Here is a 288,358-nt window from a genome sequence, read left to right on the forward strand (position 1 = left end):
GGTCAAACGTGTCGTTGATGCGGGAAAGCGGGTAGACATCCTCCTTCGGTATGCTGTTCAAGCGGAGTTAATCAACGGAGAAATGAAGTGTTCCTTCTTACTGCTTCACCAGGACGACGGGAACTGCCAAGGGGCTCTGAGATGGCTGGATGACGTCGTCACAAAGCATGTCCTCGACTTGCACGCGGATGGCTTGACGTTCTCGCAGTGATACTTCATAGGGGCTTTGAAGAAGAGGTCGGGCGTCTTCGTCAGTAAAAATGCGGTGTTTTGCGAGTAGAATTGGACCTGCTACGCTATCTAAATATACTTGCTGTATCTTTTAAGAATGCGAATCTGATGTATATACCGGGGTAATGATGGGTTGACGTCGAACGTCGGCAGATTTCCTCGGAGGGTGCGTTATCTTCGGACTGGTCGGGTAGGACTGCTAGTGGATCGAGGAAAGCGATCGTCTTGCCGTTAAGGTGCCGGTATTCTTCAGTGAAGTTCGTCACCAGCACATGAGCTTCTCCTCCCCAGAAATTGGCGATGCCTCTTGAAATGCTTAAAGCTCGTTCGAAGAGCAACAGGGTGTTTTCTTCCACGACGGCGTCGGAAGTTTCGATGTCTGCGCTACCCACGCAGATTACGGCGCTTGATCAGGGCGGGATGATCCATTCTTCGTCCAATACGCTCAAAGCGGCAGACTGCGTCGAAGTCTTCGTAGTAGGCATTGCGTTTTCCGTCGAAAGCTTGATGAGCTTTGATGACAGCTTGATGATCGCCCAATCTTCGTTCAGAAAAGCCATGCCCGAAACCACGTCGCGGGAGCACTGCTGAAAGACCACAAATACGATGGGATAAGTGCGTCCATTCACCATTACTCTTGCGGTGCAATGTTGTGACGCCGTAATAAAGTTGCCGTCGCGGATCATCGGGCCATCCCAAGTGGTCGTTCCTTTATTGAGCTAGGCGGTGAAAGCTCCGCTGATGACAGAATAATCATCTCCGGTGTCTACGAAGGCGGTAACTTGGCTACCGTCGACAGGAACTACGAGGTCATTTGCTCGCGTCCTCGTAGGGCATGTTGGTTTGATATTCGATCTCTACTTCGTCTTGTGCTGTGGTCGCAGCAGGGGCACATCTTCGTTACTTCGCTGGGCGGCGGTGTCAACGTGTCGCATCGCCGGAGGTGATGTCATCGTGCGAAACGGTGGTGTAAACGTTTAAGCGTCATCACTCTTCGTCGGCGGCGGTGGAGGACCTTTGTTAGTTCGCCGTGTAGCATCCCCACGTCTATGGGCTGCTGTCTTTATTTTCTCTTTTTGGGGCCATGGGACCCTCGTAGCTCGTAGTTGCGGCCCGGCGGAGCAAATTGCGAGCATTTCGGTGATCGAGAGCGGGACAGGCGGCTTGACAACCTGTGCTCTGCCCTTCGCAGGTAATCGTCGATTTCCTGTGGTCGTTCGGCAGGGCGGGGTCGTGGGACGGCGATGGCGATACCGCGCCCTCCGATGCTTCTGTATGGGCAATGGCGTAGCATGTGGCCTGCCTCATCGCAGTGGCAGCGCAGTGGGCAGTTGTTTGAAGTCCTCCAGGTGTCGTTCTTCTTAGGACTTGAATCTTGTTCGTAGCCTTGACGGGCGGAAGCCAAGTGACGGCGTTCAGGTGCAGCTTGTTGGCGTCGAGGAGTGCTTGGAGGGTCGCGTCTGGGTGCAGGACATCGCAATACATCCCTATAGCTCATTACTGTTGCTTTTTGCTTAAGATCTGTCGGAGAAGTGGCTTTAGGAACACCCAATGCTTGCTGTACTTTCTCACGGATAGCGTCCGTGAGCTACGTAACCTGCGTCTGCGTTGGCGATGGAAGGAGTCGGCGCAGCTCTTTTCGAACGACCTCATGGATAATCTCACTGAGGTTATCCTCACTTGTAGCGGCGTCACAGTTGTTTGCAGAGTACATTTGAAAAGGCTGGTTGTACTGTTGATTCTGGGCCGTCTAGCGCCCGTTATATTAAGGATGCTTCTCGTTCGAATTCAGCCACTGTTTGGGCTGGATATGACTCGAGGTACGAGAAAAATAATTCTTTATTAAACATTCACTTTCTTTTCCTCAATAATTTCAGGGTCTGTGTAGCGAAATAGCAGCTTGATTTCTTCTGCGTAATTGAGCAATGACTGATTAGGGAGCTCGATTCTTGACTAAAGAAGCGATTGGGCTCTTTTCGGATGCTGCTAGTAGAATAATTCAATAGCTCTGCCTTTAAAGAGTCCCAAACCTTCAAAGCAGGCTCGTGGCTCTCAAATCACATTCGTGCGAATGCCTGAAGAGCACGTTACACTTGCCAGAGCGTCGTTTTCTCATTCCACGGCCGGTCTCGAGGGAGAGTGTGCGCTCTTTCTTAAGGCCTTCGCAATCGCGGCGGGAGACATGGGAACTTTTCTCCTTGAGTTACGCTCTCCGCCGCAACAAGGGGCGCGACCTGCTCACTGTTCGCTCCCCATCAGCTTCAGCGGCGGCGGGTGGCTTTTACCTGGTTTCGCGCTGTCGCTCGCTTGTTTCGTGGTGAATGCAGCCCCGAAATGAAAGAACATGGAAGGTACATTCTGCAGCAGCATATCGTGAGCGTACAACACACGTGAACCGAGTCTTTATATAAAACACTGTCGCTCAGCAAACATTTGACAAGCATATGACATGCATTGCGGCGTGATAGCTTTCTTTTGTTCATTTTAATCCGACTTTTTCCCAAGCCTGCACAAGAATAGCAAAAAACAAATGAATCAGTTCTGTATTCTCTGTTAATGTTTGATGTCGCGAGATGCCACTTTATTAGTTTCGTTGTCGCTAAGATGCGTCGAGATCTGTCTCAAAGGTTCCGATCACTCGCGTATGTTTCTATAATGTTCCAGGTTGTGCTACTTTCCAGGGTGTGCAACGTTGTCTAGAATGTTCCAGGGTGTGCGACGTTGTCTAGATTGTTCAGAGCAGCCTGTAAATTGAGCATTGACAAGTACAACGGGCATTCTTTGTTTGACGATCGAAGAGCGCTTTTGTCGCTATCGCCGCCGCCGAGTTGCTTAGTTTTTTTGCGGGCGCAAGTCAGCCCAATAAAGAAATAATTTCAGTACTATCACGCCTGTGTCTTCTTTTCATGTGTACGGTCTTGTCACCACTACGTGACATCTGGTGGAGGTGCTGCTCTTCGAGCCCCGGTTCACTCCTTTAAGCCAAGACACCAGTCCTGTTCCTGTCATCCGGAGAGATCTGCCAACAGGCCAGCGAGCCGGCCACCGACTTCAAGGGCTCCAACCCGAACACGGTCTGCTGCCGGACCCCGTTAGATCTAGGAAGGCATCAACACTGATAATGACCCAGCCTACAGCACCGGTTATTTTCGTGCAACCCTATTAGCCGCCCTGCTTCCATGGACGACCGAACGAGGATGCGGAAGACTGGCTTGACCTGTTCGAAAGCGTGGCAACTTTCAACGCCTGGAACGACAAACCAAAGCTCAGGCAAGCCTACTTTTCTCTTGATGGATCTGCCCGAATATGGTTCGAAAATCATGAGGCAGCTTTAAAGGATTAGAAGATTTTGAAGAAAGTTTTTCACTGCCTTTTCAAACGTCGTCCTAAAGAAAAGAGCCCAGGCCCTCATACAATCAATACTTCAACTTCTAACGAGCCAGTCCTGGCGTACGTTGAGGAGATGAAGCGCCTCTTTCGCCGTGCTGACCCTAACATGACCGAAGGTGAGAGAGTCAAGTTTTTAATGCGACGCGTTAAAGAGTCGCTTTTTGTAGTTCTTGTCCTACATCCGCCAAAAACAGTGGCGGAATTCGAAACCGAAGCATAAACCATTGCGAAGATTTTGGGCATCCGGATGCGCTACTACAATCGACCAATTCAAACGGACTACTCAAGCCACTACAGCGCATCTGCAAGCGGAGAGAACCTTCAGGCCCTCATCCGGGAGATCGTGCGAGAGGAGCCACCGATTCCTGCCATCATCCCAACAAGCCCAGGTGGCGACCCTCGCGGACGTCGTCCGTGAAGAAGTCCAGCAGGAGCTGGGCGTTCCTCAAGCGACAGCTGCGACGGTTCCAGCGCAAGACGCAACAGTGTTTGAACTACGCTGCTGCATTGCGTCGCCCTGCGCCCCGACGTGATGACTTTCCAAGCCTTCGCCTCTACCGTCCTGTTCCTAAAAGCCGCCCCTTGGTTCCCGCCTGCCAAGCCGACCAACGACCTCCAAGCACCAGGAAGTGTGACGTCTGGAGGACATCGACAACCGGCCATTGTGCTTCCACTGCGGCGAGGCCGGCCACATTCTGCGCCGCTTCCCGGACAGACGAATCGGCCTCCACGAATCTGCAGTCGACGCTCCACGACCACGGCCAGGTGAACGACCGCAAGAGATCGACAACTATCTGCGTAGCGGTGACATTGCGCAGCCAAGCCGTCGGTTCAGGTCCCCATCGCCGTACAGGGCCCGCTTTCCGTCGCTAGGCCTTAAATACAATGACAGTGTGCGCGGAAGGTCGCCAAGCTCACGCAGGAGAAACTAAATAGAACAACCTTTGGAGATCAGGTTGTTTCACGGCGAAAACACGAAGATCCTCTATCGCCGACGACGAGTGACGACGACGCAGTCACAATATCGCCGGTCCACAAGACGACAACCTCGACGAGACCGTGACCAGACTTCAAGTTGACATCACCGCCCAGCGACTGGGACGCACTGGGGCAAAACAGCGTTTCAAGAATAACAAGCTTTCCTAAACGGACAGTGTGAATAGCAAAGCGGCACGTTAAAACAAAGAAACGAGTTGTATTATGTAACATGAAGTATACGTTGGGACAATTTACCACCGAAATGCCCACATATATTATGCTACCCCAATGTTTGCAAGACATGCCCCAAAATGAGCCTACAGGTCTACTGAAGCAAATACAGTCCTACAGATGATCACAACAAAGCCTAATAGAAATACCAAGTAACAACACTCGAGGCGCGAACAAACAATTGACAACTCAAGAACGGGGTGAATGGCACATAACACAGTTCTGTGAACGGAGCACAGGAAATATGATAGAAGCATGGGAAGGGAAGAGAGGGAGGAACCCTTTGGAACGAGGACGCCTGTAGGTCACCTGTAGAAAGTGCACTTTTTCTTGGGGTTCATGTTGGAGCCTTCTGGGCACTTGAAGGCTTTGGCGAATGGCGCGAAGTTCGCCATCGCCTTCTTGCAGTCCCCGCCGTAAAGGTTATCAGCCTCCGTCTTTGCACAGCTGAAGAGGCAGGCGGTGATGAAGAATGTCTTCTCCTCAGTCAGTTCCTGCGAAAGATGGAGTAGCAACGATTGGGAAATGCATTGAGCTTTAACTTTGCTATTCCGAAAAATTGAGATGGTACATTTATTTCAGAGGCTCAATTTTTAACACATTATTTTGTCTCCTTGTGTTCGAATCAGCTCGAGCTTACTATGAAAAATTTTAATCCTTTATCAGCATCAGTTATGGCAAGGTTTGACACAGAAATAAATATATATATCAGTAGACTTAAACAGGTGACCTCTGTAATAGCAAACCTCGCAAACAGGCAACCTTCCGCAGCAGTTAACATGTCATTTAAAGAACAATGGGCGAGTAATACGGCAATCGGCATGCGAAATTTGAGGGCAGCTCTTTGGGTATTTTCGTCCTGCAATAGTCTCAGATAAAGAATTCAACAGAGGTAATAACACAAATTTACAATTAGGGCTTATCTCTATATAAACGCATAAGTCTCAACGGGACGAATCGTTTGGAACACTATGTAAACAAGCATTGGACCGTAATGGCCACCCAAAGGTCCGCCTTATTCACTGCTTCTAGGTAGAAAGGTCGCCGCTGCGACTCTAACCCAAGCAAGGCGCCCATGTGCTGTGCGATGTCAGTGCACGTTAAAGAACCCCATGTGGTCGATATTTCCGGCGTCCTCCACTACGGCGTCTCTCATAGCCCGAGTTGCTTTGAAACGATAAACCCCACAAACCAAAGCAAACCTAAATTAACAAACGAAGATGTTTCACCGCAGCATATTACTCAACAGGCGACACCTGCCTAGTGCCACCCCTCCAGCGTTTCCTCACTGCGCAATCCTCTACTTTCTCATCTTCTCGTTTCGCGTGTCTTTCATTTGCTGCGTTCCTTCTCTCTCTCCACCAGTAAGTATCGTCCATTTTTCATTCATGCCCTCCTCTAGCGCTCACTCCTCTTCCACTCTCACCGTAGGCTTTTTCCTCACAGTAACTACCCGCGGATTCTCTTAGCAACACTACCCTACGAGATGTAAATTCTTTAGCCCATCATACCCTTCTTCTTCCATAGTAGCCAGTGGACATCTGGCTTCCTTTCGTAGCAGCAACATCCTGAATGCGCATTCCTTTATTCTGGCAATAACCAAAATCAACGGTTGCCTTTCATGCCCTCCTCTTCCCTCTTCACTCAATATGGGAGGAATTTCAATGTTTCTGCTTTGCCACCTACTAGATATCACGAATACAATGTGATGCTTCACTGTTTTTCTGCCACAGCAATGTCAGGAACAAGTACTGTAACGCGCAATAATTAGAGAGAAGGTCGCGAGGAAAGCTCAGTCTAAGAGACGTCTCCGCAACGCTACCCTAGGCCACTCCAGCAGAAAATGACGCTGGAGTACATGTGTACACAATAACCGATATATATCTGGCAGGAGGTAGTTGGTAGGCGACAATGACGGTCACTGACAGGTCAACGGATTGCATGACGTCACAAGATGACATCACGTACCAGGGGCTGTAAACTGGGCATATACAGTGAAATGGGAGGATCAGATGACAATCGAGTTGACCGGGAGAATTGCTTCCTGAGTCACATTCCACGCCAATACTGCCCAGGCTCGTTCACACGGCTTGGTTAAAGGCCATTGTGTCTATATGGGCCGGCCTTTTCGCATAATGTGCGAATGGGATCCAGCGTGCAATACCACGCCTAGTCTACAAGGGGATGGATTCCTATGTAGAAAAGCCGTAGAGAAGGAACTATGGTTTTTTTCGGATCACAACATCTCAGTTCTTACTGTGCATCACAAATGGAAGCAAATTTTTCTTCAGATTTACAACATTTACTGACGTCTGAGTTGGCTACCACAGGAACTGTGCTAACCACCTGCAGATGTCAAGTAAAACTGGCTAAATCTTTTGCAATATGGTAATGTAAAGAATTTTTCAGGCATGTCTGTACTGGGGGTTATTTGAATTGTTTACAGGTTGTTATTTTAAACCCAGTGTGTGTTGCGCAACAGCGTCTGCACAGGTCAATTTGGGAGCAAGGCGGAAGTTTCCTACATGAAAAAGCTCCTTAAATAAGCAACTAAGCAACTAAGCAACTAAAATTCACAAATTAACTTATTTGTTTTCCTTAAGGGACTAAATTATATTAAGACTACTAACGCCGTCAACAGAAAAGCCGCGTCCAGTCATTAAATTGCATTTGTCGGCAATATCAAAAGCACTGAACAAGGTTTGAAGGTTAGGCTAAGTTCACAAGTCGAGCCAACGTTTCGATAAGTCCGCTTGTCGACAACGTTGCCTCGGCTCGCAAACTGAATCACAATTTGTTCACTGTTGTTTCATACTATGTAGTCATCACCTTTGTCTCGTTTTACTGTCTATCGCAGTTACAGATCGAACATGTAACGCCAGAAATGCGCAATTTTTTTTAGGTTAGACACCTGGAATTATGCGACGCGCAATTTAAAATGCCTTAGAAGCGGAGCCTATGGTTTAGGCAACAATATAACGCCTTATGACGCTATTTTTAAAATATGCATTGCCAGAAGCAAGCTTCCCGAGCTAAAAAGACCTATTTTTAATGTTAAATGTCTAGTACATTGGAGACCAAGAAAGAGAATTTAAAAACGTAACTCAGCATTTATGGTAACGACGAATGGGGCATTTCAGGAGCGGAGGATTTGGGATTCGGGCTTCCCGCCGTTGCCATTTTCTCGGCCACCTCTGATTCCCGTGGTAGTCACCTATATCCTCTTCTGCTGCCTGACGATGCGTAGAGGTGTGCTGAAGACTTGACTGTCCTTCGGCCACAGCTCCGTCCCGGTGTCCCACTAGCCTCTTTCTTTAGCGCCTTTGGTCGAGAGAGGACTCTCCGATATATCTCAAGGTGCATACGCTATGTTCTTATCCGGCGGCTTTTGTTCGTGTAGATCTTTCTACACTCGGGCTAGTCCGCTAGGGGCCATACCTTAAAACTCAGCTCGAGCCTGTTAATCGCATCTCAGCGATTCCTCACAGGCACACCTTGGTTTGGTCACCTACCCTCTCCAAAGAGGCTGCCCTACGGTTCCGGTGAGAGAGATCGCAGCATGACACTGGGTGCCTGCGGCGCGCAATCTTGGTAACTTTGTGCATGCATCAGAACCTTGCTCCTCGCAACCTCAAGGGACCCGGTGACTGTGTGTATCGTTGGAGGATTACGTTCAATAAACGTCACTTTGTGAGCTTGAAGGTCTATTTCACTGCAGCGGATTCCTCTACTCCCTATAAAATGTTGAGAGCACTGCCGTCTTTAAGCGTGCTCGTGGTGACAGCTGATCGGGACTAGGCATGCGCGACGCTCCAAACGCGGTGGTTGATGACCTCTGCCCTCGTAGAACCAATGCTTTCAACATACGCCGACGCCCTTACTCTAAACAAGCAGATTTTTTGACTCGTTATCAGGACGTTTACTTGCTAGCGCCCTCGGTTAGAGCATAGAAGGTTGGGGGATTGATTCCTGGTGTGAACACCATTTACTTGTTTTTCATTGTTTCTCGAAATATCATTTTGACCTTGGTCAGACCCTCAAAGTCATGCTGCCACGACGAGATTCAATGTAAGAATAATTTTAAAAGGCAGCAAGAAAAGATTACAATAAAACAACACCGGCAACGCGATGCTGCTTGTCAACTTCCTTATTTGATGACAGAGTATTGCCACATCACTCATCAGAAACCCTCACGATCGACGTTTTGCTTCTAGCATTTTCACCGTCTTTCCAGTACACTCTGAGGCTTGTGGTAGATTTCCCCAACAAAGCCAGCGGAAGATCTTTGTTGTGCTATTTGGCATGTTTAATTGTTACCAAGGCCACTCGCCTGCGTACAGATGTTTGTTTCCTTGTTTAGTGCCGTTCGAATGATCAGCATTCGGTATTTTTTTCACCTTGATAACCGCGGAAACATTACCCCGTGATGCTTTGAAAAGAAGTCTCCTGCGGTGCGCTATTTCAATGGCGTGAACCAAAATATTAAAATATGGAAAAATAAAATATATTATGACGATTCTAGTGGCTCCAAACAGGGCATGTGTGAGCGTGGGAATGGTCAGGAAGGCTAGTAGAGTCTACAAATCGTGCACCAAAGATATTGCTCGAAGTGCATTCAGGACATTGCTTATCAGAATTCCATGTTGCAAGGGAATCGTATAAGCACGAACAGGATGATGTTTCAACAATTGAACAAGAGAGCACTGATCAGCAATAATTCGGAACACCGTAACGAACCTCTCGAATACCGCTAAATTAGCGCGAACCGGAAGAGATGCTGCTGCGTTTTCAATTTCGCGTCTAAGATGAAAATGTTGCTTTGTATACGAGTCCTCGCAATAATATTTTCGTAGCCGTAAAAACATATACGGCGACAGAGAATTACTGTGGCAGGACGAGCATGGTAGATCCATGTCAGCTGCCCACCACAATTTGCCGATATTGTAGGACACCAAACACAGGTTGACTTCAAGATTTTTTTATGCTAGGCCTACCAGGGCTTCTTGTGGCTAATGTGCCAGCACACCAGCTTTGTAGCTGCCGTATAAAGGACTCTAACCTGCATATCAGCAGGCTTATGGCATGAACAAGAATGTGCTAGAATTTAGAGCGATAACCAATTGTCTCTTTCACATCACCCTTTCCACGTCTATCTGCGGTGTCGTTGTGTTCTGTGATGTCGTTTAAAATGATGCTTGAAAAATGAACACCGTAATCAGGGCACGCTTAAGTAGAGCTCAACAGAGTAATCTTCGAAAGCAACTTTTCTTTTAGTACCAAAGCAAGTAACATGCATTCGCACAATATATGCACTCAACCCTGGGTAATCTCGCGAGTTCTTGCAGATTAGTATCTTATTGAAACATGATGTGTTATTCGAATTAACAAGCTGTATATCCCTTTGAGTGACGCTTCGGTGAATCATCCCTTGCATACCTCCGATATCTGAGTGTCGTTCTCGTCAGTGTGCCATTTGAAGGCGGCGTATGCCACCTCCAAGGCAGGCACTTCAGGAAAGATGCTGGGATCGGCGCTGGTCAGACAGCCAAGAACGCGTGCCGCGTAGCGTTGCTTCACCGTCTCGCTGAGCCAAGGTGACACTATCTTTCCTTTAGGGTCAACCTGTCCGAGAAAAAGCAATAGTTAATAGGACGTCAGTGCTATATGGCTGCAGACAGGAAACCGACATGCTCTCATTCTAACCTCAAGTGTACTGATCTCAAGTAAAAACAAGAAATTTATCAGTTAGATACAGCGCAAACACGCAGCGCCCATATCTCACTCTCATGAAAGGGCTTGAGTAACACGCAGTGTCCAGTAAGTGCTAAATAGAGGTGAAATAGAGAGAGGTTACCTTAGGATCTTATATCGGTTTTAGAGGCCATGATGCTAACTTGGCCCTTCAAACCATCACTTTACATCTTTTTCATGATCATCGCCAGAGTCGCAGTTAACAGCAGCGAAGTGTAAATGTCTGCTCCATCATTGCTTTCAAATGCTGATCTAAGATGCGCATATTTCTCGGAACAGCTCTACCGTGGCGGTGTTGTGGTTAATGGATTCAACTGCTGCGGCCAAAGATGCGGGTTCTAATCCCGGCTGCGGCGGCACTTTTCGATGGAGGCGAAAAGCATGGTGCCCGTTTGCGGTGCTTGGCGAGTCCACGTTGAAGAAGCCCAGGTGGTCGACATTTTCGGAGCCTTTAACTGCTGCATTTCATAGCTTCAGTCGCTTTTAGGCGTTAAACCCCAGAAAGAAAAACAAACCGATTTCTCGTACATATATCAACATCATCAAGAGCAGCAACCCGACAGTGTCCACTGCAAATCAATATTGTCTCCTATAGGCAACCTGCGCTCCAGTTTTCTCCGTACTTCTAGAACCCCTTAGTGGCCTCCGCGCCACTAGATTATTGGGATGTTTACGGCTACCGCCACAACAGGTGCGGAAGGGCAGCTAAATTGCCTGCAAACCGTAACGATCCTGGTTCTTTTACGACATCTCGACTACGATTCCCTCGACTGAGACTACTCTTTATTCGGTTCCGCTAAAAACTAATTTTGTCCCAGTACCAAAATGAGCCAGAAGAGCAGGATTCATGCAGATGGGCAAATACGGCAGATCGTTCTGCTTCTCGTTTTTGCTCATCACGTTTCTCACTGTGGTTGTGCTTTTCTTATCTTGTGTGTAAATAACTTTGTTTTGTTGCTTGTCTGATTTTCTGAATGGGAGGGATTCAAATGAAGTCACGGGCGCTATTATGCTTTGCACAGCACAGCTTCAGCAGTGCAAGCCAGAACCGATAACCACAATCCGATTAGATATACCTGCAGCGTTTCGCCGCTTTCCTGCACCGCAAAATGACCGTGTCTGTGACGCAGGGTAATATCTCCATTCTGAACTAAGAATGCGGTCTGAAGTTGGCGAATGTCATATTCGCATGATATTCTGCTCCGCGTTCGAGCATCACACTTCTGAGCGTGGCTGGCGCTCTGCATAGGCCATTGAGTTATGAGTAGTCAAAGTGAACAACAGAGCGTAAAGGCTGACATGACATGCGTGTCTATATATAGCTGGACTGTTGCTACTACCTGGATGGTAAACCGACAACCAATTCGTAAGCGGCGCGCACTATTTTGTACTTTGTGGGAAGTTCTAGGAGGGACGTAATAAAATGGACATACGTTTCCAATGCTTCCTCCAGTCATCTGTCACAACTCCCCTAATGATGCCCCAAGAATTTTCAGAACCAAAGTATGTGTGCCCCGCTTGAAAAGAACGCCTTGCATACTTTTCGCTTCCTGCTTGCCTTGAATTATATATATATATATATATATATATATATATATATATATATATATATATATATATATATATATATATATATATATATATATATATATATATATATATATGAAGGGGGTTGAAGCTCGAATGGGTCCGGTAGGGCATAGACTTAAGGTAGGTGACACACGGTAGAAAAAACAACACTTTATTCCGACGTTTCGGCCGGGGTCCGGCCTTTGTCAAGGAATGTAGCTACATTCCTTGACAAAGGCCGGACCCCGGCCGAAACGTCGGAATAAAGTGTTGTTTTTTCTACCGTGTGTCACCTACCTTAAGTCTATATATATATATATATATATATATATATATATATATATATATATATATATATATATATATATATATATATATATATATATATATATATACTCGAGGTTTCTGTCCTTACTGAGCTCGCCTTAGGACACCTGCGTTACCGTTTGACAGATGTACCGCCCAGTCAAACTCCCCGCCTGACACTGTCCTCGGAACAGATCGTGCAGCACTTCCGCAACGCCCCGAAGGGATCACGGGAACCCGCACTTGGCGCTAGAAGCGTGGACAACACATTTGTCCGCTTTCCGCTCCACTGAGTAAGTAAAGAACGATGAGAGTAGTGGTATTTCACTGACGGCTACGAGGACCCCGCCGAAACGAGGCCGTATCCCGCGACCTCCCACTTATGCTACACCTCTCATGTCTCTTCACAGAATCAGATTAGAGTCAAGCTCAACAGGGTCTTCTTTCCCCGCTGATTTTGCCAAGCCCGTTCTCTTGGCTGTGGTTTCGCTAGGTAGTAGATAGGGACAGTGGGAATCTCGTTAATCCATTCATTCGCGTCACTAATTAGATGAGGCATTTGGCTTTTTTTTTTTTTTGCGGTCCTCCCCACCTCCCGCCTTGACCCCCCGCGAAGGACGAGACTGCCCTCGGGGAGCCAATGCGCCGCGCACAACCAATGGAGTTGGAAGGCGAGACTAGCGCGAGAATAAGAGGAACGTATGCACATTGTTCCAGGGCAGTAGTACCCTCGATGTTAGAATGTGTGTGGGATTGGTGAAGTGGAGGTCCCCACACTCAGCACCTTTTGAAGGCCGTCATACATTGGTGCACGCGGAAACCGCGAACCCCCCCCCCCCCCCCCCCCCCCTCTGCAGGCAGCGAAGTGTTAGAATCTTAAAATCATTCTGGGAAAAGCCGAGGTCACGCAGAATCGACACTGTCGCAGGTGCCCAGACCCCACGATACGATATTGTCACCGCCGAGAGTATCGGCTTGGAATTTCCAGGCTGTTGCGCAATTAAATTTGGAATTGCGTATTTGAGGGATTTGATGTCGTGAGCAAGGGCTATGGACACTCCTCGCCCACCTACCACTTGGGCATCGAGAACGACAGTTTGGCCATCTCTTGTGAGGACAAAGTCCGGTATCTTTCTTCCCTGAGTGGTACGGTAGTGAGGGCCAACGGCGACCCTAAATCCCAACTCCTTAGCCCTTCCGGCAATGTAGTGGACAATGCTGTCATGGCGAGTGGTGCGGGTATGACAGTCCTGTGGCAAATCTGGATTAACATGCCACAGGGTCTCCGGGGCCGAGCACCCTGCTCGGCACTGAATATACTCATTTCCACCCCCCCCCCTCTTCGTCCGGGCAAGGACTGGCATGCAGTTAAAGCGGAACTTAATGATGTCGATGAAGTCCCTGCCACATAACAACGATGTTCCTTCCCTGATCCAAGTGCATACTCCAGGGGCATTACCTGCGCCCCGCAACGCTGCGCCATGCACTCAAGTATAGCTGTTGCCGCCAATAGTCCTTATCTTCTTTGCAGTGTCCAGCTGCACCTTGTTATAAAACGACATGCGCACCTTCTCCAACTCATCTGTCATGAAAGTCCTGGAGAAGTTCTCCCTACAGGATTCATTTTCAGAGCTTTCCATTGTGGCCATCCGTCGTAATCGCAGGCATGGCACCGTGGTACGCATGGACATAATTCCAAGACCTCCATCAGCTACTGGTGCATGAAAGATGGGATGTGCAATATCATGTGGAAGGCGTAACCACCGCCGCACAGCCGCCCGGCCAGCCTTGTCCGGTTCAGTTAGCATTTTGATTAAGGCCGGGCCAAGCACGAGCCTATGAAGAAACCGAGGTAGTAGATAGGTGCGGAGCACCACCATGCGTTGCAGCGGCTTCAGAGGCGCGGCACGTACGCGCTGCAGACGTTGTTTCAACTCAGTCTCTATCCTTGTTGGCTTCATTCCCATCGGAGTATAAAGGAGACCGAGATACCTCCATGATGTCTCGGTCGTCGCCGCCGGAATGATATTGGTGCCGATATGGAACCGATAGTCTGGTTCAATTTTTGTTATTTTTCTTTTCGCATCCGGTGGGATAGAAACTGTGAGGCTTTTCAGAGCATTTATCTCCAGGCCTCTCGGACCGAGATATGCAAACAGATTATCAGGGAGGTCCTGGAGACCTTCAGGTGTCGATGCAAGCAAAACCAAATCGTCGGCGAATGCTATAGCATTGACCGCCAGCGAGTCACTTCTGAAGGAAATACCTGCCGGGCACGACGCCTGCCAGCCATCAATGACTAAGTTAAAGAGCATAGGAGACAGGGGGTCTCCCTGTCTCACTCCGCGAGTAGGCTTGGCGTATAATGATGCCCCCTGAAAAGTCAAGTCTGTGTCGGCCGTCTGGTAGAAATTAGAGATGTACTTAAGAAATTGTGCGTCCACACCCTTCCTGGAAAGTCCTTCAAGTATAGCTTCTTTCGTCACCCGATCGAATGCCTTGGCGATGTCAAGCAAGGCCATGTACAATGGTCGGTATCGGTGCCGAGCCTCGTGAAGCCCCCCCGCCAACAGGTACACATTCTCAGCACACCCGTCGACGGGGATGAATGCCCTTTGCCTAAAGTCGAGGGGGACTTCCCTCTGTAACCGAGCGGCAAGCACTTTATGAAATAGCCGGACCAAGACCGGGGCGACCGTAATGGGCCGAAAATCCCCGGGCTCCCTCGCATCGTCTTTCTTCGGGCTGAAAATGGTACGGGCATCCCTGAGGCAAACAGGGAGACGCCCGACAAACATAATAAGGGTCAGGACGACCTTAAGGACAGGCACCGGCACTGCCCTAACATCTCTCTCTGTGAAAGCATCTGGTGCAGGCGCCGAATTTAGTTTCGGCATTGCGTCATTTATTTCTTTGGTCGTGATTGGCTTGAAGAGAGAGACCTCACGGGCTTCTATCTGCTCCAGTCTTAGCTCCACTGAAGGGTGTGGCGCCTCCATAACACGCTTCCAGGTCTCTAAAAAACGTGAGGGGTCTTTCACTGTGGCCACTTTAGAGCCATCGAGAATGTCCCTTGCACAGGTACTTTGGTTCTTCTTGAAGGCCGTCTGGGTTCGAGCGTACTCAATCCTTCGCCTCTTCCTTCTACTGTTAACATGTGTGCTTCCCTGGCCACGTGCTGAAGGGGAAGCGCACTGCGGCCGCTCATCGTGAAAGAAGTTGTCTCGTAGGTAATTATTTAGTGGTAGCATTATGTTCTCACCGTCACGGTATAGCTTTCCCAATGTCCACAAGGAATCGGCTGCAAAGGACCTGGGACAGGGCTTGTTGAGCAGAGCTACGAGCTCCTCCCTCAGTACATCATGGGGAGTAGTCACCTCCCGAACAGCAGACGGACCAGTTGTTGCACCTTCTTCTCCCCAAGCTTCCTGCTCCTCTGGAAGGGGTTCTAAGTCCGTAGCCATGAGGGACTGGACTAGCCTCTTATATTAAGGCTGCCGTCTGTGCGATTTAATGCTGTCCAGTGTCCGTTGCTTAAATAATTTGAGCAGGCGTTCATTCATATTGTATACATGTTTATGTTGCTGCTTAGCCTCCTTGACGATCTGAACCCCCCGTACTGCCATTCGATGATTTTCCTCAGGTGTCCATCGAGGTTTCGTCTTGGAGATGTTTATATCGGCATTGTTGGAAGCTAGATGGGCATGCTTTCTGTGGAGGCTCAGCCCAACCTTTGTTTTAAATGCCCTGCCACATTCACGGCAAATGTCATGCGTCGGTAAGGGCTGTGAATCGTCTGAGTCCGAACTACATACCTCTCGCCGCAAGGCATCCAAACGGCGAGCCCTTGCAGTTGACACTGATGAGCTCGTGCCCTGTCTCGTTGTCAAAATAGGTATCTCGTCATCGCTACTGCTGCTGCTGAAAACACGTGCGCGTCGGGAACCCGGGCGTCCAGTGACTGCTTCGTCCCCAGAATCAATGGGGGAAGAAGAATCATTCTCAATTGCATCAGGTGGGGAGGACCTCGCGAAGGCGGATTGATCAGCGCGGTGTGGAGAAACCAACCCTGCTTTATCCACTTCCTGAGTGGACCCTACTCCACTACGTCTGGGATACGCACCAATCAGTCTCCACTCCTCCAGAGACAACCCCACCTCCTGGTCACGGCACTGGCCGAAAATCGCGTCTGCCTGGGCGAGGGCTCACACAACCCCGTCTGCCGGGGCGGGAGAAAGAAAAATTGCGCCTGCAGGGGCAGAGCCCCTAACAGACACAGAAAGACTTCTCTCAACAATCACTTCATGGAGAGATTTTCGTGGGAGAGCCCGCATTGGCACCCGCTCTGCTGAACTCGACACATCACCCAAGGCAGGTATGGAAGCACTCCGATTCACCGCAGTCTCAGGATTATTAATTGCGCCATCCCGAACTGCGGGATGTGCCGCCACACCCAACCAGAGTGTGCTGGTGTACTCAGGGGGTCTCCCTCGCTGGCTACTTGCACGCCGACTATCTGTGGGTTCCGGGCTATTAATTGTGGCGCGGTCCACAATCACAGTTCGCGCTTTCGCCAGGAGTTCAGCCCCCTTTTCCACCAATGGTACTAACACCTCTGCATCTGTTCCGCGGAGCACAATAGAATCACCACTTCCACTCACTAGATCCATTTGACGCGGATCGTGCTTTTCATGGGCATGAATCATGGTATGCCATTCACCGCTCACTTCATTGTCAGCAATATATTCGGAGGCCTTTGGGCCTTCCTCTTGGGATCCCAGGCCTCCTCCTCCCTCCGACTGATGCGTGTTCCAGTCCCCAGTGTCTTGTCATAGTCTATGTCTCTGGGTTGACCTCTATGATCCTCAGTTTCTCTCATTGCCCGTGCCCGGGCCCTAGGGAGAACACATAGAACTTCATCACTCCGACCACCAAGGGCGGCCGGAGCAACCTCAGGTCTGGCGACATGCGCACCACAATCCCTTCGGGGAGCCAGGACCTTACTACCTGAAGGGGCCAATGCCCTTACTTTCTGGTGCCCCACTACACCATCATCCAACCTAGCCAACACACCCTTATGCATTTTGCCTTTGTGAATTGTCAGACCATTCCGCGTGGCAAAGGTTTTGCCACAGAACACGCATTCTGCAGGGGAAGCCCCAGAGCTCCCGCCTGCACCAGAAGGCCCCACTTCCACGTCACCACATACTGCTCTTGGAGCAGCCGCCGCTTGACGGCTGCTTTGATTTTTCTTATTTTTACTCGTAGCGCCAAGATGAGAATTAGACTTGCTAGGCCCCTGCAACCTACCTCCTAAGATAGGAGAGCCCTTGGCCAGAGGGGGTCTTCCACCCAAGTACCCCGTTACTTCCCTTTAGCCTCAGTGGCCATTAGGTCACTGCCCAAGCAGCACGCCGTCAATGGACCTCCAATGGTCCAATATTGGGATATATTGGTCGCAATATTGGTCAATATTGGCGTCTGATTCTGGCGCACAAAGAGCCAAGATATATGCCAACCAATTTGAATGGCTCTCCTATCAAAACCAGTATTGGCATACTACCTTGTTTACTGGCATTCAACGGCACTCAATGGCTACTCAATATCTTCCACCCAAGCTCACTCACTGGTTGTTATATCACGGCCATCCCGCCAAGCTCGCTGGCCATCCAATGTCTTGTATCCATGCTTATTCACTGGATATTCACAACTTGCATCCAGCCAGATTTATCGGCTACCCAATATTCCCAATCCAATCTTGCCCAGTGGTTTTGCATTATTGGCATCCAGCAAGAGCAATTGGCAATCCGGCTAGTTGCTTTTTCGTGCTATGACTAATAGGCACCTGCAAAGCCATCCCCTTCTTATGCAGTGCAGATATTTTTTATGCAGCTTTTTATTTAAATAAAGCATGCTGAGGATATCCATGCACAGAAATTAATACAGCTGAAAGGTTCACTGCATGGTGATTTATTAGGTGTGCACGTGTTACAGGGCATGGAAACATTTAGGCAGAACTCTTAGACTTCAGTGCTCCTCCTGTCTTTGCGTCCCTTGGCAAGGTGTTCTCAGGTCCCAGGTTGGAGGAAGGCGCTGCGTTCATCGCAGCTTCTTTTGTGGTCGGTTGTAGGGGCAGCAGCTCCATGCAGCCTTTAAAGATATGGACTTGAGCAGCGTGCATAACAATGTATTTCCTTTCGCAGATGGCACCTGGAAATAAAAGCAACATTCATAAATCCCATTAAGACAGAAAACTTTTGGAAAGTGGAAGTGCAGCTAGACCGTGGAGTAAAAATGCAAAATAAAGCACTATCTGTTGGCCCTCAGGCAACTTTCTTGTCTGATTTACTCAGCTTGAAATAAGCTGCATGCTCAGTGAGGCCGGCCATATTAACTTGGTTACATTGGTTGCGACATCTGGCAGTGCACGGCTTCCCATGTGGATGTGTTGTTGACGCTGGAAACATAAAACAAAATGATATTTGCCGTTATCTATTCGTTAAACGGTAGTCAGTGCTTGCCCCCTTATACTTGTAGTGCCTTTGTGATCGAACACCTGTAGAAGAAAGACGTCGTCATAACTGGAAGCTTCAAATCAATAGCTTTCCTTTGAATAGATTGCCGCAAGAACTAAAAAGAAACTACAAAGGAAAAAAACAGATTCAAAAAATGGTAGTCGCACTCCGACCGCGGCTGCTAAATTTAGTGTGCAGCGCATCATTGCTGCAAACAGAACGTTTTAAAAGTTGTCAAAGCTGCAGCCAAAACAACGTACGACACAGATGCTTTGGGGTTTGTATGATACACTCGAACTGAAAAAATAAAGAAATCCGTAACTTAGCATCACGTTTGTTGTGGGAACAAGTTTGTACGTGTGATAAAGTATACGAACTATGGTAGCAACTGTAAATAACCTATTTTAAGCGGCTATTTTCTGACACTTCTACTACTCGGAATTAGCGCAAGAGAAAGATCAAACACGTGAAAAGCTACGCGTCGTTTAGACCATTCCAATAGCGCATTCATAACGGCAAATTACAATAATAAATATTCGCTCGCAACTAAAAATCATGTCCCAGAAAGCTAGACTTAACTCTGAGTTTTGAATATAGTTTGTAAAAGAAACTGACCACTTCAGACACACAACACACGCGCGATGAAGTTGTAACCTGAAAATCACACAAAACACGCGTCATGTTTTACAGGACCACGTTTTCTTTTGCAATACAAATTGGCCACATCTGCGCCGTAAATTTTGTCATTATGACCAGAGTTTATGCATACAAAATAGTGCGCTGAAAATACAGTTCAGAACTGACGGCGTGGTGCGGTCGAAATAAATGACTTTCCGTTCTCGCAAGCATATCGGTTATTGACATGATGATCAAGGCTGACAACATAGTGCACCAAATAATGCAAAAAAAAAGTATCTTACCATACGGCTAGCGCAGATTTGCAGACCTCAGTTGCAACAATCCAAAATGAATGCTGCCACTCAAAGTACATCCCAGGGATCTGATGCTTTATACACCTGGTAAGAAAAAGTAGCGATCTTTCAAGGAGACAAAGCAAGAAATAATCTCAGAGAGCTCAGTTATGAACAAACAACTTAAAATGCTGGTGGTACTCACAAATATCCTCTTTCAGGCATGGCCATTAAAACGAATCGGAAGTTTCAGAAGGATTGGTTTTTCGGTTCTGCTGTCCAAAGCTGCGGGAGCTCGAGCAGCTCGAGCCGGTGGGGATTGTGTGGCCGACCAGACGCCTCTGAATCAGCGGCTTGTGTCGAGTTGTGAGGCACGGTTGGAAGGGGGCAGAAGGATGGTTGTGTTTTCTCTCCCTCTTTTTTTTTTTTGCTTGAGATCTGTCGAAAGAGTAGGCATAAAGCTCGAAAGGGGGTGAGAGAAATGAAAGAGGTCCCGCAGGACCACGTGAGCCCAGAAGGCTGCCGGCCAGGAAAGTTGGCGGGAAGGAAGGGAAGAGTGAGGGGGAGTAGAGTGGGGGGCATTGTGAGCAAAGCCTGCCTAGCCAGGAGGAAAGAGAGGGCAGTGAAGGTCGCTGCCCTTCCGCGATGACTGCTTTACGGGGAGAAAAGGCTACAAGACGGGAAGTTGAAAGCGGTTTGGAGAATAGCTTTAGTCAAGGCCCTCGGGCGGAGAGGCGACAAAAGGACGCGAGAATGGAAACCACATGTTCTTTGCGCCAAGCGTGTGAGGAGGAATGCGCAGAGTTTTGCCCTTGGCTTCGCTAAAACAACGAGGAGTGCGTTCGGAGCACTTTGGCAACTTTGGTCGCCTCGACTGTTGGCTCGGTAACATTTTCAGTGGAATGATAATTTCGCTACATTTTTTTTTGTTAATGCAAAATACTTTTCACCTCATAGTTTCAAATAATAATCATATACGTAAAACAATCTTCAGTTCTCACGGAATCATCCTCGGTTCGAACAAATGTACATATTTTTTTTTTTTAATAAAGATGGCACACAGGTCGCTGTTCATGACGGAGTGCTCTTGAAACGTTATCACGCGCAACTGAGCGATGCAACAGCCCGTATACTTGCTGTATTCCTATTAAGGAAAAGAAAAGCGAGAACGACCATAACTACGACTACTTCAAGGTTAAAAATTCCCATCTTATTCTTTTTATTTTTTTTCAAATCAGGTGGACATTTAGAGCAAGAAAAAATCCGCGTAGAACTAAACGTGGGCATATCAAGAAATACAAAATACTCGACGAGCTAAGATCTGAAGAACTAAATTTGCAGTAAAGAAAAAATAGAAAGAAAGCAAGGGTCAACATTGACACTATATTTACGAACTTGGGACAAGGTTGTCCTCAGAAAGAAGCGCGGTAGAATCATCTTTCAGCCCGCGGAAGCAGCGCTTGTGAAAGTGGCAGAATATTTCACAAAGAAACCCTAATTCTCAATCATGTGTTAAATTCTTCTAGAGTGGTGTTCTCTAAAAATGCCTCAAACTGCTGATGTAACGCACTCGCATTACTTTTAATATATATGAATTGCAATTAGCTGCCTGGTTGACATGATGGGATAGAATTATTTAGTTCTCTGAAGGGAAACGCCTTCGGTGCGGTGATTATATGGTTGGATAATAAGGCAATGAATGTTTGAAGAATAGTTTCTGAACAATGTTTAGGAGAGCGCTGTCAAACGCTGTGATCAAATGCATCATTATGAGCCATATATTACAGCTTTCGAACAAAAATAACTTCCGTAAAGAACATCGTTATTATGCAATTTCAATTTTGTTACCATATATGCTGGCGACACATGTGCGCGCATTCATTACACTGTAGGTAATTGTTTTAAATTTTTATTTTTTTTTCGTTTGCCTTGCCCCATGCAGTGCTGTTGATTTTTTTAATTATCTTTTACATGTACACTACTTTTTGGCATTGTGCGATTTACGTCGCATTAGAATACGAACCATTCCAGGACAGTTCAGATTTGTTTTCCTGTCAAGTGAATTAGCTAGACATAGCGTAGAATATATGTTGCTTGTATTTTTTCTTTGAGCTGAAATATTTTATGCGCTGCTGCACCGATGGCCAAAGTCGTTCAGTCTTTGTCCGTTGCTGAAGCCCACAGCAGAGCGCAAAAGAGTACAGTACAAATTTGTGTTTAGTAGATATTAGAACTCGAAGGCCCTGAAAGCAGCCCAACATATCTGTCTATAAGAACAGCTAGTACTGAGGCGTGGTATAGTCGGTGCTGATGCTGAATGCCGGAAACAGCTAGGGTAATGGCGAGTCATGCAGTGCGTGTTTGATTGGCTAGCGCGATCGATCTCTCCCACCTCGGCTTAGCTTGAACATGTTGGGTTTCTTTTCATCACGTAAAAAAAAGGCGGAAGTAGTGATGCTACGCGTGCGTGTTTCCAATCATGGACAAACGTTTACAGGATGTGGATTCACCGGATATATTCGATCGTTTCTGCGTTTACAATCCAAACGTGTTTGTTCAAGCGACTCACACGTTCTGTTGCGTTCTTTGCATTTGAGTACCTTGCGTTTCTTGACTGCGCAAGATTTTTTTCGCGGACACGCATCTATTAAACGTTTGCTTGTCAGATCAGATGTGTGCTCGAGCGTGCGCGTATGCTTGTACTCGTATGCGTATAAATAGGCCCATGGAACGAAATCCCGTGCGCGAGAGTTGTGCGCGAGATGTGTTCGAGATCTGTGCATGGATTTATCTGTGCATCGGATCTGTGCATTGATGTGTCAATCACTTTCAATCATCCTGATTTGACGAGATCATAAAAACAAATCGTCTCCACCGGGAATCGAATTCCTAGCCTAGTTAACGCTTTAACCAACTGCGCTAAACCCAGGATCGCGAAACTAGCACCGTACGTAATTCTCATTGTCTACCGTGAGGATAGCGGCGAGAATGACGCTGCAATTAGTGATAATGACAATGATGACAGAATCAATAGGAATGACGCTGCGTTTAGTTGATAACGGTAATGATACGTAATGCACCGTATGCAGTAGCATTAATCTCGCCTTCGCTAATTTCTGCAGTGTAGATTACACGTGCTGTCAGAATTTTTTCAACACTTGGCTAAAGTTTGGAACACTATCTGTGTTAGCTACGTCCACGCGTGATCGACATCCGGGCCTCTAGTCTGCAGGAATTGTCTCGAAAATATTATATGCAGAATTTTACATAACAATTAATTGTGCCTAAAGTCGTAAATAAAAGAGTTCTCTACCAAAATTGTCAAGTATAATCGCAGGTCATCCACAACAATTAGCGAATCACAAAAATGTATTCCGAAAAATATATTCTACATTTTCCGTGATGGGCACTTCTGTTCATTTTGTCTGGTCAGCTCAGTCAAACAATTTTAGGACAATCTATACATTAATCCCAATAAACATTATATATATGGTGGCCCAAATTACGTATGGCATATGAATATCTTCTACAGCTGAACGTAAACTGACGTCCGGGCCAGCGAAAAATTTAGTTGCGACGAAATTAGCCCAACACACTGTCATATTGAGATGCAAGCATTAGAAATGTCTCTGTCGGTCAGAGCTGCTTCTACTGTTTTTTTAGCGCCGCCGCAGCCTGAAATGTACAAAGGTGGCCAGCCATCAAAGCTCGTTAGACAATATCGACCACTAGAAACCATGATATATACAATGTTGGGATGCCATCAAAGCTGATGGGACAATATTGACCAATCTATGTCAAGATATATGCAATGTTGACAAGCCAATCATATTGGCAGAACATTATTGCCCAACCTATGCCATTAGGGTGCAATGCTGGCTAGCAATCACAGTCCATCGAACAATATTGAACAATATAATGCATATGTATATATTGTTGGCAGGCCGCCAAGACAGGCGGGTCAATATTGACCAATATATGCCATGATTTATTTATTGCTGACAAGACAACCATAAAGGCCGGACAATATTAACCTATTTATGCCATTATATGTGCAATGCTGGCCAGCCATCAGACCTCATTAGGCAATATTGACCGCTGTAATCCAAGATATATACAATGTTAGGATGCCACCAAAGCTGGTGGGGCAATATTGACCAATGCATGCCAAGATATATTCAATGTTGACGAGGCAACCATAATGGCCGGACAATATTAGCCAAGCTATGCCATGATATGTGCAATGCTGGTCAGCCATCGAGGCTCATTAGACAATATCGACCACTAGAAACCAAGATATTACAATGTTAGGAAGCCGCCAAAGTTGGTTGGAGAATATTGACCACTGTATGCCTAGATATATTCAATATTGAGGAGCCGTTGTTATTGACCGGACAATATTTACCAGGTCATACCATGGTGTGGAAGATATTGGCAAACAATTGCAGCTGGTTGGCCAATAATGACCAGGCTCCCTCATTGTGTATACAATAATGGCAAGCTGTTCAATATGAATGGGCATTATTCACCGCTCTTAGCCGGTTGAATGCCAATAACGGATATGGGTGAAGTTCACTGGGCCAATAATGATTATGGTATAGCGTGGCTGCACATTATTGGTAGCTCAATTTCACCATTGGGCCACTTGTGGGCCAGTAATCCCCAATCAATCCCCATTATTGGGCCGATGAAATGTGCTGCCTGGGTGAGTTACCGGGGCCGACGTGAGCCGAAGCTCGGACGCGGGAAGGCCAACCGGACTTGGAAAAATGCACCCGGGAGCGGAGTTGTGATCCGCGTGATCCGCCACTAGCGCACCGGACAGCGCAAGAGCCACACTGCTCTACGCCCCGCAGCAACCGAAAGGGAATCGTGTTAACAGTCCCGAACCCGGCTACGGAGATTGGTCCTTCGGGGCCCAGTGCGCAACGCAAACCAGCTCGGAGACGCCAATGGGAGCCCCGGGAAGAGTTTTCTTTTCTCTGTAATGAGATCGAGTCCCTGGAATGGGTTGCTTTGTATACGAGTCCTCGCAATAATAATTTCGTAGCCGTAAAAACATATACCGCGACAGAGAATTACTGTGGCAGGACAAGCATGGTAGATCCTTCTCAGCTGCCCACCACAATGTGCCGATATTGTAGGACACCAAACACAGGCTGACTTCAAGATTTTTTATGCTTGGCCTACCAGGGCTTCTTGTGGCTAATGTGCCAGCACACCAGCTTTGTAGCTGCCGTATAAAGGACTCCCCCTGCATATCAGCAGGCTTATGGCATGAACAAGAATGTGCTAGAATTTAGAGCGATAACTAATTGTCTCTTTCACATCATCCTTTTCTACGTCTACCTGCGGTGTCGTTGTGTTCTGTGATGTCGTTTAAAATGATGCTTGAAAAATGAACACCGTAATCAGGGCATGTTTAAGTATAGCTCAATAGAGTAATATTCGAAAGCAACTTTTCCTTTAGTACCAAAGCAAGTAACATTCATTCGCACAATATATGCACTCAACCCTGGGTAATCTCGCGCGTTCTTGCAGATTAGTATCTTATTGAAACATGATGTGTTATTCGAATTAACAAGCTGTATATCACTTTGAGTGACGCTTCGGTGAATCATCCCTTGCATACCTCCGATATCCGAGTGTCATTCTCGTCAGTGTGTCGTTTGAAAGCGGCGTATGCCACCTCCAAGGCAGGCACTTCAGGAAAGATGCTGGAATCGGCGCTGGTCAGACAGCCAAGAACGCGTGCCGCGTAGCGATGCTACACCGTCTCGCTGAGCCTAGGTGACACTATCTTTCCTTTAGGGTCAACCTGTCCGAGAAAAAGCGATAGTTAATAGGACGTCAGTGCTATATGGCTGCAGACAGGAAACCGACATGCTCTCATTCTAACCTCAAGTGTACTGATCTCAAGTAAAAACAAGAAATATATCAGTTAGATACAGCACAAACACGCAGCGCCCATATCTCACTCTCATGAAAGGGCTTGCGTAACACGCAGTGTCCAGTAAGTGCTAAATAGAGGTGAAATAGAGAGAGGTTACCTTAGGATCTTATACCGGTTTTAGAGGCCATGATGCTAAATTGGCCCTTCAAACCATCACTTTACATCTTTTTCATGATCATCGCCAGAGTCGCAGTTAACAGCAGCAAAGTCTAAATGTCTGCTCCATCATTGCTTTCAAATGCTGATCTAAGATGCGCATATTTCTCGGAACAGCTCTACCGTGGCGGTGTTGTGGTTAGTGGATTCAACTGCTGCGGCCAAAGATGCGGGTTCTAATCCCGGCTGCGGCGGCACTTTTCGATGGAGGCGAAAAGCATGGTGCCCGTGTGCGGTGCTAGGCCAGTCCACTTTGAAGAAGCCCAGGTGGTCGACATTTTCGGAGCCTTTAACTGCCGCATTTCATAGCTTCAGTCGCTTTTAGGCGTTAAACCCCAGAAATAAAAACAAACCGATTTCTCGTACATATATCAACATCATCAAGAGCAGCAACCCGACAGTGTCCACTGCAAATCAATATTGTCTCCTATAGGCAACCTGCGCTCTAGTTTTCTCCATACTTCTAGAACCCCTTAGTGGCCTCCGCGCCACTCGATTATTGGGATGATTACGGCTACCGCCACAGCAGGTGCGGAAGGGCAGCTAAATTGCCTGCTAACCGTAAGGATCCTGGTTCTTTTACGAAATCTCGACTACGATTCCCTCGACTGAGACTACTCTTTATTCGGTTCCGCTAAAAAATAATTTTGTCCCAGTACCAAAATGAGCCAGAAGAGCAGGATTCATGCAGATGGGCAAATACGGCAGATCGTTCTGCTTCTCGTTTTTGCTCATCACGTTTCTCAGTGTGGTTGTGCTTTTCTTATCTTGTGTGTAAATAACTTTGTTTTGTTGCTTGTCTAATTTGCTGAATGGGAGGGATTCAAATGAAGTCACGGGCGCTATTATGCTTTGTACAGCACAGCTTCAGCAGTGCAAGCCAGAACCGATAACCACAATCCGATTAGATATACCTGCAGCGTTTCGCCGGTTTCCTGCACCGCAAAATGTCCGTGTCTGTGACGTAGGGTAATATCTCCATTCTGAACTAAGAGTGCGGTCTGAAGTTGGCGAATGTCATATTCGCATGATATTCTGCTCCGCGTTCGAGCATCACACTTCTGAGCGTGGCTGGCGCTCTGCATAGGCCATTGAGTTATGAGTAGTCAAAGTGAACAAACAGAGCGTGAAGGCTGACATAACATGCGTGTCTATATATAGCTGGACTGTTGCTACTACCTGGATGGTAAACCGACAACCAATTCGTAAGCGGCGCGCACTATTTTGTACTTTGTGGAAAGTTCTAGGAGGGACGTAATAAAATGGACATACGCTGCCAATGCTTCCTCCAGTCATCTGTCGCAACTCCTCTAATGATGCCCCAAGAAGTTTCAGAACGAAAGTATGTGTGCCCCGCTTGAAAAGAACGCCTTGGATAGTTTTCGCTTCCTGCTTGCCTTGAATTATATATACGCGAGGTTTCTGTCCTCACTGAGCTCGCCTTAGGACACCTGCGTTACTGTTAGACAGATGTATCGCCCAGTCAAACTCCCCGCCTGACACTGTCCTCGGAACAGATCGTGCAGGACTTCCGCAACGCCCCGAAGGGATCACGGGAACCCGCACTTGGCGCTAGAAGCGTGGACAACACATTTGTCCGCTTTCCGCTCCACCGAGTAAGTAAAGAACGATGAGAGTAGTGGTATTTCACTGACGGCTACGAGGACCCCGCCGAAACGAGGCCGTATCCCGCGACCTCCCACTTATGCTACACCTCTCATGTCTCTTCACAGAATCAGATTAGAGTCAAGCTCAACAGGGTCTTCTTTCCCAGCTGATTTTGCCAAGCCCGTTAGCTTGGCTGTGGTTTCGCTAGGTAGTAGATAAGGACAGTGGGAATCTCGTTAATCCATTCATTCGCGTCACTAATTAGATGACGAGGCATTTGGCTATTTTTTTTTTGCGGTTCTCCCCACCTCCCGCCTTGACCCCCCGCGAAGGACGAGACTGCCCTCGGGAAGCCAATGCGCCGCGCACAACCAATGGAGTTGGAAGACGAGACTAGCGCGAGAATAAGAGGAACGTATGCACATTGTTCCAGGGCAGTAGTACCCTCGATGTTAGAATGTGTGTGGGATTGGTGAAGTGGAGGTCCCCACACTCAGGACCTTTTGAAGGCCGTCATACATTGGTGCACGAGGAAACCGCGAACCCCCCCCCCCCCCCTTCTGCAGGCAGCGAAGTGTTAGAATCTTAAAATCATTCTGGGCAAAGCCGAGGTCACGCAGAATCGACACTGTCGCAGGTGCCCAGACCCCACGATACGATATTGTCACCGCCGAGAGTATCGGCTTGGAATTTCCAGGCAGTTGCGCAATTAAATCTGGAATTGCGTATTTGAGGGATTTGATGTCGTGAGCTTGGGCTATGGACACTCCTCGCCCACCTACCACTTGGGCATCGAGAACGACAGTTTGGCCATCTATTGTGAGGACAAAGTCCGGTATCTTTCTTCCCTCTGTGGTACGGTAGTGAGGGCCAACGACCCTAAATCCCAACTCCTTAGCCCTTCCGGCAATGTAGTCATGGCCAGTGGTGCGGGTATGATCAGTCCTGTGGCAAATCTGGATTAACATGCCACAGGGTCTCCGGAGCCGAGCACCCTGCTCGGCACTGAATATACTCATTTACACCCCCCCCCCCCCTTTTCGTCAGGGCAAGGACTGGCATGCAGTTAAAGCGGAACTTAATGATGTCGATGAAGTCCCTGCCACATAACAACGATGTTCCCTCCCTGATCCAAGTGCATACTCCAGGGGCATTACCTGCGCCCCGCAACGCTGCGCCATGCACTCAAGTATAGGTGTTGCCGCCAATAGTCCTTATCTTCTTTGCAGTGTCCAGCTGCACCTTGTTATAAAACGACATGCGCGCCTTCTCCAACTCATCTGTCATGAAAGTCCTGGAGAAGATCTCCCTACAGGAGTCATTTTCAGAGCTTTCCATTGTGGCCATCCGTCGTAATCGCAGGCATGGCACCGTGGTACGCATGGACATAATTCCAAGACCTCCATCAGCTACTTGTGCATGAAAAATGGGATGTGCAACATCATGTGGAAGGCGTAACCACCGCCGCACAGCCGCCCGGCCAGCCTTGTCCAGTTTAGTTAGCATTTTGATTGAGGCCGGGCCAAGCACGAGCCTATGAAGAAACCGAGGTAGTAGATAGGTGCGGAGCACCACCATGCGTTGCAGCGGCTTCAGAGGCGCGGCACGTACTCGCTGCAGAAGTTGTTTCAACTCAGTCTCTATCCTTGTTGGCTTCATTCCCATCGGAGTATAAAGGAGACCGAGATACCTCCATGATGTCTCGGTCGTCGCCACCGGAATGATATTGGTGCCGATATGGGACCGATAGTCTGGTTCGATATTTGTTATTTTTCTTTTCGCATCCGGTGGGATAGAAACTGTGAGGTTTTTCAGAGCATTTATCTCCAGGCCTCCCGGACCAAGATACGCAAACAGATTATCAGGGAGGTCCTGGAGACCTTCAGGTGTCGATGCAAGCAAAACCAAATCGTCGGCGAATGCTGTAGCATTGACCGCCAGCGAGTCACTTCTGAAGGAAATACCTTCCGGGCACGACGCCAGCCAGCCATCAATGACCAAGTTAAAGAGCATAGGAGACAGGGGGTCTCCCTGTCTCACTCCGCGAGTAGGCTTGGCGTATAATGATGCGCCCTGAAAAGTCAAGTCTGTGTCGGCCGTCTGGTAGAAATCAGAGATGTACTTAAGAAATTGTGCGTCCACACCCTTCCTGGAAAGTCCTTCAAGGATAGCTTCTTTCGTCACCCGATCGAATGCCTTGGCGATGTCAAGCAAGGCCATGTACAATGGTCGGTATCGGTGCCGAGTCTCGTGAAGCACCCCCGCCAACAGGTACCCATTCTCAGCACTCCCGTCGACGGGGATGAATGCCATTTGCCTAAAGTCGAGGGGGACTTCCCTCTGTAACCGAGCGGCAAGCACTTTATGAAATAGCCGGACCAAGACCGGGGCGACCGTAATGGGCCGAAAATCCCCGGGCTCCCTCGCATCGTCTTTCTTCGAACTGAAAATGGTACGGGCATGCCTGAGGCAAACAGGGAGACGCCCGATAAACATAATAAGGGTCAGGACGACCTTAAGGACAGGCACCGGCACTGCCCTAAAATCTCTCGCTGTGAAAGCATCTGGTGCAGGCGCCGAATTTAGTTTTGGCATTGCGTCATTTATTTCTTTGGTCGTGATTGGCTTGAAGAGAGAGACCTCACGGGCTTCTATCTGCTCCAGTCTTAGCTCCACTGAAGGGTGTGGCGCCTCCATAACACGCTTCCAGGTCTCTAAAAAACGAGAGGGGTCTTTCACTGTGGCCACTTTAGAGCCATCGAGAATGTCCCTTGCACAGGTACTTTGGTTCTTCTTGAAGGCCGTCTGGGTTCGAGCGTACTCAATCCTTCGCCTCTTCCTTCTACTGTTAACATGTGTGCTTCCCGGACCACGTGCTGAAGGGGAAGCGCACTGTGGCCGCTCATCGTGAAAGAAGTTGTCTCGTAGGTAATTATTTAGTGGTAGCATTATGTTCTCACCGTCACGGTAGAGCTTTCCCAATGTCCACAAGGAATCGGCTGCAAAGGACCTGGGACAGGGCTTGTTGAGTAGAGCTACGAGCTCCTCCCTCAGTACATCATGGGGAGTAGTCACCTCCCGAACAGCAGACGGACCAGTTGTTGCACCTTCTTCTCCCCAAGCTTCCTGCTCCTCTGGAAGGGGTTCTAAGTCCGTAGACATGAGGGACTGGACTAGCCTCTTATATTGAGGCTGCCGTCTGTGCGATTTAATGCTGTCCGGTGTCCGTTGCTTAAATAATTCGAGCAGGCGTTCATTCATATTGTATACATGTTTATGTTGCTGCTTAGCCTCCTTGAGGATCTGAGCCCCTCGTACTGCCATTCGATGATTTTCCTCAGGTGTCCATCGAGGTTTCGTCTTGGTGATGTTTATATCGGCATTGTTGGAAGCTAGATGGGCATGTTTCTGTGGAGGCTCAGCCCAACCTTTGTTTTAAATGCCCTGCCACACTCACGGCAAGTGTCATGCGTCGGTAAGGGCTGTGAATCGTCTGAGTCCGAACTACATACCTCTCGCCGCAAGGCATCCAAACGGCGAGCCCTTGCAGTTGACACTGATGAGCTCGTGCCCTGTCTCGTTGTCAAAATAGGTATCTCGTCATCGCCACTGCTGCTGCTGAAAACACGTGCGCGTCGTGAACCCGGGCGTCCAGTGACTGCTTCGTCCCCAGAATCAATGGAGGAAGAAGAATCATTCTCAATTGCATCAGGTGGGGAGGACCTCGCGAAGGCGGATTGATCAGCGCGGTGTGGAGAAACCAACCCTGCTTTATCCACTTAACGAGTGGACCCTACTCCACTACGTCTGGGATACGCACCAATCAATCTCCACTCCTCCAGAGACAACCCCACCTCCTGGTCACGGCACTGGCCGAAAATCGCGTCTGGCTGGGCAAGGGCTCGCACAACCCCGTCTGCCGGGGCGGGAGAAAGAAAAGTTGCGCCTGCAGGGGCAGAGCCCCTAACAGACGCAGAAAGACTTCTCTCAACAATCACTTCATGGAGAGATTTTCGTGGGAGAGCCCGCATTGGCACCCGCTCTGCTGAACTCGACACGTCACCCAAGGCAGGTATGGAAGCACTCCGATTCACCGCAGTCTCAGGATTATTAATTGCGCCATCCCGAACTGCGGCATGTGCCGCCACACCCAACCAGAGTGTGCTGGTGTACTCAGGGGGTCTCCCTCGCTGGCTACTTGCACGCCGACTCTCTGTGGGTTCCGGGCTATTAAGAGTGGCGCGGTCCAGAATCACAGTTCGTGCTTTCGCCAGGAGTTCAGCCCCCTTTTCCACCAATGGTACTAACACCTCTGCATCTGTTCCGCGGAGCACAATAGAATCACCACTTCCACTCACTAGATCCATTTGACGCGGATCGTGCTTTTCATGGGCATGAATCATGGTATGCCATTCACCGCTCACTTCATTGTCAGCAATATCATCGGAGGCCTTTGGGCCTTCCTCTTGGGATCCCAGGCCTCCTCCTCCCTCCGACTGATGCGTAACCGTTCCAGTCCCCAGTGTCTTGTCATAGTCTATGTCTCTGGGTTGACCTCTATGATCCTCAGTTTCTCTCATTGCCCGTGCCCGGGCCCTAGGGAGAACACATAGAACTTCATCACTCCGACCACCAAGGGCGGCCGGAGCAACCTCAGGTCTGGCGACATGCGCACCACAATCCCTTCGGGGAGCCAAGACCTTACTACCTGAAGGGGCCAATGCCCTTACTTTCTGGTGCCCCACTACACCATCATCCAACCTAGCCAACACACCCTTATGCATTCTGCCTTTGTGAATTGTCAGACCATTCCGCGTGGCAAAGGTTTTGCCACAGAACACGCATTCTGCAGGGGAAGCCCCACAGCTCCCCCCTGCACCAGAAGGCCCCACTTCCACGTCACCACATACTGCTCTTGGAGCAGCCGCCGCTCGACGGCTGCTTTGATTTTTCTTATTTTTACTCGTAGCGCCAAGATGAGAATCGCAGAGGCTTGCTAGGCCCCTGCAACCTACCTCCTAAGATAGGAGAGCCCTCGGCCAGAGGGGGTCTTCCACCCAAGTACCCCGTTACTTCCCTTTAGCCTCAGTGGCCATTAGGTCACTGAGTTACGGTGGCCGACGTGAGCCGAAGCTCGGACGCGGGAAGGCCAACCGGACTTGGAAAAATGCACCCGGGAGCAGAGTTGTGATCCGCGTGATCCGCCACTAGCGCACCGGACAGCGCAAGAGCCGCACTGCTCTACGCCCCGCTGCAACCGAAAGGGAATCGTGTTAACAGTCCCGAACCCGGCTACGGAGATTGGTCCTTCGGGGCCCAGTGCGGCAACGCAAACCAGCTCGGAGACGCCGATGGGAGCCCCGGGAAGAGTTTTCTTTTCTCTGTAATGAGATCGAGTCCCTGGAATGGGTTGCTTTGTATACGAGTCCTCGCAATAATAATTTTGTAGCCGTAAAAACATATACCGCGACAGAGAATTACTGTGGCAGGACAAGCATGGTAGATCCTTCTCAGCTGCCCACCACAATGTGCCGATATTGTAGGACACCAAACACAGGCTGACTTCAAGATTTTTTATGCTTGGCCTACCAGGGCTTCTTGTGGCTAATGTGCCAGCACACCAGCTTTGTAGCTGCCGTATAAAGGACTCCCCCTGCATATCAGCAGGCTTATGGCATGAACAAGAATGTGCTAGAATTTAGAGCGATAACCAATTGTCTCTTTCACATCATCCTTTTCTACGTCTACCTGCGGTGTCGTTGTGTTCTGTGATGTCGTTTAAAATGATGCTTGAAAAATGAACACCGTAATCAGGGCACGTTTAAGTATAGCTCAATAGAGTAATATTCGAAAGCAACTTTTCCTTTTGTACCAAAGCAAGTAACATTCATTCGCACAATATATGCACTCAACCCTGGGTAATCTCGCGAGTTCTTACAGATTAGTATCTTATTGAAACATGATGTGTTATTCGAATTAACAAGCTGTATATCACTTTGAGTGACACTTCGGTGAATCATCCCTTGCATACCTCCGATATCTGAGTGTCGTTCTCGTCAGTGTGTCGTTTGAAAGCGGCGTATGCCACCTCCAAGGCAGGCACTTCAGGAAAGATGCTGGAATCGGCGCTGGTCAGACAGCCAAGAACGCGTGCCGCGTAGCGATGCTTCACCGTCTCGCTGAGCCTAGGTGACACTATCTTTCCTTTAGGGTCAACCTGTCCGAGAAAAAGCGATAGTTAATAGGACGTCAGCGCTATATGGCGGCAGACAGGAAACCGACATGCTCTCATTCTAACCTCAAGTGTACTGATCTCAAGTAAAAACAAGAGATATATCAGTTAGATACAGCACAAACACGCAGCGCCCATATCTCACTCTCATGAAAGGGCTTGAGTAACACGCAGTGTCCAGTAAGTGCTAAATAGAGGTGAAATAGAGAGAGGTTACCTTAGGATCTTATATCGGTTTTAGAGGCCATGATGCTAACTTGGCCCTTCAAACCATCACTTTACATCTTTTTCATGATCATCGCCAGAGTCGCAGTTAACAGCAGCAAAGTCTAAATGTGTGCTACATCATTGCTTTCAAATGCTGATCTAAGATGCGCATATTTCTCGGAACAGCTCTACCGTGGCGGTGTTGTGGTTAGTGGATTCAACTGCTGCGGCCAAAGATGCGGGTTCTAATCCCGGCTGCGGCGGCACTTTTCGATGGAGGCGAAAAGCATGGTGCCCGTGTGCGGTGCTAGGCCAGCCCACTTTGAAGAAGCCCAGGTGGTCGACATTTTCGGAGACTTTAACTGCCGCATTTCATAGCTTCAGTCGCTTTTAGACGTTAAACCCCAGAAAGAAAAACAAACCGATTTCTCGTACATATATCAACATCATCAAGAGGAGCAACCCGACAGTGTCCACTGCAAATCAATATTGTCTCCTATAGGCAACCTGCGCTCTAGTTTTCTCCGTACTTCTAGAACCCCTTAGTGGCCTCCGCGCCACTCGATTATTGGGATGATTACGGCTACCGCCACAGCAGGTGCAGAAGGGCAGCTAAATTGCCTGCAAACCGTAAGGATCCTGGTTCTTTTACGAAATCTCGACTACGATTCTCTCGACTGAGACTACTCTTTATTCGGTTCCGCTAAAAACTAATTTTGTCCCAGTACCAAAATGAGCCAGAAGAGCAGGATTCATGCAGATGGGCAAATACGGCAGATCGTTCTGGTTCTCGTTTTTCTCATCACGTTTCTCACTGTGGTTGTGCTTTTCTTATCTTGTGTGTAAATAACTTTGTTTTGTTGCTTGTCTGATTTGCTGAATGGGAGGGATTCAATTGAAGTCACGGGCGCTATTATGCTTTGCACAGCACAGCTTCAGCAGTGCAAGCCAGAACCGATAACCACAATCCGATTAGATATACCTGCAGCGTTTCGCAGGTTTCCTGCACCGCAAAATGACCGTGTCTGTGACGTAGGGTAATATCTCCATTCTGAACTGAGAATGCGGTCTGAAGTTGGCGAATGTCATATTCGCATGATATTGTGCTCCGCGTTCGAGCATCACACTTCTGAGCGTGGCTGGCGCTCTGCATAGGCCATTGAGTTATGAGTAGTCAAAGTGAACAACAGAGCGTAAAGGCTGACATGACATGCGTGTCTATATATAGCTGGACTGTTGCTACTACCTGGATGGTAAACCGACAACCAATTCGTAAGCGGCGCGCACTATTTTGTACTTTGTGGGAAGTTCTAGGAGGGACGTAATAAAATGGACATACGTTGCCAATGCTTCCTCCAGTCATCTGTCGCAACTCCCCTAATGATGCCCCAAGAAGTTTCAGAACGAAAGTATGTGTGCCCCGCTTGAAAAGAACGCCTTGGATAGTTTTCGCTTCCTGCTTGCCTTGAATTATATATACGCGAGGTTTCTGTCCTCACTGAGCTCGCCTTAGGACACCTGCGTTACCGTTTGACAGATGTACCGCCCAGTCAAACTCCCCGCCTGACACTGTCCTCGGAACAGATCGTGCAGGACTTCCGCAACGCCCCGAAGGGATCACGGGAACCCGCACTTGGCGCTAGAAGCGTGGACAACACATTTGTCCGCTTTCCGCTCCACCGAGTAAGTAAAGAACGATGAGAGTAGTGGTATTTCACTGACGGCTACGAGGACCCCGCCGAAACGAGGCCGTATCCCGCGACCTCCCACTTATGCTACACCTCTCATGTCTCTTCACAGAATCAGATTAGAGTCAAGCTCAACAGGGCCTTCTTTCCCCGCTGATTTTGCCAAGCCCGTTCTCTTGGCTGTGGTTTCGCTAGGTAGTAGATGGGGACAGTGGGAATCTCGTTAATCCATTCATTCGCGTCACTAATTAGATGACGAGGCATTTGGCTATTTTTTTTTTTGCGGTCCTCCCCACCTCCCGCCTTGACCCCCCCGCGAAGGACGAGACTGCCCTCGGGGAGCCAATGCGCCGCGCACAAAGAATGGAGTTGGAAGACGAGACTAGCGCGAGAATAAGAGGAACGTATGCACATTGTTCCAGGGCAGTAGTACCCTCGATGTTAGAATGTGTGTGGGATTGGTGAAGTGGAGGTCCCCACACTCAGGACCTTTTGAAGGCCGTCATACATTGGTGCACGCGGAAACCGCGAACCCCCCCCCCCCCCCCCCTCTGCAGGCAGCGAAGTGTTAGAATCTTAAAATCATTCTGGGCAAAGCCGAGGTCACGCAGAATCGACACTGTCGCAGGTGCCCAGACCCCACGATACGATATTGTCACCGCCGAGAGTATCGGCTTGGAATTTCCAGGCAGTTGCGCAATTAAATCTGGAATTGCGTATTTGAGGGATTTGATGTCGTGAGCTTGGGCTAGGACACTCCTCGCCCACCTACCACTTGGGCATCGAGAGCGACAGTTTGGCCATCTCTTGTGAGGACAAAGTCCGGTATCTTTCTTCCCTGTGTGGTACGGTAGTGAGGGCCAACGACCCTAAATCCCAACTCCTTAGCCCTTCCGGCAATGTAGTGGACCATGCTGTCATGGCCAGTTGTGCGGGTATGATCAGTCCTGTGGCAAATCTGTATTAACATGCCACAGGGTCTCCGGGGCCGAGCACCCTGCTCGGCACTGAATATACTCATTTCCACCACCCCCTCTTCGTCAGGGCAAGGACTGGCATGCAGTTAAAGCGGAACTTAATGATGTCGATGAAGTCCCTGCCACATAACAATGATGTTCCCTCCCTGATCCAAGTGCATACTCCAGGGGCATTACCTGCGCCCCGCAACGCTGCGCCATGCACTCAAGTATAGCTGTTGCCGCCAATAGTCCTTATCTTCTTTGCAGTGTCCAGCTGCACCTTGTTATAAAACGACATGGGCGCCTTCTCCAACTCATCTGTCATGAAAGTCCTGGAGAAGATCTCCCTACAGGATTCATTTTCAGAGCGTTCCATTGTGGCCATCCGTCGTAGTCGCAGGCATGGCACCGTGGTACGCATGGACATAATTCCAAGACCTCCATCAGCTACTGGTGCATGAAAGATGGGATGTGCAACATCATGTGGAAGGCGTAACCACCGCCGCACAGCCGCCCGGCCAGCCTTGTCCAGTCAGTTAGCATTTTGATTGAGGCCGGGCGAAGCACGAGCCTATGAAGAAACCGAGGTAGTAGATAGGTGCGGAGCACCACCATGCGTTGCAGCGGCTTCAGAGGCGCGGCACTTACTCGCTGCAGAAGTTGTTTCAACTCAGTCTCTATCCTTGTTGGCTTCATTCCCATCGGAGTATAAAGGAGACCGAGATACCTCCATGATGTCTCGGTCGTCGCCACCGGAATGATATTGGTGCCGATATGGAACCGATAGTCTGGTTCGATTTTTGTTATTTTTCTTTTCGCATCCGGTGGGATAGAAACTGTGAGGTTTTTCAGAGCATTTATCTCCAGGCCTCTCGGACCAAGATACGCAAACAGATTATCAGGGAGGTCCTGGAGACCTTCAGGTGTCGATGCAAGCAAAACCAAATCGTCGGCGAATGCTATAGCATTGACCGCCAGCGAGTCACTTCTGAAGGAAATACCTTCCGGGCACGACGCCAGCCAGCCATTAATGACCAAGTTAAAGAGCATAGGAGACAGGGGGTCTCCCTGTCTCACTCCGCGAGTAGGCTTGGCGTATAATGATGCGCCCTGAAAAGTCAAGTCTGTGTCGGCCGTCTGGTAGAAATCAGAGATTTACTTAAGAAATTGTGCGTCCACACCCTGCCTGGAAAGTCCTTCAAGGATAGCTTCTTTCGTCACCCGATCGAATGCCTTGGCGATGTCAAGCAAGGCCATGTACAATGGTCGGTATCGGTGCCGAGCCTCGTGAAGCACCCCCGCCAACAGGTACCCATTCTCAGCACTCCCGTCGACGGGGATGAATGCCATTTGCCTAAAGTCGAGGAGGACTTCCCTCTGTAACCGAGCGGCAAGCACTTTATGAAATAGCCGGACCAAGACCGGGGCGACCGTAATGGGCCGAAAATCCCCGGGCTCCCTCGCATCGTCTTTCTTCGGGCTGAAAATGGTACGGGCATGCCTGAGGCAAACAGGGAGACGCCCGATAAACATAATAAGGGTCAGGACGACCTTAAGGACAGGCACCGGCACTGACCTAAAATCTCTCGCTGTGAAAGCATCTGGTGCAGGCGCCGAATTTAGTTTTGGCATTGCGTCATTTATTTCTTTGGTCGTGATTGGCTTGAAGGGAGAGACCTCACGGGCTCCTATCTGCTCCAGTCTTAGCTCCACTGAAGGGTGTGGCGCCTCCATAACACGCTTCCAGGTCTCTAAAAAACGAGAGGGGTCTTTCACTGTGGCCACTTTAGAGCCATCGAGAATGTCCCTTGCACAGGTACTTTGGTTCTTCTTGAAGGCCGTCTGGGTTCGAGCGTACTCAATCCTTCGCCTCTTCCTTCTACTGTTAACATGTGTGCTTCCCGGACCACGTGCTGAAGGGGAAGCGCACTGTGGCCGCTCATCGTGAAAGAAGTTGTCTCGTAGGTAATTATTTAGTGGTAGCATTATGTTCTCACCGTCACGGTACAGCTTTCCCAATGTCCACAAGGAATCGGCTGCAAAGGACCTGGGACAGGGCTTGTTGAGCAGAGCTACGAGCTCCTCCCTCAGTACATCATGGGGAGTAGTCACCTCCCGAACAGCAGACGGACCAGTTGTTGCACCTTCTTCTCCCCAAGCTTCCTGCTCCTCTGGAAGGGGTTCTAAGTCCGTAGACATGAGGGACTGGACTAGCCTCTTATATTGAGGCTGCCGTCTGTTAATGCTGTCCGGTGTCCGTTGCTTAAATAATTCGAGCAGGCGTTCATTCATATTGTATACATGTTTATGTTGCTGCTTAGCCTCCTTGAGGATCTGAGCCCCTCGTACTGCCATTCGATGATTTTCCTCAGGTGTCCATCGAGGTTTCGTCTTGGTGATGTTTATATCGGCATTGTTGGAAGCTAGATGGGCATGTTTCTGTGTAGGCTCAGCCCAACCTTTGTTTTAAATGCCCTGCCACACTCACGGCAAGTGTCATGCGTCGGTAAGGGCTGTGAATCGTCTGAGTCCGAACTACATACCTCTCGCCGCAAGGCATCCAAACGGCGAGCCCTTGCAGTTGACACTGATGAGCTCGTGCCCTGTCTCGTTGTCAAAATAGGTATCTCGTCATCGCCACTGCTGCTGCTGAAAACACGTGCGCGTCGTGAACCCGGGCGTCCAGTGACTGCTTCGTCCCCAGAATCAATGGGGGAAGAAGAATCATTCTCAATTGCATCAGGTGGGGAGGACCTCGCGAAGGCGGATTGATCAGCGCGGTGTGGAGAAACCAACCCTGCTTTATCCACTTCCTGAGTGGACCCTACTCCACTACGTCTGGGATACGCACCAATCAGTCTCCACTCCTCCAGAGACAACCCCACCTCCTGGTCACGGCACTGGCCGAAAATCGCGTCTGGCTGGGCGAGGGCTCGCACAACCCCGTCTGCCGGGGCGGGAGAAAGAAAAGTTGCGCCTGCAGGGGCAGAGCCCCTAACAGACGCAGAAAGACTTCTCTCAACAATCACTTCATGGAGAGATTTTCGTGGGAGAGCCCGCATTGGCACCCGCTCTGCTGAACTCGACACATCACCCAAGGCAGGTATGGAAGCACTCCGACTCACCGCAGTCTCAGGATTATTAATTGCGCCATCCCGAACTGCGGCATGTGCCGCCACACCCAACCAGAGTGTGCTGGTGTACTCAGGGGGTCTCCCTCGCTGGCTACTTGCACGCCGACTCTCTGTGGGTTCCGGGCTATTAAGAGTGGCGCGGTCCAGAATCACAGTTCGTGCTTTCGCCAGGAGTTCAGCCCCCTTTTCCACCAATGGTACTAACACCTCTGCATCTGTTCCGCGGAGCACAATAGAATCACCACTTCCACTCACTAGATCCATTTGACGCGGATCGTGCTTTTCATGGGCATGAATCATGGTATGCCATTCACCGCTCACTTCATTGTCAGCAATATCATCGGAGGCCTTTGGGCCTTCCTCTTGGGATCCCAGGCCTCCTCCTCCCTCCGACTGATGCGTAACCGTTCCAGTCCCCAGTGTCTTGTCATAGTCTATGTCTCTGGGTTGACCTCTATGATCCTCAGTTTCTCTCATTGCCCGTGCCCGGGCCCTAGGGAGAACACATAGAACTTCATCACTCCGACCACCAAGGGGGGCCGGAGCAACCTCAGGTCTGGCGACATGCGCACCACAATCCCTTCGGGGAGCCAAGACCTTACTACCTCAAGGGGCTAATGCCCTTACTTTCTGGTGCCCCACTACACCATCATCCAACCTAGCCAACACACCCTTATGCATTTTGCCTTTGTGAATTGTCAGACCATTCCGCGTGGCAAATGTTTTGTCACAGAACACGCATTCTGCAGGGGAAGCCCCAGAGCTCCCCCCTGCACCAGAAGGCCCCACTTCCACGTCACCACATACTGCTCTTGGAGCAGCCGCCGCTCGACGGCTGCTTTGATTTTTCTTATTTTTACTCGTAGCGCCAAGATGAGAATCGCAGAGGCTTGCTAGGCCCCTGCAACCTACCTCCTAAGATAGGAGAGCCCTCGGCCAGAGGGGGTCTTCCACCCAAGTACCCCGTTACTTCCCTTTAGCCTCAGTGGCCATTAGGTCACTGAGTTACCGTGGCCGACGTGAGCCGAAGCTCGGACGCGGGAAGGCCAACCGGACTTGGAAAAATGCACCCGGGAGCGGAGTTGTGATCCGCGTGATCCGCCACTAGCGCACCGGACAGCGCAAGAGCCGCACTGCTCTACGCCCCGCTGCAACCGAAAGGGAATCGTGTTAACAGTCCCGAACCCGGCTACGGAGATTGGTCCTTCGGGGCCCAGTGCGGCAACGCAAACCAGCTCGGAGACGCCGATGGGAGCCCCGGGAAGAGTTTTCTTTTCTCTGTAATGAGATCGAGTCCCTGGAATGGGTTGCTTTGTATACGAGTCCTCGCAATAATAATTTCGTAGCCGTAAAAACATATACCGCGACAGAGAATTACTGTAGCAGGACAAGCATGGTATATCCTTCTCAGCTGCCCACCACAATATGCCGATATTGTAGGACACCAAACACAGGCTGACTTCAAGATTTTTTATGCTTGGCCTACCAGGGCTTCTTGTGGCTAATGTGCCAGCACACCAGCTTTGTAGCTGCCGTATAAAGGACTCCCCCTGCATATCAGCAGGCTTATGGCATGAACAAGAATGTGCTAGAATTTAGAGCGATAACCAATTGTCTCTTTCACATCATCCTTTTCTACGTCTACCTGCGGTGTCGTTGTGTTCTGTGATGTCGTTTAAAATGATGCTTGAAAAATGAACACCGTAATCAGGGCACGTTTAAGTATAGCTCAATAGAGTAATATTCGAAAGCAACTTTTCTTTTAGTAGCAAAGCAAGTAACATTCATTCGCACAATATATGCACTCAACCCTGGGTAATCTCGCGCGTTCTTGCAGATTAGTATATTATTGAAACATGATGTGTTATTCGAGTTAACAAGCTGTATATCACTTTGAGTGACGCTTCGGTGAATCATCCTTTGCATACCTCCGATATCTGAGTGTCGTTCTCGTCAGTGTGTCGTTTGAAAGCGGCGTATGCCACCTCCAAGGCAGGCACTTCAGGAAAGATGCTGGAATCGGCGCTGGTCAGACAGCCAAGAACGCGTGCCGCGTAGCGATGCTTCACCGTCTCGCTGAGCCTAGGTGACACTATCTTTCCTTTAGGGTCAACCTGTCCGAGAAAAAGCGATAGTTAATAGGACGTCAGCGCTATATGGCTGCAGACAGGAAACCGACATGCTCTCATTCTAACCTCAAGTGTACTGATCTCAAGTAAAAACAAGAAATATATCAGTTAGATACAGCACAAACACGCAGCGCCCATATCTCACTCTCATGAAAGGGCTTGAGTAACACGCAGTGTCCAGTAAGTGCTAAATAGAGGTGAAATAGAGAGAGGTTACCTTAGGATCTTATATCGGTTTTAGAGGCCATGATGCTAACTTGGCCCTTCAAACAATCACTTTACATCTTTTTCATGATCATCGCCAGAGTCGCAGTTAACAGCAGCAAAGTCTAAATGTCTGCTCCATCATTGCTTTCAAATGCTGATCTAAGATGCGCATATTTCTCGGAACAGCTCTACCGTGGCGGTGTTGTGGTTAGTGGATTCTACTGCTGCGGCCAAAGATGCGGGTTCTAATCCCGGCTGCGGCGGCACTTTTCGATGGAGGCGAAAAGCATGGTGCCCGTGTGCGGTGCTAGGCCAGTCCACTTTGAAGAAGCCCAGGTGGTCGACATTTTCGGAGCCTTTAACTGCCGCATTTCATAGCTTCAGTCGCTTTTAGGCGCTAAACCCCAGAAAGAAAAACAAACCGAATTCTCGTACATATATCAACATCATCAAAAACAGCAACCCGACAGTGCCCACTGCAAATCAATATTGTCTCCTATAGGCAACCTGCGCTCTAGTTTTCTCCGTACTTCTAGAACCCCTTAGTGGCCTCCGCGCCACTCGATTATTGGGATGATTACGGCTACCGCCACAGCAGGTGCGGAAGGGCAGCTAAATTGCCTGCAAACCGTAAGGATCCTGGTTCTTTTACGAAATCTCGACTACGATTCCCTCGACTGAGACTACTCTTTATTCGGTTCCGCTAAAAAATAATTTTGTCCCAGTACCAAAATGAGCCAGAAGAGCAGGATTCATGCAGATGGGCAAATACGGCAGATCGTTCTGCTTCTCGTTTTTGCTCATCACGTTTCTCACTGTGGTTGTGCTTTTCTGATCTTGTGTGTAAATAACTTTGTTTTGTTGCTTGTCTGATTTGCTGAATGGGAGGCATTCAAATGAAGTCACGGGCGCTATTATGCCTTGCACAGCACAGCTTCAGCAGTGCAAGCCAGAACCGATAACCACAATCCGATTAGATATACCTGCAGCGTTTCGCCGGTTTCCTGCACCGCAAGATGACCGTGTCTGTGACGTAGGGTAATATCTCCATTCTGAACTGAGAATGCGGTCTGAAGTTGGCGAATGCCATATTCGCATGATATTCTGCTCCGCGTTCGAGCATCACACTTTTGAGCGTTGCTGGCGCTCTGGATAGGCCATTGAGTTATGAGTAGTCAAAGTGAACAACAGAGCGTGAAGGCTGACATGACATGCGTGTCTATATATAGCTGGACTGTTGCTACTACCTGGATGGTAAACCGACAACCAATTCGTAAGCGGCGCGCACTATTTTGTACTTTGTGGAAAGTTCTAGGAGGGACGTAATAAAATGGACATACGTTGCCAATGCTTCCTCCAGTCATCTGTCGCAACTCCCCTAATTATACCCCAAGAAGTTTCAGAACGAAAGTATGTGTGCCCCGCTTGAAAAGAACGCCTTGGATAGTTTTCGCTTCCTGCTTGCCTTGAAATATATATATATATATATACGCGAGGTTTCTGTCCTCACTGAGCTCGCCTTAGGACACCTGCGTTACCGTTTGACAGATGTACCGCTCAGTCAAACTCCCCGCCTGACACTGTCCTCGGAACAGATCGTGCAGGACTTCCGCAACTCCCCGAAGGGATCACGGGAACCCGCACTTGGCGCTAGAAGCGTGGACAACACATTTGTCCGCTTTCCGCTCCACCGAGTAAGTAAAGAACGATGAGAGTAGTGGTATTTCACTGACGGCTACGAGGACCCCGCCGAAACAAGGCCGTATCCCGCGACCTCCCACTTATGCTACACCTCTCATGTCTCTTCACCGAATCAGATTGGAGTCAAGCTCAACAGGGTCATCTTTCCCAGCTGATTTTGCCAAGCCCGTTCTCTTGGCTGTGGTTTCGCTAGGTAGTAGATAGGGACAGTGGGAATCTCGTTAATCCATTCATTCGCGTCACTAATTAGATGACGAGGCATTTGGCTATTTTTTTTTGCGGTCCTCCCCACATCCCGCCTTGACCCCCCGCGAAGGACGAGACTGCCCTCGGGGAGCCAATGCGCCGCGCACAACCAATGGAGTTGGAAGACGAGACTAGCGCGAGAATAAGAGGAACGTATGCACATTGTTCCAGGGCAGTAGTACCCTCGATGTTAAAATGTGTGTGGGATTGATGAAGTGGAGGTCCCCACACTCAGGACCTTTTGAAGGCCGTCATACATTGGTGCACGCGGAAACCGCGAACCCCCCCCCCCCCCCCCCTCTGCAGGCAGCGAAGTGTTAGAATCTTAAAATCATTCTGGGCAAAGCCGAGGTCACGCAGAATCGACACTGTCGCAGGTGCCCAGACCCCACGATACGATATTGTCACCGCCGAGAGTATCGGCTTGGAATTTCCAGGCAGTTGCGCAATTAAATCTGGAATTGCGTATTTGAGGGATTTGATGTCGCGAGCTTGGGCTAGGACACTCCTCGCCCACCTACCACTTGGACATCGAGAACGACAGTTTGGCCATCTCTTGTGAGGACAAAGTCCGGTATCTTTCTTCCCTGTGTGGTACGGTAGTGAGGGCCAACGACCCTAAATCCCAACTCCTTAGCCCTTCCGGCAATGTAGTGGACTATGCTGTCATGGCCAGTGGTGCGGGTATGATCAGTCCTGTGGCAAATCTGGATTAACATGCCACAGGGTCTCCGGGGCCGAGCACCCTGCTCGGCACTGAATATACTCATTTCCACCCCCCCCCCTCTTCTTCAGGGCAAGGACTGGCATGCAGTTAAAGCGGAACTTAATGATGTCGATGAAGTCCCTGCCACATAACAACGATGTTCCCTCCCTGATCCAAGTGCATACTCCAGGGGCATTACCTGCGCCACGCAACGCTGCGCCATGCACTCAAGTATAGCTGTTGCCGCCAATAGTCCTTATCTTCTTTGCAGTGTCCAGCTGCACCTTGTTATAGATAGATAGATAGATAATGTTTATTTGAGTGTTTATTCATTATTATTAATATAACCAGCGCGAACACGAAAACAAGGGACAAGAAACACGAAAGCCACAGTACATGCGCTGAGTACTGTGTTTCGTGTTTCTTGTCCCTTGTTTTCGTGTTCGCGCTGGTTATATTAATAATAATGAATAAGTACCAACTCGCCCAACAAAGTATCTTGGTAAGCCATATTATTTGAGTGTGCCTCAACAGCCAAGTGGCCTAAAGGAGCGCACACTAGGTCAGATACATCAGAACACTTAATAACATTTAAAACCAGGCATGAAAACAACAATTAGGCAAATATGTCCGTGTCAATAAACGTTTTGTTATACAAGCTTTGTATACGAGTCATTGGACAGTTGGCGTGCAAATCTGGATAAAATGTGTCAGAACATTTTGCAGCCTTTGCATGCGGCACACGAAAATTCAGTGACATCAGTAAGGTCTCACAGTTAATAAAACCACGCACAATTTTTTGCAAAAACTGCATGTCACGTATGAGTCGCCTGTCGCCAAGAGTACACATTTTGAGGTCTGCCAAGAGAGAATCGTAGTCGTAGAAACGGCGGCGTCCAATATATCTGTCATAAAAGATGCGTATGAACTTACGCTGGACATTTTCAATTTTTGCGCAATAGGTGGCAGATAAGTTATTCCAGGCCACTGACGCGAACTCAAGACGCGGTCTCACAAGGGCACAGTATAGAGTGCGTAGACATTCGTGCCGTTGAAATTTTTTTGTTAGTCTAGAGATAAGACCGATATGTCGCAATGCGCTTAACACAATTGAATTTACATGCAATCTAAAATCAAGCCTTGAATCAACAACAACACCAAGGTCTCGTACATGGGCCACACGAGAAATCTGACCCGCCAAAAGTGTATAATCAAACACAACTGCATCGCGTTTCCTAGTTAAAGACAAGACGGAAGTCTTCTTAATATTCAACTTTAAGCGATTCAACAAGCACCATTTCTCGATGTTGTTAATGTCAGCTTGTAATTGGCGGCAGTCCTCAATATCTCCAATATTACGGAATAATTTGAAATCATCTGCGAAGAGCAAAATTTTCGAGTCCTTGACATGTAACGGCAAATCATTAACAAACACTAAAAACAACAACGGTCCTAAGTTGGAGCCTTGAGGCACCCCCGAAGATGATAGAAATTCGTTGGACACACAGCCGGAAAATCGGACCATGTTACGGCGGCTGCCAAGGTAGCTTTTGAGCCACCTACAGTACATGGGGCAAAGTCCGTATCTTTCCATCTTCATCAGAAGTACCTCATGGGAAACCGTATCGAAAGCTTTAGTCATGTCAAAGTAGACTGCGTCTACCTGACCGCTATTAAATACATGTGGGCCAGTATAATCAAGAAAGCTGCATAAATTCGTTTCCACAGATCGACCTTTTAAAAACCCGTGCTGCAGAATTGAGATCTTCTGCTTGAAGTATGAGCTCATGCGTTCGTACATAACCATTTCAAAAACTTTCGCAAAAGAACAAATCAGTGACACAGGTCGAAAGTTGTTCACATCACAAGCATCGCCAGACTTGAATACAGGAACAACTACTGACATTTTCCAATGACAAGAAAAAACACCAGTTCGCAATGATAAGTTGAACAAATGTGCTAAAACAGGGGCAAAAATGTCAGCGCATCCTTTGATTATGAAGCTGGGAATTTCATCAACTGCTGTTGAAAGTTTTGGTTTAAGTTTCTGAATCGCCAAAAGAACCTCATGCTCGGTAACATTATCATAAGCCAAACAGTCAGCGCTGTCCTCAGAAGTGATACGAGCTGGTGCGTTATCATGGCGCACAAAACAAGAGCTGAAGTGATCAGCAAAAGCTTGGCACACATCTTGAGGTTTAAAACAGATACCATCGCGCGTCTTTATCACAGCAGCACTAACCTTATCATTTCGTTGCTTGCGCACAAAATCCCAAAAACTGTTTGGTTCCTTTTTGAAGTTCTGTTCAAGAAGTTTGTGGTACTCGGCTTCATCACGTGCAATCAGTTTTTTCACAATTTTTCTGCACAATGAATATCTTTGGTACCAATACTCACTTTCTGATTTCACGTAGATTTTATGATACTTCTGTTTTTTCTTCAAGTAATGTCTCAAATCGAGCGATAACCAGCAAGGAAATCTACACTTCTTCGATTTACGGCGTGGTATACACGTTCTCATTATACCCTGTACAACTGATGTAAGTAGCTCGACGCCTGTGTTTACATCATCAATCTCAAGCAATTCAGACCAGTCGTAGGCCTGAAGATCGTTGTACAGCTTCAGGTAATTGCCATACGCGTATCTAAATTTTTCTGGCACCATCTCACGCACTGGACGAAAAGACAAAAAGAACGACAAGGTAAACGGGTAATGATATTTGTCCATCAGAACAAGAGGATCGCGCACCGCTTGCACGCCGAAAAGAGGCACATTAGATAAAATTAGGTCTAAAATGTTTCCAGCACAGTTCTTCATTGCATTGCATTGATGTAAACCATGGAAATTACTAAAATCAATTAAACATTCGGCTTTTTCTCGAGTTGCTGTGCAGTCACTAGTGACCAAACCAGTGGACCAATCGACCTTAGGAAGATTAAAGTCTCCGTAAATGTGAACCTTGTATTTCGAAAAATCGATTTTTTCCCCAATATCTAAGAAATGATCGGTAAAAACGTTAGGAGCAGAATTTGGTGGAAAGTAGTAACAGCCAACTAGATAGTGCGATTTGTCACACGTTGGAATTTCCAACCACACACATTCTTCGTATGTCTCCAGGTCTGGTCTCCTAAATGCATTTAGCAAAGAACGGCAGGCTATCAGAACTCCGCCCCCGTAGTTAATCTTGTCAGAATAGACCCTGTCGGCCCTGAAGACAGCATACTCATCTGTGAAATAAGACGCACTTGAACATGATGAGTTTAGCCACGTTTCTGTCAGGCATATGATGTCATACTCACATTCGTATGCATTCGCGAAGAGAGCTTCCGTTTTAGTTCGCAGCCCTCTCGTGTTTTGGTAATACAGCTTAATTTCCTGTGCCATTTTCGGATGTAGCTAGAGCTCCGTTAGGGTCATCGAAGCGCCGTGAGGACCACAGCTTTCCATAGAAAGGGCGAAATACACAACCATCAGGCCACACTTCCGGATTGTTCACAAGCTCAAATAAATGCTCATCCAGAGAAACGTGAAATGAGCAATATGTATCGTACTTCGTTTTGAGTTTCGTGCAAGTAACAACTTTGTCACCTATTGTATTCGCCAAAAGTTCCTGTATGTCCGACGCCGTTGTTGTCGGGTCCAGGCGAGAAACAAATAAGCTTTTCTTCGCCGGTAGTTTGGGCGCTACTTTAAGCATGGATTGCTTAGATGTGCCAAACGTTGCTCGAGGCCGAGAGGGTTGGCTCACCGCTTTCAACGGGCGTGGCAGATGAGTACTCCGGTCCTGAGCAGGAGGCTTCGAAGGAGGGGCCGACATTCCAGCGGGAAGATTTGCCGCCACAGCTGAAGCGTAGTTGCCAGATTCCGAGCAGTAAGAATTCGAACACTCACACTGGCTGGCGGTACGAACAGATGCACTCAGGCCACTCAAAGATTCACGCAGGAGCGCGTTTTCCGCACGAAGCAGTCGCACCTCATCCGTCAACGCATCCATTCGACTAGCCATTTCCCGTAGCATTAAAATAACACTCGAGGAAGCACTGACGGAATCCGAGTCTTGAAAATCCAGGGAAGAGCGTTGCGCTTCGGGGGGCGTTTCCGTGTTGCTAGTTCCGCAGATAAGCCCCTCTGCCGAAGGATCACGCCGCTTCACGCAATGAACACATTTGTACTTGCTGGCTCCGGATTCCATTAGGATGTTGTATTCCTCGGCCTGTATGTTAATGCATTTGCAGTGAAAACGCTGCTTGCAAGACGCGCACGGCAAAAATTGCTGCCTACCACGAATGGGCTGGGAGCAGCGCGCACATGCGTCCGCATCGGGCGCCATCGATGATGGTCTGTAACGACATGCGCGCCTTCTCCAACTCATCTGTCATGAAAGTCCTGGAGAAGTTCTCCCTACAGGAGTCATTTTCAGAGCTTTCCATTGTGGCCATCCGTCGTAATCGCAGGCATGGCACCGTGGTACGCATGGACATAATTCCAAGACCTCCATCAGCTACTGGTGCATGAAAGATGGGATGTGCAACATCATGTGGAAGGCGTAACCACCGCCGCACAGCCGCCCGGCCAGCCTTGTCCAGTTTAGTTAGCATTTTGATTGAGGCCGGGCCAAGCACGAGCCTATGAAGAAACCGAGGTAGTAGATAGGTGCGGAGCACCACCATGCGTTGCAGCGGCTTCAGAGGCGCGGCACGTATTCGCTGCAGAAGTTGTTTCAAAACTCAGTCTCTATCCTTGTTGGCTTCATTCCCATCGGAGTATAAAGGAGACCGAGATACCTCCATGATGTCTCGGTCGTCGCCACCGGAATGATATTGGTGCCGATATAGAACCGATAGTCTGGTTCAATTTTTGTTATTTTTCTTTTCGCATCCGGTGGGATAGAAACTGTGAGGTTTTTCAGAGCATTTATCTCCAGGCCTCTCGGACCAAGATACGCAAACAGATTATCAGGGAGGTCCTGGAGACCTTCAGGTGTCGATGCAAGCAAAACTAAATCGTCGGCGAATGCTATAGCATTGACCGCCAGCGAGTCACTTCTGAAGGAAATACCTTCCGGGCACGACGCCACCCAGCCATCAATGACCAAGTTAAAGAGCATAGGAGACAGGGGGTCTCCCTGTCTCACTCCGCGAGTAGGATTTTCGTATAATGATGCCCCCTGAAAAGTCAAGTCTGTGTCGGCCGTCTGGTAGAAATCAGAGATTTACTTAAGAAATTGTGCGTTCACACTCTTCCTGGAAAGTCCTTCAAGGATAGCTTCTTTCGTCACCCGATCGAATGCCTTGGCGATGTCAAGCAAGGCCATGTACAATGGTCGGTATCGGTGCCGAGCCTCGTGAAGTACCTCCGCCAACAGGTACCCATTCTCAGCACACCCGTCGACGGGGATGAATGCCATTTGCCTAAAGTCGAGGGGGACTTCCCTCTGTAACCGAGCGGCAAGCCCTTTATGAAATAGCCGGACCAAGACCGGGGCGACCGTAACGGGCCGAAAATCCCCGGGCTCCCTCGCATCGTCTTTCTTCGGGCTGAAAATGGTACGGGCATCCCTGAGGCAAACAAGGAGACGCCCGATAAACATAATAAGGGTCAGGACGACCTTAAGGACAGGCACCGGCACTGCCCTAAAATCTCTCGCTGTGAAAGCATCTGGTGCAGGCGCCGAATTTAGTTTTGGCATTGCGTCATTTATTTCTTTGGTCGTGATTGGCTTGAAGAGAGAGACCTCACGGGCTTCTATCTGCTCCAGTCTTAGCTCCACTGAAGGGTGTGGCGCCTCCATAACACGCTTCCAGGTCTCTAAAAAACGAGAGGGGTCTTTCACTGTGGCCACTTTAGAGCCATCGAGAATGTCCCTTGCACAGGTACTTTGGTTCTTCTTGAAGGCCGTCTGGGTTCGAGCGTACTCAATCCTTCGCCTCTTCCTTCTACTGTTAACATGTGTGCTTCCCGGACCACGTGCTGAAGGGGAAGCGCACTGTGGCCGCTCATCGTGAAAGAAGTTGTCTCGTATGTAATTATTTAGTGGTAGCATTATGTTCTCACCGTCACGGTACAGCTTTCCCAATGTCCACAAGGAATCGGCTGCAAAGGACCTGGGACAGGGCTTGTTGAGCAGAGCTACGAGCTCGTCCCTCAGTACATCATGGGGAGTAGTCACCTCCCGAACAGCAGACGGACACGTTGTTGCACCTTCTTCTCCCCAAGCTTCCTGCTCCTCTGGAAGGGGTTCTAAGTCCGTAGCCATGAGGGACTGGACTAGCCTCTTATATTGAGGCTGCCGTCTGTGCGATTTAATGCTGTCCAGTGTCCGTTGCTTAAATAATTCGAGCAGGCGTTCATTCATATTGTATACATGTTTATGTTTCTGCTTAGCCTCCTTGAGGATCTCAGCCCCTCGTACTGCCATTCGATGATTTTCCTCAGGTGTCCATCGAGGTTTCGTCTTGGTGATGTTTATATCGGCATTGTTGGAAGCTAGATGGGCATGCTTTGTGTGGAGGCTCAGCCCAACCTTTCTTTTAAATGCCCTGCCACACTCACGGCAAGTGTCATGCGTCGGTAAGGGCTGTGAATCGTCTGAGTCCGAACTACATACCTCTCGCCGCAAGGCATCCAAACGGCGAGCCCTTGCAGTTGACACTGATGAGCTCGTGCCCTGTCTCGTTGTCAAAATAGGTATCTCGTCATCGCCACTGCTGCTGCTGAAAACACGTGCGCGTCGGGAACCCGGGCGTCCAGTGACTGCTTCGTCCCCAGAATCAATGGGGGAAGAAGAATCATTCTCAATTGCATCAGGTGGGGAGGACCTCGCGAAGGCGGATTGATCAGCGCGGTGTGGAGAAACCAACTCTGCTTTATCCACTTCCTGAGTGGACCCTACTCCGCTACGTCTGGGATACGCACCAATCAGTCTCCACTCCTGCAGAGACAACCCCACCTCCTGGTCACGGCACTGGCCGAAAATCGCGTCTGCCTGGGCGAGGGCTCGCACAACCCCGTCTGCCGGGGCGGGAGAAAGAAAAGTTGCGCCTGCAGGGGCAGAGCCCCTAACAGACGCAGAAAGACTTCTCTCAACAATCACCTCATGGAGAGATTTTCGTGGGAGAGCCCGCATTGGCACCCGCTCTGCTGAACTCGACACATCACCCAAGGCAGGTATGGAAGCACTCCGATTCACCGCAGTCTCAGGATTATTAATTGCGCCATCCCGAACTGGGGCATGTGCCGCCACACCCAACCAGAGTGTGCTGGTGTACTCAAGGGGTCTCCTTCGCTGGCTACTTGCACGCCGACTCTCTGTGGGTTCCGGGCTATTAAGAGTGGCGCGGTCCAGAATCACAGTTCGTGCTTTCGCCAGGAGTTCAGCCCCCTTTTCCACCAATGGTACTAACACCTCTGCATCTGTTCCGCGGAGCACAATAGAATCACCACTTCCACTCACTAGATCCATTTGACGCGGATCGTGCTTTTCATGGACATGAATCATGGTATGCCATTCACCGCTCACTTCATTGTCAGCAATATCTTCGGAGGCCTTTGGGCCTTCCTCTTGGGATCCCAGGCCTCCTCCTCCCTCCGACTGATGCGTAACCGTTCCAGTCCCCAGTGTCTTGTCATAGTCTGTCTCTGGGTTGACCTCTATGATCCTCAGTTTCTCTCATTGCCTGTGCCCGGGCCCTAGGGAGAACACATAGAACTTCATCACTCCGACCACCAAGGGCGGCCGGAGCAACCTCAGGTCTGGCGACATGCGCACCACAATCCCTTCGGGGAGCCAAGACCTTACTACCTGAAGGGGCCAATGCCCTTACTTTCTGGTGCCCCACTACACCATCATCCAACATAGCCAACACACCCTTATGCATTTTGCCTTTGTGAATTGTCAGACCATTCCGCGTGGCAAAGGTTTTGCCAAAGAACACGCATTCTGCAGGGGAAGCCCCAGAGCTCCCCCCTGCACCAGACGGCCCCACTTCTACGTCACCACATACTGCTCTTGGAGCAGCCGCCGCTGGACGGCTGCTTTGATTTTTCTTACTTTTACTCGTAGTGCCAAGATGAGAATCGCAGAGGCTTGCTAGGCCCCTGCAACCTACCTCCTAAGATAGGAGAGCCCTCGGACAGAGGGGGTCTTCCACCCAAGTACCCCGTTACTTCCCTTTAGCCTCAGTGGCCATTAGGTCGCTGAGTTACCGTGGCTGACGTGAGCCGAAGCTCGGACGCGGGAAGGCCAACCGGACTTGGAAAAATGCACCCGGGAGGGGAGTTGTGATCCGCGTGATCCGCCACTAGCGCACCGGACAGCGCAAGAGCCGCACTGCTCTACGCCCCGCTGCAACCGAAAGGGAATCGTGTTAACAGTCCCGAACCCGGCTACGGAGATTGGTTCTTCGGGGCCCAGTGTGGCAACGCAAACCAGCGCGGAGACGCCGATGGGAGCCCCGGGAAGAGTTTTCTTTTCTCTGTAATGAGATCGAGTCCCTGGAATGGGTTGCTTTGTATACGAGTCCTCGCAATAATAATTTCGTAGCCGTAAAAACATATACCGCGACAAAGAATTACTGTGGCAGGACAAGCGTGGTAGATACTTCTCAGCTGCCCACCACAATGTGCCGATATCGTAGGACACCAAACACAGGCTAACTTCAAGATTTTTTATGCTTGGCCTACCAGGGCTTCTTGTGGCTAATGTGCCAGCACACCAGCTTTGTAGCTGCCGTATAAAGTACTCCCCCTGCATATCAGCAGGCTTATGGCATGAACAAGAATGTGCTAGAATTTAGAGCGATAACCAATTGTCTCTTTCACATCATCCTTTTCTACGTCTACCTGCGGTGTCGTTGTGTTCTGTGATGTCGTTTAAAACGATGCTTGAAAAATGAACACCGTAATCAGGGCACGTTTAAGTATAGCTCAATAGAGTAATATTCGAAAGCAACTTTTCTTTTAGTACCAAAGCAAGTAATATTCATTCGCACAATATATGCACTCAACCCTGGGTAATCTCGCGCGTTCTTGCAGATTAGTATCTTATTGAAACATGATGTGTTATTCGAATTAACAAGCTGTATATCACTTTGAGTGACGCTTCGGTGAATCATCCCTTGCATACCTCCGATATCTGAGTGTCGTTCTCGTCAGTGTGTCGTTTGAAAGCGGCGTATGCCACCTCGAAGGCAGGCACTTCAGGAAAGATGATGGAATCGGCGCTGGTCAGACAGCCAAGAACGCGTGCCGCGTAGCGATGCTTCACCGTCTCGCTGAGCCTAGGTGAAACCATCTTTCCTTCTGGGTCAACCTGTCCGAGAAAAAGCGATAGTTAATAGGACGTCAGCGCTATATGGCTGCAGACAGGAAACCGACATGCTCTCATTCTAACCTCAAGTGTACTGATCTCAAGTAAAAACAAGAAATATATCAGTTAGATACAGCACAAACACGCAGCGCCCATATCTCACTCTCATGAAAGGGCTTGAGTAACACGCAGTGTCCAGTAAGTGCTAAATAGAGGTGAAATAGAGAGAGGTTACCTTAGGATCTTATATCGGTTTTAGAGGCCATGATGCTAACTTGGCCCTTCAAACCATCACTTTACATCTTTTTCATGATCATCGCCAGAGTCGCAGTTAACAGCAGCAAAGTCTAAATGTCTGCTCCATCATTGCTTTCAAATGCTGATCTAAGATGCGCATATTTCTCGGAACAGCTCTACCGTGGCGGTGTTGTGGTTAGTGGATTCAACTGCTGCGGCCAAAGATGCGGGTTCTAATCCCGGCTGCGGCGGCACTTTTCGATGGAGGCGAAAAGCATGGTGCCCGTGTGCGGTGCTAGGCCAGTCCACTTTGAAGAAGCCCAGGTGGTCGACATTTTCGGAGCCTTTAACTGCCGCATTTCATAGCTTCAGTCGCTTTTAGGCGTTAAACCCCAGAAAGAAAAAAAAACCGAATTCTCGTACATATATCAACATCATCAAAAGCAGCAACCCGACAGTGTCCACTGCAAATCAATATTGTCTCCTATAGGCAACCTGCGCTCTAGTTTTCTCCGTACTTCTAGAACCCCTTAGTGGCCTCCGCGCCACTCGATTATTGGGATGATTACGGCTACCGCCACAGCAGGTGCGGAAGGGCAGCTAAATTGCCTGCAAACCGTAAGGATCCTGGTTCTTTTACGAAATCTCGACTACGATTCCCTCGACTGAGACTACTCTTTATTCGGTTCCGCTAAAAAATAATTTTGTCCCAGTACCAAAATGAGCCAGAAGAGCAGGATTCATGCAGATGGGCAAATACGGCAGATCGTTCTGCTTCTCGTTTTTGCTCATCACATTTCTCACCGTGGTTGTGCTTTTCTTATCTTGGGTGTAAATAACTTTGTTTTGTTGCTTGTCTGATTTGCTGAATGGGAGGAATTCAAATGAAGTCACGGGCGCTATTATGCTTTGCACAGCACAGCTTCAGCAGTGCAAGCCAGAACCGATAACCACAATCCGATTAGATACACCTGCAGCGTTTCGCCGGTTTCCTGCACCGCAAAGTGACCGTGTCTGTGACGTAGGGTAATATCTCCATTCTGAACTGAGAATGCGGTCTGAAGTTGGCGAATGTCATATTCGCATGATATTCTGCTCCGCGTTCGAGCATCACACTTTTGAGCGTTGCTGGCGCTCTGGATAGGCCATTGAGTTATGAGTAGTCAAAGTGAACAACAGAGCGTGAAGGCTGACATAACATGCGTGTCTATATATAGCTGGACTGTTGCTACTACCTGGATGGTAAACCGACAACCAATTCGTAAGCGGCGCGCACTATTTTGTACTTTGTGGGAAGTTCTAGGAGGGACGTAATAAAATGGACATACGTTGCCAATGCTTCCTCCAGTCATCTGTCACAACTCCTCTAATGATGCCCCAAGAAGTTTCAGAACGAAAGTATGTGTGCCCCGCTTGAAAAGAACGTCTTGGATAGTTTTCGCTTCCTGCTTGCCTTGAATTATATATATATATATATATATATATATATATATATATATATATATATATATATATATATATATATATATATATATATATATATATATACGCGAGGTTTCTGTCCTCACTGAGCTCGCCTTAGGACACCTGCGTTACCGTTTGGCAGATGTACCGCCCAGTCAAACTCCCCGCCTGACACTGTCCTCGGAACAGATCGTGCAGGACTTCCGCAACGCCCCGAAGGGATCACGGGAACCCGCACTTGGCGCTAGAAGCGTGGACAACACATTTGTCCGCTTTCCGCTCCACCGAGTAAGTAAAGAACGATGAGAGTAGTGGTATTTCACTGACGGCTACGAGGACCCCGCCGAAACGAGGCCGTATCCCGCGACCTCCCACTTATGCTACACCTCTCATGTCTCTTCACAGAATCAGATTAGAGTCAAGCTCAACAGGGCCTTCTTTCCCCGCCGATTTTGCCAAGCCCGTTCTCTTGGCTGTGGTTTCGCTAGGTAGTAGATAGGGACAGTGGGAATCTCGTTAATCCATTCATTCGCGTCACTAATTCGATGACGAGGCATTTGGCTATTGTTTTTTGCGGTCCTCCCCACCTCCCGCCTTGACCCCCCGCGAAGGACGAGACTGCCCTCGGGGAGCGAATGCGCCGCGCACAACCAATGGAGTTGGAAGACGAGACTAGCGCGAGAATAAGAGGAACGTATGCACATTGTTCCAGGGCAGTAGTACCCTCGATGTTAGAATGTGTGTGGGATTGGTGAAGTGGAGGTCCCCACACTCAGGACCTTTTGAAGGCCGTCATACATTGGTGCACGCGGAAACCGCGAACCCCCCCCCCCCCCTCTGCAGGCAGCGAAGTGTTAGAATCTTAAAATCATTCTGGGCAAAGCCGAGGTCACGCAGAATCGACACTGTCGCAGGTGCCCAGACCCCACGATACGATATTGTCACCGCCGAGAGTATCGGCTTGGAATTTCCAGGCAGTTGCGCAATTAAATCTGGAATTGCGTATTTGAGGGATTTGATGTCGTGAGCTTGGGCTAGGACACTCCTCGCCCACCTACCACTTGGGCATCGAGAACGACAGTTTGGCCATCTCTTGTGAGGACAAAGTCCGGTATCTTTCTTCCCTGTGTGGTACGGTAGTGAGGGCCAACGACGCTAAATCCCAACTCCTTAGCCCTTCCGGCAATGTAGTGGACCATGCTGTCATGGCCAGTTGTGCGGGTATGATCAGTCCTGTGGCAAATCTCTATTAACATGCCGCAGGTTCTCCGGGGCCGAGCACCCTGCTCGGCACTGAATATACTCATTTCTCCCCCCCCCCTCTTCGTCAGGGCAAGGACTGGCATGCAGTTAAAGCGGAACTTAATGATGTCGATGAAGTCCCTGCCACATAACAACGATGTTCCCTCCCTGATCCAAGTGCATACTCCAGGGGCATTACCTGCGCCCCGCAACGCTGCGCCATGCACTCAAGTATAGCTGTTGCCGCCAATAGTCCTTATCTTCTTTGCAGTGTCGAGCTGCACCTTGTTATAAAACGACATGCGCGCCTTCTCCAACTCATCTGTCATGAAAGTCCTGGAGAAGATCTCCCTACAGGATTCATTTTCAGAGCGTTCCATTGTGGCCATCCGTCGTAGTCGCAGGCATGGCACCGTGGTACGCATGGACATAATTCCAAGACCTCCATCAGCTACTGGTGCATGAAAGATGGGATGTGCAACATCATGTGGAAGGCGTAACCACCGCCGCACAGCCGCCCGGCCAGCCTTGTCCAGTCAGTTAGCATTTTGATTGAGGCCGGGCGAAGCACGAGCCTATGAAGAAACCGAGGTAGTAGATAGGTGCGGAGCACCACCATGCGTTGCAGCGGCTTCAGAGGCGCGGCACGTACACGCTGCAGAAGTTGTTTCAACTCAGTCTCTATCCTTGTTGGCTTCATTCCCATCGGAGTATAAAGGAGACCGAGATACCTCCATGATGTCTCGGTCGTCGCCACCGGAATGATATTGGTGCCGATATGGAACCGATAGTCTGGTTCGATTTTTGTTATTTTTCTTTTCGCATCCGGTGGGATAGAAACTCTGAGGTTTTTCAGAGCATTTATCTCCAGGCCTCTCGGACCAAGATACGCAAACAGATTATCAGGGAGGTCCTGGAGACCTTCAGGTGTCGATGCAAGCAAAACCAAATCGTCGGCGAATGCTATAGCATTGACCGCCAGCGAGTCACTTCTGAAGGAAATACCTTCCGGGCACGACGCCAGCCAGCCATTAATGACTAGTTAAAGAGCATAGGAGACAGGGGGTCTCCCTGTCTCACTCCGCGAGTAGGCTTGGCGTATAATGATGCGCCCTGAAAAGTCAAGTCTGTGTCGGCCGTCTGGTAGAAATCAGAGATGTACTTAAGAAATTGTGCGTCCACACCCTTCCTGGAAAGTCCTTCAAGGATAGCTTCTTTCGTCACCCGATCGAATGCCTTGGCGATGTCAAGCAAGGCCATGTACAATGGTCGGTATCGGTGCCGAGCCTCGTGAAGCACCCCCGCCAACAGGTACCCATTCTCAGCACTCCCGTCGACGGGGATGAATGCCATTTGCCTAAAGTCGAGGGGGAATTCCCTCTGTAACCGAGCGACAAGCACTTTGTGAAATAGCCGGACCAAGACCGGGGCGACCGTAATGGGCCGAAAATCCCCGGGCTCCCTCGCATCGTCTTTCTTCGGGCTGAAAATGGTACGGGCATGCCTGAGGCAAACAGGGAGACGCCCGATAAACATAATAAGGGTCAGGACGACCTTAAGGACAGGCACCGGCACTGCCCTAAAATCTCTCGCTGTGAAAGCATCTGGTGCAGGCGCCGAATTTAGTTTTGGCATTGCGTCATTTATTTCTTTGGTTGTGATTGGCTTGAAGAGAGAGACCTCACGGGCTTCTATCTGCTCCAGTCTTAGCTCCACTGAAGGGTGTGGCGCCTCCATAACACGCTTCCAGGTCTCTAAAAAACGAGAGGGGTCTTTCACTGTGGCCACTTTAGAGCCATCGAGAATGTCCCTTGCACAGGTACTTTGGTTCTTCTTGAAGGCCGTCTGGGTTCGAGCGTACTCAATCCTTCGCCTCTTCCTTCTACTGTTAACATGTGTGCTTCCCGGACCACGTGCTGAAGGGGAAGCGCACTGTGGCCGCTCATCGTGAAAGAAGTTGTCTCGTAGGTAATTATTTAGTGGTAGCATTATGTTCTCACCGTCACGGTACAGCTTTCCCAATGTCCACAAGGAATCGGCTGCAAAGGACTTGGGACAGGGCTTGTTGAGCAGAGCTACGAGCTCCTCCCTCAGTACATCATGGGGAGTAGTCACCTCCCGAACAGCAGACGGACCAGTTGTTGCACCTTCTTCTCCCCAAGCTTCCTGCTCCTCTGGAAGGGGTTCTAAGTCCGTAGACATGAGGGACTGGACTAGCCTCTTATATTGAGGCTGCCGTCTGTTAATGCTGTCCGGTGTCCGTTGCTTAAATAATTCGAGCAGGCGTTCATTCATATTGTATACATGTTTATGTTGCTGCTTAGCCTCCTTGAGGATCTGAGCCCCTCGTACTGCCATTCGATGATTTTCCTCAGGTGTCCATCGAGGTTTCGTCTTGGTGATGTTTATATCGGCATTGTTGGAAGCTAGATGGGCATGCTTTCTGTGGAGGCTCAGCCCAACCTTTGTTTTAAATGCCCTGCCACACTCACGGCAAGTGTCATGCGTCGGTAAGGGCTGTGAATCGTCTGAGTCCGAACTACATACCTCTCGCCGCAAGGCATCCAAACGGCGAGCCCTTGCAGTTGACACTGATGAGCTCGTGCCCTGTCTCGTTGTCAAAATAGGTATCTCGTCATCGCCACTGCTGCTGCTGAAAACACGTGCGCGTCGTGAACCCGGGCGTCCAGTGACTGCTTCGTCCCCAGAATCAATGGGGGAAGAAGAATCATTCTCAATTGCATCAGGTGGGGAGGACCTCGCGAAGGCGGATTGATCAGCGCGGTGTCGAGAAACCAACCCTGCTTTATCCACTTCCTGAGTGGACCCTACTCCACTACGTCTGGGATACGCACCAATCAGTCTCCACTCCTCCAGAGACAACCCCACCTCCTGGTCACGGCACTGGCCGAAAATCGCGTCTGCCTGGGCGAGGGCTCGCACAACCCCGTCTGCCGGGGCGGGAGAAAGAAAAGTTGCGCCTGCAGGGGCACAGCCCCTAACAGACGCAGAAAGACTTCTCTCAACAATCACTTCATGGAGAGATTTTCGTGGGAGAGCCCGCATTGGCACCCGCTCTGGTGAACTCGACACATCACCCAAGGCAGGTATGGAAGCACTCCGACTCACCGCAGTCTCAGGATTATTAATTGCGCCATCCCGAACTGCGGCATGTGCCGCCACACCCAACCAGAGCGTGCTGGTGTACTCAGGGGGTCTCCCTCGCTGGCTACTTGCACGCCGACTCTCTGTGGGTTCCGGGCTATTAAGAGTGGCGCGGTCCAGAATCACAGTTCGTGCTTTCGCCAGGAGTTCAGCCCCCTTTTCCACCAATGGTACTAACACCTCTGCATCTGTTCCGCGGAGCACAATAGAATCACCACTTCCACTCACTAGATCCATTTGACGCGGATCGTGCTTTTCATGGGCATGAATCATGGTATGCCATTCACCGCTCACTTCATTGTCAGCAATATCATCGGAGGCCTTTGGGCCTTCCTCTTGGGATCCCAGGCCTCCTCCTCCCTCCGACTGATGCGTAACCGTTCCAGTCCCCAGTGTCTTGTCATAGTCTATGTCTCTGGGTTGACCTCTATGATCCTCAGTTTCTCTCATTGCCCGTGCCCGGGCCCTAGGGAGAACACATAGAACTTCATCACTCCGACCACCAAGGGGGGCCGGAGCAACCTCAGGTCTGGCGACATGCGCACCACAATCCCTTCGGGGAGCCAAGACCTTACTACCTCAAGGGGCTAATGCCCTTACTTTCTGGTGCCCCACTACACCATCATCCAACCTAGCCAACACACCCTTATGCATTTTGCCTTTGTGAATTGTCAGACCATTCCGCGTGGCAAATGTTTTGCCACAGAACACGCATTCTGCAGGGGAAGCCCCAGAGCTCCCCCCTGCACCAGAAGGCCCCACTTCCACGTCACCACATACTGCTCTTAGAGCTGCCGCCGCTCGACGGCTGCTTTGATTTTTCTTATTTTTACTCGTAGCGCCAAGATGAGAATCGCAGAGGCTTGCTAGGCCCCTGCAACCTACCTCCTAAGATAGGAGAGCCCTCGGCCAGAGGGGGTCTTCCACCCAAGTACCCCGTTACTTCCCTTTAGCCTCAGTGGCCATTAGGTCACTGAGTTACCGTGGCCGACGTGAGCCGAAGCTCGGACGCGGGAAGGCCAACCGGACTTGGAAAAATGCACCCGGGAGCGGAGTTGTGATCCGCGTGATCCGCCACTAGCGCACCGGACAGCGCAAGAGCCGCACTGCTCTACGCCCCGCTGCAACCGAAAGGGAATCGTGTTAACAGTCCCGAACCCGGCTACGGAGATTGGTCCTTCGGGGCCCAGTGCGGCAACGCAAACCAGCTCGGAGACGCCGATGGGAGCCCCGGGAAGAGTTTTCTTTTCTCTGTAATGAGATCGAGTCCCTGGAATGGGTTGCTTTGTATACGAGTCCTCGCAATAATAATTTCGTAGCCGTAAAAACATATAACGCGACAGAGAAAAACTGTGGCAGGACAAGCATGGTATATCCTTCTCAGCTGCCCACCACAATATGCCGATATTGTAGGACACCAAACACAGGCTGACTTCAAGATTTTTTATGCTTGGCCTACCAGGGCTTCTTGTGGCTAATGTGCCAGCACACCAGCTTTGTAGCTGCCGTATAAAGGACTCCCCCTGCATATCAGCAGGCTTATGGCATGAACAAGAATGTGCTAGAATTTAGAGCGATAACCAATTGTCTCTTTCACATCATCCTTTTCTACGTCTACCTGCGGTGTCGTTGTGTTCTGTGATGTCGTTTAAAATGATGCTTGAAAAATGAACACCGTAATCAGGGCACGTTTAAGTATAGCTCAATAGAGTAATATTCGAAAGCAACTTTTCTTTTAGTAGCAAAGCAAGTAACATTCATTCGCACAATATATGCACTCAACCCTGGGTAATCTCGCGCGTTCTTGCAGATTAGTATCTTATTGAAACATGATGTGTTATTCGAGTTAACAAGCTGTATATCACTTTGAGTGACGCTTCGGTGAATCATCCCTTGCATACCTCCGATACCTGAGTGTCGTTCTCGTCAGTGTGTCGTTTGAAAGCGGCGTATGCCACCTCCAAGGCAGGCACTTCAGGAAAGATGCTGGAATCGGCGCTGGTCAGACAGCCAAGAACGCGTGCCGCGTAGCGATGCTTCACCGTCTCGCTGAGCCTAGGTGACACTATCTTTCCTTTAGGGTCAACCTGTCCGAGAAAAAGCGATAGTTAATAGGACGTCAGCGCTATATGGCTGCAGACAGGAAACCGACATGCTCTCATTCTAACCTCAAGTGTACTGATCTCAAGTAAAAACAAGAAATATATCAGTTAGATACAGCACAAACACGCAGCGCCCATATCTCACTCTCATGAAAGGGCTTGAGTAACACGCAGTGTCCAGTAAGTGCTAAATAGAGGTGAAATAGAGAGAGGTTACCTTAGGATCTTATATCGGTTTTAGAGCCCATGATGCTAACTTGGCCCTTCAAACCATCACTTTACATCTTTTTCATGATCATCGCCAGAGTCGCAGTTAACAGCAGCAAAGTCTAAATGTCTGCTCCATCATTGCTTTCAAATGCTGATCTAAGATGCGCATATTTCTCGGAACAGCTCTACCGTGGCGGTGTTGTGGTTAGTGGATTCAACTGCTGCGGCCAAAGATGCGGGTTCTAATCCCGGCTGCGGCGGCACTTTTCGATGGAGGCGAAAAGCATGGTGCCCGTGTGCGGTGCTAGGCCAGTCCACTTTGAAGAAGCCCAGGTGGTCGACATTTTCGGAGCCTTTAACTGCCGCATTTCATAGCTTCAGTCGCTTTTAGGCGCTAAACCCCAGAAAGAAAAACAAACCGAATTCTCGTACATATATCAACATCATCAAAAGCAGCAACCCGACAGTGCCCACTGCAAATCAATATTGTCTCCTATAGGCAACCTGCGCTCTAGTTTTCTCAGTACTTCTAGAACCCCTTAGTGGCCTCCGCGCCACTCGATTATTGGGATGATTACGGCTACCGCCACAGCAGGTGCGGAAGGGCAGCTAAATTGCCTGCAAACCGTAAGGATCCTGGTTCTTTTACGAAATCTCGACTACGATTCCCTCGACTGAGACTACTCTTTATTCGGTTCCGCTAAAAAATAATTTTGTCCCAGTACCAAAATGAGCCAGAAGAGCAGGATTCATGCAGATGGGCAAATACGGCAGATCGTTCTGCTTCTCGTTTTTGCTCATCACGTTTCTCACTGTGGTTGTGCTTTTCTGATCTTGTGTGTAAATAACTTTGTTTTGTTGCTTGTCTGATTTGCTGAATGGGAGGCATTCAAATGAAGTCACGGGCGCTATTATGCCTTGCACAGCACAGCTTCAGCAGTGCAAGCCAGAACCGATAACCACAATCCGATTAGATATACCTGCAGCGTTTCGCCGGTTTCCTGCACCGCAAAATGACCGTGTCTGTGACGTAGGGTAATATCTCCATTCTGAACTGAGAATGCGGTCTGAAGTTGGCGAATGTCATATTCGCATGATATTCTGCTCCGCGTTCGAGCATCACACTTTTGAGCGTTGCTGGCGCTCTGGATAGGCCATTGAGTTATGAGTAGTCAAAGTGAACAACAGAGCGTGAAGGCTGACATAACATGCGTGTCTATATATAGCTGGACTGTTGCTACTACCTGGATGGTAAACCGACAACCAATTCGTAAGCGGCACGCACTATTTTGTACTTTGTGGAAAGTTCTAGGAGGGACGTAATAAAATGGACATACGTTGCCAATGCTTCCTCCAGTCATCTGTCGCAACTCCCCTAATTATACCCCAAGAAGTTTCAGAACGAAAGTATGTGTGCCCCGCTTGAAAAGAACGCCTTGGATAGTTTTCGCTTCCTGCTTGCCTTGAAATATATATATATATATATATATATATATATATATATATATATATATATATACGCGAGGTTTCTGTCCTCACTGAGCTCGCCTTAGGACACCTGCGTTACCGTTTGACAGATGTACCGCCCAGTCAAACACCCCGCCTGACACTGTCCTCGTAACAGATCGTGCAGGACTTCCGCAACGCCCCGAAGGGATCACGGGAACCCGCACTTGGCGCTAGAAGCGTGGACAACACATTTGTCCGCTTTCCGCTCCACCGAGTAAGTAAAGAACGATGAGAGTAGTGGTATTTCACTGACGGCTACGAGGACCCCGCCGAAACGAGGCCGTATCCCGCGACCTCCCACTTATGCTACACCTCTCATGTCTCTTCACAGAATCAGATTAGAGTCAAGCTCAACAGGGCCTTCTTTCCCCGCTGATTTTGCCAAGCCCGTTCTCTTGGCTGTGGTTTCGCTAGGTAGTAGATAGGGACAGTGGGAATCTCGTTAATCCATTCATTCGCGTCACTAATTCGATGACGAGGCATTTGGCTATTTTTTTTTGCGGTCCTCCCCACCTCCCGCCTTGACCCCCCGCGAAGGACGAGACTGCCCTCGGGGAGCCAATGCGCCGCGCACAACCAATGGAGTTGGAAGACGAGACTAGCGCGAGAATAAGAGGAACGTATGCACATTGTTCCAGGGCAGTAGTACCCTCGATGTTAGAATGTGTGTGGGATTGGTGAAGTGGAGGTCCCCACACTCAGGACCTTTTGAAGGCCGTCATACATTGGTGCACGCGGAAACCGCGAACCCCCCCCCCCCTCTGCAGGCAGCGAATTGTTAGAATCTTAAAATCATTCTGGGCAAAGCCGAGGTCACGCAGAATCGACACTGTCGCAGGTGCCCAGACCCCACGATACGATATTGTCACCGCCGAGAGTATCGGCTTGGAATTTCCAGGCAGTTGCGCAATTAAATCTGGAATTGCGTATTTGAGGGATTTGATGTCGTGAGCTTGGGCTAGGACACTCCTCGCCCACCTACCACTTGGGCATCGAGAACGACAGTTTGGCCATCTCTTGTGAGGACAAAGTCCGGTATCTTTCTTCCCTGTGTGGTACGGTAGTGAGGGCCAACGACGCTAAATCCCAACTCCTTAGCCCTTCCGGCAATGTAGTGGACCATGCTGTCATGGCCAGTTGTGCGGGTATGATCAGTCCTGTGGCAAATCTCTATTAACATGCCGCAGGTTCTCCGGGGCCGAGCACCCTGCTCGGCACTGAATATACTCATTTCTCCCCCCCCCCCTCTTCGTCAGGGCAAGGACTGGCATGCAGTTAAAGCGGAACTTAATGATGTCGATGAAGTCCCTGCCACATAACAACGATGTTCCCTCCCTGATCCAAGTGCATACTCCAGGGGCATTACCTGCGCCCCGCAACGCTGCGCCATGCACTCAAGTATAGCTGTTGCCGCCAATAGTCCTTATCTTCTTTGCAGTGTCCACCTGCACCTTGTTATAAAACGACATGCGCGCCTTCTCCAACTCATCTGTCATGAAAGTCCTGGAGAAGATCTCTCTACAGGATTCATTTTCAGAGCGTTCCATTGTGGCCATCCGTCGTAGTCGCAGGCATGGCACCGTGGTACGCATGGACATAATTCCAAGACCTCCATCAGCTACTGGTGCATGAAAGATGGGATGTGCAACATCATGTGGAAGGCGTAACCACCGCCGCACAGCCGCCCGGCCAGCCTTGTCCAGTCAGTTAGCATTTTGATTGAGGCCGGGCGAAGCACGAGCCTATGAAGAAACTGAGGTAGTAGATAGGTGCGGAGCACCACCATGCGTTGCAGCGGCTTCAGAGGCGCGGCACGTACACGCTGCAGAAGTTGTTTCAACTCAGTCTCTATCCTTGTTGGCTTCATTCCCATCGGAGTATAAAGGAGACCGAGATACCTCCATGATGTCTCGGTCGTCGCCACCGGAATGATATTGGTGCCGATATGGAACCGATAGTCTGGTTCGATTTTTGTTATTTTTCTTTTCGCATCCGGTGGGATAGAAACTCTGAGGTTTTTCAGAGCATTTATCTCCAGGCCTCTCGGACCAAGATACGCAAACAGATTATCAGGGAGGTCCTGGAGACCTTCAGGTGTCGATGCAAGCAAAACCAAATCGTCGGCGAATGCTATAGCATTGACCGCCAGCGAGTCACTTCTGAAGGAAATACCTTCCGGGCACGACGCCAGCCAGCCATTAATGACTAGTTAAAGAGCATAGGAGACAGGGGGTCTCCCTGTCTCACTCCGCGAGTAGGCTTGGCGTATAATGATGCGCCCTGAAAAGTCAAGTCTGTGTCGGCCGTCTGGTAGAAATCAGAGATGTACTTAAGAAATTGTGCGTCCACACCCTTCCTGGAAAGTCCTTCAAGGATAGCTTCTTTCGTCACCCGATCGAATGCCTTGGCGATGTCAAGCAAGGCCATGTACAATGGTCGGTATCGGTGCCGAGCCTCGTGAAGCACCCCCGCCAACAGGTACCCATTCTCAGCACTCCCGTCGACGGGGATGAATGCCATTTGCCTAAAGTCGAGGGGGAATTCCCTCTGTAACCGAGCGACAAGCACTTTGTGAAATAGCCGGACCAAGACCGGGGCGACCGTAATGGGCCGAAAATCCCCGGGCTCCCTCGCATCGTCTTTCTTCGGGCTGAAAATGGTACGGGCATGCCTGAGGCAAACAGGGAGACGCCCGATAAACATAATAAGGGTCAGGACGACCTTAAGGACAGGCACCGGCACTGCCCTAAAATCTCTCGCTGTGAAAGCATCTGGTGCAGGCGCCGAATTTAGTTTTGGCATTGCGTCATTTATTTCTTTGGTTGTGATTGGCTTGAAGAGAGAGACCTCACGGGCTTCTATCTGCTCCAGTCTTAGCTCCACTGAAGGGTGTGGCGCCTCCATAACACGCTTCCAGGTCTCTAAAAAACGAGAGGGGTCTTTCACTGTGGCCACTTTAGAGCCATCGAGAATGTCCCTTGCACAGGTACTTTGGTTCTTCTTGAAGGCCGTCTGGGTTCGAGCGTACTCAATCCTTCGCCTCTTCCTTCTACTGTTAACATGTGTGCTTCCCGGACCACGTGCTGAAGGGGAAGCGCACTGTGGCCGCTCATCGTGAAAGAAGTTGTCTCGTAGGTAATTATTTAGTGGTAGCATTATGTTCTCACCGTCACGGTACAGCTTTCCCAATGTCCACAAGGAATCGGCTGCAAAGGACTTGGGACAGGGCTTGTTGAGCAGAGCTACGAGCTCCTCCCTCAGTACATCATGGGGAGTAGTCACCTCCCGAACAGCAGACGGACCAGTTGTTGCACCTTCTTCTCCCCAAGCTTCCTGCTCCTCTGGAAGGGGTTCTAAGTCCGTAGACATGAGGGACTGGACTAGCCTCTTATATTGAGGCTGCCGTCTGTTAATGCTGTCCGGTGTCCGTTGCTTAAATAATTCGAGCAGGCGTTCATTCATATTGTATACATGTTTATGTTGCTGCTTAGCCTCCTTGAGGATCTGAGCCCCTCGTACTGCCATTCGATGATTTTCCTCAGGTGTCCATCGAGGTTTCGTCTTGGTGATGTTTATATCGGCATTGTTGGAAGCTAGATGGGCATGCTTTCTGTGGAGGCTCAGCCCAACCTTTGTTTTAAATGCCCTGCCACACTCACGGCAAGTGTCATGCGTCGGTAAGGGCTGTGAATCGTCTGAGTCCGAACTACATACCTCTCGCCGCAAGGCATCCAAACGGCGAGCCCTTGCAGTTGACACTGATGAGCTCGTGCCCTGTCTCGTTGTCAAAATAGGTATCTCGTCATCGCCACTGCTGCTGCTGAAAACACGTGCGCGTCGTGAACCCGGGCGTCCAGTCACTGCTTCGTCCCCAGAATCAATGGGGGAAGAAGAATCATTCTCAATTGCATCAGGTGGGGAGGACCTCGCGAAGGCGGATTGATCAGCGCGGTGTGGAGAAACCAACCCTGCTTTATCCACTTCCTGAGTGGACCCTACTCCACTACGTCTGGGATACGCACCATTCAGTCTCCACTCCTCCAGAGACAACCCCACCTCCTGGTCACGGCACTGGCCGAAAATCGCGTCTGCCTGGGCGAGGGCTCGCACAACCCCGTCTGCCGGGGCGGGAGAAAGAAAAGTTGCGCCTGCAGGGGCACAGCCCCTAACAGACGCAGAAAGACTTCTCTCAACAATCACTTCATGGAGAGATTTTCGTGGGAGAGCCCGCATTGGCACCCGCTCTGCTGAACTCGACACATCACCCAAGGCAGGTATGGAAGCACTCCGACTCACCGCAGTCTCAGGATTATTAATTGCGCCATCCCGAACTGCGGCATGTGCCGCCACACCCAACCAGAGTGTGCTGGTGTACTCAGGGGGTCTTCTCGCTGGCTACTTGCACGCCGACTCTCTGTGGGTTCCGGGCTATTAAGAGTGGCGCGGTCCAGAATCACAGTTCGTGCTTTCGCCAGGAGTTCAGCCCCCTTTTCCACCAATGGTACTAACACCTCTGCATCTGTTCCGCGGAGCACAATAGAATCACCACTTCCACTCACTAGATCCATTTGACGCGGATCGTGCTTTTCATGGGCATGAATCATGGTATGCCATTCACCGCTCACTTCATTGTCAGCAATATCATCGGAGGCCTTTGGGCCTTCCTCTTGGGATCCCAGGCCTCCTCCTCCCTCCGACTGATGCGTAACCGTTCTAGTCCCCAGTGTCTTGTCATAGTCTATGTCTCTGGGTTGACCTCTATGATCCTCAGTTTCTCTCATTGCCCGTGCCCGGGCCCTAGGGAGAACACATAGAACTTCATCACTCCGACCACCAAGGGGGGCCGGAGCAACCTCAGGTCTGGCGACATGCGCACCACAATCCCTTCGGGGAGCCAAGACCTTACTACCTCAAGGGGCTAATGCCCTTACTTTCTGGTGCCCCACTACACCATCATCCAACCTAGCCAACACACCCTTATGCATTTTGCCTTTGTGAATTGTCAGACCATTCCGCGTGGCAAATGTTTTGCCACAGAACACGCATTCTGCAGGGGAAGCCCCAGAGCTCCCCCCTGCACCAGAAGGCCCCACTTCCACGTCACCACATACTGCTCTTAGAGCAGCCGCCGCTCGACGGCTGCTTTGATTTTTCTTATTTTTACTCGTAGCGCCAAGATGAGAATCGCAGAGGCTTGCTAGGCCCCTGCAACCTACCTCCTAAGATAGGAGAGCCCTCGGCCAGTGGGGGTCTTCCACCCAAGTACCCCGTTACTTCCCTTTAGCCTCAGTGGCCATTAGGTCACTGAGTTACCGTGGCCGACGTGAGCCGAAGCTCGGACGCGGGAAGGCCAACCGGACTTGGAAAAATGCACCCGGGAGCGGAGTTGTGATCCGCGTGATCCGCCACTAGCGCACCGGACAGCGCAAGAGCCGCACTGCTCTACGCCCCGCTGCAACCGAAAGGGAATCGTGTTAACAGTCCCGAACCCGGCTACGGAGATTGGTCCTTCGGGGCCCAGTGCGGCAACGCAAACCAGCTCGGAGACGCCGATGGGAGCCCCGGGAAGAGTTTTCTTTTCTCTGTAATGAGATCGAGTCCCTGGAATGGGTTGCTTTGTATACGAGTCCTCGCAATAATAATTTCGTAGCCGTAAAAACATATAACGCGACAGAGAAAAACTGTGGCAGGACAAGCATGGTATATCCTTCTCAGCTGCCCACCACAATATGCTGATATTGTAGGACACCAAACACAGGCTGACTTCAAGATTTTTTATGCTTGGCCTACCAGGGCTTCTTGTGGCTAATGTGCCAGCACACCAGCTTTGTAGCTGCCGTATAAAGGACTCCCCCTGCATATCAGCAGGCTTATGGCATGAACAAGAATGTGCTAGAATTTAGAGCGATAACCAATTGTCTCTTTCACATCATCCTTTTCTACGTCTACCTGCGGTGTCGTTGTGTTCTGTGATGTCGTTTAAAATAATGCTTGAAAAATGAACACCGTAATCAGGGCACGTTTAAGTATAGCTCAATAGAGTAATATTCGAAAGCAACTTTTCTTTTAGTAGCAAAGCAAGTAACATTCATTCGCACAATATATGCACTCAACCCTGGGTAATCTCGCGCGTTCTTGCAGATTAGTATCTTATTGAAACATGATGTGTTATTCGAGTTAACAAGCTGTATATCACTTTGAGTGACGCTTCGGTGAATCATCCCTTGCATACCTCCGATATCTGAGTGTCGTTCTCGTCAGTGTGTCGTTTGAAAGCGGCGTATGCCACCTCCAAGGCAGGCACTTCAGGAAAGATGCTGGAATCGGCGCTGGTCAGACAGCCAAGAACGCGTGCCGCGTAGCGATGCTTCACCGTCTCGCTGAGCCTAGGTGACACTATCTTTCCTTTAGGGTCAACCTGTCCGAGAAAAAGCGATAGTTAATAGGACGTCAGCGCTATATGGCTGCAGACAGGAAACCGACATGCTCTCATTCTAACCTCAAGTGTACTGATCTCAAGTAAAAACAAGAAATATATCAGTTAGATACAGCACAAACACGCAGCGCCCATATCTCACTCTCATGAAAGGGCTTGAGTAACACGCAGTGTCCAGTAAGTGCTAAATAGAGGTGAAATAGAGAGAGGTTACCTTAGGATCTTATATCGGTTTTAGAGGCCATGATGCTAACTTGGCCCTTCAAACCATCACTTTACATCTTTTTCATGATCATCGCCAGAGTCGCAGTTAACAGCAGCAAAGTCTAAATGTCTGCTCCATCATTGCTTTCAAATGCTGATCTAAGATGCGCATATTTCTCGGAACAGCTCTACCGTGGCGGTGTTGTGGTTAGTGGATTCAACTGCTGCGGCCAAAGATGCGGGTTCTAATCCCGGCTGCGGCGGCACTTTTCGATGGAGGCGAAAAGCATGGTGCCCGTGTGCGGTGCTAGGCCAGTCCACTTTGAAGAAGCCCAGGTGGTCGACATTTTCGGAGCCTTTAACTGCCGCATTTCATAGCTTCAGTCGCTTTTAGGCGCTAAATCCCAGAAAGAAAAACAAACCGAATTCTCGTACATATATCAACATCATCAAAAGCAGCAACCCGACAGTGCCCACTGCAAATCAATATTGTCTCCTATAGGCAACCTGCGCTCTAGTTTTCTCCGTACTTCTAGAACCCCTTAGTGGCCTCCGCGCCACTCGATTATTGGGATGATTACGGCTACCGCCACAGCAGGTGCGGAAGGGCAGCTAAATTGCCTGCAAACCGTAAGGATCCTGGTTCTTTTACGAAATCTCGACTACGATTCCCTCGACTGAGACTACTCTTTATTCGGTTCCGCTAAAAAATAATTTTGTCCCAGTACCAAAATGAGCCAGAAGAGCAGGATTCATGCAGATGGGCAAATACGGCAGATCGTTCTGCTTCTCGTTTTTGCTCATCACGTTTCTCACTGTGGTTGTGCTTTTCTGATCTTGTGTGTAAATAACTTTGTTTTGTTGCTTGTCTGATTTGCTGAATGGGAGGCATTCAAATGAAGTCACGGGCGCTATTATGCCTTGCACAGCACAGCTTCAGCAGTGCAAGCCAGAACCGATAACCACAATCCGATTAGATATACCTGCAGCGTTTCGCCGGTTTCCTGCACCGCAAAATGACCGTGTCTGTGACGTAGGGTAATATCTCCATTCTGAACTGAGAATGCGGTCTGAAGTTGGCGAATGTCATATTCGCATGATATTCTGCTCCGCGTTCGAGCATCACACTTTTGAGCGTTGCTGGCGCTCTGGATAGGCCATTGAGTTATGAGTAGTCAAAGTGAACAACAGAGCGTGAAGGCTGACGTAACATGCGTGTCTATATATAGCTGGACTGTTGCTACTACCTGGATGGTAAACCGACAACCAATTCGTAAGCGGCGCGCACTATTTTGTACTTTGTGGGAAGTTCTAGGAGGGACGTAATAAAATGGACATACGTTGCCAATGCTTCCTCCAGTCATCTGTCACAACTCCTCTAATGATGCCCCAAGAAGTTTCAGAACGAAAGTATGTGTGCCCCGCTTGAAAAGAACGTCTTGGATAGTTTTCGCTTCCTGCTTGCCTTGAATTATATATATATATATATATATATATATATATATATATATATATATATATATATATATATACGCGAGGTTTCTGTCCTCACTGAGCTCGCCTTAGGACACCTGCGTTACCGTTTGGCAGATGTACCGCCCAGTCAAACTCCCCGCCTGACACTGTCCTCGGAACAGATCGTGCAGGACTTCCGCAACGCCCCGAAGGGATCACGGGAACCCGCACTTGGCGCTAAAAGCGTGGACAACACATTTGTCCGCTTTCCGCTCCACCGAGTAAGTAAAGAACGATGAGAGTAGTGGTATTTCACTGACGGCTACGAGGACCCCGCCGAAACGAGGCCGTATCCCGCGACCTCCCACTTATGCTACACCTCTCATGTCTCTTCACAGAATCAGATTAGAGTCAAGCTCAACAGGGCCTTCTTTCCCCGCTGATTTTGCCAAGCCCGTTCTCTTGGCTGTGGTTTCGCTAGGTAGTAGATAGGGACAGTGGGAATCTCGTTAATCCATTCATTCGCGTCACTAATTCGATGACGAGGCATTTGGCTATTTTTTTTTGCGGTCCTCCCCACCTCCCGCCTTGACCCCCGCGAAGGACGAGACTGCCCTCGGGGAGCCAATGCGCCGCGCACAACCAATGGAGTTGGAAGACGAGACTAGCGCGAGAATAAGAGGAACGTATGCACATTGTTCCAGGGCAGTAGTACCCTCGATGTTAGAATGTGTGTGGGATTGGTGAAGTGGAGGTCCCCACACTCAGGACCTTTTGAAGGCCGTCATACATTGGTGCACGCGGAAACCGCGAACCCCCCCGGCCCCCCCCCCCCTCTGCAGGCAGCGAAGTGTTAGAATCCTAAAATCATTCTGGGCAAAGCCGAGGTCACGCAGAATCGACACTGTCGCAGGTGCCCAGACCCCACGATACGATATTGTCACCGCCGAGAGTATCGGCTTGGAAAGTCCAGGCAGTTGCGCAATTAAATCTGGAATTGCGTATTTGAGGGATTTGATGTCGTGAGCTTGGGCTAGGACACTCCTCGCCCACCTACCACTTGGGCATCGAGAACGACAGTTTGGCCATCTCTTGTGAGGACAAAGTCCGGTATCTTTCTTCCCTGTGTGGTACGGTAGTGAGGGCCAACGACGCTAAATCCCAACTCCTTAGCCCTTCCGGCAATGTAGGGGACCATGCTGTCATGGCCAGTTGTGCGGGTATGATCAGTCCTGTGGCAAATCTCTATTAACATGCCGCAGGTTCTCCGGGGCCGAGCACCCTGCTCGGCACTGAATATACTCATTTCCCCCCCCCCCCTCTTCGTCAGGGCAAGGACTGGCATGCAGTTAAAGCGGAACTTAATGATGTCGATGAAGTCCCTGCCACATAACAACGATGTTCCCTCCCTGATCCAAGTGCATACTCCAGGGGCATTACCTGCGCCCCGCAACGCTGCGCCATGCACTCAAGTATAGCTGTTGCCGCCAATAGTCCTTATCTTCTTTGCAGTGTCGAGCTGCACCTTGTTATAAAACGACATGCGCGCCTTCTCCAACTCATCTGTCATGAAAGTCCTGGAGAAGATCTCCCTACAGGATTCATTTTCAGAGCGTTCCATTGTGGCCATCCGTCGTAGTCGCAGGCATGGCACCGTGGTACGCATGGACATAATTCCAAGACCTCCATCAGCTACTGGTGCATGAAAGATGGGATGTGCAACATCATGTGGAAGGCGTAACCACCGCCGCACAGCCGCCCGGCCAGCCTTGTCCAGTCAGTTAGAACTTTGATTGAGGCCGGGCGAAGCACGAGCCTATGAAGAAACCGAGGTAGTAGATAGGTGCGGAGCACCACCATGCGTTGCAGCGGCTTCAGAGGCGCGGCACGTACACGCTGCAGAAGTTGTTTCAACTCAGTCTCTATCCTTGTTGGCTTCATTCCCATCGGAGTATAAAGGAGACCGAGATACCTCCATGATGTCTCGGTCGTCGCCACCGGAATGATATTGGTGCCGATATGGAACCGATAGTCTGGTTCGATTTTTGTTATTTTTCTTTTCGCATCCGGTGGGATAGAAACTGTGAGGTTTTTCAGAGCATTTATCTCCAGGCCTCTCGGACCAAGATACGCAAACAGATTATCAGGGAGGTCCTGGAGACCTTCAGGTGTCGATGCAAGCAAAACCAAATCGTCGGCGAATGCTATAGCATTGACCGCCAGCGAGTCACTTCTGAAGGAAATACCTTCCGGGCACGACGCCAGCCAGCCATTAATGACCAAGTTAAAGAGCATAGGAGACAGGGGGTCTCCCTGTCTCACTCCGCGAGTAGGCTTGGCGTATAATGATGCGCCCTGAAAAGTCAAGTCTGTGTCGGCCGTCTGGTAGAAATCAGAGATGTACTTAAGAAATTGTGCGTCCACACCCTTCCTGGAAAGTCCTTCAAGGATAGCTTCTTTCGTCACCCGATCGAATGCCTTGGCGATGTCAAGCAAGGCCATGTACAATGGTCTGTATCGGTGCCGAGCCTCGTGAAGCACCCCCGCCAACAGGTACCCATTCTCAGCACTCCCGTCGACGGGGATGAATGCCATTTGCCTAAAGTCGAGGGGGAATTCCCTCTGTAACCGAGCGGCAAGCACTTTGTGAAATAGCCGGACCAAGACCGGGGCGACCGTAATGGGCCGAAAATCCCCGGGCTCCCTCGCATCGTCTTTCTTCGGGCTGAAAATGGTACGGGCATGCCTGAGGCAAACAGGGAGACGCCCGATAAACATAATAAGGGTCAGGACGACCTTAAGGACAGGCACCGGCACTGCCCTAAAATCTCTCGCTGTGAAAGCATCTGGTGCAGGCGCCGAATTTAGTTTTGGCATTGCGTCATTTATTTCTTTGGTCGTGATTGGCTTGAAGAGAGAGACCTCACGGGCTTCTATCTGCTCCAGTCTTAGCTCCACTGAAGGGTGTGGCGCCTCCATAACACGCTTCCAGGTCTCTAAAAAACGAGAGGGGTCTTTCACTGTGGCCACTTTAGAGCCATCGAGAATGTCCCTTGCACAGGTACTTTGGTTCTTCTTGAAGGCCGTCTGGGTTCGAGCGTACTCAATCCTTCGCCTCTTCCTTCTACTGTTAACATGTGTGCTTCCCGGACCACGTGCTGAAGGGGAAGCGCACTGTGGCCGCTCATCGTGAAAGAAGTTGTCTCGTAGGTAATTATTTAGTGGTAGCATTATGTTCTCACCGTCACGGTACAGCTTTCCCAATGTCCACAAGGAATCGGCTGCAAAGGACCTGGGACAGGGCTTGTTGAGCAGAGCTACGAGCTCGTCCCTCAGTACATCATGGGGAGTAGTCACCTCCCGAACAGCAGACGGACACGTTGTTGCACCTTCTTCTCCCCAAGCTTCCTGCTCCTCTGGAAGGGGTTCTAAGTCCGTAGCCATGAGGGACTGGACTAGCCTCTTATATTGAGGCTGCCGTCTGTGCGATTTAATGCTGTCCAGTGTCCGTTGCTTAAATAATTCGAGCAGGCGTTCATTCATATTGTATACATGTTTATGTTGCTGCTTAGCCTCCTTGAGGATCTGAGCCCCTCGTACTGCCATTCGATGATTTTCCTCAGGTGTCCATCGAGGTTTCGTCTTGGTGATGTTTATATCGGCATTGTTGGAAGCTAGATGGGCATGCTTTCTGTGGAGGCTCAGCCCAACCTTTGTTTTAAATGCCCTGCCACACTCACGGCAAGTGTCATGCGTCGGTAAGGGCTGTGAATCGTCTGAGTCCGAACTACATACCTCTCGCCGCAAGGCATCTTAACGGCGAGCCCTTGCAGTTGACACTGATGAGCTCGTGCCCTGTCTCGTTGTCAGAATAGGTATCTCGTCATCGCCACTGCTGCTGCTGAAAACACGTGCGCGTCGTGAACCCGGGCGTCCAGTGACTGCTTCGTCCCCAGAATCAATGGGGGAAGAAGAATCATTCTCAATTGCATCAGGTGGGGAGGACCTCGCGAAGGCGGATTGATCAGCGCGGTGTGGAGAAACCAACCCTGCTTTATCCACTTCCTGAGTGGACCCTACTCCACTACGTCTGGGATACGCACCAATCAGTCTCCACTCCTCCAGAGACAACCCCACCTCCTGGTCACGGCACTGGCCGAAAATCGCGTCTGCCTGGGCGAGGGCTCGCACAACCCCGTCTGCCGGGGCGGGAGAAAGAAAAGTTGCGCCTGCAGGGGCACAGCCCCTAACAGACGCAGAAAGACTTCTCTCAACAATCACTTCATGGAGAGATTTTCGTGGGAGAGCCCGCATTGGCACCCGCTCTGCTGAACTCGACACATCACCCAAGGCAGGTATGGAAGCACTCCGACTCACCGCAGTCTCAGGATTATTAATTGCGCCATCCCGAACTGCGGCATGTGCCGCCACACCCAACCAGAGTGTGCTGGTGTACTCAGGGGGTCTCCCTCGCTGGCTACTTGCACGCCGACTCTCTGTGGGTTCCGGGCTATTAAGAGTGGCGCGGTCCAGAATCACAGTTCGTGCTTTCGCCAGGAGTTCAGCCCCCTTTTCCACCAATGGTACTAACACCTCTGCATCTGTTCCGCGGAGCACAATAGAATCACCACTTCCACTCACTAGATCCATTTGACGCGGATCGTGCTTTTCATGGGCATGAATCATGGTATGCCATTCACCGCTCACTTCATTGTCAGCAATATCATTGGAGGCCTTTGGGCCTTCCTCTTGGGATCCCAGGCCTCCTCCTCCCTCCGACTGATGCGTAACCGTTCCAGTCCCCAGTGTCTTGTCATAGTCTATGTCTCTGGGTTGACCTCTATGATCCTCAGTTTCTCTCATTGCCCGTGCCCGGGCCCTAGGGAGAACACATAGATCTTCATCACTCCGACCACCAAGGGGGGCCGGAGCAACCTCAGGTCTGGCGACATGCGCACCACAATCCCTTCGGGGAGCCAAGACCTTACTACCTCAAGGGGCTAATGCCCTTACTTTCTGGTGCCCCACTACACCATCATCCAACCTAGCCAACACACCCTTATGCATTTTGCCTTTGTGAATTGTCAGACCATTCCGCGTGGCAAATGTTTTGCCACAGAACACGCATTCTGCAGGGGAAGCCCCAGAGCTCCCCCCTGCACCAGAAGGCCCCACTTCCACGTCACCACATACTGCTCTTAGAGCAGCCGCCGCTCGACGGCTGCTTTGATTTTTCTTATTTTTACTCGTAGCGCCAAGATGAGAATCGCAGAGGCTTGCTAGGCCCCTGCAACCTACCTCCTAAGATAGGAGAGCCCTCGGCCAGAGGGGGTCTTCCACCCAAGTACCCCGTTACTTCCCTTTAGCCTCAGTGGCCATTAGGTCAATGAGTTACCGTGGCCGACGTGAGCCGAAGCTCGGACGCGGGAAGGCCAACCGGACTTGGAAAAATGCACCCGGGAGCGGAGTTGTGATCCGCGTGATCCGCCACTAGCGCACCGGACAGCGCAAGAGCCGCACTGCTCTACGCCCCGCTGCAACCGAAAGGGAATCGTGTTAACAGTCCCGAACCCGGCTACGGAGATTGGTCCTTCGGGGCCCAGTGCGGCAACGCAAACCAGCTCGGAGACGCCGATGGGAGCCCCGGGAAGAGTTTTCTTTTCTCTGTAATGAGATCGAGTCCCTGGAATGGGTTGCTTTGTATACGAGTCCTCGCAATGATAATTTCGTAGCCGTAAAAACATATAACGCGACAGAGAAAAACTGTGGCAGGACAAGCATGGTATATCCTTCTCAGCTGCCCACCACAATATGCCGATATTGTAGGACACCAAACACAGGCTGACTTCAAGATTTTTTATGCTTGGCCTACCAGGGCTTCTTGTGGCTAATGTGCCAGCACACCAGCTTTGTAGCTGCCGTATAAAGGACTCCCCCTGCATATCAGCAGGCTTATGGCATGAACAAGAATGTGCTAGAATTTAGAGCGATAACCAATTGTCTCTTTCACATCATCCTTTTCTACGTCTACCTGCGGTGTCGTTGTGTTCTGTGATGTCGTTTAAAATGATGCTTGAAAAATGAACACCGTAATCAGGGCACGTTTAAGTATAGCTCAATAGAGTAATATTCGAAAGCAACTTTTCTTTTAGTAGCAAAGCAAGTAACATTCATTCGCACAATATATGCACTCAACCCTGGGTAATCTCGCGCGTTCTTGCAGATTAGTATCTTATTGAAACATGATGTGTTATTCGAGTTAACAAGCTGTATATCACTTTGAGTGACGCTTCGGTGAATCATCCCTTGCATACCTCCGATATCTGAGTGTCGTTCTCGTCAGTGTGTCGTTTGAAAGCGGCGTATGCCACCTCCAAGGCAGGCACTTCAGGAAAGATGCTGGAATCGGCGCTGGTCAGACAGCCAAGAACGCGTGCCGCGTAGCGATGCTTCACCGTCTCGCTGAGCCTAGGTGACACTATCTTTCCTTTAGGGTCAACCTGTCCGAGAAAAAGCGATAGTTAATAGGACGTCAGCGCTATATGGCTGCAGACAGGAAACCGACATGCTCTCATTCTAACCTCAAGTGTACTGATCTCAAGTAAAAACAAGAAATATATCAGTTAGATACAGCACAAACACGCAGCGCCCATATCTCACTCTCATGAAAGGGCTTGAGTAACACGCAGTGTCCAGTAAGTGCTAAATAGAGGTGAAATAGAGAGAGGTTACCTTAGGATCTTATATCGGTTTTAGAGGCCATGATGCTAACTTGGCCCTTCAAACCATCACTTTACATCTTTTTCATGATCATCGCCAGAGTCGCAGTTAACAGCAGCAAAGTCTAAATGTCTGCTCCATCATTGCTTTCAAATGCTGATCTAAGATGCGCATATTTCTCGGAACAGCTCTACCGTGGCGGTGTTGTGGTTAGTGGATTCAACTGCTGCGGCCAAAGATGCGGGTTCTAATCCCGGCTGCGGCGGCACTTTTCGATGGAGGCGAAAAGCATGGTGCCCGTGTGCGGTGCTAGGCCAGTCCACTTTGAAGAAGCCCAGGTGGTCGACATTTTCGGAGCCTTTAACTGCCGCATTTCATAGCTTCAGTCGCTTTTAGGCGCTAAACCCCAGAAAGAAAAACAAACCGAATTCTCGTACATATATCAACATCATCAAAAGCAGCAACCCGACAGTGCCCACTGCAAATCAATATTGTCTTCTATAGGCAACCTGCGCTCTAGTTTTCTCCGTACTTCTAGAACCCCTTAGTGGCCTCCGCGCCACTCGATTATTGGGATGATTACGGCTACCGCCACAGCAGGTGCGGAAGGGCAGCTAAATTGCCTGCAAACCGTAAGGATCCTGGTTCTTTTACGAAATCTCGACTACGATTCCCTCGACTGAGACTACTCTTTATTCGGTTCCGCTAAAAAATAATTTTGTCCCAGTACCAAAATGAGCCAGAAGAGCAGGATTCATGCAGATGGGCAAATACGGCAGATCGTTCTGCTTCTCGTTTTTGCTCATCACGTTTCTCACTGTGGTTGTGCTTTTCTGATCTTGTGTGTAAATAACTTTGTTTTGTTGCTTGTCTGATTTGCTGAATGGGAGGCATTCAAATGAAGTCACGGGCGCTATTATGCCTTGCACAGCACAGCTTCAGCAGTGCAAGCCAGAACCGATAACCACAATCCGATTAGATATACCTGCAGCGTTTCGCCGGTTTCCTGCACCGCAAAATGACCGTGTCTGTGACGTAGGGTAATATCTCCATTCTGAACTGAGAATGCGGTCTGAAGTTGGCGAATGTCATATTCGCATGATATTCTGCTCCGCGTTCGAGCATCACACTTTTGAGCGTTGCTGGCGCTCTGGATAGGCCATTGAGTTATGAGTAGTCAAAGTGAACAACAGAGCGTGAAGGCTGACGTAACATGCGTGTCTATATATAGCTGGACTGTTGCTACTACCTGGATGGTAAACCGACAACCAATTCGTAAGCGGCGCGCACTATTTTGTACTTTGTGGAAAGTTCTAGGAGGGACGTAATAAAATGGACATACGTTGCCAATGCTTCCTCCAGTCATCTGTCGCAACTCCCCTAATTATACCCCAAGAAGTTTCAGAACGAAAGTATGTGTGCCCCGCTTGAAAAGAACGCCTTGGATAGTTTTCGCTTCCTGCTTGCCTTGAAATATATATATATATATATATATATATATATATATATATATATACACGCGAGGTTTCTGTCCTCACTGAGCTCGCCTTAGGACACCTGCGTTACCGTTTGACAGATGTACCGCTCAGTCAAACTCCCCGCCTGACACTGTCCTCGGAACAGATCGTGCAGGACTTCCGCAACGCCCCGAAGGGATCACGGGAACTCGCACTTGGCGCTAGAAGCGTGGACAACACATTTGTCCGCTTTCCGCTCCACCGAGTAAGTAAAGAACGATGAGAGTAGTGGTATTTCACTGACGGCTACGAGGACCCCGCCGAAACAAGGCCGTATCCCGCGACCTCCCACTTATGCTACACCTCTCATGTCTCTTCACAGAATCAGATTGGAGTCAAGCTCAACAGGGTCATCTTTCCCTGCTGATTTTGCCAAGCCCGTTCTCTTGGCTGTGGTTTCGCTAGGTAGTAGATAGGGACAGTGGGAATCTCGTTAATCCATTCATTCGCGTCACTAATTAGATGACGAGGCATTTGGCTATTTTTTTTTGCGGTCCTCCCCACCTCCCGCCTTGACCCCCCGCGAAGGACGAGACTGCCCTCGGGGAGCCAATGCGCCGCGCACAACCAATGGAGTTGGAAGACGAGACTAGCGCGAGAATAAGAGGAACGTATGCACATTGTTCCAGGGCAGTAGTACCCTCGATGTTAAAATGTGTGTGGGATTGATGAAGTGGAGGTCCCCACACTCAGGACCTTTTGAAGGCCGTCATACATTGGTGCACGCGGAAACCGCGAACCCCCCCCCCCCCCCCCCCCCTCTGCAGGCAGCGAAGTGTTAGAATCTTAAAATCATTCTGGGAAAGCCGAGGTCACGCAGAATCGACACTGTCGCAGGTGCCCAGACCCCACGATACGATATTGTCACCGCCGAGAGTATCGGCTTGGAATTTCCAGGCAGTTGCGCAATTAAATCTGGAATTGCGTATTTGAGGGATTTGATGTCGCGAGCTTGGGCTAGGACACTCCTCGCCCACCTACCACTTGGACATCGAGAACGACAGTTTGGCCATCTCTTGTGAGGACAAAGTCCGGTATCTTTCTTCCCTGTGTGGTACGGTAGTGAGGGCCAACGACCCTAAATCCCAACTCCTTAGCCCTTCCGGCAATGTAGTGGACTATGCTGTCATGGCCAGTGGTGCGGGTATGATCAGTCCTGTGGCAAATCTGGATTAACATGCCACAGGGTCTCCGGGGCCGAGCACCCTGCTCGGCACTGAATATACTCATTTCCACCCCCCCACCTCTTCTTCAGGGCAAGGACTGGCATGCAGTTAAAGCGGAACTTAATGATGTCGATGAAGTCCCTGCCACATAACAACGATGTTCCCTCCCTGATCCAAGTGCATACTCCAGGGGCATTACCTGCGCCACGCAACGCTGCGCCATGCACTCAAGTATAGCTGTTGCCGCCAATAGTCCTTATCTTCTTTGCAGTGTCCAGCTGCACCTTGTTATAGATAGATAGATAGATAATGTTTATTTGAGTGTGCCTCAACAGCCAAGTGGCCTAAAGGAGCGCACACTAGGTCAGATACATCAGAACACTTAATAACATTTAAAACCAGGCATGAAAACAACAATTAGGCAAATATGTCCGTGTCAATAAACGTTTTGTTATACAAGCTTTGTATACGAGTCATTGGACAGTTGGCGTGCAAATCTGGATAAAATGTGTCAGAACATTTTGCAGCCTTTGCATGCGGCACACGAAAATTCAGTGACATCAGTAAGGTCTCACAGTTAATAAAACCACGCACAATTTTTTGCAAAAACTGCATGTCACGTATGAGTCGCCTGTCGCCAAGAGTACACATTCTGAGGCCTGCCAAGAGAGAATCGTAGTCGTAGAAACGGCGGCGTCCAATATATCTGTCATAAAAGATGCGTATGAACTTACGCTGGACATTTTCAATTTTTGCGCAATAGGTGGCAGATAAGTTATTCCAGGCCACTGACGCGAACTCAAGACGCGGTCTCACAAGGGCACAGTATAGAGTGCGTAGACATTCGTGCCGTTGAAATTTTTTTGTTAGTCTAGAGATAAGACCGATATGTCGCAATGCGCTTAACACAATTGAATTTACATGCAATCTAAAATCAAGCCTTGAATCAACAACAACACCAAGGTCTCGTACATGGGCCACACGAGAAATCTGACCCGCCAAAAGTGTATAATCAAACACAACTGCATCGCGTTTCCTAGTTAAAGACAAGACGGAAGTCTTCTTAATATTCAACTTTAAGCGATTCAACAAGCACCATTTCTCGATGTTGTTAATGTCAGCTTGTAATTGGCGGCAGTCCTCAATATCTCCAATATTACGGAATAATTTGAAATCATCTGCGAAGAGCAAAATTTTCGAGTCCTTGACATGTAACGGCAAATCATTAACAAACACTAAAAACAACAACGGTCCTAAGTTGGAGCCTTGAGGCACCCCCGAAGATGATAGAAATTCGTTGGACACACAGCCGGAAAATCGGACCATGTTACGGCGGCTGCCAAGGTAGCTTTTGAGCCACCTACAGTACATGGGGCAAAGTCCGTATCTTTCCATCTTCATCAGAAGTACCTCATGGGAAACCGTATCGAAAGCTTTAGTCATGTCAAAGTAGACTGCGTCTACCTGACCGCTATTAAATACATGTGGGCCAGTATAATCAAGAAAGCTGCATAAATTCGTTTCCACAGATCGACCTTTTAAAAACCCGTGCTGCAGAATTGAGATCTTCTGCTTGAAGTATGAGCTCATGCGTTCGTACATAACCATTTCAAAAACTTTCGCAAAAGAACAAATCAGTGACACAGGTCGAAAGTTGTTCACATCACAAGCATCGCCAGACTTGAATACAGGAACAACTACTGACATTTTCCAATGACAAGAAAAAACACCAGTTCGCAATGATAAGTTGAACAAATGTGCTAAAACAGGGGCAAAAATGTCAGCGCATCCTTTGATTATGAAGCTGGGAATTTCATCAACTGCTGTTGAAAGTTTTGGTTTAAGTTTCTGAATCGCCAAAAGAACCTCATGCTCGGTAACATTATCATAAGCCAAACAGTCAGCGCTGTCCTCAGAAGTGATACGAGCTGGTGCGTTATCATGGCGCACAAAACAAGAGCTGAAGTGATCAGCAAAAGCTTGGCACACATCTTGAGGTTTAAAACAGATACCATCGCGCGTCTTTATCACAGCAGCACTAACCTTATCATTTCGTTGCTTGCGCACAAAATCCCAAAAACTGTTTGGTTCCTTTTTGAAGTTCTGTTCAAGAAGTTTGTGGTACTCGGCTTCATCACGTGCAATCAGTTTTTTCACAATTTTTCTGCACAATGAATATCTTTGGTACCAATACTCACTTTCTGATTTCACGTAGATTTTATGATACTTCTGTTTTTTCTTCAAGTAATGTCTCAAATCGAGCGAGAACCAGCAAGGAAATCTACACTTCTTCGATTTACGGCGTGGTATACACGTTCTCATTATACCCTGTACAACTGATGTAAGTAGCTCGACGCCTGTGTTTACATCATCAATCTCAAGCAATTCAGACCAGTCGTAGGCCTGAAGATCGTTGTACAGCTTCAGGTAATTGCCATACGCGTATCTAAATTTTTCTGGCACCATCTCACGCACTGGACGAAAAGACAAAAAGAACGACAAGGTAAACGGGTAATGATATTTGTCCATCAGAACAAGAGGATCGCGCACCGCTTGCACGCCGAAAAGAGGCACATTAGATAAAATTAGGTCTAAAATGTTTCCAGCACAGTTCTTCATTGCATTGCATTGATGTAAACCATGGAAATTACTAAAATCAATTAAACATTCGGCTTTTTCTCGAGTTGCTGTGCAGTCACTAGTGACCAAACCAGTGGACCAATCGACCTTAGGAAGATTAAAGTCTCCGTAAATGTGAACCTTGTATTTCGAAAAATCGATTTTTTCCCCAATATCTAAGAAATGATCGGTAAAAACGTTAGGAGCAGAATTTGGTGGAAAGTAGTAACAGCCAACTAGATAGTGCGATTTGTCACACGTTGGAATTTCCAACCACACACATTCTTCGTATGTCTCCAGGTCTGGTCTCCTAAATGCATTTAGCAAAGAACGGCAGGCTATCAGAACTCCGCCCCCGTAGTTAATCTTGTCAGAATAGACCCTGTCGGCCCTGAAGACAGCATACTCATCTGTGAAATAAGACGCACTTGAACATGATGAGTTTAGCCACGTTTCTGTCAGGCATATGATGTCATACTCACATTCGTATGCATTCGCGAAGAGAGCTTCCGTTTTAGTTCGCAGCCCTCTCGTGTTTTGGTAATACAGCTTAATTTCCTGTGCCATTTTCGGATGTAGCTAGAGCTCCGTTAGGGTCATCGAAGCGCCGTGAGGACCACAGCTTTCCATAGAAAGGGCGAAATACACAACCATCAGGCCACACTTCCGGATTGTTCACAAGCTCAAATAAATGCTCATCCAGAGAAACGTGAAATGAGCAATATGTATCGTACTTCGTTTTGAGTTTCGTGCAAGTAACAACTTTGTCACCTATTGTATTCGCCAAAAGTTCCTGTATGTCCGACGCCGTTGTTGTCGGGTCCAGGCGAGAAACAAATAAGCTTTTCTTCGCCGGTAGTTTGGGCGCTACTTTAAGCATGGATTGCTTAGATGTGCCAAACGTTGCTCGAGGCCGAGAGGGTTGGCTCACCGCTTTCAACGGGCGTGGCAGATGAGTACTCCGGTCCTGAGCAGGAGGCTTCGAAGGAGGGGCCGACATTCCAGCGGGAAGATTTGCCGCCACAGCTGAAGCGTAGTTGCCAGATTCCGAGCAGTAAGAATTCGAACACTCACACTGGCTGGCGGTACGAACAGATGCACTCAGGCCACTCAAAGATTCACGCAGGAGCGCGTTTTCCGCACGAAGCAGTCGCACCTCATCCGTCAACGCATCCATTCGACTAGCCATTTCCCGTAGCATTAAAATAACACTCGAGGAAGCACTGACGGAATCCGAGTCTTGAAAATCCAGGGAAGAGCGTTGCGCTTCGGGGGGCGTTTCCGTGTTGCTAGTTCCGCAGATAAGCCCCTCTGCCGAAGGATCACGCCGCTTCACGCAATGAACACATTTGTACTTGCTGGCTCCGGATTCCATTAGGATGTTGTATTCCTCGGCCTGTATGTTAATGCATTTGCAGTGAAAACGCTGCTTGCAAGACGCGCACGGCAAAAATTGCTGCCTACCACGAATGGGCTGGGAGCAGCGCGCACATGCGTCCGCATCGGGCGCCATCGATGATGGTCTGTAACGACATGCGCGCCTTCTCCAACTCATCTGTCATGAAAGTCCTGGAGAAGTTCTCCCTACAGGAGTCATTTTCAGAGCTTTCCATTGTGGCCATCCGTCGTAATCGCAGGCATGGCACCGTGGTACGCATGGACATAATTCCAAGACCTCCATCAGCTACTGGTGCATGAAAGATGGGATGTGCAACATCATGTGGAAGGCGTAACCACCGCCGCACAGCCGCCCGGCCAGCCTTGTCCAGTTTAGTTAGCATTTTGATTGAGGCCGGGCCAAGCACGAGCCTATGAAGAAACCGAGGTAGTAGATAGGTGCGGAGCACCACCATGCGTTGCAGCGGCTTCAGAGGCGCGGCACGTATTCGCTGCAGAAGTTGTTTCAAAACTCAGTCTCTATCCTTGTTGGCTTCATTCCCATCGGAGTATAAAGGAGACCGAGATACCTCCATGATGTCTCGGTCGTCGCCACCGGAATGATATTGGTGCCGATATAGAACCGATAGTCTGGTTCAATTTTTGTTATTTTTCTTTTCGCATCCGGTGGGATAGAAACTGTGAGGTTTTTCAGAGCATTTATCTCCACGCCTCTCGGACCAAGATACGCAAACAGATTATCAGGGAGGTCCTGGAGACCTTCAGGTGTCGATGCAAGCAAAACCAAATCGTCGGCGAATGCTATAGCATTGACCGCCAGCGAGTCACTTCTGAAGGAAATACCTTCCGGGCACGACGCCAGCCAGCCATCAATGACCAAGTTAAAGAGCATAGGAGACAGGGGGTCTCCCTGTCTCACTCCGCGAGTAGGCTTTTCGTATAATGATGCCCCCTGAAAAGTCAAGTCTGTGTCGGCCGTCTGGTAGAAATCAGAGATGTACTTAAGAAATTGTGCGTCCACACCCTTCCTGGAAAGTCCTTCAAGGATAGCTTCTTTCGTCACCCGATCGAATGCCTTGGCGATGTCAAGCAAGGCCATGTACAATGGTCGGTATCGGTGCCGAGCCTCGTGAAGTACCTCCGCCAACAGGTACCCATTCTCAGCACACCCGTCGACGGGGATGAATGCCATTTGCCTAAAGTCGAGGGGGACTTCCCTCTGTAACCGAGCGGCAACCCCTTTATGAAATAGCCGGACCAAGACCGGGGCGACCGTAACGGGCCGAAAATCCCCGGGCTCCCTCGCATCGTCTTTCTTCGGGCTGAAAATGGTACGGGCATCCCTGAGGCAAACAAGGAGACGCCCGATAAACATAATAAGGGTCAGGACGACCTTAAGGACAGGCACCGGCACTGCCCTAAAATCTCTCGCTGTGAAAGCATCTGGTGCATGCGCCGAATTTAGTTTTGGCATTGCGTCATTTATTTCTTTGGTCGTGATTGGCTTGAAGAGAGAGACCTCACGGGCTTCTATCTGCTCCAGTCTTAGCTCCACTGAAGGGTGTGGCGCCTCCATAACACGCTTCCAGGTCTCTAAAAAAACGAGAGGGGTCTTTCACTGTGGCCACTTTAGAGCCATCGAGAATGTCCCTTGCACAGGTACTTTGGTTCTTCTTGAAGGCCGTCTGGGTTCGAGCGTACTCAATCCTTCGCCTCTTCCTTCTACTGTTAACATGTGTGCTTCCCGGACCACGTGCTGAAGGGGAAGCGCACTGTGGCCGCTCATCGTGAAAGAAGTTGTCTCGTAGGTAATTATTTAGTGGTAGCATTATGTTCTCACCGTCACGGTACAGCTTTCCCAATGTCCACAAGGAATCGGCTGCAAAGGACCTGGGACAGGGCTTGTTGAGCAGAGCTACGAGCTCGTCCCTCAGTACATCATGGGGAGTAGTCACCTCCCGAACAGCAGACGGACACGTTGTTGCACCTTCTTCTCCCCAAGCTTCCTGCTCCTCTGGAAGGGGTTCTAAGTCCGTAGCCATGAGGGACTGGACTAGCCTCTTATATTGAGGCTGCCGTCTGTGCGATTTAATGCTGTCCAGTGTCCGTTGCTTAAATAATTCGAGCAGGCGTTCATTCATATTGTATACATGTTTATGTTTCTGCTTAGCCTCCTTGAGGATCTCAGCCCCTCGTACTGCCATTCGATGATTTTCCTCAGGTGTCCATCGAGGTTTCGTCTTGGTGATGTTTATATCGGCATTGTTGGAAGCTAGATGGGCATGCTTTGTGTGGAGGCTCAGCCCAACCTTTGTTTTAAATGCCCTGCCACACTCACGGCAAGTGTCATGCGTCGGTAAGGGCTGTGAATCGTCTGAGTCCGAACTACATACCTCTCGCCGCAAGGCATCCAAACGGCGAGCCCTTGCAGTTGACACTGATGAGCTCGTGCCCTGTCTCGTTGTCAAAATAGGTATCTCGTCATCGCCACTGCTGCTGCTGAAAACACGTGCGCGTCGGGAACCCGGGCGTCCAGTGACTGCTTCGTCCCCAGAATCAATGGGGGAAGAAGAATCATTCTCAATTGCATCAGGTGGGGAGGACCTCGCGAAGGCGGATTGATCAGCGCGGTGTGGAGAAACCAACTCTGCTTTATCCACTTCCTGAGTGGACCCTACTCCGCTACGTCTGGGATACGCACCAATCAGTCTCCACTCCTCCAGAGACAACCCCACCTCCTGGTCACGGCACTGGCCGAAAATCGCGTCTGCCTGGGCGAGGGCTCGCACAACCCCGTCTGCCGGGGCGGGAGAAAGAAAAGTTGCGCCTGCAGGGGCAGAGCCCCTAACAGACGCAGAAAGACTTCTCTCAACAATCAGTTCATGGAGAGATTTTCGTGGGAGAGCCCGCATTGGCACCCGCTCTGCTGAACTCGACACATCACCCAAGGCAGGTTTGGAAGCACTCCGATTCACCGCAGTCTCAGGATTATTAATTGCGCCATCCCGAACTGCAGCATGTGCCGCCACACCCAACCAGAGTGTGCTGGTGTACTCAAGGGGTCTCCCTCGCTGGCTACTTGCACGCCGACTCTCTGTGGGTTCCGGGCTATTAAGAGTGGCGCGGTCCAGAATCACAGTTCGTGCTTTCGCCAGGAGTTCAGCCCCCTTTTCCACCAATGGTACTAACACCTCTGCATCTGTTCCGCGGAGCACAATAGAATCACCACTTCCACTCACTAGATCCATTTGACGCGGATCGTGCTTTTCATGGACATGAATCATGGTATGCCATTCACCGCTCACTTCATTGTCAGCAATATCTTCGGAGGCCTTTGGGCCTTCCTCTTGGGATCCCAGGCCTCCTCCTCCCTCCGACTGATGCGTAACCGTTCCAGTCCCCAGTGTCTTGTCATAGTCTGTCTCTGGGTTGACCTCTATGATCCTCAGTTTCTCTCATTGCCCGTGCCCGGGCCCTAGGGAGAACACATAGAACTTCATCACTCCGACCACCAAGGGCGGCCGGAGCAACCTCAGGTCTGGCGACATGCGCACCACAATCCCTTCGGGGAGCCAAGACCTTACTACCTGAAGGGGCCAATGCCCTTACTTTCTGGTGCCCCACTACACCATCATCCAACCTAGCCAACACACCCTTATGCATTTTGCCTTTGTGAATTGTCAGACCATTCCGCGTGGCAAAGGTTTTGCCACAGAACACGCATTCTGCAGGGGAAGCCCCAGAGCTCCCCCCTGCACCAGAAGGCCCACTTCTACGTCACCACATACTGCTCTTGGAGCAGCCGCCGCTCGACGGCTGCTTTGATTTTTCTTATTTTTACTCGTAGTGCCAAGATGAGTATCGCAGAGGCTTGCTAGGCCCCTGCAACCTACCTCCTAAGATAGGAGAGCCCTCGGCCAGAGGGGGTCTTCCACCCAAGTACCCCATTACTTCCCTTTAGCCTCAGTGGCCATTAGGTCACTGAGTTACCGTGGCTGACGTGAGCCGAAGCTCGGACGCGGGAAGGCCAACCGGACTTGGAAAAATGCACCCGGGAGGGGAGTTGTGATCCGCGTGATCCGCCACTAGCGCACCGGACAGCGCAAGAGCCGCACTGCTCTACGCCCCGCTGCAACCGAAAGGGAATCGTGTTAACAGTCCCGAACCCGGCTACGGAAATTGGTTCTTCGGGGCCCAGTGCGGCGACGCAAACCAGCGCGGAGACGCCGATGGGAGCCCCGGGAAGAGTTTTCTTTTCTCTGTAATGAGATCGAGTCCCTGGAATGGGTTGCTTTGTATACGAGTCCTCGCAATAATAATTTCGTAGCCGTAAAAACATATACCGCGACAAAGAATTACTGTGGCAGGACAAGCATGGTAGATCCTTCTCAGCTGCCCACCACAATGTGCCGATATCGTAGGACACCAAACACAGGCTAACTTCAAGATTTTTTATGCTTGGCCTACCAGGGCTTCTTGTGGCTAATGTGCCAGCACACCAGCTTTGTAGCTGCCGTATAAAGGACTCCCCCTGCATATCAGCAGGCTTATGGCATGAACAAGAATGTGCTAGAATTTAGAGCGATAACCAATTGTCTCTTTCACATCATCCTTTTCTACGTCTACCTGCGGTGTCGTTGTGTTCTGTGATGTCGTTTAAAACGATGCTTGAAAAATGAACACCGTAATCAGGGCACGTTTAAGTATAGCTCAATAGAGTAATATTCGAAAGCAACTTTTCTTTTAGTACCAAAGCAAGTAACATTCATTCGCACAATATATGCACTCAACCCTGGGTAATTTCGCGCGTTATTGCAGATTAGTATCTTATTGAAACATGATGTGTTATTCGAATTAACAAGCTGTATATCACTTTGAGTGACGCTTCGGTGAATCATCCCTTGCATACCTCCGATATCTGAGTGTCGTTCTCGTCAGTGTGTCGTTTGAAAGCGGCGTATGCCACCTCGAAGGCAGGCACTTCAGGAAAGATGATGGAATCGGCGCTGGTCAGACAGCCAAGAACGCGTGCCGCGTAGCGATGCTTCACCGTCTCGCTGAGCCTAGGTGACACCATCTTTCCTTTAGGGTCAACCTGTCCGAGAAAAAGCGATAGTTAATAGGACGTCAGCGCTATATGGCTGCAGACAGGAAACCGACATGCTCTCATTCTAACCTCAAGTGTACTGATCTCAAGTAAAAACAAGAAATATATCAGTTAGATACAGCACAAACACGCAGCGCCCATATCTCACTCTCATGAAAGGGCTTGAGTAACACGCAGTGTCCAGTAAGTGCTAAATAGAGGTGAAATAGAGAGAGGTTACCTTAGGATCTTATATCGGTTTTAGAGGCCATGATGCTAACTTGGCCCTTCAAACCATCACTTTACATCTTTTTCATGATCATCGCCAGAGTCGCAGTTAACAGCAGCAAAGTCTAAATGTCTGCTCCATCATTGCTTTCAAATGCTGATCTAAGATGCGCATATTTCTCGGAACAGCTCTACCGTGGCGGTGTTGTGGTTAGTGGATTCAACTGCTGCGGCCAAAGATGCGGGTTCTAATCCCGGCTGCGGCGGCACTTTTCGATGGAGGCGAAAAGCATGGTGCCCGTGTGCGGTGCTAGGCCAGTCCACTTTGAAGAAGCCCAGGTGGTCGACATTTTCGGAGCCTTTAACTGCCGCATTTCATAGCTTCAGTCGCTTTTAGGCGTTAAACCCCAGAAAGAAAAACAAACCGAATTCTCGTACATATATCAACATCATCAAAAGCAGCAACCCGACAGTGTCCACTGCAAATCAATATTGTCTCCTATAGGCAACCTGCGCTCTAGTTTTCTCCGTACTTCTAGAACCCCTTAGTGGCTTCCGCGCCACTCGATTATTGGGATGATTACGGCTACCGCCACAGCAGGTGCGGAAGGGCAGCTAAATTGCCTGCAAACCGTAAGGATCCTGGTTCTTTTACGAAATCTCGACTACGATTCCCTCGACTGAGACTACTCTTTATTCGGTTCCGCTAAAAAATAATTTTGTCCCAGTACCAAAATGAGCCAGAAGAGCAGGATTCATGCAGATGGGCAAATACGGCAGATCGTTCTGCTTCTCGTTTTTGCTCATCACATTTCTCACCGTGGTTGTGCTTTTCTTATCTTGGGTGTAAATAACTTTGTTTTGTTGCTTGTCTGATTTGCTGAATGGGAGGAATTCAAATGAAGTCACGGGCGCTATTATGCTTTGCACAGCACAGCTTCAGCAGTGCAAGCCAGAACCGATAACCACAATCCGATTAGATACACCTGTAGCGTTTCGCCGGTTTCCTGCACCGCAAAATGACCGTGTCTGTGACGTAGGGTAATATCTCCATTCTGAACTGAGAATGCGGTCTAAAGTTGGCGAATGTCATATTCGCATGATATTCTGCTCCGCGTTCGAGCATCACACTTCTGAGCGTGGCTGGCGCTCTGCATAGGCCATTGAGTTATGAGTAGTCAAAGTGAACAACAGAGCGTGAAGGCTGACATAACATGCGTGTCTATATATAGCTGGACTGTTGCTACTACCTGGATGGTAAACCGACAACCAATTCGTAAGCGGCGCGCACTATTTTGTACTTTGTGGGAAGTTCTAGGAGGGACGTAATAAAATGGACATACGTTGCCAATGCTTCCTCCAGTCATCTGTCACAACTCCTCTAATGATGCCCCAAGAAGTTTCAGAACGAAAGTATGTGTGCCCCGCTTGAAAAGGACGTCTTGGATAGTTTTCGCTTCCTGCTTGCCTTGAAATATATATATAATGTATATATATATACGCGAGGTTTCTGTCCTCACTGAGCTCGCCTTAGGACACCTGCGTTACCGTTTGGCAGATGTACCGCCCAGTCAAACTCCCCGCCTGACACTGTCCTCGGAACAGATCGTGCAGGACTTCCGCAACGCCCCGAAGGGATCACGGGAACCCGCACTTGGCGCTAGAAGCGTGGACAACACATTTGTCCGCTTTCCGCTCCACCGAATAAGTAAAGAACGATGAGAGTAGTGGTATTTCACTGACGGCTACGAGGACCCCGCCGAAACGAGGCCGTATCCCGCGACCTCCCACTAATGCTACACCTCTCATGTCTCTTCACAGAATCAGATTAGAGTCAAGCTCAACAGGGCCTTCTTTCCCCGCTGATTTTGCCAAGCCCGTTCTCTTGGCTGTGGTTTCGCTAGGTAGTAGATAGGGACAGTGGGAATCTCGTTAATCCATTCATTCGCGTCACTAATTCGATGACGAGGCATTTGGCTATTTTTTTTTGCGGTCCTCCCCACCTCCCGCCTTGACCCCCCGCGAAGAACGAGACTGCCCTCGGGGAGCCAATGCGCCGCGCACAACCAATGGAGTTGGAAGACGAGACTAGCGCGAGAATAAGAGGAACGTATGCACATTGTTCCAGGGCAGTAGTACCCTCGATGTTAGAATGTGTGTGGGATTGGTGAAGTGGAGGTCCCCACACTCAGGACCTTTTGAAGGCCGTCATACATTGGTGCACGCGGAAACCGCGAACCCCCCCCCCCCCCCCCCTCTGCAGGCAGCGAAGTGTTAGAATCTTAAAATCATTCTGGGCAAAGCCGAGGTCACGCAGAATCGACACTGTCGCAGGTGCCCAGACCCCACGATACGATATTGTCACCGCCGAGAGTATCGGCTTGGAATTTCCAGGCAGTTGCGCAATTAAATCTGGAATTGCGTATTTGAGGGATTTGATGTCGTGAGCTTGGGCTAGGACACTCCTCGCCCACCTACCACTTGGGCATCGAGAACGACAGTTTGGCCATCTCTTGTGAGGACAAAGTCCGGTATCTTTCTTCCCTGTGTGGTACGGTAGTGAGGGCCAACGACGCTAAATCCCAACTCCTTAGCCCTTCCGGCAATGTAGTGGACCATGCTGTCATGGCCAGTTGTGCGGGTATGATCAGTCCTGTGGCAAATCTGTATTAACATGCCGCAGGTTCTCCGGGGCCGAGCACCCTGCTCGGCACTGAATATACTCATTTCTCCCCCCCCCCCCCCTCTTCGTCAGGGCAAGGACTGGCATGCAGTTAAAGCGGAACTTAATGATGTCGATGAAGTCCCTGCCACATAACAACGATGTTCCCTCCCTGATCCAAGTGCATACTCCAGGGGCATTACCTGCGCCCCGCAACGCTGCGCCATGCACTCAAGTATAGCTGTTGCCGCCAATAGTCCTTATCTTCTTTGCAGTGTCCAGCTGCACCTTGTTATAAAACGACATTCTGCGCGCCTTCTCCAACTCATCTGTCATGAAAGTCCTGGAGAAGATCTCCCTACAGGATTCATTTTCAGAGCGTTCCATTGTGGCCATCCGTCGTAGTCGCAGGCATGGCACCGTGGTACGCATGGACATAATTCCAAGACCTCCATCAGCTACTGGTGCATGAAAGATGGGATGTGCAACATCATGTGGAAGGCGTAACCACCGCCGCACAGCCGCCCGGCCAGCCTTGTCCAGTCAGTTAGCATTTTGATTGAGGCCGGGCGAAGCACGAGCCTATGAAGAAACCGAGGTAGTAGATAGGTGCGGAGCACCACCATGCGTTGCAGCGGCTTCAGAGGCGCGGCACGTACACGCTGCAGAAGTTGTTTCAACTCAGTCTCTATCCTTGTTGGCTTCATTCCCATCGGAGTATAAAGGAGACCGAGATACCTCCATGATGTCTCGGTCGTCGCCACCGGAATGATATTGGTGCCGATATGGAACCGATAGTCTGGTTCGATTTTTGTTATTTTTCTTTTCGCATCCGGTGGGATAGAAACTGTGAGGTTTTTCAGAGCATTTATCTCCAGGCCTCTCGGACCAAGATACGCAAACAGATTATCAGGGAGGTCCTGGAGACCTTCAGGTGTCGATGCAAGCAAAACCAAATCGTCGGCGAATGCTATAGCATTGACCGCCAGCGAGTCACTTCTGAAGGAAATACCTTCCGGGCACGACGCCAGCCAGCCATTAATGACCAAGTTAAAGAGCATAGGAGACAGGGGGTCTCCCTGTCTCACTCCGCGAGTAGGCTTGGCGTATAATGATGCGCCCTGAAAAGTCAAGTCTGTGTCGGCCGTCTGGTAGAAATCAGAGATGTACTTAAGAAATTGTGCGTCCACACCCTTCCTGGAAAGTCCTTCAAGGATAGCTTCTTTCGTCACCCGATCGAATGCCTTGGCGATGTCAAGCAAGGCCATGTACAATGGTCGGTATCGGTGCCGAGCCTCGTGAAGCACCCCCGCCAACAGGTACCCATTCTCAGCACTCCCGTCGACGGGGATGAATGCCATTTGCCTAAAGTCGAGGGGGACTTCCCTCTGTAACCGAGCGGCAAGCACTTTATGAAATAGCCGGACCAAGACCGGGGCGACCGTAATGGGCCGAAAATCCCCGGGCTCCCTCGCATCGTCTTTCTTCGGGCTGAAAATGGTACGGGCATGCCTGAGGCAAACAGGGAGACGCCCGATAAACATAATAAGGGTCAGGACGACCTTAAGGACAGGCACCGGCACTGCCCTAAAATCTCTCGCTGTGAAAGCATCTGGTGCAGGCGCCGAATTTAGTTTTGGCATTGCGTCATTTATTTCTTTGGTCGTGATTGGCTTGAAGAGAGAGACCTCACGGGCTTCTATCTGCTCCAGTCTTAGCTCCACTGAAGGGTGTGGCGCCTCCATAACACGCTTCCAGGTCTCTAAAAAACGAGAGGGGTCTTTCACTGCGGCCACTTTAGAGCCATCGAGAATGTCCCTTGCACAGGTACTTTGGTTCTTCTTGAAGGCCGTCTGGGTTCGAGCGTACTCAATCCTTCGCCTCTTCCTTCTACTGTTAACATGTGTGCTTCCCGGACCACGTGCTGAAGGGGAAGCGCACTGTGGCCGCTCATCGTGAAAGAAGTTGTCTCGTAGGTAATTATTTAGTGGTAGCATTATGTTCTCACCGTCACGGTACAGCTTTCCCAATGTCCACAAGGAATCGGCTGCAAAGGACTTGGGACAGGGCTTGTTGAGCAGAGCTACGAGCTCCTCCCTCAGTACATCATGGGGAGTAGTTACCTCCCGAACAGCAGACGGACCAGTTGTTGCACCTTCTTCTCCCCAAGTTTCCTGCTCCTCTGGAAGGGGTTCTAAGTCCGTAGACATGAGGGACTGGACTAGCCTCTTATATTGAGGCTGCCGTCTGTTAATGCTGTCCGGTGTCCGTTGCTTAAATAATTCGAGCAGGCGTTCATTCATATTGTATACATGTTTATGTTGCTGCTTAGCCTCCTTGAGGATCTGAGCCCCTCGTACTGCCATTCGATGATTTTCCTCAGGTGTCCATCGAGGTTTCGTCTTGGTGATGTTTATATCGGCATTGTTGGAAGCTAGATGGGCATGCTTTCTGTGGTGGCTCAGCCCAACCTTTGTTTTAAATGCCCTGCCACACTCACGGCAAGTGTCATGCGTCGGTAAGGGCTGTGAATCGTCTGAGTCCGAACTACATACCTCTCGCCGCAAGGCATCCAAACGGCGAGCCCTTGCAGTTGACACTGATGAGCTCGTGCCCTGTCTCGTTGTCAAAATAGGTATCTCGTCATCGCCACTGCTGCTGCTGAAAACACGTGCGCGTCGTGAACCCGGGCGTCCAGTGACTGCTTCGTCCCCAGAATCAATGGGGGAAGAAGAATAATTCTCAATTGCATCAGGTGGGGAGGACCTCGCGAAGGCGGATTGATCAGCGCGGTGTGGAGAAACCAACCCTGCTTTATCCACTTCCTGAGTGGACCCTACTCCACTACGTCTGGGATACGCACCAATCAGTCTCCACTCCTCCAGAGACAACCCCACCTCCTGGTCACGGCACTGGCCGAAAATCGCGTCTGCCTGGGCGAGGGCTCGCACAACCCCGTCTGCCGGGGCGGGAGAAAGAAAAGTTGCGCCTGCAGGGGCACAGCCCCTAACAGACGCAGAAAGACTTCTCTCAACAATCACTTCATGGAGAGATTTTCGTGGGAGAGCCCGCATTGGCACCCGCTCTGCTGAACTCGACACATCACCCAAGGCAGGTATGGAAGCACTCCGACTCACCGCAGTCTCAGGATTATTAATTGCGCCATCCCGAACTGCGGCATGTGCCCCCACACCCAACCAGAGTGTGCTGGTGTACTCAGGGGGTCTCCCTCGCTGGCTACTTGCACGCCGACTCTCTGTGGGTTCCGGGCTATTAAGAGTGGCGCGGTCCAGAATCACAGTTCGTGCTTTCGCCAGGAGTTCAGCCCCCTTTTCCACCAATGGTACTAACACCTCTGCATCTGTTCCGCGGAGCACAATAGAATCACCACTTCCACTCACTAGATCCATTTGACGCGGATCGTGCTTTTCATGGGCATGAATCATGGTATGCCATTCACCGCTCACTTCATTGTCAGCAATATCATCGGAGGCCTTTGGGCCTTCCTCTTGGGATCCCAGGCCTCCTCCTCCCTCCGACTGATGCGTAACCGTTCCAGTCCCCAGTGTCTTGTCATAGTCTATGTCTCTGGGTTGACCTCTATGATCCTCAGTTTCTCTCATTGCCCGTGCCCGGGCCCTAGGGAGAACACATAGAACTTCATCACTCCGACCACCAAGGGGGGCCGGAGCAACCTCAGGTCTGGCGACATGCGCACCACAATCCCTTCGGGGAGCCAAGACCTTACTACCTCAAGGGGCTAATGCCCTTACTTTCTGGTGCCCCACTACACCATCATCCAACCTAGCCAACACACCCTTATGCATTTTGCCTTTGTGAATTGTCAGACCATTCCGCGTGGCAAATGTTTTGCCACAGAACACGCATTCTGCAGGGGAAGCCCCAGAGCTCCCCCCTGCACCAGAAGGCCCCACTTCCACGTCACCACATACTGCTCTTAGAGCAGCCGCCGCTCGACGGCTGCTTTGATTTTTCTTATTTTTACTCGTAGCGCCAAGATGAGAATCGCAGAGGCTTGCTAGGCCCCTGCAACCTACCTCCTAAGATAGGAGAGCCCTCGGCCAGAGGGGGTCTTCCACCCAAGTACCCCGTTACTTCCCTTTAGCCTCAGTGGCCATTAGGTCACTGAGTTACCGTGGCCGACGTGAGCCGAAGCTCGGACGCGGGAAGGCCAACCGGACTTGGAAAAATGCACCCGGGAGCGGAGTTGTGATCCGCGTGATCCGCCACTAGCGCACCGGACAGCGCAAGAGCCGCACTGCTCTACGCCCCGCTGCAACCGAAAGGGAATCGTGTTAACAGTCCCGAACCCGGCTACGGAGATTGGTCCTTCGGGGCCCAGTGCGGCAACGCAAACCAGCTCGGAGACGCCGATGGGAGCCCCGGGAAGAGTTTTCTTTTCTCTGTAATGAGATCGAGTCCCTGGAATGGGTTGCTTTGTATACGAGTCCTCGCAATAATAATTTCGTAGCCGTAAAAACATATACCGCGACAGAGAATTACTGTGGCAGGACAAGCATGGTATATCCTTCTCAGCTGCCCACCACAATATGCCGATATTGTAGGACACCAAACACAGGCTGACTTCAAGATTTTTTATGCTTGGCCTACCAGGGCTTCTTGTGGCTAATGTGCCAGCACACCAGCTTTGTAGCTGCCGTATAAAGGACTCCCCCTGCATATCAGCAGGCTTATGGCATGAACAAGAATGTGCTAGAATTTAGAGCGATAACCAATTGTCTCTTTCACATCATCCTTTTCTACGTCTACCTGCGGTGTCGTTGTGTTCTGTGATGTCGTTTAAAATGATGCTTGAAAAATGAACACCGTAATCAGGGCACGTTTAAGTATAGCTCAATAGAGTAATATTCGAAAGCAACTTTTCTTTTAGTAGCAAAGCAAGTAACATTCATTCGCACAATATATGCACTCAACCCTGGGTAATCTCGCGCGTTCTTGCAGATTAGTATCTTATTGAAACATGATGTGTTATTCGAGTTAACAAGCTGTATATCACTTTGAGTGACGCTTCGGTGAATCATCCCTTGCATACCTCCGATATCTGAGTGTCGTTCTCGTCAGTGTGTCGTTTGAAAGCGGCGTATGCCACCTCCAAGGCAGGCACTTCAGGAAAGATGCTGGAATCGGCGCTGGTCAGACAGCCAAGAACGCGTGCCGCGTAGCGATGCTTCACCGTCTCGCTGAGCCTAGGTGACAATATCTTTCCTTTAGGGTCAACCTGTCCGAGAAAAAGCGATAGTTAATAGGACGTCAGCGCTATATGGCTGCAGACAGGAAACCGACATGCTCTCATTCTAACCTCAAGTGTACTGATCTCAAGTAAAAACATGAAATATATCAGTTAGATACAGCACAAACACGCAGCGCCCATATCTCACTCTCATGAAAGGGCTTGAGTAACACGCAGTGTCCAGTAAGTGCTAAATAGAGGTGAAATAGAGAGAGGTTACCTTAGGATCTTATATCGGTTTTAGAGGCCATGATGCTAACTTGGCCCTTCAAACCATCACTTTACATCTTTTTCATGATCATCGCCAGAGTCGCAGTTAACAGCAGCAAAGTCTAAATGTCTGCTCCATCATTGCTTTCAAATGCTGACCTAAGATGCGCATATTTCTCGGAAAAGCTCTACCGTGGCGGTGTTGTGGTTAGTGGATTCAACTGCTGCGGCCAAAGATGCGGGTTCTAATCCCGGCTGCGGCGGCACTTTTCGATGGAGGCGAAAAGCATGGTGCCCGTGTGCGGTGCTAGGCCAGTCCACTTTGAAGAAGCCCAGGTGGTCGACATTTTCGGAGCCTTTAACTGCCGCATTTCATAGCTTCAGTCGCTTTTAGGCGTTAAACCCCAGAAAGAAAAACAAACTGATTTCTCGTACATATATCAACATCATCAAGAGCAGCAACCCGACAGTGCCCACTGCAAATCAATATTGTCTCCTATAGGCAACCTGCGCTCTAGTTTTCTCCGTACTTCTAGAACCCCTTAGTGGCCTCCGCGCCACTCGATTATTGGGATGATTACGGCTACCGCCACAGCAGGTGCGGAAGGGCAGCTAAATTGCCTGCAAACCGTAAGGATCCTGGTTCTTTTACGAAATCTCGACTACGATTCCCTCGACTGAGACTACTCTTTATTCGGTTCCGCTAAAAAATAATTTTGTCCCAGTACCAAAATGAGCCAGAAGAGCAGGATTCATGCAGATGGGCAAATACGGCAGATCGTTCTGCTTCTCGTTTTTGCTCATCACATTTCTCACCGTGGTTGTGCTTTTCTTATCTTGGGTGTAAATAACTTTGTTTTGTTGCTTGTCTGATTTGCTGAATGGGAGGAATTCAAATGAAGTCACGGGTGCTATTATGCTTTGCACAGCACAGCTTCAGCAGTGCAAGCCAGAACCGATAACCACAATCCGATTAGATACACCTGCAGCGTTTCGCCGGTTTCCTGCACCGCAAAATGACCGTGTCTGTGACGTAGGGTAATATCTCCATTCTGAACTGAGAATGCGGTCTAAAGTTGGCGAATGTCATATTCGCATGATATTCTGCTCCGCGTTCGAGCATCACACTTCTGAGCGTGGCTGGCGCTCTGCATAGGCCATTGAGTTATGAGTAGTCAAAGTGAACAACAGAGCGTGAAGGCTGACATAACATGCGTGTCTATATATAGCTGGACTGTTGCTACTACCTGGATGGTAAACCGACAACCAATTCGTAAGCGGCGCGCACTATTTTGTACTTTGTGGGAAGTTCTAGGAGGGACGTAATAAAATGGACATACGTTGCCAATGCTTCCTCCAGTCATCTGTCACAACTCCTCTAATGATGCCCCAAGAAGTTTCAGAACGAAAGTATGTGTGCCCCGCTTGAAAAGAACGTCTTGGATAGTTTTCGCTTCCTGCTTGCCTTGAATTATATATATATATATATATATATATATATATATATATATATATATATATATATATATATATATATATATACGCTAGGTTTCTGTCCTCACTGAGCTCGCCTTAGGACACCTGCGTTGCCGTTTGACAGATGTACCGCCCAGTCAAACTCCCCGCCTGACACTGTCCTCGGAACAGATCGTGCAGGACTTCCGCAACGCCCCGAAGGGATAACGGGAACCCGCACTTGGCGCTAGAAGCGTGGACAACACATTTGTCTGCATTCCGCTCCACCGAGTAAGTAAAGAACGATGAGAGTAGTGGTATTTCACTGACGGCTACGAGTTCCCCGCAGAAATGAGGCCGTATCCCGCGACCTCCCACTTATGCTACACCTCTCATGTCTCTTCACAGAATCAGATTAGAGTCAAGCTCAACAGGGTCTTCTTTCCCCGCTGATTTTGCCAAGCCCGTTCTCTTGGCTGTGGTTTCGCTAGATAGTAGATAGGGACAGTGGGAATCTCGTTAATCCATTCATTCGCGTCACTAATTAGATGACGAGGCATTTGGCTATTTTTTTTTTTTTGCGGTCCTCCCCACCTCCCGCCTTGAACCCCCGCGAAGGACGAGACTGCCCTCGGGGAGCCAATGCGCCGCGCACAACCAATGGAGTTGGAAGACGAGACTAGCGCGAGAATAAGAGGAACGTATGCACATTGTTCCAGGGCAGTAGTACCCTCGATGTTAGAATGTGTGTAAGATTGGTGAAGTGGAGGTCCCCACACTCAGGACCTTTTGAAGGCCGTCATACATTGGTGCACGCGGAAACCTCGAACCCCCCCCCCCCCCCCCCCCCCCCCCCCGCTGCAGGCAGCGAAGTGATAGAATCTTAAAATCATTCTGGGCAAAGCCGAGGTCACGCAGAATCGACACTGTCGCAGGTGCCCAGACCCCACGATACGATATTGTCACCGCCGAGAGTATCGGCTTGGAATTTCCAGGCAGTTGCGCAATTAAATTTGGAATTGCGTATTTGAGGGATTTGATGTCGTGAGCTTGGGCTATGGACACTCCTCGCCCACCTACCACTTGGGTATCGAGAATGACAGTTTGGCCATCTCTTGTGAGGACAAAGTCCGGTATCTTTCTTCCCTGTGTGGTATGGTAGTGAGGGCCAACGGCGCCCCTAAATCCCAACTCCTTAGCCCTTCCGGCAATGTAGTGGACTATGCTGTCATGGCGAGTGGTGCGGGAATGATCAGTCCTGTGACAAATCTGGGTTAACATGCCAAAGGGTCTCCGGGGCCGAGCACCCTGCTCGGCACTGAATATACTCATTTCCACCCCCCCCCCCCTCTTCGTCCGGGCAAGAACTGGCATGCAGTTAAAGCGGAACTTAATGATGTCGATGAAGTCCCTGCCACATAACAACGATGTTCCCTCCCTGATCCAAGTGCATACTCCAGGGGCATTACCCGCGCCCCGCAACGCTGCGCCATGCACTCAAGTATAGCTGTTGCCGCCAATAGTCCTTATCTTCTTTGCAGTGTCCAGCTGCACCTTGTTATAAAACGACATTCTGCGCGCCTTCTCCAACTCATCTGTCATGAAAGTCCTGGAGAAGATCTCCCTACAGGATTCATTTTCAGAGCTTTCCATTGTGGCCATGCGTCGTAATCGCAGGCATGGCACCGTGGCACGCATGGACATAATTCCAAGACCTCCATCAGCTACTGGTGCATGAAAGATGGGATGTGCAACATCATGTGGAAGGCGTAACCACCGCCACACAGCCGCCCGGCCAGCCTTGCCCAGTTTAGTTACCACTTTGATTGAGGCCGGGCCAAGCACGAGCCTATGAAGAAACCGCGGTAGTAGATAGGTGCGGAGCCCCACCATGCGTTGCTGCGGCTTCAGAGGCGCGGCACTTACGCGCTTTAGAAGTTGTTTCAACTCAGTCTCTATCCTTGTTGGCTTAATTCCCATCGGAGTAAAAAGGAGACCGAGATACCTCCGTGATGTCTGGGTCATCGCCGCCGGAATGATATTGGTGCCGATATGGAACCGATAGTCTGGTTCAATTTTTGTTATTTTTCTTTTCGCATCCGGTGGGATAGAAACTGTGAGGCTTTTCAGAGCATTTATCTCCAGGCCTCTCGGACCAAGATACGCAAACAGATTATCAGGGAGGTCCTGGAGACCTTCAGGTGTCGATGCAAGCAAAACCAAATCGTCGGCGATTGCTATAGTATTGACCACCAGCGAGTCACTTCTGAAGGAAATACCTTCCGGGCACGACGCCAGCCAGCCATCAATGACCAAGTTAAAGAGCATAGGAGACAGGGGGTCTCCCTGTCTCACTCCGCGAGTAGGCTTGGCGTATAATGATGCCCCCTGAAAAGTCAAGTCTTTGTCGGCCGTCTGGTAGAAATCAGAGATGTACTTAAGAAATTGTGCGTCCACACCCTTCCTGCAAAGTACTTCAAGGATAGCTTCTTTCGTCACCCGATCGAATGCCTTGGCGATGTCAAGGAAGGCCATGTACAATGGTCGGTATCGGTGCCGAGCCTCGTGAAGCACCCCCGCCAACAGGTACCCATTCTCAGCACACCCTTCGACGGGGATGAATGCCATTCGCCTAAAGTCGAGGAGGACTTCCCTCTGTAACCGAGCGGCAAGCACTTTATGAAATAGCCGGACCAAGACCGGGGCGACCGTAATGGGCCGAAAATCCCCGGGCTCCCTCGCATCGTCTTTCTTCGGGCTGAAAATGGTACGGGCATTCCTGAGGCAAACAGGGAGACGCCCGACAAACATAATAAGGGTCAGGACGACCTTAAGGACAGGCACCGGCACTGCCCTAACATCTCTCGCTGTGAAAGCATCTGGTCCAGGCGCCGAATTTAGTTTCGGCATTGCGTCATTTATTTCTTTGGTCGTGATTGGCTTGAAGAGAGAGACCTCACGGGCTTCTATCTGCTCCAGTCTTAGCTCCACTGAAGGGTGTGGCGCCTCCATAACACGCCTCCAGGTCTCTAAAAAACGAGAGGGGTCTTTCACTGTGGCTACTTTAGAGCCATCGAGAATGTCCCTTGCACAGGTACTTTGGTTCTTCTTGAAGGCCGTCTGGGTTCGAGCGTACTCAATCCTTCGCCTCTTCCTTCTACTGTTAACATGTGTGCTTCCCGGACTACGTGCTGAAGGGGAAGCGCACTGTGGCCGCTCATCGTGAAAGAAGTTGTCTCATAGGTAATTATTTAGTGGTAGCATTATGTTCTCACCGTCACGGTACAGCTTTCCCAGTGTCCACAAGGAATCGGCTGCAAATGACCTGGGACAGGGCTTGTTGAGCAGGGCTACGAGCTCCTCCCTCAGTACATCATGGGGAGTAGTCACCTCCCGAACAGCAGACGGACCAGTTGTTGCACCTTCTTCTCCCCAAGCTTCCTGCTCCTCTGGAAGGGGTTTTAAGTCCGTAGTCACGAGGGACTGGACTAGCCTCTTATATTGAGGCTGCCGTCTGTGCGATGTAATGCTGTCCAGTGTCCGTTGCTTAAATAATTCGAGCAGGCGTTCATTCATATTGTATACATGTTTATGTTGCTGCTTAGCCTCCTTGAGGATCTGAGCCCCTCGTACTGCCATTCGATGATTTTCCTCAGGTGTCCATCGAGGTTTCGTCTTGGTGATGTTTATATCGGCACTGTTGGAAGCTAGATGGGCATGCTTTCTGTGGAGGCTCAGCCCAACCTTTGTTTTAAATGCCCTGCCACACTCACGGCAAGTGTCATGCGTCGGTAAGGGCTGTGAATCGTCTGAGTCCGAACTACATACCTCTCGCCGCAAGGCATCCAAACGGCGAGCCCTTGCAGTTGACACTGATGAGCTCGTGCCCTGTCTCGTTGTCAAAATAGGTATCTCGTCATCGCCACTGCTGCTGCTGAAAACACGTGCGCGTCGGGAACCCGGGCGTCCAGTGACTGCTTCGTCCCCAGAATCAATGGGGGAAGAAGAATCATTCTCAATTGCATCAGGTGGGGAGGACCTCGCGAAGGCGGATTGATCAGCGCGGTGTGGAGAAACCAACCCTGCTTTATCCACTTCATAAGTGGACCCTACTCCACTACGTCTGGGATACGCACCAATCAGTCTCCACTCCTCCAGAGACAACCCCACCTCCTGGTCACGGCACTGGCCGAAAATCGCGTCTGCCTGGGCGAGGGCTCGCACAACCCCGTCTGCCTGGGCGGGAGAAAGAAAAGTTGCGCCTGCAGGGGCAGAGCCCCTAACAGACGCAGAAAGACTTCTCTCAACAATCACTTCATGGAGAGATTTTCGTGGGAGAGCCCGCATTGGCACCCGCTCTGCGGAACTCGACACATCACCCAAGGCAGGTATGGAAGCACTCCGATTCACCGCAGTATCAGGATTATTAATTGCGCCATCCCGAACTGCGGCATGTGCCGCCACACCCAACCAGAGTGTGCTGGTGTACTCAGGGGGTCTCCCTCGCTGGCTACTTGCTCGCCGACTCTCTGTGGGTTCCGGGCTATTAAGAGTGGCGCGGTCCAGAATCACAGTTCGTGCTTTCGCCAGGAGTTCAGCCCCCTTTTCCACCAATGGTACTAACACCTCTGCATCTGTTCCGCGGAGCACAATAGAATCACCACTTCCACTCACTAGATCCATTTGACGCGGATCGTGCTTTTCATGGGCATGAATCATGGTATGCCATTCACCGCTCACTTCATTGTCAGCAATATCTTCAGAGGCCTTTGGGCCTTCCTCTTGGGATCCCAGGCCTCCACCTCCCTTCGACTGATGCGTAACCGTTCCAGTCCCCAGTGTCTTGTCATAGTCTATGTCTCTGGGTTGACCTCTATGATCCTCAGTTTCTCTCATTGCCCGTGCCCGGGCCCTAGGGAGAACACATAGAACTTCATCACTCCGACCACCAAGCGCGGCCGGAGCAACCTCAGGTCTGGCGACATGCGCACCAAAATCCCTTCGGGGAGCCAAGACCTTACTACCTGAAGGGGCCAATGCCCTTACTTTCTGGTGCCCCACTACACCATCATCCAACCTAGCCAACACACCCTTATGCATTTTGCCTTTGTGAATTGTCAGACCATTCCGCGTGGCAAAGGTTTTGCCACAGAACACGCATTCTGCAGGGGAAGCCCCAGAGCTCCCCCCTGCACCAGAAGGCCCCACTTCCACGTCACCACATACTGCTCTTGGAGCAGCCGCCGCTCGACGGCTGCTTTGATTTTTCTTATTTTTACTCGTAGCGCCAAGATGAGAATCGCAGAGGCTTGCTAGGCCCCTGCAACCTACCTCCTAAGATAGGAGAGCCCTCGGCCAGAGGGGTCTTCCACCCAAGTACCCCGTTACTTCCCTTTAGCCTCAGTGGCCATTAGGTCACTGAGTTACCGTGGCCGACGTGAGCCGAAGCTCGGACGCGGGAAGGCCAACCGGACTTGGAAAAATGCACCCGGGAGCGGAGTTGTGATCCTCGTGATCCGCCACTAGCGCACCGGACAGCGCAAGAGCCGCACTGCTCTACGCCCCGCTGCAACCGAAAGGGAATCGTGTTAACAGTCCCGAACCCGGCTACGGAGATTGGTTCTTCGGGGCCCAGTGCGGCAACGCAAACCAGCGCGGAGACGCCGATGGGAGCCCCGGGAAGAGTTTTCTTTTCTCTGTAATGAGATCGAGTCCCTGGAATGGGTTGCTTTGTATACGAGTCCTCGCAATAATAATTTCGTAGCCGTAAAAACATATACCGCGACAGAGAATTACTGTGGCAGGACAAGCATGGTAGATCCTTCTCAGCTGCCCACCACAATGTGCCGATATTGTAGGACACCAAACACAGGCTGACTTCAAGATTTTTTATGCTTGGCCTACCAGGGCTTCTTGTGGCTAATGTGCCAGCACACCAGCTTTGTAGCTGCCGTATAAAGGACTCCCCCTGCATATCAGCACGCTTATGGCATGAACAAGAATGTGCTAGAATTTAGAGCGATAACCAATTGTCTCTTTCACATCATCCTTTTCTACGTCTACCTGCGGTGTCGTTGTGTTCTGTGATGTCGTTTAAAATGATGCTTGAAAAATGAACACCGTAATCAGGGCACGTTTAAGTATAGCTCAATAGAGTAATATTCGAAAGCAACTTTTCCTTTAGTACCAAAGCAAGTAACATTCATTCGCACAATATATGCACTCAACCCTGGGTAATCTCGCGCGTTCTTGCAGATTAGTATCTTATTGAAACATGATGTGTTATTCGAATTAACAAGCTGTATATCACTTTGAGTGACGCTTCGGTGAATCATCCCTTGCATACCTCCGATATCTGAGTGTCGTTCTCGTCAGTGTGTCGTTTGAAAGCGGCGTATGCCACCTCCAAGGCAGGCACTTCAGGAAAGATGCTGGAATCGGCGCTGGTCAGACAGCCAAGAACGCGTGCCGCGTAGCGATGCTTCACCGTCTCGCTGAGCCTAGGTGACACTATCTTTCCTTTAGGGTCAACCTGTCCGAGAAAAAGCGATAGTTAATAGGACGTCAGCGCTATATGGCTGCAGACAGGAAACCGACATGCTCTCATTCTAACCTCAAGTGTACTGATCTCAAGTAAAAACAAGAAATATATCAGTTAGATACAGCACAAACACGCAGCGCCCATATCTCACTCTCATGAAAGGGCTTGAGTAACACGCAGTGTCCAGTAAGTGCTAAATAGAGGTGAAATAGAGAGAGGTTACCTTAGGATCTTATATCGGTTTTAGAGGCCATGATGCTAATTTGGCCCTTCAAACCATCACTTTACATCTTTTTCATGATCATCGCCAGAGTCGCAGTTAACAGCAGCAAAGTCTAAATGTCTGCTCCATCATTGCTTTCAAATGCTGATCTAAGATGCGCATATTTCTCGCAACAGCTCTACCGTGGCGGTGTTGTGGTTAGTGGATTCAACTGCTGCGGCCAAAGATGCGGGTTCTAATCCCGGCTGCGGCGGCACTTTTCGATGGAGGCGAAAAGCATGGTGCCCGTGTGCGGTGCTAGGCCAGTCCACTTTGAAGAAGCCCAGGTGGACGACATTTTCGGAGCCTTTAACTGCCGCATTTCATAGCTTCAGTCGCTTTTAGGCGTTAAACCCCAGAAAGAAAAACAAACCGATTTCTCGTACATATATCAACATCATCAAGAGCAGCAACCCGACAGTGTCCACTGCAAATCAATATTGTCTCCTATAGGCAACCTGCGCTCTAGTTTTCTCCGTACTTCCAGAACCCCTTAGTGGCCTCCGCGCCACTCGATTATTGGGATGATTACGGCTACCGCCACAGCAGGTGCGGAAGGGCAGCTAAATTGCCTGCAAACCGTAAGGATCCTGGTTCTTTTACGAAATCTCGACTACGATTCCCTCGACTGAGACTACTCTTTATTCGGTTCCGCTAAAAAATAATTTTGTCCCAGTACCAAAATGAGCCAGAAGAGCAGGATTCATGCAGATGGGCAAATACGGCAGATCGTTCTGCTTCTTGTTTTTGCTCATCACGTTTCTCACTGCGGTTGTGCTTTTCTTATCTTGTGTGTAAATAACTTTGTTTTGTTGCTTGTCTGATTTGCTGAATGGGAGGGATTCAATTGAAGTCACGGGCGCTATTATGCTTTGCACAGCACAGCTTCAGCAGTGCAAGCCAGAACCGGTAACCACAATCCGATTAGATATACCTGCAGCGTTTCGCCGGTTTCCTGCACCGCAAAATGACCGTGTCTGTGACGTAGGGTAATATCTCCATTCTGAACTGAGAATGCGGTCTGAAGTTGGCGAATGTCATATTCGCATGATATTCTGCTCCGCGTTCGAGCATCACACTTCTGAGCGTGGCTGGCGCTCTGCATAGGCCATTGAGTTATGAGTAGTCAAAGTGAACAACAGAGCGTGAAGGCTGACATAACATGCGTGTCTATATACAGCTGGACTGTTGCTACTACCTGGATGGTAAACCGACAACCAATTCGTAAGCGGCGCGCACTATTTTGTACTTTGTGGGAAGTTCTAGGAGGGACGTAATAAAATGGACATACGTTGCCAATGCTTCCTCCAGTCATCTGTCACAACTCCCCTAATGATGCCCCAAGAAGTTTCAGAACGAAAGTATGTGTGCCCCGCTTGAAAAGAACGCCTTGGATAGTTTTCGCTTCCTGCTTGCCTTGAATTATATATATATATATATATATATATATATACGCGAGGTTTCTGTCCTCACTGAGCTCGCCTTAGGACACCTGCGTTACCGTTTGACAGATGTACAGCCCCAATCCAAAGTCTCATTCCTGACAATGTTGGAAAATAAATTTAAAAATAAAGCGGAATGAGAAAAAGCCTGCACCAGCTAAGCTATATCAGGCTTAAACCAATCAAAAATAAATGAATAGGGCCCAATCGGCCAAAGGGTTAATTTGGTGGAAAAAGCCAATTGTAAAAATAAAAGTGGGCACGGTAACGCGTCTGTGTCCGAAGGGTTCAACGAGCAGAGAGGGTGGGCTATCCTCGCAGAGCTATTTTATTTTTCTGGGGGATAATAATCATTGAAGGTGCCAAATTTGAATCTTAGTTACATATACTAGAAACATGGGTGATAAAAGTATACAAACACAACCCCGTCCCCCTACCCCAAGAAAGAACAGCTGATTTTATTTCCAAGTAAATTTTGCGTTGTTGGAAGGATGATTTTCTGCAACTTTTCGAAACAGGAGGTCCGGAGCGATCTGTAAATAGATATTGAAGAGAGAATACAACAGAAGAGGAACACAGAAGGAAGAGAAAAGAAGGGTAACATAAAATAGTAGTTGTATAAATGTACAGAGAGGTGTTATAGTATGTACATTAATATAAATTGTACATTCAGTATGTACAGGTCTATATACAAAATATATTTAAAGAATGGGTGTATGTACATTATATACATATATATACACTATATACAGTATTTACAAATGTACATTTTATACAGATATATACACTATATACAATATTTACAAAATTTAAATCGCAAGTTCACTGATTCTTGTCAGGGCGAGCAGTAAACTGCTCACCTCATTTGGCCTGATTGGCCCTGAAAGAAAGACTGAATTTTGCGATGTAACAAGAAACGAGATAAAAGAAATGGAGGAATAAAATAAAATTAAGAAATACGAATCTAATAATTGACTGAATTTTGGCGTTTCAAATCTGGTAAGATGGAACTAATAAATTTAAGAAGCCGAATCAACCACGCACAGTTTCTTTTAGAATCTAGCCAATTACGCCAAACTCTTGCGTCATGGTAAGGAGGAGCCGGCGGGTTTAGGTTTTGACGATGTGTTGATGTTAGTGAACATGACGTGAGATAATTAATGACGTCGCCCTCTGGGGCACCGCAAGGGCACCGCAACGATGGTGAAAGGCCGAACCGATGAAGGTAATGAGGGAATCGGCCATGACCAGTAGTGAGATGAATATTTGGCTTCACAGGAGGAAACGAGGTGGGCAAATTATACGTGTCCGGAATGAAATTAAATATTCCGGTTCCCTCGTTATTTTCCTTCCACCATGTTGCCCATCTCGTTGCAATGACCCGGCGGAATTCGGCACGGACCACAGTTTTCGAAGCTAATGCCAATCTGGTCCGGCTCGACCTGTGAGCTCGCGATGCAACAATGTCCGCGAGCTCGTTGCCTAGCACGCCGGAATGTGCAGGAACGTGATATAGTCTGATCGGCCTCCGTGTGATAATAGATTTAAGCAATCGTTTGATTTCGTAAATTTTGGTATTTAATGTTTTTGGTGCGGCTAGAGCTGCAAGAATCGACAAAGAATCTGTGTAAATATACACAGGTGTCGATCCCTGCAGACCCTGTATATAGCGGAGGCATTCCTCAAACGCTATTTGTTCCACGCCGTATGCACCAGTTGCTCCTTCCACCCTGAAGCGGCCTACAGATGTTATTAGGCCTGCTGGTGACATAACGACGTACGCCGCTCCGGCCGAGACAGAGGTAAATGCGCCATCCGTATAGACATGATAAACGGGCGACGACGCCGACGGCCGCGCAGCCTCCACGTCTAAACGGACGTACGCAAACGAAACTCTCTGCCGGGTGTTCGAGAGAGTCGTCGAAAGGTCTCGCCACTTCCGATGCGCGGTATGTATTTAGTCCAAATGTGACGTCAGATCGCTGCGTAAATAGCGCGAACTCCGCGTTGAATCTGTCTAGATCCAAAGCGAGTGGCGGCGCGTGCAGCAGAATTTGAAGCGCCCTGGTGCTCGTTGTAGAATAAGCTCCCGTGAGTGCCAATAAAGGAGCACGCTGCACTGAGAGCAGCCGAGCACGCAGTCCCGAATGGGGCGATTCCGTCCACCAAACGGGTGACACATATGCGAGTGAAGGAAGAACGACCTGTCGGTAAAGCGCTCTTCGTTGATCCGGTGCCGGTGTACCGCTGAGCCACATGAAAGTGTTGAGGCGCGCGGCAAGCATCTCGGCCTTCTCCTTGAGCATGTCGCCATGAGGTATGAAGGAGAGAGTTCGATCCAAGACCACACCGAGGATTCTTACGGACGGCTTGAATTGTAATCTTATGCCGTCCAGCCTTACGGTGGGAAGTGTGCGCCCCATTCCACCCCTGGGGGGAGCAATAAGGACGCACACTGTCTTCTCTCGTGAGATGGTGACTCTCACCTCCTCCGCCCCTGTCGCAACTCTGGCGAGAGCATTCTCCGCCAATTGCGTCAACAGCTTTCTTTCGGATGCAGGCACAAGGATGACGACGTCATCCGCATACGCCTGCACCGATACACCCTCTGGCATGGGCAACTCGAGCAAACCGCGCACGATTATATTCCACAGAAGTGGCGACAGTGGGGAACCCTGTGGGCTGCCCAAGGTGGGACGCGCGACCGCGTCTCCCGCCTTTGAGCGGAATACCACCTCTCGGTCCGACAAACAGGACCGAAGCAGTGCACAGAGGTTCCTCGGACATCCCCAGTCACCGAGCGAAGCCAGGACCAAAGGGTGCCACACACTGTCAAATGCGCCACGGAAATCTATGGATATAAGAAGTGCGTATTGGCCGCTATTCCTTATATCTCGTATTTTGGAGACGAGCGCGTGTAGAGCCTGTACGGCTCCGCGCTGTCTGGTAAATCCGAATTGGTTAGAATGTAGTAATTTGCATCGCGATAGAAAGTGGTACAAGCGCCCGTACAACAGACGCTCTAACACCTTGCCGAAAGTTGAATTCATTACTATTGGCCGATAAGAAGTGGTCATCTCCGGAGGGCGACCTGGCTTAGGCAAGAAAATTATGCGTCCCTTTCGCCAAGCCACTGGGAAATGGCCAAGCTTGAGGGACGCGTTAAATATAAATAGATAGAAATTCGGGTGACGCTCCCAAAGTTCGCGTACCACACGCGGCGTTATCCCGTCCAGACCCGACGCCGTTCCCGGTACGACGCGGGACACCGCCATGCCCACTTCGTCGTGCGTGAATGGGGCGTCGTCCGGTCCTCCGAGGGACGGGGATGCCGCAGCGATACGTATCCGTCTGTGAGCGTCGTTATCGTTTTCTCTTGAATCCGATGCGACCTGACCGTCCAGCAACGTCTGTGCTGTTTCCAGCACAGACGATGTCATGGTGCCGTCAGGCCGCTCCACCGAAGGAAGAATAATGGGTGCTGTATATTTTTTGAAAGCTAATTTATACGGGCGCCCGATTATGCCCGATTGTAAGGATTGTCTGGCCAATTCGCGGAGGAACGAATTTCGGGCGTCCGATACTTTTGAACGAAAGTTTGCCAATGCGGTGTAATAAATGTCACCGTAAAATTTTCGCATTTCCAGATCTCGTGTTCTTTGGTAGCGCCTTCTCATGGCGCGCACCCTGGAGCGCTCGACGGTCAGATCGCGGGTCCACCAGTGTTTCGAACTGTCCATTGAATGTCGAGAATCCTGACGGGTGGTCGATAAATTTCGTTTTCTAAAGTGATCGAATAAAGATTGAAATTTTTGAAGAATTAAATCTAATGCTGCCGATGAAGCCAAATTTGCCCCTACAACGGCATCCATGAATCATGTGGCAGAGAGTGAATGTATTAATCTTGTTGTGTCTCTGTATGTTAAGCGGCGCTCTTTTACGTGCGGTGAATGGCCGAATCGGATTTCAATGTGTTTATGTTCCGAAAATGTTCTGGTATCTGTTACTGTCCATGTGTAACCTGCCCTAACCAATGTGGGTGTAGCTAGTGAAATATCTATCCAGCTGTCTGTGTATGGTGTTGTATAAGTTGGAGGGGAAGACGGATTGTTTAGTACTATTAGTCCGGAACTCATTGCGAAGCTTAGGAATTCTCCGCCCCTCGCATCGCAGAGTTCCGGACCCCATGCGGTGTGCTTAGCGTTGAAGTCGCCAGCGACCACCGCAGGTGTCCCCTCCGTTGTGATGAGTGATTGGCGTATGCCGTTCAGGGTTGGTGTCATTGGAATGTGTGGTGGAGCGTATGCTGATATGAGTGTAAATGATGCCGTTGTTGACGAGCAAGTGATCGATGTTACGCGAGAAGAGATGAACGATGGAAAGATGTCGAAACGATTTGTGGCAACGACGATGGCTGTTCTGGGAGCAGACGGTGCCCTGAAGACTAAGTAATTTTCCGGAATGCCCGGAATGTCGTTTCCCCTCGTGTAGGGATCCGAGAGAAGTGCGAAATCGAAATTAGCCTCTCGGATTCTGTCTAATAAGACTGGAATTGAGTTTTTGCAGTGATCTAAATTTGCTTGGATAATAGAGAAAGAAATTTGGGAAGTCATGTTAAACGTTTGAGGCCGAATAGGAATTTGGGAAACATGTTACAAATTTGCAATTTGAAAATAATCCGATCAATTGTTAAAAGGTAGGGACACGAGGGGAAACGACATTTTCCGATACCTAAATCGTGTATCTGTGTTGTGATGAATAAAAAATAGAGGTAAGAAATAAAAATAACGGGGAGAAAAAGGTAACGAATGAAAGATGAATGATATGAGATGTAGAACACAGATACTCGTTTAGGGGCTAATACCTGGCCACTCATACTGTGATATTTGTTTGCGGTTATTGTATATCCGATTGAAAAATTTAGTGAAAAATAAAGGATTTTAAGATAGGCATGGAAAGGAAAAATAATTAATCGAATATAGAATGTGGTCAGGAATGTGCTTTTGAAAGAGTGAAAAATCTTCTGATTACTCCAACAAGGCACCGTCTGTGTGCGTGATTAAGGAGTCTAACATTGAGTTATGAGTAGTCAAAGTGAACAACAGAGCGTGAAGGCTGACATAACATGCGTGTCTATATATAGCTGGACAGTTGCTACTACCTGGATGGTAAACCGACAACCAATCCGTAAGCGGCGCGCACTATTGTGTACTTTGTGGGAAGTTCTAGGAGGGACGTAATAAAATGGACATACGTTGCCAATGCTTCCTCCAGTCATCTGTCGCAACTCCCCTAATGATGCCCCAAGAAGTTTCAGAACGAAAGTATGTGTGCCCCGCTTGAAAAGAACGCCTTGGATAGCTTTCGCTTCCTGCTTGCCTTGAATTATATATATATATATATATATATATATATATATATATATATATATATATATATATATATATATATATATATATACGCGAGGTTTCTGTCCTCACTGAGCTCGCCTTAGGACACCTGCGTTACCGTTTGACAGATGTACCGCCCAAATCCAAAGTCTCATTCCTGACAATGTTGGAAAATAAATTTAAAAATAAAGCGGAATGAGAAAAAGCCTGCACCAGCTAAGCTATATCAGGCTTAAACCAATCAAAAATAAATGAATAGGGCCCAATCGGCCAAAGGGTTAATTTGGTGGAAAAAGCCAATTGTAAAAATAAAAGTGGGCACGGTAACGCGTCTGTGTCCGAAGGGTTCAACGAGCAGAAAGGGTGGGCTAGCCTCGCAGAGCTATTTTATTTTTCTGGGGGATAATAATCATTGAAGGTGCCAAATTTGAATCTTAGTTACATATACTAGAAACATGGGTGATAAAAGTATACAAACACAACCCCGTCCCCCTACCCCAAGAAAGAACAGCTGATTTTATTTCCAAGTAAATTTTGCGTTGTTGGAAGGATGATTTTCTGCAACTTTTCGAAACAGGAGGTCCGGAGCGATCTGTAAATAGATATTGAAGAGAGAATACAACAGAAGAGGAACACAGAAGGAAGAGAAAAGAAGGGTAACATAAAATAGTAGTTGTATAAATGTACAGAGAGGTGTTATAGTATGTACATTAATATAAATTGTACATTCAGTATGTACAGGTCTATATACAAAATATATTTAAAGAATGGGTGTATGTACATTATATACATATATATACACTATATACAGTATTTACAAATGTACATTTTATACAGATATATACACTATATACAATATTTACAAAATTTAAATCGCAAGTTCACTGATTCTTGTCAGGGCGAGCAGTAAACTGCTCACCTCATTTGGCCTGATTGGCCCTGAAAGAAAGACTGAATTTTGCGATGTAACAAGAAACGAGATAAAAGAAATGGAGGAATAAAATAAAATTAAGAAATACGAATCTAATAATTGACTGAATTTTGGCGTTTCAAATCTGGTAAGATGGAACTAATAAATTTAAGAAGCCGAATCAACCACGCACAGTTTCTTTTAGAATCTAGCCAATTACGCCAAACTCTTGCGTCATGGTAAGGAGGAGCCGGCGGGTTTAGGTTTTGACGATGTGTTGATGTTAGTGAACATGACGTGAGATAATTAATGACGTCGCCCTCTCGGGCACCGCAAGGGCACCGCGACGATGGTGAAAGGCCGAACCGATGAAGGTAATGAGGGAATCGGCCATGACCAGTAGTGAGATGAATATTTGGCTTCACAGGAGGAAACGAGGTGGGCAAATTATACGTGTCCGGAATGAAATTAAATATTCCGGTTCCCTCGTTATTTTCCTTCCACCATGTTGCCCATCTCGTTGCAATGACCCGGCGGAATTCGGCACGGACCACAGTTTTCGAAGCTAATGCCAATCTGGTCCGGCTCGACCTGTGAGCTCGTGATGCAACAATGTCCGCGAGCTCGTTGCCTAGCACGCCTGAATGTGCAGGAACGTGATATAGTCTGATCGGCCTCCGTGTGATAATAGATTTAAGCAATCGTTTGATTTCGTAAATTTTGGTATTTAATGTTTTTGGTGCTGCTAGAGCTGCAAGAATCGACAAAGAATCTGTGTAAATATACACAGGTGTCGATCCCTGCAGACCCTGTATATAGCGGAGGCATTCCTCAAACGCTATTTGTTCCACGCCGTATGCACCAGTTGCTCCTTCCACCCTGAAGCGGCCTACAGATGTTATTAGGCCTGCTGGTGACATAACGACGTACGCCGCTCCGGCCGAGACAGAGGTAAATGCGCCATCCGTATAGACATGATAAACGGGCGACGACGCCGACGCCCGCGCAGCCTCCACGTCCAAACGGACGTACGCAAACGAAACTCTCTGCCGGGTGTTCGAGAGAGTCGTCGAAAGGTCTCGCCACTTCCGATGCGCGGTATGTATTTAGTCCAAATGTGACGTCAGATCGCTGCGTAAATAGCGCGAACTCCGCGTTGAATCTGTCTAGATCCAAAGCGAGTGGCGGCGCGTGCAGCAGAATTTGAAGCGCCCTGGTGCTCGTTGTAGAATAAGCTCCCGTGAGTGCCAATAAAGGAGCACGCTGCACTGAGAGCAGCCGAGCACGCAGTCCCGAATGGGGCGATTCCGTCCACCAAACGGGTGACACATATGCGAGTGAAGGAAGAACGACCTGTCGGTAAAGCGCTCTTCGTTGATCCGGTGCCGGTGTACCGCTGAGCCACATGAAAGTGTTGAGGCGCGCGGCAAGCATCTCGGCCTTCTCCTTGAGCATGTCGCCATGAGGTATGAAGGAGAGAGTTCGATCCAAGACCACACCGAGGATTCTTACGGACGGCTTGAATTGTAATCTTACGCCGTCCAGCCTTACGGTGGGAAGTGTGCGCCCCATTCCACCCCTGGGGGGAGCAATAAGGACGCACACTGTCTTCTCTCGTGAGATGGTGACTCTCGCCTCCTCCGCCCATGTCGCAACTCTGGCGAGAGCATTCTCCGCCAATTGCGTCAACAGCTTTCTTTCGGATGCAGGCACAAGGATGACGACGTCATCCGCATACGCCTGCACCGATACACCCTCTGGCATGGGCAACTCGAGCAAACCGCGCACGACTATATTCCACAGAAGTGGCGACAGTGGGGAACCCTGTGGGCTGCCCAAGGTGGGACGCGCGACCGCGTCTCCCGCCTTTGAGCGGAATACCACCTCTCGGTCCGACAAACAGGACCGAAGCAGTGCACAGAGGTTCCTCGGACATCCCCAGTCACCGAGCGAAGCCAGGACCAAAGGGTGCCACACACTGTCAAATGCGCCACGGAAATCTATGGATATAAGAAGTGCGTATTGGCCGCTATTCCTTATATCTCGTATTTTGGAGACGAGCGCGTGTAGAGCCTGTACGGCTCCGCGCTGTCTGGTAAATCCGAATTGGTTAGAATGTAGTAATTTGCATCGCGATAGAAAGTGGTACAAGCGCCCGTACAACAGACGCTCTAACACCTTGCCGAAAGTTGAATTCATTACTATTGGCCGATAAGAAGTGGTCATCTCCGGAGGGCGACCTGGCTTAGGCAAGAAAATTATGCGTCCCTTTCGCCAAGCCACTGGGAAATGGCCAAGCTTGAGGGACGCGTTAAATATAAATAGATAGAAATTCGGGTGACGCTCCCAAAGTTCGCGTACCACACGCGGCGTTATCCCGTCCAGACCCGACGCCGTTCCCGGTACGACGCGGGACACCGCCATGCCCACTTCGTCGTGCGTGAATGGGGCGTCGTCCGGTCCTCCCAGGGACGGGGATGCCGCAGCGATACGTATCCGTCTGTGAGCGTCGTTATCGTTTTCTCTTGAATCCGATGCGACCTGACCGTCCAGCAACGTCTGTGCTGTTTCCAGCACAGACGATGTCATGGTGCCGTCAGGCCGCTCCACCGAAGGAAGAATAATGGGTGCTGTATATTTTTTGAAAGCTAATTTATACGGGCGCCCGAATATGCCCGATTGTAAGGATTGTCTGGCCAATTCGCGGAGGAACGAATTTCGGGCGTCCGATACTTTTGAACGAAAGTTTGCCAATGCGGTGTAATAAATGTCACCGTAAAATTTTCGCATTTCCAGATCTCGTGTTCTTTGGTAGCGCCTTCTCATGGCGCGCACCCTGGAGCGCTCGACGGTCAGATCGCTGGTCCACCAGTGTTTCGAATTGTCCATTGAATGTCGAGAATCCTGACGGGTGGTCGATAAATTTCGTTTTCTAAAGTGATCGAATAAAGATTGAAATTTTTGAAGAATTAAGTCTAATGCTGCCGATGAAGCCAAATTTGCCCCTACAACGGCATCCATGAATCATGTGGCAGAGAGTGAATGTATTAATCTTGTTGTGTCTCTGTATGTTAAGCGGCGCTCTTTTACGTGCGGTGAATGGCCGAATCGGATTTCAATGTGTTTATGTTCCGAAAATGTTCTGGTATCTGTTACTGTCCATGTGTAACCTGCCCTAACCAATGTGGGTGTAGCTAGTGAAATATCTATCCAGCTGTCTGTGTATGGTGTTGTATAAGTTGGAGGGGAAGACGGATTGTTTAGTACTATTAGTCCGGAACTCATTGCGAAGCTTAGGAATTCTCCGCCCCTCGCATCGCAGAGTTCCGGACCCCATGCGGTGTGCTTAGCGTTGAAGTCGCCAGCGACCACCGCAGGTGTCCCCTCCGTTGTGATGAGTGATTGGCGTATGCCGTTCAGGGTTGGTGTCATTGGAATGTGTGGTGGAGCGTATGCTGATATGAGTGTAAATGATGCCGTTGTTGACGAGCAAGTGATCGATGTTACGCGAGAAGAGATGAACGATGGAAAGATGTCGAAACGATTTGTGGCAACGACGATGGCTGTTCTGGGAGCAGACGGTGCCCTGAAGACTAAGTAATTTTCCGGAATGCCCGGAATGTCGTTTCCCCTCGTGTAGGGATCCGAGAGAAGTGCGAAATCGAAATTAGCCTCTCGGATTCTGTCTAATAAGACTGGAATTGAGTTTTTGCAGTGATCTAAATTTGCTTGGATAATAGAGAAAGAAATTTGGGAAGTCATGTTAAACGTTTGAGGCCGAATAGGAATTTGGGAAACATGTTACAAATTTGCAATTTGAAAATAATCCGATCAATTGTTAAAAGGTAGGGACACGAGGGGAAACGACATTTTCCGATACCTAAATCGTGTATCTGTGTTGTGATGAATAAAAAATAGAGGTAAGAAATAAAAATAACGGGGAGAAAAAGGTAACGAATGAAAGATGAATGATATGAGATGTAGAACACAGATACTCGTTTAGGGGCTAATACCTGGCCACTCATACTGTGATATTTGTTTGCGGTTATTGTATATCCGATTGAAAAATTTAGTGAAAAATAAAGGATTTTAAGATAGGCATGGAAAGGAAAAATAATTAATCGAATATAGAATGTGGTCAGGAATGTGCTTTTGAAAGAGTGAAAAATCTTCTGATTACTCCAACAAGGCACCGTCTGTGTGCGTGATTAAGGAGTCTAACATTGAGTTATGAGTAGTCAAAGTGAACAACAGAGCGTGAAGGCTGACATAACATGCGTGTCTATATATAGCTGGACAGTTGCTACTACCTGGATGGTAAACCGACAACCAATCCGTAAGCGGCGCGCACTATTGTGTACTTTGTGGGAAGTTCTAGGAGGGACGTAATAAAATGGACATACGTTGCCAATGCTTCCTCCAGTCATCTGTCGCAACTCCCCTAATGATGCCCCAAGAAGTTTCAGAACGAAAGTATGTGTGCCCCGCTTGAAAAGAACGCCTTGGATAGCTTTCGCTTCCTGCTTGCCTTGAATTATATATATATATATATATATATATATATATATATATATATATATATATATATATATATATATATATATATATATATACGCGAGGTTTCTGTCCTCACTGAGCTCGCCTTAGGACACCTGCGTTACCGTTTGACAGATGTACCGCCCAAATCCAAAGTCTCATTCCTGACAATGTTGGAAAATAAATTTAAAAATAAAGCGGAATGAGAAAAAGCCTGCACCAGCTAAGCTATATCAGGCTTAAACCAATCAAAAATAAATGAATAGGGCCCAATCGGCCAAAGGGTTAATTTGGTGGAAAAAGCCAATTGTAAAAATAAAAGTGGGCACGGTAACGCGTCTGTGTCCGAAGGGTTCAACGAGCAGAAAAGGTGGGCTAGCCTCGCAGAGCTATTTTATTTTTCTGGGGGATAATAATCATTGAAGGTGCCAAATTTGAATCTTAGTTACATATACTAGAAACATGGGTGATAAAAGTATACAAACACAACCCCGTCCCCCTACCCCAAGAAAGAACAGCTGATTTTATTTCCAAGTAAATTTTGCGTTGTTGGAAGGATGATTTTCTGCAACTTTTCGAAACAGGAGGTCCGGAGCGATCTGTAAATAGATATTGAAGAGAGAATACAACAGAAGAGGAACACAGAAGGAAGAGAAAAGAAGGGTAACATAAAATAGTAGTTGTATAAATGTACAGAGAGGTGTTATAGTATGTACATTAATATAAATTGTACATTCAGTATGTACAGGTCTATATACAAAATATATTTAAAGAATGGGTGTATGTACATTATATACATATATATACACTATATACAGTATTTACAAATGTACATTTTATACAGATATATACACTATATACAATATTTACAAAATTTAAATCGCAAGTTCACTGATTCTTGTCAGGGCGAGCAGTAAACTGCTCACCTCATTTGGCCTGATTGGCCCTGAAAGAAAGACTGAATTTTGCGATGTAACAAGAAACGAGATAAAAGAAATGGAGGAATAAAATAAAATTAAGAAATACGAATCTAATAATTGACTGAATTTTGGCGTTTCAAATCTGGTAAGATGGAACTAATAAATTTAAGAAGCCGAATCAACCACGCACAGTTTCTTTTAGAATCTAGCCAATTACGCCAAACTCTTGCGTCATGGTAAGGAGGAGCCGGCGGGTTTAGGTTTTGACGATGTGTTGATGTTAGTGAACATGACGTGAGATAATTAATGACGTCGCCCTCTCGGGCACCGCAAGGGCACCGCGACGATGGTGAAAGGCCGAACCGATGAAGGTAATGAGGGAATCGGCCATGACCAGTAGTGAGATGAATATTTGGCTTCACAGGAGGAAACGAGGTGGGCAAATTATACGTGTCCGGAATGAAATTAAATATTCCGGTTCCCTCGTTATTTTCCTTTCACCATGTTGCCCATCTCGTTGCAATGACCCGGCGGAATTCGGCACGGACCACAGTTTTCGAAGCTAATGCCAATCTGGTCCGGCTCGACCTGTGAGCTCGTGATGCAACAATGTCCGCGAGCTCGTTGCCTAGCACGCCTGAATGTGCAGGAACGTGATATAGTCTGATCGGCCTCCGTGTGATAATAGATTTAAGCAATCGTTTGATTTCGTAAATTTTGGTATTTAATGTTTTTGGTGCTGCTAGAGCTGCAAGAATCGACAAAGAATCTGTGTAAATATACACAGGTGTCGATCCCTGCAGACCCTGTATATAGCGGAGGCATTCCTCAAACGCTATTTGTTCCACGCCGTATGCACCAGTTGCTCCTTCCACCCTGAAGCGGCCTACAGATGTTATTAGGCCTGCTGGTGACATAACGACGTACGCCGCTCCGGCCGAGACAGAGGTAAATGCGCCATCCGTATAGACATGATAAACGGGCGACGACGCCGACGCCCGCGCAGCCTCCACGTCCAAACGGACGTACGCAAACGAAACTCTCTGCCGGGTGTTCGAGAGAGTCGTCGAAAGGTCTCGCCACTTCCGATGCGCGGTATGTATTTAGTCCAAATGTGACGTCAGATCGCTGCGTAAATAGCGCGAACTCCGCGTTGAATCTGTCTAGATCCAAAGCGAGTGGCGGCGCGTGCAGCAGAATTTGAAGCGCCCTGGTGCTCGTTGTAGAATAAGCTCCCGTGAGTGCCAATAAAGGAGCACGCTGCACTGAGAGCAGCCGAGCACGCAGTCCCGAATGGGGCGATTCCGTCCACCAAACGGGTGACACATATGCGAGTGAAGGAAGAACGACCTGTCGGTAAAGCGCTCTTCGTTGATCCGGTGCCGGTGTACCGCTGAGCCACATGAAAGTGTTGAGGCGCGCGGCAAGCATCTCGGCCTTCTCCTTGAGCATGTCGCCATGAGGTATGAAGGAGAGAGTTCGATCCAAGACCACACCGAGGATTCTTACGGACGGCTTGAATTGTAATCTTACGCCGTCCAGCCTTACGGTGGGAAGTGTGCGCCCCATTCCACCCCTGGGGGGAGCAATAAGGACGCACACTGTCTTCTCTCGTGAGATGGTGACTCTCGCCTCCTCCGCCCATGTCGCAACTCTGGCGAGAGCATTCTCCGCCAATTGCGTCAACAGCTTTCTTTCGGATGCAGGCACAAGGATGACGACGTCATCCGCATACGCCTGCACCGATACACCCTCTGGCATGGGCAACTCGAGCAAACCGCGCACGACTATATTCCACAGAAGTGGCGACAGTGGGGAACCCTGTGGGCTGCCCAAGGTGGGACGCGCGACCGCGTCTCCCGCCTTTGAGCGGAATACCACCTCTCGGTCCGACAAACAGGACCGAAGCAGTGCACAGAGGTTCCTCGGACATCCCCAGTCACCGAGCGAAGCCAGGACCAAAGGGTGCCACACACTGTCAAATGCGCCACGGAAATCTATGGATATAAGAAGTGCGTATTGGCCGCTATTCCTTATATCTCGTATTTTGGAGACGAGCGCGTGTAGAGCCTGTACGGCTCCGCGCTGTCTGGTAAATCCGAATTGGTTAGAATGTAGTAATTTGCATCGCGATAGAAAGTGGTACAAGCGCCCGTACAACAGACGCTCTAACACCTTGCCGAAAGTTGAATTCATTACTATTGGCCGATAAGAAGTGGTCATCTCCGGAGGGCGACCTGGCTTAGGCAAGAAAATTATGCGTCCCTTTCGCCAAGCCACTGGGAAATGGCCAAGCTTGAGGGACGCGTTAAATATAAATAGATAGAAATTCGGGTGACGCTCCCAAAGTTCGCGTACCACACGCGGCGTTATCCCGTCCAGACCCGACGCCGTTCCCGGTACGACGCGGGACACCGCCATGCCCACTTCGTCGTGCGTGAATGGGGCGTCGTCCGGTCCTCCGAGGGACGGGGATGCCGCAGCGATACGTATCCGTCTGTGAGCGTCGTTATCGTTTTCTCTTGAATCCGATGCGACCTGACCGTCCAGCAACGTCTGTGCTGTTTCCAGCACAGACGATGTCATGGTGCCGTCAGGCCGCTCCACCGAAGGAAGAATAATGGGTGCTGTATATTTTTTGAAAGCTAATTTATACGGGCGCCCGAATATGCCCGATTGTAAGGATTGTCTGGCCAATTCGCGGAGGAACGAATTTCGGGCGTCCGATACTTTTGAACGAAAGTTTGCCAATGCGGTGTAATAAATGTCACCGTAAAATTTTCGCATTTCCAGATCTCGTGTTCTTTGGTAGCGCCTTCTCATGGCGCGCACCCTGGAGCGCTCGACGGTCAGATCGCTGGTCCACCAGTGTTTCGAATTGTCCATTGAATGTCGAGAATCCTGACGGGTGGTCGATAAATTTCGTTTTCTAAAGTGATCGAATAAAGATTGAAATTTTTGAAGAATTAAGTCTAATGCTGCCGATGAAGCCAAATTTGCCCCTACAACGGCATCCATGAATCGTGTGGCAGAGAGTGAATGTATTAATCTTGTTGTGTCTCTGTATGTTAAGCGGCGCTCTTTTACGTGCGGTGAATGGCCGAATCGGATTTCAATGTGTTTATGTTCCGAAAATGTTCTGGTATCTGTTACTGTCCATGTGTAACCTGCCCTAACCAATGTGGGTGTAGCTAGTGAAATATCTATCCAGCTGTCTGTGTATGGTGTTGTATAAGTTGGAGGGGAAGACGGATTGTTTAGTACTATTAGTCCGGAACTCATTGCGAAGCTTAGGAATTCTCCGCCCCTCGCATCGCAGAGTTCCGGACCCCATGCGGTGTGCTTAGCGTTGAAGTCGCCAGCGACCACCGTAGGTGTCCCCTCCGTTGTGATGAGTGATTGGCGTATGCCGTTCAGGGTTGGTGTCATTGGAGTGTGTGGTGGAGCGTATGCTGATATGAGTGTAAATGATGCCGTTGTTGACGAGCAAGTGATCGATGTTACGCGAGAAGAGATGAACGATGGAAAGATGTCGAAACGATTTGTGGCAACGACGATGGCTGTTCTGGGAGCAGACGGTGCCCTGAAGACTAAGTAATTTTCCGGAATGCCCGGAATGTCGTTTCCCCTCGTGTAGGGATCCGAGAGAAGTGCGAAATCGAAATTAGCCTCTCGGATTCTGTCTAAAAAGACTGGAATTGAGTTTTTGCAGTGATCTAAATTTGCTTGGATAATAGAGAAAGAAATTTGGGAAGTCATGTTAAAAGTTTGAGGCCGAATAGGAATTTGGGAAACATGTTACAAATTTGCAATTTGAAAATAATCCGATCAATTGTTAAAAGGTAGGGACACGAGGGGAAACGACATTTTCCGATACCTAAATCGTGTATCTGTGTTGTGATGAATAAAAAATAGAGGTAAGAAATAAAAATAACGGGGAGAAAAAGGTAACGAATGAAAGATGAATGATATGAGATGTAGAACACAGATACTCGTTTAGGGGCTAATACCTGGACACTCATACTGTGATATTTGTTTGCGGTTATTGTATATCCGATTGAAAAATTTAGTGAAAAATAAAGGATTTTAAGATAGGCATGGAAAGGAAAAATAATTAATCGAATATAGAATGTGGTCAGGAATGTGCTTTTGAAAGAGTGAAAAATCTTCTGATTACTCCAACAAGGCGCCGTCTGTGTGCGTGATTAAGGAGTCTAACATTGAGTTATGAGTAGTCAAAGTGAACAACAGAGCGTGAAGGCTGACATAACATGCGTGTCTATATATAGCTGGACAGTTGCTACTACCTGGATGGTAAACCGACAACCAATTCGTAAGCGGCGCGCACTATTGTGTACTTTGTGGGAAGTTCTAGGAGGGACGTAATAAAATGGACATACGTTGCCAATGCTTCCTCCAGTCATCTGTCGCAACTCCCCTAATGATGCCCCAAGAAGTTTCAGAACGAAAGTATGTGTGCCCCGCTTGAAAAGAACGCCTTGGCTAGTTTGCGCTTCCTGCTTGCCTTGAATTATATATATATATATATATATATATATATATATATATATATATATATATATATATATATATATATATATATATATATATACGCGAGGTTTCTGTCCTCACTGAGCTCACCTTAGGACACCTGCGTTACCGTTTGACAGATGTACCGCCCAGTCAAACTCCCCGCCTGACACTGTCCTCGGAATAGATCGTGCAGGACTTCCGCAACGCCCCGAAGGGATCACGGGAACCCGCACTTGGCGCTAGAAGCGTGGACAACACATTTGTCCGCTTTCCGCTCCACCGAGTAAGTAAAGAACGATGAGAGTAGTGGTATTTCACTGACGGCTACGAGGACCCCGCCGAAACGAGGCCGTATCCCGCGACCTCCCACTTATGCTACATCTCTCATGTCTCTTCACAGAATAAGATTAGAGTCAAGCTCAACAGAGTCTTCTTTCCCCGCTGATTTTGCCAAGCCCGTTCTCTTGGCTGTGGTTTCGCTAGATAGTTGATAGGGACAGTGGGAATCTCGTTAATCCATTCGTTCGCGTCACTAATTAGATGACGAGGCATTTGGCTATTTTTTTTTGCGGTCCTCCCCACCTCCCGCCTTGACCCCCCGCGAAGGACGAGACTGCCCTCGCGGAGCCAATGCGCCGCGCACAACCAATGGAGTTGGAAGACGAGACTAGCGCGAGAATAAGAGGAACGTATGCACACTGTTCGAGGGCAGTAGTACCCTCGATGTTAGAATGTGTGTGGGATTGGTGAAGTGGAGGTCCCCACACTCAGGGCCTTTTGAAGGCCGTCATACATTGGTGCACGCGGAAACCGCGAACCCCCTCCCCCCCTCTGCAGGCAGCGAAGTGTTAGAATCTTAAAATCATTCTGGGAAAAGCCGAGGTCACGCAGAATCGACACTGTCGCAGGTGCCCAGACCCCACGATACGATATTGTCACCGCCGAGAGTATCGGCTTGGAATTTCCAGGCTGTTGCGCAATTAAATCTGGAGTTGCGTGTTTGAGGGATTTGATGTCGTGAGCTAGGGCTATGGACACTCCTCGCCCACCTACCACTTGGGCATCGAGAACGACAGTTTGGCCATCTCTTGTGAGGACAAAGTCCGGTATCTTTCTTCCCTGAGTGGTACGGTAGTGAGGGCCAACGGCGACCCTAAATCCCAACTCCTTAGCCCTTCCGGCAATGTAGTGGACAATGCTGTCATGGCGAGTGGTGCGGGTATGATCAGTCCTGTGGCAAATCTGGATTAACATGCCACAGGGTCTCCGGGGCCAAGCACCCTGCTCGGCACTGAATATACTCATTTCCACCCCCCCCCCCCCTCTTCGTCCGGGCGAGGACTGGCATGCAGTTAAAGCGGAACTTAATGATGTCGATGAAGTCCCTGCCACATAACAACGATGTTCCCTCCCTGATCCAAGTGCATACTCCAGGGGCATTACCTGCGCCCCGAAACGCTGCGCCATGCACTCATGTATAGCTGTTGCCGCCAATAGTCCTTATCTTCTTTGCAGTGTCCAGCTGCACCTTGTTATAAAACGACATGCGCACCTTCTCCAACTCATCTGTCATGAAAGTCCTGGAGAAGATCTCACTACAGGATTCATTTTCAGTGCTTTCCATTGTGGCCATCCGTCGTAATCGCAGGCATGGCACCGTGGTACGCATGGACATAATTCCAAGACCTCCATCAGCTACTGGTGCATGAAAGATGGGATGTGCAATATCATGTGGAAGGCGTAACCACCGCCGCACAGCCGCCCGGCCAGCCTTGTCCAGTTTAGTTAGCATTTTGATTGAGGCCGGGCCAAGCACGAGCCTATGAAGAAACCGAGGTACTAGATAGGTGCGGAGCACCACCATGCGTTGCAGCGGCTTCAGAGGCGCGGCACGTACGCGCTGCAGAAGTTGTTTCAACTCAGTCTCTATCCTTGTTGGCTTCATTCCCATCGGAGTATAAAGGAGACCGAGATACCTCCATGATGTCTCGGTCGTCGCCGCCGGAATGATATTGGTGCCGATATGGAACCGATAGTCTGGTTCAATTTTTGTTATTTTTCTTTTCGCATCCGGTGGGATAGAAACTGTGAGGCTTTTCAGAGCATTTATCTCCAGGCCTCTCGGACCAAGATACGCAATCAGATTATCAGGGAGGTCCTGGAGACCTTCAGGTGTCGATGCAAGCAAAACCAAATCGTCGGCGAATGCTATAGCGCTGACCGCCAGCGAGTCACTTCTGAAGGAAATACATTCCGGGCACGACGCCAGCCAGCCATCAATGAACAAGTTAAAGAGCATAGGAGACAGGGGGTCTCCCTGTCTCACTCCGCGAGTAGGCTTGGCGTATAATGATGCCCCCTTAAAAGTCAAGTCTGTGTCGGCCGTCTGGTAGAAATCAGAGATGTACTTAAGAAATTGTGCGTCCACACCCTTCCTGGAAAGTCCTTCAAGGATAGCTTCTTTCGTCACCCGATCGAATGCCTTGGCGATGTCAAGCAAGGCCATGTACAATGGTCGGTATCGGTGCCGAGCCTCGTGAAGCACCCCCGCCAACAGGTACACATTCTCAGCACACCCGTCGACGGGGATGAATGCCCTTTGCCTAAAGTCGAGGGGGACTTCCCTCTGTAACCGAGCGGCAAGCCCTTTATGAAATAGCCGGACCAAGACCGGGGCGACCGTAACGGGCCGAAAATCCCCGGGCTCCCTCGCATCGTCTTTCTTCGGGCTGAAAATGGTACGGGCATCCCTGAGGCAAACAAGGAGACGCCCGATAAACATAATAAGGGTCAGGACGACCTTAAGGACAGGCACCGGCACTGCCCTAACATCTCTCGCTGCGAAAGCATCTGGTCCAGGAGCGGAATTTAGTTTCGGCATTGCGTCATTTATTTCTTTGGTCGTGATTGGCTTGAAGAGAGAGACCTCACGGGCTTCTATCTGCTCCAGTCTTAGCTCCACTGAAGGGTGTGGCGCCTCCATAACACGCTTCCAGGTCTCTAAAAAACGGGAGGGGTCTTTCACTGTGGCCACTTTAGAGCCATCGAGAATGTCCCTTGCACAGGTACTTTGGTTCTTCTTGAAGGCCGTCTGGGTTCGAGCGTACTCAATCCTTCGCCTCTTCCTTCTACTGTTAACATGTGTGCTTCCCGGACCACGTGCTGAAGGGGAAGCGCATTGTGGCCGCTCATCGTGAAAGAAGTTGTCTCGTAGGTAATTATTTAGTGGTAGCATTATGTTCTCACCGTCACGGTACAGCTTTCCCAATGTCCACAAGGAATCGGCTGCAAAGGACCTGGGACAGGGCTTGTTGAGCAGAGCTACGAGCTCGTCCCTCAGTACATCATGGGGAGTAGTCACCTCCCGAACAGCAGACGGACACGTTGTTGCACCTTCTTCTCCCCAAGCTTCCTGCTCCTCTGGAAGGGGTTCTAAGTCCGTAGCCATGAGGGACTGGACTAGCCTCTTATATTGAGGCTGCCGTCTGTGCGATTTAATGCTGTCCAGTGTCCGTTGCTTAAATAATTCGAGCAGGCGTTCATTCATATTGTATACATGTTTATGTTTCTGCTTAGCCTCCTTGAGGATCTCAGCCCCTCGTACTGCCATTCGATGATTTTCCTCAGGTGTCCATCGAGGTTTCGTCTTGGTGATGTTTATATCGGCATTGTTGGAAGCTAGATGGGCATGCTTTGTGTGGAGGCTCAGCCCAACCTTTGTTTTAAATGCCCTGCCACACTCACGGCAAGTGTCATGCGTCGGTAAGGGCTGTGAATCGTCTGAGTCCGAACTACATACCTCTCGCCGCAAGGCATCCAAACAGCGAGCCCTTGCAGTTGACACTGATGAGCTCGTGCCCTGTCTCGTTGTCAAAATAGGTATCTCGTCATCGCCACTGCTGCTGCTGAAAACACGTGCGCGTCGGGAACCCGGGCGTCCAGTGACTGCTTCGTCCCCAGAATCAATGGGGGAAGAAGTGGACTTCCTGAGTGGACCCTACTCCACTACGTCTGGGATACGCACCAATCAGTCTCCACTCCTCCAGAGACAACCCCACCTCCTGGTCACGGCACTGGCCGAAAATCGCGTCTGTCTGGGCGAGGGCTCGCACAACCCCGTCTGCCGGGGCGGGAGAAAGAAAAATTGCGCCTGCAGGGACAGAGCCCCTAACAGACGCAGAAAGACTTCTCTCAACAATCACTTCATGGAGAGATTTTCGTGGGAGAGCCCGCATTGGCACCTGCTCTGATGAACTCGACACATCACCCAAGGCAGGTATGGAAGCACTCCGATTCACCGCAGTCTCAGGATTATTAATTGCGCCATCCCGAACTGCGGCATGTGCCGCCACACCCAACCAGAGTGTGCTGGTGTACTCAGGGGGTCTCCCTCGCTGGCTACTTGCACGCCGACTCTCTGTGGGTTCCGGGCTATTAAGAGTGGCGCGGTCCAGAATCACAGTTCGTGCTTTCGCCAGGAGTTCAGCCCCCTTTTCCACCAATGGTACTAACACCTCTGCATCTGTTTCGCGGAGCACAATAGAATCACCACTTCCACTCACTAGATCCATTTGACGCGGATCGTGCTTTTCATGGGCATGAATCATGGTATGCCATTCACCGCTCACTTCATTGTCAGCAATATCTTCAGAGGCCTTTGGGCCTTCCTCTTGGGATCCCAGGCCTCCTCCTCCCTCCGACTGATGCGTAACCGTTCCAGTCCCCAGTGTCTTGTCATAGTCTATGTCTCTGGGTTGACCTCTATGATCCTCAGTTTCTCTCATTGCCCGTGCCCGGGCCCTAGGGAGAATACATAGAACTTCATCACTCCGACCACCAAGGGCGGCCGGAGCAACCTCAGGTCTGGCGACATGCGCACCACAATCCCTTCGGGGAGCCAAGACCTTACTACCTGAAGGGGCCAATGCCCTTACTTTCTGGTGCCCCACTACACCATCATCCAACCTAGCCAACACACCCTTATGCATTTTGCCTTTGTGAATTGTCAGACCATTCCGCGTGGCAAAGGTTTTGCCACAGAACACGCATTCTGCAGGGGAAGCCCCAGAGCTCCCGCCTGCACCAGAAGGCCCCACTTCCACGTCACCACATACTGCTCTTGGAGCAGCCGCCGCTTGACGGCTGCTTTGATTTTTCTTATTTTTACTCGTAGCGCCAAGATGAGAATCGCAGAGGCTTGCTAGGCCCCTGCAACCTACCTCCTAAGTTAGGAGAGCCCTCGGCCAGAGGGGGTCTTCCACCCAAGTACCCCGTTACTTCCCTTTAGCCTCAGTGGCCATTAGGTCACTGCCCAAGCAGCACGCCGTCAATGGACCGCCAATGGTCCAATATTGGGATATATTGGTCCCAATATTGGCGTCTGATTGGGGCGCTCAAAGAGCCAAGATATATGCCAACCAATTTGATCGGCTCTCCTATCAAAACCAGTATTGGCATATTACCTTGTTTACTGGCATTCAACGGCACTCAATGGCTACTCAATATCTTCCACCCAAGCTCACTCACTGGTTGTTATATCACGGCCATCCCGCCATCTCACTGGCCATCCAATATCTTGTATCCATGCTTATTCACTGGATATTCACAACTGGCATCTAGCCAGATTTATCGGCTACCCAATATTCCCAATCCAATCTTGCCCAGTGGTTTTGCATTATTGGCATCCAGCAAGAGCAATTGGCAATCCGGCTAGTTGCTTTTTCGTGCTATGACTAATAGGCACCTGCAAAGCCATCCCCTACTTATGCAGTGCAGATATTTTTTATGCAGCTTTTTATTTAAATAAAGCATGCTGAGGATATCCATGCACAGAAAATAATACAGCTGAAAGGTTCACTGCATGGTGATTTATTAGGTGTGCACTTGTTACAGGGCATTGAAACATTTAGGTAGAACTCTTAGACTTCAGTGCTCCTCCTGTCTTTGCGTCCCTTGGCAAGGTGTTCTCAGGTCCCAGGTTGGAGGAAGGCGCTGCGTTCATCGCAGCTTCTTTTGTGGTCGGTTGTAGGGGCAGCAGCTCCATGCAGCCTTTAAAGATATGGACTTGAGCAGCGTGCATAACAATGTATTTCCTTTCGCAGATGGCACCTGGAAATAAAAGCAACATTCATAAATCCCATTAAGACAGAAAACTTTTGGAAAGTGGAAGTGCAGCTAGACCGTGGAGTAAAAATGCAAAATAAAGCACTACCTGTTGGCCCTCAGGCAACTTTCTTGTCTGATTTACTCAGGTTGAAATAAGCTGCATGCTCAGTGAGGCCGGCCATATTAACTTGGTTACATTGGTTGCGACATCTGGCAGTGCACGGCTTCCCATGTGGATGTGTTGTTGACGCTGGAAACATAAAACAAAATGATATTTGCCGTTATCTATTCGTTAAACGGTAGTCAGTGCTTGCCCCCTTATACTTGTAGTGCCTTTGTGATCGAACACCTGTAGAAGAAAGACGTCGTCATAACTGGAAGCTTCAAATCAATAGCTTTCCTTTGAATAGATTGCCGCAAGAACTAAAAAGAAACTACAAAGGAAAAAAACAGACACAAAAAATGGTAGTCGCACTCCGACCGCGGCTGCTAAATTTAGTGTGCAGCGCATCATTGCTGCAAACAGAACGTTTTAAAAGTTGTCAAAGCTGCAGCCAAAACAACATACGACACAGATGCTTTGGGGTTTGTATGATACACTCGAACTGAAAAAATAAAGAAATCCGTAACTTAGCATCACGTTTGTTGTGGGAACAAGTTTGTACGTGTGGTAAAGTATATGAACTATGGTAGCAACTGTAAATAACCTATTTTAAGCGGCTATTTTCTGACACTTCTACTACTCGGAATTAGCGCAAGAGAAAGATCAAACACGTGAAAAGCTACGCGTCGTTTAGACCATTCCAATAGCGCATTCATAACGGCAAATTACAATATTAAATATTCGCTCGCAACTAAAAATCATGTCCCAGAAAGCTAGACTTAACTCTGAATTTTTGAATATAGTTTGTAAAAGAAACTGACCACTTCAGACACACAACACACGCGCGATGAAGTTGTAACCTGAAAATCACACAAAACACGCGTCATGTTTTACAGGACCACGTTTTTCTTTTGCAATACAAATTGGCCACCTCTGCGCCGTAAATTTTGTCATTATGACCAGAGTTTATGCATACAAAATAGTGCGCTGAAAATACAGTTCAGAACTGACGGCGTGGTGCGGTCGAAATAAATGACTTTCCGTTCTGGCAAGCATATCGGTTATTGACATGATGATCAAGGCTGACAACATACTGCACCAAATAATGCAAAAAAAAAGTATCTTACCATACGGCTAGCGCAGATTTGCAGGCCTCAGTTGCAACAATCCAAAATGAATGCTGCCACTCAAAGTACATCCCAGGGATCTGATGCTTTATACACCTGGTAAGAAAAAGTAGCGATCTTACAAGGAGACAAAGCAAGAAATAATCTCAGAGAGCTCAGTTATGAACAAACAACTTAAAATGCTGGTGGTACTCACAAATATCCTCTTTCAGGCATGGCCATTAAAACGAATCGGAAGTTTCAGAAGGCTTGGTTTTTCGGTTCTGCTGTCCAAAGCTGCGGGAGCTCGAGCAGCTAGAGCCGGTGGGGATTGTGTGGCCGACCAGACGCCTCTGAATCAGCGGCCTGTGTCGAGTTGTGAGGCACGGTTGGAAGGGGGCAGAAGGATGGTTGTGTTTTCTCTCCCTCTTTTTTTTTTTTTTGCTTGAGATCTGTCGAAAGAGTAGGCATAAAGCTCGAAAGGGGGTGAGAGAAATGAAAGAGGTCCCGCAGGACCAGGTGAGCCCAGAAGGCTGCCGGCCAGGAAAGTTGGCGGGAAGGAAGGGAAGAGTGAGGGGGAGCAGAGTAGGGGGCATTGTGAGCAAAGCCTGCCTAGCCGGGAGGAAAGAGAGGGCAGTGAAGGTCGCTGCCCTTCCGCGATGACTGCTTTACGGGGAGAAAAGGCTACAAGACGGGAAGTTGAAAGCGGTTTGGAGAATTGCTTTAGTCAAGGCCCTCGGGCGGAGAGGCGACAAAAGGACGCGAGAATGGAAACCACATGTTCTTTGCGCCAAGCGTGTGAGGAGGAATGCGCAGAGTTTTGCCCTTGGCTTCGCTAAAACAACGAGGAGTGCGTTCGGAGCACTTTGGCAACTTTGGTCGCCTCGACTGTTGGCTCGGTAACATTTTCAGTGGAATGATAATTTCGCTACATTTTTTTTGTTAATGCAAAATACTTTTCACCTCATAGTTTCAAATAATAATCATATACGTAAAACAATCTTCAGTTCTCACGGAATCATCCTCGGTTCGAACAAATGTACATATTTTTTTTTTAATAAAGATGGCACGCAGGTCGCTGTTCATGACGGAGTGCTCTTGAAACGTTATCACGCGCAACTGAGCGATGCAACAGCCCGTATACTTGCTGTATTCCTATTAAGGAAAAGAAAAGCGAAAACGACCATAACTACGAGTACTTCAAGGTTAAAAATTCCCATCCTATTCTTTTTATTTTTTTTTTCAAATCAGGTGGACATTTAGAGCAAGAAAAAATTCGCGTAGAACTAAACGTGGGCATATCAAGAAATACAAAATACTCGACGAGCTAAGATCTGAAGAACTAAATTTGCAGTAAAGAAGAAATAGAAAGAAAGCAAGGGTCAACATTGACACTATATCTACGAACTTGGGACAAGGTTGTCCTCAGAAAGAAGCGCGGTAGAATCATCTTTCAGCCCGCGGAAGCAGCGCTTGTGAAAGTGGCAGTATATTTCACAAAGAAACCCTAATTCTCAATCATGTGTTAAATTCTTCGAGAGTGGTGTTCTCTAAAAATGCCTCAAACTGCTGAAGTAACGCACTCGCATTACTTTTAATATATATGAATTGCAATTAGCTGCCTGGTTGACATGATGGGATAGAATTATTTAGTTCTCTGAAGGGAAACGCCTTCCGTGCGGTGATTATATGGTTGGATAATAAGGCAATGAATGTTTGAAGAATAGTTTCTGAACAATGTTTAGGAGAGCGCTGTCAAACGCTGTGATCCAATGCATCATTATGAGCCATATATTACAGCTTTCGAACAAAAATAACTTCCGTAAAGAACATCGTTCTTATGCAATTTCAATTTTGTTACCATATATGCTGGCGACACATGTGCGCGCATTCATTACACTGTAGATAATTGTTTTAAATTTTTTTTTTTTCGTTTGCCTTGCCCCATGCAGTGCTGTTGATTTTTTTAATTATCTTTTACATGTACACTACTTTTTGGCAGTGTGCGATTTACGTCGCATTAGAATACGAACCATTCGAGGACAGTTCAGATTTGTTTTCTTGTCAAGTGAATTAGCTAGACATAGCGTAGAATATATGTTGCTTGTATTTTTTCTTTGAGCTGAAATATTTTATGCGCTGCTGCACCGATGGCCAAAGTCGTTCAGTCTTTGTCCGTTGCTGAAGCCCACAGCAGAGCGCAAAAGAGTACAGTACAAATTTGTGTTTAGTAGATATTAGAACTCGAAGGCCCTGAAAGCAGCCCAACATATCTGTCTATAAGAACAGCTAGCACTGAGGCGTGGTATAGTCGGTGCTGATGCTGAATGCCGGAAACAGCTAGGGTAATGGCGAATCATGCAGTGCGTGTTTGATTGGCTAGCGCGATCGATCTCTCCCACCTCTGCTTAGCTTGAACATGTTGGGTTTCTTTTCATCACGTAAAAAAAAGGCGGAAGTAGTGATGCTACGCGTGCGTGTTTCCAATCATGGACAAACGTTTACAGGATGTGGATTCACCGGATATATTCGATCGTTTCTGCGTTTACAATCCAAACGTGTTTGTTCAAGCGACTCACACGTTCTGTTGCGTTCTTTGCATTTGAGTACCTTGCGTTTCTTGACTGCGCAAGATTTTTTTCGCGGACACGCATCTATTAAACGTTTGCTTGTCAGATCAGATGTGTGCTCGAGCGTGCGCGTATGCTTGTACTCGTATGCGTATAAATAGGCCCATGGAACGAAATCCCGTGCGCGAGAGTTGTGTGCGAGATGTGTTCGAGATCTGTGCATGGATTTATCTGTGCATCGGATCTGTGCATTGATGTGTCAATCACTTTCAATCATCCTGATTTGACGAGATCAGAAAAACAAATCGTCTCCACCGGGAATCGAATTCCTAGCCTAGTTAACGCTTTATCCAACTGCGCTAAACCCTGGATCGCGAAACTAGCACCGTACGTAATTCTCATTGTCTACCGTGAGGATAGCGGCGAGAATGACGCTGCAATTAGTGATAATGACAATGATGACAGAATCAATAGTAATGACGCTGCGTTTAGTTGATAACGGTAATGATACGTAATGCACCGTATGCAGTAGCATTAATCTCGCCTTCGCTAATTTCTGCAGTGTAGATTACACGTGCTGTCAGAATTTTTTCAACACTTGGCTAAAGTTTGGAACACTATCTGTGTTAGCTACGTCCACGCGTGATCGACATCCGGGCCTCTAGTCTGCAGGAATTGTCTCGAAGATATTATATGCAGAATTTTACATAACAATTAATCGTGCCTAAAGTCGTAAATAAAAGAGTTCTCTACCAAAATTGTCAAGTATAATCGCAGGTCATCCACAACAATTAGCGAATCACAAAAATGTATTCCGAAAAATATGTTCTACATTTTCCGTGATGGGCACTTCTGTTCATTTTGTCTGGTCAGCTCAGTCAAACAATTTTAGGACAATCTATGCATTAATCCCAATAAACATTATATATATGGTGACCCAAATTACGTATGGCATATGAATATCTTCTACGGCTGAACGTAAACTGACGTCCGGGCCAGCGAAAAATTTAGTTGCGACGAAATTAGCCCAACACTCTGTCATATTGAGATGCAAGCATTAGAAATGTCTCTGTCGGTCAGAGCTGCTTCTATTGTTTTCTTAGCGCCGCCGCAGCCTGAAATGTGCAAAGGTGGCCAGCCATCAAAGCTCGTTAGACAATATCGACCACTAGAAACCATGATATATACAATGTTGGGATGCCATCAAAGCTGATGGGACAATATTGACCAATCTATGTCAAGATATATGCAATGTTGACAAGCCAATCATATTGGCAGAACATTATTGCCCAACCTTTGCCATTAGGGTGCAATGCTGGCTAGCCATCACAGTCCATCGAACAATATTGAACAATATAATGCATATGTATATATTGTTGGCAGGCCGCCAAGACAGGCGGGTCACTATTGACCAATATATGCCGTGATTTATTTATTGCTGACAAGACAACCATAATGGCCAGACAATATTAGCCAAGCTATGCCATGATATGTGCAATGCTGGTCAGCCATCAAGGCTCATTAGACAATATCGACCACTACAAACCAAGATATTACAATGTTAGGAAGCCGCCAAAGTTCGTTGGACAATATTGACCACTCTATGCCTAGATATATTCAATATTGAGAAGCCGTTGTTATTGACCGGACAATATTTACCAGGTTATACCATGGTGTGGAAGATATTGGCAAACAATTGCAGCTGGTTCGCTAATAATGACCAGGCTGCCTCACTGTGTATACAATAATGGCAAACTGTTCAATATGAATGGGCATTATTGACCGCTCTTAGCCGGTTGAATGCCAATAACGGATATGGGTGAAGTTCACTGGGCCAATAATGCTTATGGTATAGCGTGGCTGCACATTATTGGTAGCTCAATGGCACCATTGGGCCACTTGTGGGCCAGTAATCCCCAATCAATCCCCATTATTGGGCTGATGAAATGTGCTGCCTGGGTGAGTTACCGTGGCCGACGTGAGCCGAAGCTCGTACGCGGGAAGGCCAACCGGACTTGGAAAAATGCACCCGGGAGCGGAGTTGTGATCCGCGTTATCCGCCACTAGCGCGCCGGACAGCGCAAGAGCCGCACTGCTCTACGCCCCGCTGCAACCGAAAGGGAATCGTGTTAACAGTCCCGAACCCGGCTACGGAGATTGGTCCTTCGGGGCCCAGTGCGGCAACGCAAACCAGCTCGGAGACGCCGATGGGAGCCCCGGGAAGAGTTTTCTTTTCTCTGTAATGAGATCGAGTCCCTGGAATAGGTTGCTTTGTATACGAGTCCTCGCAATAATAATTTCGTAGCCGTAAAAACATATACCGCGACAGAGAATTACTGTGGCAGGACAAGCATGGTAGATCCTTCTCAGCTGCCCACCACAATGTGCCGATATTAGTGGACACCAAACACAGGCTGACTTCAAGATTTTTTATGCTTGGCCTACCAGGGCTTCTTGTGGCTAATGTGCCAGCACACCAGCTTTGTAGCTGCCGTATAAAGGACTCCCCCTGCATATCAGCAGGCTTATGGCATGAACAAGAATGTGCTAGAATTTAGAGCGATAACCAATTGTCTCTTTCACATCATCCTTTTCTACGTCTACCTGCGGTGTCGTTGTGTTCTGTGATGTCGTTTAAAATGATGCTTGAAAAATGAACACCGTAATCAGGGCACGTTTAAGTATAGCTCAATAGAGTAATATTCGAAAGCAACTTTTCCTTTAGTACCAAAGCAAGTAACATTCATTCGCACAATATATGCACTCAACCCTGGGTAATCTCGCGTGTTCTTGCAGATTAGTATCTTATTGAAACATGATGTGTTATTCGAATTAACAAGCTGTATATCACTTTGAGTGACGCTTCGGTGAATCATTTTTATTTATTTATTTCCAAATACTGCAGACAGCAGCGCTGCCCAAGCAGGAGAGGGGTTACATGTTCTGCAATAACAGTTCAGCAAACATATTTTCATTGGTGCATTCAACAATAAATTGAGGCAAACAGTTCCACTGATGTGTTGTGAGGGGAAAGTATGAATTCTGGTAAAGTTTGGTCCTGGCGAAATATGGGCTTACTACTTTGGAGTGGTTCAGTCTACTAGATCTATGGGGTGCAGCAAAAATATAGACATCACGTGACAAACCAGACTTGTTGTTATACAGCATGTGAAAGAATTTCAGCCTAGAAACCTGACGGCGTACTTTAAGGGGTTCAAGCTTAAGCTGACTCAGCATGTTAGAGACCGAAGATGTTGAACGGTAATCAGAAAAAATAAATCTGGCTGAAAGACGCTGGATGCGCTCTAGTTTGATAATGTCTTTATTATAGCACGGGTCCCAAACTACCGACGCATACTCGAGAACTGGTCTGACTAGAGAGCGGTATGCTTCAAGTTTGACGCCACGAGTAGCGCCTTTTAATTTTCGGCGAAGAAAACAAAGCTTATTGAATGCCTTCGTGGTAATATTGTCAATGTGGGTGTCCCATTTGAGGCTGTCTGTAATCGTTAACCCTAGATATTTAACAGCTGAAACAGAATTAAGAAACTGATCCTGTATGTGATAGTTGTAACCAAGGGGCTTCTTCTTTCTTGTTATTGACATAGATACAGTTTTTGCAAAATTAATCTTCATACCGCTCTCCTCACACCAGTCCGCAAGTTTACAAAGGCTTTCATTCAACACAGTTTGTTGTGAAGCACTGTCTATGACACTGTACAAGACACAATCGTCGGCAAACAATTTCACGCTTACACTTTCATCGACGTTTTCCGCAATGCTATTGATATAAATTAAAAATAACAAAGGACCTAGCACAGATCCCTGAGGCACTCCGGTCAATACATCAGTATAAGCAGATCTATATCCTGAACATTCTACAAATTGGGTCCTATTGCTTAAATATGCCTGCAACCATCTAGTCAAATTGCATCATCCCTTGCATACCTCCGATATCTGAGTGTCGTTCTCGTCAGTGTGTCGTTTGAAAGCGGCGTATGCCACCTCCAAGGCAGGCACTTCAGGAAAGATGCTGGAATCGGCGCTGGTCAGACAGCCAAGAACGCGTGCCGCGTAGCGATGCTTCACCGTCTCGCTGAGCCTAGGTGACACTATCTTTCCTTTAGGGTCAACCTGTCCGAGAAAAAGCGATAGTTAATAGGACGTCAGTGCTATATGGCTGCAGACAGGAAACCGACATGCTCTCATTCTAACCTCAAGTGTACTGATCTCAAGTAAAAACAAGAAATATATCAGTTAGATACAGCACAAACACGCAGCGCCCATATCTCACTCTCATGAAAGGGCTTGAGTAACACGCAGTGTCCAGTAAGTGCTAAATAGAGGTGAAATAGAGAGAGGCTACCTTAGGATCTTATATCGGTTTTAGAGGCCATGATGCTAACTTGGCCCTTCAAACCATCACTTTACATCTTTTTCATGATCATCGCCAGAGTCGCAGTTAACAGCAGCAAAGTCTAAATGTCTGCTCCATCATTGCTTTCAAATGCTGATCTAAGATGCGCATATTTCTCGCAACAGCTCTACCGTGGCGGTGTTGTGGTTAGTGGATTCAACTGCTGCGGCCAAAGATGCGGGTTCTAATCCCGGCTGCGGCGGCACTTTTCGATGGAGGCGAAAAGCATGGTGCCCGTGTGCGGTGCTAGGCCAGTCCACTTTGAAGAAGCCCAGGTGGACGACATTTTCGGAGCCTTTAACTGCCGCATTTCATAGCTTCAGTCGCTTTTAGGCGTTAAACCCCAGAAAGAAAAACAAACCGATTTCTCGTACATATATCAACATCATCAAGAGCAGCAACCCGACAGTGTCCACTGCAAATCAATATTGTCTCCTATAGGCAACCTGCGCTCTAGTTTTCTCCGTACTTCCAGAACCCCTTAGTGGCCTCCGCGCCACTCGATTATTGGGATGATTACGGCTACCGCCACAGCAGGTGCGGAAGGGCAGCTAAATTGCCTGCAAACCGTAAGGATCCTGGTTCTTTTACGAAATCTCGACTACGATTCCCTCGACTGAGACTACTCTTTATTCGGTTCCGCTAAAAAATAATTTTGTCCCAGTACCAAAATGAACCAGAAGAGCAGGATTCATGCAGATGGGCAAATACGGCAGATCGTTCTGCTTCTCGTTTTTGCTCATCACGTTTCTCACTGTGGTTGTGCTTTTCTTATCTTGTGTGTAAAATATCTTTGTTTTGTTGCTTGTGATTTGCTGAATGGGAGGGATTCAATTGAAGTCACGGGCGCTATTATGCTTTGCACAGCACAGCTTCAGCAGTGCAAGCCAGAACCGATAACCACAATCCGATTAGATATACCTGCAGCGTTTCGCCGGTTTCCTGCACCGCAAAATGACCGTGTCTGTGACGTAGGGTAATATCTCCATTCTGAACTGAGAATGCGGTCTGAAGTTGGCGAATGTCATATTCGCATGATATTCTGCTCCGCGTTCGAGCATCACACTTCTGAGCGTGGCTGGCGCTCTGCATAGGCCATTGAGTTATGAGTAGTCAAAGTGAACAAACAGAGCGTGAAGGCTGACATAACATGCGTGTCTATATATAGCTGGACTGTTGCTACTACCTGGATGGTAAACCGACAACCAATTCGTAAGCGGCGCGCACTATTTTGTACTTTGTGGGAAGTTCTAGGAGGGACGTAATAAAATGGACATACGTTGCCAATGCTTCCTCCAGTCATCTGTCACAACTCCCCTAATGATGCCCCAAGAAGTTTCAGAACGAAAGTATGTGTGCCCCGCTTGAAAAGAACGCCTTGGATAGTTTTCGCTTCCTGCTTGCCTTGAATTATATATATATATATATATATATATATATATATATATATATATATATACGCGAGGTTTCTGTCCTCACTGAGCTCGCCTTAGGACACCTGCGTTACCGTTTGACAGATGTACCGCCCCAATCCAAAGTCTCATTCCTGACAATGTTGGAAAATAAATTTAAAAATAAAGCGGAATGAGAAAAAGCCGGCACCAGCTAGCTATATCAGGCTTAAACCAATCAAAAATAAATGAATAGGGCCCAATCGGCCAAAGGGTTAATTTGGTGGAAAAAGCCAATTGTAAAAATAAAAGTGGGCACGGTAACGCGTCTGTGTCCGAAGGGTTCAACGAGCAGAGAGGGTGGGCTAGCCTCGCAGAGCTATTTTATTTTTCTGGGGGATAATAATCATTGAAGGTGCCAAATTTGAATCTTAGTTACATATACTAGAAACATGGGTGATAAAAGTATACAAACACAACCCCGTCCCCCTACCCCAAGAAAGAACAGCTGATTTTATTTCCAAGTAAATTTTGCGTTGTTGGAAGGATGATTTTCTGCAACTTTTCGAAACAGGAGGTCCGGAGCGATCTGTAAATAGAAATTGAAGAGAGAATACAACAGAAGAGGAACACAGAAGGAAGAGAAAAGAAGGGTAACATAAAATAGTAGTTGTATAAATGTACAGAGAGGTGTTATAGTATGTACATTAATATAAATTGTACATTCAGTATGTACAAGTCTATATACAAAATATATTTAAAGAATGGGTGTATGTACATTATATACATATATATACACTATATACAGTATTTAAAAATGTACATTTTATACAGATATATACACTATATACAATATTTACAAAATTTAAATCGCAAGTTCACTGATTCTTGTCAGGGCGAGCAGTAAACTGCTCACCTCATTTGGCCTGATTGGCCCTGAAAGAAAGACTGAATTTTGCGATGTAACAAGAAACGAGATAAAAGAAATGGAGGAATAAAATAAAATTAAGAAATACGAATCTAATAATTGACTGAATTTTGGCGTTTGAAATCTGGTAAGATGGAACTAATAAATTTAAGAAGCCGAATCAACCACGCACAGTTTCTTTTAGAATCTAGCCAATTACGCCAAACTCTTGCGTCATGGTAAGGAGGAGCCGGCGGGTTTAGGTTTTGACGATGTGTTGATGTTAGTGAACATGACGTGAGATAATTAATGACGTCGCCCTCTGGGGCACCGCAAGGGCACCGCGACGATGGTGAAAGGCCGAACCGATGAAGGTAATGAGGGAATCGGCCATGACCAGTTGTGAGATGAATATTTGGCTTCACAGGAGGAAACGAGGTGGGCAAATTATACGTGTCCGGAATGAAATTAAATATTCCGGTTCCCTCGTTATTTTCCTTCCACCATGTTGCCCATCTCGTTGCAATGACCCGGCGGAATTCGGCACGGACCACAGTTTTCGAAGCTAATGCCAATCTGGTCCGGCTCGACCTGTGAGCTCGCGATGCAACAATGTCCGCGAGCTCGTTGCCTAGCACGCCTGAATGTGCAGGAACGTGATATAGTCTGATCGGCCTCCGTGTGATAATAGATTTAAGCGATCGTTTGATTTCGTAAATTTTGGTATTTAATGTTTTTGGTGCGGCTAGAGCTGCAAGAATCGACAAAGAATCTGTGTAAATATACACAGGTGTCGATCCCTGCAGACCCTGTATATAGCGGAGGCATTCCTCAAACGCTATTTGTTCCACGCCGTATGCACCAGTTGCTCCTTCCACCCTGAAGCGGCCTACAGATGTTATTAGGCCTGCTGGTGATATAACGACGTACGCCGCTCCGGCCGAGACAGAGGTAAATGCGCCATCCGTATAGACATGATAAACGGGCGACGACGCCGACGCCCGCGCAGCCTCCACGTCCAAACGGACGTACGCAAACGAAACTACCTCTGCCGGGTGTTCGAGAGAGTCGTCGAAAGGTCTCGCCACTTCCGATACGCGGTATGTATTTAGTCCAAATGTGACGTCAGATCGCTGCGTACATAGCGCGAACTCCGCATTGAATCTGTCTAGATCCAAAGCGAGTAGCGGCGCGTGCAGCAGAATTTGAAGCGCCCTGGTGCTCGTTGTAGAATAAGCTCCCGTGAGTGCCAATAAAGGAGCACGCTGCACTGAGAGCAGCCGAGCACGCAGTCCCGAATGGGGCGATTCCGTCCACCAAACGGGTGACACATATGCGAGTGAAGGAAGAACGACCTGTCGGTAAAGCGCTCTTCGTTGATCCGGTGCCGGTGTACCGCTGAGCCACATGAAAGTGTTGAGGCGCGCGGCAAGCATCTCGGCCTTCTCCTTGAGCATGTAGCCATGAGGTATGAAGGAGAGAGTTCGATCCAAGACCACACCGAGGATTCTTACGGACGGCTTGAATTGTAATCTTACGCCGTCCAGCCTTACGGTGGGAAGTGTGCGCCCCATTCCACCCCTGGGGGGAGCAATAAGGACGCACACTGTCTTCTCTCGTGAGATGGTGACTCTCGCCTCCTCCGCCCATGTCGCAACTCTGGCGAGAGCATTCTCCGCCAATTGCGTCAACAGCTTTCTTTCGGATGCAGGCACAAGGATGACGACGTCATCCGCATACGCCTGCACCGATACACCCTCTGGCATGGGCAACTCGAGCAAACCGCGCACGACTATATTCCACAGAAGTGGCGACAGTGGGGAACCCTGTGGGCTGCCCAAGGTGGGACGCGCGACCGCGTCTCCCGCCTTTGAGCGGAATACCACCTCTCGGTCCGACAAACAGGACCGAAGCAGTGCACAGAGGTTCCTCGGACATCCCCAGTCACCGAGCGAAGCCAGGACCAAAGGGTGCCACACACTGTCAAATGCGCCACGGAAATCTATGGATATAAGAAGTGCGTATTGGCCGCTATTCCTTATATCTCGTATTTTGGAGACGAGCGCGTGTAGAGCCTGTACGGCTCCGCGCTGTCTGGTAAATCCGAATTGGTTAGAATGTAGTAATTTGCATCGCGATAGAAAGTGGTACAAGCGCCCGTACAACAGACGCTCTAACACCTTGCCGAAAGTTGAATTCATTACTATTGGCCGATAAGAAGTGGTCATCTCCGGAGGGCGACCTGGCTTAGGCAAGAAAATTATGCGTCCCTTTCGCCAAGCCACTGGGAAATGGCCAAGCTTGAGGGACGCGTTAAATATAAATAGATAGAAATTCGGGTGACGCTCCCAAAGTTCGCGTACCACACGCGGCGTTATCCCGTCCAGACCCGACGCCGTTCCCGGTACGACGCGGGACACCGCCATGCCCACTTCGTCGTGCGTGAATGGGGCGTCGTCCGGTCCTCCGAGGGACAGGGATGCCGCAGCGATACGTATCCGTCTGTGAGCGTCGTTATCGTTTTCTCTTGAATCCGATGCGACCTGACCGTCCAACAACGTCTGTGCTGTTTCCAGCACAGACGATGTCATGGTGCCGTCAGGCCGCTCCACCGAAGGAAGAATAATGGGTGCTGTATATTTTTTGAAAGCTAATTTATACGGGCGCCCGAATATGCCCGACTCTAAGGATTGTCTGGCCAATTCGCGGAGGAACGAATTTCGGGCGTCCGATACTTTTGAACGAAAGTTTGCCAATGCGGTGTAATAAATGTCACCGTAAAATTTTCGCATTTCCAGATCTCGTGTTCTTTGGTAGCGCCTTCTCATGGCGCGCACCCTGGAGCGCTCGACGGTCAGATCGCTGGTCCACCAGTGTTTCGAATTGTCCATTGAATGTCGAGAATCCTGACGGGTGGTCGATAAACTTCGTTTTCTAAAGTGATCGAATAAAGATTGAAATTTTTGAAGAATTAAGTCTAATGCTGCCGATGAAGCCAAATTTGCCCCTACAACGGCATCCATGAATCGTGTGGCAGAGAGTGAATGTATTAATCTTGTTGTGTCTCTGTATGTTTAGCGGCGCTCTTTTACGTGCGGTGAATGGCCGAATCGGATTTCAATGTGTTTATGTTCCGAAAATGTTCTGGTATCTGTTACTGTCCATGTGTAACCTGCCCTAACCAATGTGGGTGTAGCTAGTGAAATATCTGTCCAGCTGTCTGTGTATGGTGTTGTATAAGTTGGAGGGGAAGACGGATTGTTTAGTACTATTAGTCCGGAACTCATTGCGAAGCTTAGGAATTCTCCGCCCCTCGCATCGCAGAGTTCCGGACCCCATGCGGTGTGCTTACCGTTGAAGTTGCCAGCGACCACCGCAGGTGTCCCCTCCGTTGTGATGAGTGATTGGCGTATGCCGTTTAGGGTTGGTGTCATTGGAGTGTGTGGTGGAGCGTATGCTGATATGAGTGTAAATGATGCCGTTGTTGACGAGCAAGTGATCGATGTTACGCGAGAAGAGATGAACGATGGAAAGATGTCGAAACGATTTGTGGCAACGACGATGGCTGTTCTGGGAGCAGACGGTGCCCTGAAGACTAAGTAATTTTCCGGAATGCCCGGAATGTCGTTTCCCCTCGTGTAGGGATCCGAGAGAAGTGCGAAATCGAAATTAGCCTCTCGGATTCTGTCTAATAAGACTGGAATTGAGTTTTTGCAGTGATCTAAATTTGCTTGGATAATAGAGAAAGAAATTTGGGAAGTCATGTTAAACGTTTGAGGCCGAATAGGAATTTGGGAAACATGTTACAAATTTGCAATTTGAAAATAATCCGATCAATTGTTAAAAGGTAGGGACACGAGGGGAAACGACATTTTCCGATACCTAAATCGTGTATCTGTGTTGTGATGGATAAAAAATAGAGGTAAGAAATAAAAATAACGGGGAGAAAAAGGTAACGAATGAAAGATGAATGATATGAGATGTAGAACACAGATACTCGTTTAGGGGCTAATACCTGGCCACTCATACTGTGATATTTGTTTGCGGTTATTGTATATCCGATTGAAAAATTTAGTGAAAAATAAAGAATTTTAAGATAGGCATGGAAAGGAAAAATAATTAATCGAATATAGAATGTGGTCAGGAATGTGCTTTTGAAAGAGTGAAAAATCTTCTGATTACTCCAACAAGGCACCGTCTGTGTGCGTGATTAAGGAGTCTAACATTGAGTTATGAGTAGTCAAAGTGAACAACAGAGCGTGAAGGCTGACATAACATGCGTGTCTATATATAGCTGGACAGTTGCTACTACCTGGATGGTAAACCGACAACCAATTCGTAAGCGGCGCGCACTATTGTGTACTTTGTGGGAAGTTCTAGGAGGGACGTAATAAAATGGACATACGTTGCCAATGCTTCCTCCAGTCATCTGTCGCAACTCCCCTACTGATGCCCCAAGAAGTTTCAGAACGAAAGTATGTGTGCCCCGCTTGAAAAGAACGCCTTGGATAGTTTTCGCTTCCTGCTTGCCTTGAATTATATATATATATATATATATATATATATATATATATATATATATATATACGCGAGGTTTCTGTCCTCACTGAGCTCACCTTAGGACACCTGCGTTACCGTTTGACAGATGTACCGCCCAGTCAAACTCCCCGCCTGACACTGTCCTCGGAATAGATCGTGCAGGACTTCCGCAACGCCCCGAAGGGATCACGGGAACCCGCACTTGGCGCTAGAAGCGTGGACAACACATTTGTCCGCTTTCCGCTCCACCGAGTAAGTAAAGAACGATGAGAGTAGTGGTATTTCACTGACGGCTACGAGGACCCCGCCGAAACGAGGCCGTATCCCGCGACCTCCCACTTATGCTACATCTCTCATGTCTCTTCACAGAATCAGATTAGAGTCAAGCTCAACAGGGTCTTCTTTCCCCGCTGATTTTGCCAAGCCCGTTCTCTTGGCTGTGGTTTCGCTAGATAGTAGATAGGGACAGTGGGAATCTCGTTAATCCATTCATTCGCGTCACTAATTAGATGACGAGGCATTTGGCTATTTTTTTTTTGCGGTCCTCCCCACCTCCCGCCTTGACCCCCCGCGAAGGACGAGACTGCCCTCGCGGAGCCAATGCGCCGCGCACAACCAATGGAGTTGGAAGACGAGACTAGCGCGAGAATAAGAGGAACGTATGCACACTGTTCGAGGGCAGTAGTACCCTCGATGTTAGAATGTGTGTGGGATTGGTGAAGTGGAGGTCCCCACACTCAGGGCCTTTTGAAGGCCGTCATACATTGGTGCACGCGGAAACCGCGAACCCCCTCCCCCCCCTCTGCAGGCAGCGAAGTGTTAGAATGTTAAAATCATTCTGGGAAAAGCCGAGGCCACGCAGAATCGACACTGTCGCAGGTGCCCAGACCCCACGATACGATATTGTCACCGCCGAGAGTATCGGCTTGGAATTTCCAGGCTGTTGCGCAATTAAATCTGGAGTTGCGTATTTGAGGGATTTGATGTCGTGAGCTAGGGCTATGGACGCTCCTCGCCCACCTACCACTTGGGCATCGAGAACGACAGTTTGGCCATCTCTTGTGAGGACAAAGTCCGGTATCTTTCTTCCCTGAGTGGTACGGTAGTGAGGGCCAACGACCCTAAATCCCAACTCCTTAGCCCTTCCGGCAATGTAGTGGTAATGCTGTCATGGCGAGTGGTGCGGGTATGATCAGTCCTGTGGCAAATCTGGATTAACATGCCACAGGGTCTCCGGGGCCGAGCACCCTGCTCGGCACTGAATATACTCTTTTCCACCCCCCCCCCCCTCTTCGTCCGGGCAAGGACTGGCATGCAGTTAAAGCGGAACTTAATTATGTCGATGAAGTCCCTGCCACATAACAACGATGTTCCCTCCCTGATCCAAGTGCATACTCCAGGGGCATTACCTGCGCCCCGAAACGCTGCGCCATGCACTCATGTATAGCTGTGGCCGCCAATAGTCCTTATCTTCTTTGCAGTGTCCAGCTGCACCTTGTTATAAAACGACATGCGCACCTTCTCCAACTCATCTGTCATGAAAGTCCTGGAGAAGATCTCACTACAGGATTCATTTTCAGAGCTTTCCATTGTGGCCATCCGTCGTAATCGCAGGCATGGCACCGTGGTACGCATGGACATAATTCCAAGACCTCCATCAGCTACTGGTGCATGAAAGATGGGATGTGCAATATCATGTGGAAGGCGTAACCACCGCCGCACAGCCGCCCGGCCAGCCTTGTCCAGTTTAGTTAGCATTTTGATTGAGGCCGGGCCAAGCACGAGCCTATGAAGAAACCGAGGTACTAGATAGGTGCGGAGCACCACCATGCGTTGCAGCGGCTTCAGAGGCGCGGCACGTACGCGCTGCAGAAGTTGTTTCAACTCAGTCTCTATCCTTGTTGGCTTCATTCCCATCGGAGTATAAAGGAGACCGAGATACCTCCATGATGTCTCGGTCGTCGCCGCCAGAATGATATTGGTGCCGATATGGAACCGATAGTCTGGTTCAATTTTTGTTATTTTTCTTTTCGCATCCGGTGGGATAGAAACTGTGAGGCTTTTCAGAGCATTTATCTCCAGGCCTCTCGGACCAAGATACGCAATCAGATTATCAGGGAGGTCCTGGAGACCTTCAGGTGTCGATGCAAGCAAAACCAAATCGTCGGCGAATGCTATAGCGTTGACCGCCAGCGAGTCACTTCTGAAGGAAATACATTCCGGGCACGACGCCAGCCAGCCATCAATGACCAAGTTAAAGAGCATAGGAGACGGGGGGTCTCCCTGTCTCACTCCGCGAGTAGGCTTGGCGTATAATGATGCCCCCTTAAAAGCCAAGTCTGTGTCGGCCGTCTGGTAGAAATCAGAGATGTACTTAAGAAATTGTGCGTCCACACCCTTCCTGGAAAGTCCTTCAAGGATAGCTTCTTTCGTCACCCGATCGAATGCCTTGGCGATGTCAAGCAAGGCCATGTACAATGGTCGGTATCGGTGCCGAGCCTCGTGAAGCACCCCCGCCAACAGGTACACATTCTCAGCACACCCGTCGACGGGGATGAATGCCCTTTGCCTAAAGTCGAGGGGGACTTCCCTCTGTAACCGAGCGGCAAGCACTTTATGAAATAGCCGCACCAAGACCGGGGCGACGGTAATGGGCCGAAAATCCCCGGGCTCCCTCGCATCGTCTTTCTTCGGGCTGAAAATGGTACGGGCATCCCTGAGGCAAACAGGGAGACGCCCGACAAACATAATAAGGGTCAGGACGACCTTAAGGACAGGCACCGGCACTGCCCTAACATCTCTCGCTGCGAAAGCATCTGGTCCAGGCGCCGAATTTAGTTTCGGCATTGCGTCATTTATTTCTTTGGTCGTGATTGGCTAAAAGAGAGAGACCTCACGGGCTTCTATCTGCTCCATTCTTAGCTCCACTGAAGGGTGTGGCGCCTCCATAACACGCTTCCAGGTCTCTAAAAAACGGGAGGGGTCTTTCACTGTGGCCACTTTAGAGCCATCGAGAATGTCCCTTGCACAGGTACTTTGGTTCTTCTTGAAGGCCGTCTGGGTTCGAGCGTACTCAATCCTTCGCCTCTTCCTTCTACTGTTAACATGTGTGCTTCCCGGACCACGTGCTGAAGGGGAAGCGCACTGTGGCCGCTCATCGTGAATGAAGTTGTCTCGTAGGTAATTATTTAGTGGTAGCATTATGTTCTCACCGTCACGGTACAGCTTTCCCAATGTCCACAAGGAATCGGCTGCAAAGGACCTGGGACAGGGCTTGTTGAGCAGAGCTACGAGCTCCTCCCTCAGTACATCATGGGGAGTAGTCACCTCCCGAACAGCAGACGGACCAGTTGTTGCACCTTCTTCTCCCCAAGCTTCCTGCTCCTCTGGAAGGGGTTCTAGGTCCGTAGCCATGAGGGACTGGACTAGCCTCTTATATTAAGGCTGCCGTCTGTGCGATTTAATGCTGTCCAGTGTCCGTTGCTTAAATAATTCGAGCAGGCGTTCATTCATATTGTATACATGTTTATGTTGCTGCTTAGCCTCCTTGAGGATCTGAGCCCCTCGTACTGCCATTCGATGATTTTCCTCAGGTGTCCATCGAGGTTTCGTCTTGGAGATGTTTATATCGGCATTGTTGGAAGCTAGATGGGCATGCTTTCTGTGGAGGCTCAGCCCAACCTTTGTTTTAAATGCCCTGCCACACTCACGGCAAGTGTCATGCGTCGGTAAGGGCTGTGAATCGTCTGAGTCCGAACTACATACCTCTCGCCGCAAGGCATCCAAACGGCGAGCCCTTGCAGTTGACACTGATGAGCTCGTGCCCTGTCTCGTTGTCAAAATAGGTATCTCGTCATCGCCACTGCTGCTGCTGAAAACACGTGCGCGTCGGGAACCCGGGCGTCCAGTGACTGCTTCGTCCCCAGAATCAATGGGGGAAGAAGAATCATTCTCAATTGCATCAGGTGGGGAGGACCTCGCGAAGGCGGATTGATCAGCGCGGTGTGGAGAAACCAACCCTGCTTTATCCACTTCCTGAGTGGACCCTACTCCACTACGTCTGGGATACGCACCAATCAGTCTCCACTCCTCCAGAGACAACCCCACCTCCTGGTCACGGCACTGGCCGAAAATCGCGTCTGTCTGGGCGAGGGCTCGCACAACCCCGTCTGCCGGGGCGGGAGAAAGAAAAATTGCGCCTGCAGGGGCAGAGCCCCTAACAGACGCAGAAAGACTTCTCTCAACAATCACTTCATGGAGAGATTTTCGTGGGAGAGCCCGCATTGGCACCTGCTCTGCTGAACTCGACACATCACCCAAGGCAGGTATGGAAGCACTCCGATTCACCGCAGTCTCAGGATTATTAATTGCGCCATCCCGAATTGCGGCATGTGCCGCCACACCCAACCAGAGTGTGCTGGTGTACTCAGGGGGTCTCCCTCGCTGGCTACTTGCACGCCGACTCTCTGTGGGTTCCGGGCTATTAAGAGTGGCGCGGTCCAGAATCACAGTTCGTGCTTTCGCCAGGAGTTCAGCCCCCTTTTCCACCAATGGTACTAACACCTCTGCATCTGTTTAGCGGAGCACAATAGAATCACCACTTCCACTCACTAGATCCATTTGACGCGGATCGTGCTTTTCATGGGCATGAATCATGGTATGCCATTCACCGCTCACTTCATTGTCAGCAATATCTTCAGAGGCCTTTGGGCCTTCCTCTTGGGATCCCAGGCCTCCTCCTCCCTCCGACTGATGCGTAACCGTTCCAGTCCCCAGTGTCTTGTCATAGTCTATGTCTCTGGGTTGACCTCTATGATCCTCAGTTTCTCTCATTGCCCGTGCCCGGGCCCTAGGGAGAATACATAGAACTTCATCACTTCGACCACCAAGGGCGGCCGGAGCAACCTCAGGTCTGGCGACATGCGCACCACAATCTCTTCGGGGAGCCAAGACCTTACTACCTGAAGGGGCCAATGCCCTTACTTTCTGGTGCCCCACTACACCATCATCCAACCTAGCCAACACACCCTTATGCATTTTGCCTTTGTGAATTGTCAGACCATTCCGCGTGGCAAAGGTTTTGCCACAGAACACGCATTCTGCAGGGGAAGCCCCAGAGCTCCCGCCTGCACCAGAAGGCCCCACTTCCACGTCACCACATACTGCTCTTGGAGCAGCCGCCGCTTGACGGCTGCTTTGATTTTTCTTATTTTTACTCGTAGCGCCAAGATGAGAATCGCAGAGGCTTGCTAGGCCCCTGCAACCTACCTCCTAAGTTAGGAGAGCCCTCGGCCAGAGGGGGTCTTCCACCCAAGTACCCCGTTACTTCCCTTTAGCCTCAGTGGCCATTAGGTCACTGCCCAAGCAGCACGCCGTCAATGGACCGCCAATGGTCCAATATTGGGATATATTGGTCCCAATATTGGCGTCTGATTGGGGCGCACAAAGAGCCAAGATATATGCCAACCAATTTGATCGGCTCTCCTATCAAAACCAGTATTGGCATACTACCTTGTTTACTGGCATTCAACGGCACTCAATGGCTACTCAATATCTTCCACCCAAGCTCACTCACTGGTTGTTATATCACGGCCATCCCGCCAAGCTCACTGGCCATCCAATATCTTGTATCCATGCTTATTCACTGGATATTCACAACTGGCATCTAGCCAGATTTATCGGCTACCCAATATTCCCAATCCAATCTTGCCCAGTGGTTTTGCATTATTGGCATCCAGCAAGAGCAATTGGCAATCCGGCTAGTTGCTTTTTCGTGCTATGACTAATAGGCACCTGCAAAGCCATCCTCTACTTATGCAGTGCAGATATTTTTTATGCAGCTTTTTATTTAAATAAAGCGTGCTGAAGATATCCATGCACAGAAAATAATACAGCTGAAAGGTTCACTGCATGGTGATTTATTAGGTGTGCACGTGTTACAGGGCATTGAAACATTTAGGCAGAACTCTTAGACTTCAGTGCTCCTCCTGTCTTTGCGTCCCTTGGCAAGGTGTTCTCAGGTCCCAGGTTGGAGGAAGGCGCTGCGTTCATCGCAGCTTCTTTTGTGGTCGGTTGTAGGGGCAGCAGCTCCATGCAGCCTTTAAAGATATGGACTTGAGCAGCGTGCATAACAATGTATTTCCTTTCGCAGATGGCACCTGGAAATAAAAGCAACATTCATAAATCCCATTAAGACAGAAAACTTTTGGAAAGTGGAAGTGCAGCTAGACCGTGGAGTAAAAATGCAAAATAAAGCACTACCTGTTGGCCCTCAGGCAACTTTCTTGTCTGATTTACTCAGGTTGAAATAAGCTGCATGCTCAGTGAGGCCGGCCATATTAACTTGGTTACATTGGTTGCGACATCTGGCAGTGCACGGCTTCCCATGTGGATGTGTTGTTGACGCTGGAAACATAAACCAAAATGATATTTGCCGTTATCTATTCGTTAAACGGTAGTCAGTGCTTGCCCCCTTATACTTGTAGTGCCTTTGTGATCGAACACCTGTAGAAGAAAGACGTCGTCATAACTGGAAGCTTCAAATCAATAGCTTTCCTTTGAATAGATTGCCGCAAGAACTAAAAAGAAACTACAAAGGAAAAAAACAGACACAAAAAATGGTAGTCGCACTCCGACCGCGGCTGCTAAATTTAGTGTGCAGCGCATCATTGCTGCAAACAGAACGTTTTAAAAGTTGTCAAAGCTGCAGCCAAAACAACATACGACACAGATGCTTTGGGGTTTGTATGATACACTCGAACTGAAAAAATAAAGAAATCCGTAACTTAGCATCACGTTTGTTGTGGGAACAAGTTTGTACGTGTGGTAAAGTATATGAACTATGGTAGCAACTGTAAATAACCTATTTTAAGCGGCTATTTTCTGACACTTCTACTACTCGGAATTAGCGCAAGAGAAAGATCAAACACGTGAAAAGCTACGCGTCGTTTAGACCATTCCAATAGCGCATTCATAACGGCAAATTACAATATTAAATATTCGCTCGCAACTAAAAATCATGTCCCAGAAAGCTAGACTTAACTCTGAGTTTTGAATATAGTTTGTAAAAGAAACTGACCACTTCAGACACACAACACACGCGCGATGAAGTTGTAACCTGAAAATCACACAAAACACGCGTCATGTTTTACAGGACCACGTTTTTCTTTTGCAATACAAATTGGCCACCTCTGCGCGTAAATTTTGTCATTATGACCAGAGTTTATGCATACAAAATAGTGCGCTGAAAATACAGTTCAGAACTGACGGCGTGGTGCGGTCGAAATAAATGACTTTCCGTTCTGGCAAGCATATCGGTTATTGACATGATGATCAAGGCTGACAACATACTGCACCAAATAATGCAAAAAAAAAAAGTATCTTACCATACGGCTAGCGCAGATTTGCAGGCCTCAGTTTCAACAATCCAAAATGAATGCTGCCACTCAAAGTACATCCCAGGGATCTGATGCTTTATACACCTGGTAAGAAAAAGTAGCGATCTTACAAGGAGACAAAGCAAGAAATAATCTCAGAGAGCTCAGTTATGAACAAACAACTTAAAATGCTGGTGGTACTCACAAATATCCTCTTTCAGGCATGGCCATTAAAACGAATCGGAAGTTTCAGAAGGCTTGGTTTTTCGGTTCTGCTGTCCAAAGCTGCGGGAGCTCGAGCAGCTCGAGCCGGTGGGGATTGTGTGGCCGACCAGACGCCTCTGAATCAGCGGCCTGTGTCGAGTTGTGAGGCACGGTTGGAAGGGGGCAGAAGGATGGTTGTGTTTTCTCTCCCTCTTTTTTTTTTTGCTTGAGATCTGTCGAAAGAGTAGGCATAAAGCTCGAAAGGGGGTGAGAGAAATGAAAGAGGTCCCGCAGGACCACGTGAGCCCAGAAGGCTGCCGGCCAGGAAAGTTGGCGGGAAGGAAGGGAAGAGTGAGGGGGAGCAGAGTGGGGGGCATTGTGAGCAAAGCCTGCCTAGCCGGGAGGAAAGAGAGGGCAGTGAAGGTCGCTGCCCTTCCGCGATGACTGCTTTACGGGGAGAAAAGGCTACAAGACGGGAAGTTGAAAGCGGTTTGGAGAATTGCTTTAGTCAAGGCCCTCGGGCGGAGAGGCGACAAAAGGACGCGAGAATGGAAACCACATGTTCTTTGCGCCAAGCGTGTGAGGAGGAATGCGCAGAGTTTTGCCCTTGGCTTCGCTAAAACAACGAGGAGTGCGTTCGGAGCACTTTGGCAACTTTGGTCGCCTCGACTGTTGGCTCGGTAACATTTTCAGTGGAATGATAATTTCGCTACATTTTTTTTGTTAATGCAAAATACTTTTCACCTCATAGTTTCAAATAATAATCATATACGTAAAACAATCTTCAGTTCTCACGGAATCATCCTCGGTTCGAACAAATGTACATATTTTTTTTTTAATAAAGATGGCACACAGGTCGCTGTTCATGACGGAGTGCTCTTGAAACGTTATCACGCGCAACTGAGCGATGCAACAGCCCGTATACTTGCTGTATTCCTATTAAGGAAAAGAAAAGCGAAAACGACCATAACTACGAGTACTTCAAGGTTAAAAATTCCCATCCTATTCTTTTTATTTTTTTTTCAAATCAGGTGGACATTTAGAGCAAGAAAAAATTCGCGTAGAACTAAACGTGGGCATATCAAGAAATACAAAATACTCGACGAGCTAAGATCTGAAGAACTAAATTTGCAGTAAAGAAAAAATAGAAAGAAAGCAAGGGTCAACATTGACACTATATCTACGAACTTGGGACAAGGTTGTCCTCAGAAAGAAGCGCGGTAGAATCATCTTTCAGCCCGCGGAAGCAGCGCTTGTGAAGGTGGCAGAATATTTCACAAAGAAACCCTAATTCTCAATCATGTGTTAAATTCTTCGAGAGTGGTGTTCTCTAAAAATGCCTCAAACTGCTGAAGTAACGCACTCGCATTACTTTTAATATATATGAATTGCAATTAGCTGCCTGGTTGACATGATGGGATAGAATTATTTAGTTCTCTGAAGGGAAACGCCTTCCGTGCGGTGATTATATGGTTGGATAATAAGGCAATGAATGTTTGAAGAATAGTTTCTGAACAATGTTTAGGAGAGCGCTGTCAAACGCTGTGATCAAATGCATCATTATGAGCCATATATTACAGCTTTCGAACAAAAATAACTTCCGTAAAGAACATGGTTCTTATGCAATTTCAATTTTGTTACCATATATGCTGGCGACACATGTGCGCGCATTCATTACACTGTAGGTAATTGTTTTAAATTTTTATTTTTTTTTCGTTTGCCTTGCCCCATGCAGTGCTGTTGATTTTTTTAATTATCTTTTACATGTACACTACTTTTTGGCAGTGTGCTATTTACGTCGCATTAGAATACGAACCATTCCAGGACAGTTCAGATTTGTTTTCTTGTCAAGTGAATTAGCTAGACATAGCGTAGAATATATGTTGCTTGTATTTTTTCTTTGAGCTGAAATATTTTATGCGCTGCTGCACCGATGGCCAAAGTCGTTCAGTCTTTGTCCGTTGCTGAAGCCCACAGCAGAGCGCAAAAGAGTACAGTACAAATTTGTGTTTAGTAGATATTAGAACTCGAAGGCCCTGAAAGCAGCCCAACATATCTGTCTATAAGAACAGCTAGCACTGAGGCGTGGTATAGTCGGTGCTGATGCTGAATGCCGGAAACAGCTAGGGTAATGGCGAATCATGCAGTGCGTGTTTGATTGGCTAGCGCGATCGATCTCTCCCACCTCTGCTTAGCTTGAACATGTTGGGTTTCTTTTCATCACGTAAAAAAAAGGCGGAAGTAGTGATGCTACGCGTGCGTGTTTCCAATCATGGACAAACGTTTACAGGATGTGGATTCACCGGATATATTCGATCGTTTCTGCGTTTACAATCCAAACGTGTTTGTTCAAGCGACTCACACGTTCTGTTGCGTTCTTTGCATTTGAGTACCTTGCGTTTCTTGACTGCGCAAGATTTTTTTCGCGGACACGCATCTATTAAACGTTTGCTTGTCAGATCAGATGTGTGCTCGAGCGTGCGCGTATGCTTGTACTCGTATGCGTATAAATAGGCCCATGGAACGAAATCCCGTGCGCGAGAGTTGTGTGCGAGATGTGTTCGAGATCTGTGCATGGATTTATCTGTGCATCGGATCTGTGCATTGATGTGTCAATCACTTTCAATCATCCTGATTTGACGAGATCAGAAAAACAAATCGTCTCCACCGGGAATCGAATTCCTAGCCTAGTTAACGCTTTATCCAACTGCGCTAAACCCTGGATCGCGAAACTAGCACCGTACGTAATTCTCATTGTCTACCGTGAGGATAGCGGCGAGAATGACGCTGCAATTAGTGATAATGACAATGATGACAGAATCAATAGGAATGACGCTGCGTTTAGTTGATAACGGTAATGATACGTAATGCACCGTATGCAGTAGCATTAATCTCGCCTTCGCTAATTTCTGCAGTGTAGATTACACGTGCTGTCAGAATTTTTTCAACACTTGGCTAAAGATTGGAACACTTTCTGTGTTAGCTACGTCCACGCGTGATCGACATCCGGGCCTCTAGTCTGCAGGAATTGTCTCGAAGATATTATATGCAGAATTTTACATAACAATTAATCGTGCCTAAAGTCGTAAATAAAAGAGTTCTCTACCAAAATTGTCAAGTATAATCGCAGGTCATCCACAACAATTAGCGAATCACAAAATGTATTCCGAAAAATATATTCTACATTTTCCGTGATGGGCACTTCTGTTCATTTTGTCTGGTCAGCTCAGTCAAACAATTTTAGGACAATCTATGCATTAATCCCAAAAAACATTATATATATGGTGACCCAAATTACGTATGGCATATGAATATCTTCTACGGCTGAACGTAAACTGACGTCCGGGCCAGCGAAAAATTTAGTTGCGACGAAATTAGCCCAACACTCTGTCATATTGAGATGCAAGCATTAGAAATGTCTCTGTCGGTCAGAGCTGCTTCTATTGTTTTCTTAGCGCCGCCGCAACCTGAAATGTGCAAAGGTGGCCAGCCATCAAAGCTCGTTAGACAATATCGACCACTAGAAACCATGATATATACAATGTTGGGATGCCATCAAAGCTGATGGGACAATATTGACCAATCTATGTCAAGATATATGCAATGTTGACAAGCCAATCATATTGGCAGAACATTATTGCCCAACCTATGCCATTAGGGTGCAATGCTGGCTAGCCATCACAGTCCATCGAACAATATTGAACAATATAATGCATATGTATATATTGTTGGCAGGCCGCCAAGACAGGCGGGTCACTATTGACCAATATATGCCGTGATTTATTTATTGCTGACAAGACAACCATAATGGCCAGACAATATTAGCCAAGCTATGCCATGATATGTGCAATGCTGGTCAGCCATCAAGGCTCATTAGACAATATCGACCACTAGAAACCAAGATATTACAATGTTAGGAAGCCGCCAAAGTTCGTTGGACAATATTGACCACTCTATGCCTAGATATATTTAATATTGAGAAGCCGTTGTTACTGACCGGACAATATTTACCAGGTTATACCATGGTGTGGAAGATATTGGCAAACAATTGCAGCTGGTTCGCTAATAATGACCAGGCTGCCTCACTGTGTATACAATAATGGCAAACTGTTCAATATGAATGGGCATTATTGACCGCTCTTAGCCGGTTGAATGCCAATAACGGATATGGGTGAAGTTCACTGGGCCAATAATGATTATGGTATAGCGTGGCTGCACATTATTGGTAGCTCAATGGCACCATTGGGCCACTTGTGGGCCAGTAATCCCCAATCAATCCCCATTATTGGGCTGATGAAATGTGCTGCCTGGGTGAGTTACCGTGGCCGACGTGAGCCGAAGCTCGTACGCGGGAAGGCCAACCGGACTTGGAAAAATGCACCCGGGAGCGGAGTTGTGATCCGCGTTATCCGCCACTAGCGCGCCGGACAGCGCAAGAGCCGCACTGCTCTACGCCCCGCTGCAACCGAAAGGGAATCGTGTTAACAGTCCCGAACCCGGCTACGGAGATTGGTCCTTCGGGGCCCAGTGCGGCAACGCAAACCAGCTCGGAGACGCCGATGGGAGCCCCGGGAAGAGTTTTCTTTTCTCTGTAATGAGATCGAGTCCCTGGAATAGGTTGCTTTGTATACGAGTCCTCGCAATAATAATTTCGTAGCCGTAAAAACATATACCGCGACAGAGAATTACTGTGGCAGGACAAGCATGGTAGATCCTTCTCAGCTGCCCACCACAATGTGCCGATATTAGTGGACACCAAACACAGGCTGACTTCAAGATTTTTTATGCTTGGCCTACCAGGGCTTCTTGTGGCTAATGTGCCAGCACACCAGCTTTGTAGCTGCCGTATAAAGGACTCCCCCTGCATATCAGCAGGCTTATGGCATGAACAAGAATGTGCTAGAATTTAGAGCGATAACCAATTGTCTCTTTCACATCATCCTTTTCTACGTCTACCTGCGGTGTCGTTGTGTTCTGTGATGTCGTTTAAAATGATGCTTGAAAAATGAACACCGTAATCAGGGCACGTTTAAGTATAGCTCAATAGAGTAATATTCGAAAGCAACTTTTCCTTTAGTACCAAAGCAAGTAACATTCATTCGCACAATATATGCACTCAACCCTGGGTAATCTCGCGCGTTCTTGCAGATTAGTATCTTATTGAAACATGATGTGTTATTCGAATTAACAAGCTGTATATCACTTTGAGTGACGCTTCGGTGAATCATCCCTTGCATACCTCCGATATCTGAGTGTCGTTCTCGTCAGTGTGTCGTTTGAAAGCGGCGTATGCCACCTCCAAGATGCTGGAATCGGCGCTGGTCAGACAGCCAAGAACGCGTGCCGCGTAGCGATGCTTCACCGTCTCGCTGAGCCTAGGTGACACTATCTTTCCTTTAGGGTCAACCTGTCCGAGAAAAAGCGATAGTTAATAGGACGTCAGCGCTATATGGCTGCAGACAGGAAACCGACATGCTCTCATTCTAACCTCAAGTGTACTGATCTCAAGTAAAAACAAGAAATATATCAGTTAGATACAGCACAAACACGCAGCGCCCATATCTCACTCTCATGAAAGGGCTTGAGTAACACGCAGTGTCCAGTAAGTGCTAAATAGAGGTGAAATAGAGAGAGGTTACCTTAGGATCTTATATCGGTTTTAGAGGCCATGATGCTAACTTGGCCCTTCAAACCATCACTTTACATCTTTTTCATGATCATCGCCAGAGTCGCAGTTAACAGCAGCAAAGTCTAAATGTCTGCTCCATCATTGCTTTCAAATGCTGATCTAAGATGCGCATATTTCTCGCAACAGCTCTACCGTGGCGGTGTTGTGGTTAGTGGATTCAACTGCTGCGGCCAAAGATGCGGGTTCTAATCCCGGCTGCGGCGGCACTTTTCGATGGAGGCGAAAAGCATGGTGCCCGTGTGCGGTGCTAGGCCAGTCCACTTTGAAGAAGCCCAGGTGGACGACATTTTCGGAGCCTTTAACTGCCGCATTTCATAGCTTCAGTCGCTTTTAGGCGTTAAACCCCAGAAAGAAAAACAAACCGATTTCTCGTACATATATCAACATCATCAAGAGCAGCAACCCGACAGTGTCCACTGCAAATCAATATTGTCTCCTATAGGCAACCTGCGCTCTAGTTTTCTCCGTACTTCCAGAATCCCTTAGTGGCCTCCGCGCCACTCGATTATTGGGATGATTACGGCTACCGCCACAGCAGGTGCGGAAGGGCAGCTAAATTGCCTGCAAACCGTAAGGATCCTGGTTCTTTTACGAAATCTCGACTACGATTCCCTCGACTGAGACTACTCTTTATTCGGTTCCGCTAAAAAATAATTTTGTACCAGTACCAAAATGAACCAGAAGAGCAGGATTCATGCAGATGGGCAAATACGGCAGATCGTTCTGCTTCTCGTTTTTGCTCATCACGTTTCTCACTGTGGTTGTGCTTTTCTTATCTTGTGTGTAAATATCTTTGTTTTGTTGCTTGTGATTTGCTGAATGGGAGGGATTCAATTGAAGTCACGGGCGCTATTATGCTTTGCACAGCACAGCTTCAGCAGTGCAAGCCAGAACCGATAACCACAATCCGATTAGATATACCTGCAGCGTTTCGCCGGTTTCCTGCACCGCAAAATGACCGTGTCTGTGACGTAGGGTAATATCTCCATTCTGAACTGAGAATGCGGTCTGAAGTTGGCGAATGTCATATTCGCATGATATTCTGCTCCGCGTTCGAGCATCACACTTCTGAGCGTGGCTGGCGCTCTGCATAGGCCATTGAGTTATGAGTAGTCAAAGTGAACAAACAGAGCGTGAAGGCTGACATAACATGCGTGTCTATATATAGCTGGACTGTTGCTACTACCTGGATGGTAAACAGACAACCAATTCGTAAGCGGCGCGCACTATTTTGTACTTTGTGGGAAGTTCTAGGAGGGACGTAATAAAATGGACATACGTTGCCAATGCTTCCTCCAGTCATCTGTCACAACTCCCCTAATGATGCCCCAAGAAGTTTCAGAACGAAAGTATGTGTGCCCCGCTTGAAAAGAACGCCTTGGATAGTTTTCGCTTCCTGCTTGCCTTGAATTATATATATATATATATACGCGAGGTTTCTGTCCTCACTGAGCTCGCCTTAGGACACCTGCGTTACCGTTTGACAGATGTACCGCCCCAATCCAAAGTCTTATTCCTGACAATGTTGGAAAATAAATTTAAAAATAAAGCGGAATGAGAAAAAGCCTGCACCAGCTAGCTATATCAGGCTTAAACCAATCAAAAATAAATGAATAGGGCCCAATCGGCCAAAGGGTTAATTTGGTGGAAAAAGCCAATTGTAAAAATAAAAGTGGGCACGGTAACGCGTCTGTGTCCGAAGGGTTCAACGAGCAGAGAGGGTGGGCTAGCCTCGCAGAGCTATTTTATTTTTCTGGGGGATAATAATCATTGAAGGTGCCAAATTTGAATCTTAGTTACATATACTAGAAACATGGGTGATAAAAGTATACAAACACAACCCCGTCCCCCTACCCCAAGAAAGAACAGCTGATTTTATTTCCAAGTAAATTTTGCGTTGTTGGAAGGATGATTTTCTGCAACTTTTTGAAACAGGAGGTCCGGAGCGATCTGTAAATAGAAATTGAAGAGAGAATACAACAGAAGAGGAACACAGAAGGAAGAGAAAAGAAGGGTAACATAAAATAGTAGTTGTATAAATGTACAGAGAGGTGTTATAGTATGTACATTAATATAAATTGTACATTCAGTATGTACAGGTCTATATACAAAATATATTTAAAGAATGGGTGTATGTACATTATATACATATATATACACTATATACAGTATTTACAAATGTACATTTTATACAGATATATACACTATATACAATATTTACAAAATTTAAATCGCAAGTTCACTGATTCTTGTCAGGGCGAGCAGTAAACTGCTCACCTCATTTGGCCTGATTGGCCCTGAAAGAAAGACTGAATTTTGCGATGTAACAAGAAACGAGATAAAAGAAATGGAGGAATAAAATAAAATTAAGAAATACGAATCTAATAATTGACTGAATTTTGGCGTTTCAAATCTGGTAAGATGGAACTAATAAATTTAAGAAGCCGAATCAACCACGCACAGTTTCTTTTAGAATCTAGCCAATTACGCCAAACTCTTGCGTCATGGTAAGGAGGAGCCGGCGGGTTTAGGTTTTGACGATGTGTTGATGTTAGTGAACATGACGTGAGATAATTAATGACGTCGCCCTCTGGGGCACCGCAAGGGCACCGCGACGATGGTGAAAGGCCGAACCGATGAAGGTAATGAGGGAATCGGCCATGACCAGTAGTGAGATGAATATTTGGCTTCACAGGAGGAAACGAGGTGGGCAAATTATACGTGTCCGGAATGAAATTAAATATTCCGGTTCCCTCGTTATTTTCCTTCCACCATGTTGCCCATCTCGTTGCAATGACCCGGCGGAATTCGGCACGGACCACAGTTTTCGAAGCTAATGCCAATCTGGTCCGGCTCGACCTGTGAGCTCGCGATGCAACAATGTCCGCGAGCTCGTTGCCTAGCACGCCTGAATGTGCAGGAACGTGATATAGTCTGATCGGCCTCCGTGTGATAATAGATTTAAGCAATCGTTTGATTTCGTAAATTTTGGTATTTAATGTTTTTGGTGCGGCTAGAGCTGCAAGAATCGACAAAGAATCTGTGTAAATATACACAGGTGTCGATCCCTGCAGACCCTGTATATAGCGGAGGCATTCCTCAAACGCTATTTGTTCCACGCCGTATGCACCAGTTGCTCCTTCCACCCTGAAGCGGCCTACAGATGTTATTAGGCCTGCTGGTGACATAACGACGTACGCCGCTCCGGCCGAGACAGAGGTAAATGCGCCATCCGTATAGACATGGTAAACGGGCGACGACGCCGACGCCCGCGCCGCCTCCACGTCCAAACGGACGTACGCAAACGAAACTACCTCTGCCGGGTGTTCGAGAGAGTCGTCGAAAGGTCTCGCCACTTCCGATACGCGGTATGTATTTAGTCCAAATGTGACGTCAGATCGCTGCGTACATAGCGCGAACTCCACATTGAATCTGTCTAGATCCAAAGCGAGTGGCGGCGCGTGCAGCAGAATTTGAAGCGCCCTGGTGCTCGTTGTAGAATAAGCTCCCGTGAGTGCCAATAAAGGAGCACGCTGCACTGAGAGCAGCCGAGCACGCAGTCCCGAATGGGGCGATTCCGTCCACCAAACGGGTGACACATATGCGAGTGAAGGAAGAACGACCTGTCGGTAAAGCGCTCTTCGTTGATCCGGTGCCGGTGTACCGCTGAGCCACATGAAAGTGTTGAGGCGCGCGGCAAGCATCTCGGCCTTCTCCTTGAGCATGTAGCCATGAGGTATGAAGGAGAGAGTTCGATCCAAGACCACACCGAGGATTCTTACGGACGGCTTGAATTGTAATCTTACGCCGTCCAGCCTTACGGTGGGAAGTGTGCGCCCCATTCCACCCCTGGGGGGAGCAATAAGGACGCACACTGTCTTCTCTCGTGAGATGGTGACTCTCGCCTCCTCCGCCCATGTCGCAACTCTGGCGAGAGCATTCTCCGCCAATTGCGTCAACAGCTTTCTTTCGGATGCAGGCACAAGGATGACGACGTCATCCGCATACGCCTGCACCGATACACCCTCTGGCATGGGCAACTCGAGCAAACCGCGCACGACTATATTCCACAGAAGTGGCGACAGTGGGGAACCCTGTGGGCTGCCCAAGGTGGGACGCGCGACCGCGTCTCCCGCCTTTGAGCGGAATACCACCTCTCGGTCCGACAAACAGGACCGAAGCAGTGCACAGAGGTTCCTCGGACATCCCCAGTCACCGAGCGAAGCCAGGACCAAAGGGTGCCACACACTGTCAAATGCGCCACGGAAATCTATGGATATAAGAAGTGCGTATTGGCCGCTATTCCTTATATCTCGTATTTTGGAGACGAGCGCGTGTAGAGCCTGTACGGCTCCGCGCTGTCTGGTAAATCCGAATTGGTTAGAATGTAGTAATTTGCATCGCGATAGAAAGTGGTACAAGCGCCCGTACAACAGACGCTCTAACACCTTGCCGAAAGTTGAATTCATTACTATTGGCCGATAAGAAGTGGTCATCTCCGGAGGGCGACCTGGCTTAGGCAAGAAAATTATGCGTCCCTTTCGCCAAGCCACTGGGAAATGGCCAAGCTTGAGGGACGCGTTAAATATAAATAGATAGAAATTCGGGTGACGCTCCCAAAGTTCGCGTACCACACGCGGCGTTATCCCGTCCAGACCCGACGCCGTTCCCGGTACGACGCGGGACACCGCCATGCCCACTTCGTCGTGCGTGAATGGGGCGTCGTCCGGTCCTCCGAGGGACGGGGATGCCGCAGCGATACGTATCCGTCTGTGAGCGTCGTTATCGTTTTCTCTTGAATCCGATGCGACCTGACCGTCCAACAACGTCTGTGCTGTTTCCAGCACAGACGATGTCATGGTGCCGTCAGGCCGCTCCACCGAAGGAAGAATAATGGGTGCTGTATATTTTTTGAAAGCTAATTTATACGGGCGCCCGAATATGCCCGACTGTAAGGATTGTCTGGCCAATTCGCGGAGGAACGAATTTCGGGCGTCCGATACTTTTGAACGAAAGTTTACCAATGCGGTGTAATAAATGTCACCGTAAAATTTTCGCATTTCCAGATCTCGTGTTCTTTGGTAGCGCCTTCTCATGGCGCGCACCCTGGAGCGCTCGACGGTCAGATCGCTGGTCCACCAGTGTTTCGAATTGTCCATTGAATGTCGAGAATCCTGACGGGTGGTCGATAAACTTCGTTTTCTAAAGTGATCGAATAAAGATTGAAATTTTTGAAGAATTAAGTCTAATGCTGCCGATGAAGCCAAATTTGCCCCTACAACGGCATCCATGAATCGTGTGGCAGAGAGTGAATGTATTAATCTTGTTGTGTCTCTGTATGTTAAGCGGCGCTCTTTTACGTGCGGTGAATGGCCGAATCGGATTTCAATGTGTTTATGTTCCGAAAATGTTCTGGTATCTGTTACTGTCCATGTGTAACCTGCCCTAACCAATGTGGGTGTAGCTAGTGAAATATCTATCCAGCTGTCTGTATGGTGTTGTATAAGTTGGAGGGGAAGACGGATTGTTTAGTACTATTAGTCCGGAACTCATTGCGAAGCTTAGGAATTCTCCGCCCCTCGCATCGCAGAGTTCCGGACCCCATGCGGTGTGCTTAGCGTTGAAGTCGCCAGCGACCACCGCAGGTGTCCCCTCCGTTGTGATGAGTGATTGGCGTATGCCGTTCAGGGTTGGTGTCATTGGAGTGTGTGGTGGAGCGTATGCTGATATGAGTGTAAATGATGCCGTTGTTGACGAGCAAGTGATCGATGTTACGCGAGAAGAGATGAACGATGGAAAGGTGTCGAAACGATTTGTGGCAACGACGATGGCTGTTCTGGGAGCAGACGGTGCCCTGAAGACTAAGTAATTTTCCGGAATGCCCGGAATGTCGTTTCCCCTCGTGTAGGGATCCGAGAGAAGTGCGAAATCGAAATTAGCCTCTCGGATTCTGTCTAATAAGACTGGAATTGAGTTTTTGCTGTGATCTAAATTTGCTTGGATAATAGAGAAAGAAATTTGGGAAGTCATGTTAAACGTTTGAGGCCGAATAGGAATTTGGGAAACATGTTACAAATTTGCAATTTGAAAATAATCCGATCAATTGTTAAAAGGTAGGGACACGAGGGGAAACGACATTTTCCGATACCTAAATCGTGTATCTGTGTTGTGATGGATAAAAAATAGAGGTAAGAAATAAAAATAACGGGGAGAAAAAGGTAACGAATGAAAGATGAATGATATGAGATGTAGAACACAGATACTCGTTTAGGGGCTAATACCTGGCCACTCATACTGTGATATTTGTTTGCGGTTATTGTATATCCGCAAACAAATATCACAGTTATTGATATTTGCGGTCAGTTTGCGGTTATTGTATATCCCTCACCAGAACAGGAGTTGGCCACCCTGGTGCAGTAATTGGCCACAACCTCCTATGATAAGCTCCATAAAACCCCGGCCCTCAGTCACCAGCGGCTGCGGAACAACTGACCACGGCGGCGGTCAGACCTGTGACGCAGCAGGGGGTGCTAAGAAAGCCTGGCTCCGCTGGACAGGCCGCCATTGGAAACTGACCCTGGCAACGTTTAATGCTAGAACCCTTGCTAGTGAAGCTAGTTTAGCAGTGCTGTTAGAGGAACTAGAGGGCATGAAATGGGATGCAATAGGGCTTACTGAGGTTAGGAGGCCGAATGAGGCATATACTGTACTGAAGGATGGGCATGTACTGTGTTATCGAGGTTTACCAGAGAGGCGACAACTAGGGGTAGGTTTCCTTGTCAATAAGTATATAGCGGGTAATATAGATGAATTTTATAGTATTAATGAGAGGGTTGCAGGCATCGTAATTAGGCTTAATAAGCGGTATAAACTGAAGGTTGTACAGGCCTATGCACCTACATGTAGTTATGATGACCAGGCAGTTGAAAGCTTCTATGAAGATGTAGAATCGGCAATGCGAAAAGTGAAGACGCAGTATACTGTACTAATGGGCGACTTCAATGCCAAGGTAGGGAAAAAGCAGGCAGGAGACAAGGCAGTAGGTGACTATGGCATTAGTTCTAGGAATAACAGGGGGGAGTTACTAGTTGAGTTTGCAGAGCGCAATAACTTACGAATCATGAATACCTTCTTGAGCAAACGGAAGAACCGGAAATGGACATGGAAAAGTCCTAATGGAGAGACTAAAAATGAAATCGACTTCATAATGTGTTCAACCCCCGCCATTGTGCAGGATGTGGAGGTAATCGGGAAAGTTCGATGTAGTGACCACAGGATGGTGAGGTCACGAATTAGCCTAAATCTGAAGAAGGAACGCAATAGATTAGTAAGAAAGAAACCCATCAACGAATTAGCGGTGAGGGGGAGGGCAGAAGAGTTCAGGATCTCGCTAAAGAATAGGTATTCAGCTCTAACTGAGGATGGCGACATTACCCTAGAGGCAATGAACAATAATTTCAGGGATATCATTACTGAGTGCGCGGTAGAAGTAGGCGGTAGGATAGTTAGAGAGGATACCGGTAAGCTGTCTAAGGAGACGAAAGATTTGATTAAGAAACGGCAGAGTATGAAAGCATCCAATCCAACAGACCAGATCGAATTGGCCGAGATATCAAAGCTAATCAATAAGCGCAAGGTGGCCGATATAAGGAAGTATAACATGGAGAAAATTGAGCATGCTGTAAAGAACGGGGGAAGCCTTAAAGCGGTAAAGAAGAAATTGGGCATAGGCAAAAACCAGATGTATGCGATAAGGGACAAGGCGGGCAACGTCATCACTAATATGGACAAGATAGTCAAAGTAGCCGAGGAGTTCTATACAGATCTCTACAGTAGCCAAAGTAGTCAGGACCGTAATGAGATTGGCGGTAGGGAAAAACAGTCAGACGTTCCACCAGTGACGAAATACGAGGTCAAGAAAGCACTAGAAACTATGAAAAGGGGGAAATCAGCTGGAGAGGATCAGATAACTACAGATTTGCTGAAGGACGGGGGGGATATCGTGCTAGAAAAACTGGCCACCCTGTATACGCAGTGCCTGGTGTCATCGACGGTACCGGAAACATGGAAGAATGCAAACATTATCCTCATTCACAAGAAAGGGGACTCTAAGGACCTTAAAAATTACAGACCAATCAGCTTACTGTCTGTTACGTATAAGGTATTTACTAAGGTAATCGCTAATAGAATCAGGACAACCTTAGACTGCAATCAAGCAAAGGATCAAGCAGGGTTTCGGAAACGGTACTCTACTATCGATCATATCCATACCATCAATCAGGTGATAGAAAAATGCTCGGAATATAACCAGCCCTTATACATAGCATTCATTGATTACGAAAAAGCATTTGACTCAGTTGAAACCTCGGCGGTGATGCAGGCATTGCGAAATCAGGGGGTAGACGAGCCGTACGTGAAAGTGCTGGAAGATATATATAGTGGCTGCACAGCAACCATAGTTCTACATAAAGAAAGCAACAAAATTCCCATAAAGAAAGGTGTTAGGCAAGGAGACACAATCTCCCCAGTACTATTCACAGCTTGTTTAGAGGAAGTATTCAGAGACTTGGAATGGGAGCAGTTAGGGATAAGGGTAGATGGAGAATACCTCAGTAATCTGCGATTTGCTGATGACATTGCCTTGCTAAGCAACTCGGGGGATGAACTGCAAATAATGATTGATGACCTAGACAGAAAAAGTAGAAAGGTAGGCTTGAAAATCAATATGCAGAAGACTAAGGTAATGTTCAACAGTCTCGGGAAGGAACAGCAGTTTACATTAGGTAGCGAAATACTGGAAATAATAGGCGAATATGTCTACTTAGGACAGATAGTAACCGCAGATCCGGACCTGAAAAGGAAATATCACGAAGAATAAGATTGGGATGGAGCGCATTTGGCAAGCACTCGCAGATTATGACTAGCAGCTTACCGGTATCGCTCAAGAGGAAAGTATACAACAGTTGCATCTTGCCTGTACTCACCTATGGGGCTGAAACGTGGAGGCTAACCAAGAGAGTTCTACTTAAGTTGAGGACAACCCAGAGGGCTATGGAACGAAAAATGGTAGGGGTAACATTAAGAGATAGAAAGCGTGCAGAGTGGGTCAGAGAAATAACTCAAGTTACCGACATTGTAGTGGAAATTAAGAAGAAGTAATGGACATGGGCAGGACATGTAGTGCGAAGAGAGGATAACCGATGGTCGCTTAGGGTAACAAACTGGATTCCAAGGGAAGGAAAGCGTAGCAGGGGGAGGCAGAAAGTTAGGTGGGCGGATGAGATTAAGAAGTTCGCAGGGGTCAAGTGGATGCAGCTAGCACAGAACCGGGTTAAGTGGAGAAATATGGAAGAGGCCTTCGCCCTGCAGTGGGTATAATCAGGCTGATGATGATGATGATGATTGTATATCCGATTGAAAAATTTAGTGAAAAATAAAGGATTTTAAGATAGGCATGGAAAGGAAAAATAATTAATCGAATATAGAATGTGGTCAGGAATGTGCTTTTGAAAGAGTGAAAAATCTTCTGATTACTCCAACAAGGCACCGTCTGTGTGCGTGATTAAGGAGTCTAACTCCGGACGCACCACTGAATGCGTACCTCCTGACAGAGGAGCAGGGGAGCCGCGCAAAAGTAGAATCTAATGAGCAGCGAGCTGAGAGTTGTTTTATAGAAGAAAGCAGGAAGGACGGAGATTGAGCGCTCAATACTTTAATAATAAGAAAAGGTAAGGCTGAAGAAAAATAAATTTGAATAAATGAACTAGCGTATTTTGAGATATAGAAAAGGCAAGAATGAGAAAAAGGAATGCGAGCGCTCAAGTGTGAGTAGGCGTTTAGAAGACGAAGAGGAAGAGTTAAATAAGAATTAAAATTAAAGAAGCTCGCTGCTGAAAAATTACGTAGAAGAAGAGAAGGAACGTGATTAAAGAGGGAAATCCGCGCCACAAAGGAAAGGCGCGGAGACTGGTAGAAAGAAAAAGAAGATGCGCGACCCCCCGCTCCCCCGGCCACGAAGGCACTTTTTTAAGTTGCGACATAATCCGTCCTTTGGCGCATGCGCGCCAGTCTAGCTGCCAGTATTGGGCACTCTCTGGAGCCAGCCCGGTGCGGCGCACCTTCGCGTCCAGCGCGGCGGCACACAGCGCACGCGACCGATGCTCCGCCGTCTGCTGCGGTGCAGTCAGAAACCGCGTGGGGCCCCGCGCACCTTGTGCAGGTCGGGGCGCCCGCATCCGCAGCAGAGCGGCAATTTCGTCGAGAGTGCCCATACATAGCACAGTGCGTACACATGGGCACTTGTAGGTCCTCCGCCACCTGTGCAGAGGACCAGCCCACGGTCATCCTTCCCTTTGCTATGACCCTCGCGAATGCGTCCGGAGCCAAAGCTATTACGTGTGTTTTGGTACCATCTCTCGCTTTGAATGTATATCTCCTCGTGGTTGATTCGGCATTAAGCTGTAAATCTGGATTTTTTGAGATAATGTTCTGTACCAGAGCGTCGTCGGCCACGTCGGGGTCGACCCCCCAAATCCTGATGTGTGGCCGTCTACGCTCGGCCACTCTTATTTTCATCGTTGTTTTCGTGACCTCATTTCTTTCTATGGCCACACGCAGATTTTCTACAGTTGCTCTCTCTCGCGCGAGGACTGTTACTCCATTTGGTGTTGGTTTTAACGTAACTGGGCCAATGCCCTCGTCCTCTGGTACTATGTTACTTTTTAATGCCTTAGTGACTTCGGTCGCGGGTGTATTAGCAGTTGTCGCAGAAATAAATGCGACGTGGTTGTTTACTTGCCGGTCGATGTTTTGGCCGCGGTGAATGTCTGACGCTGGAATCGCAGTAGGTGTCTGGGGTTGGTGGGCCCCCCGGGTCGACCGCAAAACGTCCGCGAAGGACTGCGGCGCAGCGGACACCGTCGCCGCACGAAGCCGCTCCTCCGCCACCAATGCGCGAGCGCGGGCCTCAAAGGACTCCCTCTTCTCCGCGGCCCACATCTCGCGCAGGACCTCGGCGCGACCCCTCGCGTCCGATGCCAACGCCTTGTACTCGGCGCAGCAGGCGACCACTGCGCCGAACAGCTGGGCGATCGACGATCGGAGCGCAAGGGCCAGCTTATTTTCTGGCGCGTTGATAATCCGCGTCAGTTGGTCTTGCAACTTGGCGACGCCGTCAAAGGACGGCATGGCCACGAACCCGAGGTTGAGCCGCTCCGCCGCCGGAACCTCCGTCGCAGAACTGTCCTCGAGGACAGCAGGCGATGCAGACTGTGTTGCCCCCGCAGCGTCGTCTGCACGCGGCGAGGGAGCGCCCGCCGATGGCTCACCGCATGGTCGGTCGCTCGTCCCCGGCGGTCGATCCTCGGAGTCGCCCCGCGGCGACGCCACAGCACTACCCGGGGGGTCCAGGACGCTCGCCATGAGAGCGTCCCCCCGTCCGAGAAAGGGGACGTGGACGCTCGGGACGGCGCAGGTCGGGCCGACGAAGTGCTCGACGCACTCGGTGATACCGCGTGCACCGCAGCGACGGTTTCGCCAGATGTTGCGGGCGAAGCGACCGCGGGCGGTTTCTTCGCCGGCATGAGCGTTGGTTAATACACCGGGAGGCTTACCGGTGTATATCGTCAATGTAGAGGGGCGGGTAAGCCTAAATATGCCACCTTCGCCCCTCGTAGAAGTCCCGGCCGCACAGAAAACAGGCCAAAAAAGGTCAGCGGGCCGCCAAGGCCGGCAGCGAGGACCGCTCCCGCAACCGGGAGCGCAGCGTTCAGGTGCGCTAAAAGCGCACCCGCACGATGGGCCCGAAGGCCTAGGTCCCGATGATCAAGCGGCGGCAAGCACGGCCCGTCGCAGGCAAAGTCCTGGCGCAGCTCAAAAACCGCCGGACGACCGCAAAGGGCGCCGGCGGGAACCGCAACAAGGTCCAGAAGCAGCAGTACCTGGATAGAAAAGGCTCAGTAGTCAAAAAAGATAGGCTGCGGGCAGGCAGCGATCGAACACAGGCACGAGCTGTTGCGCGTGACCCGGGAGCGCTGCGCCGGCACGTCTGTTCGCTTCGAGCAGCTCGAAGCGAACTCGAAGCGTTTGACAGATGTACCGCCCAATCAAACTCCCCGCCTGACACTGTCCTCGGAACAGATCGTGCAGGACTTCCGCAACGCCCCGAAGGGATCACGGGAACCCGCACTTGGCGCTAGAAGCGTGGACAACACATTTGTCCGCTTTCCGCTCCACCGAGTAAGTAAAGAACGATGAGAGTAGTGGTATTTCACTGACGGCTACGAGGACCCCGCCGAAACGAGGCCGTATGCCGCGACCTCCCACTTATGCTACACCTCTCATGTCTCTTCACAGAATCAGATTAGAGTCAAGCTCAACAGGGTCTTCGTTCCCCGCTGATTTTGCCAAGCCCGTTCTCTTGGCTGTGGTTTCGCTAGGTAGTAGATAGGGACAGTGGGAATCTCGTTAATCCATTCATTCGCGTCACTAATTAGATGACGAGGCATTTGGCTATTTTTTTTGCGGTCCTCCCCACCTCCCGCCTTGACCCCCCGCGAAGGACGAGACTGCCCTCGGGGAGCCAATGCGCCGCGCACAACCAATGGAGTTGGAAGACGAGACTAGCGCGAGAATAAGAGGAACGTATGCACATTGTTCCAGGGCAGTAGTACCCTCGATGTTAGAATGGAGGTCCCCACACTCAGGACCTTTTGAAGGCCGTCATACATTGGTGCACGCGGAAACCGCGAACCCCCCCCCCCTCTGCAGGCAGCGAAGTGTTAGAATCTTAAAATCATTCTGGGCAAAGCCGAGGTCACGCAGAATCGACACTGTCGCAGGTGCCCAGACCCCACGATACGATATTGTCACCGCCGAGAGTATCGGCTTGGAATTTCCAGGAAGTTGCGCAATTAAATCTGGAATTGCGTATTTGAGGGATTTGATGTCGTGAGCTTGGGCTATGGACACTCCTCGCCCACCTACCACTTGGGCATCGAGAACGACAGTTTGGCCATCTCTTGTGAGGACAAAGTCCGGTATCTTTCTTCCCTGTGTGGTACGGCAGTGAGGGCCAACGACCCTAAATCCCAACTCCTTAGCCCTTCCGGCAATGTAGTGGACTATGCTGTCATGGCCAGTGGTGCGGGTATGATCAGTCCTGTGGCAAATCTGGATTAACATGCCACAGGGTCTCCGGGGCCGAGCACCCTGCTCGGCACTGAATATACTCATTTCCACCCCCCCCCTCTTCGTCAGGGCAAGGACTGGCATGCAGTTAAAGCGGAACTTAATGATGTCGAAGAAGTCCCTGCCACATAACAACGATGTTCCCTCCCTGATCCAAGTGCATACTCCAGGGGCATTACCTGCGCCCCGCAACGCTGCGCCATGCACTCAAGTATAGCTGTTGCCGCCAATAGTCCTTATCTTCTTTGCAGTGTCCAGCTGCACCTTGTTATAAAACGACATGCGCGCCTTCTCCAACTCATCTGTCATGAAAGTCCTGGAGAAGATCTCCCTACAGGATTCATTTTCAGAGCTTTCCATTGCGGCCATCCGTCGTAATCGCAGGCATGGCACCGTGGTACGCATGGACATAATTTCAAGCCTCCATCAGCTACTGGTGCATGAAAGATGGAATGTGCAACATCATGTGGAAGGTGTAGGCACCGCCGCACAGCCGCCCGGCCAGCCTTGTCCAGTTTAATTAGCATTTTGATTGAGGCCGGGCCAAGCACGAGCCTTTGAAGAAACCGAGGTAGTAGATAGGTGCGGAGCACCACCATGCGTTGCAGCGGCTTCAGAGGCGCGGCACGTACTCGATGCAGAAGTTGTTTCAACTCAGTCTCTATCCTTGTTGGCTTCATTCCCATCGGAGTATAAAGGAGACCGAGATACCTCCATGATGTCTCGGTCGTCGCCACCGGAATGATATTGGTGCCGATATGGAACCGATAGTCTGGTTCAATTTTTGTTATTTTTCTTTTCGCATCCGGTGGGATAGAAACTGTGATTCTTTTCAGAGCATTTATCTCCAGGCCTCTCGGACCAAGATATGCAAACAGATTATCAGGGAGGTCCTGGAGACCTTCATTTTTCGATGCAAGCAAAACCAAATCGTCGGCGAATGCTACAGCATTGACCTCCAGCGAGTCACTTCTGAAGGAAATACCTTCCGGGCACGACGCCAGCCAGCCATCAATGACCAAGTTAAAGAGCATAGGAGACAGGGGGTCTCCCTGTCTCACTCCGCGAGTAGGCTTGGCGTATAACGATGCCCCCTGAAAAGTCAAGTCTGTGTCGGCCGTCTGGTAGAAATCAGAGATGTACTTAAGAAATTGTGCGTCCACACCCTTCCTGGAAAGTCCTTCAAGGATAGATTCCCAAGCAACACACCAGCATTGGTCCAACAATGGTTCATCACTGGAAAAGAATGGCATCAATATTGAACTGATATTGGCATTTGGGCATTTTACTACATTCTCCATTCTTGGCCCATCTTTCGTTCCAAGATTGGTCCAGTGTTCAACCAAGCTGGAGCCACCAGTGTAAGCACAATATTAGACTTTCCATTCATGCACCATGATTCTTGCCAATACTGTCCAGCATTATACCATCATTGTATTATCAATATTTATTTAATACCAGCTATTCCATTGATGGCCCATTGTCAATGCCAATATCATACCAATGGTTAGCCATTGCAGGTGCACTGGCTACTCCATTCACGCCGCATATTGTCGATACCAATATTAATCCAATGGTTTATGGGTACACCGGCTACTCCATTCATGTGCCATTGATGATGTCAAGATTACACATTTTGTGGCACTGCCTTTGCAGGCCATAAATTGCAGCCCTTTTTATTCTAGCCATATTCGTGACAGCACATCGAACTTGCTGGGACAATAATGGCCTTTCAAATAAGAGTGGCCATAATAATTCAAATTGTCGCTCATGAGCAACCAGTAGATATTCACAAAACAAGGGCATGGTTCACAAAAAGATAATATTTATTGCAATTGTTACTATAGACGGCAGTTGTTACTAGCCAGCGCTGAGGGCACACACAGCCGCAGTTGGCAGGATTGGTCAGGGCAGGGCGGGCTCTCGGGAAGTGGAAGGGGCCAGGGAGCTGGAGGGCACACTCATAGGCGTAGTGAGGGGGCTGACCCTGCAATTGCATTCACAGGTGGCATGCCTAATTCGCCAGGGGAGGTTTCAGCATAACGCCTTTTTCTTCCACCCCCCCTGTCACAGGAACCACGTAGCCACCTGCGAATAAATGCGCGTGCCTACAAATCGTCCACCCCAACTTTTTCGCAAATGGCACCTGCCCAAAAACAACGAGGAAACAAAAGTTACAACACTATTACGAGGCATATAAAATCGCGCGCATTATTTTAGGAAGATGTAGAAAATTCCAGGATTCATGTACCGAAATTCATGGTCAATGAGAAACACTATACTGATGAGTTCCAGATTAGTTTCAGCTACCTTGGGTTTATTAGGATGAAAGACGTACATACATTGCATAGCATGTGCCCTGTTGCATTTTGATCGCCTCCACAGCAATACGGCTGAGACAGCCAGTGTTTCATCCCATACTAGGAATTAGTGCTTGATTGTCGGCTGTCTCCGCATATGACTGGCGCGCTAGTTTTTTGCCGCTCCTACGCTTTCTGCGATGTGCAAACAGTTTATACTAAATATCGTTACCAAGAGAACGTTCGGCGACCATTTGCATTTTTTTAAATGGCTAGATATAATATACACAAGCGATCTAAGCCCACGACTGCTGCACTGGCCACTGGTTAGCTGATATACACTTTTGACTGGTTTTGTGGGTAGTTCACTTAAACGGGCGCTCACCTAAACGGGTAGCTCACAGGTGCATCATTTTTACACATATACTGCTTGTCCAAGCAAATTTGATCCAAGGGATAAAAAGAAACATTTCGGAGGCAGGCAAAGGAAACCAGATACATATTGCTGGAAGCTACCTTGAGCGCCACAGAAAAGGTTTTGTTTGGAATCCTTAATTGACGTTATTTACCTAAATTACTCATTATTGACTTACACAAAAAATGATGTTGCTACTTTGAAGAGTACCGGCACAAACCATGTTTGATTATCTGCGACAAAGAACCCTCACGTCTGCATTTTGAACGCCAGATACAGTAGGAAACCACGAAAATCCAAAACTCAGATTCCTGGACAATACAATTGAGAACTTGGCTTGGCTCGACAGCCCTGTGTAGCGTTAGACCTACAATTTGCCTATGGTTTCTTCGTCCGCGCCAGCACATTCGTCCAACAAGACTGTATTTGTATTTTACAGCTGAAAAATACTGTTCCACTAATTTGTATCCTTACCGCTTTGTAGTCATTACCCGTGTAGTGAACTACACGAGGATATACGAAGACGAGGATTAAGTAGGTGAGAATATCACGAAGACGAGGATAAGGACGACGAAGTGCCGCTGCGCTGCTCGTGCTCGCTTGTGGAGACTGAGACTGGCTGTGTTCTTGTGTGGTTCACCGTGAAACTTCGACAGGGCTATTATCCCTGTTAAAGCACAGTAAAAACCCCCTTTCACTTGGTGGAGGTGAGCATTTCCTGCCGCCCTGGAGCTCCGCAGCCGCACACTCCCGACACAAGCAATGACCGACGCTACTACCCCCAGTCCAACCGGCCCCTCATCCGCGGTGTTCTGCGCTGGAGCTTTGCGCCAGCGTGATCCTCCAATCTTCAGCGGAACCGGCGACCATGACGTGGAAGACTGGCTGGCCTCATATGAGCGGGTCAGTATTCACAACCACTGGGACGACAACCAAAAACTCAATAACGTCATTTTCTACCTAACGGACGTTGCAAACCTATGGTTCCGCAACCACGAGGCCGATATCACATCTTGGTCTACTTTCAAAGCTAGTTTTGCCGATATTTTCGGCCGGCCTGCAGTGCGCAAATTGCGCGCTGAGCAACGCCTGCGCGGCCGTGCACAGCTTCCTGGTGAGAATTTTACCAGCTATATTGAAGATGTCGTAGACCTCTGCAAGCGCGTGGACGCTTCAATGTCAGAGAGCACCAAGATAGATCACATTATGCAAGGCATTGATGATGACGCGTTCCAGATGCTTCTGGCTAAAAATCCAGCCACCGTCGTCGACGTTATCAACGCATGCCACAACATTGATGAATTACGCAAGCGCCGTAACATCACTCGCTCTTCGCTCTCAAACCCCGCGCCGCTTGCAGCTTTAACACCTGAAGCAGACCAGTCCACCTTGCTGCCACAAATACAGCAGTTCGTTCGAGAAGAAGTTGCCCGTCAACTATCCCTCGTTCGCCAACGTCCTGACGCTCCCACTCCTTTAGTGCCAAAGCTGCAGCAAGTCATCCGCCAACAAGTTGCGGAAGCACTCCCCACGCTTCCTGAAGCTCCTTCTGTTGCTCCTTTGACATACGTCGAAGCACCAGTCCAGTATAGTCAACCTGCTGTTCCAGCCCCTTTGACCTACGCGGCTGTGGCTGCGCGGCCACCGCCTGAGCCGTCACAACCCATGCAGCCTGTTCTACGCCCTGCACCGCTTTCTCAAACGGCCCCGCTTCATCCGCCCACTGCGCGCTATTACAACGCTTGGCGTACTTCGGACAATCGTCCTATTTGCTACTACTGTGGTTTCGCTGGACATGTGGCCCGCCGATGTCGTCGTCGCATGGCCGAGCCTGCGTCTTCTGATTACTCGCCACCGCTGCTCCGTTCTGCCCACTCTCCGCCTGCGTATGCCCCAGAACAGCGTTCATATACAACGCGTCGTTCTCCTTCTCCGCGTCGCCGGTCACTGTCACCAATGCGCCGGCGACCACCACCTGCTGACGAGGGAAACTAAGCTCCGCGGTTCCTGAGGCAAGAACTGCGTACTCTGCGAAAAGCTCAAGGCCTCATGTTCCACCCACGAACATTATAATGATTTCTATCGATGGTCTGTCCGTATATGCGCTGGTCGATACGGGTGCTGCAGTGTCAGTGATTCATGAGCAACTCTGCCGACGATTACGAAAAGTTACGACGTCATTTAACGGTTTGTCGCTCCGCACTGCCAGTGAAGAGAGGATTGCACCTTTAGCAGCATGTACAGCGCGTGTCGTCATTGAAGGTATTTTGTACAGTGTCGAGTTCGTAGTTTTGTCATCTTGTTCTCACGACGTGATCCTCGGATGGGACTTCTTGTCTAAAAATAACGCCGTGATCGATTGCGCCCGAGCTGAAGTAGAATTTTCTGCACTGTGCGACGCACTGCCCGACGACAACCGTTCAGTGTGTCCTCAAAAGCTGACCATCGCTGAAGATGTCGACGTAGCACCAGAGGCTTGTGCCCTTGTGCCTCTTTCGTGTCCTGCCGCGTCAGACGTTAGTGTTTTATTTACACCGTCTGCATCCTTCATCCACCGCAAGCACCTGCCGCTGCCATCTGCTGTTCTCGATGTTCACGGTGGCTTCACGAAGCTACTCATCTACAATCCGTCCCCACGCCCAATTACTCTGCTACGTGGGGAATCTCCCGGTTCCATTCAACCAGCCCACCTTCTCTCTGACCTGGATGCCTCCGAGACCTACCGCAGTAACTACATTGATGCTCTGCAGTCCGATCCGACGCCTGATTCGTTGCCAGACGACTTCTTCCGAACCGCCATCGATGACGCTCTTCCTTCCACCTACCGGACTCAGCTCGTGGCCCTTTTACAGACATTTCGCTTTGCTTTCGACGCCGCCCACACACCTCTCGGCCGCACTTCAACAGTCGCGCATCACATTCAGACCGGCTCTAACTCGCCTTTTCGACAGCGCCCCTATCGTGTGTCAGCGGCAGAGCGTCGCGTGATCAATGAACAAGTTGAGGACATGCTACAACGTGGTGTAATTCGTCCATCACAAAGCCCCTGGTCCTCACCAGTGGTGCTAGTGAAAAAGAAAGATGGCTCGTTTCGCTTTTGTATTGATTACCGGCGCCTCAACAAAATTACCCACAAGGACAATTACCCCCTTCCGCGTATAGACGACGCTCTTGATTGCCTCCAAGGTGCCGAGTACTTTTCATCTCTTGATTTACGTTCAGGTTACTGGCAAGTACCAATGGCCGCCTGTGACAGAGAGAAGACCGCATTTGTGACGCCGGATGGCCTCTATGAATTTAATGTGATGCCCTTCGGTCTGTGCAATGCGCCCGCCACATTCGAGAGGATGATGGATAACATCTTGCGGAAGTTCAAGTGGCACATCTGCCTCTGCTACTTGGACGACATTGTTGTCTTTTCCACCGACTTCGCTACGCACCTAGAGCGCTTGCGGCAAGTTTTGGTTTGCCTTACTGACGCCGGCCTGCAGCTGAATCTCAAGAAGTGTCACTTCGGTGCCAGGGAGTTGACTATTTTGGGGCACATCGTCTCTAAGGAAGGTGTTCGCCCTGATCCGGCCAAGCTGCGCGCAGTGGCGGAGTTTCCTAAGCCGGTTTCTCTCAAGCAACTTCGAAGCTTCATAGGCCTATGCTCCTATTTTCGGCGCTTCGTGCAGAATTTTGCTTCGATAATTGCACCCCTGACGAAACTACTCGGAGGAAACAGTGACTTAACTGCGTGGTCGGTCGAGTGCGACGAAGCGTTCAACGCATTGCGCCGTCTTTTGACTTCGCCACCAATCCTTCGCCACTACGACCCGACAGCACCCACCGAGGTCCATACTGATGCGAGTGGCGTTGGCCTCGGAGCTGTCTTGGCACAACGGAAAAACGGTTTTCACGAATACGTCGTCGCGTACGCGAGTCGTATCCTCTCTAAAGCTGAACGCAACTACTCAGTTACAGAAAAGGAGTGTTTGGCAATTGTGTGGGCATTAACAAAATTCCGACCCTACCTTTACGGTCGCCAGTTTGACGTCGTCACGGACCACCACGCGTTATGTTGGCTGTCCTCTCTTAAAGACACGTCCGGCCGCCTCGCACGATGGGCTCTCCGCCTACAGGAATTTGACATCCGCGTTATATATCGCTCTGGCCGTAAACACATGGACGCCGACGCACTATCTCGTTCTCCCGTCTCCAACGAACCTGCTTGCTCTACGGCGGCTGATCCCGTCCTCTCCTCTCTAACCATCGCTGACATGCCTGCGGAGCAGCGAAAAGACCCGTGGCTCGCATCTCTTATCGAGATCGTGTCCGCTTCTCCTAACGCTGCTGCGCCTTCTCGGGCTTTACGCCGTCAAGCACCACACTTTGCCCTACGAGACGGTCTTCTCTATCGCCGCAATTATATGACTGATGGTCGACGGTGGCTTCTCGTCATTCCCCGCCATTTACGACATGAAATTTGCACCTCTTTCCATGTCGACCCTCAGTGTGCCCATCCTGGTGTAGTGAAGACGTTTCAAAGGATCTCTCAACGCTACTATTGGCGCGGCATGTACGGTTATATTCGCAAATACGTCCGCTCCTGCATCGCCTGTCAGCGCCGAAAGTCATCCACACCTCGTGCTTCTGGCCCCTTACAACCACTTCCATGCCCGGCCCGCCCTTTTGACCGCATTGGCGTTGACCTTTACGGGCCACTTCCCTGCACGGTTTCTGGGAACCGGTGGATTATCGTCGGCATCGACCACCTCACCCGGTATGCCGAGACCGCCGCTTTACCCGCCGCTACTGCCCGTGAAGTTGCCCTGTTCTTGCTACATTATTTTGTTCTTCGCCACGGCGCGCCGCGAGAGCTGCTGAGTGACCGAGGACGCGTCTTCCTTTCCAACGTCGTTGAATCTCTACTAGCCGAATGTCGCATCATACACCGGACCACAACAGCCTACCACCCTCAAACAAACGGGTTGACTGAGCGGTTCAATCGCACTCTCGGAAATATGCTGACGATGTACGTTGCCGCCCATCAGACTAACTGGGACGCTGTCCTTCCTTTTGTGACATTCGCTTATAACACCGCCACGCAGTCAACTACTGGATTTAGCCCTTTCTTCCTCCTTTATGGGCGTGAGGCGTCGTCCACGATGGACACTATTTTACCATATCGTCCCGACTCCTCCGAGTGTACTCTCCTTTCAGACGTTGCCAAACATGCGGAGGAATGTCGCCAGTTGGCCCGGTGTTTTACATCGGAATCTCAAGGCCGCCAAAAGCATCACCGCGACAAAGATCAGACGCCACACGTTTTTCCTGCAGGATCCCTTGTTTGGCTTTGGGTTCCCGGCACCCCACCGGGATTGTCATCAAAATTTCGAACCGAGTATCACGGCCCCTACCGCATTGTCCGTCAAACCTCCCCTGTGAATTACATCGTGGAGCCACTCACTACCTCTTCGGACATGCGTCATCGCGGCCGCGAAACTGTGCACGTGAGCCGCCTCAAAACCTACTACGATCCGCTCCTCTTGCCCTCACCATAGGTCGCCAGGATGGCTCCTCCTCGCTCCGGGGGAAATTGTAGTGAACTACACGAGGATATACGAAGACGAGGATTAAGTAGGTGAGAATATCACGAAGACGAGGATAAGGACGACGAAGTGCCGCTGCGCTGCTCGTGCTCGCTTGTGGAGACTGAGACTGGCTGTGTTCTTGTGTGGTTCGCCGTGAAACTTCGACAGGGCTATTATCCCTGTTAAAGCACAGTAAAAACCCCCTTTCATCCGCATTGCAAAGTTCGGCGCGCTCATTGTAACTCGAGCCTTCATGTGCGCCAAAGGGCCGACGCGAAGCAACCATCGCCAGCATATCACCCTTACTCATGCATGGGGCTAGCCATCATAGCGGCAGGTTGTTTTGTCCGCTCAAAATCATGTTGTGAGCAGCACAATCGAGGTGCGCGAATGGGCTGGTAATGGTTTCGGTATGTACATAACCCGGAATTTATCTGCACCTGGAAAAAAAGGTACACATGAGGTTTCTAACCGCAAATATTGAAACAGGGGTTTCCGAACGTGCTCACCGACTCTAAGTCCTACTTATTGTCTAAAGTGAATATTTAGTACTTGAAGCGAATAACCTCACTTCCCTACGTACAAAATAAAAATTTTCTGCACTGTCCTAAGTGGCTGCCAGCAAAAATGCGCCACCGGTTTCCATCGTCTGTTTCTAATGGTTTATTTATAACCCTTGGCTCAAGCTATGGGGCGCAGCAGGTGTAATGTAGCTTGAATAAAACCTGCAAGAGATCATATATATGGGTAGATTTGTAAGGTTTACAGATTTCACTTACAAATTCTACAGGAATCGCGTCACTGCGGCCTTTCTTTAAAATTGACACGTAATAGCGCTATATTCGTGGCTAAAATAACGTACTCAACGCATTAATTCAGCTTAGCAAATGCAGCTGTAACAGAAAGTGAGGGCTGGCGACACCTAAGGTGTGCCTAGCTTTCAAATTTTCCTAGATGGCACAACCGTTCGAAATATGGAATATTAAAAAAAGCCCTTGATATTGGCTTTCTCACAGCGTATTATGGGTGCCTTAGATAAGAAACATAATCGAGGTCCCATGGCCATCTTTCGTTTCCAATGAAATTCTTATATGTGGTGGGCAAATATCTAGACACAAAAGAATGAACCTTAGGTTTTCAAGATACGCGTAGTTTGCTCGAAAAAAATAATTGTATGGTACATCTCTAGAGGCAGAAAACGCTGTTTTTGCCATTTCAAAATGTTGCAAGTTTGGATACCATGATTTTGTCATCTACTCTTTTTTACTCACTAAATATATGCAGGTTTTATATTTACAAACACTATTAAAAACCCATTTTGTTTTTGCAGTTGAGTTATTAAAAAATCGCAAATTTTTCTTCAGGAGCGATACGCTGCAAAAATATTCATTTTTAACCTTATGTACTGGCATATGATGCATTAGGTTGGTTGCACTAAATATGTTTTCACCTCCTGACGCATGTTCTTAATTCCAGGCTGTATCTGGAGCTCCAGACTACTAGGTGTGTTCTCCACAACGCATCAAAATTGCTCAGAATTCGAAAACAGCAGTAAAGGGCAAATTTGCTGCCATTAAAAAAAGATCATCTTCGATTTTTATTCAAATCCCTCTAAAAAATCTTCAGTACCTCAAAGATATCACGGACTAAGAAGTGTTGCGTTATACTGTTTAAAAATATGACATTAAATATTAAACCGAGTGCTTGTGCTGATAATGGCCAAACTCAGCCTGCATTCTTGCAAGATCCAATAATATCTTGGCACAGAAACTATTTCTCTACATTATCTAGGTTGCATTCAGTTTTTCTGAAAAAATTTGAAGCTCTAGATTTGTGTGTGTATCTGCATAATATTTTGAAATTGGACAAAAGTAAGAAAATGGTAAAATAAGGAAAACTGATTAGAATTGAAGAAACGGCCGCAACATCAATTTTTATCAAAATCTGTGGAAACAATGCAAAGTACTTTGTTAATTTGAGTCAGTAAATATATTGAATTCTGCAAAATGTAATATTAGAAATATAAAAATGCTTGTTTTTGTTCTATAGATGTGCTTATATGGCTCCCCCTTATGGAGTAGGCATCAAAACTTCAATTTAGTATTTGCTGAATTTGGTTACATTTTACCTTAAGTAAAATTTAAAACCTTCTCAGCGCTTATACACTCTTTTTCTGCTTCTGGGACAAATACTTAATATAGCTTAAAATGGTAATTATTCACTATTTCTGTCAATTTCATGGCAGAACGCAAGTGAAGGCTGAACTTTTTCTCTGTCCTACATTCTTTTTTATTGCTAGGTGCAATAGTATTCAATCTAGGTTACTAATATATTATTCCATTTCTCAGCTTTGACCACCACTAACAATACTATATGTTTGAAGATCATTTTTCAAAGTGTAATTTTTATAATTATAATCATAAGTAAATCGCTTTCCAGCATAATACTTTTGGTGGCGTTACAGAAAACACACATAGCAGTTTAGAGCTCCAAATTCTGCCTTAAATTAACAATATGACCTGCGTAATAAACACAGAATGTTTTACTGCAAACAACGCAATGCGTCACGCCAGTATGTAAGGTTGAACATTAACATTTTTGTAACGCGTTATTCTTGAAGCAAAGTTTGCGATTTTTTACTAAATCAACTGCATCAATGAAACACACTTTTAATACTTCTTATACAAGTAAACGTTACCCAAATGCGGTGAGTAAAAAACAGTGGATGACAAAATTTTACGCAACCAGCCGGCCTCCAAACGTGCAACTTTTTGAAACGACAAAAACGGCGTTTTCCAGCTTTAGTGATAGGCGTTTTTTTTTTTTCGAGAATACTACACCGCATCTGGCAAACCTAAGGGTCATTCCTTTGTGTCGAGACATTAGCCCACGACATATGAAAATTTAATTTAAAAAAAATGGTCATGACACCACGATTACTGTTCCTGTCCGAAGACATCCATATTTGTTTTCATTTCGTCTCTTCAAACAGGCTGGTTTAGCCAATGCGGTGAATAAAAATATCATCGCATATATTAAAGATTTTCGCGCTATATTTTATACCTAAAGCTACCTATATTGTCACAACTGTCATACATTATTTGTAACTGAAACATCACAAAAGGGATTCGATTGCAAATTGTTCGCTAGTTAAATGGACGTACGAGATGACACACGTATACTTTGTAGAATACAATTTAGGAAAGAGCAGATACAAACTACAGGCGAATAATGCTATGATATGGAGCATATGTATTACTCCGATTAACAGTAAAAAAATCAACTTTTAACATATTAATATATTCGACCAGCTATTGCATGCTCACATAGGAACACAATTAAGGAGCTCATCCACGCATCTAATGTCCATGGGCATTAGATGTGTGGATGACTTCGTTTTATTCCAATTCGTGCGTCACTCAAAATAATTGAACGAGAAAAAAGTTAATGTCTACACAATTTTCAGTGAGTATACCACAAATTATACTAAGGTGCTTCATATATGTCACATCACCTAGCAAGTGAAATGGGATAACAGAAGTAATCAGACTCTAACCCTGATCAGCATTTCGCTTTTGCGCCATCTTTGTAAGTTTTTAGGCAGGCTTTTCCACTGATTATCCTCTTCTTTATACCCCTGCCACCCACAGGACACAAATCTTCTGGGGGTACCGAACTGTTGGTTTTCGCACCAGTGATACAACTTAATCGATCCATTTATACGTAAAAAACACTCTCGATGCGCACCTAAAAAAAATGAAAGCATGTATGTGTAGGCGAAATCATTCACCGGCGATTTAATAATATGATTTGAACAATAAAATCAAAGGATCACACTCGAAGTAACAAAAAAGTGGTGGAGAGATAGGAATTGAAGCAATGAAAGGCGGTTGCCTTCTGCAAAAAGCCAATAGCAAGAGGTCCACCGTCTATAAGAATAGGCAATAAAAATAAGGCATATTTAAAGGTGCATGCAGCAGTTACAGTGATGCAGTGCTACCTTTTTTTAGGCAGGCTTTTCCGCTGATTTTCTTCTTCTTTATTGCCCTTCCAACCACAGGACACATATCTTCTGGGGGTAGTCGGTTTTCGCACCAGTGATAACTCAATCGATTCATTTCTACGTAGAAAACGCTCCCGATGCGCATCTAAAAAAATGAAAGCATGTATTTGCAGGCTAAATCATTCACACATGATAAAACAATATGATTTGAACAATGAAATCAAATGATCACACCCAGAGCAACAAGAAAGTGGTGGAGAGAAAGAAATTGAAGCAATGAAAGACGGTTGCTTACTGAACAAAGCCTATAGCAAGAGGTCCTGCGTCTATAAGAATAGGCAATAAATTAAGGCACGTTTATAGATGCATGCAGCAGTTAAAGAGATGCAGTGTTACCTTTCTTTTTCACTGCAGTGATTGGTATAAATACTACAGCAATTGCTAGACATATCAGGTAACCCCATTGAAAACTTCATCCAAGGTACTGAGGAGCAGTGGCGTGTTGTTTGCAGCTGTTAACAGAAAGACAGGCTATCCTATGAGTGCATGCGCATTTCCTCCTTTTTGTACCTTGAATAAAAGCGACTGAACAGTGAGTATTGTAAGAGGTGCAGCGTCCCTAGGAATGGGGAACGAAATTAAGTTTTAGTAAACAGAGGTACAAAAAGAAACAAATATGCCTGCAATAATAGCATGATGGCCTACCTTTTGATCAACAGCTGTAAACAACCTGTCACTGCCAGTCGGTTCTTTAGATAGGCTTATCAATGCCAGAGCTTAAAGCTAAGAGCAATATGAGTAATATTTATTGCGGTCACGGCCGTAAACAATTCTAGCGGAACACTCCATTACTGTAACTATTCAACCGTCCATTTATACATATCGTTCATTAAAGAACAATGCCCATCATATTAAGTTGCTCTTTTCTACTCCCAAATGATTTCCTATAGAATTAGAATACGTGGATCGCTGCTTCGGTTTCAACATTCTTGCACGATGGCTATGGCGTGCACTTCATGCATACGGTACGGTACGTGAGGTACAAAATTGCCGAACAGGCGGACCTGACGGCCTGTCCCATTTCGCCTGGAAGTGCGCGCCGTGATCGAGCGCTTCGCGAGCAATATATTTAGGACGATATGGTTGCCTCATACCGGCCGTCAATGTTTTGTACAATGTGTCCCGCGTGCATGTTGTTTACTTTGCAGTGACAGGGACGCAGTGCACACACGGCTTATGTGCCTTTTTGCTTGTATTGTTATTTTCCCCCGCCTTCGAAGCGCGTCTGCGAAATCGCTCTCCTATTGTCGCCGCTTTCTGATAACGCCCTCACCTGAAGGCGCGTGCTCAGAAGGGGGGCGTCGATTAAAAAAATTTTGAAAAGGGGCTCACTTGCGCTGTTCGCGGCTTTCAATTCCTCAATATGATATTAACCGTTATAAAAGTGGAGGTTCATTATGGCTTAATTATAGCCTAATCATCAAGCGGCATCACGCACATAATGTCCGCCCCACTGTAAAATTCGGTTGCACAGACGGCACGAACAGTTTTCAAAACTTCGTCTGTACATCTGAAAACAAAAAACTGCCCTTACCTCATAACAAAATCCAAAAAACTGTGTGAACATGGCTTCCTGCGCGCAGAAGAGAGGCTGTCCAAAATATATGTACAAAACCGGGCGCATTGTATCTGGTTACTAATTGATTGCGGCGCGCTGTACAGTAAAAAATCTGCGCAAATGGCTGCCTGCAGTGTTCTGTCACGTGTTCGTGGCATACACACCTGTTACGCACGGCTCCTCTATTTTCGGCGCAAATGCTATTCATATCACAGGCAGCAAATAAGTCCACGCACTTGCTTGCATGTAACCCGGACGAAAATTCGCTTAGTTCTTGAAGTCATGCTTCGCGCAGTTGTTTAGAGAATACGGAAAGAGAACATTTGGGACTGGTAGGAGATTATATAGAACCAATTATGAAGCAATGGCATGCTGCAAAGATATATACTCACGGTCTAAGATGACGGCGTTCACTGAGTTCGATAATGCCGATGGTATCCCGCCGTTGCTGTAATCCGCACTCCGGCGCCATTTCACAGCTCAGCTATTCACTGATATGTAGCAAGCACAAACCGGAGCACATGGACATGTATAGGCGCAAGAGAAAATTATGCACAGCACAATGAAAAAGAAAATTAATGAGGGAAGAAATTAAAGAAAGGTTTAAGAAGCTGTCACAAGTCTTGTAGCGTCTCCAACAAGCTCTGAAATGAACGTTTCGGGAGGAGGCCGCACAGCAGCGCAGCTGGGGATGCTGTCTGTTGTGTCTGGCACGTAGACGCGTAGGCGAGGGGGAACAACGAACCGCTCAACTAGTGGGCGATTCCCGCCGCGGTGTTGTGTTCGCAAGGGCTGCGCGTGGGAACGAAGGACCAACGACCCTCTCAACATTCCATTCCTCCTTTACCCAGCCCTCCTCTGCTTGCACCGGCCAGCCGTGACTTCGGACCGTGCCGATGAGCGGCCGCCAGCGCGCACCGCTCGAGTCGAGTTCTAATAAATAGTTTTGTTTTGTGTGTTCGCAAACGCATTGTTTCTTCAAGCCAACCACGGACATTTTCTAAAAAAAAATAGAAAGCCTCCCCATCTACCATCCACATTCTTGCGTAAATCCATACAGTTGGTGCATCGACAAATGCGCGCGTCCCCTCCCTTTCGCCACCTATGATCGAACAAAGGATGGTCGTTCGACCTTTTATATTTACTTCAAAATATTATATATTGTTGCGTGATGACTGATTAATAATGTCAAAGAGACGGAGTTCCGAGCTTCTCTTTTATTCTGGCCAACTTTGGTTATAGATTATACAAATTATGCTCAAGTTAGCTAACTGAAAATTATCCGACTAAATATATACATGTTTTTATTTGTATTCAGTTAATGGTCGCTTTTCGGGTATGAGGAGATGTTTTGATAAAAATTCGCAACATCGGCCCAGGAAACGAAAATTTTCCTAATTTGCAGGCCTTTATTTCAGAAAAGGTTCATGGTAAAGCAGCAATAATTCCACAATATGTTCTCAGCATAATTATCCGCAAACAGCTAAAGCTCATATTTTTATGACATTTGGATACAGAGATACGATCGCACTAATTTACAGAAAACAGCGAAAATTGAAAATTTTTAGGAAAACAAAAACAGTTTTCACATGTTTTAAACTTTGTCCACCTATTCTACACTACCTCAGCTTTCAGAACCATTAAAACACCTTGCACAATTTTGTTGCGCAAGTAATTATGGCCACTTCGATAAAGCCTTTGTCCAATTATAGCGCACCGCGCTGTTCTGAACATTCTACGGAATTTGTGAATTGTTCAAGGTTTTTAAATTTTGGCATATAATTTTGTAACAAGGAGAAATATATTTACAAAAGAGGATTAAAGATATATATATTGAGGAACAGCCAAGGAGCCAGACTACGAGGGCCGCCCATTCGACGCACTTCTTTTTCTTAATCTTCCACAAACGAGCGCGCCACTTCGTCCTCATCATTCTCCAGCTGTAACAATATTTCTTCGCTCATGTTTTGTCTCTACTTCGCAAATCGACAGTGACAGACACAGCAATGAATGATTCAGAATCAATTTTGTGCGCGTCGAGGTCCTGATGCGCTGTGGCATCAAGCAACACACAAACGATTTTCGCAATCACCTTCACCTTAACGCGGATTGCACAAAAGGACGATAACGTTCAATGAGCAAGCAACGTATTCCAAATCATTTTAGTAGAATGAAAGAATTGGAAAGGGCATGGAAAACTGCCTCATTAAAACAGTGTTTCTAGGCTGCATTCGTTTTTTCGAATGACTCGACAGCGCACATTATTTTCATTTCTGTACAGTTTTTTTTTATTCCTTTGCCACCGCCTAGCGCGGTTGGAATGGTCAAACTCTAAACTAATAGGCGGAAAAAACTTTTTTTGTTTATTGGTGATATATATGTTGTGCGCCATATAAATGTACCGGGGCCTTCATGCTCGCAGTCTGCAAGGAAAACTGTCATTTTTTTTACCAACGTGTGAATGCCCAAAACTAAAATGGTAACCTCGCGAGTCTTCCGGCTTTTCATTTTCCAGTGATTGCGTCTAGAAAGTACACACATCGTATTCGGTCCTTTCTCCAGGTAAACAGACGATGCTGCGCGTAGTTCCTTTTGGATAATACAAAAGCACTAGAAGAAAAACATCGCTGAGAAAATGGTCATTTGTTCCTTCAACTTGAGGCAACGTTTTCCTTCTCGCCAATGAAAAAGCTACCTTCTAATCACTAATTTAATGTCACATGAATATGCTATGGCGACACGATTTCGTTTTTATGCGCGTTCTCACTGACAACTGGATTTGTACTATAGGTTAAGTATAGACGCAGGGATTTAATCGGCGTCCAATACAGGCATATTGGGTCGTGAGTGCTAGCCGGTCTGGGGTATACATATGTGGTCGCACGGTCGTGCTGTCATTAGATATAATTGTGCGACAAACGTATGCGCCTGCGACGAAATCTGCATGCATGCCAATAGGCTAAAACCGTAAACACATATAGCTGACCCCCAAAGGTGCGCCGCATATGAGCGCACCGAAAAGACGAATCCAGACAGTTGCAGCGGTACGTGCTTGAATGCGTTATAGTAATTGTCGTCCCGTACGTGGTACTCTGTGACGTCCGAACAATCGGCTGAAATGTTGTCGGAATTAAATGCCGCGGTTTGGCGTCCAGCGCACGTGTTTTCAACCCTAAAAATGGAGAATTTGTTTTGATTGAATGGTCAACGGAAAATATTCACTTCGGCAGCCTATTAAAGCTGCGTTTTTAGGATGGCAATGACAATTGCGAGATCAGGGGACAAAGTGGTCAATCGTGGGCAGTTTTCATACAGGGATAGCTAATACTGGAAAAACACAAGACAAATTGCAATGGTCCATAACAGCCAGTTTAAAAAAAACGGAACGGTCAACGTCGGAAGAACACAGGACACCTTGGTCCATTGTAGCCAGTTTTAAAAACTGAACGGGCAACGCCGGAAGAACACTGGACCACATGGTCCATCGTAGCCAGTTTTAAAAAAGGAACGGCCAAAGACGGCGGAACACAGGACAACTTGGTCCATTGTAGCCATCTTTAAAAAAACTGAACATCCAATACTGGAAGAACAGAGGATAACATGGTCAATTGTAGCCATGTTTAAAAACCGGAACATCCAATGCCGGAAGAACACAGGACAACTTGGTCCATTGTAGCCAGTTTTAAAAAACGGAAAACCCAATAACGGAGGAACGCAGGACAGCTTGACCCATTATAGCCAGTTTTAATACCCGGTGCGACCATTATTGGAGGAACAACGGCAATCTCGGTCCAATATAGACATTATGTATATACGGCAGTGCCAATATCATGAACTCACTGTACATCTTGGCCCAAGCTAGCCAGTGTCGGCTACTGGCAGCGCCAGCACTGCGAGAGCATTGGCTAGGCTGGGCCATTGTTGGACACCGTGTTGACTGGCATATCCTATGTTGGGAGCATGCTGGTTAGGCTGGCCCAATGTAGGGCCACTGTTTGCCGTCGTACTTACAACATTGGCCCAAAGCTTTGTGCTGCCTGGGTTCTTTCGTCACCCGATCGAATGCCTTGGCGATGTCAAGCAAGGCCATGTACAATGGTCGGTATCGGTGCCGAGCCTCGTGAAGCACCTCCGCCAACAGGTACCCATTCTCAGCACACCCGTCGACGGGGATGAATGCCATTTGCCTAAAGTCGAGGGGGACTTCCCTCTGTAACCGAGCGGCAAGCACTTTATGAAATAGCCGGACCAAGACCGGGGCGACCGCAATGGGCCGAAAATCCCCGGGCTCCCTCGCATCGTCTTTCTTCGGGCTGAAAATGGTACGGGCATCCCTGAGGCAAACAGGGAGACGCCCGATAAACATAATAAGGGTCAGGACGACCTTAAGGACAGGCACCGGCACTGCCCTAAAATCTCTCGCTGTGAAAGCATCTGGTGCAGGCGCCGAATTTAGTTTTGGCATTGCGTCATTTATTTTTTGGTCGTGATTGGCTTGAAGAGAGAGACCTCACGGGCTTCTATCTGCTCCAGTCTTAGCTCCACTGAAGGGTGTGGCGCCTCCATAACACGCTTCCAGGTCTCTAAAAAACGAGAGGGGTCTTTCACTGTGGCCACTTTAGAGCCATCGAGAATGTCCCTTGCACAGGTACTTTGGTTCTTCTTGAAGGCCGTCTGGGTTCGAGCGTACTCAATCCTTCGCCTCTTCCTTCTACTGTTAACATGTGTGCTTCCCGGACCACGTGCTGAAGGGGAAGCGCACTGGCCGCTCATCGTGAAAGAAGTCTCGTAGGTAATTATTTAGTGGTAGCATTATGTTCTCACCGTCACGGTACAGCTTTCCCAATGTCCACAAGGAATCGGCTGCAAAGGACCTGGGACAGGGCTTGTTGAGCAGAGCTACGAGCTCCTCCCTCAGTACATCATGGGGAGTAGTCACCTCCCGAACAGCAGATGGACCAGTTGTTGCACCTTCTTCTCCCCAAGCTTCCTGCTCCTCTGGAAGGGGTTCTAAGTCCGTAGCCATGAGGGACTGGACTAGCCTCTTATATTGAGGCTGCCGCCTGTGCGATTTAATGCTGTCCAGTGTCCGTTGCTTAAATAATTCGAGCAGGCGTTCATTCATATTGTATACATGTTTATGTTGCTGCTTAGCCTCCTTGAGGATCTGAGCCCCTCGTACTGCCATTCGATGATTTTCCTCAGGTGTCCATCGAGGTTTCGTCTTGGTGATGTTTATATCGGCATTGTTGGAAGCTAGATGGGCATGCTTTCTGTGGAGGCTCAGCCCAACCTTTGTTTTAAATGCCCTTCCACACTCACGGAAAGTATCATGCGTCGGTAAGGGCTGTGAATCGTCTGAGTCCGAACTACATACCTCTCGCCGCAAGGCATCCAAACGGCGAGCCCTTGCAGTTGACACTGATGAGCTCGTCCCCTGTCTCGTTGTCAAAATAGGTATCTCGTCAATATCTTTAGAGGCCTTTGGGCCTTCCTTATGGGATCCCAGGCCTCCTCCTCCCTCCGACTGGTGCGTAACTGTTCCAGTCCCCAGGTTCCTGTCATAGTCTATGTCTCTGGGTTGACCTCTATGATCCTCAGTTTCTCTCATTGCCCGTGCCCGGGCCCTAGTGAGAACACATACAACTTCATCACTCAGACCACCAAGGGCGGCCTGAGCAACCTCAGGTCTGGCGACATCCGCACCACAATCCCTTCGGGGAGCCAAGACCCTACTACCTGAAGGGGCCAATGCCCCTACTTTTTGGTGCAACACTACACCATCATCCAGCCTAGCCAACACACCCTTATGCATTTTGCCTTTGTGAATTGCGAGGCCTTTCCGCGTGGCAAAGGTTTTGCCACAGAACACGCATTCTGCAGGGGAAGCCCCCAGAGCTCCCCCTGCACCAGAAGGCCCCCCTTCCACGTCACCACAGGGTCGCCGCCGTAAAAAGCGGTGCGGCCGAGCCCGGACCAGCGTCGGGACCTGCGTGTGAAAAGCCACAGCTTTGCTTGTTCCGGGGGCTTCGTGCCCGAGGTTCTTGCTTCGGCCGGTAGAAAACAGCCAACTTTGAACTGGCACGGACCGAGGGAATCCGACTGTCTAATTAAAACAAATCATTGCGATGGCTGTTGATCGGTTCCTGACGCAATGTGATTTCCGCCCAGTGCTCTGAATGTCAACGTGAACAAATTAAAAAAAGGGCGGGTACACGGCGGGAGAACTATGACTCTCTTGTTAATCTCTTGTTTAGGCAAAAATACGAGTGCCTGAGGGGTAACTTCCCGGGGAAGACCGTTTCCGTTTGGGGGATGGAGTTTGGGGCCCGCTCCATGTTGCGTAATACTACCGTAGCTGCCGGTCAAGCGTTGGGCCTTACGAGAGCTGACCTTGGTTGGCTCTCCGCTAGGGCACTGCTGGGCAGCATTATTGTGCTCAGCAGATTCCGGAGCATAGTTGTTTAGCGAGGTCTTTTTATTCTTATCATTTTACCTTAACCTCAGTGTTTTTGGGTTCAGTTTACTTGCTTTCGAATATGTCTCAATTTACCTTCTTTTCCGGCGCGTTGCATAACTTTTTACCCGTTGCCCCCCGAGACTTACCACTCTTTGCCTGTACATCAACAAATTTACGTTTTTTCTTTCTAACACTGCGGCACACCCTAGCGGGGGCTTGCAGTGCTGTCAAGTGGGCTCAATGAGCAGTTATGGCGAAGTTCTACTTCGCCCACTTGGCCACGCAAAACTATCTTATTAGGCACATTCTCGGGGGGCTACCTTACCTTGACCAATTCAGGGACATTTTAGTTATTAGTCAAATGCCTCGTCATCTAATTAGTGACGCGCATGAATGGATTAACGAGATTCCCACTGTCCCTATCTACTATCTAGCGAAACCTCAGCCAAGGGAACGTGCTTGGCAAAAACAGCGGGGAAAGAAGACCCTGTTGAGCTTGACTCTAGTCTGACTCTTTCGGTTCCTGCTTGCCTTGAATACATATATATATATATATATATATATATATATATATATATATATATATATATATATATATATATATATATATATATATATATATATATATATATATATATCGCTGCAGAAACTCTCAAAGCGGTTTTTTCTTTATTAGGTGTTTCAGATTAGTTCCTTACTCAATGCTGAAACCATTCCTGAACACAATGTTTCAGCCCATGCATGAATGCATCTCTGTCGATCAGGTAGATTTTCTTCAATCTAAAACAACTTGCATGTTGCTAATATCGCTCTAGTAAGCGCCAACTGCATCGCGATAAACAATTGACTTAATTGAAGTACGCTGCTATTTGAGCGTTTGCAGTGTCTGTCGCCTTCTCTTTGGCATCAGAATTCTAGGCAGATTCACATTCGCAACGGGGGCGGGGGAATAGGGGAATTGGGAGGGGGAAGAAGGATGCGTACATGTACATTAATAGTCACCCTCATCACACATTTTTGAAATGATGCCTCAAACTTGGCACTGATTCTTTTGTTCATTCATCGGTGCTGACAGTAACACCTATAAGTGAAATCCATTCTTAGCTCTTACAAAATCAGAGCGCGTGCTGAGACTGATGAGATTTATCGATGTCGTTACTTTACCCCACGTTCTCTTTGTAGGTCGCCTATACCCTCTGCCTGACATTTATCAACATGACAGTTCCGGTTGCTTCATTGCTTCCAGTAACATCAGGTGGAGGTTTTCAGATTCAATATTCGCTGCCTATCTCGCTGTTTTTCGCTTAAAGGAAGATAAAAAACACAATTATGCCCAAGAATTCCAGTCGTGTGCCGTTGTAAGCAGCCTGTTCTCGAAAGGAGCAGACAGTTCTCGTTTCTCTATTCATGTTGTCCAGTACTTCGTCTTCGCAAACAGTGCATTATATATTGCGGCATATGAAGTAAAATTCTAGAGAAGAAATGTTCTGCTGTAGAAGGTACATGAGCGTTTAGAGGCCTTTAAAACTGGCTCTGATTAGTTATGCACATGATCGCAACTCTTAGCATGCACAGTACGCGCAAATTTATAGGAATTTTAGCAAGGGAGCACCAGAAATATATCTTTTTTAGTTTTGATATTTTGCCTTCAGTAGCGGCGCCTCATCACACCTAAGTCGTACTTGCTTGAAATCGTACACGCGTTGTGCTTCAGACACAACACTGTTCGCAAGGGTCCCATAGCAAATAAAACATTACGGGGGACAGTTAAGCTCACCTTTAAAACTATGACGCGATAGCGTAGGCTACCAGCCCACAAATAAAGCAGTGTTTTATCAAACTCCTACCTACGTGCCTGGGTGAGTTAGGGAAACGTGACAGTCCTGCAAGGCCGATTCTGATATCGTCCTGTCATATTCAGGGAGAGGACAAAGCTGGCCGTTCCTTCCATACGTAACGCCAGACAACCCTAGGCCCACTCAGAGCTCGGCCACGTCAGCTGCTAGTTACCACCTTTGCAGCCCCAAGCTCGTGATTTTCGCTCAAAACGCCGGCACCGGATTTTAGGTGAACGAGGCCTTTAAAGCACCGTTAAAAGAAACAGTGACAAAATTTTTAAACCGCGTAGCGATGTTTTGCAGCCGTAAAGCACCGACGGCGAGGCTCTAAGCCAAGTTCTCAGAACCCTTTGGCGGTGAAGGTGTGTTCTTAAGGCAATTTGTTACAAACTACAGTTCTAGTACAACAAAGCTGAAATATAAACAATAAGCGTGAAAACCAAGCCTTACCAACAGCTGGACATTTAAGGCCCGCCTTTAAATGCATGACACGATACAGTTAACGGCTCCTGTTAGCTGCTGATTTGTGTGAAGGCCGCATCGCCACACGGCCGTGCAGCCGGCTGCGCAGCGCTTCAGAGTGAGCTCTAAATTTGTGACAAAGGCTGTACAGAAAAGCCTTGAAAGCATTTTTATTATTACGTAGTGCATATGCGATGCCTTCCTATCGTGAAGAAAAGTCAAGTAGGCCCTTAAAATGTTGGAGAGAAGCATACATGATACCTCATTTCTAGGGCAAAGAATTTTTAAGCATCGCGATACATACTACGGGCAGTCCGCATACATAATACAAATATACATACAGGCAGCCGGCACCGGAAAGGAGCGCGACGCATTGAGATGAGCATGAAAACAAAATTTTATGAATATTTGTTTTCGTTTCATTGCGTAGTAGGTGGCCGTTTGTTCACAGCTGGCGTAAATTTTGAAGAGCACTGTGGCAAAGTATGCGGCGAAATTTGAAAACAATATATTTCAAAAGGCATGATAGGTGTTTGAGGGAAGCTGCGCGAACACAACCTTAACAGGAACTCCGTCGAACATTCTCTCACAGAGCGCCATGCCTACATGTATTCTTCTGGGACGCAGCTACGACCATTGGTGGTGCGCGCCGCTCCGGAGTTAGATGTGCGCGGAGCGTATAGCTAATTCCAAACACCTGTGCGACTTCGGCAAAATCGCGTTTAGCGGATGGTGTGAACGCTCAAGGTGGCTGGAAGTAACGTGTGTGTCCTTTTACACCGGAACAAATGCTTAAATAGGTTCACACTCACATGGCATATCATGCCTAAACGTTGTTGCGTAGAGGAGAACACATGAACAAGCTGCTGGAACTCATTCTTGCTCTAGTCGTGGCAACACCAAACGCGACTATGCGTAAGAACTAATCATGTTTCAACTGATAAGTTTCAACACTGATATTCTCGAAGCGAACGGAATCCATCTCGAAAGAGGTATGTTTGGCGCGCTCCAAGGCCACTGCCCATCTCTTTCCCTTTTATCCAATTACAAGAAGCCGGGGGAAACGGATGCCGATCTTTTTGTGGCTTGCAGCACATCTGCCCGCAGCTCAACCTCTTATAAAACCGCTAATTACACTCACAAACAAGCGTGGCACAATCCAATGCTGCGTCTAAGGTATATTGGATACATAGCAACCGGAACATATCTCGCCAGTGCTACCGCGTCTGTTTGACATCACGGACTGTCGTTTGTTTACCAAAAATATCAGCAGGAATATAGAAGTGTTTTGTAGGAATGCAGCTTGTATATCGCCTCAAGCCTTTTTGAGTACTTCGCATAATGACAATATTATTAATAATAATTCATTTCCGCAACCTTAACTAATAAAATGAAGCTGCATTTATACATTTGAACATTCAGCATTTATATTCATTCACAAAAAGTGCTTTCAAATTGGTTCAATTCTGCACGCTCCTCTGTTAGATACCTTTCAATAAGGCGCTCTGTTGCAGCTTACAGTCAGAGTGCCATGTTATCCTTAAAACAAGATACTTGTATTATTCTACACCAATTGCTTTTTCTGGTGCAGCCTTTCAACCAGCCATGGCACACCCGTATGAAGTTTACCTGCAAGCCTTGTACGTCCAAAGCCTTGATCAGCTCCTTGGCGTAGTAGTACCCCAAGCCACCGTGCAACATCGCCTTGGTGACGTCCTTGTAGTAAAGAGGCGGCGCCAGGGCACCCAATGACAGAGAAAGCTGGTGCAGCACGTGCTCGTACTGGATATATGGCTCCGAGAAGCTCTTCGGGATTCGCAGCTCTTCCAAGCCAGCGACTGAGCCGAGGCGAGCGCGCCACGAGCGCCTGGTTTCGATCCAGTAATGCGCGAACGATGGCGACTTGTCGGGGAAATTAGCGTACGCCTCTTCGAGCACCTCCGCCGTGAGGAACATCTCGGCTGGCCACAGCACCCTACGCATATTCCTTAGCTTCTCGGCGGCGACGTGCTGAGTCTGATTGTCCAGCGACGACGCAGCGAGACACATTTCCGTGGCCATCTGCGAACAATCCGAGTCTATAGTGTGTATGCTTTGTAGGAAAACCTATCATTTACTACAGAACATTGGGTAACCAGGTTCCGGACAGGAGAAAAGGCGTAGGTAGATCTACTTTAACAGCAATATTATCATTCATGCGTCACAAAATAACGCAAAGAAAACTTCATAGTTACAGCCCTTAATCGCGGCAAACTGCGCGCGATATGTAAGGATATCTAAGGTGATGTGTAAAGAAGGTTGATGGAGAATATCTCTGAAATCTGGGATTAGCTGATGTTACTGTATTGCTACGTAACTCAGGGGAACACTTGCAACGAAGTATTATTGACCTAGAGAGAAGAAGCAGTAAAGTAGGCGTAAATATTAATATCTAAAAAAACTAAGGTAATGTTGAACAGGCTGGGAAAGGTAACGCAGCCTAAAATACGTAGAGAGGCACTGGAAGTGGTAGGCGAATATGTCTTCTCATCATCATCATCATCATCATCAGCCTGATTATACCCACTGCAGGGCGAAGGCCTCTCCCATATTTCTCCACTTAACCCGGTTCTGTGCTAGCTGCATCCACTTGACCCCTGCGAACTTCTTAATCTCGTCCGCCCACCTAACTTTCTGCCTCCCCCTGCTACGCTTTCCTTCCCTTGGAATCCAGTTTGTTACCCTCAGCGACCATCGGTTATCCTCTCTTCGCACTACATGTCCTGCCCATGTCCATTTCTTCTTCTTAATTTCCACTAGAATGTCATTAACTTGAGTTATTTCTCTGACCCACTCTGCACGCTTTCTATCTCTTAATGTTACCCCTACCATTTTTCGTTCCATAGCCCTCTGGTTTGTCCTTAACTTAAGTAGAACTCTCTTGGTTAGCCTCCACGTTTCAGCCCCATAGGTGAGTACAGGCAAGATGCAACTGTTGTATACTTTCCTCTTGAGCGATACCGGTAAGCTGCTAGTCATAATCTGCGAGTGCTTGCCAAATGCGCTCCATCCCAATCTTATTCTTCTTGATATTTCCTTTTCATGGTCTGGATCTGCGGTTACTACCTGTCCTAAGTAGACATATTCGCCTACTATTTCCAGTATTTCGCTACCTAATGTAAACTGCTGTTCCTTCCCGAGGCTGTTGAACATTACCTTAGTCTTCTGCATATTGATTTTCAAGCCTACCATTCTACTTTTTCTGTCTAGGTCATCAATCATTATTTGCAGTTCATCCCCCGAGTTGCTTAGCAAGGCAATGTCATCAGCAAATCGCAGATTACTGAGGTATTCTCCATCTACCCTTATCCCTAACTGCTCCCATTCCAAGTCTCTGAATACTTCCTCTAAACAAGCTGTGAATAGTACTGGAGAGATTGTGTCTCCTTGCCTAACACCTTTCTTTATGGGAATTTTTTTGCTTTCTTTATGTAGAACTATGGTTGCTGTGCAGCCACTATATATATCTTCCAGCACTTTCACGTACGGCTCGTCTACCCCCTGATTTCGCAATGCCTGCATCACCGCCGAGGTTTCAACTGAGTCAAATGCTTTTTCGTAATCAATGAATGCTATGTATAAGGGCTGGTTATATTCCGAGCATTTTTCTATCACCTGATTGATGGTATGGATATGATCGATAGTAGAGTACCGTTTCCGAAACCCTGCTTGATCCTTTGCTTGATTGCAGTCTAAGGTTGTCCTGATTCTATTGGCGATTACCTTAGTAAATACCTTATACGTAACAGACAGTAAGCTGATTGGTCTGTAATTTTTAAGGTCCTTAGAGTCCCCTTTCTTGTGAATGAGGATAATGTTTGCATTCTTCCATGCTTCCGGTACCGTCGATGACACCAGGCACTGCGTATACAGGGTGGCCAGTTTTTCTAGCACGATATCCCCCCCGTCCTTCAGCAAGTCTGTAGTTATCTGATCCTCTCCAGCTGATTTCCCCCTTTTCATAGTATCTAGTGCTTTCTTGACCTCGTCCTTCGTCACTGGTGGAACGTCTGACTGTTTTTCCCTACCGCCAATTTCATCACGGTCCTGACTACTTTGGCTACTGTAGAGATCTGTATAGAACTCCTCGGCTACTTTGACTATCTTGTCCATATTAGTGATGACGTTGCCCGCCTTGTCCCTTATCGCATACATCTGGTTTTTGCCTATGCCCAATTTCTTCTTTACCGCTTTAAGGCTTCCCCCGTTCTTTACAGCATGCTCAATTTTCTCCATGTTATACTTCCTTATGTCGGCCACCTTGCGCTTATTGATTAGCTTTGATATCTCGGCCAATTCGATCTGGTCTGTTGGATTGGAAGCTTTCATACTCTGCCGTTTCTTAATCAAATCTTTCGTCTCCTTAGACAGCTTACCGGTATCCTCTCTAACTATCCTACCGCCTACTTCTACCGCGCACTCAATAATGATATCTCTGAAATTATTGTTCATTGCCTCTAGGGTAATCTCGCCATCCTCAGTTAGAGCTGAAAACCTATTCTGTAGCGAGATCCTGAACTCTTCTGCCCTCCCCCTCACCGCTAATTCGTTGATGGGTTTCTTTCTTACTAATCTATTGCGTTCCTTCTTCAGATTTAGGCTAATTCGGGACCTCACCATCCTGTGGTCACTACATCGAACTTTCCCGATTACCTCTACATCTTGCACAATGGCGGGGGTTGAACACATTATGAAGTCGATTTCATTTTTAGTCTCTCCGTTAGGACTTTTCCATGTCCATTTCCGGTTCTTCCGTTTGCTGAAGAAGGTATTCATGATTCGTAAGTTATTGCGCTCTGCAAACTCAACTAGTAACTCCCCCCTGTTATTCCTAGAACTAATGCCATAGTCACCTACTGCCTTGTCTCCTGCCTGCTTTTTCCCTACCTTGGCATTGAAGTCGCCCATTAGTACAGTATACTGCGTCTTCACTTTTCGCATTGCCGATTCTACATCTTCATAGAAGCTTTCAACTGCCTGGTCATCATAACTACATGTAGGTGCATAGGCCTGTACAACCTTCAGTTTATACCGCTTATTAAGCCTAATTACGATGCCTGCAACCCTCTCATTAATACTATAAAATTCATCTATATTACCCGCTATATACTTATTGACAAGGAAACCTACCCCTAGTTGTCGCCTCTCTGGTAAACCTCGATAACACAGTACATGCCCATCCTTCAGTACAGTATATGCCTCATTCGGCCTCCTAACCTCACTAAGCCCTATGACATCCCATTTCATGCCCTCTAGTTCCTCTAACAGCACTGCTAAACTAGCTTCACTAGCAAGGGTTCTAGCATTAAACGTTGCCAGGGTCAGTTTCCAATGGCGGCCTGTCCAGCGGAGCCAGGCTTTCTTAGCACCCCCTGCTGCGTCACAGGTCTGACCGCCGCCGTGGTCAGTTGTTCCGCAGCCGCTGGTGACTGAGGGCCGAGGTTTTATGGAGCTTATCATAGGAGGTTGTGGCCAATTACTGCACCAGGGTGGCCAACTCCTGTTCTGGTGAGGGAGTGCGTTGCCGGAGGTGTTCACCGGCATCAGGTCGCACCCCAAACCTGTATATGCAATTCCATCGACACGCGGATTTTTTTTTTTTTTTTTTTTTTTTTTTCATCCGGTGGAGAATTGCGCGGCACCGGGATTTGAACCCCGGTCCTCTTGCATGCGAGGCGGATGTTCTACCGCTACGCCACCGCTGCCTCCCTACGCCACCGCTGCCTCCAACATGTCTTCTCAAGACATGTTGGAGGGTTAGTTGTTGGTGGGGTTAGTACATGTCTTCTCAAGACATGTACTAACCCCACATCCGGACCCCCAAGCCTAATCAATTGAATAGGTTTGGAAAAGAACTAATGTTTAAGATAATGGCATATAATAGGGAGTTTTAGAATAGGGGGAACGAGAATAGGGGGACCCTATCTGTACGTGCATAGCGTTACGGGAACGTGTCCTCTTCCTCTGCTTTTAGAATAGCGGTGATAGCGGTCACTTAGCGTTGCGCGCATGCAGCGCCATGATGGCTTAAAAGAAAAACTTGCAGAAAAAATAACTTGATATACATGCTGCTCTGTTTTCATTACAATAATAAACACTAAGTAAATCATATTAAGTTACATATAAAGCTCAAATACATGTGCAAAGTAATACATTTTTCCCTTTGAATTTTTAAACCGAGTCGAAATAGGCCGAGACTATCCACGCTGGGAATCGCCGCTAGCCGTTTCTTGTTTCTTGCGTTCGTCTGGTCTGTGCAAGTCTGTGCGTTCGCCTTCTTCTATAAGGACACTTTTTTTGTGGCTTTAAAACGATGCCCAAGTTAGGCGATCACAGGCAGATTTACTTTGCGACCAGCGGCTCTATCTGGACCTCAGCTGGAATGATTTAGAGGACCTTTTTCTTCGGTACCGGGAGCCCGCGCCGCGACGCTATGCTTCGTACAACGGATTTCTGGACGTCAATTGCCTGGACGAAGAGTCGTTTCGGCGGATGTTCCGTTTCGACAAGGAGCATTTTGGCGCACTGAAGACATCGCTGCTTGTGCCCGATACCATCCTCAGTAGCCAAGGCGTCAAGGTGTCTGGTAAAGAAGCGTTGCTCATGGGTCTACGCCGGTTGGCGTACCCGAATCGATGGTGGGACTTAGAGCCCATCTTCGGCCGGCATTGCTCTGCAATGTCAAGCATTGTGTCCTCCCTATTCGGCCACATTGAGACCACCTTCGGTCATCTTCTGGACCTGAGGAGGCACGACTGGCTGCAACCGGCTGACTTGGCTCGTTCTTCTGAGGTGCGTACACGTCAAGCAAGACGAGTTTCATTCCGCAGCCCAATAAAAAAAATGTTTTGGCTGCTTTTTGATATCGCAGACAACTGCATAATAGTAGAGAGTGTCTGCTGATAAATAGGGGTTCAGTGCACACTGTGTCTCAAATCGTAACGGAACCAATTATTGCTTTACTGACAACTCGCACGATAGTCCGAAAGAAATGTTTTCGGAATGTTGCATACCAGGGATGGCACGGAAGCGTTTCTCATGTAGGTACACACACACACACACACACACACACACACACGCGCGCGCGCGCACACACACACACACACACACACACACACACACACACACACACACACACACACACACACACACACACACACACACACACACACACACACACACACACACACACACACACACACACACACACACACACACACACACACACACACACACACACACACACACACACACACACACACACACACACACACACACACAAATGGAATTTTCTATTTTCATTGCAGGCAGTTCATCGCAGAGGTGCCCCTCTCACCAACTGTTGGGGGTTTGTGGATGGCACTGCTAGACCCATCTGCAGGCCTACCAAAAATCAGAAAATCTATTTTTCTGGTCATAAACGACTCCATGTCGTTACATATCAGGCCATTATGTGTTCAAATGGCATTGTGTGCGACCTGGATGGACCTTACCCTGGGCACAGGCATTATGCTGGTGAGTGAAGCGGATCCAAGTTTTCGACATAATAAATTTATATATACTCAGATGCCAGGTATATCAGAGCTTGCAACGAAAAGGGGTTATGGTGCACGTGATGGCCTGTCATGGATAAATGGCTGAACTTCTACTATACCACTGCTACAGTTCAGCATTCAGTTAGCTAAAAACTACTGAAAGCTTTCTACGCGGCACAAGCTGCAGAGTGAGTTATCATAGCCATTCACTCCAAAGAATGAAACCACGAAACAAGAGTGCCATCACGCAGCCATCTGCACTTTTCGTTATATTCATGTAGTGTCCTACACTTAAAATGCATAAAGTTGGACGTCTGGTTGGGGCAGTAGAGATTTTGTTCACACGCCTATCCATGGTAACGGCAAAAAGTACATGGCCCCAATCAGCACATGTGCATTTTCCTCTTGTCCATTGTCCAGATGAGTTCCCAATATTAACGAGGCATAAACACATTGAAAAAGTTTGGTCCCCAGAAAAACTGTCCATAATTTAAGTAGTCTATATTAACGAGGGTTGTATTAACAAAGCAGGACTGCAGACGTCACGAAATATAATTTGTTCATTGTATATTAAAGCTGGTATATTGTTGAATTTATATCAGTTAGAGGGCATCATGCCAGGTTATGCAAAGATCCCTTTTGTCATTAACAAGACCATACCAGCGCAAAAGCAGTACAACGTCTCTCACAGCCCGAGTTGCTTTGGGACATTCAACCTGATAGACCGAACCAAACCTTATATTTTTGCTTGCTTATGTGCAACAGCAGCAAGTGCTACATGTTCATTACTACAAAACATAAGCCTCCTGCTGAATGTTTCTATTAGGCACCTACGTTGGTGACAGCAAACAAATGTTCTAGCAGAATGTTTTTTCTCGTGGCTCGAGCTCGCCCAATGAAAATCAAATCTGTGCACTTTGCTTCAACATTTCCCCCATTTGTTGTTCAAACGCTGTGATTATTCAGTACTGTTTTGTATTTTGCAGGTATCCTGCGTGACAGTGGGCTCTATGAAAAGCTGTTGGATCTCGTACAATGTTCAACCTTCGCAATCTATGGGGACCCAGCCTACCCCCTGCGTCCCCTCCCAGGTAGCACAGAATGTGGGGCCCCAGTAGGTCCGATGTAGGCAAGTGGGGCTGGGGCAACCATCATAAAACCTGCATCGGTCCCCGATGGGGCAAAAGTGGGCAAGCCCCATTTGGGCTTGCCCCTGTTCCTCCTGCATGGGTCCCATAGAGGCGTTTCTTGGGCTAATGCAGAGCACATTCCTGCATCCAGACCACAAGGGTCCCTTGCCGGATATTTGAGGGCAATCCAACCTAAATGTGGGCTTTTTATGGGAAAGCTCTCATGGATCCGAAGTGAGGCCGCCCCCATCAAATCTTTGTGGGACCAACATCGGCCGTAGTGGGGCAAGAAAACGGACATACCCACATGCTGCCCCAATCGGCCCCTTGTAGGTTACTTGAGGGCAGGTGAAATATGAATAAGGGCTCAATTTCGGCAAGCCCTTGTGAAACCCAAATGAGGCAGACTTAGCTAAACCGCTTTAGGTCCCACATAGGCTGTAATGGGGCTGGAAGGCGGGCGTGCTGGCATGGTACCAAAATCGGTCCTTTGTGGGGACTTTGAAGGCCCGTGCAACAGCAGGTGGGCTCTAGGTTCAAAAACAACGTCCAGCCCAATTGGGGCTGCCCACATAAGACTGCTTTATATCCCACATGGGCCGTAATGGGGTGGAAGGCAGGAGGGCCCGCATGATACCAAAATTGGTCCCTTGTGCGGAATTTGAAGGCACGTGCAACAGCAAGTGGGCTTTAGGTTCAAAACCAACACCCAGCCTAATTGGGGCTGCTAACACAAAATCGCTGTAGGTCCCACATCGGCCGTAATGGGGCTAGAAGGCGTGCGTGCAATTGCATAATCATTGTTTCCAACCTTTATTTGCATTAGATGTTGCCCTAAATTACTGTTATAGATGATTTGTATAACAGTTGTTGCCATGTTTAGTCGATTAGAAATTTACATGGCTTTAGTTCTCGCGCTCATGCAAATTGAGCTACAAATACTAAAACAAACTGATTGCTAACTGTTGCCTCTTATGTGGTTGCTTTGGACAGCCTGCAACTCCCAGCACAATATTACTGTTCAGAACACACATCTCCATAGCCTGAACAAGATGTACATGAAGTCATTTCGGCTAGATGAATGTTATGAATTATTGTAAAATTTAATATTGTGGCTGTTTAGAAAGTGCTGGCATGTATAGAATAATTACTTGATTATGTGCATAAATATTAATTGGGAAAACTTGGACTAGGGCTTTCCATCAATTTCCTACGTCGGACCCCTATGAGAATAATATGGGCAAGCCCAAGTGCGGCTAGCGCTATAGAACCCGCATTGGTCCTATGTCATTACCTGAGGGGCTAACTGAAATAAAAAAAATGTTCCTCCAAAGCGGCTGCCCAAATCGGTCCAAAGTAGGACCATCGCGGGGAGTTGGCGGGATGTGCCCTTTTAACAATGCCGGAAAAATGTGGGCTGCCCCGCAAGGGCTGCCTGCATCGGCCCCTAGTGGGGCCCATTGGGGCTTTGTCGACAGCCCCCTTCGGACCTACGTCGGCCCCTCTTGCAGCACCCACATTGAGCCCACCGGGGCTGTCCTGCATTGCCTACATTGGGCCCACCGGGGCCCACCCTTCATAGCCCACTTTGTGCTACCTGGGCTCCTTATGCGGCCATATGCAGGTGCTGCACTCAGCCGAGAACATCAGCTGTTTAACAGTTTCATGAGCACTGTTCGTCACGCCGTTGAGTTGGGGTTCAGGAAAACTGTCAATCTTTTCGCATTCTTGGATTACAAGAAAAATCAGAAGTTGTTACTTCAGAATGTTCCTCAAATGTACAAGGTGGCAACCATACTTGCCAACTGCCACACATGTTTGTATGGCACCCAAGTCAGTATGTTCTTTGGTTGGCGCCCGCCAACTCTGCAGGAGTATTTAAAGCCAGCTACCTGAGCACTTGGAGTTCCATCAGCATATTACATGAAATCTTTTGTTTGCAAACCTGACCGCAAGTGGTTCCTTTTCAATTGGAGCATTGATGCTGGAGGGTGTAAGAGCTGTTGGAAGCATACACCATCAGTCCACGAGTTCACCTGTCCACTGTTTCAACTAATCGCATGCTTAATAATGCCCCTTGAAATTTTGAGAGAATTTGATCTTCTGATGAGACTTGTTACACAAAGTTATCATTAAGGGCAAACCTAGCTAGAGCTTTTCCTTGTGATTAGGCAGTATTCTCAGTATGCATGTCAGCACTGCCCCTGGGGTTTGCTCCATTGTTCTGGAAGTGTGTGGATGCTCTCAAAATAACATCAAAATAGGATTGGCTGTGTTGAGAATCTTTTCAAAATCAAACTTGTTAGGGAAGTTTTTTTTTACTGTGGCATATTATTTAGCACCCTGTGTTGCAGTTTGCATTTGACTTTGAGTTCTGTTGTGCTGTGTGTTTAGTGTGGAGTGTACAGGAGTACAGGAGTATTTAGTTTTTTCAACCATGAGCTTGAAATATATTTTGGAAACTGCTGGAAAATCTTTGTGCTGCCTATGTCACAGTGCACGCTAACAAATTAATCTTGTCTACCCTGCATGGTTCAGGATACTGTTGTGTGTCATGCATCATATGTTACCTCTGTTCCCTGGCAGCAGAACCTCACGGTGAATGAATTTTCATCATTTGAGCACTGTACCACTGTAGCACTGTACCACAAGGAAAAGTAGAACGGTAGGCTAAAAATCAATATGCAGAAGACTAAGGTAATGTTCAACAGCCTCGGGAAGGAACAGCAGTTTACGTTAGGTAGGGAAGCACTGGAAGTAGTAGGCGAATATGTCTATTTAGGTAGTAACAGCAGATCCCGACCATGGAAAGGAAATAAGAATAAGATTGGGATGGAGCGCATTTGGCAAGCACTCGCAGATTATGACTAGCAGCTTACCGGTATCGCTCAAGAGGAAAGTATACAACAGTTGCATCTTACCTGTACTCACCTATGGGGCTGAAATGTGAAGGCTAACCATGAGGGTTCTACTTAAGTTAATTTTATTCTTCCATATTTACAGTGTCCACATTAGCTAGGCATGAGTATGTGTGTTTCGCATTCATTAAGGAAATATGCATTAGGATGTGCACTTAATGTGAGCCTAATGGTTGGTCAGTGCAGGACAGCAAAATGTTCGGCTCTTGGGTATGAACGTAAAGTGTTCAGCAAGAATAACTTGTGTCCGCACATAATCATTCACACGTATTGGCACATAGAATTGGTGGGTACCAAATGAACATTTTGTTTCCATGACTTAGTCGTACCACATGACTATGAATCCCTAAACATAGGCCCTGAACGGCAGAAGCAGCTGAGCCTGCAGATTTTCTTGTTGATCATCTTTTCTCCTGCACAAAGACTGTGTGTATGACTAATGTGTGTTGATGTTTCACTGATGGACACAGGAATTATGGCATGTGGATAGGAATCTGTTTGTTGTGCAAAACATGATTTTGTGAAATGCACATAGGTACATGTCTGTATAACCAGTGTTTGCAAAAGTTTACACACAACCTTCATGGCACTAAATAGTCATTCTTGTGTTTAAAATGCAGAGAGTGTCTGTGTGTCATATGAAACACAATCCGCAATTCAGTCAGGTCTTTGCCAGGCTGCGTGAACACCTGCACAGGCAGTCTGTTTCCCTTTTCAGTCCTGCTGTCAGTTATAATTATGTCAGTGTTTCTTGTTGCCATCTGTTTACATTTGGCTGCAGCGCACACTTACGTATGTGAATACATTGAATAGTTCAAGGTAGTCATTTTTTTGACGATGTGGACGTGGAAAAGCAATATAACGGTGTTTGCAACTGTTTGCTCAAGACAGAACTGAGCTTCACAGTTACTTCTTGCACTCCGAAACAGTGCACTGAAATGGCACTAATCACCACTTTGCAGAGTTTAATTGTCGTCTTTCGACAGCATCTTTGATACAAGTTTTATGAGTGCCTGCTGCTGCTTAATGAATATGCGCCGCTCTTCGCTACGCTCCCGCAGCTCGACTTCCCTTTGAGTCTGTCGTTCTGCAGCTTCCTGGAACCGCAGCTTCCTTTCCTCGGCCCTGTCTTGCAGGTCCATTTCATGAAGGCGCCGCTGTGTGGCAGCTTCTTGGAAACGAAGTTCTCTCTCTTCAGCTCGCTCTTTGCAAGCTGCCTTCCATTCTCTCATGTGCTGTTGTAGCTTTTCGCGCTCTAAAGTTAGGCGATCGCGTTCAAATGCTAACCGCCTCTCTTCAATGGTCCGCTCTTGATCTTTTGCGTTCTTCTCAAACTGAAGCCTTTTTTGAAAAAAGGCCAAGTTTTGAGGCTGTCGGCTTTTTGTACCTGCATGTAAAAAATGATGTAACAGCATTGATACTGTTGATGTGTAATATTCATAAATTAGTCACTGACTACCAACAGCAAACGTATTGCAAATAAGGAATGTAGGAGGATGCAATAATAGAGTAAGAAGTAACCAAAAAAGATAGATGCATAAACAGTCACTGTATTCCACAAAATGTATATTGTAACATGCACGAGTATCTTTCCACCCCCACGTTTCAACAAGATATGCCGTTTCCGTCACAGGAAAAGTGTACACTGCAATGGTGATATGCTGTTTACTACTAAATACTGACACAAATGATAGGCACCCCATTCCAAATAACCAACTAGATCGCATCATATATATGAAACTGGAAACAGTTTGTCGACATGATGGGGCCAATCCTCGCTTCTTACAGGTCTATTCAGGTGTGCGCCTCAGGGTTCAGTTTTAGATACAGTACCATTGAATATTTACATAAATGATCTCGTAAAAGCTCTTCAAGTGTCTGTGTGTGTTAAGCTGTTTGGTGGCGACAGCATATTTTTAACTCAATCGAATCAGTTGGTGGTTTGTATTGAATGCTAAGCTACAACTGCCACAAAATTAGTGCGACAAATGGGAAATGGTTATTAACTTTGAACAACGGTTTCTATCTGCATCAGTACAAAAAATTAACCAACTGACGTTTGGCATGCGGCATTAATAACAATGTAATTTTAGAGGTAGAAAAATATATGAGTACCTCACTGTCACAGTAACTTCCCGATTGAAAGGGACAAATCACAGACATTATATGCTCCTCTGGCCGTAAGAAGCTTTGTTTTCTGTAGTCTTGGATGGTCAGTTGCATGAATGTATTAAAGCTGAAGGCATATAACTCCATAATAATACCAAGCCACAAATATGCCTGCATTGCATAAAATGCCCATACAAAACATTTTAAAGGAGCCAACAGTCTAAGAGTCTGAGGCAAACATTATGGGATTTTTTTATCTTTGACAGGAATTAGTCGTGTGATGATTTTAGGGACAAACAGCTTTACATTTTATATTCTTTATCCCTAAATCATCATAAGACTAATTCTTGTCAATACCAACAACAAAACATTAAAAAATATATATATATACCCAACCTTTGCTTTCGATTTTGATTTTCGGCTCCTTTAAATTAAAATAACGAGCCCCTCATTTCCCCTTCAATTGTCTACACAAGAGATGACGCGCAGACACTTGAAAAAAATTCGCCTTGCGGCTCACCAGAATAGTACTTTGCAAGGTTTCTTCTGCACAGTGTTAACACTAAACAATCCCCTGTAGTGGTTGCATGCAGACATGATATGTACTGTAGTCAACTTGCTTCGCCTTTGATGTTCAGGCTGAGCACCTGTGCTGCATTGGCCAGGGCTTGCTACTCGAGAGCTAGCTGCAGGCAGTTGGAAATTGGAGTTCAATGGGCCATCGGCAGCTGTGTCGTTCCTCGTTGATGGCGCATCTTGCGAATCTTGGCTACAGTACATGTTTTTGAACACGTCTGCTGCTGCTGATGGCTCATCAGACGAGTCCCCTAAAAAATGGTGGTATACAGACTTAGCAATATTTCCCAATTGAGCTGTCAGTATTGCAATTTTTCATCTTGCAAGGTGATTTTGCTTATATACCACACTTTGTGATGCTGATGTGGCCTGTGCTGTTTGAAGATGTATTAAAGCATTGTATTGAACAAGATGCAGCAAAATGTTACTTTTGTTTTTCAATAAACGTTAAAAGTGCTATGTGTAACCTGAATTCAGAACTGTGTAGCACTGCCAACTGTATATACTGCAATTCACTCAACATTCAAAGATGCAAAAGTCATAGATAACAAAACAGCAATTTTTTTGCTTGAAGTTCGAATTATAGAACACTGGCTTTTGGTACTGCTTTCTATCAGGGAGCTCCGACAAGACTCGCATGTATTGCTGTCCTACAGCAAATCATGTCCTCGTGGCGCGCGTTTACCACGAAATGTTCTCACATGCGTTTTCCGCTGAACATGTCAGGTCTGCGGTGCAGGAATCTGCGTCCAGGGCTGCAATGTAGGCTGTGGCAGCTGCATCCCTGGCCAATCCCGCGGAGTTCCGCTCCGCAGCCGGTGTGGGCGCTGGCAGTGGACGGGCACAGGCAATCTTTCTGGTAGCTGCCGCTTTTACTATGTGGCCGTGTTCTTTGGCGATATCAGATATTTCTTGCAGTAGCTTCTCTTTTTCATCATACTGCTCTTCCGTGCCTGACCTGGACGTGTAAACACCATCATTACGCACTGCTGTCAGCTCGCGATCATAAATACAAAGCTCACATCAGGAAGAAAAAAATTATGCAAGGATTGAAGAAAATGATGGCAGCGGTACTTACTTGCGCAGGTTGGCCCGGTCGCTGTGTTGAAATTGCCCCAGCAGCAGATCGCATCGGTCGCGTATTGCGCGCGGCGTAAATTTTTTTTCAATGCCGCGTTAAGGTTATACGCAACAACGGACCATCGACACGACTCTCCGAAGGGGTTTACTGCTAAGATTTCGCGCAGCATATACAGGTCATCAGTGATTGTGAACCGCAATCGCGAAGCCGCGGCTACCGCGGCCACCTTCGCTGCCGCCATGTCAAATACTGCTTCACCCTGGCTTGACCAGACTCGATTTTTCACGTTCCTTTTTTTGTTTGTGTTTCAACAACTTCCGGTTCCTGACGTTTCCGTGACAACAGCAGACTCCTCTCGTTAAGCCTTTCCACGGCGAGTGTCGAGAAGCGATCTCAACAAAACAAGCATTTCATCGTTCAATCTTTACGGTCAAGGCAAGCCTAAGCGAAGCGAAATCAGGCTGCTTGGTTTATTTGCGATACATACAGCTTACAGGGACGAATCCACGGCGAATGTGATACGAGGCGAGAAGTCTCCGCTTCGACGGACGCCGCCATGTTGCTCGACCCTATCCGGCGATAGAGTCCACGCTATTTCGCCGAGATAGGGTCGCCGTCGTTCGCTGACCCAAAAACCCAAGGCACGCTTGGGTTCTGCGCATGCGCACTCGCGCCCCGCTATTACCCTATCCCCCTAACCGATAGGGTCTCGCTATTCTAAAACTGCCTAATGACTAGCAGTTTACCGGTATCGCTCGAGAGTAAAGTGTATATCAGTTGTATATTACCTGTACTCACCTATGGGGCTGAAACATAGAGGATAACGAAAAAAAACATCTAAGTTGAGGACAACGCGGAGGGTTATGGAACGGAAATTCGTAGGTTTAACGTTTAGGGATAGTAAGCATGCATAGTAGGTCAGAGAAATAACTCAAGTTACTGATACGCTAGTCGAAATCAAGAGAAAGAAATAGACATTGCCAGCACTTGCACTGCAAAGAGCGGAAAAACTGACAGTGGCTAAAGGTAATAATTTGGATTCCTTGGGAAAGAAAGCGTAGCAGGGGGCGGCAGAAAATTATGTGAGTGGATGAGGTAAAGACGTTCGCAGCGATGAAGTGAATGCAATTAGCACAGGACCAGATTAAGTACAGGAAAATGGGAGAGGTCACCGCCCTCCAGTGCGGCTCATGATGATGACAACGACGTAAGAATTTGACAAATGGAACACTCAGCCTTTCAGAGTCCATTCACGCTAATCCGCTAATCAAATCTTTGTGCAATGGAAGTGCGTTACCTTCGCAAGTCATAAAAGCAATGTGCCTTGATATTCCTGCTTAAAAGGGAAAGTTCCATCGATTTAAGTCTACGCCTTTTCGGATATTCAAGCGGTATCGACATTTTGTCCACTTACCTGACGCCTCTATTCTTGTGGTTAGTATCCATCACCTTAACGAACTCCAGCAGGAAGGATTATTACTTTTTCACACACTTCGCACCTCTCCCCTCGTAAATCTAGGTGGAAATAATAATTTTAATATTAAGAGCAGGGCCAGTGCATAATTGCGTTTCTACGTCGATGAATCGGATGGTACGCTTCTTGAATATCTATGAAAACGACAGATATTTGACGGTAATATTTGAATATTTCACCACAGCCTTATGAACAACGTAATGTGGTCTATAATTGAAACCTGTTCCCAAAAACCTGTGTGTTCTCATTATTTACTAAGATATTAGCGTTATTTTGCCATTCGTCCGCAGTTATCCTTAAGCATGCCTTGCAATAATTAACAATGAGGTGGAGCATGATAGGCAAAGTGTGTAGCTTATTTTTTCAACTAGCCAAACGCAATCCTCGGCCACTACTGTCTCTAGCACAAAGACGGTTACTTGAGGAGACCTTCATTGGATTTTCCCTGGGCTACCTCTGGCGCTCCGCAATTAACCACAGCGTCCAAATCGCGTCACAAGGGTATTTATTCAGTTTAGTCAACAATCTCTGATCATGTGCCCCAGGTACCCTACAAACAGTTCACATACCTCGAGAACGCCGGCGAGGTGATTCTCGACGCGGCGGCGTTCTTCTTCCGTGAACAGTGCTACTGCCGCGGCGGAGGCCACCAGGAGGGTGTAACTGGACTCGACCTGGCGGGAGCAGAAGGGCAGCCGCTCTTGTTTCGCTAGCTCGTTGCTTCCGTGCATGATGAGTAGGCCAGCGCTTGGGCTGGCTACAGGTGCGTACGCGAACAGGAACAGCCAAGCGAGTTTGTGGAGCACGGCGCGGTTGTCTGCATTGCTGAAAATCACGCGCAGACCGTCCCACAGAGCCACGTCGCTGAAAAGCACCACGTCCTCCATGGTGAACGTGGTGTTAAATACGTACTCAAAGTACTTCGCACTAGAGGCCGATCAGAGGCCGCCAAGTTCTCTTAATGAATATACCACGGGAACAAGGGGCTTCCACGTGGACGCGCGGACCAAGTTGGCGAATGCGTATTGGAGCGTCTTGTAGGCCTCTTCTATTGCTTTAGGAGAGGGCGAACGACTCGTGTCATTGACAAAAAGCTTGAAAATGTTGTTGTAAGCGTTCTGAAAATGTTCCTTTGGTATTCGTTCGAAGAGAGCCCTCCAGCACAGCATGCGGTCGCTGTGAGTAAAGAGAACCCGGCGCTTCAGGCCATTGTTCCCGGTTGTTGGGAGCAGCTTGAGCAAGAAGCATAGGTACACTTGACAATTGAACGAGAGGTCGAACAGCACCTCGAGAGGCCGCCGTTTACATGTTCCCGGTCCTCGGGCCAAAAAAGGCCACGCTCGCGCGTAAAGTTTTTGACGATGCCGACTTGCGAGCCCGCCTACGTCATGCGGCTATCCAGCATGGCTGCCGCTTTTCTTCTCACGGGCAACCGAGCGCCACTCTTTTCCAGCGTATCAGACAGCTTGCTGAGCCACGCTACTACCATGTCCTCAAGGGCCGAGCTCGAGATATCGGAGAATTCCTTTCGGGGCGCCCAGCCGCCGCAGACGTACGCAGCGATATCGTCGCACGGGTCGAAGCTCCTGTCCAGCTGCCTCTCGATGAGTTTCCTGCAATAGCAACAGTAGAAAGAGTAGCGCTTAATCCATAAACTCATGGGAAGTTTCAGAAAACCATCCAATAGAGTGAGGGAATATGAGAAACGTTCAATGGGACTTGAAACGCCGCAATGTGCAATGGACGGCCAAGCAGTATGACAAAGGTCACCCATCTTTGGTCACCCATCAGTAAAGGCTTGCTTTTATGTTTGCATTTAATGAGGCTGCTGTATCGACAACTGTGTCATAGTGCGTGCCACACACTGGGCGAGCGTGAAATTTTCTTTGTACTTCGCCATGTCTTCTTTCCATTCCCTCTCTCTCCTCGATTCCTTATAACCACCCTTGGTTGGCATTTTAGCTGTCTCTTTCCCAGACGTGTACGTTCGTTCCGTTCCTACAGTGGCCTTTTGGCCGTGGCTTTGTTACAGTGGCGACGACTCAAAAGGACACCCACACCGCTAAGGCAGACTCAGACACTTCGGCCCTGAAGACAGTCCTGCCAGCAACACACATGGCCTTCCAGATGCTCCCAAGCTTCGACGAAAGCACCGATAAGTGGGAGCCGTACTTGATCAATGTGGAGGTGTATTTCGATACAAATGGCATCGCTCAGTCAAGTAAGAAGACGGCACGTCTTATGGGAAGCAGTGAGCACGCAGATAAATCAGATCCTTGCCGTAAGTGGCGCTCCCCGCGCGCCGAACGTTTTGAGTTATGACGAAGTTATCAAAGCCTTGAATGAATACTATGACCCTAAACAGAAGACTATAAAGCGAAAAATAAGGCTCTAGAGAAGGAAAATGAAGCTCTGAGAAAAGCAAATGAAGCCTTGCGAACCGACTGTGATGACATGAGAAAGCAAATAGAGGAGCACAATCTCAGGATCGTAGCAGGAGAACAATACTCTAGAAACTGCAATGTTGAATTTAAAGGTGTTTTGCAAGATAAAATGAGGATGTCACAAGCACCACTTGCAAAGTCGCAGCATTACTAGACATCAAAATAACTCCTGAAGACATTGATGTTTGCCATAGAGTAAAGGCTCGTAACAGCTCATCTTGTCCAAATATTGTTCTAAAACTAAAAGCCGTTTACAACGCAACCTGTTGCTTCAGAAAGCGAAAAAAACCCGACTCTCAATGGCTGACCTTGGACATTCATCGAGTGAGGACCCCATTTTCATAAACGAGCACCTCTGCCCAGCACTGAAGCTGCTACTGGGTAAAACTGTTGAAAAGAAAAGGGCTTGCAACTGGATGTATGTGTGGGTGAGGGATGGCAGAATCTTCGCTCGTAAAGAAGAGAAATCAAGCGTGCTTCATGTGCAGTGTGAGCGGGATATAGATAAGATTGCCTAAAGAAGGTATGCCTGACCTCCTGCTGTGTTTCTGCGTCCTGAAATGGTGATAAAACCTGTAGACTAAAACTCTATCTCTCTCCACTATGATCTGAACAGTCTTACGTGTTTTCACTTGAATATACAGTCGGCACGAAATAAAGAAGATCAATTAAGTGCTCTACTAAACACTTTCAGATTTCAGTTTGACGTCATAATGCTAACCGAAACATGGTTTACATCTGTTTGTGACGTCATGAAGGATGCAGAATATAGCACATTATATTTAAACCGAGTGACCAAACCTGGTGGTGTTGTCCTTATGCATGTAAAACAGTCACTTCAATGTGAATTGCTTGAAGAATTTTCTTTTATAACGCCAAGCACAGAGTGCCTTGCTGTGATATGTCAAAAATATCTGTTTGTGGTTATGTATCGTCCTCCTGGGGGCAATGTGTCAAATTTTCTCTTTCTCATCGATAAGATACTAAATTATGTAAACGAAAATACGCTCGAGCTTATACTCCGAGGTGATCTGAATATTGACCTGTTAAATCCATCTACACTACAACACAATTTTGAAACGCTCCTGGACTCGCATTACTTCAACAACCTAATTAAATCTGCTACACGTGTAACACCAAACTGTAGTACTTTGATAGACCTGTTTATAATCAACCAAGCCACACAAGATACTACCGCCGGCGTTCTCGCCTCACATATCAGTGATCACATGCCAATTTTTTTATTTAGTCGATCGACCCCTAGAAAGAGGGTAAAGAAACCGGACGTTTGCCAGAAAATGCAGAATATAAACGACAACACATTGGAAAAATTTCGCACTATTATCTCAGAAACAGACTGGGATGCAGTCTATTGCTCGCAAACGTCTGATGAAGCATATAATTCTTTTTTGTCTCTATTTTTAAAGTCTTACCTATCATCATTCATTTTAGTCCCTAAGCAAAAGACTAGCAAATCATAGAAACCTTGGATAACGAAAGAATGCCTTAAGATGATAAAAAGGAAAGATAAATTGTTCAAAAAGTTCATATCCACACGAGACACAAATGACTGGAAGATTTTTAAACGCCATAGAAACAAACCAATGCTTTGATACGGAATAAGAAGCGATAATACCTTTTTAATCTTTTTCAGCAAGGGTACAGGTCTAAACCGGATGCTTTGTGGAAAAACATAAACAAGATTTTAAACCGTTCTCTTACAGATCACAGCGTTTCCGAATTAACATTAAATGCCTTTCTGGTATCTGGTGTTGAGTTGGCGGAAGCTTTCAATCATCATTTTGTCAACATAGTTTCGAGTTCACATCATTCTGGGGCAATAAATGGAATTAACAGAAACAGCGATAGTTTGTACTTAGGGCCGACAGATGAGAGTGAGATTCATGCAGAATTCATTTCTATGAATAATAGTACGGTTTGCGATATTGATGACATACAAATCAAACCGGTTATATACGTTTTAGATTTGATCTCACCGCAGCTTTTGTTTATATATAACTTGGTCCTTTCAACAGGAACCTTTCCTCGGAAAATGCAGGCATCAAAGGTAATTGTGCTGTTTAAAGGAGGCGATACAAATAACTTGTCAAACTACCGTCCAATATCTATTCTACCAGTTTTTTCTAAGCCTTTAGAAAAATTAATACAAACTAAAATTACTGCATTTGCTGATAAATGTTGTCTTATTACTTCCGCACAATATGGTTTTCGTAAAGGCAGATCTACTTAACTAGCTCTATTAACACAAATAGAATTCATTCTACGAAGATTTGAAAACAAAGAGTTAGTCGGTGGTATTTACATTGATTACTCCGAAGCATTTGATCGTTTAAATCATAGGACATTGTTCAAAAAGTTAGAAGCATACGGAATCCGAGGTGTGCCCCTAGACTTAATACGTTCATATCTGGAGCTTCGTACACAAAGTGTTAGAATAGGCGAAATTCTTTCTTCCTCAAAGCGTATTACTATGGGCGTGCCTCAAGGGAGCATCCTGGGGCCCCTCTTGTTTAATTTTTATGTCAATGATATTGTAAACATTAGTGCAAGGCCAGAGTATATAATATGTGCGGATGACACAACACTCTTATTTCGAAGCAATGACTACAACGAGCTTGTAAACGACATAAATGAATCGTTGAATCATTTGAGCACATGTAGCAAACTTAATTCATTAGAAATAAATGTAACCAAAATAAAAGCAATGTTATTTTCCGTAAGACAGTCATCGTTGCCAATAATGTCTCTAAATAATAGTATAATGTTTTTCCATGCTCCTATGGCCAGTCACAATACCATTATCGATATGGCGCCGGAAGATGAGCCCCCCAGGTTGGAAGGCGTCCCACATGTTACTGGTGATGAACAAAGGGCGATTCCTAGTAGCTCCAGGACGAATGAAGCGGCTGGGCTAAAGCCAAAAGGACGCTCAGTTGTGGATGTGTCGGGAAGCGACCGGAAAGTCCGATGTTGCAAGGAGATATATCACATAGCAACATGGAATGTAAGATCTATGACGCAAGGTAAACTGGATATCGTCAAGCGAGAAATGGACAGATTGAACATTGATATCTTGGGTATCAGCGAGCTCAAGTGGACCGGAATGGGAGAATTTAACTCCGGCGACCATTATGTCTTTTATTGTGGCCACGAATCCAAGAGAAGGAATGGGGTCGCACTCATAGTAAACAGAAGAATGGGCAAAGCAGTGCTAGGGTACAACCCCAAAAACGACCGAATGATTTCACTTCGGATCCAAGGTCACCCTTTCAACATAACAGTTATCCAAGTCTATGCACCGACCACTGCTGCTGAAGAAGCTGACGTTGAGAGATTTTATGTGGACCTACAATGCCTTTTAGACCGCACCCCATCATCAGACGTCGTTTTTCTCATAGGAGACTGGAATGCTAAGGTCGGGAGTGAAGAAATATCCGGAATTACAGGCAAGTTCGGTCTTGGTGAGCCAAATGAAGCTGGGCAGAGGCTAGTAGAGTTCTGTCAAGAAAACAACCTGACCATAGCGAATACTCATTTTCAACAGCACAAGAGGCGCCTGTACACATGGATTTCACCGGACGGTCTGTACAGGAATCAGATCGATTATATTATTTGCCGGCAGAGATGGAGAAGTGCTATACAAGCAGTAAAAACAAGGCCTGGGGCCGATTGTGGCACCGATCATCAGCTTCTTGTTGCCAAAATTAAGCTTCGATTGAGGAAAACGCAGAAAACTAGAAGGCCTTTCAGGTATGATCTGGATCAGATTCCATTAGAATATGCTGTGGAAGTGAGGAATCGATTTCAAGAATTAGATCTAGAAGACAAAGAGCCCGAAGAGATGTGGACTGATGTTCGTGATATAATACAAGAAGTTGCTACTAAGGTAGTTCCAAAGCAAAAGAAATGCAAAAAAGCAAACTGGTTATCTGAAGAGGCTTTGCAAATAGCTGAGGAAAGGAGAATGGCAAAAGGTATGGGGGAAAGAGAAAGATACAAGGTTCTCAATGCGGATTTTCAGAAAATAGCAAGGAGAGATAAGAATGCCTTCCTGAACATACAGTGTCAAGCAGTTGAGGACAACAGCCAATTAAGGAACACAAGAGCTCTGTATAAGACAATCAAAGATATCAAAGGAAGCTTCTGTGCTAAGCTGGGCGTGATAAAGGACAAACGAGGCAAGGACCTCACTGAAGCCTCAGAGATAAAGAAGAGGTGGCAGGAATACACAGAAGAACTGTACAAGAAGGACCCGGATGTGCAAGCCCAACATAGGACGGTTGTGATTACTGATCTCGAGCCGGGCATCCTGAAGAGTGAAGTTGAATGGGCCTTAGCCAGCCTTGCTAAGAACAAAGCTAGCGGAATTGATGGTATTCCAGCTGAGTTGCTTCAAAACCTCAACCACGACGCTGTTAACACACTGCATACATTATGTCAAAAGATTTGGACAACCCTGCAGTGGCCACAGGATTGGAGGAGGTCAGTTTACATCCCCATTCCAAAGAAAGGCAGTGCCAAAGATTGTTCCAACTACCGCACGATCGCGCTTATTTCGCATGCTAGCAAGGTGATGTTAAAAATCCTGCAAGGTAGGCTGCAGCAGTATGTGGATCGGGAGCTTCCGGACGTGCAAGCTGGGTTTCGCAAGGGCAGAGGAACTAGAGACCAAATTGCCAACCTTCGCTGGATCATGGAAAAAGCAAGAGAGTTCCAGAAACCTATTTACTTCTGCTTTATTGATTATGCGAAAGCGTTTGACTGCGTAGATCACAGCAGATTGTGGCAAGCTCTCCAAGAGATGGGAGTTCCAATTCACCTCATCTGTCTCCTCAGGAACCTTTATGAAGGGCAAGAGGCCACAGTCAGAACTGGTCATGGTCTTACTGATTGGTTTCCGATTGAGAAAGGGGTGAGGCAAGGCTGCATACTGTCGCCCTGCCTATTTAACCTATATGCAGAGTGCATCATGAGGAAGGCCGGTCTGGACGAGTCTTCAGCTGGAGTGAAGATTGCTGGAAAACGTATCAACAACCTTAGATATGCGGATGATACCACTTTAATGGCAGAAAGTGAAGTGGAACTCAAGAGACTTCTGATGCGCGTACAAGAAGAGAGTGAGAAGTTTGGGCTTAAACTGAACATTAAAAAGACGAAGATCATGGCGTCTTGCCCTATCAAGTCCTGGAGCATCAATGGACAAGAAGTGGAAGCTGTGACAGATTTTCTGTTCTTGGGCGCCAAGATTACCTCGGAAGGAGACTGCAGCCATGAAATTAGGAGACGCCTGCTTCTGGGAAAGAGAGCAATGGTTAGCCTTGACCGCCTAGTAAAGAGCAGAGACATTAGTCTGTCAACCAAGATCCGTATCACCCGTGCTATGGTCTTTCCAGTTGTGATGTATGGATGCGAGAGTTGGACTGTGAAAAAGGCTGACCGCCGAAGAATTGAAGCGTTTGAATTGTGGTGCTGGCGAAGACTCTTAAGAGTTCCTTGGACTGCCAGAAGATCAAATCAGTCGATATTGTCGACCATAAACCCTGACTGCTCATTGGAGGGTCAAATTCTAAAGTTAAAGCTCAGCTACTTTGGTCATCTGATGAGAAGAGAGGAGTCGCTGGAGAAAGATTTGATGTTGGGAAAGGTTGAGGGTCGCCGGAGAAGGGGTAGGCAGCGAACGCGATGGTTAGATGGCATTCTCGAGGCATTGCAGATGAAGCTATGTGATGTTAAGAAGATAGTGAGAGACCGGAAAGCGTGGCGTGACATGGTCCATAGGGTCACGAAGAGTCGGACACGACTGAACGCCTGAACTGAACTGATTGAAATTGTTGATGAAGTAAAAACCCTCGGTGTTTATTTTCACAAAAACATATCCTGGGATAGGCACGTCAATGAAACAATTTCACGCCTGTCAAAAGTAGTGGGTATATTAGCAAAATTCCGTTTCTTTCTACCGGCCAAAATTAAGCTTCATATATACAATTCATTGTTCTTGTCTCAACTAAACTACTGTTCCCTTGTATGGGGTAAAACTACACAAACAAATTTAAATCAATTATATGTACTTCAGAAAAAGGCGGTCCGCCATATAGCTGTAGCAGACTACTACACTGATACCATGCTGCTTTTCAAGAATTTTAGAATAATTCCAGTGGCCCATCTCTATTCATAGAACTTAGCCGTTCGCTACAAACAGCACATTGCTACCTCTGAATCTACAGTACTTTCCATCGGCAATTTAAGAGCACTTACACGAACATACCCTTCACGTTCTACAGATACTTGGATTGTGCCTTTTGCGAGAACAACATTTGGCCAGCAAATGCTCGCATATCTTCTGCCCTCTCTCTTAAATTATCTTCTCCAAAATAAAGTTGATATTGAGAAGGTTAATAAGAGAACAATACATTTATTTTTTATGTCGCAGATGTAAATATGCTTTGCTGTTTTCTTTCATTCTTTTGTATTTTCTGGATTTCATGCTGCATTCATTTTGATGGTATTCACTGGCCCTGTTGATATTTCATGTTGTGCAGTTATATTAAGCTTTTCCGCAGACTGAATTATGTGGAAAAGGAAGATGTTTGTAACTCTTGTTTGAAACCACAATCTGAATTTTGGATGCACCGATATTGTAATTACTAACCCCTCGCTGTTGCCATGTGTTGGGGCCCGAGCGCCGTCAAGTGAATTAAAGTTCACTTTTTGTCTCGGGTCCCTCATTTCTTCTTGAAATGAAAAATAAACTTCAAACTTCAAACTCAATTTCGGAAAACTGCAAAATTTTGAGACGTTGCTAACGGGAACAAAAATATATTCAGGCTTTCCTCGTCGAGAACCGCCGCATTGGAGACAACTGCAACTTTGGCCGTTGCCTTGACAGAATGACGCCAGACAGGAGTGTCTGTGGTGTACGTTCAAGGGCAGTACGGAAACAACTCCTGGCAAAGAAAGAGCTAAGGCTAGAGGAAGCGGAAGGGATAGAAATAGCTGCTGAAGCCGCGGAGTACGATGCGCAAAACATTTCTTCAGAAGTAACACCCTTATTGAAAATGCAAGCGCGACGTCGGCCAACACCGAGAGAAAGCGCCGAAAATGCAGCATCTCGGCACTACGGCAGATGTGGAAGCTTGAAACATGACGCTAACAGCTTCAGCTAATCGCGCTGGTATCACTGTGCTGAATGCGGACACCTCGCAATAAGGTTGTCGTTGTGTTCTGTTTTATGGCACATAGGCAACTAAGGCTATCAAGCGCCAAAAACAAGGTTTAAAACCTGGACTTGGCTAAAGGGCTTTAAATAGTTATAATAGGTTCTATAACTTATTTAAATACTTAGCTTCTTTTAAGAACGAAAATATACAGGAAATGTCAGCGAATGACCTTTTTCCGAAAGGTAAGCTTGGGTGGAATGGTATATGCTTATTGTAAAATTGTGGGAAGTGCTTCTGGCGTAGCTCGACAAGTCTCGTACACCTTATTAGGATGTGGGTGATTGTGAGCACCTCTCCACATTCTTCACAAGTAGGCTGGCCGTGTTTCGTTAGTGGAAAGTAATGTGCAAGAGTCTATGACAAATACGAAGGCGACATAGAACCACTTCAATGAAACGCACTTGGAGGCTACATGTTTTTCATTCCTCTACCACGGCCTTCAGTATATGTAACTTATTGTTGATTTCTTTGTCCCATGAATCCTGCCATTTCTCTTTCAATTTTCTTTGTATATATTTTATAACATCTTTATGAGGTACATTTACTCGTTCTATTTTTGCATTCTGGGCAGCTGTAGCACATGTATCAGCTCTCACTTGTCCATTTATCCCTAGGTGACTCGACACCCAGCAGAATTTAATTTCATGTCCCCGTCTTTCAGCTGTTCTCATGCAATGAATTATATTTCCTAAAAAGGGTTGATTTGCATTTCTGGCGTGTAGTGCTGTGATCACACTAACTGAGTCTGTATAGATTATACTTTTTCATTGTTACACTTTACTACCTTTTCCGCAGCTAAGGAAATGGCATAACATTTGGCAGTAAACACTGTTGCACACAGATGTAGCCTAACTGTTTTTCAAGTTTTTCTTCTACTACACCACTACCAACATTAAAAGTTATTTAGATCCGTCTGTATAAAATTCAGTGTGGTTTTTGTACTTTTCCTCTATGGCTAGGAACTCTTGTATTATATGATGAAGTGGTGTCTGCTCTTTACCAAACTGTGTTAGTGAAAGGTTGCGTACAGAAGGGAAGTTGTACCAAGGGGGAATTTGTTCGGGACTATGGAAAACGTTTGGAAGTATATAAAGTATGTTTAGTTTCTGGCATGTCTCCTCAAAACGGAGAATTAGTGGTCTTATTGCTTGCGGTTTATTGTCAAAACGTGTTCTAGATGGGCACTTTGGGACTAGATAGTGGCAGAGGTGTTTGGGATGGACCATATTTTTTAGCACGTAAGCACACGTAAGCATTGTTTTTCTGTCTGCGAGGGGTGGTCCATTTGCTTCTACATGTAGGCTATTTGCGGTGGATGTTCTGTATGCGCCATTTGTAAGCCGCAGGCAGTTTTTGCACAGGATCTAGACGTTTTAAGTTAGAGGGTCTTGCTGACCCATATACAACACAGCCGTAGTCGAGGAAAGCGCGTACTACTGAGTGATAGACACGCGGACATGTTCTTTCAGAGCCCCAGCGTTTGTGTGATAGCATTTTCACTATGTTCAGGGATCGGGAAGCTTTCTTTATGAGGTTGTTGATATGTGGTACAAAAGTGAGTTTCTTGTCAAAAGTTACAGCAAGAAATTTGTGCTCGTTTTCTATTGGCAGTATTGTTTCATTTAGATGCAGGTTAGGGTCGGTTTGTAACCCTCGTCGCAGAGAGAATAGAGCAGCCACTGTTTTTGTGGTAAAAACTCAAATCCATTTTGATCTGCCCATATCGCCAGCTTGTTTATGGTAAGCTGCACTTGTCTTTCACTTGTTGATATATTAGAGGATGTGTATGCTATCTGTAGGCCATCGATATACAGTGAATACATTACAGATTTCGGGATTATTTTATTTAAAGAATTCATTTTTACCACAAAGAGAGTTGTACTTAATATTCAGCCTTGTGGCACCCCATTTTCCTGCATAATATTTCTTGAAAAAGTTGAGCCTAAGCGCGCACGAAATGTACGATTCGAAAGGAAGTCTTTTAGACAATTCAGCATACTACCGCGGATGCCCAAATCCGTTAGGTCGAGAAGGTTGCCGAGCCTCCATGCCGTATCGTAGCCTTCTCCATATCGAAGGCGTCAATACAGTGCTGCTTATGTACGAATGCTTCACAGACCGTGTTTTCAAGGCGGACTAACTGGTCCGTTGTAGAACATGCTTTTTTGAAACCACACTGGTGGATGTCTAGAAGTTCCCGAGATGGAAGAACAAACGTTAGCCTAATATTTAAAGTACATTCAAATGATTTCTCAAGGGAACTTGTAAGGGCTATAGGTCTGTAACTACCGGGGACAGTAGGTGGCTTTGCTTCGGGAAAGGTACAATAAATGCTTTCTTCCGTGCCTTTGGGCTCTTTCCAGATACCCATATCTTACAGAAAAACTTCACAAGGGCTACTATCGCAGGTGTGGAGAGATGTGCTGGGATTTCATAGGGTATTTCGCCCGGGCCAGGCGCCGTCTTTTTACCGGCAGCTAGAACGGTATTTATTTCTTGTACTGGAGAGCGAGGAGTTGTAAGGTACATTTCGACACCCAATTGTTGACAGTCTGTTTTTCAGCTGAAGCTTTGTATTTTAAGAAGGATTTTCTGTAGTGTAATGAACTGGATACTGAAGAAAAGTGTTCGCCTAAAATGCTTGCCTGTTCTTCTATGCTCGTTTGCGTGCTGAAATCTGTAAGAAATTGGAATTGTGAAAGGAGAGAAGCTTCCGTCAAGTGTAGGAACTTGCTCCCACATTTTCTTTTAGTGTGAATAAATTATTTATGGAAGATATATATTTTTGCCAGGAAGACCTTTCAGCATTCCGGCGGACATATCGTGCTTTGGCTCTTGCCTGCTTGAAACGTATGAGATTTTCATCCGTGAGGTGCCCGCGAAAAATTCCCCAGGCTTTGTTTTCTTTTCTTTTCGCTTCTTTACATTCTCGCAAATACCAGATCTTGCGATTTTTTTTTTTGCACTGCTCCTGAGAACTGCGGGCTAGCTACGTAGGCCGCAGCTATGATGCAGGTAGTAATCTTTTCATTCAGCTCATCTACGCTGAGGTGATCTGAATAAATATGTTCTAGGTTAGCTTTTAATTGAAATAATGACGAGTTAGCTAGTTGAAACTTCCACCGTTATGGGTTGTTAAGTGTGATGGCTGGTGACGGCGTTAGGCTGGTTGTGGCAAGGAAATGATCACTTCCCTGTGGGTTATCCAGAACATCCCTTTTAAAATCTGTAAAATTGATGGTGATCAGAAAGGCAGATCTAAGCCGATCGTTGCTCCAGTACTTGGCGAGCAGTAAGTAAGCTTTCCAGTATTGAGCAGACAAGCATCGTTGCAAAGAATAAATTCTAAAATACAGCCTTTGCTATCGGCTTGTTTACTTCCAAATGTGCAATAAAATCTCCACCTACCATATAATGCTCTGGTAGCTGTTTAACAAGTGATTCCAGGTCATGAAGTGTGACATTAGAATGGGGTTCAAGGTATACAGAACATAATGTTATTCTCAAGCTGTGAAATTTTGGAGGATTAGACAATGTCTTGGACTTCGAGTAGAAGATTTCCACTGGCTAGTTTAGATACTTTGTATCCTCGTGCTAGGGTTTGGGTAAGTCCTTCGACACAAGAAATAGAGATATAATACGTGCTCGCTTTTCTGGATTTTCACTGTGAATTATGTGGACCTTAATGAAAACTTATTGAAACGTCAGATGCTACTTTGGTCCGCCTTTTTTAAGGCGATCATTTGGTTTTGAGGAGGCATCCATAAAAGGTGTTATGTTCGGCCACGGTACCAGCCACCCACCATGGAGCCCAACAAGGAGACGGGGCAGGAAATCTGGAACTAGTCCTGCTTCCGCCAGCTATACACAAACACCATTATCATCATCCTGACTATACCCACTGCAGGGCGAAGGCCGCTCCCATATTTCTCCAATTAACCCGGTTATGTGCTAACTGCATCCACTTGACCCCTGCGAACTTCTTAACCTCATCCGCCCACCTAACTTTCTGCCGCCCCTGCTACGCTTTCCTTGCCTTGGAATCCAATTTGTTAACCTAAGCGACCATCGGTTATCCTCTCTTTGCACTACATGTCCTGCCCATGCCCATTTCTTAATTTCCACTAGAATGTCGGTAATTTGATTTATTTTTCTGAACCACTCGACACGCTTTCTATCTCCTAATGTTACCCCTACCATTTTTCGTTCCATAGCGCTCTGGGTTGTCCTCAACTTAAGTAGAACCCTCTTGGTTAGCCTCCACGTTTCAGCCCCATAAGTAAGTACAGGTAAGATGCAACTGTTGTATACTTTCCTCTTGAGCGATATCGGTAAGCTGTCTGTGAGTGCTTGCCAAATGCGCTCCATCCTAATTTTATTCTTCTTATTTCCTTTTCGTGGTCCGAATCTGCCGTTACTACCGGTCCTACTACTTCCAATACTTCGCTACCTAACGTAACCTGCTGTTCCTTCTCGGGCTATACACCATAACAATAACCTAATATGGGGCAACGCAGGGTAGTTACTTCAGACACGGTTAACCTTTGCCACAGGAAGTAAGGAAAAACCAAGTATAGACTGGAGGACAGTAGAGTTGTAGGATAGAAGACAGGAAAGTGAAAGATGGAGGGGAGGATAGGAAAAGGCGACTGTCTATTTCCCCCGGGTTGGCCAGCCTGGCAATCACCAGTATGTGTCATATAGCGTGACAAGTTCTCAATAAGGATTGCAAACACTAGCGAAATTCGAACCCTTCACATCCAAAGTTTCGTGCTACGCTGGAAGGCTACTTGTATTAAGCGTGCTTCAGTAGCTATTGCGCAGCAAGGAGTGTCAGTTGAATCTACACTCATTGTACTAGACTGCACCGGACCAAGCCTGCGCGGGCGCGACCTACTACCTTGCTGGACAGGGCTAGAGTTCCGGTACTGCAGGTCAGTAAATGTAAAGTCAGTAATGTGCCATTGGCGGGAGAATCCATCAGCCGCATGAACACCTTATGCAGTAACTGCGAGGATGTCTTCTCGGAGGAATCGGGCCTGATGAAGGGCCCCCAGCATGCTTGGTGCTGAGGAATGATGCAGTTGGCACGTTTTGTAAGGCGAGACCGCTTCCGTACGCGCTCCGCGACAGATTGGCAAGAGTTCGATCGGCTAGTGTCACTAGGCATATTAACGCCCAGAAAATATTTGAACTCGGGAGACCACCATACCACCAGTGCTTAAAAAGATGACCGTCCTGATTTGCGGAGATTTTAAGGACCCCTTGAATCAGGCTTGTGCGTTTGAGCAGTATCCCCTTCTGGTGATTGAAGAAATGTTCGCGTCTTTAAGCGGTGGCGAAAAGTTTAGTACACTCGAGCTGAAATATGCCTAGAACCAGGTGCCACTAGACGAAGCTTCACGCAAGCTGTAATACACACCAAGAGATGCCGTTCGGCATTTCATTTGCTCGTGCTGAATTTCAAAGCAAGATGAATACCATTGTGCGCTTGCCTGGAGCGCAGGCATACTTAGATGAGGTGCTTGTGTCTGAAAAAAGCTTCAGATAACGTAGCTTGGCCAAAAAGGGTGTTGCAGCAATTTCGGAGCATGTCGTAAAGCTGCGATACGACAAATACAATTCAGCCAGCTATCGGTTACTTATCTGGCACACCGTACCGATCGTCTCGGTCTTCACACGTCGGAGAAGAATGTGGAAGCTATCACGAAAGCACCGCGCCCTCGTAACTTGACCAAGTTGCGTTCGTTTGTCGGAATGCTTAACATTTTATGCAAGGTTTATGCCGAACTTGTCAATCGTGTTATCCCCGTTATATCGGTTACTGGAAAAGAAGGCGAGATGGCAGAGGAATACCTCCAGGAAACTGCGTTCGTTAAGGTTGACTAGTATCTCAAGGATGCCCAAGTGCCGGCTCCTTTTGACACGTTAAAGGCGTCGAAAATAGAGTACGACGCTTCCCCACACGCTATTGGCGCAGTACTGTTTCAAAAAGGAGGAAGTGTCCACAGACCGATCGAATTCCGTTCAAGGACTCTCACGAAAACCGAACGCAATTACTCGCAGAAGCGTGAGGCGCTGGCACTAGTTTTTGGGGTCACGAGATTCCGAGACTACCTTGACCCGTGAATTGACCTTGGTTGCAGACCACCGGCCTCTCCTCGAATTTCTAAGGGCCGACCGCTCAACACCCTCCATGGCTGCAGCCCGCATTCAACTTTGGGCACTATCTTGGAGGATATAGTTAAGAACTGCAGTACACTCCCGGACGGGAACTGCTGCCCTCGGACGCCCTCAGCAGGCTTCCGCTGCAATCACCCGGTCATAGTATGGAGCGCCATAGCCGAGAGTACGTTTTTAGTGCGTAGCACTACTAGCCGCAATCACGGATTTTGCCGATATCTGTCCGTAGCTGCTCACTCTCCCTCTCTTTGTAAACTTGAAGAGAAGTAAGACAAGTAGGCGACGCGCGTGTCGCGCGGCTCAGCATTGAGGAGGCGGAGCGGCCGCATAGATGAACCAGTGAGAGAGTAAGACAGTGAGACAGAGCCGTGTCAGTATACCCAACGTGGCGGCCGTCACTTGGCAGCATTTCACAAGCGTGCATTACTCCGGAGTGAGCAGTCGTGTATCGGTCGCGTGTCCAAACCTCGACATCTCTCCCCTCGTATCAATCACCCCTCAGCCTTCGCGGACAGCAGACTTGCAGGCGAGGTGCTGCCTGGAACTCGGCTCCGAGCCGCTCGCTGCGTCGTGAAGCTGCATGTTCTTTCCTCCGCGCTTTAACAGCCACCCACCTTCAAGCGCCTTTCCCTCTCTCGTTTTCTCCCCATATGACCCCTTTCGGCCGCAGAGCAGTGCATTGTAAAGTGGTACATGTGTGGGTATCTTGAGCGCGACACGTGCGTTTGCCGCTGCGTGATAAGATATAAGGATATCACCATCATGTCTGTTCTGCACAGGCTCTGGGTGTGTATATATGCGTGTGTCATGTGCTGTACTGGGGAGAGTTTCTTTCTAACTGCCATATCCAGCGCTGTCAATAAAGCCGTTTCTTCAAGCCTACGCCTACTGATTGTGGATGCAACAAACTGGCGACGAGGATGAGATGTAACACAAACTGAGGATGGCATCCACCGTCGGCAGGCTGCCGAAGTTTGATGCTAACAGCAGAAACTTGGACGTCTTCTTTGAGTGCTTCGAGTTGTACTTTACGGGGAATAAAGTAGCCGAGAAAAATAAGCTGCATCAGTTCCTCAGCGCCATAGGAGAAAAAGCGTATGTGATACTCCGAAGTTTGCTTCTTCCAAAGTCACCCAGCTAATTAACTTACGAGGAAGTCTTATCGGCTCTGCAGAAGCACCTCACTCCAAAGGGGTACGTGGTGAGTGAAAGATATAATTTTAATCGAAGGAAGCAAAGACCTCACGAAAGTGTCGCGGAATTCGTGGTGAAGCAAGCTCAAGCAAGCGGCAGCCTCATGCGACTTCGGCAGGTTCCTGGAATAAGCCCTTCGGGACCACCTAAATGCTGGCCTACACTTGGAGGCGATACATTGCCGGCTGTTGCCCATGACTGACACTGAGCTCACCTGGGACCGGGTTTTCCGCGTCGCTACGGCCATGGAAATGGCAGTGAGAGACACAGCGGCAATCATTTCGGAAACCAGTGGGGAGCACTCATCAAGCGGCAGTGATATCCTCTGGCAGAGCAAGCCGTCGAAAGCGAGACCTGTTTCCGAAGTAGGGGCGTACAGTTGTCACGCATCCGACAAGCCAAACACGAAGGCTACGACTCAAAGGACTGCATCGAATTGCCATCGATGCGGTTGGCGGCACACACCAGTAAGTTGTCCGTTCTTGAAGAGTGTTTCAAATGTCAAAAGAACGGCCATGTTGCTGAACTGCGAAAAAACTAGAGTTGTGCATCAGCTAAAGCAGGAATCGTTGGACAGCGAACTTCTTACCTATTGCCACGCCAACAACCGTGCGGCCAGTCCTGCCTTTGTAGTCAGTGTACGGTTAAATGGGGAAAACGTACCATGAAATTCGACACAGGAGCATCGGTTTCTGTAATGTCGGAGGCAGAGCATGCGAAGCACTGTCCAAACGCTAAGCTCAGGTCAGCAGACGTAAAACTGGTTACATACAGAGGCACGCTAGTTGATATCAGGGGGATAGTGGATGTTGAAGTGAAGTACTACGATCAGTGTTTTCGCTTGCCTCTAGTAATTGCTAAAGAGACGAAAGACTCCAGAATGCATACGTTTTTTGGCCGGAAATGGGTGAGTAAAATCAAAATTCAGTAAAACAAAGTGATGTGTGTGCAATCGTGCAATCACTGACGAAAGCAATGCCCTTGATTACATTGAGAAATATCGCGAATTGTTCGAGCCTGGCTACGGAGCAATAAAAAGGTTCAAGACGAGCTTTGTCTTTAAGGAGAACGCGTCCCCTGTATTTTAGAGCGCAACTCTTTGGCGTCCGTTCCTGGGTTTCGCGTCGGCGTCGGCGTCGTCGTCGGCCTCGTAACAAGCTCCGCCCCCCTTTCATCCCCCCAGCGCTAGCAGCGACCGACTGATTCCGCTGGATGCTGCTGACGCCGCTAGATAGTCAAGATAACGTGACTGCATAGAACACCGTCGCCGCCATGCAGAAAGAGGAGGGGAGGGTCCCCCCCCCCCCTGTTCCTGTGAAACGGATAGGGTGCTCTTCAGTTGCCGACGCGCCGGTTATTTCACGTAGGCCCCGGCACGTCGACGAATACGTGACCACCTTCCCCCGGCTAGACCTGGTTCTTGGCGCTGCGGAAGCGAGGGTATCATATTGTTTGCATCGGCATCGGCGGCGTTGTCCCTGAAACCAACTCCGCAGCTGGGGTTTACTCACTATCGGCGTCAGCAGCATCAGTCAGTCGCTGCTATCTCTTCCCTCCTCCCTTTATCGCGTTGTCCGCTTGCTGCGCGCGCTTCTGCCCCCATCGTTTGCCGCTGGGTGTACACGCCGCCCCCCTCCCCCCTCTTCCTGCTAGTCTCCGGTTGTCAAAGCGCCGGCTCGAACTTAATTCCTTTCTTCGCTCCTCCTCCAATGCAACCCCTGTGCGGTGGCAATCAGAGAGCCAGATCGGTGGCGGCGGATTTGCCTCAATTTATCGAAAAGGTGAAACAGCTTATTTGCTGCGCTCAAATTTCGCATTAGGAAGTAACGTAATCGTCGGTAATTTTTGTGAGGCGCGATCAGTGCCGTATGCTCTGCGAGAACGGGTCGAGCAGGAATGGGCTAATTTGGAAAAAGCTGGAGTCATTATATAAGGTGTACCACAGTGCTTGAGCGACACCATTGGTGATTGGTCCAAAGAATACGATGAGGAGCTTCGGCTATGTGGTGATTACCGAGTCACGGTAAATCCTGCCACTGAGGTTGACCAGTACCCGCTCTCTCTACCACAGGACATTTTTGCAACGTTACAAAGCTGTTCTATGTTTTCCGTTTTGGATTTGTCTAAAATGTACTTGCAGCAGGAATTAGACGAGCGTGTGCAAAAACTGCTCCTGTCAATAGACACCTCGGCCTGTACCGCTTCCGACGTTTGCCATACGGCGTAACCAGTGCGCCAGGTGTGTTTCAAGCTGTTATGGACAACGTGCTACACGGGTTGACTGGCACAGCCTGCTACTTAGATGACATTGCCATCACGGGCAGAGACCAAAAGCAGTTCCATGACCGATTGGAGCAGGTCTAAGAGAATATGAAATAAGGGTGAACACTGCGAACTATAAGCTGTTCCAGCAACGAATACGACATCTGGGCCATGAAATTGACAGAGCTGGATTACATCCCACAGGTGGTAAAGTGGCAGCGATAAAGATTGCACCAAAACCTGGAAACATGACCTAGCTAAAGGCCTTTTTGGGCTTGATTAATTTTTACTCTAACGTTTTGCCTTATCTGGGTACAGTTCTCGAACCCCTTCATACGTTGCACCGCAAAGACACTGCATGGTACTGGTCGCGTCAGTGTGATTCTGCCTTCATGACTTCTAAAGAAATGCTGACTAACAAGCATGTTCTGGAGTTGTACGATGTCAAAAAAGAAATACAGCTAACATGTGAAGCGTCCGAAAATGGTCTTGGTGCTGTACTGTCGCACGTCGTGAATGGAAAAGATAAACCGCTTGCATTTGCATCCCAGTCACTCACCTGCACAACGCAATTATAGCCAAATTGAAAAAGAAGCTTTGAGCATTGTTTCTGGTAGGAAAAGGTTTCATAACTGCCTCTATGGTAGAATATTCAAGGTGTTGACAGACCATCAACCACTAACCGTACTCTTCCACCCGAGGAGGAGGAGGAGGAGGAGGAAAATCTTTATTTAGCCCTATATTATTTGGCGGGTTTTGGACGTCTTCAGAGATGTCTGCTTGTTGTATCCACGAGTCTTCTCCGTCGACTTCATCCACTTTTCTCAATGGTCGGTTGCCCTCAGTCCAGGGCTCCGCTGGCTGCTGCCGCCCGTTGGGCTCGCTGTACCAGACCTTGCTGGTCTTCGCAGCGGTCGCTGGACAGCAGTCTCCCATTGCTCCGCACTCGGGTTTCGAATTCTGGGGACGACATCTATGTTTTGACATGCCCATGTTATGTGATATAGTGTTGGTTTTTCATCGCACCACGGACATCTGTCAGCGTATATGGTAGGGTGCATTTTATTTAGTATGTGTAGGTTTGGGTATGAACCCGTTTGTAATTGTCTCCATATGACAGTTTCCTCTCTGGTGAGAGAACTGTGCGGTGGGGGATATCGCATTCTTCTTCCTCTATAGTTTTCTAGTATGGCCGAGTATGCCTTGGGTGCTGGCAAAAGTTCCGCGGACCCGTCGGATGCTCGGAAAGTAGTGTATGCTTGAGCTATCCTGTCAGCCTCTTGGTTCCCTGCCACCCCCATGTGCCCCGGTACCCATATAAGTTTGTGTCTGGTCTTGTTTTCTTCGTGGTTTTTAATTCTGTCGCTCGCTTTGAGAGTATACGGAGCGCGTGACGACCAATCCTACCATTCATGAAATTTCGACAGGCTGTTTGAGAGTCCGTGAGTATCGTTAACGACCGCCCAGCTCTATAGCCCTCCACCACCGCTAGAGAAATGGCTACTTCCTCGGCCTCTGCTACTGTGCAGTGTCGGATAGAGGCGCTGGTCACTTCGCGTAGAGACGAATTGACCACCGTGGCCACTGCCATTTTGTTGTGTCCTCCTCTCAAGGACGCGTCTTCATAAACAGTCGTGTCTTGAGGAGCGTATGTTTTTTGAATAAAACCAGCCCTTGCTTCTCTTCTACCTTGGTGGAGGTTAGGGTCCATGTTTCTCGGGATTGGAGCTACCTTGAGGGACTTGCGAAGTTCGTCGGGGATCGTTACCGTCCTCGCTATTTCTCGCATCTGCTCACAGTATCCGAGTCTCTGTAAGAGCGCTCTTCCAGTCGTTGTCTGCAGCAGCCTGAGTTTTTGCCACTCAAGCTGCGCCTCGCGTAGTTCTTCGAATGTGTTTTGCAATCCAAGCGCCATGAGCTTTTCTGTAGACGTGTTGCGCGGTAATCGGAGCGCTGTCTTATACGCTTTGCGTAGCAGGGCATCCGCTTGTTGTATTTCACTCTTGTTGAGGCACTGGTAGGGCAGGCTGTACATAATTCGGCTCACTACCAGGTTTCTAACTAGTTTTAGTGTGTCCTCTTCGCGCATGCCATGTCGCCTGTTGGTGATGCAGGTGATCATGGGTGTCACTTGTAGCGTTGTTGTTTTGAGCATGGTAAAAGTGCGACTACTGCGTTGGCTCGATTGAACCCACATACCTAATATTCTTATTGTTGTCTTTTCAGGGATGGGCATTCCTTCCAGGTAGATGTTGAGTTTCAGGTTCTCACTGGTTGGGATGGTCCGGTTTTGTTTGCCTCTCAACACTCGAAGCAGTTCCGATTTCTCGGGCGAGCATGCGAGTCCTCTTTCTGCGAGATATTTCTGTACATAGGAGGCCGCTTCCTGTAGTTTTTCTTCCTTCTCCCCGAGGGAATCGGTGTTCGTCCAGACTGTTATGTCGTCTGTATACATGGCGTGCCTGATGCCTTCGATCTTCTCTAGTTTTCGTGCTAGACCTATCATAGCTATATTGAAGAGGATAGGTGAGATGACTGATCCTTGTGGTGTTCCTTTATTTGGCGCGTGAATTTTGTTCCATTGAAGGTCTCCCATGCCGATGGTGGCAGTTCTATCTGACAGGAAGGCTTTGACGTACCCGTCGATTCTGCGTCCACAGTCCAGGTCGTCTAGGCCTCTAAGGATCGCTTCGTGACTTCGTTATCAAATGCTCCCTTGATGTCAAGGGCCATTATGACATTTTCACCTGTTCGGGGTACGTTGCGCAGCACATATTCTTGTATTTGAAGCAGCACGTCCTGCGTCGAGTGTTTTGCTCTGAAGCCGAACATGGTTTGGGGTACATGTTCATTATCTTCCATGAAATTTTGCAGTCTGAGCATCACCACCCGCTCGTAAAGCTTGCCGAGGCACGACGTGAGCGAGATGGGCCTGAGATTTTCACTTTGGAGTTGTTTGCCAGGTTTAGGTATCATAATTACTTCGACGTGTTTCCAGTCTTCAGGAACCTTCTCCGCCTCTCAGTGTTTGTTTAGAAAGCTTACGAGCTCTTGTATGAGATCGTCACTCAGGTTTCGGATCAGGGCATTGTCGATCCCGTCGGCTTCTGCTGCCGTGTTTCTGGTCGTATTCCTTATGGCCGCATAAACTTCTTCCACAGTTATTGGGCGGTCGAGTTTCTCGTTTTCGGCTCCCCGATAGGTTCCTTGGTATCGTGAGGGGTTGCAATCACCGAAACATTTTTTTCGTGCCTTCTCTAAAAGGTCGGTGTCCGAACCCTCGAAGGAGTGGATGAATCTGTCAATGTTTTTATCGTTTTCTGATTTTGTTTTGGTCGGATCGATTTGTGCTCTTAAGAGATTCCAGGTTCTGGCCGTACCTAAGGTTCCCTTAAGCGAGTCGCTGAATTGTTCCCAATTTTGTCTCGCGAGTTGCGCTGCGTCTTCTTCAGCTTTTGCCGTAACTTCTGCTATCTTTAGTTTTAGTTTCCTGTTGTGTTTTTGCTTCCGCCATCTTTTGGTGAGACTGCGTCTGGCTTCCCATAGTCGCAGAAGGTGCCCGTCTACTTCGGGCGTTGTTGTTGTTCGTCTTACACTTTTTGTGCATTTGTCTCTCGTTTCTGTCAACATGTCGCTCCAGTCTTCTAGTGATTGAATCCGCCTTCAGATTTTTTGCAAGCCCCGCGGAACGCGTTCCAGTCCGTGAGTTTTGCTTGTCCGATCCGGCATCTTACCCTTTCCGATGCTATTCGCGTCCGGAGGATAAAGGGATCGCTACCTAGGTTTTCCATCATGTTTTCCCACTGTGACTCCTTGCTCTTCCTTACGAACGTGAGGTCCGAGCAAGTGTCCGTACTCACACTATTACCGATTCTCGTGGGGGTCGCGGGATCTGTGATTAGCTTGCAGCCAAAATATTCGGCTACGTCCGCTAATGTTCTTCCCTTGATATCTTGTTTCCGGTATCCCCAACTCGTGTCCATGGCGTTGAAATCTCCCACGATAATGAGTGCATTTTCTTTGGCCAGCTTGTGCGCTTCGTGGAAGAGTTCGAAGAATTTGGCTTTTCTTTGTCTTGGCGGGCTGTACACGTTCAGTACGAATGCGCTCCTTCACTTTCGCCTTTTCGGAATGATTTAGACAAGCGCGTGCTCGATGTCCGTGTCGGCGATGGTATCGTGCCTGATTGCGGTGATGGCTTTGATGACTAGAACGGCTGCTTTACCTCCGTTTTGGCTCTCGTAAACATTGTACCCCTGTAAAGAGGGACTGGTTCCAGTCTCTTGGAGCGCAATCACATCGGGGGGTGTAAGCTGTGTGTTTATGTATTGTTTTAGTAGGGCCTGTTTTTTGCGGTAGCCTCTGCATTTCTATTACCAAATTTCTAAGTTTTCTTGGTCGTGCTGACGCGTCTTGGTCATGTTTACGTGTTCGTGCTGTTGCCTTGTTCGACAGCGAACGCCGTTAACGCTGGACAATTGTACGCTCTTTCCCTAATGTTTTCGTTATGTCTTTGTTTTCGAAAAGCACTTTCGATTTCTGAGATCTGCCCCTGAAATTGTGCTTCCATCTGTTGCATTTGAGATTGGATTTGCCGCATCATATCCTGCATCATCTGCTGCATCATCTGTTGCATTCGTGTTTCAAGTTCCCCATTGTTGGATCCTTGTGGCTGTTTTGGAAAGGCTCTAGTGATTTCAAGCTCCCGCTGTTGTGCCTTTAGTGTTTTTGTTAGTTCCTCGACGTTGCGTTCGAGCTCATTTTGTTTGAGTCGAGCGAGTTCAAGCTCGCGTCTAAGTGCATCACTGCTCGCGTCTTTAGCTTCTTTGACAGGAATATTTTTGTTGTTTGTATTTGTATTGTTGTTATTTTCTACCGAGTGCGGATCAATGGTAGATGCCCAGCTTACCTTGTTGCCGCCTTTCTGGGAAAGCTTCTTTTTCTGCTTTTCTTGTTTGTTCCCCTCCTGTGAACCGGCCGGCGACAGAGGTGGGAAGGAATTGGACCTTGATCGGCTCCTCGTGGTCTCTCCTTCTGAGCTGAACCATCGCTTGCGTGGTCGCCCGCGTTGGCCGCTGCGCCCTCTTTCCCCGCTGGGATTTGGTCTTGCTTTTTTAAGTCTCTCGGGGCACTCTTTTGATCCGGTGCGATGTGCCTCACCGCACATTAGGCACTTGAGCTCGCACACATGGTCTTTCGTCGGATTTTTATCTCCGCACAGTCCACACACAATAATGTCCGGTGTGGGGCACACGTCGGATCGGTGTCCTTGTTGGAAACAGACGAAGCACACTTGCCTCGTGGGGCGGTACTAGTAGCACGGTAGTTCACCTCCGTAGTATATTACGAATTTCGGCAAGATCGGGCCGTCGAACGTGATCACTGCGGTCTTGGATTTTCCAAGCATCCTTGCCTGGAGAATGGTTACTCCTTCAGTTCTGACTCGTAGGTGTGATTTCAGCTCTTCGGGAGACGTACCTGGGTCAACACCGTGTATTACGCCGCGAAAGACGTCCTCCGGAGCTGCCACGTAAGCGTTGACCTCGTACGACTTTCCGGCGAATTTAAGGCGGGTAATGCGCCGCACCAGGTGAGCCGTTTCTTCATGTGGGGTGCTAACGATAATGATATTTGATCCTGTACGAAGCCTTACAAGTATATCCTCGTCCTTGCATTGTTGGCCGCACGCCATGTAAACGGCGCGCCTAGGCCTCCTCTGCTCCACCTGTCCGGTCTTGTTGCAGCCGGTCGCATTACGCAGTGATTTTCCATCATGAGGTTGGGCGTCCGGGCCGGTTCCCGTGCTTTTCCGTTGTCCTTGTCTCTGAAGTTTTTTTTCTGGCGCTTGGATTGAACAAGCTCCCAACTGGCATCGTTGTTGTACCCGACGCGCTCCGATGAGGAATCTGACGGGATTCCGTCTTCGCTTTCTGACTCGGCGTCTCCAGAGTCGTCTTCATCCATCCCGTGGAATTCGTCAAGGAGGGCATTTGGTGGTTGTGGCGACGCACGTGGGGCTTGGCTTGGCCCTGTCATATGGTCTCTCTTTGAAGAAGCATCGGTGCTAGGCGCCGCCGTCGTCAATAAGCCTAGCGTCTCATGCTCTCCCGATGTCGTGCTGGGCGTCCCTTCAGGGTTAGCGGGCTGGCGCCCGCTTTGGAACTTTCAAGTCCGGTAAAGATCCGAAAAAATGGCCCTACCGCTTGAAATATGGCCTCCAGGGGATCCAGCACTTGATGTCTTCCAGTTCCGAATGAAATCCGGTGGCGAAAAAGCGTTGGTCCGGTGAAATCGGTCAAAAGGTGCGGAGCCGAAGTGACGCGTGTCCGCCTGCTTCAACCGCCATATGGTTGTCCCCTCTTCCACCCAAAAAGAAAAAGCAGTGCTGTGGCAACTGCTAGGATGCACCGTTGGTTTGTGTTTCTCGCGAACTACAGCTATAAAATAGCGCACAAACTTGGTACGGGAATTGGCCATGCCGATTCCTTATCTAGACTTCCTTTGCCAGAAATGTCAGAACACACTGACGAGATTTATTTTTCTACACTTGACGAGCTTCCTTTGACAGCAAAAAAACATTGAACGCGAAACAACGTGCGATTTGCTGAGGTTCGCGACATGATATGGCATAGGTGACCAAAATCTGTTTCTCAGGACCTGGAGCCTTTCTGGGTTCGACGTTTCGAACTTTCCATTGAAGCGGGCTGCATTAGCTGGACAAAGAGATTAATCGTTCCGGAGTGTTTGCGTAGTGTTGTACTAAACTTGCTGCACGAATAGCCCCTTGAAATCACGAAGCTGAAAATAGTCGCAAGGTCAATGGTGTGGTGGCCAGGTATCTACGAACCGCTGGAACAAACGGTGCGAACTTGCCGCATTTGTCAAATGATTCAACCTGGAGCCTAACCAGCATCTTTGGCTCTCTGGAAAGTGTGCGAACATCCTTGGGAAAGGGTACATTACGATTGCGCCGAAAACGAAGGACAAATGTCCCTTTTAGCAGTTGATGCATATAGCCAGTGGTTGGAAGTAAAGATGTGCACAAGAAGGCCGCTAAGATTGTTTAAATTGTAAGATCCATGTTTGCTGCCCATGGTCTACCTGTTGAAGGTGTAACTGATAACGGGCCGCAATTCCGTGCTGCTGAGTTTGAAAACTTCCTGAAAGCAAATGGAGTAAAGCACACATGCACCCCTCCGTACTACCCATAGTCGAATGGGTCGGCGGAGCGGGCTGTACAGACTACAAAGAAAGCATTATTCAAGCAGTTGCTGGTGGACAGAGAGAAGGAAACTACAAGAACGTTGCAGCACAGAATATACAATTTCCTATTTTGTTATCGAACAACGCCGCACATCTTCACCGGAAAGACACCGATTGAATTGTTCTCAAGAGGAAAGTTGCGAACCAGATTTTCCTTGTTGGTACCGAAATTGACAGGTGCAATGACAAAGAAAAGCGAAAGGGTGAAAGCGGCTGCAGATAAGCGTAGAGCGAAGCCGCGATCCTTTGCGGTTGGTGACAGGGTACTAGTGCGTTTCGTGCGCGGTAATTCGGTCAACTGGCGTCCTGGAAAAAGTATGCGTGTAAAGTCCCCCTCTACGTATCTGGTTGCCATTGTAAACAAAGTGCGTTTTGTGCTTACAGATCATTTGCGACATTCTCTTCTTGATGGAAAACCAAATGCAAAATAAATGTGTCTGCCACACGCATCAGAGGTCGCCTCTCTTCCGATAGCTTCGGCGCAGGCAGCTCCTCAGGTTGGACCTGGCCCATAAGATCATTTGCCATCTGATAATGTACCCATTCAGTTGAGAAGGAGCAACCGGGAAAGGGGACCTACTGAGCGTTGGGGCTATGACCGTTTTTGATTTAGTAGGGGTGGAAGTGTTGTGCCGGTATTATGGGTGCGACACTTGCGTTTGCCGTTGTGTGGTAAGATGTAATGATATCACCATCATGTCTGTTCTGCGCATGTGTCAGACTGCTGGGTGTGTATATATGCGTGTTTCCATGTGCTGTACTGGGGGGAGTTCCTAGCTGGCAGTATGCAGCGCTGTGAATAAAGGCGAGTCTTCAAGCCTACGCCTACTGGTTGTGAATGCAACCGTATATTGTGTATATTGTGCCTGTTTTCGTTCATTTCTGATGATGGTGTAAAGAAAGCTGAGGACGCGGCTGCGCCGCGCGTTTCATTCGCGTCGCAATGGATGCAGCCGGGCTGTCAGGCACTGCGGCACAAGTTCGCCGTGCTTCCGTGCAGATGCAAAGCAGTGCTGCGCACCTACTTTGCATTTCATTAACTACGCAAATCGGCCGTAATTTGTTACTACGCGGTTCAGGTATCGATGGAGAAGTGTGACAGCCACTGCGCCTTTCCCATAAGCCAACGAAATCAGTGTAATTACGGGTTAAATGTGGGTTGGTTCAAGACATCATGTTTGGCTCTACGGGACGGCTGTGCCTGCGTTTTATAGGGGCTCCATCATAATCGTTGTCACCTGCAGCGCGTTAATAACTGATGTGCATGTGTGGAAACTTGTTCTAGTCTTAAACCTTAATCTACCTGCCACTTTCACAAAGCATTAAAAGTTTGGCAGTTTCGGCATGCAGTCATCGTAAGCTATCAAACAATAAACGAGACATCTACTCATCGTCATCGTGGTTATATTCAGGCGAAAGAACATGCTTCATTAGTAAGCGGCGTCATCATTTTGCTGTGCGCCATAGTAACAAAGATTTTGTCGAGGCTTTATCCCAAGTGGTTATCAGCGATCACAATGCTCGAGGCAGGACAGCCAAGCCCGCTTATTGAACCTAGCATTAGCATGAACAGAGTGAGGTTAAGAATGCCTGGCGAGGTACCCATTCAGGCAGAATTCCCTGGTGTATCGATTGGCCGCGTGGTGCCGGAAGTACCTGCCCTGAACGACGGCCGGGAACCAGCCAGGTTTTCTCACTTTTGTACAACGCCCCCAAGACGACCGCCTGTAAACCAGCGCGGAAACGAAGTGCCTGGCCCGTTTTCAGCCGGCAACCCATTGAATTCTTGCTCATCGACCACCGCCGGAAGAAAAGGAGCAGCTGATGGGCTTCTAACTCTCTCTTGACCTCCTGTTGCTTCTCAGCATATGTGCGCAGATCATTGTGTACGAAAATTAAACATGCAATACCACAGAGGTCTGGAAAGCTGTCAGATATTTTTTCTTTGATATGCTTGGAAGAAAGCGCAGTCACGACACTAGAGCTGAAGGACCTTACAGCCGTCGACTTGACATTAGATCGCCTCAAGCATTACGTGCTACAGGGTTGGCCTAGACACTTGAAGGCCTCGAGCCATGCCTGGCGGTATTTGTTGATCTTATACTTGTGCTATCCCTGGCACATGGGTTATTTTATTGGGGCCATCGAGTAGTTATCCGGTGCGCAAAAACTATTGCTCCAACTGCTACATGAAACCCAGCAAGGGTCTACGCCGTATCGCATGATAGTTGTTTTGGTGGCCAGGCCTAGACCGATAGATAGAGGAATTGTCAGCTCGGGCAAAAATTGTATCGACAATTTGCCAATGCAGCCAGCGGCTTCATCAGCAAGCTGGCTACAAACGTTTGAGAAGTGAACGCGCATCTATGTGGATTTTGCCGCACCGAGTGAAGGAGAGATGATGCTTGTGCTAATCGACTCGCACACCAAGTGGATAGAAGCCCTTCCTATGAAACAAGCTACCACGACAGCTACAATCCGCTGCTTTCGGGACATGTTTAGCCGATTTAACGTGCCCATAACGATTGTTTCACAAAGGAACACAATTCGCTAGTCGTGAATTGCAACATTTGTTGAGCACAACATGTCGCACGTTAGGATCGGCCTCTTCCACCCGAAATCTATTGGGGCTGTCGAAAGAGCTGTCCGATCGGTGAACGATGATTTCAGAAAGTTGGAGGCAGGCAAACTGGAGCACAGACTTATGCGCCTACTGCTCAATTACAGTTGGACGCCTCAGAAGAGCGGGAAGTGGCTGTCAGAGATACTTCTGGGATACCAGATTAGATCGCGCCTAGATACGTCTTTTCCGAAGGGTGTGGAGACGCGCCGCTTGATAGCCAGGAGTGGCTGCCGCAACTAAAATGTCTTATGCACCTTCGCAACTTTCGGACAGAAGGCAAATTGATATCAGAACATGTGACACTTACTTCTGGGACCAGAATGGTTATGGTAGAAACGCCTGGAAGAATTGTCCGACGGCACGTGGACTAAGTTGGCCTTCAGTCTACAAAAACAGTTATCCGACACTTCGAAAGTCGCGTGCATTAACGGTGCTACATTCAGGCGAGAGGAATCTGCATCACTGCTCGATGGGACAGTGAAAGAATCCGCTTTCCAGCCTGCATTTTGGGAATCATCATGCTGACGGAGCCTTCCCGGCACTTCCGTTATCCGGGGCAGTAGTGCCATGTGAACACGCTCAAGTCCTATGGTACTCGACGAGGACGAGGAAAATAGTTGTTTTAGCAGGAAGAAGTACTGTATCAGCCGCTCTGTCATAGTAAGCGTAAGCGTGAAGTTTTCTTTCTATCTTGCCATCTCCCCTCTCCATTTCCTCTCTCTCCTGGAACATTTATAACTACCCTGTATTGCAATCAACGCCGGCGTTTTGCCTGCTTCGTTTCCCGGCGTGTGCTTTCATTCTGTTCCTACCGTGGCCTATCGGCCGCGGCTATATTACATGGGCTTAACATCAAAGCATCGAGAGCAAAGCCGCAATGGCTGTCTGTGATACCTAAGGGTTCACTGACATGGCATATTACATGAAAGCCATTCATTTCCTGGGTAGCGAAATACTGGAAGTAGTAGGCGAATATGTCTACTTAGGGCAGGTAGTAACCGCAGATCCGGACCACGAAATGGAAATAACAAGAAGAATACGATTGGGATGGAGCGCATTTGGCAAGCACTCGCAGATTATGACTAGCAGCTTACCGATATCGCTCAAGAGGAAAGTATACAACAGTTGCATCTTGCCTGTACTTACCTATGGGGCTGAAACGTGGAGGCTAACCAAGAGAGTTCTACTTAAGTTGAGGACAACCCAGAGGGCTATGGAACGAAAAATGGTAGGGGTAACATTAGGAGATAGAAAGCGTGCAGAGTGGGTCAGAGAAATAACTCAAGTTACCGACATTCTAGTAGAAATTAAGAAGAATAAATGGGCATGGGCAGGACATGTAATGCGAAGAGAGGATAACCGATGGTCACTTAGGGTAACAAACTGGATTCCAAGGGAAGGAAAGCGTAGCAGGGGGCGGCAGAAAGTTAGGTGGGCGGATGAGATTAAGAAGTTCGCAGGGGTCAAGTGGATGCAGCTAGCACAGAACCGGGTTAAGTGGAGAAATAAGGGAGAGGCCTTCGCCCTGCAGTGGGTATAATCAGGCTGATGATGATGATGATGATGATTCATTTAGCGTTCTTCAAAAACGTGATCGCCTCAGCAGGTATGAAACCACCATCTTCAGGTTTAGTCTAGGTGAACCACCATGCCGAACAGTCAGCTGCCATTGCGAAACAAGACATGGCAAAAGAACATTGAGAGAAGAGGAACGGCGCGCAATTAAACCGCTAATTCGAATAGAACAAATCGAGAATGAGAAGTAGAAATTCGTGGAGAAAACCAGCAATCAGAATTATGGTTATATCTTAATCATCAATTCAAAGGCACATGAGTTGAAGACTGCGGCCGATGTGCATTGCAGGCGGAATTCCTAAACAGGTGTTCTAGCGATGAACATTGCGGCAATTAGAAACTGCTAACCATTAGAGCTCGCAAATAGTAGTCATTAAGCATCTAATTCATACAGACATACCAGTATGTCTGCCTGTACGATCGACGACGAGAGCTTTAACCTGCTGATTCTTTTAATTCCAAAATACCTTAATGGGCACTGTGTTGAGTAGAAGGTAACCGCAGGAACACTATCCTTAGTGCGCTGCAATTGTGCACAAGGAATGGGCATAGGCATTTCACGCCGCCATATTGTCATTTATAATTTTTGCGCCTAAATATGTAATACTGAGGCGTATTGCTCTACGTTGATGGTGTCTCAGCCCCGACCCCTTTTACTTGACTCCAGCACTTTCAACATAAACCGAGTTTTTCTAACTGTCTTGCACATTGTGTTTTGGGGGAATTGTACCTATGATTATATAAGTTGTAGATCACATTCTGGAGAAAAACTATTCTATTGTGTTAGCGTGTCGTAGCTTTGTTCTAAGGCATGCAATGTGTCCAATATGCCAGGACTGTGGCATAATCTTCGATATTGCCAAATATTCGCAATTATAATGGAACCGAAATGTACTTTTATGGCAATATACATTCTTTTTAATCTCTAGCTCTACTCTACCAGGAGTATCAATAGCACGTACGTGAAATGGAATACTCTGTGAGAGTTTTTCCCGCCTGCGATTCGGCTATTATATATTTTGGCCTCCCAAATATCACAACTGTCTCTGCAACGTGACGACGACGAGCTCCTTTAGTACCGACTCCACACTCTCTACAGAGGCGCTAGGGTATTGTTCCATATACGTTTCTAAAGGTTAGAATGTTCGCACGGTGAGAATCGTGTATATACAAGGGATACATAGTTCAGTTTGTTTGAAAACTGGCCGTGGTTTTGCCATACTTGTCTGCTTTTCTTTCAGACCTAACCAGCGGGAGTCCCTTACGACTTCGAACATGGTGACCATACAGCCTCCTGTGGGACTGGCGCATTAGTACTTGCTTTTTTCCCCCAAAATGTGAATAGAGTTAGCACATCTTCACTCTGTAGCTAGGCAGTAGGCGTAGGCGAATGGAGAGGTCGCCCACCCGCACCACATAGGAAAACTTTGTTTTCGAGGGCAAAGAATCGTAACTTTGGTTACATGCAATAGTTCTTGTCTATTTTAAGTAATACGGTTTCCTTAAAGTTAGCGTTAAAACACCTTTCTTCTATTTCGCAGTGTGGTGGAGAGATGGACTTGTCGGGAGGGTGATTAGCCTGGAACCAATTAGAATTGGTTCAGTGGCCGCTACAACTGTCTGAGCCTCGTCTAATATTCTCCCAAAAGTGAAAAAGCGTCAAGACTTGGTATATATGTCAAAAAAATGTATTTTCAGCTAGCTTAGGTTCAGTCAAATTAAGCAACAAAACAAATTATTGAGGCACGTGTTATTTTCGAATTTTCATCCGGGGCAAAGTGACGACATCTTAGCTTGCAGATATTTCGTGAATTCCTTTTGCATATAAGCTTTAAGCCTCTTGCAGAAATTACAATGCGAACAATGTTCAAGAACCGGAGAAGAGTGCTGGGAATGGGAATGTCATCTGGGGAGAAAATTATGGTCAGATGTGAGTTCTGAAGCTTGGTTCGGAATTTCTGGAGGGCATGACCGCTGGAACTTTTGGTTATTTTACATCCTAGACCCAAGAAATTTATATTGGTGCCTTACCTGTGGGAGACGCAGGACATGGTCAGGCAAAGGCCCTTAGTCTGGCGGCCTCTTGGAAGCAGGAAAATGGTGAAGCAGAAGATAGCACCGCACAATAGCCCGATGCAAAGCACCTTTGGATCAATCGGCCACTTCCACTCGGTGCGACGGGCCAGCCTGGATGAGGTCGACGGCTGCAAAAGTGAGAACGCATCCTCAGAGGAAAGAGATGTGAACTGTAAGTCGTGTTTAGATTTGGTAAAAATAATTATTGGACAGGAAAGGAAAGGTACTGCATCTATCGCACTTGCCCCACGGACACCTGACCCACGCTTTAGGGGAAGCGAAGATGGTGGGAGTGAAAGCAGAAATAGAAAAGGAGGTGCTATAGTGGAGGGATGCGGAAATAAGTTTGACCACCTGGGGATCTTGCAGTGCTCTGATATCGCACAGTACAAGGACGCCTCTCCGCACCACCTCTGATGAAACGCAGCCACCAGCGATCCTGTTTGAATCCGAGCGCTCCGCAATAGAAGTCGAGCATCTTAACCACTGCGCTATGGCGGCGGGTAATATCTGGTATTATATTCGCATTTATTCACATAAGATAAAGGTGATCAATTTTTTCAAATTCTAAGATGTCTTTGGTTTTTAGAGCTCACCTCCTTGGCGCCTGTTCCTCCGTTTCGCGACATTGTCGTTGGCGTTGTCTCTTGTAATCAGCTCCATAATTAAATTGTCTGAATGAAATACGACAAATTTATAAACCCTGTCTCTACCGGAAATCGCACTTCCAAGATCCCCGGTAGAGTTCTTTGACTGCCCGGGTTCGTGAAATGCCCATCATAATTCTGCTTGTGTACAGTTAGGATTATAGTAGCAATGCCAATGACTCCATTCACTTGTCCACAAAAATAGGTGCACCAGACACTACGCCTTTCCTTCCTTGCGAATTTCTGCGGACACCTACACAACCTAGCAGCAGTCGCTCGCTGACTGTCTGTTGGTTTATAGGAAAGGAAAGTCACAGTATGTGTCAAATTTTAGGGCGAAAGCCTATTTTGTTCGCTCAAGGTCAAAATCTCGCGTGCGCGAGATCTGTTGGCGACATTCTACGAGATGTGTTCTTGCCTAGCATTGCTGCCATTAGCGATCCAATACTTGAACGTGCGCCATGGAGCGTCATGCGACAGGAGCGATGGTGTACAGTCTTTGCCAAAAGTAACCAGGCTGCAGGGTCTGCTTCTCGGCCGTATGGCAGTAAATACATACCATAGCCGAAAGCTTTAAATCTCAGCAAAGTAATAGCGAGAGCCTGTCCTCAATACGAAACGAGTTGTGATCTGCTGGGAACCCTTTTTGACTTTATAATATGAGTGAGAAGCAACACATGAGCCTGGTTACTTTTGGCAAAGACGGTAATTTCCATACACGCCGGAGAATGAGTTACAAATACAGCGCCTTTCCTTTCCTGTAAACCAATTTTAAATAACGCTGCAATGAGTTGGAATTAACATGCTTCGAACACTAGCCAAGGAAACCACTGTACGAGTCCCGGCCTTGTTGGATCTGTGGCGGCGGATCTCGGTATGTGCACCGCCCGAGCGAAAAACCATAGCTGCTGCCGTTCGCCACTGCGAACCGCACTTTCTGCGACTCGCGTTAACCGCCTATAGATACACACGATGATGGTATTTGGGGGATGTAATGTAGATATAAAGACAAACAGGAATTCCTTACCGTCTATGCAGGGAAACACTCCATTCCTCTCTCTCATAACCCCTTCACGGCTGTGGCAATTTTGAAAATTACTTGCATAGACCTCGACTGAGAACCAGGCATTGGTGCAGCAAGTCGAGAATATATCTGCCTATTTCTCCGGCCACAAATCTTTCTTCGTAACCATCAAAAACTTAGTGGAGTGTTTCTTGAAAAAGGAATATGTGTGAAAAATAAAAAATTCTGTAATTGTACATACATCTCTTGCTCGAATTCTTTGTCTCAATCTATTGAAAAACTGAAGCACCTTACGAGCTGTGCCAACTTCCGCGTTAGGAAGTAATGAATTCGTCGGCAATTTTTTTTTCTTTTATTTAATGCGATTTTCTAATGCCAGCGTCCCTTTACAGTACCATTGAGTTTTATCGGTCAAGTGGCGCCTACAGCCGTATCGAAGGCAGTGCTTACGAATAGCACAGATTGTAGCGGGTACGCACCGCTCATTCCTGCTGCAAACAAGGCTCATTTCACGTCTCGAGCAGAGTTGGAATGAGGCTTCGCACGGTGCCAGCAGAGACCGTAACTTTGCCCCAAAATATTTATCAGTGTGAAACAGCTCTGCGAGATAAGCACGCCGCGATGTGTCGAAGCACATGCGCTTCCTTGTGACCACAAATGTATACAAGTCGCACTTTAAACAAGCAAGCATTTTGCTGAGTATCGATGCTCGCGATACTGCTTATTTGCGCCACATTTTGGAATACGTCATATTTGAAGAACGCAGGTATAAAACTGCGATTTGTGGCATAGGTAACAGTCACACAATACATATGTCGAAAAGCATCTTAAAAGGAATCCTTGATGTAAATCATTCATTCGAAATAAAATGAAGAAAGAAGAGATTAATTTATAGCCTCCTGATTAGCGGAGGGAAATTAAAGCTACACAGCCTCTTCCAGGTGTTTATTGCGGAAGCGAAGAACAGCTTTGGTATCCAAACACGTCACTAACATCGACCTGAGAAAAACCTTTCTAATTAGGCAAACACTGATGAGAGGCTAAATGAGCTTCGTTATGTCTGGTTGAGGAAGGACGTAACGCGGAAGCAAGTAAATGGTTCCATTTACGTGATGCGCAAAGGCGAAATGGAAGCAAATTATTGCGACACAAGGTCCGCTGTTAAGGGATAGTGTTAAGGGATAGGGGTTAGGGGACGCGATAGCAAGCGCGCACATCCAATATTTTCATTTTTGTTTGTTTTATATGTTTTCTCTTATAGCTGGCCGGGTGATGACGTCAAGGTAAGCTCGGACGTCGCTTGTTGAAACTTGATGCGTCCGAGAACTTGTTCAGCGGGATGCGCTTTCCTTTCCGTGGAACGGTCGGGAACAACACCATGAAGAGTTCTACGTATAGGCATTTCACTCACACGGAAGGTTTTCTGTACTTTTCTGTTTTAAATACTCTCTAAGCCGATACTCGGCATAAAAAAATGGGCTTTCCATTCTCAGCACTTTGACACCTTTGTACACTATATTTCCAATGTTTATATTTATTTAATTCAATTAATTGGTCAATTACACAATCTAAATCTTAAATCGATCATAACCACTATCGATCATAGCCATACCATCAAGTAGGTGATAGAAAAATGCTCGGAATATAACCAGCCCTTATACATAGCATTCATTGAATACTAAAAAGCATTCGACTCAGTTGAAACCTCGCCGGTGATACAGGCATTGCGAAATCAGGGGGTAGACGAGCCGTACGTGAAAGTGCTGGAAGATATATATAATGGCTGCACTGCAACCATAGTTCTGCATAAAGAAAGTAACAAAATTCCCATAAAGAAAGGAGTTAGGCAAGGAGGCAATCTCCCCAGTACTATTCACAGCTTGCTTAGAGGAAGTATTCAGAGACTTGGAATGGGAGCAGTTAGGGATAAGGGTAGATGGAGAATACCTCAGTAATCTGCGATTTGCTGATGACATTGCCTTGCTAAGCAACTCGGGAGATGAACTACAAATAATGATTGATGACCTAGACAGGAAAAGTAGAAAGGTAGGCTTGAAAATCAATATGCAGAAGACTAAGGTAATGTTCAACAGCCCAGGGAAGGAACAGCAGTTTACATTAGGTAGCGAAGTACTGGAAGTAGTGGGCGAATATGTCTACTTAGGACAGGTAGTAACCGCAGATCCGGACCATGAAAAGGAAATAAGAATAAGATTGGGATGGAGCGCATTTGGCAAGCACTTGCAGATTATGACTAGCAGCTTACCGGTATCGCTCAAGAGGAAAGTATACAACAGTTGCATCTTGCCTGTGCTCACTTATGGGGCTGAAACGTGGAGGCTAACCAAGAGAGTTCTACATAAGTTGAAAACCACTTAGAGGGCTATGGAAAGAAAAATGATAGGGGTAACAATAAGAGTTGGAAGCGTGCAGAGTGGGTCAGAGAAATAACTCAACTTACTGACATTCTAGTTCAAATGAAGAAGAAATGGGCATTGGCAGGACATGTAGTGCGAAGAGAGGATAACCGATGGTCGGTTAGGGTAGCGAACTGGATTCCAAGAGAAGGAAAGCGTGGCAGGGGGCGGCAAAAAGTTAGGTGGGCGGATGAGGTTAGAAGTTCGCAGGGGTCAAGTGGATGCAGCTAGCACAGGACAGGGTTAATCGGAGAAATATGGAAGAGGCCTCGCCCTTCAGTGGGTATAGTCAGGCTGATGATGATGAAATCTTTAATCGGCATTATCATGCTTTGGGCTTTCATTCGGAGCAATTTAACATGTTCCATTCGCGGCTTTTTCAATTTTTCAATTATTTCACTTCACTAATTGATCAATTAAACATTTCATAATAAATTACGAACTGGCTCCTCCTTCAAAGCATTTTGACACCTCTGAAGCCCCATTTTTCAATTCTTTCATATCTTCAATTATTCCAATAATTACAATGATATCGTGAAGTAGCTGTCGCCTATCACACGTCAATCAAGCATCAATCACTAAACTCACAACTTACCATGATACAATAGTTTCATACAGGCTACGATTATCTCCACCAAGCGGATTTATTTATTTATAAGAAAGGAAAGGCGCGGTAACTGTCTCACTTGTTTTCTGTGGACACCACAACCGCGCCGTAAGGGAAGCGAGGAAGATCGGAGTGAAAGAGGAAAGAGAGAAAGAGGAGCTGTAGTGGAGGGCTACAGAGTAATTTCGACCACCTGGGGATCTTTACCCGCACAGCCATTGACGTGGTCCTGGTACTCCCCTGACCGCGATGGGACAGCTTGCCATCGCCGCTCGGGGAGGGAGCTAGCCTACCACCGACTTTTTATCTGTTGTAGGCTGTCATTGCACCCGCCACCGCTTCGGTGGTGGACGGCGGCTGTTGTGTGCGCGCGGCTTTCTCTCCTTCTTCCTCTTCTTTCTTCTCTCTTTTCTCTTCTGTCTGCTGTGCCGGAGTACCCGGGTTCGAACCCGACCTCGGCGGCTGCGTTTTCCTATTTCTCTCTTTCCACTTTCACTCCCACCATTCTCCCTTCCCTTATGGCGCGGTTTGAGGTGTCAACAGAAAACAAGTGAGACAGTTACCGCGCCTTTCACTTCCTATAAATCAATCAATCAATCAATCTCTTCTGTCTGCACGAGGCAGCGGAGGTTGCTCAAGCTACAGAGCCAGTAGCAGGCCCGTACATTTTCTTTTCCTCTTCCTACAGCCACAACAACAATCGGCTTTGAAAAACGATAACGAAGAGGCGTCCGTGTGCTGTGCGATGTCAGCGCAAGTTAAAGATCCCCAGGTGGTCGAAATTGCTCCGTAGCCCTCCACTACAGCTCCTCTTTCTCTCTTTCCACTTTCACTCCCACCTTCCTCCCTTCCCTTACGGCGCGGTTGTGGTGTCCACATAAAACAAGTGAGACAGTTACCGCGTCTTTCCCTTCCTATAAATAAATCAATCAAAAACGATTTTCACCGGAGAATTCGATGCACGGAAGCACAAGCCCTACCCTGCACCACCGCCGAATTCACCAAATGCAGGAGCACACAGCAAATTTGGCGGCTCAATTCCACTGTAGTGGGCCGAAAAATACTGCAAAAACTACAGCTTCAGTCCGGTGAGCCAACCTATGTCACTGAACTCATGGAGCTTGAGGCGGAAACTATTCCGAATTTCACCGATCCCTCAGAATATGCATCCGATTCATGACAAGGAACGAAGACAGCATAGAGAAACTTGATTCAAAGCAAACTAATAAACAACCCTCCTGAGGAATCAGCCTATTGCGATGCTGCCTGCGGGCTAGAAGTGGCCGCGGTTATATCAGTGGTAGATGGGAACCACTCCCAGAAAGTAATTGGATCTATTAATAAGCGTAAAGCTTTAATAGCTGAAAAGGCTGCGATAGCGCTAGCATGTACAGGCACTAAAGCCAGAACTATCCTTTCAGATAATAAGGCGGCTGTTAGGAATTTCGGCAAAGGCCTGATTTCCAAGCAGGCGGCCAGTCTACTGAGAAAGCACCCGCTAAACCGGGATGTTTCAGTCATCTGGGTTCCAGCTCACGAGGGTCGACCAGACAATGAGGCTGCCCATCGCCTCGCTCGAGATGTATACACCCGAGCGGCCATAGAGACCCCGCTACCCGAAGACAAAGACCATCTCACTACCTACAAGCAGCTCTCTGAGACTCCCAGACTAAACAGCAGGACCTACCACCACCAGATATGTCCCTAATACCCTCAGAATGCAGGACCTGGGGAAAAATTTAGGCCAATCGTTTTTTTCCTTATGTTACTCTGCATAATGAGTTGGTTTGGTTTGTGGGGTTTACCGTCCCAAAGCGACTCAGGCTATGAGAGACGCCGTAGTGGAGGACTCCGGAAATTTCGACCACCTGGGGTTCTTTAACGTGCACTGACATCGCACAGCACATGGGCGCCTTGCTTTCCGCCTCCATCGAAAAGCTGCCGCCGAGGCCGGGATTCGATCCCGCGCCCTTGCGAACAGTAGTCGAGCGCCGTAACCACTGCGCCACCCCGGCGGCGCAGCGAGTTGACAGGGGACCCAGAGGCTTGCAATCTCTGCAACGTACCTCTGAGTCAAAATCACCTAATCTGGCAATGCCCCGATTCTCCGGGAGCTAAAGAAACTGATCCCCTTGATCAAATTACCTGGGAGTCCTACATGCGCATCTCAAATGTGGATGAACAAAAGATCGTCGTACGCCTGACGGAGGAGGCTTACTCCAAGACCTTCTATGCGGCCACGTCGCAGGAAAGCCGGCAAGGAGACCCTCCCCCCTGGCTGAGCCTCTGCCCCGACGCCCACGTCAGTGTAAATAAAGTCTTTTCACTCACTCACTCACTAGGCGCGATTTGGAAAGACCCTGCCTGCAGATAAGCATCGATACACAAGAGTCCCTTGGTTGTTGGCACCAGAAATCCTCAATCACAAACAAAACTCAAACGCCAAGTAGGTGCGTCGCACTGCTTCACCATTGTACATCAGCACGTCAAGCACGGCGAACCTTCCTCGAACTGTAAGACGGACCGGCTTCAACCAATGCGATGCGAAGCAAACGCGCGGCGCAGCCGCGTCCTCAGCCTTCCATACACCATCTTCAGAAATGAACGAAAACAAAAAAATGCCCACGGTTATATTACTTCCTAACGCGAAATTTGAGCGCAGCTCATCAGCTATTTCATCTTTTCGATAAATTGAGGCAAAACGAAGAGGCGTCTGTGTGCTGTGCGATGTCAGGGCACGTTAAAGATCCCCAGGGGGTCGAATTACTCCGTAGCCCTCCACTACGGCTCCTCTTTCTGTCTTTCCACTTTCACTCCCAACTTCCTCCCTTCCCTTACGGCGCGGTTCAGGTGTCCACAGAGCAAATGTGACAAATACTGCGCCTTTCCTTTGCCGTGAACCAATACAGAAAAAAAAGAGGCAAGGATTTCGAGCAAAGCACATAAGCACAATTACATACTTCTTTTTTTTTATTTTTCACACGTATTCCTTCAAGAAACACTCCACTAACAGTTCTTGGCTGCCATGAAAGAAGCTTTGTGGTCCGAGAAATGAAGAGAACAATTGAGTTATCGGGAGGTTGCGGGAGGCAGCGCGTGGGTCCATAGGAACGTTGTACAACGAGCAGATAGCAGCGACTCGCTGACGCCGCTAGTGAGTGAAGCGAGCCTGGAAAGCCAGGCTCACACTTGCGGGAAACTTCCCGCTGCGGCGCAACGTTCATGGCGCCGCAGCGTCGCAGCTCCTCGGAAGGACGCTCACACTACGCCCGTTTTCCCGCTGCGTTTGTCGTGGAATGTAGAGGAGGCGAAGGCGAGCGGAGCGAGAAAGAGTAGTCACGTGACAAGAGCGAAGGGAAAGCGCGCGCTTTTCTCGTGCACAAGTGAGCGGTCTACTCAAGCGACACCAGCGATGCTCCCTTCGCCCGCACAGCCGCCGCCGGGAGTCATTGAACTTGGACTGACGTCACGGTCTGCGCTCCGCTCCTATTGGCTACTCCGTTCTGCGGGACGGGAAAAATAGCTCCCGACCCCATCGCTCCGCGGAACGTCAAACAAGTCAGCCTGCGGGAAAAAAACCGGTTTCTGCGGGAAGCGGCGCGCGGATAAAGTCCAGCGTTGCGCGTTTTCCCGCTAGTGTGAGCGTGCCTGAAGCGAGTGAGAACGGGATGCACACACCGTGATCCGCCGCTGTACGGTTGCTTTCTGCGAATGAAGGATGCGAGCGCCATTGTATCCCCCTCCGGACCGGTGGTCTCGGTGCGCCCGCATACTTGCGGAGCGGGTCGGCGTTTCCGCAACCGGAGAGCACCCTCGCCTCCACTCAGGAAGAGGGGGGGTCTCCTCTTTCTGCATGGCGGCGACGGTGTTCTACGCAGCACGTTGTGTTGACTAGCTAGCGACGTCAGTCAGTCGCTGCTGCCTCCGGCGACCCCCTTTTTTTTTCCTCGTGTGCTCCGGTAGCTGCGCGCGCTCCTGCCCCCATCATTCGCCGCTGAGTGTAGCCCCCCCCCCCACTCCTCCTGAGAGGCTCCGGTGGCCAAAGCGCCGGCTCGAATGGGGGGGCTGAAAGGGGGGCGGAACTGGTTACGAGGCCGACGCCGACGCCGCCGCGAAACCCAGGAACGGCCGCCAAAGAGCTGTGCTCTAAAACAATGTACCTCTACAATGCACTGCTCTGCGGCCGAAATGTCTGGGCTGGGATTATAGGGGAGAGAAAGAGAGGGAAACGCGCTCGAAGACGACCGCCAGTTAAGCTGCGGAGGTGAGCACGAGCTGCTTCACGACGCGGCGAGTGGCTCAGAGGCGAGGTCCAGGGAGCACCGTGAGTGCACGTCTGCTGTCCGTGAAGGCCGAAGATTGACTTATGCGAGGAGAGAGATGCCGAAGTTAAGGACGCGAGCGACACACGACTGCTCACTCCGGAGTAACACACGATTGTGCAACGCTGCCCACTGACGGCCGCCATGTCCGCAAGTGACACGCCCCTCTCTCTGAGTGCATCTATGCGGCAGCTCCAGCCCCTCAGTATTCGTCGCGTGATACGGATGTCGCCACTTTCTCTTCCTTTTTTCGAGTTGAAAGAAAGACGGGGTGGTACAGTGGTAAGACGCCCGACTACTGTTTGGAATTCCCGGGTTCGAACCCGACCTCAGCGGCTGCGTTTCGATGGAGGTGAAACGAAGAGGCGTCCGTGTGCTGTGCGATGTCAGCGCAGGTTAAAGATCCCCAGGTGGTCGAAATTACTCCGAAGCCCTCCACTACGGCTCCTCATTTTCTCTTTCGACTTTCACTCCCACCTTCCTCCTTTTCCTTACGGAGACATTTACCGCGCCTTTCCCTACCCATAAATCAATCAATCTCTTTGCCTGCACGAAGGAGCGGAGGTGGCTCAGCTACAGAGCCAGTAGCAGGCCCGTGCATTTTTTTTCCTTCTTCCTACAGCCACAACAACAACTGCCCCGACATGGAGGGTTCCACCGCCGCTTCGGTGCATAACACCCAGGTTTCCCCGATGGGCGTACAAGTACAAAGAGAAGTAATTACCCCCGAGGAAATTCGACGCTCGCCCGGATGGCTGCATATCGGCGGGGATAAGTGTCCACCACGCCTGCAAGGAATGCCGAGTGAGTCGACTTCTCAACCTGATACATCGAGCTCTCAGAAACATTAGCTGTGGCTTAGCTGTGACTGCGCTTGGCTCTGCTGGTGATTTGGCATAACTTCGTCTTTTATGCAACTAAAGGATTTACTCTGGACACAACATGGTTTCTACTGTTTGTTTATTTTAACGCGGTAGCGTTAAGGAGCTCGTGTCGCAGAAAAGCCGGTGTCGTCGGCGTCCAGTGAGCGATAAATCCCGGCATGCACTTCATAAATAAACATGCACTTCATAAATAAAAAGCAAGTTCCAAGATGGGCTGAGTGGGAATCGAACCAGGGTCTCCGGAGTGTGAGACGGAGACGGTACCACTCAGCCACGAGTTTTTTTTTTTTCTTTATTGCCTGTTTCACTCAGCCACGAGTTCGATGCTTGAAAGCGGTACAAAAGCGCTTCTAGTGAATGCGGTGTTGCATTAGAAACATGCCGTAGAACGTTATACTGCAGTGTATATCGGTAATTACGAGCATGTTACTTACAGAAGTCGCAGTTACACGAGTAGCGAAGTACGTTTCCGCTACATTTCTTCTGCGCTCTGCACACATGCAGAGCCATCTTGCGGCAAACACAGAAGAACCCCTCCTCGCAATTTGCGGCGCTGCCCCGACACGTGGCGTGCCACTCGCCCCTGACGTTTCGCCGTGCACCCTCACAGGTTGTAGAATCAAGCGTCTTTCCTTTCTTTAGATCACTATCTTCGCTCACCCGCTGCTCCCCTTCGGGCCGCGCGGGTACCGGTGCGAGGATGCCCCAATACGCTTGCGTTTAGTAAGTTTTCTCGACGAGGTGTAATAACGCTATCGCGTGCCACTCTTGAAGGCGAAGCTTAAGCGTCCTCCAAATTTTCCAATTAACATGCTCTTATACTAGCGCTTTTTTTCTGTGATAATTATATCGCTCTGCCCTACTCATAGACGATTCTTCGGCATTCAGAGTCCGTGAAACTACGCTCGCTCACTGAACTTGTAGAACGCCGCCGGACTCGCCATTCTGCGGCATAGGCGCGTTGCTTAGTCAAACGCTCTTGCCTTTCTTCATCTGTCTCCTCGGCACAGCGCCCACATTTGCGCACAGCACGTCGCTCCAGCGACGCCTTGTACAATTCCTCAGACATGACTAAGCGGAGCGCGCCTGCGGTGTGTGTATTTCAAGTGGGTCCGACGGACCAATGGCACATCATGTGGGACTGTGCCAGGTTCCCGACCGTAACTGCATCCAAGACATACCCGCCGGAACTTCAAAGTGCTGTGCAAAGTATAGACAAGGACATTCAACTATGGGCCATCCAGCAGGCCCTGGGTGTGCTCTAAAAGCCTGGCATCGCACCACAAACAAAATACATAAGGAAACGAAAGTACAAAGTGCCAGATGTAGCTGCTGCCGGCCCACTCGGGCTGTGAGCATCCAGGACGGATCCATTTGCCACCAGTGCCTTTATCACTTGTGCAGGCTGTCATTGCACTTGACACGCTTCAGTGGTGGAAGAGTGCTGTCGCAATGCGCCTGTTTCTCTCTTTCTTCTGATTTCTCCTATATACGAACGAAGCAGCGGGGGTTGATCAGATGCAGTCTGTTGGCAGGGTCGATCATTTTCTTTTCCTCTTCGTATCTGCCAAATATATATCATAATAGCGTGGCCTTGAGTGCTGCGAGCAGTTGAATAACGCTCTAACCACGCATGGCCGTTTGTGTGCATGAGAGTGAGAAAGAAATATATGCAGAAAAGACGGACAGATGAGCCTGAAGGTCCTCCCCTAGCTTGCTATCCTCCTATACGGATGGAGAACAGAACACGAAAGGGAGTTTTAATTGCAGACAAACTGGGTATACCATGTGTCAGCGCACCAGTGTTGCGGCACTCCTAGTCACGAGTCGATGCCGGTGAAGACCGAGAAATGGGTAAGCGCTCGTTGCCTTGTAAGCTTTCCACTGCCCTAGTTAAGCGACAAGTACAGGATCATCATAACAAAAACCCAACGCTTTCTTTAATATCGATGACATTTTCCTTCCTTGGTATGTAAGGAATAAAATATCTAAATTTAGTTCAATAAAAGTTCAGTGTGAGTTGTTGCTTTAACTATTCAGCGGCCTTCCTACGCGTATTAAGTTTGTGATTCCAGTCCTAGTTTGGCTTTTAGTCTACCGGTTTATTATTCAGTGTGTTTCATCCTCTGTATTCTACCAATCTATTGTCAGGCATTTTTCAAGGACATGTTTTCTCCTTTTCATCTCAGTGGCTTCTACGTTTGTTTTGCAGTAGCTGGCATTTACTGGTGGCATTTTGTAAAGCAATCAAAGGTCCTTTCTCTCAGCTTTGAAACTTGTTTCTCACTCGCGACAATTCTTTAAGTACTAGATGGTGTCATTGCTTGTTCCTGTCCTGCTACGTTATATAGGTGCTGCCCGGTAACGTTAGCCAAGGGTTAATTAAGCATTTCAGGTTGACCAGACAAACCACTTTAGTAGAGCTGTCAGCAGTCTTGTGCCAAGCAAGCAATTTGTCGTTCTCCAATATAATAAGTTAGTACTGAGGAAATTTTAAAAGGTACTATTTTTATGGAGGTTTTACCACTCTAAAACAAAGAACGAAAATAAAGACGGCACCACGGAGTTCGAACTAACAGCTGGTTTTAATAGAAGGAACGGAATCATTTTATACACAAAAATTCGAAAAACATTGACAGCAAAAAGTATAGAAGAAAAAAATGACCCTGAAGGTTCCAAGAAGATCACGCGTCCGATTGTCATCCCGTACGTACACGGAGTATCGCACGGTCTCAAAACCACTGCAGACAGGCACGATGCTCCTGTGGTGTTCACGGCAGCAAAAAAGCTATCGGGGTTGTGCGCGAAAATAAAGACTTGATGAGACACCCAAACTACGTTGCCCCACCAACCATGAGAGGAAACATGTCGATTGCGATACCGGTGTGGTTTATTCCATTCCCTTCTCATGCGGAATGAAGTATGTCGGCCAAACGTGCCGGTGCATAAAATTCGGCTAAATGAGTATGCCAACAATAGCAAATCCATCGCGTATTCAGGAGAGCTGGCTACGCATTGTCAGCACTGCAAATGCCAGCCTCAATTCGAAAAAACCGCTATTATTTTGCATTCTAATAGTAAAACTGAAAGAGAAATCACAGAAGCGTTCGAAATAAAATCCGTTGGGGCCGATATGTGTATCAGCAATGTATCGCGGTCGTTGTCTGGGAAAAAAGTTGATCTGCTTAGATTATCGCGATGAGTGTGTCTAGCTGTATGCCTTTGTTGCATGCGATGATTGCATTCTTCGGGATTTTTCGTGTCTTTATGTTTGTCTGATGACGATTAGGTTTTTGTGTATAAAATGACTCCGTTTCTTCCATTAAAACCAGTTGTTAGTTCGCGCTCCGTGGTGTTGTCTTTATTTTCGTTCTTTGTGTTAGTGCTGCGAACTCACTATCAATAACCACCTAGGCCCAATTCTCGCCATTTCAGTACTCAATTTTTACATTAGACAATGTGATTTTCAGTTATGGAGAACCTCTAAAGAAACCCTTTTAATATATTTGCCATAAAGAAAGCCCCACGTGTATCTTTTTTCCGAGCTCCAAATGAATTCCGCGCAATACAGAAATATAGCGGGACTAGCGTGTTAGCACACCACGATTGTGCTGCTCTCAGTGATGGTTAGAGTGAATGAAATCAGATGTGGCTGAGCTCTACGTCCCCTTTCATGTGGCTGGCCAATGGGTCTGCGTTCGTGTCTACGCCCGCGTCAGTTAGTTGGCGCACATGAAGAGAGCGTGGAGCGCGAATGTACTAGTGAAGCTGTAATACTTTAGACATCAGAAACTAGAACGTAATTATCGCAAATAAATGCGATGGGGATTCCTTAACATGTTTTGCAACTTATCACATCAGATATATTGTCTAAAAAATAATTAATAATCAGGTAGTCTATCTTATAACTAGCAATTATTTGCAAAACAAGAAATTGCCTGTGATGCTCAGGACGGCTGGAAGCCATACGCAAGTGGTTCCTCTGGCTTACATAATTTTTTAAAACTCATCGACAACGTTAGCTGCAACACGCTGTACATTAAGGTGAGATCCTTTATAGACTCATAAGTTTTAGCAGAATCTGGGAATTCCCGAGATGGTAAGTGATATAGGCGGTTTTCTGTTTCACTTTTAGGAACGGGAATAGAAATCATACCCGTAAGATCGCAAGAGGAGTGCCTTAATCAACCAGCGCCCAAACCAACCCGCGCCTTAACCAACAAGGCACGTGAGCAACGTATCTTAGTTCTCTTTGTCTAGCGTTCCTACCTTCCCCTTGGCAAAGTAGGTGGACAACGACGACAGCTTCAAACCGGTCTACTTGAGGGCCTACGCCATCTACCGTAATCTCTAAAGACGAAGCACCGCAGAAACCACGCGCCATCGCCGCCGAGTGGAGCTGCTCACCTTGAATTCGGCATGGAAGAAGCACAGTCTGATCGGTGGGGTTCTGGCAAATAATTACTCAAGTAAATCAGTCCCAATAGTTTTCTCCTTATCACTGCTAAGAGGTCCTAAGTGACTCAAGAATTTTCACCCTTCCCAAATTTATATTGATTATATATCTAATTAGAACCACGTGACCTTTGTATGAGCTCCAGTATGTAACTATTCTTGCTCATTCTCGCCACTCTACCAGAATATTCACACAGGGCATCTGGCCGTTTTAAGAGGCGCATGTTTTCGAATACCTGACATAGCATAGCAAATTGGATACATACCCCTGATGAATAAGGAAATTCAGTGACAAAACCAATACTCCTGGAGCACTGCATTATGCTGACTAAGGGTCACTGACATCACTTTGTTACTAAGGAACTGCTACTACTGCAAATATCTGCCTTTCTTTCTTTACTAAGCTCAGTTATCCTCACAGTGGCTCATTGTGCTCGCAAGCGTTTCCAAAAAAGGACAGCAAGAAAGGAATATCACTCGGTGTACGGTACTCAGCCTTGGTTCAAATTTTTACTGCCTTTAATGGATGAATTGGAAGACGAATGTTCCTTCTTCCACTCTTAATTGCACTCATCGCGATCGCTCACAACCTCTCGAACCCCTACTCCCTAAAACAGTAACTACCAGCTCACCGATGCAGACGGTTCTTTTGTGCCGACATCTAGCAGCAGTTCATTGAGTGCCGCCTTCATAGAATCCTGTCGGGCTTTTTGGTCGATGGACTGAGGCGGCTGGACGCAAGACAACCGCGGACGCACAGCTCTGGTTGATCGGTTTTGAGTCGGCGCTAAGGGAGGGCGCTCAGTCCCTCCACTGTTTCCCTCCTTCCGTGCCGTATCCTTGGCTTTCGTCACCTGGGGCAAAGAAACCGTGGTGGACATATAGCCGGCATGGGGCGTTCACTGTGAGGCCGTAAAGGTTTGCAGGAACATTATCGCATTTAAGGATTCAAAGGCCATTCTCCTGCGCTCGGCCTAAAGCAACGCAGTAACTTGAGGACAGCAGTTTAGGGCTAATATGCGACTATCCTGAAAGGTAATAAAAATACTTACAAATTTGAAGAGAATTTAAAAATAAAAACACTCTCTACAAAGACAACAATGTTGCAGCGAACAATCGCAGTTTTCCAAGCTTTCCATGACACCCAGCTGCTAAATCGAAATAAGAAACTAATTCACCAGTGAAAGCTGTTTTAAGAAAATCATTTTTTCTTGAGGTTATCCACTGATGTGCCATTTAGGAAACAAAATTACCCGCACATAATCAGAGCGTGGCTACTCGTCTGCTTTTACATTCCCGATGTAGGTCTGAAGATGAATTTTACTGCAATGAATTTTACTGCAGTTCAGGAAAAGAATTTCCACGGTGCACATTGAGCACAGTAAAAATCACAGTAAACTGCTAACCTAATTTCACAAATCTTAGCGTACCTATGGGATTCTTGCGCATAATTAAAATCTTCATGGAAATGCAAGAAAGATCTAAATGAACGCACAGAAGTCGATTTGTTCCTAATCAGGACAATTATGACAAGGTATTTAAGAAGACCTCTGACAGTGAACGTTTCTCGAGATGCTTAAATCAAGAAAAAAGTTCAAATGCCGTCTTACCAAAGCGTCTCCAGTGATAGGTGATTCCAGAGCACCGCTGGAAGGCGCGTGTTCAGGCAACTTGTTGGACTTGTGTGACGTCGACAGAGTGGATCCCTTCGTAGCCGAGTCCGCGAATGAAGGCGCTTGTGAAGACGCCGTAGAGGCGTCCTGCTTTCCGGCAGGCGTCCTCTGTGACTTCCTGGGGCCACGCCAAAGCTTCGCTTCGGCCGATTCGCTGGCGCTTTTGATTTTCGCCCTGCTCCATGCAGATATGGCGATGGAGAAATCGGAGTAGCCGTGCTGGGCGGAACCGCGGGAGAGACGCCCGCGTTCTGTCCTGCGTCCACAGCGACGCGAGAAGACCTCCGCTGAACGACAGGCTGCGGCGGGGATCGAGAAAGCTGAGTATCCTGGGAGGAAGTCGGAGCCGCGGAAGAGCCACCCTGGTCGCATACTGCGCCCACTGCTAAGCAAGAAGGGCTGTATTGGATGGCAGGCCGTGTCGTGGACAGAGAGGGAGGAGATACGGAGGAGATACGGAGTCCAAAGCGACTCGAGAAGAGGCGCGCTTGACGTGAGGCCGAGGAGCGGAGGCAGAAAGATGCGAACCTTGGGGAGCCGGAGGCGTGGAAGAAGAGCTTGCGTCGAATTCTGCGTCCACCGCGACGCGCGAAAACTTCCGCTGAACTCCCTCCGGAGTATTGCCTTCCGAGGATGACATAGGAAAAATTAAATCCGAGAACGAGGACATCTGCAGAATGCTAACTGTACGAGTCGGAGCTGGCTTCTACTTCTGAGCGAGCAACTCGCAGGCACGTGCCGAGGCACAAGCAATGAAGCTGGAAGAACGTAGCTTCCGGTTGTACGACAAATAAACTTATAAGGCTTAGCGCCTTGCACATAAATTGCTTGCTGGAGGAACAGTTCTCGTTTTTCACCATGCTACTGCAGCCAATTCTCGACAGTGTAGAAAGGGCTGCGAACCGATCATAATGCAATGTTGGCAACGGGAAAGATTGGCAGATCAGCCGAATCGAGACTATTAAAGAGTTTCAAAGTTAAATTATAAATCTAGCGAAGAAGATAAACGCGCTATAATTATGAAAACTAGTGAATGACAGGGAGAAGTGAGAGCATAAACGCGCAAAGTTTTAAACAATAAATATCGCAGTGTTTATAATAAATCTGCGCAGCTAGAGTCTCTACTATTTTGACATGACGCAGATAATTTTGCATCGCCCGAAATATGGTTATACTAATACTTATGACCGCTAGTTAGGGCCAGTAGATTGAAATATGTTTCGCAAGTTCGCAATAAAATAAATGTGGAGTATCTGCGGGCTTCAAACAATAATGTGTAATGCTCTTAGAATGTGGCGCAATGCAAAAACAGAAAGAATATTTTGCATTACTATATTCCAAAGGCGTATATAAATACCTTTCATCTTTAATGTCATTCTAAATAATTTAAGGTGAATCTAAAATCAAATCTTAAACGAGAAGATAGAATAATAATTTTTGCAAACATTAAGTGTTCCTTTTTTTGATTATCTTCATTCATCCTTTTTGGACTCGCACAAGGCATTGTCCTCGCATTCGATTTGTTACAAGTTATAAATATTTCTTGTAAAATTCAAGGCAATTGAAAATAGATTCTTTATCTCCTCTTCATCAGTGCCAATAGAATACATCCCGTCCCATTTGATGTAATCAGTGGTATCCAATCACGAAACAATCTCGTTACCTTTCAAAAATTTACTGCTGAGTGCTTGCAGCAGCGTGCCCATCTCTCCGAAATTTTTCTTCGCGCTGATGGTGAAACAACAACTGATCGTCTGAAATTTCACTTCTACGTATTCTAAATAAATGACTGCAGGGTCAAAAGCGTTTGGTTGATGTTCAAAGGTATTGTTTTAGAAGGCATTCAGCATTGTGTGCAAAAATGAGAAACATTCATGCATTATTCGCGAAAAGTTACGTCTACAGCTTCATCTTAAAGAAAAGAGGAGGTCAGAAAATACTAGTTGCCTCGTTTTGAAAATACTCACAGAAAATGTTACGCTAGCTTTATGGTGTTCAGCGTCCCAAACCAGCTCGAGCTATGAGAGATTTTTTGGTAGAGAACTCTGTAACTTTCGGTCAGCAGTGGATCTTTATTGTACACTAACATCGCGTATCACACGGGAGTGTTGCTTTCCATATCCATGAAGAAGCGGTCGGCACGGCAGCGATACGACCCTGCACCCTTGGCAACAGCAGACAAGCTCCCTAACCACTGCACCACCGCGGCGGCGCACAGAAAGTAAAGCGGGAACTAAAACGTAAATTTTCTGATGATAAGTATAAATATTAAACATGGTAGTTGTTTTCGATATTCAAACGTCTCCCGAGAAATTCTGGCGATTAGTATCTCCCAGTTCTCTGTATACCTCTGTGTTTTCATTATATTACGAGGATCTGTGTGATAATAGCGCAATGTTGTTGGCTTTCAATAATCGTTCTGAGACTGTGTTCATCAAAATAGTGATTACATTCCGAAATTCCCACATTGCAAAAACTAGCCTCTTCAGAGCGAAACCAGTAGGGGTTTCGCGCTGGTTTCGCACTGGGTTTGCTGGGGACGCTGGTGGTCTGCGAGATGCACTGGAGCAGTGACAAAAAGACACTCGTTACACTGGCGCGATGGAAGAAAACGCGGGGATTAGCTTTTTGATACTAGATAGGTCGCTGGAATCCACACTACACTGGGAGGAGCGCTCTGTGTGTGCCGGGACCGCACTGGTCCCAGTCCCTTTTTGGAAACAGTCGGAAGTCTAGAACTGGGAGGCGACAAATAAGGCGCATATGAAAAATAGGCTTCAAGTAAGCGCTTTTTTCTTTGAAGTCGTTGCACACCTGTATAGGAAACAATGAGGGTATTTTATTTTTATGAAAAGTGAATTTTCACTGGGCTAGTCAACTCCGAGTCTCGCGTATGCTGTGGTCTCAGAATAGCCACAGCTGTGCGCGCGCCAGTTGACCTTCGCCAAAGCCATGCGCTCCGCGCATGCGTCGAAGCGAGTGACGTCACTGGAGGCGCGAGCTCTCGGAGGCGTTGCCTCTCTCTCCGCTACTGCGCGTATATATAGGAGCGCTTTGAGAGGAAACGTAGGCAGTCGACATGGAAGACTATGCTGAAGTGGTGGCTTTGAAATCGGCTGAGAAGAACGCGAAACGCAGGGCTCAACGAGCTGCTGAAACTCCGGAAGAGCGGGAGGCTCGACTTGCTAAACGGCTACAGAGGGAGGCCAAACTTCGCGAGGACGCAGAACAAAGGTGGCGCAGAAAGTAGAACGGAAAGAAAGTCTCCGGGAGAAACGAGCGACGGAGACCCTTGAGGAAAGCGAGGAGCGCATAGCGACACGGCGACGGCGAGAGTGTCAAAAACGGCTATCAGCCGTGCGTACCACCTGTTTAAGCAGCCAGCAGAGTGACACCGACGACGCTTTTAGCTTCTGATATCCAGGCTTAACCATGCTAAGCCACCACCACTTTTTGGATAGTTTTCACGTTTCGTTAGATCGTTTCGAGCGTTTCTAGAAGCAGCGTTTCTAGATCTACCATGATCGTGAAACACATGTCCTCACCTGAAATTCATGATTTGCTGATTTTTGATCCTGGTGTCTCCACCTTATTACGGAACCTAGATGTGCAGACAATGGCATTTTAAACTTACACTGTAAAAACAAAAACACCTTTTTGGGCATTTGTCTGATTCAAAACACTCTTACACCCTGACTCTAGGGTGTTCGTGCCATTGGAAATCACCTCTTGCATGCCAAAGGGGTGCTTTGGTTGGAGAATATGCCTTAGGGTGTTACGGGCAAGCAATATCACTTAACATGCTGGGGGTATATGGCTGCGTAACTTCGTAGCCTTTTATACACAAGCGGCGCTGCTAATATAACCCAACACCTAAATAAAGCACCAAAAATAACGCTAAAATTAAAATTACACACGAGTGCTTTCTAAAAATGAAACAGAAACTGAAACAAAATTTCACCGCCAGGAGGCCGCCGGTAGCTACGAACGCTCTTTTCAAATTTCACAATATGGCCGTTAGCATTGCGGGTGCGTTTCGACCACGTTTCGGCGAATGCTGAATGTGCTTCTTCGATTGTGTACCCTCGTGAAATGTGTTGCATTTCCCATGCATATGTGTTACAGAAGTGTGTAAGCTTGTGAAGTGCCTTTTACATGTGGTGTTTAACGCAAACGGGCATTTATTGTGTCGGCAAGTGTCCGGGCTTCTTTTTGCTTTTCTCAGGCCGAAGGACTGCTGCACCGCTTTATGTTTGAGATGTTCGAAAGAAGAAGGCATGGACGATTTTTTTTTTTCGGCGTGACTAAGAGGTATATGCGCCGACTACATTGCACTCGCGCTGAAATCGCACTGGTTGGTTCGGTGCCGGTGATACGAAGGCGGACAGCGTACTTTGCGGCTGACGCAATCGCCTGTAAAGGTAAGCCTATTCTCACGCATATTGCGCTTTGTGGGAACAGTGTCCTACCGGATTGCTGCATTATGTGTCTTTTTGTGCCAGAACGCTCCAGAATGTGCTGAAATGAAAACGTGAGACACGCGCTTCTTTTCACCTGGCTGCCAAAATGACATCGCACATGTGGCAGATGTCGCGGCGAGTTACGCAGATTTCGCGCAAGAACGTCAGTCTCAACTTTCTTAAACAGAAATAATGTATATGCTACGTATCCTTGCATTTTGTACGCGCAGGAGGTTCACGAAACGATTTTCGTTTCTTGACAGTTTGATACTTGCGCTCAGTTCGCAACGACTCGGTTTTGTTCTACCGTTTCCGTTCGTGCGGCAAGGTCATGTTGGCGTACTACCTTAATTCTCCTAGCACTCTCGACTCCCCCCTCCCCCCTCCTCCCTTATCTCACACTTCGCGCTCGCTCTCCTGAAACCTCTTTCATGCTTCGTCGTCTTCTTTCACTCGGAGCGCTGCGACCCCCCCCCCCCCCCGCTTTTTTTTTTATTTACTCGGAGCATAGGCGCGCACCGTCCTGCTGCTCGGGGAGCGTCCTCCCACAGCCCTTCTGTTTAAACTTTTTGTTCGAGGAGGCTATGTTCGTTCTCGGCGGCCGTTCAGCGCGGCACGCCTCTGCGCTCGTGCTCTCGCCATCGAAGTGCGCTGGTCGGCCGGCCTGGTTGCATAATAGTTTATGCCAAACTGCGTAAACTATATGCGCTATCATCAGCCTATGTTAACTTCCCCGCGTCTGGATTTGCCTTTTTTAATCACAATGGGAGCATTTTTCATTTTACGGGGACCATATTTTGCGGTTGCATGGAGTGTGAATTTGCATTCTTAATATGCTGCTTTTGTTATGTCGTTTACTTTCGCTCTCGAAGAATCATTTAGGTACGTATTTTATTTTCAGCAAGACTTCAATTAAGACACTTGTACACGTGCTAAGTCAGCTGATGTGGTTCAAACCATCCAGTTTTCATTATTTTTGTGGTCACATTTCAACATAACTGTTTGACCGCATTACTTGATTTTTTTAGTGTCTAAATTTAGACTAGAATAAATGGATATTCGATACTGATGCCTCAGCATTCAAGTAGAGGTCGACAGCTTGAATTCCGTGGCCAAATATTGTACCGGATGTTGCTGTTACAGAGTTTGATTCTGACCAGATGTTTACTTTTTTTTGTCTTTTGCTTAAATGTACATATGAAGCGGTTATCATAGCCTTAGTCGCATATGTTTACCTTCTTTGCTCTTCACAGTGCGCATATTGCAGGCAAATTTTGTTACTTACTGTTATTAAAAAATTTGTAATATATGTGTTGAAAGCAGTTTACTGATTTAAAGGGCCCAGAAAACAATTTGACTTTCATATGCTAACGATGCATGTCTGTAGATTGTCTCTAAGAATTGAAGCCTACTTTTTAAAGCTGAGCGGGGACCCTTAGTTTAGAGATATATTACATATTTTATTGCCATTCAGCCGTGGGCCAAGTTGAGGGAAGGAGGGTCATAATGTTTGCTTTGTTATTTTTTATATTAGACTTTCCTTAATATTGCTTGCAGTTTGGCGATGAGTGGCAAAATACTGATATTTTTTGCAGTTTTCTAACCTTAGTAAATATTTGTATTTGCTGTTTGCTAATGCGTTTTTTTTTTTCAGATATGTACAAAGGCATCAATTGCCTTAGCTTTTGTACAATGATTTTTAATATTCAGTTACTTGAAACATTGAGTAAAATGAATTCTTTATGGCTACCATTCACACAAACTTGCAGTTCTTACATGACGTCAACCTGCTGATCAAGAAGGACGGCAAAGAGGCAGTTGAAATTGGCCTTAACAAGACACTTGTCTTGGTTTTGAAGGACACCATTCGTGCAAGAAAAAAGGACATTGCCCGGGTGCTCGAAGTATGTTCTGAGGGAATGCGTGAAAGGAGAAAGAAGCGTAAGTATTAAGCTGTTTCCTTAATGTGCTATCTAATTGGTAGTTTTTCGCTAAATGCCTACATTTTTGCCATTTTGCATTGCCTTATAGATATACTAAAAACATAGCTGAGCATCAGAAAGAATAATAAAACCATAACTAGCCTGTGCATTTCTTCATATGTAACAATTTTCGCATTAGCTAAATTTAAATTACCTATTGTTCTTCTCCATTGTAATGGTGCAGCCTTTTCGAATCTGTTCAACTAGTAGCAGAGAATTAGGTGATACCTGATTCAAATCTTCACAAGCTTTGCTAATTTTTGCTGTCAGATGTTTGGCTTTCAGTTTGCGTGCCTCTACATGTTTTCAATTTTGTTTATTTGCCTTCCTAAATTAGACAATAAATTATCACCTAAAAACTCGGCTGTCTCTTTTTACCTGCAAGGAGGTACACCATTGTTGTGTTGCTTATTTCTATTGTAGATGTACAGACAGTATGCATTCTGCAACTCTTGGCAAACATTGGGAACCAGCCGGGAGCTCTGGATGTTGTTTGTATCATTTGTAAGTTTTCTCTGTCATTTGAATATTCAGGAAGCCTACTTGAAACCGACATTATTAGCGAATTTTCTTTGTTTCTAAAATGGTTTACAGTCTAACTTGTAATATGTATTAGTGATTCATAATTCAAATAGAAATACTACACAAGTGTTTATCACAACTGTGAATTCTTTGCTGTGAAAGGATTATTGCTCTGTAAGTACAATCAAAAGCACTTTTAAGAGACTCCTGCCATCACATGCTTACCACGTCATATTGCATACAAGAGTCACCTGATGAAGTAGTGGTAATGTCAAGATTGGTGCAGTGTGCCATTTGACTAAGCACTCTGCTGTGGACCAGCAGTGCTTTATCAGATGGCTCTTGCAGGCAGCTTGGTGGGGTTTAGCATTTGCTGGAAAGGGGTCTCTCAACCTGCTCATGCATGGTAGTACCTAACATGTTCCTGATGTCTGGAATATATAATCTGAGACTGCTTCAAAAGAAATATTTGCCACATTGTCTTATCCTACAGGCTTCTGAAGGTAGGTAATGCAGTTTAATAGCTGTTTTAAAAAAATGCTGTAATTTGCTAGCCAAGTTTGAAATGATGTAATAATTTTAATTCTTCTGAGATTAGGTTTACCACATTGGTTGGGAGAAAATACTGCTGTGTTTCAAGGTTCATGCTGTATAATTATAATGCCTTCAACTACAGATGCTAACATTTCATGCATTAACCATGTGGCACTGTCATAGACATTCTCATTTATAGTAAACATTCTCAATAAATCCAAATTGTTATTTTTGCATCTCAAGTTAGTCAACATATTTTTAGTATTCGAACCTTTAGTATTTCAAAGTACTCAGACTGCCTGCCGCCATAACGATTACAACTTCTTGAACACTTGAGCTTCCTGCCGCCTCTTGAGGCTCAGCACTGATGTTCTGGATGTCTATGCATACAATGTGCTATGCGTGGAAAATGTTTTAACATGCCATGCTTCAGTGTTGACATTTTTTAGAGCTTCTGGTGTTTGGTTGTTTGGTAATGCTCTGCTGTTGCACATGTAATTGTCGCTGAACTCAAAGCTCCAGTGTACACTTTTAATGAATAATGTGTGATGAAGTTTCAGAACTGCCACATAGAGCAGCGAGAACACTTTTTCCTTGCTACTAAACCTTAAATGTAAACACTTCAGGAAGCATTGCGATGACCTAGGGCTTGGCTGGTTCATACTTAGCACAAGAAGACGTGCAAAAGTTCAGAAATGCATAATGTGTTATGTATTACATGCACTTTGTTTTTTTTTTTGTAGTGCCTCATCACTAAGTATGCTCTTTCCACGTTTTTTTTTTTTTTGTTCTGCAGTATCTACTTGGCCAGTGCAGGGTATGCTGTAGGCCTTGTGTGAAACCTTCAATTGAGCCAGCTGTTAATATTTTAGTAGTAAACAATGTGCTCCAGTGCTGTTTATTGTTCATTTACATTTTTAACTATCATAATAAGCATTCCAGTTGATGTGAAATGAAAAGTTCGTGGGGCAGCATTGAAGTTCTCTAACCCAGGTGCTTTTGATGAGTGTAGCCATTTTTGTTTGATAAAATAGCTTGCATAATCTAAAATTACCATGCAACAGCATGCTGCATGAATAAAAATGGGTTGACCTTATGTGCTCTCATTTATGACTTGATCAGACTGCTGGCTTTGTGCCTCCTGAACCAACCATAACAGTATACTCAGCATTGTTAATTGTGAGATAACCACCAGTGGTTTCCGATAGGGCCCTTTTCCAGCACACTGCTGTACACTAAAGGGGCATTGGCGTATTCTAAATATAGAGTAGAAAATATGTTGAATTTGCTTTTTGCCAGGTGCAGTGCATATTTATACAGCTGCTCTGTTATACACTTCTTTCACAATTTTATCAAGGAACAGGAAGAAAAGCCTCCCACGCCGTGCGTTGGATATACTGGGAGCAGCATCAAAGAAGCTGAAGAGCATTTCCCCTTCATTCAGCAGCGGAAGCTTCTTCGAGACATCGACTCTACTTAGGGTATTGTTCCAATAATGGGTGGATTTTGGCTGTTCAATCTGGCATATGACAAGGGTTCCGATAATTTGTGCTGCTTTATAGAGCACCTCTTTTTGGGCGTCTGCGTGTCGAAGCCAAGATGTGCTGTACGACGCTTTATTTCATCGCTTAAGGCCGAATTTTATGCAAGCGCACGCGTTGACACTGACAAAGCATAGTATTAATATTGTGTACTGCGATTATTGTTGCATACGACTAAACGTTTTGTTGTTGTTTTTTCAGAAATGTCACCATGCTGTTGTGCTCATTGTTCGGTTCTGTTTTTGAAAAAAATTGTATACTTTGTTGTCTGCATTTGTTGGAACTGTTTTGCTTCCTTCATTTTTTTAGGTATTTACGTACATACCATGCATGTTTTTGCCCGTCTGCTAGGCTCTCGGTATAGAGTGGCAGTATTGTTAAATAAATGAGGTTCCATAGCGCGCATCAATGAAGAAACAGAACACAAGTGCCCCACTGCCCCCCCCCCCCCCTCCACCAGCACCCGAGCACCCACTAGCCCGAACCCTGACCCTTCTATGCCGAATAAAAGACTTCCAGATTCCTTCTGTGTGACATTTTTTTGTAACATGCTCTGTGAATTTGAAAAAACAATCATACTGGCATGGGCCATTCGAGATGTCAAAATAATGGCATGCAGCATCTCTTTACATGCTCATTTGGCATTACAGGTGGTTAAAAAGAATACCGTTAAGCTTGATTGATAATGTGCACATAGGAAAAGCATTAAGGAACGTGTAGTGGCAAAAGTAATTCCTAAATAGGGAATGCAATATATGGACGTTACCCGCACTGATTTTTATCGAGGGGTGTAAGGGTGCAAAGCCAATGCTTCCACCCTGCAATAGGGTGTAAAGGTGATGAAAACACCCCAGTGCATTGGCCCCATAGAAGGGTGTTATGACCAACCGAAGCACCATCTTTGAGGGTGTACTGGCACTCTGAAGCCACTTTTTTTCAAGGGTGCATGGGTGTTAGTTATAGACATGTGAAAACACCTAATAAGGTGTTTTTGTTTTTACAGTGTAGTGCATTAGCGCAATAATAAGGGTGAGTATATTAGAACTTGCCACCAGAATGTGTGAAGCGGTCGAAATGAGGAGGACTTGGGATGGGAATGCCTGAGTGCTGGATTCGCTATCTCTCCTCTTTGCCGACGACAATTGCGTAAATCATTCCGAAAATCCTGAAACTGTATCTTCCGCTATCAAATGAGGCCCCAATGGAAATTGGCCTCCAAGAAATTGGGAAGCGCGCCAAATTTACGGGATACCAGGCATTCCACAGAGACCAGGGAGAGAAATCTTTCTTAACAATACTTGTTAAATGCATCATTCCGGCCGCAGAATACGATGTAGATACGCACAGCGCGAAAACTAGTGGCTGTTTACCACCGGCTTTAAAGGCTCCGGCCATCCCTTACGGAAATCCCATATCTGCTTCAGATATGGAACATATGCTGCCAGATACAAACATATAAGGCAGCAAATAAGTCCTTATCTGGGCCAGATAAGGTCATATATGTGCAAAATGTTGCCCGTATATGGCTCAGATTTGGCCATATCATGCAACATATAATCCATATCTGAACGGCTAACGGGACCTTATATGGCTTGATCAGGGGCATATACGGTATCCTCGCGACCTTATGTGACCTGATAAAGGGCATATATGGCATCGTCATGACCTTATATAGACAGACCAGGGCCATATGCCTGGCATCAACAGGACTTTATATAACCTCATCGGGGCCTTAATTATGTAGGTGCCATAGTTATTGTATATTATCATATATGGCCTTCGTCTACCTTCTGCAAATATCCAATATTGGCATCATGTAGTCGAGCTTCAATTTTTCTACACTCAGCATGGCCTGCGTGTTAATTGTATTCAATTTAGAAAATAGCTACGACTCATATTTCAAATATTCTGCAGATTTCGCTGCACTATAATTATTACACCATGTGTTTCTTAATCCAGGAGGGCGCTGGGTTATAGCTACATGCTCCTCTTTTCGCCTACTAACTCGCATTTTCATTTAAAATGCGGCCGCAGTCCGGTGCACAAAAGCATGGTCGGTTAAGTTGAGCGATTCAAAATATCAAGAAAATGATGGCAGTTCAGTATACGGCCCCCTCCGCGCCGTCAGACGGTGACTCACCCTCAGAGACAGCTGGCGGTTGCTTCGTCGAGGGCCGCAGTGGCTAGACAGTGACTCCTCCTCTCCTGCGTTCCCCTCTTCCCTCTCAGACAGCGGCGGCCCCTGAGTCGCTGGCTCGCATTTCATCTCTCCTCCTCGCTGCCACGCTCTATACCGCGTAGGCCTCGCGCTCTCCGTTTTGTGTGTGCTTGCTCCTTTCCCCTCCCCCTTTCAACTCCGTGCGCCTAAGCACTTGGTATCTCGTTCCTTTTCGGTGGCAGACATCGGCGTTCGGTGCGGCTGGCGGGCGTGCTGCATGTTGTGTATGCTGGTGTGTGTGTGCGTGTGCCAGCGCCTGTTCGCTATTAGCTGTGTGCATGTAACAAAAATGCGACAGCACACCTACAAGAGCTTCAGTCTGACCGTCGGCACAGAGGAAATTACTGTGTCCCACTGCGGGTGGAAGCTGCCTCCCCAGCCTTGGCAGCGAACCTGATGGTCGATTGAGCTTTTCGGGGATTCTGCGCTGGGTGGCCCGGCCAAATCTTCAACATTGTGTCGGATCGCACCCTCATCGTGCCGCCTCATCTTCACGCCCGATCACCAAAACCGTGAGCGTGAGACTTCTTGTCGGGAACTAGCACTTGCCAGCCTCAGGATATTGTTCACTTTATTATTTTGATGGAAAATTAATTTTCCAATCAGTAAATTGGACGGTAATTGCCAGTATGTGATATTTTTCCGTACATTTCGTTGCTAATTTGTCTTTCGCTCTAGCAATTTGACAAATTTCAGTGAGTGCATAGGGTCCTTTGTTGTTTATTATTATTATTATTATTATTATTATTATTTGCACTACCTAAGTAGCTTCCTGCTTGATTTGGTTTAGGGGCAGAGTTGTCGCTGTCATGACAAATGCCATCGGACAAGCTTTATTTTTGTTTTTTCTCCTAATTTGAAAAGCAACCACGAGTTAGGCGCGTTCGCTCATTTTGCACTGCAGTCTCTGCTTAAGGTAACACCAGTACTTCCTGACAGCCTATATGTACTTTGCTAAGGTTTAGGTATTATGAGCAGTCCCAGCAGTGTGTGTTTTATCGCCCTACGGTTTAGCGCTACCTTTGCCGGGTGTCGACAAACCTTTAAATTTCATTTTAATAGTCTAGTTCCATTAATAGCCGTTTATTTTATTTAGCTTCGCAAGTAAACCAGCTCAAAAATAAAGCATTTACTGGTTAAAGCTCTGTGTGTAGAAGAGCAGAATAAAGATGTAATATCTAATTTAATAGGCTAATGTATTTCACTTTAGCTTCTCGTGTAGATATTATTCTGTTCAGATATCTCATTAGTTTGTTATAGTATCGCGCCTAAATGAGTAGAATCTCAATATTTACTAATGGATGAGCATGTCTTTGACCCTCGGTATACACACGTAATTCAGGACCGTCTTTGAGCGATTCCATATAGGCAGGGAAAAAAGAAAACCTGTGGTTTCAAAGCTATTTTCCTGTAAGGTTTGAAATAAAAGGGGAAATGCAGGTTTCCCTTTTCAAACTTAATTGAGCGTGCGTTTAGCTGGAATACTGAAATTGTTTTGTGTGTGTTGTAATAAAGTGTTATGTTGATATGCAGATATATAGATCTATAGTTCAAAACCTACCTGCCATGCGGGCTAGATCTTTAAATCAGGAATTGGGTAGATAAGGCATATCTGATGAGATATGCCTTATCTGTTACTCGAAATCAGGAATTGGGCAGATCAGGCATATACAACCAGATATGCCTTATCTGGTACTCGAAATCAGGAATTGGGCAGATATGCCTTATCTGGCCCAGATCTGTTCTAATACACCATATCTGCCCAATTCCTGATATACCTGATCTGGATTTTTTTTATAAGTCCAGATATGGCATTTCCGTAAGGGATGGCTCGGAAAAAGTGGCTGTCTTTGATATACGACAACGTGGAGACAGCGCATTGGCAGTTGGCCGAGGTCTTCAACGTAGAAATGCCACAGCGGAGTCGTAAAAAGTTGTCCTTCCTCTACTTCTTACCGGAAACGCTGTATTGAATACTGCCTTTCTCCATGCGGACTTCAAAGGTCTCGCCTACTATGTTCCTGACTTCTGCGCCGCACAAGCCCAGGTTTATATATCCGTGAAATTATCTGCATTAGCCAGTAGCAAATGAGTCATGCTTGGATGGTTACCTGTGACAGCAGTTTATCAATGCCGAAGCTTCTTGTTAAAACTGAGTGCCCTGTAAAAGATCTTAGGTGCATTGTGTTTGATCCGGAAAACAAGAACATCACGGTTAAGCTCCTTTGGCTCCCGTGTAATATCCAGAACAGATTTGTAGAGGCTTTGGAGCCATTTGTAACTGTTCAGACTGGCGAAAGATAATCACTGTCTCCGTAATGCTCTAGCTGCCAACCCGTTTTTGAACTTTGTTTTTTATGTTTTTAATATTTGCTGCCTTGCTATTGTGAAGAGAGAAGTGATCGATCCAAACACAACATGCAGAAGGTAGGCCATGCCTGCCGGCACTTGGTTTCCGGCCGTTCTGAAGCTTCTGCAGAACTACTCTGAAGCGATAAACAATGACACAAGCTCATTGTATGCAATATCGCGAAAACAATGAGTACAGTGCTGTGGGAATAATCATATGTAAGATACATACCTAGATGTATATAATCAATTTTCGTGCGCATGTTCAGCACCTAGGCTGTAACCAGCAGTCTCGGATTTACTGCAGAGCAACGTTTATTTAGGTTTTATACAAATCGCCTCGGCTGTCAGTTCTCCAAAATGCTGTATATTGTTACGGGTCAGCAATGGTGGTGGGGAATGCTGGTGCTTGAAGGACGCCTGAAGGTAGGCCATGCGAGAGAGCAGATATGGTGCAGTCTGTGAGAGGGTTCGAGGTAGTAAGGGATATCCCTTCGGGGAGAACTTGGGGTGACAGACTGAGGTTCAAGACAGGAATGTAGGCGCTATTCTGAGTAACGCATACGATGAGGTGGACAAGAACGACGATGCGGTGGAGAAAGACCTCGGCGACTGGGCAAGCAACATAGTCATCGTCAGGCAAAGGCGAAAAAAGTGACAGATGTAGGTAAACAGCAAAGTCCTGGGGCAGGAAAACGAACTCGGTGGAGGAACGGCGGGGTGTGGATTTATGATCTTCTGAACAGACAGAGAGGTCCTAACAAAGAAGGCTGCTAGAGCATTCGATAAGGATAGAGTGGGCGGTTAAAAAGTTGAGATCGAGGATCACATTGTGAGGGCACTGGTTTAGAACGGTGAACAAAACACGGATGTGATGACTGGCAAAGGTGACTCGGACAATGCACAAGCCAGTGACAGCAGCGGTACTGTCATTGTCAACAGGAATGGTAGGCGAAGTGGCGGGGGTCTCCACATTTTTGAGGCGGCGGCAAAAAGACGATCTCATGACCGAGACTTGGACACAAGCATCAATGAGGTAATCTTCAGCAGAACCGAAAACTGGGCTACTTGGAAAACGTTCAACTTTATGTACAGCACAAAAAACGACGACAGGGGCTTTTTGTTTGTTTGTTTGCTTGTTTGCATGTGTTTTCCCCAGTCTTCGTTTTTCGCGCTGTACATAATGTTGTGAGTGAGGGCAGAAACAGGAACACCATCCACAGAGAAAAAGGAGATTACAGAGCGAAGCAATGGGCATAGAGGATTTCGAAGTTGGGGTACCAATGCAGCGTCACCTCCGGGAGCTGCATTAGCTTGTTTCCCATGATGCGGCCTGCGGAGGATGGTGAGGAAATGCGGCTAGGAAGAGGTGAACGAGAACGGCGGGCCGGTGGGGAGTGAGAACGGCTGGACGTTGAAGGAGGCGGGGTGATTTCGGTGCAGGGTGGCTCATAACGAGGCGAAAAATGACGAAGGCCATTGCGGTCAGTGTAGGGGAAGGGTCGAGGAGGGAGGACCAGCAGCTGCGGCAGTAGGAAGATGTGGCCTACACGCGAACATGGTAAAAACATCGGCCGATTATCAGGGGAGCCACTCATCGGGATTGCGGTAACCGTGGCGCAGTAGGTATCTTGGGGCGTAGCAGAAGCCACCACGGGAGCGACGGGGCTCGAACACTGGTGTTTCACGATGCGACTACAAAGGATGTCAAAGTTGGCAACCTCCTCACGGACGACGGCTTCATTAACATATATAGTCGCCATGTTGCTACCCGATAAGGGCGGGTTGGATGTAGCAGGAGCGAGTGCTTCCAGTTCACGACACACGATGCGAGACGCGTTTTCAGGATTTGAAGGCTGCCATCCGCAGATTCTCGCACGTGGAGCTAGCGGCAGTGATCGGGAGGTGGTCGAAGCGGTGTGCAATGTATCGTTGCTTGGCCTGCTCGAAGCGGCGACACACCTGTAGAACGGAGTCAACCGCAGAGGAGTCCTGACATTTTTAGTGCCTAGTGCGCACTAAACGGCTATCGAAAAAACGCGACAGAAGTTGGAATCGGGAAATTCAGCCCACCGAGATCTACGGCCATTGATCGTGTGGCGTCACAGGATAATAGGTGACGGAGGGTCGTCTGCAATTCAGGCTGCAATATCAAAGGACAAATCACTTCCTTTAATAGAAGATTGACAAAGTGTTTGTCACTCATGCAGAAGTACTTGATGAAAACATTTCTGCACAAAAACGGTACAGACTAAAGTTTCTTCTTTGCTATAGCTAAGGCATGGTCACACTGAGCTACGTGGTTAGGTTAATCTGTTACATTATACCGGCGATGACGCCAGCACCGCGAAGTGTCGTCTACCGTCTTAGTGTGACGATTCCGCCCCCTGACGCCGACGGAACTGATCAGCGCTCGGTCGCCCTGTTTTGATCAGATCGTAGGCTGTTAACGGCCTGAACAGCTGCGCTTGTCTGTAGCTTAACCATGTGAGAAAAAGGAAAACAGGCAGCTACAGTTGATAAGTTCCCACTTCTCATCTCCAATGACGCTGGCCAGAAATGTCAGTCAGCGCCGAACTGCCTGCCCAATAATTCCGCGACGAGCGGGGTTCGGATGTGAAATGTCGACGATTACGGAGCACACAGTCACAGCCTTCAGCGTTTGCACGTGGCCATCAAGTGTAGTTCTGGCAATAGTAACCCCAAATCTACTGTTACTTACATCACAAAGCGCATGTAAGTACATTTAGCGGCTTAAGCGTCACTGTGACCGTCTGGAGAGCAATAGGACAGCCGGCAGCTGTAGGCAGGGGACATAACGTTATCGGCGCTTCTTGAAGCGCTGTTGTAGTTTGTAAATAAATTAAGGTACAACTGGAGTGAAAATATAAGAATATTTGTGGTATTCCAAACTCAGCTTGCATTTTATGATGCGTGAACGAGAAGCATATGTCCGGTTATATACAAAAGCTATGTAAACAAACACAATGGAGGCGCAGTCGTACTCGGCGCATTCCTGCGGGAGATAGAGCTCACACTCGCCATACTCGAATTGGCCATACTCGAATTGTTTAGACATATATTTTGGCCACAATCTGACAAGGACAAGTTTTGGGTGTCCAAGGGGCCAAATTTTGGTAGTGAACATTCCCAACATAGAGATCCCCACTGAATTGGCCATACTCGAATTAGTTTAGACATCAATTTTAGTCAACTTCTGACGAGGTCAAATTTTCAGTGTCCAAGGGGCCAAATGTTGGGTGTGAGCAATCCCGATTAAGAGATCCCCACTGAATTGGCCATACTCGAATTAGTTTACAGATCAATTTTGGTCACATTCTGACGAGGTCAAATTTTGGGTGTCCAAGGGGCCAAATTTTTGAGTGAGCAAATCTTCTCTTAGAGATCCCCACTGAATTGGATATACTCGAATTAGTTTAGACATCACTTTTAGTCACATTCTGACGTGGTAAAATTTTCGCTGTCCAAGGGGCCAAATTTTGGGAGAGAGCAATCCCGATTTAGAGATCCCCACTGAATTGGCCGTACTTGAATTAGTTTAGACGTCAATTTAGTCACATTCTGAAGAGGTAAAATTTTCAGTGTCCAAGGGGCCAAATTTTGGGTGTTAACAATCCCGACTTAGAGATCCCCACTGAATTGAGCATAGTCGAATTAGTTTAGATATCAATTTTGGCCACAATCTGACAAGGTCAAATTTTGGGTGTCCAAGGGGCCAAATTTTTGAGTGAGCAAATCTTGTCTTAGAGATCCCCACTGAATTGGATATACTCGAATTAGTTTAGACATCACTTTTAGTCACATTCTGACGTGGTAAAATTTTCGCTGTCCAAGGGGCCAAATTTTGGGAGAGAGCAATCCCGATTTAGAGATCCCCACTGAATTGGCCCTACTCGAATTAGTTTAGACGTCAATTTAGTCACATTCTGAAGAGGTAAAATTTGCAGTGTCCAAGGGGCCAAATTTTCGGTGTTAACAATCCCGACTTAGAGGTCCCCACTGAATTGAGCATAGTCGAATTAGTTTAGATATCAATTTTGGCCACAATCTGACAAGGGCAAATTTTGGGTGTCCAAGGGGCCAAATTATGGCAGTGAACAATCCCGACATATTGGTCCCGACTGAATTGGCCATACTCGAATAAGTTTAGACATCAATTTTAGTCACATTCTGACGAGGTCAAGTTTTTGGTGTCCAAGGGGCAAAATTTTAGGAGTGAGCAAACCCGATTTAGAGATCCCCACAGAATTGGCCATACTCGAATTAGTTTGGGCATCAATTTTGGTCACAATCTGACCAGGTGAAATTTAGGGTGTCCAAGGGGCCAAATTTTGGTAGTGAACAATCCCGCATTAGAGATACCTACTGAATTGGCCATACTCGAATTAGTTTAGACAACAATTTTAGTCACATTCTTACGAGGTCAAATTTGCAGTCTCCAAAGGGCCAAATTTTGGGTGTGAGCAATCACGATTTAGAGATCCCTACTGAATTGGCCATACTCGAATTAGTTTAGACATCAATTTTAGTCACATTCTGACGAGGTCAAATTTTCAGCGTCCAAGGGGCCAAATGTTGGGTGTGAGCAATCCCGATTTAGAGATCTCCATTGAATTGCCCATACTCGAATTAGTTTACAGATCAATTTTGGCCACAATCTGACAAGGTCAAAATTTGGGTGTCCAAGGGGCCAAATTATGGTAGTGAACAATGCCGACTTAGAGATCCCCACTGAATCGGCCATACTCAAATTAGTTTAGACATCAATTTTAGTCACATTCTGAAGAGGTCAAATTTTGGTGTCCAAGAGGCGCAATTTTGGGAGTGAGCAATCCTGATTTAGAGATCCCCACTGAATTGGCCATAGTCGAATTAGTTTAGAGATCAATTTTGGCCACAATCTGACAGGGTCAAATTTTGGAGTCCAAGGGGCCAAATTTTGGTACTGAACAATCGCGCATTAGAGATTCCTACTGAATTGGCCATACTCGAATTAGTTTAGACGTCAATTTTAGTCACATTCTGACGAGGTCAAATTTTCAGTGTCCAAGGGGCCAAAGATTTGGTGTGAGCAATCCCGATTTAGAGATCCCCACTGAAATGGCCCTACTCTAATTAGTTTAGACATCAATTTTGGCCAAAATCTGACAAGGTCAAATTTTGGGTGTCCAAGGGCCAAATATTGGTAGTGAACAATCCCGACTGAGAGATCCCCACTTAATTGGCCATACTCGAATTAGTTTAGACATCAATTTCAGTCACATTCTGACGAGGTCAAATTTTCGGTCTCCAAGGGGCCAAAGATTTGGTGTCAGCAATCCCGATTTAGAGATCCCCACTGAAATGACCCTACTCTAATTAGTTTAGACATCAATTTTGGCCAAAATCTGACAAGGTCAAATTTTGGGTGTCCAAGGGCCAAATTTTGGTAGTGAACAATACCGACATAGAGATCCCCACTGAATTGGCCATAGTCGAATTAGTTTAGACATCAATTTTGGCCACAATCTCACAAGGCCAAACTTTGGGTGTCCAAGGGGCCCAATTATAGTAGTGAACAATCCCGACATAGAGATCCCCACTGAATTGGCCATAGTCGAATTAGTTTAGACATCAATTTTGGCCACAATCTGACAAGGCCTAATTTAGGGTGTCCAAGGGGCCAAATTTTGGTAGTGAACATTCCCGACATAGAGATCCCCACTGAATTTTCCACACTCGAATAGTTTAGACATAAATTTTAGTCAAATTCTGACGATGTCAAATTTTGGGTGTCCACGGGGCCAAATTTTTGAGTGATCAAATCCCGTCTTAGAGATCTCCACAGAATTGGATATACTCGAATTAATTTAGACATCACTTCTATTCACATTCTGACGTGGTCACATTTTGGTGTCCAAGGGGCCAAATGTTGGGTGTGAGCAATCCCGATTTAGAGATCCCCACTGAATTGGCCATACTGAAATTGTATAGACATCAATTTTGGTCACAATCTGACAAGGTCAAATTTTGGGTGTCCTAGGGGCCAAATTATGGTAGTGAACAATCCCTATTTAGAGATCCCCACTGAATTGGCCATACTCGAATAGTTTAGACATCAATTTTAGTCACATTCTGACGAGGTCAAATTTTCAGTGTCCAAGGGGCCAAATGTTGGGTGTGAGCAATCCCGATTTAGAGATCCCCACTGAATTGGCCATACTCGAATTAGTTTACAGATCAATTTTGGTCACATTCTGACGAGGTCAAATTTTGGGTGTCCACGGAGCCAAATTTTTGAGTGATCAAATCCCGTCTTAGAGATCTCCACAGAATTGGATATACTCAAATTAATTTAGACATCACTTCTATTCACATCCTGACGTGGTCAAATTTTCGGTGTCCAAGGGGCCAAATTTTGGGAGAGCAATCCCGATTTAGAGATCCCCACTGAATTGGCCATACTCGAATTGTTTAGACATCAATTCTGGCCACATTCTCACGAGGTCAAATTTTGGGTGTCCAAGGGGCCACATTTTTGGAGTGAGCAAATCCCGACTTAGAGATCCCTGCTGAATCGGCCATACTCAAATTAGTTTAGACATCAATTTTAGTCACATTCTGACGAGGTTAAATTTTTGGTGTCCAAGAGGCGCAATTTTGGGAGTGAGCAATCCCGATTTAGAGATCCCCACTGAATTGGCCATAGTCGAATTAGTTTAGAAATCAATTTTGGCCACAATCTGACAGGGTCAAATTTTGGAGTCCAAGGGGCCAAATTTTGGTACTGAACAATCGCGCATTAGAGATTCCTACTGAATTGGCCATACTCGAATTAGTTTAGACGTCAATTTTAGTCACATTCTGACGAGGTCAAATTTTCAGTGTCCAAGGGGCCAAATTTTGGGTGTGAACAATCCCGACTTAGAGATCCCCACTTAATTGGCCATACTCGAATTAGTTTAGACATCAATTTCAGTCACATTCTGACGAGGTCAAATTTTCGGTCTCCAAGGGGCCAAAGATTTAGTGTGAGCAATCCCGATTTAGAGATCCCCACTGAAATGGCCCTACTCTAATTAGTTTAGACATCGATTTTGGCCAAAATCTGGCAAGGTCAAATTTTGGGTGTCCAAGGTCCAAATTTTGGTAGTGAACAATACCGACATAGAGATCCCCATTGAATTGGCCATAGTCGAATTAGTTTAGACATCAATTTTGGCCACAATCTGACAAGGCCGAATTTTAGGTGTCCAAGGGGCCCAATTATAGTAGTGAACAATCCCGACATAGAGATCCCGACTGAATTGGCCATACTCGAATTAGTTTAGACATCAATTTTAGTCACATTCTGATGAGGTCAAGTTTTTGGTATCCAAGGGGCGAAATTTTAGGAGTGAGCAAACCCGATTTAGAGATCCCCACTGAATTGGCCATACTCGAATTAGTTTAGACATCAATTTTGGCCACAATCTGACAAGGACAAATTTTGGGTGTCCAAGGGGCCAAATTATGGTAGTGAACAATCCCGACTTAGAGATCCCCACTTAATTGGCCATACACGAATTAACTTAGACATCAATTTTGGCCACATTCTCACGAGGTCAAATTTTGGGTGTCCAAGGGGCCACATTTTTGGAGTGAGCAAATCCCGACTTAGAGATCCCCACTGAATCGGCCATACTCAAATTAGTTTAGACATCAATTTTAGTCATATTTTGACGAGGTCAAATTTTTGGTGTCCACGAGGCACAATTTTGGGAGTGAGCAATCCCGATCTAGAGATCCCCACTGAATTGGCCATAGTCGAATTAGTTTAGACATCAATTTTAGCCACAATCTGACAAGGCCTAATTTAGGGTGTCCAAGGGGCCAAATTATGGTAGTGAACAATCCCGACTTAGAGATCCCCACTGAGTTGGCCATACTCGAATTAGTTTAGATATCAATTTTAGTCATATTTTGACGAGGTCAAATTTTTGGTCTCCAAGAGGTGCAATTTTGGGAGTGAGCAATCTCGATCTAGAGATCCCCACTGAATTGGCCATAGTCGAATTAGTTTAGACATCAATTTTGGCCACAATCTGACAAGGCCTAATTTAGGGTGTCCAAGGGGCCAAATTTTGGTAGTGAACATTCCCGACATAGAGATCCCCACTGAATTGGCCATACTCGAATAGTTTAGACATCAATTTTAGTCACATTCTGACGAGGTCAAATTTTCAGTGTCCAAGGGGCCAAATGTTGGGTGTGAGCAATCCCGATTTAGAGATCCCCACTGAATTGGCCATACTCGAATTAGTTTAAAGATCAATTTTGGTCACATTCTGTCGAGGTCAAATTTTGGGTGTCCATGGGGCCAAATTTTTGAGTGATCAAATCGTGTCTTAGAGATCTCCACAGAATTGGATATACTCGAATTAATTTAGACATCACTTCTATTCACATTCTGACGTGGTCACATTTTGGTGTCCAAGGGGCCAAATTTTGGGAGAGAGCAATCCCGATTTAGAGATCCCCACTGAATTGGCCATACTGAAATTGTTTAGACATCAATTTTGGCCACAATCTGACAAGGTCAAATTTTGGGTGTCCAAGGGGCCAAATTATGGTAGTGAACAATGCCGACTTAGAGATCCCCACTGAATTGGCCATACACGAATTAATTTAGACATCAATTTTGGCCACATTCTCACGAGGTCAAATTTTGGGTGTCCAAGGGGCCACATTTTTGGAGTGAACAAATCCCGACTTAGAGATCCCCACTGAACCGGCCATACTCAAATTAGTTTAGACATCAATTTTAGTCACATTCTGACGAGGTCAAATTTTGGTGTCCAAGAGGCGCAATTTTGGGAGTGAGCAATCCCGATTTAGAGATCCCCACTGAATTGGCCATAGTCGAATTAGTTTAGAGATCAATTTTGGCCACAATCTGACAGGGTCAAATTTTGGAGTTCAAGGGGCCAAATTTTGGTACTGAACAATCGCGCATTAGAGATTCCTACTGAATTGGCCATACTCGAATTAGTTTAGACATCAATTTTAGTCACATTCTGACGAGGTCAAATTTTCAGTGTCCAAGGGGCCAAAGATTTGGTGTGAGCAATCCCGATTTAGAGATCCCCACTGAAATGGCCCTACTCTAATTAGTTTAGACATCAATTTTGGCCAAAATCTGACAAGGTCAAATTTTGGGTGTCCAAGGGCCAAATATTGGTAGTGAACAATCCCGACTTAGAGATCCCCACTTAATTGGCCATACTCGAATTAGTTTAGACATCAATTTCAGTCACATTCTGACGAGGTCAAATTTTCGGTCTCCAAGGGGCCAAATATTTGGTGTGAGCAATCCCGATTTAGAGATCCCCACTGAAATGGCCCTACTCTAATTAGTTCAGACATCAATTTTGGCCAAAATCTGACAAGGTCAAATTTTGGGTGTCCAAGGCCCAAATTTTGGTAGTGAACAATACCGACATAGAGATCCCCACTGAATTGGCCATAGTCGAATTAGTTTAGACATCAATTTTGGCCACAATCTCACAAGGCCAAATTTTGGGTGTCCAAGGGGCCCAATTATAGTAGTGAACAATCCCGACATAGAGATCCCCACTGAATTGGCCATAGTCGAATTAGTTTAGATATCAATTTTGGCCACAATCTGACAAGGCCTAATTTAGGGTGTCCAAGGGGCCAAATTTTGGTAGTGAACATTCCCGACATAGAGATCCGCACTGAATTTTCCATACTCGATTAGTTTAGACATCAATTTTAGTCAAATTCTGACGATGTCAAATTTTCAGTGTCCAAGATGCCAAATGTTGGGTGTGAGCAATCCCGATTTAGAGATCCCCACTGAATTGGCCATACTCGAATTAGTTTACAAATCAATTTTGGTCACATTCTGACGAGGTCAAATTTTGGGTGTCCACGGGGCCAAATTTTTGAGTGATCAAATCCCGTCTTAGAGATCTCCACAGAATTGGATATACTCGAATTAATTTAGACATCACTTCTATTCACATTCTGACGTGGTCACATTTTGGTGTCCAAGGGGCCAAATTTTGGGAGAGAGCAATACCGATTTAGAGATCCCCACTGAATTGGCCATACTGAAATTGTATAGACATCAATTTTGGCCACAATCTGACAAGGTCAAATTTTGGGTGTCATAGGGGCCAAATTATGGTAGTGAACAATCCCTATTTAGAGATCCCCACTGAATTGGCCATATTCGAATTAGTTTCGACATCAATTTTGGCTGCAATCTGACAGGGTCAAATTTTGGGTGTCCAAGGGGCAAAAATTTGGTAGTGAACAATCCCGATTTAGAGATCCCCACTGAATTGGTCATATTCGAATTAGTTTAGACATCAATTTTAGTCATATTTTGACGAGGTCAAATTTTTGGTGTCCAAGAGGCGCAATTTTGGGAGTGAGCAATCCCGATCTAGAGATCCCCACTGAATTGGCCATAGTCGAATTAGTTTAGACATCAATTTTGGCCACAATCTGACAAGGCCTAATTTAGGGTGTCCAAGGGGCCAAATTTTGGTAGTGAACATTGCCGACATAGAGATCCCCACTGAATTGGCCATACTCGAATAGTTTAGACATCAATTTTAGTCACATTCTGACGAGGTCAAATTTTCAGTGTCCAAGGGGCCAAATGTTGGGTGTGAGCAATCCCGATTTAGAGATCCCCACTGAATTGGCCATACTCGAATTAGTTTACAGATCAATTTTGGTCACATTCTGACGAGGTCAAATTTTGAGTGTCCACGGGGCCAAATTTTTGAGTGATCAATTCCCGTCTTAGAGATCTCCACAGAATTGGATATACTCGAATTAATTTAGACATCACTTCTATTCACATTCTGACGTGGTCAAATTTTCGGTGTCCAAGGGGCCAAATTTTGGGAGAGAGCAATCCCGATTTAGAGATCCCCACTGAATTGGCCATACTCGAATTGTTTAGACATCAATTTTGGCCACATTCTCACGAGGTGAAATTTTGGGTGTCCAAGGGGCCACATTTTTGGAGTGAGCAAATCCCGACTTAGAGATCCCCACTGAATCGGCCATACTCAAATTAGTTTAGACATCAATTTTAGTCACATTCTGACGAGGTTAAATTTTTGGTGTCCAAGAGGCGCAATTTTGGGAGTGAGCAATCCCGATTTAGAGATCCCCACTGAATTGGCCATAGTCGAATTAGTTTAGAAATCAATTTTGGCCACAATCTGACAGGGTCAAATTTTGGAGTCCAAGGGGCCAAATTTTGGTACTGAACAATCGCGCATTAGAGATTCCTACTGAATTGGCCATACTCGAATTAGTTTAGACGTCAATTTTAGTCACATTCTGACGAGGTCAAATTTTCAGTGTCCAAGGGGGCAAATTTTGGGTGTGAACAATCCCAACTTAGAGATCCCCACTTAATTGGCCATACTCGAATTAGTTTAGACATCAATTTCAGTCACATTCTGACGAGGTCACATTTTCGGTCTCCAAGGGGCCAAAGATTTGGCGTGAGCAATCCCGATTTAGAGATCCCCACTGAAATGGCCCTACTCTAATTAGTTTAGACCTCGATTTTGGCCAAAACCTGGCAAGGTCAAATTTTGGGTGTCCAAGGGCCAAATTTTGGTAGTGAACAATACCGACATAGAGATCCCCATTGAATTGGCCATAGTCGAATTAGTTTAGACATCAATTTTGGCCACAATCTGACAAGGCCAAATTTTGGGTGTCCAAGGGGCCCAATTATAGTAGTGAACAATCCCGACATAGAGATCCCGACTGAATTGGCCATACTCGAATTAGTTTAACATCAATTTTAGTCACATTCTGATGAGGTCAATTTTTTGGTATCCAAGGGGCGAAATTTTAGGAGTGAGCAAACCCGATTAAGAGATCCCCACTGAATTGGCCATACTCGAATTAGTTTAGACATCAATTTTGGCCACAATCTGACAAGGACAAATTTTGGGTGTCCAAGGAGCCAAATTATGGTAGTGAACAATCCCGACTTAGAGATCCCCACTGAATTGGCCATACACGAATTTACTTAGACATCAGTTTTGGCCACATTCTCACGAGGTCAAATTTTGGGTGTCCAAGGGGCCGCATTTTTGGAGTGAGCAAATCCCGACTTAGAGATCCCCACTGAATCGGCCATACTCAAATTAGTTTAGACATCAATTTTAGTCATATTTTGTCGAGGTCAAATTTTTGGTGTCCAAGAGGCGCAATTTTGGGAGTGAGCAATCCCGATCTAGAGATCCCCACTGAATTGGCCATAGTCGAATTAGTTTAGACATGAATTTTAGCCACAATCTGACAAGGCCTAATTTAGGGTGTCCAAGGGGCCAAATTATGGTAGTGAACAATCCCGACTTAGAGATCCCCACTGAGTTGGCCATACTCGAATTAGTTTAGACATCAATTTTAGTCATATTTTGATGAGGTCAAATTTTTGGTCTCCAAGAGGCACAATTTTGGGAGTGAGCAATCTCGATCTAGAGATCCCCACTGAATTGGCCATAGTCGAATTAGTTTAGACATCAATTTTGGCCACAATCTGACAAGGCCTAATTAAGGGTGTCCAAGGGGCCAAATTTTGGTAGTGAACATTCCCGACATAGAGATCCCCACTGAATTGGCCATACTCGAATAGTTTAGACATCAATTTTAGTCACATTCTGACGAGGTCAAATTTTCAGTGTCCAAGGGGCCAAATGTTGGGTGTGAGCAATCCCGATTTAGAGATCCCCACTGAATTGGCCATACTCGAATTAGTTTACAGATCAATTTTGGTCACATTCTGACGAGGTCAAATTTTGGGTGTCCATGGGGCCAAATTTTTGAGTGATCAAATCCCGTCTTAGAGATCTCCACAGAATTGGATATACTCGAATTAACTTAGACATCACTTCTATTCACATTCTGACGTGGTCACATTTTGGTGTCCAAGGGGCCAAATTTTGGGAGAGAGCAATCCCGATTTAGAGATCCCCACTGAATTGGCCATAGTCGAATTAGTTTAGACATCAATTTTGGCCACAATCTCACAAGGCCTAATTTAGGGTGTCCAAGGGGCCAAATTTTGGTAGTGAACATTGCCGACATAGAGATCCCCACTGAATTGGCCATACTCGAATAGTTTAGACATCAATTTTAGTCACATTCTGACGAGGTCAAATTTTCAGTGTCCAAGGGGCCAAATGTTGGGTGTGAGCAATCCCGATTTAGAGATCCCCACTGAATTGGCTATACTCGAATTAGTTTACAGATCAATTTTGGTCACATTCTGACGAGGTCAAATTTTGAGTGTCCACGGGGCCAAATTTTTGAGTGATCAATTCCCGTCTTAGAGATCTCCACAGAATTGGATATACTCGAATTAATTTAGACATCACTTCGATTCACATTCTGACGTGGTCAAATTTTCGGTGTCCAAGGGGCCACATTTTTGGAGTGAGCAAATCCCGACTTAGAGATCCCCACTGAATCGGCCATACTCAAATTAGTTTAGACATCAATTTTAGTGACATTCTGACGAGGTTAAATTTTTGGTGTCCAAGAGGCGCAATTTTGGGAGTGAGCAATCCCGATTTAGAGATCCCCACTGAATTGGCCATAGTCGAATTAGATTAGAAATCAATTTTGGCCACAATCTGACAGGGTCAAATTTTCGGTCTCCAAGGGGCCAAAGATTTGGCGT

The 288,358-nt window shown here is 47.6% G+C and overlaps 3 protein-coding genes across 3 annotated transcripts; 2 read left to right on the forward strand and 1 right to left on the reverse strand.

Moving 5' to 3' along the window:
- Nucleotides 1–5,128: 5,128 nt before the first annotated feature.
- Nucleotides 5,129–197,335, reverse strand: LOC146177541 (neprilysin-4-like). Its single transcript, XM_084581587.1, has 3 exons — nt 196,904–197,335; nt 10,267–10,452; nt 5,129–5,324 (listed from the first exon to the last, which is right to left on the reverse strand). The coding sequence occupies exons 1-3, from the start codon at nt 197,333–197,335 to the stop codon at nt 5,136–5,138; spliced, it is 807 nt and encodes a 268-aa protein (XP_084437713.1). The 3' UTR covers nt 5,129–5,135.
- Nucleotides 197,336–200,558: 3,223 nt separating this feature from the next.
- On the forward strand, nt 200,559–205,874 carry LOC146177542 (uncharacterized). The gene is made up of 5 exons (XM_084581588.1): nt 200,559–200,568; nt 201,636–202,105; nt 202,621–202,828; nt 203,835–203,939; nt 205,561–205,874. Exons 1-5 carry the CDS (start codon nt 200,559–200,561, stop codon nt 205,872–205,874), a joined length of 1,107 nt encoding a protein of 368 aa, XP_084437714.1.
- Nucleotides 205,875–251,847: 45,973 nt separating this feature from the next.
- Nucleotides 251,848–269,907, forward strand: LOC146177543 (uncharacterized). The gene is made up of 4 exons (XM_084581589.1): nt 251,848–251,991; nt 267,253–267,424; nt 267,889–267,969; nt 269,879–269,907. Coding segments are annotated over exons 1-4 (399 nt in total). The 3' UTR covers nt 269,881–269,907.
- The last annotated feature ends 18,451 nt before the right edge of the window (nt 269,908–288,358 follow it).

Source organism: Amblyomma maculatum, chromosome 10 (genome assembly GCF_055883805.1).
Source record: "Amblyomma maculatum isolate TAMU_Amacu chromosome 10, ASM5588380v1, whole genome shotgun sequence".
NCBI lineage: Eukaryota > Metazoa > Arthropoda > Arachnida > Ixodida > Ixodidae > Amblyomma > Amblyomma maculatum.

Bases quoted from the DNA above. Each gene is read 5' to 3' on its own strand.
- LOC146177543 (XM_084581589.1), top strand. From the start codon at position 251,848: ATGCGCATCTCAAATGTGGATGAACAAAAGATCGTCGTACGCCTGACG. The intron at 251,992-267,252 runs GTCAGTGTAAAT...ACAAACTTGCAG, and splicing joins GCCTCTGCCCCGACGCCCAC to TTCTTACATGACGTCAACCT. The intron at 267,425-267,888 runs GTAAGTATTAAG...TTTCTATTGTAG, and splicing joins GCGTGAAAGGAGAAAGAAGC to ATGTACAGACAGTATGCATT.
- LOC146177542 (XM_084581588.1), top strand. The intron at 202,106-202,620 runs GTGCGTACACGT...TTTTCATTGCAG, and splicing joins ACTTGGCTCGTTCTTCTGAG to GCAGTTCATCGCAGAGGTGC. The intron at 202,829-203,834 runs GTGAGTGAAGCG...TGTATTTTGCAG, and splicing joins TGGGCACAGGCATTATGCTG to GTATCCTGCGTGACAGTGGG.
- LOC146177541 (XM_084581587.1), bottom strand. From the start codon at position 197,335: ATGGCCACGGAAATGTGTCTCGCTGCGTCGTCGCTGGACAATCAGACT. The intron at 10,453-196,903 runs GTAAACTTCATA...TTTCTCGGACAG, and splicing joins TGGACGTACAAGGCTTGCAG to GTTGACCCTAAAGGAAAGAT. The intron at 5,325-10,266 runs GTATGCAAGGGA...CATCTTTCGCAG, and splicing joins ACGACACTCAGATATCGGAG to GAACTGACTGAGGAGAAGAC.